The 238,708-nt window shown below is 45.6% G+C and overlaps 6 protein-coding genes across 9 annotated transcripts; 3 read left to right on the top strand and 3 right to left on the bottom strand.

Annotated features, from left to right (window-relative positions):
- Positions 1–40,412: 40,412 nt before the first annotated feature.
- Positions 40,413–96,060, top strand: LOC135919399 (homeobox protein orthopedia-like). 2 transcript variants are annotated; one of them, XM_065453203.2, is made up of 7 exons: positions 40,413–40,551; positions 59,708–59,910; positions 72,222–72,424; positions 73,241–73,486; positions 86,588–86,863; positions 92,384–92,499; positions 95,586–96,060. In XM_065453203.2, exons 1-6 carry the CDS (start codon positions 40,445–40,447, stop codon positions 92,474–92,476), a joined length of 1,128 nt encoding a protein of 375 aa, XP_065309275.2. In that variant the 5' UTR covers positions 40,413–40,444; the 3' UTR covers positions 92,477–92,499; positions 95,586–96,060. The 2 variants fall into 2 exon arrangements, with proteins under 2 accessions (XP_065309275.2, XP_065309274.2); XM_065453202.2 differs by having other exon boundaries at positions 59,705–59,910.
- An 18,044-nt stretch (positions 96,061–114,104) lies between these two features.
- On the top strand, positions 114,105–143,016 carry LOC135919398 (alpha- and gamma-adaptin-binding protein p34-like). The gene is made up of 9 exons (XM_065453200.2): positions 114,105–114,364; positions 114,469–114,656; positions 115,876–115,975; positions 117,063–117,152; positions 118,518–118,586; positions 123,625–123,693; positions 123,785–123,880; positions 128,293–128,342; positions 142,852–143,016. Exons 1-9 carry the CDS (start codon positions 114,295–114,297, stop codon positions 142,933–142,935), a joined length of 816 nt encoding a protein of 271 aa, XP_065309272.2. The 5' UTR covers positions 114,105–114,294; the 3' UTR covers positions 142,936–143,016.
- A 2,075-nt stretch (positions 143,017–145,091) lies between these two features.
- On the bottom strand, positions 145,092–174,397 carry LOC135919397 (protein lin-10-like). Of its 3 annotated transcripts, none has more exons than XM_065453197.2 (10): positions 174,158–174,397; positions 172,513–173,515; positions 169,319–169,359; positions 166,552–166,628; positions 166,422–166,464; positions 159,539–159,681; positions 153,464–153,550; positions 148,039–148,242; positions 147,156–147,773; positions 145,092–146,463 (listed from the first exon to the last, which is right to left on the bottom strand). In XM_065453197.2, exons 2-10 carry the CDS (start codon positions 173,490–173,492, stop codon positions 146,392–146,394), a joined length of 2,265 nt encoding a protein of 754 aa, XP_065309269.2. In that variant the 5' UTR covers positions 173,493–173,515; positions 174,158–174,397; the 3' UTR covers positions 145,092–146,391. The 3 variants fall into 3 exon arrangements, with proteins under 3 accessions (XP_065309269.2, XP_065309271.2, XP_065309270.2); XM_065453199.2 differs by having other exon boundaries at positions 159,539–159,660; XM_065453198.2 differs by lacking the exon at positions 174,158–174,397 and adding an exon at positions 173,653–173,992.
- A 207-nt stretch (positions 174,398–174,604) lies between these two features.
- eEF2 (eukaryotic translation elongation factor 2) lies at positions 174,605–186,890 on the bottom strand. Its single transcript, XM_065453196.2, has 9 exons — positions 186,735–186,890; positions 184,959–185,173; positions 184,327–184,520; positions 183,413–183,621; positions 180,684–181,014; positions 180,014–180,365; positions 176,595–177,105; positions 175,497–176,022; positions 174,605–175,049 (listed from the first exon to the last, which is right to left on the bottom strand). The coding sequence occupies exons 1-9, from the start codon at positions 186,735–186,737 to the stop codon at positions 174,856–174,858; spliced, it is 2,535 nt and encodes an 844-aa protein (XP_065309268.1). The 5' UTR covers positions 186,738–186,890; the 3' UTR covers positions 174,605–174,855.
- An 11,267-nt stretch (positions 186,891–198,157) lies between these two features.
- LOC135919434 (maspardin-like) lies at positions 198,158–227,239 on the bottom strand. The gene is made up of 8 exons (XM_065453262.2): positions 227,031–227,239; positions 226,663–226,750; positions 223,806–223,967; positions 216,617–216,843; positions 214,230–214,338; positions 207,639–207,746; positions 205,093–205,233; positions 198,158–198,399 (listed from the first exon to the last, which is right to left on the bottom strand). Exons 1-8 carry the CDS (start codon positions 227,045–227,047, stop codon positions 198,313–198,315), a joined length of 939 nt encoding a protein of 312 aa, XP_065309334.1. The 5' UTR covers positions 227,048–227,239; the 3' UTR covers positions 198,158–198,312.
- Positions 227,240–227,414: 175 nt separating this feature from the next.
- ND-B12 (NADH dehydrogenase [ubiquinone] 1 beta subcomplex subunit 3) lies at positions 227,415–229,787 on the top strand. The gene is made up of 2 exons (XM_065453263.2): positions 227,415–227,686; positions 229,545–229,787. Exons 1-2 carry the CDS (start codon positions 227,529–227,531, stop codon positions 229,729–229,731), a joined length of 345 nt encoding a protein of 114 aa, XP_065309335.2. The 5' UTR covers positions 227,415–227,528; the 3' UTR covers positions 229,732–229,787.
- Positions 229,788–238,708: the final 8,921 nt, after the last annotated feature.

The following is a 238,708-nucleotide window of genomic DNA, read 5'->3' as shown; positions in this document are numbered from 1 at the left end:
TCTTTCGTTGTCTATTTTTTTCTTCTTCGAATGGGAATCCTCTTACAATAACCGCTCTTTTCAACTCATATTATCCCAAGCAAGATTTAATTTGAATTTTTTTCTACTTTCACTGCGTTCCCGGTTTGCGTGTCAAAGATACGTTCTTGAACATGAGACAATCACTGCCAATCATCATACTGGTATTCGGTGTATGTATGCATTATCTCGCTCACGGAAGTATAGTTATAGCCACGGCGACCGCATTCCGATGGGGGCGAAATGCGAAAACACCCGTGTACTTACATTTAGGCGCACGTTAAAGAAATCCTAGTGATCCAAATTATTCCGAAGTTCCCCACTTCGGCGTGTCTCATAATCAAATCTGGATTGCATAATCCATCCAAAATCCCATAATTTATTAATTTTAAGTCGTTTTACGGCCTCAAAATATATTTCGTTGAGCTCAGATACGTCTTTTAAATATAAAAAAAAAGTGTTGCAAGGGTCGAGATAATTTATTTCATTTTAGCTCGCTAAATAAGAGCGCTACGCATATTCGTCCACTGGGAATGGCGAGCAGGAATTACAGATATCGGCAGCAATTGGAAGCTGCCGCCGAAATTACGTCCTTGCTGTTTTTGGACAGCGACCCACCGTGGTGTCTTAGTGGCTATGGCGTTGCCCTGCTAAACACGGAGTGGCGGCATCAAATCCCGGCCACGACGACCGCATTTCGATGGGGGCGAAATGCAAAAGCGCCTGCGTAACGTGCACTGGGAGCACGTTACGACAACCCCAAGTGGTCAAAGTTTATCCCGAGTCTCCCACTGCGGCGTGCCTCGTAGATCATGGGTTTGACACGTAAAACCATCGAATTTTAATTTAATTTCTCTTATGGAAAAGCAAGCACGCGCCTTTTTCGGCGTACCTTTCCGCGCCACGCAGATGCGGCAAGCAACTGTTTCCAGAAAATGGGGATGCAAAAAAACGGACGGATGGACGGACGGACGGACAGACCGGTTTGCTCCTTTGCGCTGGAGGACGAGGAAACATATACAGGAAATTGGGAGAGACAAATTGGGAGAGACAGAGCGGAAAGAAAGTGATATAATCTGGTAAGGGCTTTCGCGCACAATCAACCACACAGCATGTAAGTAGAGTTAAATATCTTCACGTTAACCAGTCGATCGCAGAAAGCAACGTAGTGCCTTCAATGCAAGACAGGCCACCTCGATCTCGCACTTGCAATGTAACAGCGGCTTTTACCAGCAACCGTTCAGCTCATCGTCCACCCGTATTTCTCTTTGTAAAGGATAGCGAATAGGAACTACCCTCTGTCTAAGCTCCCTGACTCAGTCATCGTCCACACAGGAAAACAAAGAGCGATCGACAACCACATCAAAGTGCGTGTGCCTGACGAGTCGCGCGAAAGTGAGTGCTCCTATCAGACGATCGCATCTCTTTTTTTTTTTGGTCTCGATTCGCTTTGCCATACACGAGAGCGCTTAGAAGTATCAGACGTATATATATGTATGCTGTCTGCCGCGTAGCTATGTATACTGCACGGTGAACTGGCCCGGCTCTCCGCTGCGGGGTCTGCATCGGCTCGCCCTCCTCCGCGGCGCTGGCGGCCCAGGGTGACTCCGCCAAGGGTCCCCCGGGGATCCGACGTCGCCTACAGCAGCAGTCCCCACCCGCGACCAAAGCGGCCACCGCCGCTAGTGGGCTGCACCTCGGCGAAAGAGCGCCGCGCCCGCTCGCTTCACCTCGCGGATACAGCACAGCAGAGCGCGCGTGCGCGGTGGCGAAGCAGCCCCTCCACCTCATCATTCATGATTCCCCCGTTTCGTGATTTGTCACCTTCGCCAGCCCGGCTCTGCTCTCCCGGAGTCCACACTCCCGGCGGACCTCGCCGCCCCGTCGCTTGCTCGTGCCACCCGTCCGCACTTCTCGTGTCCTGCTTACTTTTTCCTTTTTATCGCACGTTCCTTCTCTTTTCATATACACTTTGTTTTTCATTTCTCACGATCTTATTACATTTTCGGCTCGTACGTTTAACGGTTTTAGAAAGTCGCTGCACCGGGAGCGAGGCGAGGAGAAGGCGAAAGCGACCTCGCTTTCGAAAACGGCCGCTAGAATTCTCCCAGAATTCTCCGTCGTCGTCCATTATGGTGGGTCATTCTGCTTTACTTTTTTTTTCTCTCTCTCTCTTTTACTTCCTGACCGATGTGAATTCGTTTGCTAGGCTGTGTCACTCGCCGGCATAGCTTTCATGAAGTTTTGAGTAGTTTTACCTCCTTCGTATGTTGTGGCCGTAAGGCTTGCCGTGCCCGTGCAAATAAATAAATAAATAAATAAATAAATAAATAAATAAATAAATAAGAAGAAAGTGCAGCCTTCAGATGGAGTTTGCATCTTCGTACCGACAGGTATCATGCTCAACATCCTTGCTCTGCTCTCTCAACGACCATTTTTTCGACCTGACTGACTTCTCTGCTTGATGTGGTTGGAGAACTGAAATAAAAAATGTCGGGAGACCGAAAAATTTACGCATCTCCCGAGAGGCACGGCATAGATTAGAACTTTCAAGGTGCACGAACCGGAAGTTCTGACTCCTTTCTGCCCTAAATTCTTTCCTCCTTTTTTTTTTCTTAGGAAGAAGACATCGACCGTAAATTGGTGTGACATGTACTTGATTCAAATGCATGTGGATTCTTCGTGCAGACCTGCAGTGAGGCGCGCCGCTTAAAAGTTTGCAGCCGGTCTTTACAAGCTTCGGTTGTATACGTTGCCCGCATGTCTATGACGACTTGATGCGAACCGGCAATTCAATTCATTGCGCAGGGCCGTGTACCTCTCGGACGGTGCCTGCACCGAGAGGACAGTTCACTGCACAAGCGCATGCACGAACCACAGGTTGTCGATGCAGCGAGGTGTGCCGTCGACGAACACACGCGCACACACTGCGGCGTGTCGTGGCAGCAGGAGCATGGCGAGCTCTTTGAACTTGGTGTGCTGCACAGAACACAGTGCGCGTTCGTATTGTTCAGTGTCGCGCGGTAGCAGGTGCGCAGTCATAGAGAGTAGTGCAGCGTCTCAAGGTAACGCCCTGAGAAATACGCACTTACAGAGGAGGTAAGCGCGACGAGGCGAGGCACGTTATATCCCACGAACCAAGTTAGCTTCGACTTCTGAACGCTAAATTTCACTTGTTTGCCTGTAAAATAAATGTTCAGCCGCTAACTTGTGTGTTTGCTGTGAAAGAAGTTTGAGTGAGTGAGTGAGTGAGTGAGTGAGTGAGTGAGTGAGTGAGTGAGTGAGTGAGTGAGTGAGTGAGTGAGTGAGTGAGTGAGTGAGTGAGTGAGTGAGTGAGTGAGTGAGTGAGTGAGTGAGTGAGTGAGTGAGTGAGTGAGTGAGTGAGTGAGTGAGTGAGTGAGTGAGTGAGTGAGTGAGTGAGTGAGTGAGTGAGTGAGTGAGTGAGTGAGTGAGTGAGTGAGTGAGTGAGTGAGTGAGTGAGTGAGTGAGTGAGTGAGTGAGTGAGTGAGTGAGTGGCAAGCTTTAGTCTGTCGGAGGAAGAAGAGGAGTAATCACGAGGTGGACGAGAAAGAACCGGCAATAAGAAACTTGAGAACGAACCAAACGGTAATCAAAATAAACGTAAGAGCTAACAACTCATAACATAAAGCGCGAGTCACTGTAAAAGCTAAACCAGACATTGAGCAAATAAAAACAGTTTTGTTGCTGTTGATTGTCGCCTTTGCTTTTGTTGAATATACACTGTTGAAACTAAGCTTTACAAGCCTACTATACGTAAAGAATCTACTGCATATACAGCGGAGAGCTTTAAGCATGCAAGAAACAGAGGGAACATACTTCGGAGGTCTGCTGTTGTTCGGAAAGCTCTTTTCGTTGTTCGAGTGCCAAAATGGGTAGAAAACAGCGACTTCATTGTTTTTCACGCGAGCACTAAGCAGAGAAAATAATTTGTGAGTCGTTAATTAATTAATTATCTCCGCCTCCAGGCGGTTGTGCCCAAGATAAATGAAGTCGGTGAACACAACGGCAGCAGGTGATTAATTGCCCCCACCAGAGCTGATTGTTTACCTGCGACTCATTAGCGCGGTCCCTCCGGCTACGGGCAGCTATCCTGAGGAGTGCACGAGCCGGAACGAGCAAGCTCCGGTTAAGACGAGGGGCGTCACACACGGCGCGCGGGACTCGCCGTTCCGCAGGAGCAAGCCGCTCGCCTTGTGAAGGTTTTTGCTTTGACGGCACTAAGCCCCCCGCAGATCACTTACTGCTGTGATGGAGAAGTTAAGTTCGAAGCAGAAAAAAATCTATGAATCCCACGCTTATGTGGAGATCCGTGTTAGGCGAAGCATTGCTTGATGTTGGCGCAAACGTTATGCAACCACAACGCTCATAACTGAAACGTTTGCACAAAATGACGCAAATCAAGTGTTAATAATGCAAGTGCAACCTACGTTTAACCAACCGTAACGCATTCAGGCAAATGCAACGTAATGGAGCAAATGTTAGCGACTTCCTTGCTTTTTGGACTCTGGTAACGGGTACATGGGCCTTCGTTGACTGAGCACAAAGCCAATAGCTGGCCCCCGACCAGCTTTCCGTACCCTACATATATATCATTAGGAGCCAATAAACACTGACACCAAGGACAACATAGGGGAAATTGATTGTGCTTAATAAATGAAATAAAGAAACGATTAATTATTGGAGACATGAAAGTGGATGAAAAAAAACAACTTGTGGGTTCGGTTCCTACCTGCGGCAAGTTGTTTTTCTATCCACTTTTATTTCCAATAATTTATCGTTTCTTTATTTCATTTATGAAGTACAAGTAATTTCCCCTATGTTGTGTATATATATATATACAGACAGTTTGCATATGCAAACAGTTTTAGAGAAATTAATGCTCATTTGCCATTCCTTGCACGACGTGCAAAATTTTGAAAAGGAATCATTAAGTAAATCACGATCCATTGGTGTGGTAATATTATGATAGTGGACGCAATCATCAACGTATAGGCGAATATTAACGGATACGCCATGCGGCAAGTCATTAATATATAATAAGAAAAGAAGCGGGCCTAAAACGGAACCTTGTGGGACGCCGGATGAAACACTGACATGAGAGGAGATAGAGCCGTCAAACTGCACAGACTGAAAACGCTGGGTTAGGAAGCTATGTATCCAACCAACCAGAAAAGGGTTGTTTAGAATGGAGTTAAGCTTGTAGAGGAGTTTTGGGTGTGGGATGGTGTCGAAAGCTTTGGATAAGTCAACAAAAATGCCGTCAATCTGCCCGCCTAAATCTAATGACTGACAAATATCGTGCGTGAATACGATTAGTTGGGTAGTACTGCTATATCCGCGACGGAAACCGTGCTGGTAATTGAATGGGAATTTAAAAATTATATGCTCGAGTAAATTGCATGATTGGGAAGTTAAGGAAATGGGTCGGTAGTTCTGCAGAAGTTGAGCGTTACCGGATTTGTATATCGGAATGACCTTAGCAAGCTTCCAGGATTGGGGAACAGTGGAGGTAAATAATGATTTGCGGAAGATAACGGAGAGGTATCTACTTGTCCAAAGTGAATAGCGAACGAGGAAGGAATTAGGTATGTCATCTGGGCCGCAACTCTTTTTAGTATCTAAATGGAGGATCATGTTCAGAACACCTGAACTAGAGACGACGATGTCTTCAATAGGAAGGTAAGGGTCACAGCTAAAAGGTGGAAGGGAAGAGTTATCCTGTGTGAACACGGAATGAAAATAGGTGTTAAAAGCGGAAGCAATCGTGAGTGAATCTGAAACTGCAACGTTATTAACAACAAAACTGTTAGTTGTTCTGTTACTTGGCAATATCGATTTCCAGAACATACGAGGGTTTGTTTTCATTAATTTTGGCAAAGTAACAGCACGGCAGAAGTTCTTGGCAGATGTCAGTTTCTGGCGAAGTTCCTCCTTGGCATCATCGAACTCTGCAGTTTCGGCAGGATTACCATTTCTTTTAGACTTGCGCAATCTCTAAACACGACTTGGTAAATACAGTAGTTCTCTTGTCATCCACGGTGAATTGGTATTTTTCTTTTTTTGTTTTCAAGGGAACAAACTGGTTAATACATATTTCAACAATATGCTAAAAATACCCTACCGCAACATCAACATCACTGTTCAAAGAGAGTTCATGAAACTTCTCAAACGATTTGCTAAGTGTGTCGGCAACTGCAGCATCATTGGCGCGGATAAAATCACGAAAAGTGCAGTACTCAATCTGCGGTTCGGAAACAATACAGCAAACTGAGAACAGTACGGCTTTGTGGTGAGGAATCCCGTCAGTAACGCAGCACTGGAAACCACTTTCGAAAAGACTTGAGCTAGGAAAAACTAAATCTAGGACAGCCGTTTCCCTGGTGTTCTCGCGGACAATTTGCTTAAGACCGAGTGATAGGGAAAAGCGCAATAATTTTCTTGAGAGAGACACGTCGTAGCCTGTAATGGTGAGAGAGGGCCAGTGCATGCCTTGTGCATTAAAATCTCCCATAAGTATTATATTTGATGAATTCAAATCATGCAAGATGTTGCTAAGAAAACCGAACTGATCATCACAAGAGCCAGGAGGCCTGTAAAACACTCCAATTAGTGCAGATAACCTTTCCAAATGAACCTTGCATAAAAGCAATGCAATTTTACGTGAGGTTTCGAGAACTGAAAACTTCAGGTGCGATTGTATATAGAGGGCGACACCACCGCCTCTACCATTTGGTCTGTCAACTCTTACCAACGTGTATCCATTCAACGTAACTTCGGAGTCGTACATGCCGTCATGAAGCCATGTTTCCGTAATGCCTATAATATGGGGAGAATGAGCAGTTACTAGAAAGATGAAGTCGGAAAATTTATTAAGAAGGCTTTTTGCGTTAATATTTAATACACGGAGGTCATTGGTTTTGCGACAAAGTAGTCAAGGCGGAGAGGCAGGTGTGACACTATTTAGTGGTGTGTTACGAAGTACTTTCTCTAATGTATTAGAAGCGCTGTTCCAGTTGTAGCGAACTTTATCGATAAATACATGGTCAAACCGTATGCGGACCATGCACCTGCTGTTCCTAAAACTCTCAGACGCTTCCCAAAGTATTTTGCGGATATTCCGGACACGTGGTGAAAAATCTTCTGAAATACGGTAATCGGTTCCCTTAAGCTTGTGACCACTTTTTAACACTGAAGCTTTCTCCCGGTAGTCCAGAAGTTTCATAATCACGGGTCGCGCACGGTCACGTGAAGGCCTTCCAGGACGAAGGCCTTCGAAGTGGTAACAAGCGAGGAAGGCGATCTGCGTAAGAAATAGGCAGCGGGTAAGCATGGTGATCGTACTGCTGCCACCTTGCCCACTAGTGATAGGGATATATGATAGTGATAGCCTCCTCACCGCCGTTGCACAGGGAGGACGGCTTGACGCTGATAGACAGCGTAGATGGAGCTGTTATGCAATGCTTTTGGTCCTGCCTAAGTGCCCGGTTGGGCAGCCGGGGGTTCTCCAGTCCTTTTGGGCAACGCCCCGAAGGTCGGCTACCGGACGCGTCAGTGCAGGGTGAAGCCGGAGACACGTCTTCTTGGCTCGAACGCCCAGCCCACTCAGCCCAATTTTTTCTCGAAAGCTTTTCTTTGAGTAGTACTCCACAATACTTTTATGTTTTCGTTTCGTCACCGAAGACGAAAGCCACCACTAGGTGGTTTCATTGTACGGGATGACAGATCATGTTCAAGAGCAGTGCATAAGGATTATTGTTGTCAATATTCCACATTTCTTCAAGGGGTCACCTAGTCCCATTACTTGGACAGTCACTGTTGATTATTGGGACGTAGTGAAGTTCGGGAGATGGACATTCTTTCATAGCGCAAGATTACTGCATGCGCATCTTGAACAAGGAAAGCTACTATAGTCATTTCGTGCATCTCAATACTTGACGTGTTCTTTTTAATATTTTTTTTTAATCTAGAAAGCTTACAGAGGAGTAAGAGAACACCGCGTACGCGGAGCTTGTTATTTCAGAGACCAAGGTAAAGTTGAATCCTCCATACCACTTAATATGCAGTGTTGTCTTTTCCTGCAAGAAGCAAGTAAACCTATCCTTTCAAGAGCCATCCGAAGTAAAGGAACAAACAAACTGTAGATTTCACCGACTGACAATTAGTATTTTCCTCCTCTCGTCCCTGGTGCCGATTTTATTCACAGATGAGTTGGAAACCAGAATAATAATGCCCGGCGTTGTTGCGTACAACGTGTCCATCATTTTGGGCCCAGCACACGGTCACTGCGCTTTTCTGCCTAGAATTTATGTATAGAAAAAAAAATTAACTCAGGAGAGGTATGAGTTCCGAAACGACAAAACTTCAACTTTTGCTCAGCGGTAAATTTGTCATTGACTGCAGCTGCAACCTTTTGTCAGTAAATCTGACCTTTGTCGCATCCGGACAGGGCTAGCGCAAGGTCTAGCGCAGCAGTGCAACACAGAACTAGGCACATCGTCGTCGTGTGTGTATTGCCAAGCTTTTGGTGACATTAGTCAAATTACTCACTAGTTTGTCCTGAATTTGAAAAGAAAGCTAAAATATTAATAGATGAACTGAAGCGCAAAATGGCCCTGCACACAAGTGCAAGTGGCACTTTCTTCCCGCGAGGACACTGGATATTTAGTGCAAATGTGCTTCGGCTCCGCTTAAAGTTCCTTCGTGTTAAGGGGTTGGCGAGTCGCCTCGGTCGACAGGGATCGACAACGCTCAACGTGTTGCGCTACGTGGCAAGTTCCTTGTGTTACAGGGTGCTGTTACCATATCACGAGAAGCCAACGAAGGGAGACACCAAGGACAACATAGGGGAAATTACTTGTACTTACTAATTGAATTAAAGAAATGATATATTAATGGCACTGAAAGCGGGCGAAAGAACAACTAGCCGCAAGTGGGGAACGATCCCACGTCTTCGCATTAGGCGCGTCTTTGTTTGTTGGCTTCTCATGATGCGATCAATAAAAATCGGGGTCCATCGGTTAACCCGCTTTCTTCAGGGTGATGTAATGTTATCGGATGTACGGTGAGTGGTTTCAGACCGCACCGCGTTTGTTAAGTGGCGCTCGGGCGGAGCAGTTGCCGGTCACTCTTGCGAGGCTATAGCTTTGCCTGCAGCCAGGAACACACCTACACCTCCTACTCCTCCTCCTCCTTAAATCTGATGAAATGAACTTTCGTCGAAGCCTTATGACTACGTGAACTGTCACAATTCAGCCCGCTTGCGACGATATACAAGGTGAAAGGAAGCCCAAGAGAGAAAGAAAGGGCAAAGTATAGAGGGGAAGCTGTTTCAAAACCCTGTTAATATTCCGCGTACATCCCGATCGAAACCACATTTGCGACACGCCGAACCAACTCGGAGTGCACACTCTGCATGTTTTCAGGTCACGTATCTACAGTGTCAGCTTCACCGACATCTAACAGGATCGAACAGGCGCAGCCGTTTTGCCCTGGATCCAGTATATGTAGGCGCGCGCGCTCGCTTCATTGTGCGCCGAGTGGACGTCTGCACCGGTGGAGCAGGGAACAAGCTGGACGCATTACAGGGCAGTTAGTTCCCTTAATGGCGGCCATAAAAAGGGGGGCCTGCTGGAAGGGAGAACCCACCGTACTGGCTTTGGCAAGGAACAGCCGTGAGAAATACAAACTGCTCATGAAATGAATATTGCTCTCGCGCATTTTGCTTTTGCTGATTTTGTACGCTGCCCATGCAGGCTTTGCGGCCAGGCGACGTACGGCCATAAAACGGGCAGTGTGCAGGAAGTCTTGTACGCGTTTTCGCTATAGGGCGTAGACGTCGAGAGTGAAGTCGGTGACGGCGCGTGTTTGTGGTGAAACGCGATCGGTCAAACGCGAGCACAAGGAAGAATGCGAGTTTTCGAACGCCAATGAATCAATGACGTACGCCGGAATGGAAGAACTGTTTCTCGTAAGGAACCCTGACATATAAAGGCATGCGCGAATTGCACGAGGGTGTCTATAATGAGCGGGGAAAGATATTTATATTAAGACAAACGGAAACATTTCTCTGGCCGCCCGCTATCATTCTGCTCTAAATTCAAAAGATGACGTGTGAGATTAGAGATGCATAATAAGTTGGCGCCTAATAAACTTAATATTCTTGAAATTCGCTTGAGTAAAGAACAGTTTTCAGTACCTCATAAGACGAGAAACGAAGTAAAATTCGTAGAATGGCATAACATGCGAATAATGACCAGGACCACATGCGGATATTGTCTCCAAACTTATCAGACCATTATGCTCTTCCAGCTTTCAGAAAAAAAAAGAAAGGAATAGTATATCAAGATAGCATCCTCCTGCCTTGCTTGCTTTTATTTCATGTAGTCTGCAGCGAGGAGAAAAGTCGGTGGTTGGCAAGTGGGGTTGATTACACAGTATAATTGCCGCGGATGCCTTACGCGCTATACAGTTTTAGTTTAAAATTCACGTTTTCGCAGTACTTATTTTTTCTCCTCACTGACAACGCCGCTGAATTTCCTAAATAAAAACACGTATGGCAGGGCCAATTCTCGAAAGAGTTCGTTCGCAGTCGTATGTTTTTCTGAACAGACTGAAGACGCCGATGCAAGCATGTCATAATCGCGCACACAATATTGCCTCGCCTTTGCAAAGCCTGCGATCCCAGAAGCGAGAGAAAAGTGGTCGCAGCGCAGAGGAGTCTGTGTCCTCGCCGTTTGCGTCTTTATGGCGTGTGCGAAAGAGAGACCGCACGATAGCCGAGTGCATCAGACCGTATAGAGAGGGCGAGGCGGAGCACCTCAGCAGCCGTTTACGGTGGCGTTTATTGCCCTCTATTGCGTTTACTGCCGCGGCTGCGGTGAAGGTGGCTTCTTTCTCCGGGCGACTTCGATCATCTTCGCTCCTCGCAATCGGAGGAGAACGTTTCGGCGCGGTCCACTCGCAGTGAGAAGGGAGAATAAGGGCGACACGCACGTATATAGGTTGTGCCATGGCGGTGACAGGAACGCTGGACCGAGTGGCGCTATGTCGAATCCCTCAAGGTGGTCGGCTAAATGAGGCAGATAGCCGGAAGCAACGAGGGAGAAAATGACTACCAAACGACAAGTGCTCGAGAGCGCTGAACAATCCAAACTGGTGCTTGCCGATTTAAGGCGAATATATATTGAGAAGCGGTGGTGGAGTTGGTTAACCGATCACTACATTTAGTATACATATTGAAAAATTACTAAGGGTGTTCAAATAGTGAAATTTTCTAGATCGAATCGAACGAAAGCACTTTCATTTGGCGCTCACAAATGCCAGCAGTTTTCCGTCGGTCTCATTTTGTGCAGCGTGGATGCTCGACGCCTGCGACGTGGCTGGCTGTGCTCCTCATTGGGCCAGCGTTCTGAGACGCCCGCTGGCTGATGGGCCACTGTTTACGCAGTGCACACATGCTGTTGCCTCGCGTACTGCACAACGCCAGCAGGTCGCGTATACCTTATCGTCAGGACACTGTCCGAAGAACTGGAGTGCAGCGCCAAACCTTGCTATCGTGGTCAATGCTTCGATCGCCCCTTAGGCTAAACTACTGCTTTATAAAGTTCAGCTTTCTTTGCTTGCCCTCCCACACTTGCCCTCCCACACTTGAGGCAGACACAAGCGGATCACAGAGAATGATCGCGCGCTGGAACACGGAAGAAAATGGCATAGTTTCGGCGTCTGCACGCGCGACTGCACGACAGGGGAACAAGCAGACGAAACGGAAGCATATCTCTCTTGCTGTGGTGCGAAGTAAAGCAAAAACATGCACACATTCGGTCTGTGTGTTTTATTATATCTCTAAGCTTTAATTCCTCTATTCTAGCAACATAATACACAAATAACAGATGTTGGCTTGAATAATTCTCGAAGTCGCGTCTCACCACGAGCGAAGTCACAGCGCGAACACGTGTACTTAGGCGCACTAGCACGTGTACGTCATCCTCCGGCTTGGAGCGCGGCGGCCGCACGGGGAAGGGAAAACAGCGTTTGGTTTTAAATTTCAGATCTTTCCGTGCCGCGTAGCGATGTAATACTTGGCAGACACGATCATTATCGAGCGTTGTATGCCCTGCGCTTGTCAGCTCAAAATGGCCAGGCCTGGTGAGGGACCCTTTAACCATTTCGATCATCTGTATTGCGCATGAGCAAGATACTGCAGCTTTTTTCTCTGATACCAGAAAACCAGCGTGCACGACCTCCTTTTTAACAGCAACTTTCCTTTGCATCACAGAGTTTTATTTCCGCAGAACTTTTCCAGTATCCGAAGATGAGCAATTTACTGTACATTATACTTTCGTATCGGTCTGGGACATATGATTCCCCCGTCGCAGGATCTGGGGGCGAGTACCTCTCAGCTATCCAACCTACTTCGACACGCTTCGACGCTCCATAGAAGCTCTTGCCATAGCAAGGCTGTCTTCGGTACATACATCCTAATTTTCTCTCTACCCTGGCTCCCGCTTTCTTCTTTAACGCATACGCACGCGGGTGCGGACTTTTGAACCTCTCATTAAAGTTTGCCTCCTCGATTTTATTTCCTTTTCCTAGTCACGGACTTTTTGGAGGTGACTCAATATATGAGCTTGGCCTTTCCGTATTTATTTTTCACCCTTTGAACACCTAAATATCTTTGCCTGACTAATCAACGAGCGGTATCATATCTAATCTCCCCTATACGTCAGTGCCGATGGCCTCAGCGTAGAATTCCACGTGTAAAGGCATCAGAGACGCAGAAGTACAATTTCTGAAACAGAAAAAAGAAAGAACATTGAAAGTTCCAAGGAGGAATGTAATTTATTCCGAAGTGCTAGCGATTATTCACCGACAGGCCTGTCTAGCATAAAAGAAATTCAGCAAGCAAGTTCTTTACTGAAACAAAATAAATTCACGCAAACAAACACCGAGTTAATTAGACTGTTTAATGTTGACTAAATATGCTAGGAATAATGGCATGGGAGGTCTCGAACGCTTTTGTTGATTTCAGGCCGACATAGCTTAAAACTGGGTCATTTATGAGCCTCCGTAACATTCGACAACGAGCGGCGGTTTTTGATATGTCACAATAAAAACATATCCATGATCGTTTTGCTTAACATAACCACCTCAATCAACGTGAACTAACTGTTTATTATCTGCATAGGATAACATCGCTTTTGACTGTGCATATATATCGGTCACCTCCACACAGAGATAAAGTGCAAATGAAAACAAATAGGGCGGCGGTAGAAGTCGCAAAAGAGCATGCTACTTAATGATGGCTGCTACCGGTCGGATGCTATTAGTTCTTTTCGTGTAGGGTGAGTGAATGAGCGACCTAGCATACGCTGTCAGCGCCCCCCAGTGGCTTCCGATTAAACGCGAGGCCGAGACAAATAACGTTGCGGAGGGCGCTGCAGCTTTCGAACCGCATAGTTCTGTGCAATGGTTAGAAACTCCCGAACCAAACGCAGCCGCCGCCACCACCGCTTCCGCCCACTTCCGGTGTCGTTATCCACCCGTTTCCTGTCCTGACTTCCGACAGCGTTGCACCCAATTTCCGCGCAGGATCAGCGCTGTGGCCCAACACTCTGCGCTCCTCATGGCGCACGCTGCTTTCCGACCAATGAGCTATTTACCATTTCGCCCACGCATGGCGCTATGTAAACCCAGACACACCGAATGGCAGGGCGAACTCATGCGATTTATTATGCATGGGTAAATCACTGTGAGAAGTTATCACTTTAGGTGAACTTTTAGTTCCGTTTCGCATAGTACTTGCCACCACTGTTATTCCAAATCTGGGACAACAGTGTGTTTAAATCACTCATTGTTTGCCAAGTCGAACAAAGGCACCGCACCAACCCGTGTTTCTACCCGTTACAAATTTCCTGTAAAGCGTGCTTTTTTATATAAATAATATTGTTAAGGTGCAGCATCAAAGCCAGCTCTATGCAGATAGAGAATACTCTTCAATGAAATGCGAATACCAGCGTGCGTACAGTCATCTACACGCTACTCTGTATAAGGAACAGGATGAGCGATTAAAGGGTCTTAGAAGAGAGAGTGCAGGTTAAAGAAAAAAATTCAAATTTTATATATACATATGATTTGATGTAAAAATGAAGTTTGGTTTTTATAATGTGCATAACGCATCTCCTAGAGCTTGTAAAGCAAGCCAAAATGCCAGAGATAAGCAAACAATTTCAAAGCCTGACTTTGTCTAGAAGGACTTGGTGTGCTATCTAAAGTTCTTCTCGGTGTTAAGGATGCCTGGCAAGTTTCGCCCCAAGGTGATGCTTCATAACTTTTCTCCATTTGACTTTCATAACATGTTATTTCATCTCCAGAGGATGAACACTCTAATGGGGCATGCTGAGTTGTTTTTATAGCACCGGATTCGTCACAATGCGGATTGCTAGAATGTCGAAGGTGGAACAAATGTTTATTTGTAAAATGCAGCGTTCCATCAAATACGATCATAAAGGGTTTGTAGCGGCCATGCAAATTGGTTCGGAAGTTTCTATCTAAAACACGGGTTCACCGAATGCAGGAAGACATGCTGGTGAGGCGGCTGGCCCCAGATGTTTCATGTTTCTGCACAAACTTAACCTTTCACCATCGCTGATGCATCCGTTTTCGTAAAGTAAAACTTCACGCAATTCGTTTAGTGAAAAACTTACAGGGAGCTTCATCTGGTGTCTCATTTCTGTGCAGGTGCAAGAACCTGGCGGAGATAAGTACGAAGTGTTTTTGTGACCTTAAAGCGTCAAGCGTTGAGCATTTCACCTGCGCCTCGGTTCCCAGGCATGGCGACCCTTTTGGAAGACCAAGGCAGAGTCTCAAACCGGTATTACGCACTGCTTCAAGAGTTCTCTTGTTCGGGATGGTGCTTTTATGCAGATTGAGGAGGTGCTAGTAAACATGAGCTTTATGAAGACATTAGCTTTGGGACGAAGCACCATTGACGGGAATGGGGTGCCCCATTGCGATCCAGCCATGTATTTGAACATTTTAGATAATGTAAAGATCTTCCCGTACAGTTTCCTTGCCTGTGGCGACCAATAGGGGCTTCTGTTGACCACTACACGCAGATACCTCTAGTTTTCACATATGAAAGCGAGCACCAATCGACTACCAGTAAGTATCGACATAAGTGCATGTAGTTAATTTGCTATATTTGACAAGAGGCCCTTAGTCCAGAGCCTATCTGCAACATCGCCTTGGACGTCATCCTTGGTAACTCAGCAGATAACAGTCTACTAGCTTCTGGAGCTAACATAAGCTGTAGTTAGAGATTGGCTGTGAGCAAGGCCATCGTAAATTATGTTAGCACGTCTGATAAAAAGAAGGTATTTAAGTCCAGGTTCTCGCTGTTGACCTTACGGATCGCCTTTGAAGGTTCACCCAAAATCTCTTGAGACAACTCCTGCAAGAACGGCATGAATAGAGGCAGAGGGCTATCATTTTGCTCTTAAATTCGCTGAAAACGCGATCGCTTACTCTGATTGCCAAACTTACGATGTGGCCTCCTTATGGGTCAAACTGTTCATGCTCACGTGTTGCAGTATTGTGATTTCCTTCTTTTTTTATCTTGGGAGAACATTTAGAGTTTGCCTCATAGGTGCCATCGCAATTGGAGCCTTTTGTTCTCTCGATTGTACATAAGGATTGGTCATGGCTGCCTGCACGGCGGAAGCGTGTTGTCTGGCCAGTGCAGACAGCACTAATATGGACCAACGTTAAGCACCTGTGGCACTGCAGTTGTAAGGGCACATCAGGGCGCCCAGGATGCCTCAAATAGCCCACCTTGACGTGAACAGGTAGGGTGTCTCCCTCGAAAAGCACGTTAACCTTATGGAGCAGCCAAACACATGGATATCAATGTCCTTGACGGTTGAAGACAACATCTCTTGCAACCCTTTGTCACTGTTGTCAATGACGACATCGCAGATGACACCGACCCTAGTCTGATTGTCATGCAGAATAAACGAGCGGATTTTCACATGCACGATCATGCGCACGTTTTTCAGTTTTTCTAGTGCGGCTTGCGCGGCAACATCTATCGTTACCATTTCTTGCTGGCATGAAAACGGACTTAATTTCTCCCGTAGGTTGCCATTTTTTCAAGCTAAGCGTTCAGAATCTGCCCGTGTACGGAATTCAATTCTTTCAGATATCGAGGAGCACGTTGGCAATCGTGTAAGTCAGAGGAAACCATCTGGTGGAGACTTGCTCACTCACGTCTTCAGTTGTCCTGCGGTGTTTCCTCCTCAATTCTTTTCCTTATAGCGGTGAAGTCGCCTTCGGAGTCCATGGTATCACTGTTGGGGAAACAAAACTCTCGAGACATGTCCAAGAAGATGTGCTAATCCTGACACTACAGTGAGGGAGCTGAAGTGCGAAGACGCGGGCTCGACCCCCAGAGGTGACGTGCCCTCCGTCATCAGCACGGACGGCTTCCTGGCCGAAAAACGTAATAGGGCTAGCACACTCGATAAGTCAACCGAATCGCACCACATTCGCGTGCTCGCTTCAAATGATCACGTATCCAGGAAATTTGAACATATTCTCCTCGGCTATCTATAGAACTTCACAGCAGTACACCAACGTAACCTAATGGGCAGGATTAAGATCATTATATTTCTACAGATTGGCCGAATTTCAACAAGTTTCAGTTAGCAACGTCAGGAGCGTGCTCCCTTTTAGCATTATGCATTTACCACAATTACTCATAGCTTCCCTGCTGCGTCATAGCAGTGTTTTGCTTTAATTCGGACGAAAACGGTACTATAAATCAGCAAGGATGTTACGAATGACTGCTGTAAATGCTTATATAATTAGAAGGGGGTAGTTTCTAAACACTGCTGTCTTCAAATTGAAAGAACTCGGCCGATCTTTTGAAATACCATATTTTTAGGGACGAGTGTAACGCAGTTTTTTTTTAATCAAATTGAATAGTGCCAGAAGCGAAGCGACTCGAATATCGAATATTTTTTAATAAATTGTGAATAATCTACAACCTTCCCGCCTTCGTTATAAAACAATTTTAACATCCTGGTACTCACAACAATGGAAAGTTTCAGTCATTATACGCGGGCCATTATAGGGCATGCTTTATTAAATGCACTAGAGGCGCATATTAAGAACAACTTATTAGGCAGTTCATTGTCAAATTCAGGCTTTCTAGAGCATTCGTGGTCATTCATTTTTATGTAAACATTAGGATGGCAATCTCATTGGCCAACAATATCTGTGTATATAACTTCGCGACCAATTCACAAATCAAAAAGCGTTCTTTTACGTCAAATGATTGCGTAAGATTGTGTCACTATTGTATAAAATATTTACAGGGGACAGGCTCTGATTCTAAAAAGAGTACTAAGCAAATCCCGCCGTCTAATAGCGCGTCTAAACAAAATTTTGTTCACATAGTGATCGCGTTTCTTGCTATCTGACGACACTGCGTGCTGTTCATTGTTTTGTCCCCTGTCAATGGGATGACAGTCACCGCATTTGTGCTTAAATTTCATGTTTGATGATGTACAGTAGAAGCCGTAAAGCATCCGAGAAATGTTCGTACTTTCCAATAGTCACAATTGATTTGAGGACCGAATCAAGTAGGACAATATTCGATTCTTTATTCGAAAGTTTTGAATATTCGAGCGCCCATATTTTTTAATGTGCTGCCCATTCAGTTACACTGGTGTATTGCGGTGAATTTCAACAGATAGCCGAAGATGCAATGCCCACAATATTTTGTAATGTTGAAACGAAAGGCCAGCAAAACGCGCGCGTCAAATTAGCCATTATGCAAGCTCATGGAAGAGAGCCAATGGAGCTTGCGGGTTTAGGTATTCTTTGATTTCAAAATTTCTTCAAATCAAGGACCTGTAGCTGCGGTATGAGCCAGGGCATCTGAACGCACATATACGGACTCATACCTGTCCAGAATTACGCGTTTAACTTGGACACAATCGCACACAACATAGCAGCCCGAGTGGCTCTACGACTGTACCATTCTGGTGCTGAACGCAAGATGGAAAGTTCAACACTCAGCCACGGCGGCCACATTCCGTAACACCGGAATGCCAAAAAATTGTACTTATATTTAGGTGTTACTTAAAGAGCCGTAGGTAAACGAAATTAACCCAGAACACTTCCCAGCAGCATTCGTCCTAGCCCGGGTGTAGATGTTGGACATTATGCACGATCGGTCAACAATCTACAATTGTCGTGCACCACTCCATTCCACATCAATTCAAGGCGGCATTGTAATCGCACACTTTCGCTGTATTTGTGTTGCCCCAAGAGGGGTATTTGAGGTGTAATAAATGAAATGAAAGGAATTAAACTGCAGTCACATGCACGGAGGAGCTATCGTGCGTGAGTCTGAATTGTGTCGTGCAGTCTTTTTTATTGTTTTAGTGTCACTCGCATAATCACGAGCAACATCAAGTCACCCCCCCCCCCCCCCCCCCTGTGAAATTGCTCTTGCTCACTCGTGAGCCAGTTGACCTGAAATCAAGATCTCCCATTTCGTGGTTTTGCGGAGACACTGCATGCGGCTGGACTGGAGAGTGGGCGAAATACGATCGGCGTTAATCGGAGCAACAAAACCGCAGCTAAGCGAGCGTACTACTCTCACTCCATTACACGTCCGCGAGCGTGGGGAACGACTCGGCTGATCGCGTGCGCCGGCGTCAGTGTTGGGCAGAATCACGCGACAGCGCCAGCGGCGCCAAACATCCCCCCCCCCTGACACGTGCCAAGTTCGGCGACGGTGCAACCCCGGCGCTGCGTCAATAACGCCACGGTACTAACGCTTCGCGGGACAGGCCACCACGCGTCGGCATCGCGCCCAGCTCCCGATCCGCGGGGGAGGCCGGTTTGCGTCTGGATAGGCTGCGTGACGATTCTTGTAGCGCGCACTCCCTTTTGAATCTGCGCGTTCATTTTTGTGATTTTCTTTTACCGTTCACATATATATTTTCACGGACAGCGGCTACACTGTTGTGTAGTAGGAACTAGAGACCGCCCGGAGAGGTTCGACTGTAGAAACGTACGAAGCTAAAGGATAACTATTCGCACATGTGCCAGCGCTGACGTTCACTCCACACAGACCAGCACATCAGAAAAGGAGTGTTAACGTATTAGAGAAAACCCTATTCGAATAACCATTAGTGAAACGTTTTCATTAAGGCTACCCAGCTGGTTTATGACATCGCTGGCTCGTTCCAAAGCACGGGTGCGGGTCCCTGAAAAGAAAAAAAAAGAAAGTAGAACATTTGTATAAATGTCGGTGGGAGGGATATATATAGAGTGAACGGAAACAGATAGAAAGATATAAGCCAAACATTGTTGCCCTAGAGAGGGGAAAATAAATACAGAAAGGTAAAGAGAGGACGTAGGTGGTAAGTAGAAGTCGGACATCCGCACCAAAGGAAACACGCTGCAATGTCAAAGCCGCCTGGATGACGGTCGCTCGCATCTCAGAAGCGCCGTCGCCGCTTTCTCCGACGACTGGACGCGCGGCTTTCCAGGCTGCCTCTGCTCCGTGGCGGGTCTCATCAACCTGCAGGCGCCGCGTCAGCTTATAGACCGCACGTGCGGAGTACAACAGAGAGAAACCGTTTTGGGGAACCACGGTGTCCCGCGATGCGGACGCAATAGGTCACGTGTCGTGACACGCGACGCGACCTCTCCCGTGTGCTGCCGGCGGAAGCGTGGCGGGCGTACGACGGGGTTCCCGTTTAATTGAGCCGCCAGCCGCTGCGGGACGCCCCTGACGCAAGCGTGGCGCTTCCTTTCCGGCTGCTCTTCGTGCAGGGAAGCCAAGCCAGCGCTACGGGTAGTCTAATAAAGTCGTCTCCATTTGAGTGACTCAGCAATATCGGATGCAACCCGGATGTAACCCGGCCCACCCGCGAGCCGGAGTCTCCGCGAAAAGTACTGACCGAAAGGCCGAGGTCCCGTTTTTTTTCCCTTTTCCTGGGTTATTTATTACCGCGAGTCGCTGTTGATGGATGCTTCCCGCGGTGCCCACGCCTATATAGCGCAGGTGGGGCGCGCGCGGGCGGTTGCGCTTCACCCCCGCGATTCGCGACAAGCGGGGAAAGCCTCTTGCGCGGGCTCGCACGTGTATAGCGTGCTCGCGGGCAGCGCGGCTTTCACGCGACGGACGGCTCGGTGCGCGCTACAGTCGGTGTTCCGTTTGCGCAGGTGGTATGTACCTGATTCAGGTAACAACGCAATTTCAGCTACGCGAGCTGTAATTAAACTTTCCAAATTTCAAAAGAGCTCGTCTAACCTGTCGTAGTGTCTGCACTATCGAATATGGCGGTGGTCGAGAAAATACCACGCGATACTATAGGAACCGGAAACGACAGACAATATAGACGTACGGAAAAAATGAAAGATGAAAGCACATCCACAGTCCTCTCTACCGCCTGCACTTGGAAGTAGCGCATGACCTGATTAGTTATTTTCAGTTCGTCCGTGTCGTTTCGTTTTTTCTCGTTGAAGTATAGCTGTCCAGTACTAAGCTTTGTAGTGAGACTGGAATGGTGGTTACGGACGCATTTGTGGCGTCGATGCTTGCGAGCCTGGTGATGTCAAACACCAATGCCTGTAAACCAGCGCAACAGCTCTGGCTACACTTTGAGTGTTACTTTTTTGTTATGTTCACTATGCAATTGTGAAACTGTAGGTTGCATTTCTGTCTTACCAATGATGATTATGTTTGCCCACTCCAGCAATGGGAATGTTTAATGGCTGTTTATTGCCTGGTACCCAGGCTAGTCGCGCGAAACAACAACAATATAACCAAACAACGTAGAGACAGTGGTTTAGCCGGAAGCAATATCGCATAGTGATTCGTACGAAATAGTATGCTTAACCAGTTTTCCTAGTATACGCGGTGTGCAACTCACCAAACTACTTGTAGCGCGCATACAAATATTCCGTACGTCTGCAATTGAACGGACGCTACATAGGGCGGAAAAGAAGACAAAATTCAGATCAAGTGACGATGAAGGCTTAATTTCACAGAATGCACGCACTGTTGATACGTTATTTAGACTCAATAGGAAATTTCCTCTTGCACGAAAACTAAAAACCTTCAGTAACGGCGTCTTCATGGGGAGGAGCAACTTCTTTTGATCCATTTCTAGAATTGTTGCTTGAAACTTTGCTACGGTACAGATTCATATGTAAAAGCTTCAATTGCAATCGGAAATGCACGTCAGTAAGCCTAACCAGCACTTCATTTCGGACTGCGGGAGAAGAGGATCTTCCCCTAATTTCGGGGGAACACATTTCCAGCCAGGTCACAACTTTGTTCACTTGAAAGATCGTTGTTAGGCTTTATACATGTGGATTTGGGGTCTCGGACCATGGCGAATTGCTTGTGAATACACTAGCTGTACATTTTAGGAAGGCGTAAACGCGTTGGCACCCCATTTTAAGCGCCCTAAGTATAACTGTGTCGCTACGTGATTTTGTAGTACTACTAAAGAGGAAGAGAATGCAGGCTGGCCACTCGCCTGCGTTGAGAAGGACTATAACTCAGATGCAGCGTAAAAAGGCCAAGCGCGAGCTTTCGATTGAGTACAAGTAAGGAATTGCTCGGAAAGCGTCTTTATCACGACCGGCTAATCCAAGTTGAGTGCAGCACAAATTTCTCTCCGAGAGATCGCGAATTAGATCTGCTTTGCGTCAGACGAGCCCACCATATCATAACCTTTAATATTCTAATCAGATTAGCGCATTCACTTCTCTGATGGTCCCGACTACGCTTTCCTTCACCTGCATTAATTTCTATCAGTCTAATGCAGCTACTATAATCCAGTCTACGCTTTACGTTGCCTATTCAAAGTTGCCTATTCTTGCTCTTAATCTCGACTAGGATATCATTTACTTGTGTCCTAACACTGATCCGCACAGTCTTGATGCCTCTTAATGTCACGGCTATCGTTTTTATTTCCATCTATTGTCCCACACTCCTCTGCTCCTGCAAGCTGTAGCCCTGCATGTGGGTGCTGGAGTAGCCTACAGCAATCTTTTTCTGACACTTGGCGTATTTTCCTATTTTATGATATGAATGTGACTCATGTCGTAACATCGTGACAGAAAAACAAAGATTTTGCGAGATTCTTACGAAACCACACACTCGTTCTATTCATAGCTTCACGAATCCACGGTGGGGACATTCCACCACATGTGACGTGCACGATGCATTCCTGTTCGCGACCTACAGCAAGAAGTTATGTGCGCGATGCCATCGCCTTCCTTTTTCGACGTTTCTATTTCCAAACTGTGTCCTGTGTGTGTGTGTGCGCGCGCGTTAAGGACTTGCGGCATCCCGGTCACGGTGAGCGTGTACCTGGACGGTTTCTGTGAGCAGCATTTTTGGGGGACAATGACACACAGACTGCGAAAAGAAATTCGCGCTCGCGAAGGTGCAAGCAGGTTGAGCGAACGTCAGCTGCGGCTGTATGAGGCCAACGGGGTTGGCGGGCAATTCGATGCGCTGCGCGCGTGTGATATAAGTTCCACAGAGAAAGGTGAGACACGAGAAAAAAACATCGCGAGCGTTGGTAGTTCTGTTGAGAGACCCTCGAACGAACTATCTCGTTTGAGTCAATCAATGACCCGCAGCTATTGAGAGCTAAGTGCCGACGAGGCTTCAGTGGATAATGGTGCACATGCTTCTAAACGCAAACGAAAGTGTAATTCTGGCACGGGTTTATTCTATGCCATGTCGTCTTCCTTCTGTCATGAAAAATATGCTTCTTTGTGAGAAGACTAGCTACGGTAACCTGCATCCGAAGAAACCAACCCATGAATCTCAAGAGCGCGAGAATTTTTATAAACCTCAGAATTCAAAGAACTTCAGAAAAAGTCAGATCTACCACCATCTGCACTAAAGCTAATGAGCTTAATCCTGTTGTACAATAGATACAGTAGCCACGTACATATCTATAATGACGGATCGACTACATCGACCAGTTCTGGCGGTGCTGTGTTTATACCTACGAGCGGAATAACATTGCGATTCAAGACGTCTCATGTCACGACGTCCACGGCTGCAGAAGTCACGGCTCTGCGCAGTGCGATTCAATCTATTGACACAGAGAGTCCTGGCACATGGGCCGCGTTTTCCGATTCAAGGCCGGCTTCACACAGCACGCGGTCAATTCTCAGACGTGGAGCTCACAAACAGCTAACATACGAAGTCGTCAAACTTCCTGTCGACGTCAAACAGAAAGGTCACGAAAGTATTTTCCAGTGGCTACCTGGCTATTGCGGTATCAGTGGAAATGATCACGCAGCCAAAGCTGCCCTAGAGTCACATCAAGAACAACACGCGCTCCCATTTCTCTATCCAGTACAGACGCTGCATGGCAGCTTCGTCACCTGGCACACAAACTCGCTTTAACAGAGTGGAACACTGCAAATATAAGACGCACCAGGTTGCACGAACTGAACTCTTCGCTCCAACTCCGACCTCCACCCGGGCTTCACTGGCGTGAGGCATCGCTTTTATGCCGGCTGTGGTTGGAAGTGGATTTCACGAAGGCGTACCCTACTTTTATTAGAACTACCGACAGTGCTTCATGCGAGGTCTGCGGCGTCGAAGAGAACATCGAACATTTATTGTACCACTGCCATCGATTTCAGTTGGAAAGACAAACATTGTTTATCGCATTGCGACGACTGGACGATAGGCCGTTGTCTGTGCAGGTGTTACTGAATACCGTCCCAATCACTCGTCGACCGACAAAAAAAAAAAAAAGCTGTGAAGACACTTTTGTCTTTCTTTATGGAGAATGGCCTATGTGAAAGCCTTTGACTCAATCAGGCCCTCCGCGTGCGTGCGACAGCTCACTGCGGCTTTCCTCCCTCCATCTCACCTTTCTATTCCCTCTTTCCCGTCCCCCAGAGTAGGGTATAGCCAACCAGACGCATTTTTGGGTAAAGTCCATGCCTTCTCTCTTTATGTCCTCCTCCTAGTCTTCGCCTTCATATAAATGCTGCCGCCGCGGCCGGTATTGAATCTGCGACTTGAGCTCAGCGGAGCGACGCCGTAGCCACTAAGCTACCGCGGTGCATGAAACGGAGAGGGGGTATGTGCGTTCAGGGCACAGAAGTCCAGGTCAGTTGCCCATGAAATGTTCTATCTCATTATTCCTCATATCTCTGTTCTGAATTCCTCACACCCACAGGTTTCGGCGTGAACTCTCTATAGATATGAGTGATATGTACAGAAAGATGCCACATAGCTCAAGTAGTAAGCGTTATTATAGGCGCGAAGAGTAACACAATTACTTTTATCGATATCTCCTTTTTTTCCCTACACCAACCACCACGATAGCATTGAAGTTATAAAGCTTCAAAGTGCAATATCGGGAACGTGACTGTCACTAGCGCGCCTTTATAGCTCAACGAAAGCTTTACATACGCGTCGATATGCATGGTATGAGGCCTTTATTGTACTTGATTAAAATTGAATAAATAAAATTTAAATGTGACAAGGTATATGACGCGCAGTGCTTTCAATGTGCGGCTTTATCGATATAAACAATCTGGCTGTTCGACCGAAGCAGCGCGCTCTTGCCGAAACCGACCACGTGCGAAAGATGCAACTACCAATGCGCTGGAACGCCCCCCCCCCCCCCCATTCCTTTTCACCCCTCACCTCCCACAGCGCGAACACTTTTTTTCAAACGGCCACTACGCTTGGAAACTGCTTACCCTTCACATCCATCCCCTCTCCCCCCCCCCCCTCACCAACCCCTTGTGTTAAAGATCTTTTCAAACAAAGAAATGCGTTCTGGCTTGTCGCTCCGAATTTGTGTCGTCATCTGTAACAAAGCTTAAGACAATATAGTAGCGCATACTTGTATTGCTTAGCAAGATTTAACTCTAGCTATAATGCCGAACCTACTTCGAGGTTGATATTTAAAACTCCTCGGGCCGAATTCAAAAACGTTTTCTTTCGTAAGTGCTTTCTGCAAATGGCCGGCCGCCTTTGCTAATATGTCCAGCATCAGGATTGGCTGAAATATTTTCTTACGAACAATCTAGCGTAAAAAAGTATTTTTGCAAATTCGGGCCCCAAGCCTGAATTCACAGAAAGTTATGCTATTTAGTTCGTAAGAACAAGTCTCCTAGGATACGTAAGCACTAATTATGACTTGTGAATGTGGAAGCCCTAACGCCCAACTGAACGCCGCTGAGCGGTCCTTCGAGTTTTGCGTTGCGAGTGATGTACCATATAGCAGTACGTGCTGCCCGAGCCAGAAAGCAGCTGCAGCAGCAGCCTGCGGTGCCAACGCCGCCTGCCGCCGACGCCCTTCGCGTCGAGAGACCGAAGAGGCGGCAGTGGCCACCTAGGCCGGCAGGAACGCGCAGCAGCTAAGCCTAGTGGGGATGAGAGACAGAGATGCGGATCGAGCGCCGGCTTCCGAGAGCGAGAGTGACGTGGCGTCGCAGCGATTCCCTCTCCACTCATGCGACACGCGGCGCACTTATGTAGCAGCAGGTGCTCCCTTTCGCTCGCTCTGCTCCGTCGAGGCGCGCTCAAGACGTGGCGTCGCACTCAATGGGTATTTAGATGCCGTTTCGCTGCTGCAGACTACAGACGCCGGCTTTTTCGCTCAATGGGCCATGTGGTACCTTCGCATCAAAAAACGTCCAATCGCGACAGCGAATATCAGCGAAGGCTGCCGATCAATCGGGAGAAGTTCTTACAAAGGACGGGCGTTGTGAATTAGGCCCCTGATTCAAGTGCGGCAAACCTAACGCATAGACTACAGTAGCGTTTTGATACACTAGGGCGAGTTTTCAGTTCTGAATATTTCAGGAAACGAAATAATTACTTTACTAATTACGTTTTAACTAAGAGAACATTTCATGTTTTCTATCACAGGGAATCTTTTTTTTTCATAGCAAGGAATAAAGGTAATCAAGTTGTTATTTTTCTTGATATGGAACTGTGTTTGGGCATTACAGCGTTAAAGGTTGTGCGCGTGCGTGCGTGCGTGTCTGTGCGTGTGTGTATGTTTGTGTGTGTGTGCGTGTGTGTGTGTGTGTGTGTTTGTGTGTGTGTGTGTTTGTGTGTGTGTGTGTTTGTGTGTGTGTTTGTGTGTGTGTGTGTGTGTGTGTGTGTGTGTGTGTGTGTGTGTGCGTGTGTGTGTGCGCGTGTGTGTGTGTGTTCCAGCAATGTTTTAATTTCTCCTAACATGTTGCGTAGCAGCGAGAACAACGGTCCTTGTTTCTTCTTGTTGCTCCTCCTGTAGTGCTACTTGGCAGAGCATCATTTCTTCTTTTCGCTCTTTATTGAAGTTTCCGGTATTTTGTGGGGTGCCATTATAAGCGTAAAGGCGTTCTATGCCTAAGTACCGTGCTAAACTTCATGTCAAGCATGTCCATGTTATGGATCCACGTGAAAGTCCAGCAGCACGAGGAGACGAGGTGCAAGTTTCCCAAATATGCGACAAACACGGATTCTGACTTTTGGCTTTGCTGTAAAGCCCATATGCTAGCCCATATGTGTAGCCTTCTTGTCGGATTCCTCCTCCGTCTCCTCACTCTGGCAAACGATCAGCGAAATTCAAAACCAACCAGGCCACCAACAAAATATGAAGAAATTCCCTACTGTTATGCGACTTACTTCAACTGCTAGCGCACATTCTAATCAGCATCGTCCTTTAACTTGATTGCGAGATGAAGCAATCATAGATTTTATTATCCTTCCCCGAGTATGGAATTGCAATGTTAAAAAAATTTATCAAACCGCTAAGGTTCACCGTACCTCACAGAATTTCATATCGAATAATATTGCGCCTCTCGTTTTGTTTCGTATTATTTTAAATCTCGCACTCTCATTCCGTTTTCTCTTCACCAGAACGGGCTGCCGTCTGATCGAATGGTTCAAAAAAAAAATAGATCAAAGGAATTCAGAGGAACGCAATGAACTAGCGGCGAGGAGGTCACTCTTCCTATCTGCTTCTCTTTTTTCTCACCGCACCGTGCGTAAACGCGTACAGGCAGCCGCGGGATGCGACAGAGTTTGTCGTGTCCAGCGCCGGCGGCACGCGGACTCTTCTCTGCAGGGTGGAATGGAAAGTTGGACGGGATACGAAGGAGGCGAAGAAATCTCGGCAGGGAGCTACGCGGGGAGGGGCAGAAACAGTGTCGGCGCGGCTGCGGGGTCCGCTCTCTCATATAGCGAGCGAAGCTCAAGTGAACCGCGCGCCAGGCAGAACAGTGTTCCCGCAACAGCGGCATCGCCGTCGGGACGCGTCGTCGAGCGAGCCCCTGTGAGCGAGGAGCGCCGCATGCCGAGCGTGCGCGGCGGCGAAGCGCATTCCAGGCTTGTAATAAACTCGGGACCCGCGCGCGCGCCCGCCCGCCCGCCCGCGCAGCTGGGAGGAGAGAGCCGGACAGGACGCCTCCCTTTGCCGCGGTCCTTCCGCGCACTCGAAACCTCGATCCGCTCTCCTCGCGACAGCTAGGTAACCTTTATTGAATAAATTCCGCGAGTTCGTGCCGCGCAGCCCCGGTGACGAGGGGCGGCGGCCGACGGGAGCAGAGAAGGAGACGAACGTAACGTACAAATACTACGCAAGTGTACGCGAAGTGCTGGGCGGTGCGGGCCAACTTGCGCACCGACAACAACACGTGTCGTGGGATAGGGATTTGGGAGGGGGGGGGGGGGAGGCAGTGTAGGAGCTACGGTAGCGTCGCCCGCGCACTCCCCGCGCAAGCTTTCCTTTCTTTCTTCGTTCCCTTTTCCGTGCCTTTGATTTTGCCACGGCGGCGCTTGTCGCGGCGGTTGCGGGTGCGATCCGCGTAGCCGTCTGCTTCGAACCAAAGGATCGCGAAGGGAGGATCGATCGGACTTTTATGCGACGCCTCATCGGAAACGGATTGACATGCGGGAATTTCTGACGGTTGGCTGGGGACAGCGGGCCCCGCGTTAGTGTCCGATTGAGAGCTAATGCTGCGAGGACATGGCTGAGTCACCTTCTCCGCGAGAACGTTTAATTCTGCACTTGCGTGCAGAACTGTCGCGGCAACAGCAGGAGGAGGAGAGGGAGATCAGAAAGTTGCGTGTTTGATTCACGTCCGATTCTCCAAACTGTGGAGGTAGCCCGAAGATTGAACCACAACGGTCACACTTTATTATAGCTGCCCAGCCTTCATGGAGATAGTTCGGGGAGCAGTATTGCGGGACGCGGCCTCTCGGACCGGGCGCGCTAGCGTGTTCTATATGTAAATGTGGAGCCTAGATATTAGTGGGTGCTCATATATATCTCAAGAGCAAATCTACACGCGACAGTCTTTTTCGCTGGCGGCGTTGTAGCCATTTGTAGCTCCGTTACAATGACAACGACGATGAGTGTAATGGTGTTCTGGACGCATATTTTGTTTGCAGACCGGAAAGTTGAAGAAATCTGGTCTCAGAAAAAAAAAAACTAGGTGCTGCTTCGTTGCCCGGTTTGAGACTATAGGTTATTTGGTAACCACTACACATGGCCAGGATTTCTGTTCTCGGGAAACATGTACAGGAGCACCATAAAATGTTTGGTGGAGACAGACCAAACGGTAGTTTGATTTTTTTCCGTCAGCTTTGTTACACGTTCCAGTCGAACTATCTGTCGTACAGTTTGAGCAGGGCACTGTTTGAAGGAGACAACGAACCTTTGAAGGGCACCCTCTTTAAGTTGGTCTCGTTGCGCGATCACTTTGCATGCTACCATACTAACGAGTTGAAAACAATGAGCACGAGAATTCCTTCCATGTCACTGTAGGAAACAAAAAGAAGAAAGGTCGAGCGCGTGGGCGCGTTTGCGCGGAGGCGGTCAGCAAAGCGCCGAACGTGTCACTTCGTCACCCAGATGTTTAGGCGGTTGGCATTAATGCTATAGACGGGTGACTTCCAGACACACCGAAATGCTCGCGACAATGCAGTGAAGTAGAGTAACGGATACACATATCAGGCTAAAAAACTTACTTCCATTATTACTTTTCTTGCGAGTAGAGGACACCAAGCGGAGAGCGTATACCAGAACAATCATCAAAATATACACACGCTCCGAGAAGGAAACGTCTCGAGGGTTGTCGACTGTACGATGCGGAATCGTTCCGCCGCCGGAGCCTATATGGGGCAGGCAGCTCGCGCCAAATCAAGTGGGACCCATTATTTCTCTAATGGCCGAAAAACTCGAACTGTGTACGGACGCAAGCGCCGCGCGCCTTGACAGAGGAAACGAAATCGACGCTTCAATCGCCGTAAAAGCAGAGAGAGCAGAAGAGAGATCTACAGAAGTGTCACTTCGACGGCTCCATCACCGCTGCAGCTCCAAAAACAGAGGCGGCTCTTAACAAAAGCTTTCACCCATGAGGAAGCCGAGAAAGCGATTTGTCAGTATAGATGCTTCTTTTTTTTTTCTTTGCTTGCTCGTTCGTATCTTAGCACGCGAAGCGCCCTCTCCAGTGCCGATCAAATCAACAAAAGAAGGAGCCCGAGTCGCAGTGTATAACGCGCGCGCGCTCACTCCGCAGAGATGGCGCCCGTTTTTACAAACTTTGTGGAGTTTTAAGCCGCGTTTATCGAAATTAATCGTCCCGCAAAAGTAAAGCGAGCAGCTCGCGTGTAACGCAGCCGCCCCTCGTTCGCTCTTGGTTTCTCTTGCCAGTGTCGCTACACCTTTATTTGTTTATTTTTTTCTTTAGTTGTGTTCTTGTCTTGGTGCTTTCACGAGTCGCGTTTGGTGAGAAACGAGCGAGACACATATACGCAGAGGGCCTGCAGCCCAGCCCGACAGCGCGGCCGTCCGGACGGGTATCGCCTGCGCGCTGGCGACGCTTCGCCCAAAGTGTCAGTCGGTCTGGCAGCTATTATTTACCGCGCGTCGACGACTTTATCGAGTTGATTAGCGCACTTCTCGGGAGGATTTAGCCGTCTCTTGATACTTAAACCTTCCCCGGTCGTCTGTGAAGTCCGCCCGCGCGGCCCCGTCTTTGTGTTCTTTTATCAAGCGACGGCTCGTGGAAATCGCGCTTCGCGGCCCCGGATTGCCGTGACGCCTCTTTCCCGCGATTCAGAACTGCGCAGTCTCGGTGGTTCCGAGTGGGCGCCGAGAGCTGTGTAGTTGAGCAGCCGACACTTTCCTGGCAGTCGCTTCCCTCGAGCTCGGCCACTTTGCCCGGGCGATTACGTCGCATCTCACGCTTAAAGATAGCGACCGAGTCTCCACATCGTTCCATTTCCTTTTCCCTCGTTCGTCTGTGCATCCACTTTCTTCTTTCTTTTCTCTCTCTCTCTATCTCTGTCTCTTCCCTTTTCGGACATCATTTAACATCATTTATGGCACATGTCTTCGATTTGAAAACGGTAATAATATTCTATATTCCATGTGAGTTGTTTTTAGCGAGTCATGCTTTCACCAATTATAGCTGCGTTTGCATGAATGAGACACTGGCGCATCACATCGCATTTCTAGCACATCGCAATCATGTAAACAGCGGTAATGCGCAAGGAATGCGCAAGACGAGTGTATAGATTTGGCGCATGTGGCGGTATACGTCCTCGCAAGAGTTAATGCGGTTCATATAAGCGGCTTCGCATCGCCTTTTCCAAATGTGCTTAGAGATGCGATGCACTACAGGGGCATTCATGTAAACGCGGCTAATGATACATGTGTGACGACAAAATGATCGCGAAATCCACTGGTGTTGCAGCTATAGCGTGCTCGCGTGCTGTCTGAAGAAAATGTTCCCTGTTAACTGAAACAGCATTTCATTTTGCCACACATCTTTAAAGACGTGTTCTTGGAACTGATACTGCAAGGGCATCTATACTTAAACGCGCGTGCATTGCATCCTGGCCGCCTTAATTTTAGCAACTATAAAATACTTCCCAAAGTTCTTACCTAAAACGTTCCTTATATTAAGCTTCAGTCAACTACAACATATGCTAAGATAATCGCACCTATAGTCTGACGTGCATCGCCGTGGACGAAGTTGACAAAAAAAGCAGGTGTTCGTTCTTTTTTTTGTGTGTGTGTGTGCGTGCGTGCGTGCGTGCGTGTGTGTGTGTGTGTGTGTGTGTGTGTGTGTGTGTGTGTGTGTGTGTGTGTGTGTGTGTGTGTGTGTGTGTGTGTGTGTGTGTGTGTGTGTGTGTGTGTGTGTGTGTGTGTGTGTGTGTGTGTGTGTGTTCTGTTTAATAATCACATTTATGTGCATGTATTCTCCGTGGGCCCAGTCTCAAAACATTACTAACCACAAAAGCCACAAAAAAGGCCGATGCAAGGAAAAAAGGAAGGAAAAGAAAAGCAGAAGGCAGGGAGGTTAAAAAGAATAACGTCCGGTTGGCTACCCTACACCGGGGGAATCCATGGGGAAGGGGAAAACAAAGATGACAAGGAGAGAGAGGAGGGAAGGAAATGAAATTAGCGGTGAGTTCGCTGACGCGTGTGATCTAATAGTAATTGCACTAATAGTCATAGACGTTCACACAAGCCCTTCGTCCTCAAGAAGCACCAAAGTGGCTCCATCTCTTTATGGGCCGACGAGCGATGTTCGATGTTCGGTGTTCCAGCAGCACCTGCACGGAAAGCGGCCGATTGTCCAGTTTTTCGGAGAACGTTAGCAAGTTCTTGTCTTTCTGGGGCATATCGTGGACACTGGCATAGCAGGTGGTCGATATTTTCTTCAGTTTATGAATTCCCTTGGTTGTCCAGAAGCGTAGCTCGAATTTAGCCTGGAAAATAAATTTTTGGTGCATTGTTACATTGCAGCATTCAAGGGATTACGCGTGGCGTACATTTCTTTCCTCTGTAGCGAATAGATGGTGGTGATTATTATTATTATTATTATTATTATTATTATTATTATTATTATTATTATTATTATTATTATTATTATTATTATTATTATTATTATCCGAATACAATTTCGTCTTCAAAACCTGCTCTCTGTTCCCCGTTTCTCCTAGAGATGCCAATGAACCATCCGTATGATAGCAATCCACGCATTGTTTGCAGCGAAGCTGAAGAGAAAGGAGTGCGCTGGCGGCCGAACGCGCTCACAACCGGCATCGCAGAGGCTCAGTGTTGTTGTTGTTGTTAAGACATTTATTAAAATAACCATAAAAAGTTTCCCCCTCCAGGAAGTGGATCCATCGGGGCAGGAGTAGGGAGGAAGGTCAGAACAGAGGCTCAGTGAAAATCATTCAAGGCCCGTTCTCGGTTCGCGACCTTGCCGCACCCCGTCGCATAGCGTCAGCAGTGGCCACTATATACAAATTCATTCATGCATGCCGCATGTCCTTTTATTACTGACGGCCCCGTGGAAGGTGAAAAAGAAAAAGAAAAATGGCAAGAAGGATATACGTCGAAAGCAAGAAAACTGTCGAGATTGCTTCTTAGAATTCAGGGTCACATTTGTGAGTCGAAGTTGTGTTTGGACAGACGTGTACTGACATTCGTGCGCATTTCGGAGCTCTTAAATGCAGGCATACCCCGACACAGAAGTGCGCGATCTCTATGGTGCTGTGCCTTACGTTTCTCGCTGTGTCATTAGTTACACTTTTAGGAGCATGTTTTAGTCCAGCGAGCTAGCGTTGTACAACTTCGGGTTGCGTGGAGAACATACGAGATGGCCCACGACGCTCATTGCTTCTATTTCGGGCCATTTGAAGAAAGGAAGCAACTCAAGGTTGCAACAAATACTTTGCAGCGCATATGCTTGACGAAGAAATTCGAGAGCCGGCGTCTGCAAAAACGATGGCTAGTAAGTTAGAAACAAATGAGTACACAAGCGAGCAAGCAATTCATCAAGTCTTACTTCTTTTCTCTTTCGTCTCTCTCTCTATCTCTCTTTCTTTCTCTCCAACGTTTCAACGTCGATGCCCGGCGCGCAAGCGCAACTTTTTTAAAGGTACGTCACGTTAGAAATGATGGTAAGAAAGATCCCGTGTACAAAAGAAAAAGGAAAACATCGCAGCCGACATGCAAACAGAAAAGAATGTAAAGAAAGAAAAAAATAACGGAGAAGGTACACTGGCATCGTTTTAAATCAGCAGCAAAGGAATAAAAAGAAACACAATTAAACGTTGACACCTAAATCAAGAAGGCCAAACTTTTTTCAGGTCCATTTATCTTCGTTAAGGAATTATATCGTGTCAAGGTACCACTCCATTTTCTTTTCTTTCGCTTTTTCTACTTTATTCTTCTGTACTCTCCTGGAAATAAAAAAAATATAAACGGAAGAGTCTGTAATGTGTTGAAGAAGATAACTTTTCACGCAAACCACCGTCGCCACCGTCGCTGCAGCTGTACTGCGCAGCTTGACACTTTTTCAGTGCGTCTCGCTCCTGTTGGGTGTACGTTGGCGCCTCCTATACTTTCTCGCGACAGGATTGCGTTGTCTCTTTGTTTTGTTTTCAACTCTGTCTTTTCTGTCTTTGTGTGCGCCGCTGTTCACTCCTTATACATCCTTTCAATCTCACTTCGATCGGGCTCTAATCGTTTGCTTTTTAAGGAAAGCTCTTCGCGCCTGAGGAGTCGAGAGAAAATTGGGAGGGGGGGGGGGGTTGAGTTAGAAGAGAGTGTACTCTGAGCATCCGTGGTGCTGCTGCCATGTCAGTTTTTCTCTCCCCTGTTTTTTTTTTTCTTCGCAAACTCGGCCCCCACTATACCGCCCCCATTCTTTCTTTCTTTGCGGGTGCTTTGAGATGAGGCTGCATGCACCTTGGATTTGTTCGTTCCCGTTAGGTCTGGCCTGTGTATTTCTTTCTCTTTACCCATTGCCTATAGAGCCTCGACGTCGAACTTCTTTTTTCTCACGTGACACATGGGCTGCGTCTTGCTTCCTTAGCCTCGCTTAACGCAAAACGCCCGATACGGAGCAAATAAAAATTCAAAGATTAGATTGTTTAACTCAGCTTCGCGCATTTAAATGTGCGTGCCTGTACGTGCACGAGCACATTTGCGCATGTGCGTTTTGCGTGTGTGAGATATTTAACGTTCTGTGCGAGTTGCGATTGCTGACCATTGTTGCGTAACTGTTGAAGAAATAATAATCACTGAAATCCCGTGCTCGAATATCAATGCAGAATCATTGGTTGAAAGGATTTACCTTCATATTTTGTTGTCACATGTTCGCACTTTCATTCACGTGCAAGTAAATTATGGCATGAGTTGATTTTTTGCCGAAATTTCTAATATCATTAGTTTTCGTTTTTTTTCTTAGAAAGCTGTCATGAATGCGTGCATGCATGTATGCATGCGTGCGTGCGTGCGGACGTACATACATACATACATACATACATACATACATACATACATACATACATACATACATACATACATACATACATACATACATACATACATACATACATACATACATACATACATACATACATACATACATACATACATACATACATACATACATACATACATACATACATACATACATACATACATACATACATACATACATACATACATACATACATACATACATACATCTCGTAATGTCAAGCTAATGTATACCTCAACGTATTCATCTCTTTACATACACCGTTAGAAGCGCCTTTATCTTCCTACACCCATGTGTCGATTCTCTTAAAAATGTGAGCATTATAACCGGGTTAATAATCCCCTGTGGAATTTCGATAAATATTTGCCTACATGTTGAGAGAGACTGGTAAACAACGGGCTTTATTCCCAGCGTTCCTGGCACAGCAACGAAAGCTGCAGCAGGAAAAGAAAAGCAAAAACGTAAGAAAATATCGTGAACCACTCCGCTCTGACAGTGAAGGCGCTTAATAAGGTTTTTCATTTATGGACCTTGTGGACCAGGTCATGCCACCTGACACCCCTATGAACACAATGAGTGAAGGAAGCTGCGTTTTTTGAGCCATGGTCATGCATTCGCGGCTAAATGCTGCGCTAATAACTTACCAGCTTGTCAGCCGCTTTACTGCAAAACACAAGGCGAAAGAAAGCCACAATTCCGGGCAGCAATATGCAAAGAGCCCCATTTGAGTGGAAGCTTCACAGTGCTAAAAGAGAAGTGGCGAAGGAAAACTTAATGTATCTTAAACTGAGCTCTACGCTAAAGCAAGCGGAAGGGAACCGAATCTGTAGAATGGAACAGAAACGCACAGGGAAAAAAAATTATGGCTACAAATTTAAGAAAAGAAAAAAGTTTCGTTGGAACTAAAGATTCACTCTTATAGAGTCCCTACGAAAGCAGATCACGGCGCAGCGAGCAAGCACGAAAAGAAAGAAAAAAAAAGTCTCAAGTATAGAGAGCGCTTAGAGAGAGAGACAGAGAGAGCAGCGCGATAAGAAGAGCGCGAAGAAAAAGTCGCGACGGCCGTCGTGCAGCGCTGATGCATTAAAACGTCAACCGACAGAATTGACATTCTGTCTGGAAGCGCCGAGTGGGCTCCCGAACCTTTGCTACGCAACTTCCCACTTTGCCGCAACTTCCCACTTTGCTATATACGCAGCTTCCCAGCGAGACTGAAATCGCCTCCTCTCTCGGGCACTTTTCTTTTCTTTATTTTAATCATCGAGCACGCCGTTTTTGCCTCTGTGCAACTGTTTCCTTTCCTTTCTGAAGGAAGCTTTGGGTTTATTTAAAAAAAGTAAATATAAGAAAGCGCCATCGTTTAGTGCGGCTCCATGCGTTATTTCCTCTTTTTTTTCACTACTTAACAATGTCGTTCGAACTGCGAACTCAGCACGCTTGGCTGCGTTCAAATGCGTTTAATATCCTGCTACTCCGTACACTTCCTCCCGCATTTTTATTTCGAGCTCTGTATGTGTCGTTCAGTGAGGTTCAGGCAATAGAGTTCGAAACTCTATACCGCGGGAGAACAGCGACACCTTGCCACTCTTTTTGGCACCACTGAACTGGCACATCGCATAACAAACGAAAGCACAGCTGGTAGCATTTCACGCGCAATAACGAAGTTGGAAAAGCTCGCACCAATTTTTTTTTCTGGCCCTACCGCCAAACTACGAAAAGAAATTGATTCGCAAGTTTCACAAAAGCTGTGACTGACGGCCGCTATTTTGTCCGTGGGAGCACAGGACAGCTAGCTTCTTCAAAATTTCTCTCTCAGTCGCGCTTGCCAACTAAAAGGGCAGTGGGCTCGTTGGTTTAGCTTCTTCGTAACAAAAAAAAAAAAAACAGCGTCCCACTAGAACGTGAACAAAAAAAGAAACCAAAACAACAATGACCGGCTTTTTAAATCATGCATCGTTTTGTATGAACTTTGTTTTTTCACTTTGATGTCAGCTCATGTCCTGTCTCCTCTGTCCTTTCCCTCTTCGTGCCGCGCTGCTTTCCCAGTAACGAAGAAACAGTCATGCTGAATATATCGCGCGCTGCTTTCCAAAAACATGCTGGGGGGAACAGGCGACCGAGGAAGCGGTCACACACTGTCCGAGGCCGCGCGAGATCAACAACGGTTCTCTCGGCCGCTTCGTGCCGGAGAGCCAACGGTAGCAGCGAGTACTGTACTCGACGCCATCTTGAAACGTTCTCCCTTCGGCGCCCTGGTGTCTCCCGCGCAAACGTCTCCCACACTCGAATCCTCGTCGGCGCCGCCGACGAGAGAGAGAATGAGGTTGCAGGAGACAAAGAGAGAGAGAGAGAGAGATGGCAAAGTAAACCGGCCGCGTGGCAAGGGCGACAGTGGGCGGAGCGAGGCGGCACGCGGTTCTCCATTGGTCCCGTCCGGGAGGACGAAGGAGGGAACGCGCCTCCTTTCCCCTCGTCCCTGATGAGCACCAGCCATCGGGCCCGGCGTGGAAGGAAGAGCCCAGCAGCGCGATCCCTAAAACGCTAACAGTTTCCCCTTTACGTGCAATCGACTGGATAGCGAACCTGACCGATCGTTGGCGACAGCCGCATATCGGCCCGCCACCCCGACTCCGAGCGTGTGGAGTGGTGTTTGTTTTTGGTCGCACGCCTCATCCCCTGCAGCATCCTCTCGTCGGTTGTCGTGCTCGGCTGCCTCCAGCTGGTCGGGAGAAGGGGTTCTGCGTCCGGAGACCGCCCGCCTGGCCTAGCGTGAAAGACGTCTTCACGATGCGTCGCGGCGCTCTACGCCACCGCGGTCAGCAACGCCGGAAGTCAGGTGAGCGACGAAAACGACGCTGGTGCTCACAAGTCGGCAAGAGAAGTGGGTTCGCTTCTGCCGCGCTGCCCTGCATCGGCGTGCACTCTTGCAACAGGGGCGCGAACCAGGAAAGGGCGAGGCGAGAGGGGAGAAGGCGGGCCGAGGCGCCTCGCTAATTGCTGATTAGGTTTGATAGCCGGAGGGAGCGACCTGATTAAATTTGCTGGATTAACGCATTCGCGCGCCCGTAAATGCGCCCATTTGCTCCGCTTGCGTTGTTGCGCCTCCTCGTAAATGGGCGCCCTCTTTTTGCTTCCCTTCGCAGTCTCCGATACTGAAGACGTCCCTCGCTTGAAAGGGTAAATTTTTCTCCACCCCTTAGCACCTTCATCTTCATTCCGATTTGCCTGATCGCTTTCCGAGCAAGTGGTATCTACGGGTCAATCGAACGGGAACTTGAAACGTCCGTCTGTTTAGATGGTACCGAGGAGTATAACCTGGACTTCGCTCATCTTGAGTGTCGCGACTAGTCGCGAGTTCTGTGCAAGTAAACGGTTTCGATCAGCATTTACTGAGTGTCTAATTTTCCACCGCATGTCTCATGTGTTTCTTGCTTCTCAAGTAAAGCTTTCGGAGGTTGCTGAGCGGCTCGGGAACTTCGCAATCTAGCCATGGAGCAAGTTTCAAAATTATCCTTAGCGTTTCGTCTCCAATGTACAAATCGTTCTACAGTGTACGAAACAGTATTGATAATGCACATATTACGATTGTTCTCTTTTTTTTACTTTTACTCCTCTCATTTCTTTTTTGTAAAGCAACAAATCACGTATATATGCGTTTGGCTAAACATGGAACTCCGAAGGTAATTCCTGCCCTTGATATTGTTCACTGGTTAACTGTTGTGACCTTGTGTTGCGGTTTCGTGACAGAGGTACTACACAGTTGCTGTGTCCTCTATAAAATTGCAAAAAAATTAATGGGCTGATTGCAAGCGAATGAAGCATACATCTATTGGTTCCCTGGCAAGGATGTCTTCATTTTAATGTGATGTATTTCCAGCCACATATAGAGTCAATCAAATAACATTTTGCCACTTTGCATAAAACGATTATGTTATATAAAGGTGCCGCAAAGAAATTGATATAAAGATGTTGCCTCTTGCATGCATAAATTGCTGCGAACGAAGCATTGTTACGCGGAAGAACAACAGCGCACATTGGAAAGCGCTGACAGTCACTGTTGAGTTGTGATCATTTTTAATACTGATGAATAACTGTTGCCAGGGCCAATTCTGTCCGGCACGCGAACGTCAGACATATATGCATACACGACTGCATATAAGTGCTACCAACTCAGGCTAAAGTTGCAATACGTGTGATAAGAATGTAACAAAGAAGCAGACAGCATGCAATCGCTAGTATTTCGTGATCTGGTATGATATATGTTGACAAACACTCGGCGAGCTACCAGAACACTAGAGCTTGCACGTAAGGTGGCTCTGAAAGTTCATTTTAAGTTTCAAGTATTGCGAACACTTGAGCTTAACACTTTTCTTTTGTTTTAATTTCTCAACCGAAAATGCGCGTTATGTCGTGTGAATATTCCCGTCGCATTACATATCGCGGTCAAAGTATTATATTAAACATTATTACAAGGCATACGTACGTGAGAACCGGTAAAATGCTTCCCGCAGCTCCATATAGTACATTTTATTTATGTTATTTACCCGAGTCGCGGCAGCGGCGCTAAACGGGTTATGCACTACAAGATTTAATGAACATAAATCATGTACAAAATACAGAAGTCCGAGGACACCTAAGCACTTAATATGAGTTGTGAATTGAAAGCATTAATGTCCAACTGAATGCGGTCCTTCGAGTTTTGTGCGGCGAGTAATGCACCATATCGGCCCGAGCCAGCAAACAGCAACAGCCTGCGCTGCCAACGCGGGAGGCCACCGACGCGGCGATGCCCTCTCCCCTCACGAAATACCTGGCGCGCTATCGCAGCAGCAGGTGTCCCCTTTCGCCCGCATTTGCCAGCTCGGCTCCGTCAAGGAGCACTCCTGCCGAGAGCGAGAGTATAGGGCGGCGTGACGTCGCGGCGATACCCTCTCCCCTCACGCAACAACTGGCGCTCTATCGGGGCAGCAGATGTAACCTTGTGTACCCTCTCGCCCGCTCTGCTCCGTCGAGGCACAGCTCGTAACGTGGCGTCGCAGCCAATGGCAATGCGAGTTTAGGTACCGTTTCACTACAACAGAGGGCAGACACCGGCTTTTTCGCCCAATGGGCCATTTGACGCTTTCGCATTAAAAAACGCTATGTCATAGAATTATTATTTCCAGGCCAAACACTAGCCAGAGTGAACAGGGTTAAAGGCGCCTCGGGCACTTGCCGATGACTCACTCTTCTTAACGCGAAAAATAGGAATGTGCGAAAATAAATAAATGGCAACGTGAACTGAACAAAAAGAACACGTACTTGGACGAACAAAGAGTGAGACAAAGAAAAAAAGACACACGAAACAATTATTTAAGGAAACGTCTGAAAAACAGCAATATAGAAACGGTAATAACAATGTACATATACCCAGCGCTACCAAGGACCATCTGATTGTCTGACAACTATGATGAAACACCATGCGTTTGGTGCTTCCGAGGTGTATAGGGAAGCGTCATACTCCACCGCTGCATAAAACTCGCAGCTCGGACATAGTGTGAGTGTCAGTGTGCGTGTGTCAATATTTAGCTCTCATGACATTTCCGTAAGTTCACATGACAATCAAGTGCTGTGTATAGGAAAGCGACGAGAGTTGTGAACATTACCTATATAGTATCAAATAAATCACTTAAAGGAGCACTGACACATAAAAACTTCGATAAGTTTTTTTGGCTTTATTAGGTAGCTAATGGCCCAGTAATCACCGCACGAAACCTCATTTACTTCAGTATGCGAGAGGTAATTATATGCAGTCTTGTTTGTAGCGAGCTGTCCAAGTTTCGGTTTCAGAGAGCAACGAGACGGGTCAGAGAAGGAGAGTAAACGCAGCCGGGCACGTGATCGCAAAAACCTCTGACGTATGCTCTGGCGCGCGAGCTTCGCGTTGCTAGTTGATCTGCTATACGTCTGCACGTGCTTTGACATGTCCTCGCCACCATCGTCGTCGTCGTTTTCGTCTTTCAACGGGGACGATTTCCTGCAGGCGGGAGACGCCGCCGTAGTAGACATGGCCAATCACTTTCGATTCGACCCACTAGAAAGCAGTGACTCGGATATTGCCCCCGGCGACTGCGAGGACGAATATCAAGACGCTCGCATCGACCGCCTTCAATGGTAAGACAGGACAAATCGGCGTCGAACGTCGTGGCCCTGCACGGTCATTAACAGTAGCGTGTTCACTTCTGCCAGTGAAGGCTAACGTGGGGAAAACGATGCATCGCAATTCCCGACCCCGAATGTGTTCGATCAGCAGAAGTCAACGACGCCGTATATATATATATACGACATTCTGCTGTACACGCAATTCGTTCGTGGTCAGTGCAGCGCAATCAAGCTGATAGTGCGGGAACTCTGGCGGAGACGACAAAAACTGTCGCTTAATTCTGTAGTTGCAGCGACACGGAGAGCATCCCACTACAAGCGATAACTGAGAAGAAGAGCACACGCAGGCAGCATGGCATCCAATGAAAATTCATGACGTAACGCTTTCTCGATTGTTTACAATCTTTCCTTGGTGCCGATGTCGCGAGGTGCCGTGTTTTGCGGTTGGCTGTGCGCACGTAGTTTAAAATTGACTTTAACTATGTTCTAAGCTATATTCGCCGTTGATATTTTGCAGACGATGTGTGTGCTCCCACGTAAATCGATCTCATGCGTTACCTCCACTTCAAAATTGTGTGTCAGTACTCCTTTTAGAATGGCAACTTAAGAAGGCGGGATGTGCAGGTTGCATTTGGCATAAGTATACGGTTTTCTTTTCTTCCCGCACGTTCACTCGTTTCACTTAACGACGAATATAGGCATAACCTTAAACTCCCTCACAACTATTGGAGGGCGGCGAGGGTGCAGATGTTTTCCGACTCTCGGTTTCAGAGCAAAGGTTAATTTCTGCTTTGCTTTCCTTGATTTTAGCATCCAGTGCATTCAATTGGTTGTCTCTTGACAGAATGCATCCTTCACAATTCACCCCATTCCTGTAACGGTTTGTCCAATGTTATTTAATCTTGGTGTTCTTTTTTTATAACATCGTCGCATCCCCGGTACTATGGCACCCTCTTCCTTCTCCGCTTTCTTGCTGTTAAGATCTTCCTCGAGATTTGTCTTGCCAGCTCTTCTCGCGTCGACATCGTTTCCTGTGCCCAATGCGTGCAGGAATTATCGTTTTGCGGATGCATCTCCGACCAAGATATCATGGTCTCGGCGCTCAGGAACCATGGCTCTGATGTCCGCGACTACATATCACTGTTTCTCGAATGCATACTCGTTCCGAACACGTTACTTGGCACAACCCTTTAGGCGGTGAAGCGGCCGCTACCTGTAAAATAATTTACACCCAAAAAGTAAGAAAAGGATGTAAATGTGTCTATAACTCACACCCTTAGGGTGTTATCTGTATAACGGACACCCTAAGGATGTGAGTTATAGACACATTTACACCCTTTGTCACTTTTTAGGGTGTAAATTATTTTACAGTGATATATAAGGGACAATGACTAAAATCTTCAATGAGCTTCTCATCTCATGAGGGCAGCAGCGCGAACCTTGTTAGCGCAGTGAAGAACAGCAAAATGTGAGCACTCCTGCAGTCACATATGATGGACATGGTCTGCAGCAAGTCCGCTTATGGAACAGCTAATTGCGATTTATTTCAGATTGACGCATATCTTTCGTAGACGTAATATCACGAATAAAAAGCGCTCCGCCTTGTCGTCCAGCCTCCGTCCGAGTCCTTTTTTTTTCTTTTTTGCGCTACCGCCTTTTCAAACATGTACCAACACACCCAACTACCTCGGGTACCTCTCCATGGCAACAGTTATTCAACAGAGCATTTGGGGCGACAGATTAAGCGTATCGCTATAACCGAGGCGCAAATTTTTATTTTACCGACATCAGGACAAGGCTTCACCTGCAGCCTTTATATGCTGCATGATAAAGAAAAACCATGCAGGGTAGTCATGACATGTTATTTTCTTTTACCTAAAGGTAAGAGTGAGAGGACGCGATGAACGGGCGGAAAAGCGAGGATTTTCTGCGCGCGAATTGTAAATGTGAGCAATATAGTTATTTCATATATATATTTATAGTCCTCCAGTCACTTGAATGGTATCTGTCATTGTGTTACAGCTCAATGCAAGGTTATTTGCATGCGTAGTAAAGAAAGCCGTCCATAGCGGTAATTTCAGTATTCACGCGTGTTAGAGGCTTTCTCGAAGCACATATTGCCGGAATGACTACAATCATACAATATGGCATTTGCGATATTAGCGACTCCAAATGATAACGCATCTCCTAGATGGCGACGATCGTCCGAAAAATAACATTTGCATAGGAGAACCTTGTCTAGTTGAGACAAAACTCCGTAAGTAAAACCATGTGATGGCGAACGCGTGTTTCACTAAACCATAACAACAAAAAATACTGCTGGTCACTGTAATCTCTGCTGGCTGTAATCTGTGCTGGTACAAACGGCTGGTAACGTCGTTCCTGGAAAACCGTTACAGATTGTTCGTTGTCAATACAATATTAATTCTAAATTGTAGATCTGCGGAACCTCGTTAGGAAAGAAAGAAAAGCATCGCGCACGAAAAACTACCATATATCAGACTTATTTTCTTTTATTTTTGCTTCGGATCGAGCGTTACAATCTTGTGACGTGGCTGCCGGAGAAGGAGAAAGAGATGCTACATATTGTGATAATGCGAGGTAATTGAACGCTCTTACAAAGAGATCGTTTCTTTCAATTACATGCATTACAATTCAGTTGATGAATTACATGCTTAAACTCTCCGTATAGAAAATGTGAAAGAGACATGTGCAAAGAAAACATTTACCCGCTACTAACATGGAAATGTACATAAGCTGAGTTTTTAAAGCAGTGTTAGCAGTAAATTATATTAAAATATAAAGTAAACGCACTACGAACGGAAAGTTGAGGCTTGCACCACTACTACATGCGTCTGCGCAAATTGAAAGATTGCGGGCATATTCTGGCTCCGTCCCTATACATACGCCCACAGTCTGCTGTGAGCATTGTATCAAAAAGTCCTTGCGTATCACTTAGTAACAAGAGAAAGAGAAAGGACCTATGTATAGAAAGGCACGGGAAGTTAAGCAGAGGCTAGCTATAGATACTTCTTAGTAAAAGTACTCTGGTACCGAAGGGTTCTGTGGCGCGCTAAATCAAATAACCTATAGAATAGACCAATGCGCGTCGGCGACCTTGAAGTCAAGTCAGGGCCGGTCTTGCTGGCAAACGCGGCGCCATGTGTAACTAAGGCGGCAGCCAAGTGCTTTCAAATGGCACCGACCACCTCCGAGACGTGCGTCTGTGCCAGGAAAGAAAGTCCGCTTCTTTCCCTATCTCTCGGCCTCTCGTTTTCGCTCTTGGTGACACCTCCCCTGTAATCATCCGACGCCTGCACTTTTGAGAATGAAAGGGTTCCAGACAAACTTCTTGTCTGAAATCTCACTGGCGACGACTTGCTCGTTTCCTGTCGAATGTGCATTTCTTCTAAGAACTTCTAACTAAGAACATATTTCTTCTAAAGAACTGCAGCACTCGACCGTCTTTTCGTTGGTGGGCTTTCGGAATCAGTGTTTGTGTATGATGCGACGTGTTTGAGGCGTGCGCCTCGTTGCACACCTAATTGTTTTCACCCGCACGTGCATTCTCTATGAAAACTGCCGAGCTGGACATTTCTTTACATTTCACCGCATAACCTCTCTCTCGTTTAATTGTACCGCGTTGGTTATGTCTATTTTGTCCCGACCGATGAAGAAAGGGGCACGTTTCGGATTGTCTTGTCTGTGCCCAAGGCTTCTATCTTCCTTAGCGGCACGTGCATGAACACTTGCTTGATGTGCTGAAGCATTCAAGAGACGGATGACGGAACTTCCTGATCTCTCTACAGTTCATAATATGCTGCGTATCTTGTACTCACTTAGCGTTAATCGTTACCTTTTCTAAACTCATGACACACGACATTTCCAGAAGGGCCCGCGGGTTTATATCGACTCGGTAACCTCACTCTTCCGTCGGTCACTAAACCACATTCAGAGCAGAGCGCCCGCTTTCCAAGCAAAGTGTGGCATGAATGTTTTGTGCGTAACTGGCCGAAGTATGCGTCATTTATGCGATAAACGTGGACTTTGCGACGTGCGTTTTGTCATATAAAAATGCATTTTCTACACAATGTTGATAAGCTTAATGGTCCGGCGCAGAAAAACTCTTGGTCCGTATATTTTCTATAGCTTCCCATTAAATTTTTCTATTCTTCGTTTTTTATCGTGCGTAGCGCCGGGTGGCCGATCCCAGCGACAACGGCAGCGTAGGGGCGTCCCAGCCAATGACGACGTGCGAAAGAACGAAAAATGAAGTAGATCGTTAGAAAATGCGACCTTTGCTCCGGTTAAGTGTTAAGTGTTGCACGGCTAAGAATGATGCCATGTTATGCTTTGATTTGTACAGCATAAATTAGCAAGACGCAATAAATTGCAGCCCAAGTGTATGCACATTGTCTGTCAACAACTCGCCACAAATCGTTTATTCGTGCTGGGTTTATTCAACTTGCAAGCGAGGAAGGGATTCTTCGGTCAGTCTTGGCCTTGCGTACGTTTTGAAAACAAGAAACCGGCTGCGGCATATTTCAAGCTTTCAGAGCTGTGCCTGCTAAAACAGATGTCTTCGCTTTAGGGCGCAATTCCAAGAACCACGTCCGCGACTATTTCGGGCGCGCCTTCGAGCGTGCGACCGCCGTCTCACCTTCGCGGGGACGAACACTTCTTCCTGTGGGGCCCCAAACCATACGTCCGGTCCACTCGAAGGCTCGCACGACGTCCGCTTAGCGGCGCCTGGTAGTTGGCGTCGCCGTCAGCTGCTGGCCGTCTGCACCATTGTCCACTTCCCCTTTGTGCTGCCGACCCGCACCCCGGCGAAAGCGGTGGTCACATAGCCGCGACGGCGACGATGTCGACACCTTCCGCGCTTCGCTCTTTCACTTGGAAGTCGCAGCATTCGTCGACTGGGGGATTGTCGCCGCGTCCTCGGCCATGCACTGCGCCGAGTAGTCTCGGGTGCGGCGTCAAGGACGGAGAAGGCGCCACGGTACTTTCACCGGCGTCGCTGGCGGTCGGGACGGGGCTACGCATCTGCAATGGGTCACTGGGCTTCAGACGGATGCCGCGTGGCCGGAGGGATTAGAAGAGTGACCGTTGGCGGGTAGGGGGGGAGGCCGGGAAGTTGATGCCTCGGTGAAACGACCCCAATTAGGGTGCAATGTGCTCCGTATGCGCTGGGACCTCTTTGAAGGCGACGCCGACTCGTTTGCTCGGCTGGCCGGAACAAAGAGAAAAGAGAAAACCTATCCGCAAGTGGCAACGCTCTGTCACAGCGACTGCCTCATCCTGGCGATGTTTTCAAGAGGCACACAACTTTCAAGTTTTCTTCTCTTCATAACTACTAGTGTTAGATGTCCAGTCTGAATGCCTATGTACGCTTACTGCCGCTTCGCGATTTATCATTGTCTAGCTTAAATTTCTTGTCGATTCATGCCTATATGAGCCCGACATGGGCAGTCTAGAGTGTCTTTTTTTTCATTTTTCTAAGCAAAATAATTCATTATTTGATGACATGCGGCATCTACACGTGTTCCAACAGCTCCACTCTTAAGCAAAATTACACCCTTTGGGTCGCATCGTCCCACACGACAATAATCGTCATCTCTCTTGTCCGCATTTCCTTTCTTTAACACTGCGAGCCCGGTACTTCCAAGTCACGAACGGCATGCACGTTATCAGCATGACAGAGCATTCTCGACGGAAAAGTAGCGGGCGCGGCGTTTTCAAGAAAAGAAACGCAAGCAAGACATGTGACGATTATTGCTGTGTGGCAGATATACACCCCAAAGGGTGCACAGTTTGAAACGAAGTTCACCATACCATAATCTGGGTACCAGGGCACACTGGCATAACAGGGAACCAAGAGGCGGATAGGATAGCTCGAGGGCATACCAACCGGGCGTCCGACACATCCAGCCTTGAGGAACCCGAGTCAGTACCCATGGGCTACTCAGATATACTAAATTATTATAAAGGGGTCAGACTGAAGTACCCACCCCCGGATAAGGATCTAAGCAGAGAGGATGCTGTTGCATGGCGACAACTGCAGACGGGTACTTTCCCGAATCTAAACCTTCTGAATAAAATTTTCCCTACACAATATGAGGCTAAGTGCCCATGGTGCGGAGAGGAACCAGATCTGTACCACATATCATGGGCCTGTCAAAATATTGAGTCCCCAACTATCTATAAAATTAAAAACCCGAGTGCGGAACAGTGGGAGAGTATGCTTTCCAGCGTAAGCTTGAACGGCCAAAAGCGCCTAGTAGAGCGAGCTCGCGGGTTGGCCATACTCAGTGGAGCCTTGGACTAGGGCACCAACCCTGTGATTGCAGACAGAAGAATCCATCAGAAGATGGAAGACGCCGTCTGAAGCCGCGAAGATCTCTTTTCTAGAGCCCAATAAATGTTTTCCGATCCGATCCGAAGAGTGTAGCTATTTCTAACTTCCTTAGCGGCACGTTCACGAACACTTGCTTGATGTGCTGAAACGTTCAAGAGACGGCTCACGAAACTTCCTGATCCCTCTACAGTTCTTCATATGCTGCGTATCTTGTACTCACTTAGCGTTAATCGTTATATTTTCCAGCCAAACAAAACATAGGCTAAGGTGTGGTCGTTTCCCACTCTGTGTTGCAATCTAGCTTCTGCGCGTTGCTCACTCGTACAAGCTCTGCTCAGCATGAGTGTAAGCTGTAGCAGACTTTAAGCACGTTGCAGGTACGAATATTGTTTCGTAAAAGCGAGAGAAAAAAAATCATGAGTCATTCAACTCTGTGAAGGTGGATGACCAGCGAGGCTGTTTAGCACACGACACAGAGGTGACACATAACTTTGAACAAAGGTGCGAACAAATTTATTATCCTGATCGGTGGTCACCGTGACGATAAATACGCGCACAGATTCTCGTATCACCTCTGTTATTAAATGCGTAAGCATTTCTATGCCTGCCTAACGAAAAATTTAGCGTCACGTAAGACAACGAATGGCTCATACCCCCTTAAGCAATGGCTCATGCCCCCACAAACAAGCAAAAAATTAAATTATCTACCTGAGAGTCCAGACATCTTGATAATGGTGCCTATTGATAACTAATCTACTGAAAATGTAGGTCCAAGTATAAGCTTTTGCATCAACTTAGTGAGATGAGTTTTTGCACGCGCAGATTTGTTATTGGCGTGAAAAATCCACAGAACCCTAGCCATAAACAATTTTGTTGTAATAAAAGAAAAGCTTTCTATTCAATACTATGTGGGTGTAGGTTAACCTGGGAACCAGGCAGATGTAATGAAAGCACTTGCTTCTTTCTACTTCAGGTAATGCTTAAATAGTTTCGAAAATAGTTTTTTTGGCGCACCGTACTTGCAGCGCTTGAATACGACTGTTTTAAAATATATCGAAAAGCCTTTTTAGTATAACCTGGTATAACTAAGACGCGACAAGAACTAATCGAAAAAGAAATATATTACCTAGAATTTAGACAGAGCTAATAAGTGAATATGAAGAAATTCATAACTAAAGAATGAAAATAGAATACGAATAAAGGAATATTTTACGAGATGTATCCAATTTCCTGTATTATCTTAATTTACTGCTTCTTTCCTGAAGACATGTTTGCCGTTTTCTCAGACTCTTACTGTAACGTAAAAGCTTTTGAATGTTATCACTTCTTTGTTACACAATAGAGAACTATAATACTTTTTTATTGCCTGAGATCCTGAGATATAGTTTCGAAATGACTTTACCGCTAAATTTGCTGCTCTGAATACATGTCCGCTTAAAATACATCGCATTTTGCTTGTAATCCTAGTTGAGATGTTGTAGTGTACAAATGGTGTATATATACAGCTAGCAACTTGATATGCAGGACGCAATACAAGTGACACAGAAGGTACGACAGAGACTTTATACTCAACAGCATTACAACTAAGATGACGTCCTCACACGATGTAGCCTCGTATTTGTCTTCAATGTTCACGTATACAATAATAAATCCCAATTTCCATATCAACTAAATAACTTTCACATCGCATTTCATTTCCGAGATAAGTGATCCCATACTAGAAAAGACGAATTTTCCAATACGTCCATGGTCATACCCCGCTAAACAGAGACGTTCCTTGAGAGCCTTAGGGGATTTTCTGGTAGACAACAAATAATTAATTTGATTTGACTGGTAGATATTAGTAAACTGTTTCTAAATTGAGTGTTTGATGCCAGGGCTATGCTTGAAAAAAATGACGTTTGTGTGTCATGCAAATAGTGGTTATGTTGTACAACGTACATGAACTTTTGCGTTTCCTGTTTTTTTCTTCTCATGTTTACGTCTATACTTCATAAACCAGGTGTGTTTGCTTATAACATTGTGTGCGTAGATTAATGGGGAAATGGGTAGTTACAATTTCTCAAATGCGTATTGGGATAGCTGGTTCTAATGTTGCCTACATTCCCATATGCAGTTTATTGCTCGTATTATTACTATTATTATTATTATTATTATTATTATTATTATTAGTAGTAGTAGTAGTAGTAGTAGTAGTAGTAGTAGTAGTAGTAGTAGTAGTAGTGGTGGTGGTGGTAGTGGTAGTAGTAGTAGTAGTAGTCGTAGTATTGTTGTTGTTGTTTTCTAGGCACGGCAAGTGATTGATTGATTGATAATGTTACCCTCTAGGGCCAAGCGTATTACAGAGGGGAGCGGTAAAAGGAAGAGCATATAGATGAAGCGCGACAACTAAGGTAAACAACATAACATGTTGATCATTCTTCACTATACAAAGTTCGCTAACGCCTCGCGGAAGAGTTTGTTATCGACGATATCGACAATGTCACCGGGAAGGTGGTTCCATTATTGCGATGATCTGGGAAAACAAGGACTGACTGAAATTGTTGGTGTTACCTGTATGAACTCTGTTTCGAAACAGGCTCAAACGTGCTAATGTCCCACATGACGCAAGTGATTGAAGAGCTAGATTACTCATCGAGGTTATGCTAGCGATACGATTATCATTAAAATATATGAATTGCACTAAACTTTTTTGAACAAATTCGAGTGAAAAATGAGGTTACCACGGCATAGGTCCCAGACGGCTGCACCGTATTTGTGCACAAAGTGTACAAAGTCAAAATATTTGTATTTATATGGACACCTAAATACGTGTGTGAGTAAACAGGTTTTAGTTATTGGTGTTCCTGTGCACATGCATCATCTTCCATTTAGTAATGTTTAGTTCCATTAGGCAGATGTTACATAAGTCAATCACATAGTCCAATTAAGATTGAAAATAATTAATGTTGTCGGTGGTAATTATTTCACGATATATCACTCAATCATCGGCAAATAGGTGAATGTGAAACGTCGGCTAGAAAGATAGGTCGGTAGTATAAATCTGGAAAAGAAGAGGCCCTAGTACTGATGCTTGAGGCACACAACAGCGAACCTCAGTCAATGATGAGTGAAGGTTCTTAGCCGTAACAAATTGATAACGGTCAGTAAGAAAACGCTCAATCAATTTCTACAGATTACTGTCAAAGTTTAAAGGACTTAGCTTGAAAATAGCCGGTTAGGGGGCAACCATCGTATTTAAACGACGGTCTCAGTTCTTTTCATAAAAACACGTACTGCCTTTTCACAAGAAATCAATATTTGATCAGCGCTTTATGAGGAAAAGCTGCAAGTGGGAAACTATATTCATGTTGGTGGAGCCTGCACTGTCGATGCATGACAATATCTGCAGCTATGAGGCATTTATACCTGCATCATAGTTTGTGGCTGAACCGGTCGAAAAGAGCAAATTCTGCGCTTTGAAGTACAATGTTTCAGCTGTATAGCTTCTGTCGTGTTGACATGAAACTCCCTAATGGAGATTTACGGCAATGGAGCTGCGGCCGTGCTGCGCGGCACATGGCGAGCTTTCTACGAGCGCCACATGGGGCAGAAACGGCGCTGCTGCGTTTACTTTCGCGTGCAACTGCTCACATATGCAGTCGCCGTTAAAGATAGTTTCTTTTTTTTAACGCAGTATGTAGTCTAATAAAATCACAGCGAGAAAGCTTGCTGTATGTTACCGCGAGTTTTTTTTTTTTTTTAAGCATATCGAAGTTGAAAGCGATGCTGGCCGCGCTGCGCTCTTGCTTTCGTGCGTGGTCAGCGTGGTCAGCGTTGGGCGCATGCGTCACGTTGTTCGACCGGTGCCCTTCGAGTTGTGATTCTGTACTGAGTAATCGTGCGTGTGTTCGAGGTGGGCCTAACTGCTTCCAGAGGAGTGACGAAGCTGGCCGACGAAATGGCGGGACGACATTTCCCCACGCGGCAGTGCGAAGCATTGGTGTAGAGGGTGCAGGCGCCATGTCCTTAAAGACAAATTAAATACACCCTTTACGTGGCGTATAAACCCAGGCGGAATAATAATAATAATAATAATAATAATAATAATAATAATAATAATAATAATAATAATAATAATAATAATAATAATAATAATAATAATAATAATATATAATAATAATAATAATAATAATAATGGTAAAATTTGTATATGAGCCAGTTACGACAATTTTATTGGCGTGGTGTTCTTCGCAGCTGTAGATATATCTGGGAACGAGAGTACTCCATCCAGCCGTAACGGTCATTGCCGAGCCTCCCTTCGCCGAAATCTCCATTTACCTTCCTTGACGCAAGGGAGCCCGTGTGATACGGAGCGCATCTCCTTTGACGTGAGGACGAAGGAGCTGAACGTAGTTCGCGGTTGTCCGGCTGACAGGGGTATTAGCAATGGTTGCTTCCTGTATACATGTACCTGAGGTGGCCATTCCAAATCAAATCTGACGGAAGAACAAAGATGTTTCAGTGGCTATACCCTCACACATTGTTATCTCATCAGGAAACGAGGTCGCTGACGGTCTGGCCGAGTCAGCGCACAACCTTGACCTCACAGATGATAGTTTATGCTGATCAGACCACGCATTTATGAGCATTTCAAGGATATGCTGGAATTTTCGCCAACCACGGGACTAGACTCTCGTCTATAATGCTCGTACTGGGCGTGTAAGTGTGTGATGGGATGTTCCTTCCCATCTCTCTCTCTCTCTCTCTCTCTCTCTCTCTCTCTCTCTTCTTCCTTGATAGCCTTCTTCTCCTTCTATTTTTATTTTTCTCTCCTCTGCAAGTGGGTGGGTATGGTGTCTCTTTTAAGAGACAATTGCTAGCCCACTTTTCTTTCTTCGTTGTGTTTGAGTATATTTACAATAATAATAACAATAATAATAATAATAAGAAGAAGAAGAAGAAGCATAATAAGCATAAGCTTTCATTCACTACAATGAGCTTCTTCAGCATAAGTATAGCCTTCTTGCCTAGTCATCGGCATCTCAATGATGCCAGTGATGAATGAAAAACGAAGGAAATCATAAGACAACCAGGATTTTGCAGCCTCTTTATTATTATTAGTAGTAGTAGTAGTAATAGTAGTAGTAGTAGTAGTAGTAGTAGTAGTAGCAGTAGTAGTAGTAGTAGTAGTAGTAGTAGTAAACTTTGTTTTGTCCGAGACGGGATTTAGGCAGCAGGAGTGTGGTAGGGACCGCCCTCCTCTTCCTCAGGCGGCGACCAGGCCTTGCACTTTGGCGCCATCTTCGGCAATCTGGACGACCCGTAGTTAGAGAGCCGGGTCTGAGCTGAGCAGTGCAGTATCCCACTGCTTTGGGGTGGTGATGAGAAGGGGAGGTAATGAGCTGGTGCGTTTTTTGGTCCTTGCCAGAGGGCATGCTCGCATGATGTGAAGATCGGCTCTACCAGAGCATAATTTACAATCTGCGGTATATAGCCCGGGATAGAGGTGACTGTACGTCACTGGGTTTGGGAAAGTGTGCGTCTGTATGAGGCGCCAGGTTACTGATCGCTCTTTATCTAAATTTTTGTGAGCGGCGTGGTAATGCCCCCTGCCCAGGCAGTAGAATGGGAGAATTTCCTTGTAGGATACTATCCGATCGCTGGCCTGTGCTCTTTGTTGTGGAAAGGGTGGGTGTTCTTAGGTTATAGTGGGAGTAATGGTAAATCTGTGGTAATGGTAATAGTTATGGTAACTCTGTGGGAATGTCCCGCTTTGGTCCGAATTGGGTGTTGTATGTAATCCTGAGTGATTGGAAAATGTGTTGCCCCGTCTGGCAAAGCGAGTCTCTTCAGTTGGGCAATTATTTGTGCTTCTATGAGCTCAGACGCTCGGGCGGAGCAATTGCCGGCCTTGTTCGCCAGGCTAAACCCGCCTGTTGCTACAATTCACCACCACCACCACCACCACCACTCATTAAGAATATCGTGTATTCCTAGAGCCTCAAACTTTTCGTTTGCGGTCGTAATTGGAGAAGTGTAGCGCCTGCTTGTAGGCTCTATTGATCATGGGGTTAATTTTGGTGCATTCATCACTCTTTAGTGGCGGGAATTGGGTAGCGTAGGCTATTCTGTTTATGACAAAAGCCTGTACCAATATGAGTAAATTAGTTTCTTTCATGCCGTGGTGTCTGTTGGCGACGCGCGAAACGAGTCTTGTCGTTTGATGCACGTGTGATTAGGGTATTCATTTTATGTTTTCTTTGATTGAACATCATAGTAAAGAGATAGTAACTATAGAAGAAATACCACGACAAGCTCCGCTTTACTTTTGTCGAAGCGAAATAAGTGAAGAACTCCTTACAACGAAAAAGAAAAGGTTCACTTGTTCGTATGTTATTTTTTACATTAATCCAGCAAGTACAATGACCCCTTGACAGTTTACCTCGTTTTACTAATTCCTCACTCGGTCCAATTAATCCATGTCAATTCATTCAGAAGTCAGTATCCCTTAAAGTGTCCCATTCTTCTGACCTTACATTTTGGAACAAGATTTAAACATATCACTTACAGTTCTAATCGCTTTTCTTCCATCTTGCCCTCCAGTGCTTGTTTTTGCCGTACACAGCAGTTGCAGTGTACTGTATCCGCGTTTTGTATGTACAGCGCTTAATTGTGTGTGTTTAAAGTGCCTTGTGTGTATATCGGTAATGTGTCTACAGAGGCTACGTGAAGAAATCTGCCAGCTCATTGAAAACGTTGGCGCCGTCTTCTGCGCACCTGTTGGCCCATGACACATGCTTCGACTTCATCGGGAACGGAAACAGCGCGAAGACCGAGAATGTCTGTGTCTCTCTTTTTTGTTCCGTTAGATTTTTGCGCTGCATCCGTTCTAAGTACACTGCGTACCAACTAGCCCAAGAGAAATCTCCAATACATATAATGGGTCTCCGAGGAGATGCCTGACATATAGCATCGAGGTTCGGGGTGGTCGCTCCTCGCCCAGAAAGCATTCCACTGAACTCGTTGAACTCTACGCCGACATCATCAACAACAACAAAACTTGCATTCCTCGCGAGAAGCGAGTGGCATCGCCTCCACCACGAGTAGCTCAGAGAAAAGGGGGCTCGGGCTTCTGCCGAAGGCGTGACTGTGGAGCGAGGCTGAGCGGAAGAGTAGCGGCGCTTTTTTTGATGTCCGCACGGCGACTGCTTGAGGGGGATTTTGGCGCGTCCGCTCATTATCTTCGGAAAGGCGGCAAAGGACAACATTACTCTTCGCCGACGCCTCGAAAGACGTTCGGCGCCGACAGGGCTCAGCCACCCACGCACACCGGGAGCCACACGTGCGCGGCAGGTCGCCGCTCTACGGCAGACCGCAGCGCCGCAAACGGAGTTTGTTGACACCAGCAGGGTGCGGTGGCAGCGGCGAGTCTTGTCGAGGGTTTTTTAACGACTACGAATCCGCGCAGCGTTGCGGCTTTTAGAAAGTGACATTGTATCTATGTATCCGTGTGAACACTTAGCATTGCAAGCAATACGTACGTGTGTGCGTGTGTGCGTCTGTGTGCGTTGACTTCGTAATGTTCCATTTGGCTTAATTTATTGACCAGTGCTCAATGGCAGAATATCCAGAACGTGCGGTGTTGTTGCTGTCCTTTATTTATATTTCTTTATGTGGTCTGTTTAGGCACGTTTGCGAAATGTGCTTTATCGCCGCAACGTATTTCGTATCAGCTCGTGTTATCATACTTTGAGCAAGGAAATTAATTGCTCCAATTTTCAGTGTTATCCAAATGTAAATCTCTCACTCACACGACGTCGGGGCCGGGTCATTCTTGCAAATAATCTGGTGCCATATATAGGGAGGCAGAGCATTGACTCAAGTACGCTGAAACATTTGCGTAGTGCATATTTATGCGAACGCATCAACGCGTTGCTTCAGTATTCATTCCTTGACAAACATACGTGCTCGAGCCTGGGCTTGTCTGGGTTTATGCCGGCCCCCAAAAATTGGAAGGTCAAAAAAAGAAATGTATTGATTGAGTGTAAAGCCGAAGAAAAAAAATGCATTCGACTGCGAGAAGACATGCAACGTCATCGAGATGTGTTTTTGGAATGCTTGCGTTATCAGATCGGCCGGAATTTCATCCCACATCGACGCGACCCAGTTCATTTCTTGTTGAGTGAAGTAAATTGGCAAGTCGAGGGCGTGCCGAAGTAAACATGCATCTGACTTTGTTCCAGGCGACGCCTCGAACGTTAGCGACCAGCCTGTATGATTTCCGTCGTTAAGGACATTTCTGCTTATCAGATGATGATGATACCTTGCATAATGGCACAAACCCACTGCGGGAGATAGGCCACGAACCATTATCATCCAAATCAACAACGTATTTTACCGACCATTCTGCGTTTGGCAGTGTCTGGTGGTTGCGGCATAACCACAACGCCGGCTCTAAACCTTCGGCCAACTGTCGTACATTATCTTCTTAGGAAAAGTATCAGTTTGCGCTTGAGTAACTATAGCACGTTTGCAATAAAATTCTGATGCGAGCTTCGGGTCCTAAACCGCTTAATGTTGTCTTAAACCTCAATATGGCTTTCTGTGTCATCTTACTCTCCCTCAGACCGTCTTTTTGAACTGTTTGGCAGGACTGCTATAGTGTATACACTTCCTTTTTATTTTCTGATAATTAATTTATTGACATTGTGTCACTTTCTCCTTTCTTTATATCGTTGTCTTTTCTTTTTCTTTCTTTCTTCTTTTTGGTCGTGAGGGGGGGGGGGGGGGGGTGTTATTGTTAACAATGTTGGAATAGCCGGCTCTTCGGTTGCCTCTTCTCCAAAACTTCTGTCATTTATATAAGGTCGGTGTGGTAGACGTCCTGCAAAAAATTACCGCTCCCGATCTTTGCATTAGGACAGGGCATCGACTTAAAAGAACTAGCAGGAATAATCGGATTTGGGAATTTAGATACTTGACCTAAAAATAATGAGATGTCTTTTTCATCCATTCATTAAATAACTTTACTGAGCGCCCTGCGATTTGGTGGGGTTAGCCTGGACCCCGCCTAGGTTTCGGCCAATAGCTGTTGGCCCTTGGTGGCTTCCTCGGCTCGCTGGACGGCCGAAAGTTGATACTGCAGGTCCGAGCTGAGCAACGCAGACTCTCAGATCCTTTTCTTTTTTTGCAAGGAGTTTCAAGAAAAAAAAAAACTGAGCCGTGCGATTGGAGTGTACAGTTACCTTTGATATACCGGATCAGCGACACCTTCATTGAGTGCGCAAACATCATGCACACATCAAACTAACGCAGGCTTGATCGTACGCGTGCCGCTGCGGTGAGGGTATTGGTTGGACCACGTGTTCCCCTGGCTCGATCGAAGTTCCGACTCCCGAGAGACGCGCACGCCGGCATCGTCTTAATCGCCAAAGAAGCCACGCACGCTACAGGCTGAGACTTGATCGACCTCGTAGTGGCCGTGCGGAAAGCGCGCACCGTGAAAACTCCGCCTGGCCGTGCTGGAGACTATACAGACCGTGTGCTTTGTGTGTGCCCGCTGTACTTGTGAGAAAGACAATTAATGGAGTAACTCTGGCACGCATCGACAACCGGCCACTTTACTGAAATCTTCTTTTGGGCCTTCAGGTCCACGGCCAAAACACTAGGCGGGCCGGGCCATTGTGACATTTTTGAGCGATGGGGAACTGGTTATACGACTGTAAATAAGTGCTTGCTTTTTTCGCCTAATTTGAACTATCTTTATTCGTGCCTTTTTCTATACATGTCTTCATCATCTTCGCCTTCTCCCTCTCTTATTGTTCCTCTTCGAGCCCCTTATCTCGACGCTGGGCAGCAGGCCAGAACACAGTAGCTCAGGCCGACCTCTCAGCTTTTCTCTCTCTCTCTCTCTCTCTCTCGTATTGTTCGTAACATCGCATCTTAGTTTGCCGTTCCCTTTCTTGCTATTGAGCACGCTAAGCGGGTACGTCGGTGCCGACGCTTGCCTGTTTTTAATCGATTAATCTTAATAGATCAAACAAGGTAATTGATAATAATAATAATCGAGATTAAAGCTACAGCCGATTAATCTGAAGGTTGATCGACCAACCTCATCACCATCTATTATACACCTCGCAGCTGGGCATAACATATCGGGGGAGCAAATAATAATGAAAAAAATTTCATAAAATGACTATCGGGAGAAAGATATACAGACATAAAGCAAAAAAAAGTTTATAAAGCAGAATACATACAATAATGGGTTATAATAGAGAAGACAATACACATCATAATACATAAAACGATTAATGCCGCATATTAACCCTTGTAACCACGCAGGTTTAACACTGGTAATCATGCAGCTAACCTTGCGTGCTTCGCTCAGACACACGTAACACTCGGCACACGTGACGTTCGGATTGCCTTCTGCAATGTGTGAAATTCGTTTCTAGCTGGCAACAAAGACGGAACCCGAAGTTAGGTGGCGCTATCGGCTAGGCGTACCACAGAACACAAAAGGCTTATACAAAAATGTTTTGTTTCTGGGTATACGCAAAGCCGCTATATTTAATATATAAAAGTATGAAAACATTGACCATTGCTAATCTTGCTCGTCATTGAGGTCTGTTTTCAGTGGCTACCGATCCACTTCGAATTTTGGGAAACGACGTGGCAGACAGATAGCAACTGCAGCAGACACATTGGGTATCTATAGTTTGACACCCGTGACGTTCTCTGTATCAGACACCAAGAATGTTCTTTGCACTCTGCGGCACAAACTTTGCGAAGACACGTTCTATACGAAAGTGCAAAATCATCACTTCCACACAGAGTTTGCACATTCCTGCGGTTTTCACCGAACCAATAGATTGACCGCACGTTCGACACACTCCTACATCATTTACGCTTAGATGAAGCCTACACGCCTCACTTCTTCTGTCGCATCAAGAGACGAAAGTTCCCACATTGTAGTTTCTGTGATAGCTCCGACGCCTCAGTGGAGCCTATTATCATAGAATGCACCCAATATGACCGATATCGGTTTCACCTGCGTGATCGCTTGAGCACCATTGAAAAACGTGCTCTCACAATGAGCGAAAATCTTGGACCGTGCTCACACCCTAATAAGCAGAGACGTGCTGTAAGTGCCCTTCGCGATTTTTTAGGGGAGTCTAATCGTATAGACGGCCTGTGATTACCTACTGTTTGGTCTTGTGCATTGTGCTTCTTTTTTTAACGAGCTGATCTCCAGCCGGTGTTGTCCTTAATGTGTATATGAAGAGACTTGTCTGGACTTCTTCACTCCTGTGTAATGGGCGATCATCCTACAGGTATTTGACTGTGCTTTTGGTGCTGGTGGCTGTAGAAGAGACAACCTTTGCGCGCTTGTGTTCGTGTGTGTATCGTGCTTTGTGAAATGTTATTATTTCTTCTTTGTTTTCCTTTTTGTAATTTTCTTGGCAGGCGAATTTCAGATTTTGGGATAGCCGGCTCTGACGTAGCCTACCTTTCCATGCTTCTAAATATAAATATGTTTTTTTAATTTAGCGTCATGTTACACTTCTGCAACATGTGAAGGTAAAAGCCTGCTGAATACTTAGTACAATGCGCCGCCTGGCATCGTCGCGTAGCTGCTTTCGCAGAATAGCGTTTGCCTCAGCTCGTTGGTGCTGTCGTCGTCTCTTTCTGTCCGTGTTGGAACGTTCGCAGTTCGGCTTCTTTCGTTTTCGACGCTTAGCTGCGGCTTCGCATGCTCGTATATAGCGGGGTCAGACTCGCTCCAGCGACGTTTCTCTTCGAATTTACCTTGCATCCTCTAAGCAGGGGATTGAAACGTATGCGGTTCTGTATGTTGTATGGATGATTTCAATGAATGTAGGAACTGTTCGTTTAACTTTGCTGAACGCTTGTAGCCTCAGCCTTACGGGTGTATGAGTTATTACTTACGGGGGTATGTGCCATTGAGGTCACGTGGTTTGCTTTTTTTGTATCACTCGTCTAGACGCCGCGTTTATGTACGTTGTATGCGTGATTCCAATGAATGTACGAACTGTACGCTGAAGATTGGTGAGTGCTTGTATCCTCTGCATTACGAGAGGGATGAGCCATTTCATTTTTTTGCTTGCGTAGGAGGTTTTGAGCCACTGCTGATGATGACAGTTTTTTGTACCAGTGGACCGGACGACGCGTTTTTTTTTTTTTTCCGAGGACATCGGGGGTACGAACCACTTAAAGTTTTCGCATTTAAAAAAAAAAGGTGTGGGAGGGGAAGGAAACGAAAGATTAAGAAATATACAATTTAGGGCTGGTGGGAGTCGTATACCCACGACCTCCTCATGAGCCTTGTGGTGTTCCATACCGTTAAAAAAGCGGCGAGGCGACAGAACAGCATTGTTAACGTTGTCCCTTCCTCTTTCTTAAAAGCGTTGGTGGTATCCGATGTCAAGTTTCGAACCATCCCAACTTCTTGCACTGATGGCGCAGCAGCATAGAATAAGGCGGATTACTCAGGCGCTATCATCATTAGCATGTCAACGTTAAAAAAAAGCAATGCATTACATTTGAGTTACCGTATATACGGGCGGGCTAATTGTTCCACGTCTTAGTTAAAGCCGCACGCGTACTGTAAAATGACTGGCGTAATTAACGACCAGAGTATACCTTCAGCTCTACATACATGGTTCGTCTCTGTCGTTATTTTTCGTGTCCGCGTGCTTTCGAGTCCACTGTCAATTATACAATCGTGATTCGTCAATGCGCGCGTTCTCGGCCGCGCTCGTGATACCCTTGCCCTGACGTGTGCGTACACCCCCACTGTCGCAGCAGCTCTCGTCCGATGGACGTGAGGCGAGCGGTTCATCATTACCAGCAGCAGCAGCAGCCGGCCGCAGCCCCTGTAGCAGCCGACCCGCCGCAGATGCGCAGTCCCATGGCCGACCTCCACGGGGGCCGGCAACGGGCCCTCGAGCTCAGCCTGCACCTGCTCAAGACCTACTCCTACAACGCCGGCCTGCAGCAGACGCACGAAGGTGTGCAAACCATTACGTGTATATACGCGTCTCTCGTGCGCGTGGCTTTCGCAACGAACTCGCGAGCCCACCCTCTTTGCATGCTGCCCAAACAGCACGTGTTGTACGTCATGACAGCAGTATAGCGTATGGCATTAGCTTGGCGCTTTCTTCAAAGTTGCTGCACAATCGATCTCGTTGGAAACGGCACAGGCTTTATATCTTGGTTTACAGTCATCTCAGGCTCTGACGCGTGCGCATATCTTTACGGGCTGAGCAGAGCCGCTGGGCGCAAACATGCTGTGCATGCACGCAACCTTTATGCAGATAGAGTAAAGCGGAACGTAAACTCTTCGATGGCGCTGGGTAGAGTTATGGTATACGTATGCTCCATGAGCTATACACCCTTTGCATCCGCGATGTGGCAGCAGGGCGTTCATGACCCTATAGAGAACTTCCGGTCAGCCATTTTCGACAATCCAGTTAGCCAAGAAAAAAGCAGTTTTCTGACGCATATAGTGTACTGCAGGCACATATTTCTGATGTTTTCAGATACAAAGAAGGGGCGCCGTGCGTCAAGCTTATGTATGAGCTTCGTTTTTTTTTTTTGCACTTAGCAAGACAATTCACTTGTCAAACACTCCAACTCTGCAGCAAAACTGGTATAGGCTATTGTAACTTGTGTTGTTCCGCAGCACTTAAACAGAAGTCTTCTGGGAGCTCTGTTTGCAAGCATGAAAGGGGTCTATATACGTAAATGTATCGCTGCCTAGCAATTTGCACGGAATATGATGGCGCTTACATTTCGGTTCTTCGCAGCGAAGCCGGCGGCACACCGTTCTCGAAGGGGCGATAAGCGCTCAATTGTCAGAAACGCAAAATCAACGCGTTTATTTACGGTGCCTCGCTGCAGACCTGCGACCACGGCAAATTGCAAGGAGCGCAAAAAAAAATGGAAGAAAATAAAGTTTTCTGCTCCGAGGCCCTTGGCCAGAACCTTCACGTGACCACCGAACGCGAAAGGCCATGTGGCGAAGCTCTTGCTTGAAAGCGCCGTGAATCCGAAAAGTCTCGGGAGAGCCCGCTCTTCTTCGATATACAAGCCCTATTTTCCTCCCTATCATCATCGTTTTTCGTTTCTTATCCTCTTCTTTCTTTTCCCAGTCTGTTCTTCCTTTCCTTTTCTTTTTCTTCTCCGATGCCGAGTATCGGCCAAAATTTGATATTTAGGCCGGCAACTAAGTTTTCTTTTTATTTATAATTCTTTTTTTTTTACTTTGCACTTGTTCTCAGTTAACGCCGCCTAACTAATCGAAGCTTCCCAGAGGCTCCTGTGGTACATTTCTCTTTTCTTTTTATTTTCACACTCTCGATATCTGAAGGAAAATGGGCAACGCTTCTCATTTCCATATACCGACCGCATACTACTCAATGGAGCGCAGGTGTAAAAATTCAAGCAGAAGGGCTGACAACAAAAGTGCGAAAAACGTCGCGACGACGAACCCGACTGATTGCTTCAACGTTAACGATACCCATGCACTTGCCAAACTTCCTTCGTTTCACCAATCCCGTCGATCCAGCCTCTCCTGCAACCAGGGCGCTTAGGGCCAGACAATGAAATCTTCCTTACCTCAGTAAGGAAGCCTTCATTGCAGTGAGGCTACCTTATGTCACTCTGAAAGGTTCCTTACTGAGGCGCCCTCGGCGAAGGCTTCCTTGGTGCTTCCTTGGTACTTCCTCAGCATAAGAAGCCAAACAATGAAATCTTCCTTACCTCACTAAGGAAGCCTTCATTGGGGTGAGGCTACCTTATGTCACTCTGAAAGCTTCCTTACTGAGGGGCCCTCGGTGAAGGCTTCCTTGGTGCTTCCTCAGCATAAGGTAGCTCCAAAGCTACCTTCATGCGTCCTTACGCCGCTCCTGGCCCTGAACGAGCGCTTCACCTCACTGCTTAACCACGTGGCATTCGCTTGCGCATGCGCACTGTCGCCCACCTGCGGAGAAGCGCGAGCACGGTACGTCTTGCCAGGCATGTTCGTTTCAGTCACGCGTGCGGCATGCAAGCATTGCTAGGCGTTGCTAGGCGTTGCAAGACGCCGGCGTGCCAGCGTTGCTGGAGCACATCAAGTTTTGCACTGTAATGCGCAACTTTTTTTTTAACTTTAGTAAACGAAACTAGGAGAAAGCGTCCACGCTTCTCTATATTAGCTATTCAATTTAAAGATTGTGCGACGATACAACATTTTTTAATAGAATAATGGTGTTCGCGGAAAGATTTGAAGAGATAATCTCGAACCCAGGCACGCGGCAACCGCTCCTTAGGTGAGGACGGGTGAAGGGAGCTTTCAGAGTACGCTTGCTTCCTCCATCGGTCCTTCGCTGTAAGGAGGCCTCACGTAAGGTTAGGAAGCGCTCGAAGGAAAGGAACTAGGGGTGTGCGAATATCCGGAATTTCGAATACGAATCGAATATTTTCCATATTCGAAGCGTATTCGATTCGAGAAATGCATGTTCGGAAATTCACGAATATCCGAGGACGGCCGAATAACGGTGAAGACGGCGAATATTCGGATAGACTGCGAATAATTGAGCAATTAACCAATTGTATGCTTGCTCCGCATTCTCCTAAGAACATGTTTATTAACTGAGAACTTCGCATGATCCGCTCATTATCTGTATGCTCTGTTTCAGTCTATCTGCTTCAGGCATTTGAGACATGATCAGTTTCGGTTTCTTTTTCACCAAGCTTTATAATTCCAATTATTTTGGAATGCCCCATTGCCTTGAAGGTTTCAAAGGCAACTCAGGGTTGCCTTTGCAACCCTGAGTTGCCATTATCTGTATGCTCTGTTTCAGTCTATCTGCTTCAGGCATTTGAGACATGATCAGTTTCGGTTTCTTTTTCACCAAGCTTTATAATTCCAATTATTTTTGGAATGCCCCATTGCCTTGAAGGTTGCAAAGGCAACTCAGGGTTTGCTAACATTGATTCAAAATGTATCAAGGCTCTTTGTGCGGAGTGGAAATTTGATGAAGTGGCCAGCCTAGGCATGTTTCTTGATCCGCGCTTTATGGCCACAGTTCATCAGGCATCTGGTCAGATGATCTGGCTGAAAAATCTTGTGACAAGGGAGCTCCAGGAAGCCGTCGTGGAACACCGTGGGGACACCGCCGTGCCAGCGTCGACTTCGTGTCCACTGGTGGCATCGAGTGTATGGAATGCTTTTGACGATCTAGTGATGAACAAAGAGAAGACACATTTGGCATCTGCCCCTGAGAGGGAAGTTACAGACTACGCGCAAAAGCCTCTTCTGGAAAGGGGCATGAATCCTTGTGAGTGGTGGCAGTCCATTGGCCGCTTCAGGTACCCGCTTTTAAGTGCACTCGCCCGGAAGTACTTGGCGATCCCTGCCACTTCAGTTCCTAGTGAAAGAGTCTTTTCTACCGGTAGAAATGTGACAGTGCATAGAGAGCGTTTACTTTCTGGCCATATTGAGCAGTTAATTTTCCTTCACGACAATCTGTAACAAGCGTTTTACCTGACTGAGGGCATTACCTGAGTCCATTATCTATAATTGAGTACCTCTTTAATTTGAAGCAACCTTGTAAAATGCAATGTTATTTTTAAAAGGGTAATAAAGCTATTGTTACCTCTCTTTCAATTTTTTAATACTACACATGTATTCGATATTCGATTCGATATTCGAAGAGAGTTCTTCGCCTTATTCGTATTCGATTCGTAATCGAAAATTTCAATATTCGCACACCCCTAAAAGGAACGTTTTATTGTTTGGGCCAAGCTACCTTCATGCGTCCTTACGCCGCTCCTGGCCCTGAACGAGCACTTCGCCTCACTGCTTAACCACGTGACGTTTGCTTGCGCGTGCGTGCTGTCGCCCACCTTCGGAGAAGCGCGAGCACGGTACGTTTTGCCAGGCACGTTCGTTTCAGTCACGCGTGCGGCATGGAAGCGTTGCTAGGCGTTGCACGACGCCGGCGTGCCAGCGTTGCTGGAGCACATCAAGTTTCGCACTGTAATGCGCTACTTCTTTAGGTTTAGTAAACAAAACTAAAAAAAAGCGTCCACACTTCTCTATATTAGCTCATCAACTTAAAGATTGTGTGACGATACAACCTTTTTTATTGCATAGGGGTGTTCTGGTGTTCGCCTAAAGCTTTTAAGAGATAATCTCGAACCCAGGCATGGCGGCAACCGCTCCTTACGTGAGGACGGGTGAAGGGAGCTTTCAGAGTATGCTTGCTTCCTCCATCGGTCCTCCGCTGTAAGGAGGCCTCACGTAAGGTTAGGAAGCGTCGAAGGAAAGGAACGTTTTATTGTTTGGGCCTTAAAGTTTGTTGAAGCTCAGTTTTCTCCTCCCCGTGTGGCAGTAACAAATCCGCGTTTTCTTTTCGCGTCGCAGTAACCATTTCTGTCACATTTTTATACGGTAATAAACGAGAAGAAAGACGGTTAACAGAGGAGCCCGATTTTTATTAGTCATATCATGAGAAGCCAGCAAACACTGATACCAAGGGCAACATAGGGGAAATTACTTGTGCTTAATAAATTAATTAAAGAAATGATATATTAATGAAAATGAAAGTGGATGAAAAAAAAAACAACTTGCCGCAGATGGGGAACGATCCCACAACCTTCGCATTGTCTTTTCTTCCACTTTCATTTCCATTTATTTATCGTTTCTTTATTTCATTTATTAAGCGCAAGTAATTTTCCCTATGTTGTCCTTGGTGTCAGTGTTTGTTGGCTTCTCGTGATATGCTTTTTATACGGTGCCATACGTGCAACTAAGTCCGCATAACTGCTTGCACGAGGCTCAGGGGCCCAAACGCTGTCGGTTAGAGAGAAGCATCCACCGCGCTGCCGCTGCTCCCTCCAAGCTTCGCGTGGCGGTTTCGTGGGTGGAGTCCACGTCGGAAACGTCAGAGTTTTTCCTTCTCACCATCTTCCCCCTCCCGCTGCTTGTTGCCGGGGCGACAGGGCCAACGTTGCCGTAGCAACGGCTCCCTCGCCGGACATGATTGGTCACGGGAAGGCGCCTTCCCCTCTCTCGGCGACGTTTTCTCCCGCCTGAGAAAAAAAAAGTGACGCAGCAAAAAAAGAAGTGCCGGGCAAAGCTCATTATGTCTCGCCGCCGACAGGCGCCCTGCATCGACTGAAGCATAATACTGTTTCGGGGCCTGTGAGAGTGGCAGAGGGGTTTTCGTTGAACGCCTTGGAATCTGAGACAGTTAGTGTCAATTGCCGAGAGCGAACGCTTCCAGCTGAACACATGGAGCACGTTTATGTTTTCCTTTCCTTTTTTGACGGGCTAGCGACCACCGGGGCTGCTTAAGTAGGCGACTCGATATTTGGCGAGGTATTGATGACGCGCGAGAAATCGCTACTGCCCTTGAACCCGCGTTGGTCTACAAGGTACATGTGACACCGTGTTTACAATATTTTAAGCGCTAATTTCGTTCCACCTAAACGGTGTAAAGCCGTCAGGGCGTGAGAGAAACACAGACGTTTTGAGTGTGCAAAGGTTGCGGCTGTTACAGGGGAGAGCAATATGGTGTTCAATACTACCTCAGCACCAGAAAGCACACTAATAGCATATAGAGTCGATTTTGGATATACAGAACACGCAGAGCGTCGTAACGCGACAGCCCGATACATACAAAAAGCAATATAACCTGATGTCTCACTGAGCCCTATGTTCGATTATAACTTCTTGCGACCGTATAAAATTGTATAGCTTCAAGATTGACGCGCACAGGACCGGTAAGCCGCGAAGTGTGGAGGGAGCTAGAGCATGGAGCGCTCGTCGCACTCACTAAAGGGTAACATAGTAATCTGTGTGTGAACGATGAATCATAAATTTAGGGGGGTTTCTTTTCATTTTCATTGGTCGGTTAGCTCGAGTCACCTGGTAATATGTCTTATTGAAACGTATATTATTGTTGCTGTTTTTTTTTCATTCGTAGATTGATACTTACTTATTGTTTGAGAAGGCTGGTGCTTGAAAACTGAACTTATTGAAGCGGTTTCAAGCTCTATCTTCTAGTTGACACAAATATATCACAGTAAAACAGAAACAATCGTTCTCCAGATCATGCCTGCTTTTTTTCTGCCTGCTTTCAACGCGCTATATTATGGAGCTTCGCATAAGTTCTGGCTATTTTAGGTTCTTTGACGTATATGCTCTGCAGTGAACTAGATAGTAGATCAATATAACGCAAGACATATGTGTTGCGCATCTAAGCTTGTTATGTTGTCAAGTAGGTATGTTGTATGTTATGTATGTGTGCTTAATTTTCGTGCACTCATCTGCAAAACTGTGTCCTTGCATGTATTCTCGGACAATTCGAAGTATACTTGTGTTTGCATATGCATCCGATACATTTTTATTATCTCTGTGTTTCTGAGCACTCATATACATAACTTTGCGTTCATGCTGACTGACTGTATATTGTGATATATCTGTCACGCACTGTGGGACAAATTTTGTGATGACTTTTTCTTTTTTCAACCGACGAGATGTAGCCAGTGTCACCCAGAGGCGGAGAAAGAAACGAGTCGTTTCACTTCTTTAAGTTAAATTACTTTATCTCAACATTCTCAACAGTATATTTTTCTCATTTCTAAGTTATATTCCTTTAACCCACGCTCTGCTATGCAAATTTAGATTTTGTTTTAATTCTAATAAACATACTTGAAACTGCATGCTGCATGGCCAATCCCCCGTACTAGTAGGAGCCATGCAGTATTTGGAGATGAGATAAAACAAGACAAACCTTCCCCCAAAGCTTGGTACGCGGGCATTCTTGAGCTCTGCCTCTGTCGGAATGCGGTGATCAATCAAGGTGAACGAAGCAGAGCGCATTATTTATAGAGTTAACCAACTTATACGATGGTCAGATAGGGAAAATTGAATACGACTGGAAAGCGAACACTCCCTCATTATCGAATCAACGAATACGCATTTAATGTGGGCGTGGAAGCCGGGCATTTCAATATCCACCAAAACCATAAGCTGGAGCAACACAGAAGTCAAGCATACATTAGTACATAAATAAATGGTTGGGACATTCTGAGCATTCTCCCTTCCTTCGCCAAGTTCCAGCAAGTTCGATTTTGCTCGAATAAAATCTCACATAATGGCACGCAAGAACTCGTTTCTCTTGATATTATTTATAGAAGTGCACACGTGTTCTATAAGGGTTGAACGGTTGAATACAGGCATACAAAATGTAATGCACTGCTTAAGAAAGGTTTTTTGCGCATATAGTCTTATTGAATGCTAGCAAGCAGAGAGAACAGAAAACCTCGAGCGAAGCGCTCGTCGACAAAGCGCGCGTGGTCATGACGTGGCTTGCGTGCAAGTAAAGCTGCTTTCGCGCAGTCTCAGCTCCAAGCTGTTACGAACTTCCAATCGGTGCCACCAGTGTTACGACATCCAACCGGTGCCGCCAGTGTTACGAACTTGTACCGCTGCACCACGATTACGGCTTTGTGGTCTCGTAGCGCTCGTCACCCGTTTCGTGACAGAGCGTTGGTAGCGAAGACTCCGAGCCTGGCGTCGATGAGAATAACAAAAGGGACTTTATACATTATATACAGGTTATCATACAGGACATAAACGGATCGGCACTGGGGCCGAGAGCTCACACAAACGCGACTGTTCTCGCACGACGGCGTCCGGCGAAAACGCGTGACACATCTCACCCCAGTCGGGAGCGACCCTCTCTCCAGGCGGGGTCGGCGGATCCTGTTTTTCAGGCGGCGTGTCGCTGCTTTTATAATCCCCGAGGACCATTGTCACTCAAACGGCCCAATACAAAGTCAGCACACGACGGTCGTCCGAGGGGTCCAACCAGCGACCGCGCTGGCCACCCGGTTCAAAGTTCGCGCGCGCGGTGACCTCCAGGCAAGGGAGGTGCGGCGCCGGGCTGTCTGGCACACGCGGACACGTCCAAACACGCTGCTCGCCGAGGCTTCTCCCGCACGACGGCGCAGCATCTTGTCTTGTGAAGGGAGAATTATGGCGCTCGCAGGATAGATTCCGCATCTTGCAGATTCGGAATCCGGGCTTGTGGTAATGGCACAACAGCATCCCCGCCCTCAGATAAGGCGCCGGGAAGACGAGCTGCCTCCACGTGGCTCGGATGCCAGGCGCGCACGTTCGTCAGGCTCGTCCAAGTTCACGTCCAGTGTCGGGACGCCAGGTAACTTCACGTGCCCAGGTCCGACTCGCCAGGACAGGAGCTCTGCTCACCACGTCGTCGCCAAGGCACCTTGACCAGCTCCGCTCGGGTCGTTCCTAAGACCTTGCTTCTCGCCACTGGTCCTGCTTGGTCGTTCTGCAGCTTGCAAAACCGACCGGCAAAAGGCAACACCCAACACGAACAAGTGCCCTCTGTCTCCCGTCAAACACCAGACAAGGCCATAATCCAAATCAACCTAACTAAATTTCTATCCCTCTTTTTGCTCCCGCTGCAACAAGAGGCAGGTGTACGATCTAGTACACCAGGCTCAAACAACCAGTTTTCAAATCAACAACACAACAAAATAGAAACAATTATTAATCAGCAATAATAATTACAAATAGAATGGTCCCCTTGAAATCGCTTTGGACCGAAAACATACTACTGAGGAAGCAAATGAGGTCATTCATTTTTCCCGGCGATATTTTCGCGGAATCCGAAGCTGCTTATATTTGCGACCCTGCTTATCCGTGTAGCCGCGGTACGATAAGCCAGATTCTTTGCCAAATGAAACCCTCTTTTTTTTCACTCCCCGTTTGACGCTCTTCCTCAGATCGGCTAATGAACAGCCTTCCTGTTGCTCGCGAATCAGACTTTCTCTTTCAACTGCAGCCTGCTCCTGCCGGCTGGCGGAAACCGGAGCGAGTGTGGAGCCCGCGTCGCCTAATTGCGGCGTCGCGTCTATATCGCGGCTAGCACTGTACGCGTCACTCCCACTCACTTCCAGGACCCGTTCGTCTAGGCCAGCCTCCGAGCTCTGCCTCTCCCGTGACTGCTCGCCACTCAAGTTACCTTGATCAGTCCGTGTGCCGCACCGCCTTTCGCTCACCGACGCTAAGTCAAGTTCCCTCAACAGCGGGCGCGCTTTGGATCGCGTGGGGGCCATGTACGCCACGTCGGCAAAGAATGATTTGCCCTGATCCCTCAGCAGCTGCTCCGAGCTATTTGAGAAGAGGTAGGAAAATTGCTCCGGGAGGGCGGCTGACACAGCGGCTTCGGTGTTAAGTTTCCCAAATTCTCCTTCAATGATAACCGTTGCGATCGGTAAACAGACACTCTCCTTCTCGGCCACTTGCCGTATCCTAACGCACTCTCCCGTAAAATCCCTCGAGGAGACGAAAGACGGGTGAACAACGTCCATAGTTGCTGCAGAGTCCCGCAGTGCTCGGCACTTCTTGCCGTTTACCTTAATTTCCTGCACATATAGGGCTCCAATAGACGTATGTTCTTGTGAGTTTCCTGTATCGTTGCAAAAGCAATTCTCTCTGGGCAGCTTGCAGCGATGTGCCCTTGCTTTTTGCAATTGTAGCAGGTTAACGGTTTCCGTTTTTCAAAAGAACGCGTCATTTCGTTTCGCTGTTTCGGACCATCGTCATCATTCTGAGATGTATTCTGCCCTTCCCTTACAGTTTCTTTGGTAAGGGATTCGTCGTCCCGAAACTCGCGACGCGTGATTTCCTTCCGTTCGTCGGGCTTCCCGTAAAACCCATCTCTTCTATCTGCTTTTTCTATGCGCACTGCCTTGCTGTGCAAGCTGCGGCGTGTGTAATACTCTTCCGCTAACTCTGCTGCCTTGTTTAGCTTAACCTCCTTTAGCCTATCTTGCAGCCAGAGCCGGACATCCTCATCAATGCAACGGTAGAACTGCTCCAACGCGATGCATTCGACAATTTTGTCGCGGTCGTCGTAAACCTCTTCGCCCTTCAGCCATTCCACCAGGTCGGCTTTTAGACGAAACGCGAAGTCAACATTCGACTCCTTACCCTTTTTTGCATACCGGAACCTCTGCCGGAAAGCTTCGGGCGACAATTTGTACTTCCGCAGTAGCGCTTCCTTCACATCACTGTAGCTCTCAAACGCCTCTTTCGATAAGCAAGTTATTACGTCTGATGCCTCCCCAGGAAGCAAGGCTAACAGATTCTGTGCCCAAAGGGATCGCTCAATGCTATTCCGTTCACACACGTGCTCAAATTTCACGAGGTATTTGGCCATATCCTCTCCGACGACAAAGGGTGGAAGTTGATCGCGTATTCTTGGAACATTAGAAGTGAGACTAGGCGCTGGCGAGCTATTTCGGGTCTCCAACTCTTTCATTTTAAGCTCGTGCTCACGAATCTCTCTCCTTTCCTCCTTTTCCTCCTCGCGACGTTGCTGTTCTCTCCTTTCCTCCTTTTCCTCCTCGCGACGTTGCTGTTCTCTCCTTTCCCGCTCGCAACGTTCCTTCTCCTCCCTTTCCCCACGTTCATTGATACCCGCCAAGGCCTCAGCGGCTTCCTCAGCCGTTACGTCCCCAGTCCTCATGACCTCAAGGATCGCATTCTTTCTTTTGGTTGAGCCCAACTCAATGCCCAACTCCTCACAAATTTCGAGAAGTTCCTTCACCTTGTACTTCTCCATCGTTCACACTGTCCTCCTGCTGTTTACCCTTTTTGAATATACCTGCCGTACGCTACTATAACACTACTAGTAAGACATATGCAAGTATTTCACACACTGCCCTGTTTACCCTCTCAGCATCCCCTGGTTTTCAAAACACTCTTACTAGGCTTGAAACACACAAGGTTAAACACAATGCAACACCAAGTCAATCCCTGAGCTACTATAACCTGTGTCAGAGAAAGTCTGGTGTTTGAGGTAAACTTCAGGCACTCACCGCGCCGAGGTAGCTGATGCCGGTCAATCCCGTAGCTGCCATCCAGTGTTACGAACTTCCAACCGGTGCCACCAGTGTTACGACATCCAACCGGTGCCGCCAGTGTTACGAACTTGTACCGCTGCACCACGATTACGGCTTTGTGGTCTCGTAGCGCTCGTCACCCGTTTCGTGACAGAGCGTTGGTAGCGAAGACTCCGAGCCTGGCGTCGATGAGAATAACAAAAGGGACTTTATACATTATATACAGGTTATCATACAGGACATAAACGGATCGGCACTGGGGCCGAGAGCTCACACAAACGCGACTGTTCTCGCACGACGGCGTCCGGCGAAAACGCGTGACACATCTCACCCCAGTCGGGAGCGACCCTCTCTCCAGGTGGGGTCGGCGGATCCTGTTTTTCAGGCGGCGTGTCGCTGCTTTTATAATCCCCGAGGACCATTGTCACTCAAACGGCCCAATACAAAGTCAGCACACGACGGTCGTCCGGGGGGTCCAACCAGCGACCGCGCTGGCCACCCGGTTCAAAGTTCGCGCGCGCGGTGACGTCCAGGCAAGGGAGGTGCGGCGCCGGGCTGTCTGGCACACGCGGACACGTCCAAACACGCTGCTCGCCGAGGCTTCTCCCGCACGACGGCGCAGCATCTTGTCTTGTGAAGGGAGAATTATGGCGCTCGCAGGATAGATTCCGCATCTTGCAGATTCGGAATCCGGGCTTGTGGTAATGGCACAACAAAGCGTACTTGTTCGAAGAAGAACGGCAGATTGGGAGGGTTGGCGGTTTTTCATGATGTTTAAAAAACAGCGCTGAAAACATACACCGGACAATATGATAGAGGATGGGACGCACACGGCGCTTACTTACAACTGCATTTATTGAAAAAAAAAAAGAACACGGTGGCTTTTTGAAGCCTTACTTCAAGCGTGCGCGCATGCTCGACGTGAATAAAAGCACTTGTCATTCCCAACACATTGCCTCGTGGTCGCGGATGAGATTAACACCGTTGTTCACCCCTGTTCAGCAAGCCAATTTCCTTCAAAGATAAGGTTACAGAAAGCCGAGTAACACACCCACTACCTTTTCTCATTATGTGAAATGCTCCCACCACTCCTCTTGTAATGCTATCATTGTGCCCAAACAGTATTTTTGTGTCATCAAAGAACAGTTTACAGTCGCATTCGAAGCTGTGCTTTGCCAGGTTTGTAGATTTCTTGTCTAAAGAATTCTGGTTCTCCGATAGCCTTACATTAGGCTATCGCCCTAGGTATACGAAAGGCCGCATGACAAAGGGATCTGGTAAACAACAGCTATCTTACAGGCCACGGGCTTTTTACCATGGTTTATTGTCCGGTGTACATATTTAGCGCTGTCTTTTAAACACTATGCTATACTTGTTTGGTCTGGCGCAGCCGTAAAGGCAGCCGACCTGGAGACCCTGAAGCCTGCGGTGGAGCCGCCCACGCAGGGCCACGCCACACTGCAGGTTCTGGAGGCCGCCACTCGACCCTTGGGATCGGCCGTCGCTCCAGTGCAGGCGAACCCGCACTCCATGGGTCTGTCGGGACACCTGCACCAGCAGCCACAGCACCACCAGCAGCCACAGCAGCACTCAGTGAGCGAAGCAGGGGCCGTCTCACGTCTGATTTCTTCATTGTGCAGACACCTTGGATTAAGCTGCACTTATGCGCTTCTTTGTTCCGCGGTGTTAGGCGATCAACGAGCTTTCTTACTTTAAATGCTTTGCACGGAGCCGACTACTGATTACCCCCTCCCTCGCTCTCTCTCTTAACTGCTCACACTCGTCGCTTGTAGAAAACATGCAGCGTGTCTGATTAGGGCCGAATTGGTTTAGCGTATTGCGTTCTGCGGAATGCTCCTCAGATGCGCAACCGCGAGGTGCCAACGTGGGCACACGGAGCAGGAACTTTGTCGCACGCGAGTTTGCCATCCCGCAGGTAAAGTTTCGCGGTGGCAGGTCGCGGGTCGCGGTATAAGGTAACTTTTAGTAGTGTCGTTCTGTTGTTGCCTAGCAACGAATGTCCTGCGTTAGATCGAGCATTTTCTTTTTTTTTTTTGGCAGTGCCGCCGCAGCTGAAAATTCCGGATGCAAATAGCGGCGTTTCAAAACTCAAAATTGTAGTTTTCATTCAGTGCTTCTAAACACACTTCGACAACGACACTTTATAGCGCGTGACACTCTGGCATGGCTGCTCTAGCTCGCCTGATGCACCAAAGCACAGGAAATTTATAAGCGTGCTGCCCCCCTCTCAATTTCTCGGGCTATCGAAACGCAACAGCTTTGCAAGTGCACCGGTAATGGAGTAAAAGCTTCGAGACTACTTCGGCAGCTGATTCCGTACACTTGCACGTGACGCACTCAGTGACACAAAAGCGCCGGACAACATGGCGGCCTTGCGCGCGTTCGCAGAGCTCGTCGGGGCCCCTGGCTGGCCAGCAGCCACCTCCGCAGCCGCAGCAGCAGCACCCGCCGCACGGTGGATCGCAGCACGGAGGCGGGAGTGACAAGCCCGCCAAGCAGAAGCGCCACCGGACACGGTTCACGCCGGCGCAACTGCAGGAGCTGGAGCGCTCCTTCTCCAAGACGCATTACCCGGACATATTCATGCGGGAGGAACTAGCCATGAGGATCGGACTGACCGAGTCGCGCGTCCAGGTAAAAGCCCACACTCGGCAAAGTGAGTGCGAAGAGGGAGGAGGGGGAGGAGGACAGAGGCCGCGCGCCCGCGCAGTGCTCATCTTCCCCCGACACGTGACGCTTAACTTTTGAAAGATTTACCCGGATATACAAGAAACGTCGTGATGGGGGGGCTCCTTAATAACTATGGCCTTCCTAATTATGAATCAGTTTAGGCTGATCAAGTACTCTTCAAAGACTCTGTTGTCGTTAATTTCGCGATGATAGTTTATTATTTCGCGCCGAAAGCCAGACGTCTGAATACGTCAGTATACGTCAGTGTGATTTCGCGGATTTCAAAGTAAGTTTTCGCGTTTGGCAGCGTTGGCTCAGCAAAAAATTCTCGAAACTTGCCATATTCAGTCTTTGGCTCCTTTAGTACACCCTGTGGTAAATCTTAACCATTAAATAATTACCTAGCCCCTAGCAGACGCCGTAAAATTTCATGACGTCATGACAGGCTCGTGCGGGAACTTCAAGTCGGTGTCGCTACCCGTCTTTCGTATTAACCCCCTTTTCTGGGTTGCACCAAGGGTATTCTCGCGGTAAGAAGGGTGTTTTTGGCATTGTGGAAGGCTTATTTACTAAACCCTTCTGTCACGGCGTACTTGTTTGTGGACGCGACATTGTCGGCAGGTCTTTCCCTTTTTCTGCCTTGACCAACCTCGGCGTCCTCGAGGTGTCCATTAGCACTTCAGCAGAGCCTAATACATTTGCGCCGTAAAATTTCCTTGCCATCTTCAGGGCTATATAGTCTATATGCGCAGGCGGGCGTAAATTTCGCGTGGAACCTCCGCAAGCACCGTTGTGCATTGCAGCCACCAGCGTGTGCACACGGCACGTGAACGAGGACGAAAAGGTGCGCACATGCCGAAGCCTGCCTTCGTGAAGCCTTTGCAGCGGTGGCTTCGCGCGTATGCAGTCGCAGTTCTAAAGAAAAAAAATCGTGGGGTTTTACATGCCACAACGACGATTGATTATGAGGCACGCCGTAGTGGGGGACTCCGGAATAATTTAAGACCACTCGGGGTGCTTTCACGTGTACCTAAGTATAAGTACGTGGATGTTCTCGCGTTTCGCCCCCATCGAAATGAGACCGCCGTGGCCGGGATTCGATCCAGCGACCTCGCGCTTAGCAGCCCAACACCGTAGCCACTAAGCAACCACGGCGGGAGTAGTCGCAGTTCTGTATGTCTAGAAAGTTTAATGATATCTTTAATATAGGCCCTTTAAGAATGTCTTGCTTAGGAAGAGCCTCAAATGTGTTCTAGCAACCATTCCATCAAATTCTGCTCGTGCCAACTATTTTATATCTATTAAGACAATTTATTCCGTGGGGGAGCTGAAGTTCAGTATAATAAAAACTAGCCCCGCAAGGGCTGGTACAAGAGCTTAACTTCTATGGCCAAATTGAAATAAATAAATAATAATAATACGCAAGAAAGAAAGCAAAAGAAAATATTTTTGTGAAGAATATGCACATTAAATGCACGAACCTAATACCTATGTTTAGCCTACGCTCAGCTTGCATTTTTGTTGAAAACAGAATAAGGTTCCAAACAGAAAAGAAAACAGAATAAGGTTCCATATGTTGTAACGTTGACTTGGTTACTCACACATTTTCACTATACAGAGATATAATGCTACGCACACAGCATTCGCAACGTGATATAACGAGGTACAACGTGAAGTCTAGCACTCACCGATTGTCCTGCACGTTTATGTGTGTTCCTTGTCCAGCGTGTCGCGGCTCCAGAACACATGAAAGTCCTAATGGCCAACTAGCCCCTATTTCTGCGTTCCAGAAAGGTGCTTCTCACACTTCTCAGTAGGCGCGCACTCAGCTTCAAGTCATGCGAGCCCATATATATAGTGCAAATTCACATCTTTTGTATTTCCGTTCCACGTATTGCAGTCACTTGAATTAATTCAAAACGATGTACGTAAACCCGAGCGTATTCGGCCCAGTATGGGAGCTGAGGGCCGGTCACCCTCTTTTCTTTGATCTAATGGTTTGTACAGTACTGTACCCAAGTATCGTCATGCACGAAGTGCAGACTGTACTTACAAAGCGCGACTGTAGGCGGACAGTGACACTGCACGCAGATCGTTCGCGCATCACCGCGAATGTTTAATGCAACCCAGCTTACCGCGCGTAAAATTGCGCTAGACATACACGTCACTGCTGTGAACTTTGCCCAAAATAGCAGTTTTTTTTTTTTCATCCTCAGCATGCAATAATATTCCAGTACTTCATTCTTGTTGGCGTTTTTCTCATTTATTGCTATATATATTTTTAGGCTGCTTATGCATTCACATAGCAGGCTTGCATTTCTTCATTTGCTAAATGGTGAACAGCCTCTGAGTTTTTGTACTCAATAGCTGTCTTTCCCGCTCACGCCTCGTGTTATGTTGGTCGTTGTTCGTCCCTGCTGCTTTGATCCTATGGCCGAATATTGTAACAATATAACATCGCCGTGTAATATTACCGGCGGTATCGGCCACTCGGCGTGACGAATAATGATGAAAGAACAGTGTAAAATGAAATAATTGTTACGAAGTACGGCTCCTGCTTCTCATAGCCAACTACATAAGCTACTTGCCGGGGAAAAAAAAAAAAACTTCCTTGTTGTTGTTTTTGTAAAGGCTGCTTTCCTGCAAAATGCATTATAATGAGGCGAAGTACAATTAGGGGATTTCATAATAGAAGTACTCATGACACCTAATTTGCGCAGCTGTACGAATGCCTGCACGATTATGTCAAGTATATGTTTCTGTAATGAGGAGTTCAAAATTTTTTATCTCATCTGGTCAGATGAAAAAGAAATCACGGGAACGTAGTTTTTCATTGTCGGCCTTTTATACTTTCTACATGCACCAAGCCGCGTGCGTCGTGACATATCATTTGACAGGGATTAATATACATTAGTAACCAAGCATTAAAATATTATTCTTTTATTTTTGTGTTCTAAGATGAGATCCATGGTTTGCTTATTTTTATGCGCTGCCACATTTTGTTTCCTTTGATCTTATGTGATAATAGAACTTCCTGTATCATTGCTTGTATGTTATCCATAAGAATAGTTACGTGAGGGAAGCCATGTAACCGTTACCGGAACTTCGTGATCTAAATTCTGCACGAAAGTCCTTTCCTTTTTTTTCTTCCGCCATTAAGGAGCTCGCTCATTCTTTCGTACTCGAATTCAGTAAATTTGTTTTTGTATTTAGGTATATTCTCACATTGTAATGAAGGTGAAAAACCAGACACTGCCAAAAGTGTAAGCTAAGAATAGAAGCTAAACATTTCGACAGAATCGCCTGTTTGATTGGGAAATTGATTAGTACGACTTTCAGACTGACTCCTACCAAATAAGTGAATTTTATTAGCCCGACGTTTCGGAGCCTGTTCGGCTCCTTCTTCGAGGGGCCGAATAAACCGCGTGAAGGGCAACCTACCCTCGGTGTATATCCATGGCCTTGGTGACATGACGAAAAGAAGAGAAGGACGCCCAGCCAGGTAGATTTCCGCTCGAGGTCACCAACACCAAAACGTCTGCGCTCCCCCCCCCCCCCCCCCCGGATCTTGTCACCGGCACTCTCGCGGGTCAAGCTCCCCCGGCATCGGTCATCCCCGCCGACCGGCACCGCTGCAGGCATCCCACCCTTTCGACCCCCCGCCCCATTCTCTCGTCTGTCCGGTGTCTCCCCACCATCCCTACTCTCCCCTCCCATTTACAAAAGACCATTTAAAAGCTGCACACCGCCAACCCCGAAGAATACCCCCTGCAGAAGGAGCCGAACAGGCTCCGAAACGTCGGGCTAATAAAATTCACTTATTTGGTTGGTTTCAGTCTGAAAGACCTAAGCTAAGAATTGAACTCTCAATTTATTGGGCAAACTTGCACCCGGAAAGACAAGCAACACTCGGAACCACAGCTACAGTTGCGAGCGCAGTCGTCGAATCCAACCCCATAGGTCGAGTACGTGCGCTATTCATACAGGTATTAACATATGCACGTCAAAGTAATCGCTAGTGCTTACGTAAATTCGAGCATGTACAACGCTATTCGCGACGCGCGGATAAACAGGTCTGACACGTCTCCATTGGTGCAGATTTGTGTTCTATAAATTTCGCTTACTGTGTGTAGGTGTGGCCAACTACGCCGAGCAACAGCTTATAACAGTGACAATCCGATGAACGCGGTCACTGGCAAAAAGTAGAACAAAGATGCGTCACTATATATTTCTCCCCTTAATGCCACGAAATTAATAAACTGCCTACATAGCTAATCGTTACATTCCGGTTTTAAACGCACACTTGCGGCAGCTGATGCTAAAGGCTCTGTTGGGAAGCAACGAAAACCCGGTTTACTTGTGTCGCGTCATAAAAAGCAAGGACCAAGCAGCTTAGTTCGCGCTCATTATTACAGTCGAAAAGGACGGGAAAAATATGGCTGTGGCTTAGCTAAGGTTAAGCCCAGGAGCCTTTATTTTAACGCGACAGCGTTAAGGAGCTCGTGTCGCAGAAAAGCCGGTGTAGTCGGCGTCGGCTCAGGCGTGCGGCGCTTGCTCAGGCGCACATTTCGTTGTCGCGCCGAACGCTGCGTTGCTCGACGCTCACCGCGTCCGATGCGGGGCGCGTAGTCGCTGCGCCGTAGCCCATTGTCTTACACCCCTTGGCGGGTCGACGGGAACGCTGTCGCGTTCCACTCTTGAAGGCGAAGCTTAAGCGTCCGCTTTGCAGCTGTTATGACGTCATATGGTAGCTACGCGGCCGCGCGCGGCGCAGCAAGGAAGAGCGTGGTTGTGCGGCTAGTATGCTTCGCATAAAAAAAAAGAAAAAGTTAGTGTGACACAAGCGCGATAATAACGCCAAAACGTTTTGTTTGTCGCAAAACGAACCCTCGAGACGCGAGACCCGGAAAACGTGGCGCGCAAGAAATCGCGAACTGCGCGTGCCCGTCAGTAACCGACTGAAACCGGAGCGCGCAGCCGTCCTCGTGCGTGCGTGGGCGCGAGCCGAAGCAGCACGACGACGCCCGGTTACGAGTGCGCGCGCGAGAAAGTCGTGTTTCCAAATCAAGCGCCGAGGCAAGCGGCGTGTAATCGAGGCGCCGCGAGGGCAAATAAACGCTCGCCGGCGACGCGGCGAAGGCCCTCGTCGGGGAAGAGAGAGAGAGGCGGCGTCATCGATCGGTGTCGCGAAGAGTTGGGGCGTGGCCTCCTCTTATCGACCGCCGCGCTTGATTGACAGTCGTCGCCGAGCTGTCAGGCGTGCGCAGCCACGCGAGCGTCGCAGCTCCGCATCTATAGGTTGCGCGCACGCCCCACTCTCTTCTATCTCTCGTTCCGCTGCTTTTGATGCGCGCTGCTTCGTTACCTTGCATTCGTGAGCAGTGCCTTCGAGAAACGCCGAATCTCCGACCCAGAGGCGACGCGCTCCACGAAGAGCATTCAATCATATGGTGTCCAGGACACGAGGGCATCCCAGGCAATGAGAGGGCACACTCCCTAGCTCGAGAACTCACAAACCGAGCGGGGAACCACAGCCCTTTCCAAGACTGTCCACTTACAGCCCGAGACATCCTCGAACACCAACGTCGCACGAGAGAGCGCCTTGCCCCCCCGCATCGGCAACTGGGGGTACAAGAAGCCCGCGCATACAGACGAATACAGACGCACACCTATCCCCACTTGGGAAGAGCACACCACATAAATCCCACACTACATGCCAGCGCTTGTCCATGGTGCGGTGCATGGCCGTCGCTGCCACATGTGACGTGGGAATGTACAGAAAGACCACGAGAAGCGAACTCGCCTGAGATGCTTGCCTACAATAGGGAGCCGTGGGAGATCCTCCTCGCCCGGCCGGGGCTGGGGGCCCAAAGGGGCCTCTTGGACCAGGCGGAGAGAGTAGCCAGGATCACTGGTGTCCTGGAATAGGGACCCACCCAACCGCTTCCCTCCCACCCTACCCTTTTCCTTACTCCCCTCTTCCCTCTCAATAATTAATAAAGTTTTTCCACCACCACCACCGACCCAGAAGCGGGCTGGGTGATAAGACGCTGCTGCTGGCGACTCGAGCGACCGTATATTCACGGACGTACCAGACGCACTTGTGCGTCCGTGAGCAAAAGTATATACAGACGCCGCAGAAATCGCGAGACCAAAAAAAAAAAAGAAAACATTGTTTGGCAGCTTTTACTGTATATAGGCAGTACACATTCCTATGCAGAGCAAGGACTCGGTGTTGCGTGCGTAGGGCCACGGCGCGCTTGTCAATTTCAGGCTATGAGCTTTAACTATACAGAAATTCAGTATTTTCACTTTGTTGACGGAGTTTAACCTTCCAAAATAACACTGGATGCTGTCATAAATGCGGTATTGAAGAGCTCAGGGATCTAATTTCGAATTTCGATCTACCTAGGAGGGGGGTGTCTTTAACGTGCAACCAAAACTTGTAACAGAAGCGTTGTTTCATTCCACCCTTACCGAAATCTTACCGCTGCTGCCGGAGGTCACGACCCCGCGACCTCGTAAACAGCAGTGGAAAGTCATAAATATATAGTGACACCGTGGCGTGTATTTGGCTTTTTCGCGACACCTACGGCCTATATAACTTTGCTCGCTGACTCTCAACTTGCGGAACATTCGAGCAATTCGGCGGCTATTAAGGTATTGCTTTACGTACCGTATTTCACCGGCTGAATTTGCGGTTTAGGGAGCCCATCGAGAAACAAAATAAGAGAAAAAATTTGGAGGACGCTTAAGCTTCGCCTTTAAGAGTGCAACGCGACTTCAGCGTATGTAACCGCAATGTTTACCGGGAAACGCTCACGGCGAACGCTGGGCGCGAAGGTGGGCTTTCTGGTAGAAACGCGGCCTCTTGCGAGGGTCGCGATGTGTTACGGAGGCGAGCGCCATCTGGAAGTGTTGCAAGGAAACGGGTGTGCCGCTCCGTGGCCCTGAAGAGTTCTTGCTCAACAGAATTAAGTTTTCTCGTATATTCAAATTACAATCCGACGCTATCATGTCTGAAGGTTTTGTGTAAGTCGTACTTTACGATTTTTCTACTTATTTTAGCTTGATAAATTCAATTAGTTCAGTAACTTCCTTGAGTCACATGGAGAGTCTGGGTATGGGTGGTTCGAACATTTTTGTCGAAACGACCTCCGACGCTGGACACCTGACGCGAGACGTTGACGCCGGATTTTCTGCCCCACGGCGCCCTTAACGCTTTCGCGTTAATAGCAGGCAATATCTGCAGTGCCGGAATGAACACAGCGCGGTAGCGTATTTACATAAGCCGTGTCTACTGCACGAAACCGAAGCAAGTTGCGCGATTCGCAGGTCAGAACAGAACTTTCCGATGCAAAAATATCTTCAGCGACGTATACGCTGTCGGCTGATTACAGCGTTGAAAACTGTTGGTTCAATTGCCATAAATAATTACATAATAATTAAAAGCGGTCGCCGCATCCGCTTTCAGCCGTGCCCAATATCCCCTTGAGAAATGCATAAAATCGAAGGCGAAGGCCCAAAGTGAAATATGGGAAAATAAAAAGCGAGGTGTCCGGGGACACATGCATGTCAGAAAGTGGCAATTTTGGCTGTGAAATGTCGACGGCGTATAAGATGCACTGTTTAGGACGACTGCGAGATTTGCTAGTCCGAACGAATTATTTTTTTTAACGCCGCGTCCTTCGGGCGATTATTTGAAAATGATTTTAGCCGTAAGTGCTATTCGCCATTGGCTGGCGGCCTTCGCTAATATGTCAGACATCAGGATTGGCTAGAGCTTGCCATTACGAACATTTCCAATGTAAATGCTCGTGTGTGTGTGTGCGTTCGTTCGCGTTCGTGCGTGCGCGAATACGGGCTCCCCCCTTTTTTTAGCATTTTTGCACAATGTACAAGAGAGCGCGAGAAAGAGATAAGGAAGCAGACTTTTGTCTATTTTGGCTACCTATCCTGGGGGGGGGGGGTGGAGTGAAAGAGAGAGAAAGAAAAGACACGCGTCTTCATCGCACTTTAACATGCACTAAGCCAGGCGAAGCATATCTAAAGTCTGTCGCCTTCAGGTAGTGTAGAAGAGCTCGAATGGCTTTCTGGGCTGGTGAGCTGTGTGAGCTGTGAGGCCAGGCTCCCACGGCCTTTGCTTCTGTAAATGGCCTATATGTACAAGATGCACAGTGACCGCCTGTCCTGCAGGCGAGTCCGCGAGTAGCCGCAAAACACCGGCTGCTACCGAATAGAAAGGGTTGCGAGGTGGGGAGAGAGAGAGAGGGGGGGGGGGGGAGAAATGAGAGGCGGCGGGCAGCGAGTTGTATCACGTCGAGAGCGCTCGAGGGGTGACGTGCTCCATTAAGCGCGCGCTGGAGCCGAACGAAAATGCGCGCGCGCGCGATATCACCCAGAGGTGTTTTCAAGTGCGTCCCGTGAAGGGCGTCGAAATGAGCCGGGGCGAAGACGGCGCGGCGCGCGTCGGCAGCAATTCGCGCGCGCGCGTGCCAGCGCACAAACTGCCTCGCGCCCGGAGCCACTTACCCCGACTTCTCGCCTTCGGCGCCTGGCCACCGTGTGTTTTTTTATTCGTGTGCCGCTTCGCTTAGATGCACCGAGAGCGCGTAAGCCCAGATAAGAAAAACTGCGTCGACGAAGAGGTTCTGCGCCTTCATTTCTTGTTGTTTTCTTTTACTTCTTTTTCTTCTTCTTCTTCAGCAAGAAAAATGTAGCCGGAGTTTGCACCGAATGCATTTTTAAACGCCGAGACATCCAATCTATGAGAACTCGGCTTCAGTTGACAAAATGCCTGATTCTGGTGAAAACGCCACAGCGTTATTTCTTTGGCGTCTTACTCGCGCGTCTGTTTTATGTATGCGCGAGTATCCGTGCGGTATTCAGTGAAGTTTGTGATCGTTTTGAGAGCAAGTCCTTATTAGTTCATTCTTGTTAACGAATGGGCTGATGATAAACATTCGTAGTTTATTTTTAATTATTAACTTTTTTTAGAAAAATCGTGAATCTTGCCATGTGAATGCGGGCAAAACTGCTGGATCCTTATTTTGATGAGAATACGACTACATCGAGCCTCGACCTCCCAGCTTGGAGTTAGGGAAACAAGATTTATACGTAATATAAATGTAGAGATGGGCGGCAAAGATCAGCGCTAAAAAATAAAAAAATAATTGTAACGACGAAGATGTTACACGCCTTTCTTGAGTAATATTGGATCTGAATCAATGAAACACAAAACATCACGCCAGATTTTCGTATAAACATTCCATTCTTATCGTGTGCACGTAGCTTTCTCGTCAATTTAACATAGCGAGACCTCTTTTGATTGACCTCTCAAGTTAGTCTCCTCAAAGTTTTGTTTTACTGCTTGCAGAGATGTGTTTGTTGTCAGGCAGTAAGACATTGAGAAAGCCTTAGCCACTCATTGTTAGTTATTTTTCTGCGTTAAGCCAAAAGCTATCCTTTTCAGATTTTAAGGGTTTCTCCTTCATCACGTAATTCAAGAAATGAAAGACACTGCGACTTGTTCGCAATGTAAAACATTCTGCTATGCCGGCTCTCCAGGAGATTTGTAATTTCTTGATACAGAATGCCCTTTTTCTTAAGCAGTTTATTTGAGATCAGCATCCCTTCAAATGCGCGGTTCACTCGGATTAAAAATGGCCACATAAGATCATTTACTTATACAAAAATCTAGGTGCGTGGGCGGTACAGCACTTCTCTTCCTTCATAATGTGATGGCTGCAACAACGCTATAGTTGCGCCGCCACTGCCGATATTCGTGAGCTCGTGTGCTCCACTTGTTCCTGCAGATAGCTTTCTCTCAGGTGCGTATCGATCTCCCTTCGTAGCCAGGAGGCAGAAACAATGAGTGTGCAGAAGGCTGCTCATCAGGTTATGCCCTCGGCTTCTCGCGCACGCACGGACAGACACACGCTTCGGAGACGAGCAAAGTGCTCGGAAGAAAAGCCCCGGCGTCGGTTGGCAGCAGGCCTCACCTCGCGCGCACTCATCGGCCGCCCACCTACAGCGGTGAAAGAAGAAAAAGGGGGACAGAGGCGGCGCAGCAGCAAGAGCGAGAGGAGCAGAGATTACTTTTTAATGGAACAGCAAAACCACATTAATATCAAATGCAGGTTCCCTGTCGCGGGCCCGACCCACGCTCCGGCGCCGCGTCCCCAGGGGACGCGGGCGGCTTCGGACTCGGGATTCGGGCTCGACTCGGTTTGGCCGGGAGAGAGACTTGGCCACGATGCGCCCCCTAACGGTTCTCCCGGGCATACTTGGAGGAGCGGGCAGGGGAAGCGGAGACAAGTCTGGGCGCGTAGGGAAAGAGGGATGCTCGGGTGGCAGGCCAGGAACGCCGCTTCCCCCAGCCGCCGTCTGCCTCCGCTTTCCCGCTGACGGTTGTCACCGTCATTCCGGCCTGCCCTTTTTGGTAATTTATACTAGGTGGCCGCCGCGGCTCTGGATACGACTTTGGCTTCTGCCCGGTCTGCTGCTTGCGGTCGGCGGGAGCTGGAGGCTGAACGCGGATAAAAAAAGAAAGAAGGCTAAGTTATAAAGGGAGGAGGTGCGAAAAGGAGAAAGGGGAAGCAGTCGTATCTTCTTGCAGAGTGCCACCGTCGGTGGGAGTTGCGGTGGCCGAGAGAGCGGCCCGTGGTTTTTCTTGCGCCGTCAAGAACGCTAGCCTCGTCGCCGGTGTTCGTTTCGTCGCGTCTCTGGAGAACGCCGCTGCCACGTGGAGCGTTCTTCTCTTTCCTCCGGCGACGTGTTGGTCACTGTTGCTTCTTGCCCTTTTCCCTCTTACCTCGGTATTTTCCGCCGCGGTTATCGGTTCTTTTCTTCTTGTACTTTGGCTTCCGCAGCGGCGCCACGCTCTCGTCGGGCGCCAGGCCCGTGCTCGATCGTATATATCCCGCGGCGCTCCAGTTCCTCCGCTCTTCCCCCTTCGTTCTCCCCTGCATCGTCGCGTGTCCACTGTCTTTTCTCGCTGTCCTGCGGGGGGCTTGCCGAGGATTGCTTAGACTGTTTATTGGTCGGGCTCCCTTCGGCTATCGCACCAGGGGTTTAGGCTGCCCGCGCAGAGGGAGGGAGGGCGCGAGTGTCGCCGGCCCAAAGTCCTTCTCTTCCTGCGGCAACTTTTTCTTCACGCTCCCGGCCGAGCTGTCGCGGCCGGGACGCGTTCGTTTTTTTGTCTCTCTTTGTGTGACTTTCTCATGGCCGCAAAGTTTCATTTATTCCGGGTGTACGCCGGCGCTGCCTTATAGACGGGCGCAAGCCACTGGCCTGTTTCCCGGAACGGAAGGAATTTGTAGGCGCCGGACGGACAACAGCCTTCTCATTAGGTACGGCGACAGGGCACTGAACTTGCCGCAAAGAGTTCTCCCTTGATCTGTCTTGGCTCGAAGTTCTGTATCGTGTCGAGCGGAGGGCTTAAGCCGGGAGTTTTATCACGTTGGGCGCAACGGCTAGCGCATTCCTTTAGCCGATAACAGCATTTTCTTGTTTAACTGATTCTGTTCAGAAGCCAGAAAAAACAACCACAATTAGGATGAAAGCGAATCCGAGACCAGTTCGCCTTACCTCTAGATGCCGCAATATACGAATTTTCTATGCCGTATTGTGTTTGTATTTTTGTATCTGCCAAGAAAACATAGTCTCACTTTGCCGACTAGTTTAGTTTAGTTAAAACCTTTTGGGTGCTGCCCTTTTGAATATCTGTTATTAGACGTTCTGTTCCTTTCACATTTGGTAGGTCCCGACAGGAGCACGTGTGGTCGACATATTTTCTTTTTGTTTGCCGTTTTGAGTGCACAAGTACGCATGTCTATACCTTCACATACGCACCCATGTAAACACGACTGCCGAACTAGGCATACCCTGCATTAATCTGGAGAAAGATAGCTGTTTTACTGTATTTAGCCGGCATATGCTCGGCCGACACGCTACTCTGCAGAAACAGACAGATGTACAGAGGAAGGCCCAAACACAGTATCCGCACGCCAGCATTCCCACCTTACAATGTATACCAGTAAAACAAACCTTTGAAAGAAGTCACGAAAATAACAAAAGTACAGGAGTTGTCATCTCAATTTCAGTCCATATATTTAACAGGATGAATTGCTATGCAATTTTTGAAGCGAGCGAAACATTCAGGGTTCGTGAGGCTCGAGAAGCTCTGCATAGCGCTTTGTTGTGGTTGCATTTGATGTTGCTTTATTATGAATATTGATATTTTTTTAAATTATGTTTTATTTCTACAGGCAGATTAATGTTGACCTAACGAATCAAATCTCCGCGCAGCAAGGCGCTACTTCTACGATAACGCAGCCCTTTGTCCCCGTTTAAAGTTCTCAGCACCAAAAAACAATCTTTTTTTTCTTTTTCCTTTCTTTCTTCTTTTTTGCGATATACAGCTTTCTTGTTTCATTCGCACTGTGCGCTGTAAACTTTACCGTCAGACCCAGTCGTCTCATCTTTGGAAACTAACTTCATTAATGTGCATGGTTTTATATTTTTCTAAGGATGGCACAAGTGCCATTGTCCTCCTTCGTTCGCCCTTTACCTATTTTGCGGAATGCAATTGCGAGAGAGAGAGAGAGAGAGGGGGTGAAAGGTAGCAAGGATAACCAGAAGACGAGGAAGGAAGGAAGGAAGGAAAAAGTGGAGAAGGAAAGGTAGGGAGGTTAACCAGTTTAGCTTAACCAGTTTGCTACCCTACACATGGGAGAGGGATGGGGGACATTAAAGATGGGGAAGGGGGAGAGGGAGACAGAGCACATAGCACAGCACACACACATCGTCCGTTGGAGTCCATCAATCTGAGAAGACGAGGAACCCGCACTGTATTGGTAGGAAGAAACAGAAATATGAAAAGGGCATTTTTAGCTCTGCATAGGATCGCTGCGCGTGACGCGTGGGTTTTTAGACTGCCACCCTCCTCATTCCACCGAAAATTAACGTTCCAAAGCGCAATACAGTGCCGCGTAAAAGTAGGCGCTACGCGTACCAATGGTGCATGCTTTGCTCGGACCAACCCTGTGGTGTTGCCCCTCGCAGGTGTGGTTTCAGAACCGCCGCGCCAAGTGGAAGAAGCGCAAGAAGACGAGCAACGTGTTCCGCAGCCCCGGGGCGCTGCTCCCTTCGCACAGCCTGCCGCCCTTCGGTTCGGTGGGCGATGCCGCGGCGGGGCTCACCTTCGGCTCGGCCTCGGACCCCGGCGGACCGCCGCGCTGGGCGCCGCACGCCAGCATGTCCCAGATGGGACACTTGGGGCCCGCACTGGCCAGGCAGCCGCCGCTTGGTCCGCCCACGTCCGTGCCAACCATCGCGCAGGTAGGCATGGGTGAAAGCTCGGGTGCGATGGTAACCCGTGGCAACGCCATCAGTACAAAACGAAAATCCTAATTTAATTTCATTTTATTATACTGTCAGCCTCATTTGGGCTATAACAGGAGTGGAGAGGAGCATACATACTCAAAAATAAGCACTCCTTATACAAACAACTATGAACATATAACAATGATTGACAAGGCATAGCCAAAGCTCTTTACTCGGAAGCACAGCAAACAATGCATATAATACACTCTACATCTTTAAACACTAAGTCATTTAGTTTTTTTACGAAATAAGGTACACATTCAGATGAAACAGTGGAATTTGGGAGCCTGTTCCACTTTTTGATCGCCCGTGGAAAAGAACTGTATTTCAAGCAATCGTTGTGGTGTCTCGGAGGAGGAATGTACATGTTATTCCGGTGTCTTGATGTTTCCCCAGTTTTTATTTCTATGTACTTTGATCTGTCAATTTTTACTCGATATTTAATTGTTAGAAAGAGTCATTTAAGCCTGTCGTACTCTGCCCTTGTTCTAGTGGTTGAAGGTGAGCTAGGTTACAAAGTTGAGTTGGCGAGTGCAAACGCTGGTATTCGACTCTGGCAAGCTCGTGATCACCCTATGGAGTACGTCCATTCTAGGATGCTTTTTTTCCTGGAAACGCTAATTGCAACAGATTTCGCCGCGTTTAGATGCATCTGCCAAGTAATGCACCAGTTATTTATTTCCTGGAGGTTTAGATTTAGTTCTGATTGATCAGAAGGAGACTTAACGGGACTATATATTACGCAATCGTCTGCAAAAAAAAAAAACTTATAGGGACCGTAATATATTTAGGAAAATCGTTGATAAAAATCAAAAACAGCAGTGGGTCCAAGACACTAGTTTGGGGAACTCCAGACATAACGTTAGTAAGTGTAGATTTTTTAGTGTTGACTTCAACAGTACTGCTTGCGATTGGAGAAATAGGAGGATAACCATTGCGTTATGTTTGGGTTTTTAAAGATAGCATTTTTTTTAATGGGGCCCACACAAAGAAAAAGAGCGCCATGTGTTTGTGCGTGCGTGTCCTTGTGCTTAGTTTTGACACTATATAGTGTACTGAAGAGGAAAGCACAAGCGTCTCTGCGGCCGCATGACTCCCGAACTAAGGAAGACAACGGACCAAAGATCTATGTCGCTGCTTCCCTCGCCCTGGCACTTGGCTGGAACTGTGCGACTGCTCTCTGCACTAGACTCGACTTGGCTGGGATTTCCGCTAACCGTCAATAAACCCCGTAGTATTTGGTGGAGGTGTGGGGTACCATAACTACTCGCCCTGGAACTCCGGAGCCAGACTCTGCCCGCCGCTACCGCCAAGAACATTCCAGACGACGCCGGTGAGCGACCCACTTCGTCAGCTGGACTAGTCACCTGCGGTGACGTTCGCCAACGAGACCCAGGTGTGTCCAGTGGCGCCGCGGATAATGACGTCGACGACTGGCTTTCGTCGTGCCAAAGGTGAGCAACCACAACAAATAGGACGATTGGACAAAGCTCACCAACGTTATTTTTATCTTGCGGATGTGGCTGACCTCTGGTTTCGAAACTACGGTGCAACTGTTGCGACATGGAATGACTTTAAGACTGCCTTCTTGGAGATATTTGGCAGTCCGGCCGTGCGAAAGCTTCGCGCCGAACAACGCCTGCGCCAGCAAGCACAAGAGTCGGGCGAGGATTTCAGTAGTTCTGTCAAAGACGTCATCGATCTCTGCAAACGAGCGAGCCGAACGATGACTGAAAAAGGTAAGATTGAACAAATCCTCAAGGGCATTGAAGACGCTGCCCGCCAAACTGTTCCTCACGTGACCTCCCTTCCCAGTTTGGCGACTTCTCCTGGACGGACTGATGACGGGTCTCTGCTGTCTCAAATCAGTCTTTGTGGCGTGCAAAATTGGTAATGACGACGATCCACAATAAACAGGGATATATTTTTACTGAAGAGGAGGCCCTAGCTGACGGTCATTCGCCTCGGGGGATTAATCTCCCAGAGCCTCGCGCGGGCTACACGTGATCTGAGCCACGCGCCCGCTTCGCCTTCTAGTCAATGGCCTGTCCCTAGCCAGACGCCGTTCTCCTCATCCTCCTCGACGTCGGTCCTGATACACCTTCATTCGTGAAGAGGTGGCCCGCCAGTTCTCGCTGCTCCCTCTCACCGAGAACGCTGTCCAACCTTTGTCCTCGGCCATATGCAGCAGGCCATCCGCGAGCATGTTGCAGCAGCTCTTCCGCCGGTCTACCAGCATGCTCAGATTGCCGCTCCGCTGACGTAGGCTAAAGTCATGTCGCCTCCCAGACCGATGACGCTCCCCTACTCGACGCCGCCACCGCGCCCGGCAATTCCCCCTGTGTCTCAAATTCCCTCGGAATACTTCCGGTCGCTAGATCCATGGCGCACGCGGGACAATGCGGCCGATATGCTTCTCCTGCGGTCTCACAGGACATGTGGCACGTTTTCGTCGCCGCCGCCGGCTGCGTCCGGCCGTCGTCGATGATCCACACGTACCTGTAGCCCCCCACCGGTCGTCAGAACTTCAGCAGCCGTCGTTCACCATCGCCGCGTAGCCGTTCGGTATCGCCGATGCGTCGTCACCCGCCTTCCAACGAGGGAATCTAAGTACTGCAGCTCCGGAGGCAAGATCTGCACGCTTGTCGAAATGCCCAAGACCTGCACTATCCTCGAAAAACAGAATAGAAACGCAGTTTGAAGGATCTGCTACATTCGCATTTGTCGACACGGGCGCTGCAGTTTCCGTCTCTTTGCCGTAAGATCAGGAAGGCCACCCAATCACTTTCTGGCCTTGTACTTCGTACTGTCACCACGGAGCCCTTGAACCTTCAGCAGCATGCACAACTAGGATCGTTATTCAGGACGCACTTTACACAATTGAGTTCCTTGTGCTGCGTTCCTGCTCTCATGATTTCATCCTGGGATGGGACTTTCTATCGCGCAGTGCCGTCATTGTCTGTACCCGTGCCGAAGTTGCTCTGTCTATCCTTAACAACAGTGTCGGCTGCCTCCCCCGCCCCCTTAAATATTATTGTCACCGCCGATACTGATCTGCCGCCAATCATTTCAACACCAGTTGCTTTGTTTCATCCGTCTGCGCCCGACGCCCAGGTACTGTTCATGCCCTCATCTGCGTTTCTGCACCGTAAACCTCTACCACTTCCATCACCGTTCTTGACGTCGCCGCTGGTACAACAATTATGCTAGTGCACAACCTGTTCGCAAACTCGCTCATTCTCCTTCGCAACAAGTCCGTCGGCTTTGTCGAGCCCGTTGACATATCTGAGAGTTTAGACGTGCCTGGCTGTTCTTCAGATCTTTCGCTCGACGCCATGACACCATTTCGGAGAAGCTCCCGATTGGCTTCCGAAGTCTTTGATTCGTGCATTGACGCCAACCTTTCCCTCAAGCACTGCGAGCAACTCTTGCGTCTCCTAGATACTTAACGCTCTTCCTTTGACTGTACCGAACACCCCTTGGGTCGTACAGACAGTGCTTCCTACCACAACGACGTGGGGCTCCCGCTTCCCCTCAGTTAACGCCCCTATTGCGTTTCATTGGCGAAGTGTCGTGTAATCAACGACCACGTGAATGACATGTCCGAGTGTGGCGTCGTTCAACCATTCCAGAATTCGTGATCTTCTCCTGTTGTGCTAGTGCGCAAAAAAAAAAAGATGGTTCTATTCGATTATGTGTCGATTACCGCCGTGCCAACAAAGTAACACAGAAGTACGTATATCCCTTTCCCCTAAACCACTGCGAGTGCGTGGCAATAGTCTGGGCTCTTTGGTAATTACGACCGTACCTTTATGGCTGACCCTTTTACGTCGTCACGAACCACCACGCTTTTTGCTGGTTGTCGACTTTGAGAGACCCCTCGGGCCGCCTCGATCGCTGGGCCCTGCGGCTACAAGAGTATGACATCCAAGTGGTGTACAGGTCTGGACGAAAGCACTCCGACGTGGACGCCCTTTATCGCTCTCCTCTGCTCCATGATACAGCGTCACTGCCGTGAGCCGCTATCTCAGCGCTCAACGTCGAGTCCATGCGTTCGGAGCAACGGAAGGACCCGTGGATTGCATGCTCTTCTCTACCTTCTGTCGGATCCTACCGCCATCACGCCCTCCCGCGCGCTCCGCCGTCAAGCCTCTCATTCTGCCGTACGAGACAACCTGCTTTATCGCCGCAACTCTATACCGGATGGTCGCGAGTGGCCAAGTGCGTTAAAGAATTCCGCAAACTTGCTCCTACCTTCACGACGGAAGATCAAGCTCACCACTGCAGTCGACATGACAACGACCTGAGCACTCCCGCTTTCCGTGTCGGCTCCCCCGTTTAGTTGTAGATTCCGCCTCAGGTTCCCGCTCTTTCGTCTAAGCTAATGACTCAATACTACGGACCTTACCGGATCGTCGCCTGCACATCTGCTGTAAACTACGTGGTCGAACCTCTGACGCCGTCAGACGACCTGAGGCGTCGCGGTCATAAGACCATACACGTCAGCCGGCTTAAACCGCATTATGATCCCCTTATCATGGTGTCACCGTGATTCGCCAGGATGGCTACTCTTCTCCGTGGGGCCATTGCAATGACGACGATAGCACAAGCATCGCTGCGGTCGCATGGCTCCTGAAGTGAGGAAGACAAAGACCAAAAGATCGGTGTCGCTGCTTACCTCACGCTGGCGCTTGGCTGAAACTGCTCGGCTGCCCTCTACTCTGGAGCCGACGTGACTGGGATTCCCGCTAACCGTCAATAAACCCCATAGCAATAAGGAATGAGGAACTGCCGCCCTACTGCAGCCACATTTTTTTCTGGGATTGCTGTACTGAGCTGTTACTCAGACTCGAAATGATGTGTTTGGCGTTCTTCGCAGTTATCATCATTACATCAACACGGTAAATAAGTGTGCAAAGGGTGAGGCGAACTGGTCCGAAAGGCTGTAGAAAACGTTGAACGAAAACTGAAATCAGACGCCCAAATTGGATCTCAGGAACAGTGGCATTACAAGGTCCATACATTGATCAGTGACAAAATCATCATTACCTCATATATTACCATCATAACATGTATGGGAATCTATGAGGTTCCGATAATGTGCTTCAGCTATGGTTGTGAGCGTGCTGCAGTGGATTCGCACAGGGCTCGACATAAGTTGTAAACAGTGTTCTTTTTCTTTTCCTTTTTCTTTTTTTTCTGTGCGCATGTGTTCATTGCACAAGCGAAATGTTTTTCTTTCTTCCTTTTTTGCTAAACCGAAGGCCCACAAATTATGGAATTGTGCTTGTAATATAGGCATAAAGTAGGTATTTTTATCCCGTTCTAATGCACACCAGTATTAAAAAGATGACACTTTGATTCGTAAGGTGCTCGAGTTCCCGTTAATGAGGCGCATAGCGCTTCCGCTTCTTGATTTAAATGTGTTGATTTGGAATTATGCAGTCTGAGATATATTCCACTTTTTGATTGCAGGCTGCGAATTCCTGCAGTCCACCAGACTTCGGAAACTGCTACAACTCCTTACAATCTTGGAGCATGCTCGACTCCAACATGCTATGGAATTAGGCCATGCCAAGCTACATTTCTAAGTGAGTGTGACACCTTCTTTTTTTTGAAAAGAATACTTATTGTGTATCTTTAATACTGTTGCAAGTCCCCTCGCTGATGAGCCGTCCTTCTAGTTTTGCGCTGAGAGTAATGTAACATAGCGGTATGTGCTGCGCGAGCCAGCAAGCAGCAGCAGCATACGGTGCCAACACTGCACGTTACCGACGTCCTGCGTGACGAGCGACCGAGTGAGCAGCAGTGGCCACCAAGGCCTGCAGGCGCGCCCCGCCGCTAACATCAGAGAGAGAGAGAGAGAGAGAGAGGACGGACTGCGCGCCGGCTTCCGAGAGCGAGATGGCGACACCCGCACGCGCGCGTCACCTGATTGGCTCGCCGACGACAACCCGTCTCGCCCCGCGGAGTAGCGTCGCCGCATCTGCTCCGTCGAAGCGCGATCGTGACGTGGCGTCACAGCCAATGTGAATTTAGGTGCCGTTTCACTGCTACAGACGCCGGCTTTTTTCGCTCAATGGTCCATTTGATGCTTTTGCATCAACAATTTCTCCACTCCCTTGTGTTTAGATAAGATCTTTTCAAAGTGCATAATGTGGAAACAACGCTGCATATATACAACCCGAAATGGTCACTTTGTGCAAATTTCCAGTGTGATACTTGAATACGAGCTCTTGTCACTACCGGAAGAACTCATGCATTACGCGAAGCTGTTCTCAAGTCAAAGCTATAGAACATGAGAGTTTTAGGAGTGGGAACAAAACAAAACATCTCGCGATTATCTACGGCTGTTTTTTTTTTTTTTGAAGCGTCCAGTTCTGCGGCATCGATGCGCGGCTTCCTAGGCCTAAGAAAAATTGTCCGCTCGACGCCGAGGCACAGACAACAGGTGACGGACTAGCGTCATGTGTCGTCCTGCCAAAAAAACCTGCTGGCTGTCATGCTACCACATGACACGTCGTTGCGAGTGGCCACATGCGCCTTGAATAACCAAACGGTTTAGTCGAAAGAAAGCCTCTCTACTGCATTGGATAAGGTCAAGTTTTGTCGATACGCCTGCATGATTATTCAAGGAGGGAGGTACATATTCTCCGTTCTGTACTTAATGCAATGAGACAGGGGACATCGAACACTTTCTGTGGTCGTAATTTGTGATCAAGATAACGTGGTGAAAAGGATGCTCGTCTATCGAACGTACAGAAGAAAGGCCTTCCACTTGCGTGCCTAAAACATTTTGTTTCCAGAAAGGTCCGCTATAGCCCGCAAGGAAGTTGCACGTCATTTCATATTATTAAAATACACCGATTTGCTCAAAATGTGGATCGCAAAGCTAAACCCGCCTGTAGCTACAACAACCACAACCACCACCACCTCATATTTTTTCTTTAACACTTTCTCCGTCGCCGCGCGGAGTCGAACAGGACATGCGTTTGAGCATGCAAAGCTCGCTGATTTCTATGCGCCCGCGCCACCTTTCGTACATGGCCCCATGTCGCCACGCATCGCTTTGCACGTAGGGTTGTTTGCCGAGGACCCGCACGTTATGCATGAGCTTGCGAAGTGATCTATATTTTTATTGCATTCGCGTCGTGTGAAAGGTACGTGGCCGCAAACAACGAATTCAATTGCTGCATCGTTCTGAGCTGCGTGTACAGCAGTATTGAAGCTTCGTGAGGTTCGCAGTGGCAGTGCACAAGTTTATAACGTCACTTATTGGGTATCCATTGTATCCCAAATAAATGCAAAGGAAGCACCGATCGTTTTACTTTCTTTTCGTGATTATTTACACAAAATATTTCCAGTCTGTTCACAATACTTCTGCAATATTCAATCATTCGTTCGAGCTTATGACAGATGTTAACTTTTTCTTATCAGTCGGAAATTGATGTATTTACAAACAGCTCCTTACTACGTCTGAGGCAGTGCGGTCATGAAACACCGTCTTGTTTATATACGCGTGTCGTAGCTACCGACTACGTAGCACATCGAGTTTACTGGCGACAAGCGCTTCAAAGGTAATGTGTGTAAGCAGTCTCCCATTAAGCCTCGACAGCAAGAAACATTTAGTTTCGGTCAGCATCCATCGTGATAAGGTGAAGTTTTTAACCCAACAAATGAAAGCGTGTACGATACTGCGTCGTTGCCACGATACCTCAAGCTTGCTCGCGAAACTTATTCTTCTCGAAAAGTGACCTGTTTTGATTTGCGCCTAATATTCAAATGTCAGCTGGAAATACATTTGTATTTCTTGTGCTGTTCATTTTTAATCAGAAACGCCGAACGTCAGATACAGCGGGTCAGCTACTCTCTACGCGGCCTTCGTTAGAGTCAACAAGTTGCAATCTGTCGTGATTGGCCAGTTCATGGGCGCGGACCAATCACATATTGCCATTGTGAGCGAACAGCACAGTAGATATGTCCCTTCTTTGTGGTTCTTAGCTAAATGAGTGCAAAAGTAGTAGAATCAGCAATCTCTCCTTTCCACGCTCTGGTTTTTAGAGTCGGCTTCACCTCGTAGACACTATGCTTGCAGTAAAGTACGCTTTACACACCATTGCTTTTTTTTTCTTTGTTAAACAGGCGGAGCAATTATATGCGGCGTCAAAAAACAATAGTGGTGTATATTTAAATGTGACGTAAACTGTAGTGAATCAGTGATAGGTTCATGCACCTGGTTCCTCACAGCTGCAGCTATGAGTGGCGATTTCGCGTTCTTGTGTTCAGGTTAGCTGTTGCTATCGTGTAGAGCTCATCGGAGGAGCAGTGGAACAGAATAAATGCAGGGCGCTTGCTGAACTTGCTCCCCCAGCACCATACCTCCCATCAGGAGAAGCGAATATGCATGTCCCTCTTTGCATGGCAGCTAACATGTCTAGCGTTGTAAATAGTTCCATTATGTTGTATTGCATACAGTTGAACGTCGTGGTGTACAGTTGCTCTGCATGCGTCCCCCAGCTCCGCTAATGCAAGCCGTTCAAGAGTAACGAGAAGACAGGCGTACTTTTTGTTGTTGTTGGTTCTATTACAGAGCGGCTTTCAAACGTGTTGCTGCGTAGTTCCTGCTGCTCCGTCATGTCGTGATATTTATATTCTCTTCCTTATTTGCCTTGTCAAGGTTCCTGCAGACAAGCAAACTACAACGGCAAGGACAGTCGCACCTCACGTGAAGCTTGTCGTCGGGGTGCCACTCTTCTTCTTTTTTCGTCCACGGTGAGCCAGGAATGGAGACGCTGAGGTACAGGGAAGCAACTTCCGAGCCTGTCGCCGTCGTGAGTGTGTGTGTGCGTGCGTGCTTGAATTTTCGTGCGTGTGACGTGACCGTGTTACTGTCGCGTACGAAAAAGAAAGAAAGAAACAGAGAGAAACCGTGGAAAGAAGCGAACAAGGCGAGAAGTGACTTCTTACCCGTCGGTCGGTGGACTAACAAGTTGTGCGTGCATCCTCTGGTGAACGCAGCCGATTTTCCCAGACCGGAAAAGACATCATCGATTGTGACAGGATTGTCCTGGCACAGCTATCGCAAGCGCCGATGGAAGCCCACGACACCAATCTGACAGCGCTGTGTAAATATACTGCACCACACACTGTTATTCTCTTTTTTTTTTCGTCCTCTTTTTGTCCCACGATCGTCGTTTCTTTACTCTTTGCTCCCCCCTGTCCCCCTCCACCCTTATGCTGCTCTCGGGCGCCATGGCCTTATTGTCATGGCAACCTAAGAGGCTGTAGCCAGTCAGCATGGTGGTCTTTTGTTCTCTCTTTATTTCTAGCGCTGCATCGTTCGTGTCAGTCTTGCGTATTTGTTTCATTGCGGCGTTGGTTTGTTTTCGTATCGGTGCCACTGCGTAGTGTCGCCCCGCAATTCACAGCGACAAACGGGGGACGCGAGAGAAAAAGAAAAACACAAAAAAAACTGAACTCTGGGCGTGAAAAGGAGAATATAGGACAGGCTGTTAGCTTCAGGCGCATGCGCAGCAAACATCTGAAGTGACTATGTTGTCGTGAAGCGCCTTTTCTTCTCCGTGCGCTTCCTGCAATCTAGCGCCGCCTCCTTTCTGCGTTCCTTTCTTTCGGTCTGTGCCGGCCTCAGGCCCTGGGAGAACCGGGCGCCCCTTGAGCAGTTTCTTTTCTTTATCTCTCTCGCTCTCTCTCCTTCTTTTTTTTTACTTTCAATCTCGCTGAGTTCGTTGCATGTGCTTGGTTCGTTACTGTTGAAATCATCCTCAACTCCGTTTCGTGGTCACGCAGTATTATTGTTTACATGTCAGCTCGCCTTTTTATTTCCTTTTGCTCACATGCAGGCTTGTAATATCGACATAAAGTAAGTTACTTCGGTCTACTTCGAATAAGTAATTCTATTGGTGACCACGGCCTGCACCAGGAGTGTGGTGCTAGCTTGTTCACAACCGACTATACTGGCTTTGGTCACTAGTGCCACGAATGTGCTCGCCCAAGCAAATAACCTTAAAAAAAGTGTATTAGAACGCTCTTGGCAGCACGACAATTAACCCGAACTTTAAACACAGAACAGGGTTCCAGTTCTGCGTTTGGGGTTTGCATACACAAGGCGTGTGCATTACCCCTCAAAGAAAATAAAAAAGAGAAAACTAAACTTGTATTAACATGAAAAAAAAAACAGCTGAGCAGAAAGTCTACATTAATGTTAGCCGAAAACTGTAAATCTCGGGAAACATTGATTTCTGGTAGAACAATTTCTAATAAGCTGAGAATCCACCAACGCCTACGAAGTGCTTCCTTCGTGGACTTTATTAGATCCGCAAATATTTTTTTCATTCATTTAATTATCCTTATTCGCCCGCATCTCATACCCTTGTATGCCCTGAGGCATTAACCCTCGCATTAAAAAAAAAAGTGGAAACACTTATTTTAGGCGTTATTAGCCATTACTTGATCATGTGGTACACAGTCCAGGGTAGAAGGGCAGCGGATTGGGCGAGTTGGTGTTGCATGGTAACAATAAAATTCAAACAGCGCTAAACGATAGGACCAGAATGAGGAGGCGACAAACACAGCGCTGAACTTACAACTGATTTATTTGAAGTAAGAAGTCAACATTTATACGTACCAAACTGGGCACGCATGCGCCCGGTCATACATCGATGATCAGATACAAACTCCGGACAGCCAACATTCGCACGCGTTGTACCTGCCTTGCAATCTACCCTTTTTACAACTGATTTATTTGAAGTAAGAAGTCAACATTTATACGTACAAAACTGGGCACGCACGCAAGGCAAGTACAACGCGTGCGAATGTTGGCTGTCCGGAGTTTGTATCTGATCATCGATGTATGACCGGGCGCATGCGTGCCCAGTTTGGCACGTATAAATGTTGACTTCTTACTTCAAATAAATCAGTTGTAAGTTCAGCGCCGTGTTTGTCTCCTCTTCATTCTGGTCCTGTCGTTTAGCGCTGTTTGAAATTTATTGTTACCGTCCAGGGTAATTAAATAAGGCTTTTCAACGTGAAACAGCGTGGATTAAAAAAAAAAACGTTTTCTTCAAAGTCTAAGAAGCCTCTGCATGCTCAGAGTGGCTTGATTTTATTTTTCTTATTCTCAACTTAAATGCAACAGTGTCCACACGCTTGAGTTTCTTTTTGCGATCGCCGGGCTTCGTGAATCGTAAACGAAAAATCGCTTAAATTTGCATACGTGACTTAGCTGCCAATGAAAGCTGGGATACATGTCCCGTGAAGCTTCTTATTTCCTGCCGTTTAGTGAGATTAAAGAGAAAGGCGAAGGAGGGAGGATGTGCGGCAGCGCAAATTACTAAATGTGAAATAGAGGCCGCCTCATAGGAGTACCGATGACACAATGAGACTATATATGACCAGGTGTCATATAAGCATGCCGTAGTACCTCAAAAGCTTTCAGCGTGCCATCTGTTATCTGTTCACGGTGATCTCTGGTTTCTGATTCTTTGAACTGTTCTCTTTATTATTATTATTATTGTTGTAGACCTGTTTTCTCTCTCACTTCTTCACGCGCCGTTACGAACCGACAAAATCTTTGTGAGTGAAATTTCGTTCACGCCGATGTCGTACTGTGTAAAGCGCAGTTTCTTCCACTACTCGCGAGGACAATGATCAGTGAACGGACAAACAGGGTTTCTTTGCATGCATTTAATACTCCGTACTCTTTGAGTCGTTGTTGAAAACACGGAGGTCATGTTGTTGATGTCTCTCCTAATCTTTCCTCTTTGTTTGGATGTAATGTTATGCTGACAATTTCTTTTATACATATTATAGTGTTCCACTGATGGTATTCAGCAATAAGTGCATTGGGCAAGCTCTGCTGTGCTTGTGTTAAATATTTGTCGATGTCTCTCTCTTTTGTCTGCGTTTTTCCGCGCAAAATACAATATTTCTGTGATGCTTTTGTTACAAGTTCGTCGTCTATGCTTTGCGATGCTTATGATAAAAAGCATGGATTTTTTTTCTTTTATTTCATTCATTGTGTATAAACAGTCTTCTTTGACTACCATAATGTACTTGGGAATAAGCGCATTGTTCAAGCTCTGTTACGTTTACGTTAGAACCTTACCTTTGAAACGCGCTTTCTTTTATTACTAGTTTTTTAATGGCCTTTCCTATGTTGACACTGTGCTTTCATCTTTAGTGATCCAAAAAACTTACTCTATAACAATCTTCACGAGGAAAGTATTATGTCAATGAAGTCTAACGTACGAAAAGCGCACATTTCGGAAGGACTGTGAAATAGTAACACTGCAGCATTCTAGAAGGCTAAATTAACGGGCGAGCTGTCGGCGCCAGAGTAACTGAGCAGTTTGTGTATTTCCTTTAGTATTAAAGTAATGCGTTAGGATTACTGCAGTTATTTTTCTGATGTACCTTGCCACGTTGCAACACGCCCTTCCCCCTATATCGCCAACTTTTTTTTCTTGAACTTCATTTCAGTGTCAGCCTTTTTTCCACTATTTCAATGATGTGTTTGTACTCTGTGTTTGTTTAAACGTTTGCTGTGTCTACATGACATACAGCTGGCCGGAAGTGTGCAATGTCTTTTTTTTTCTTCATTACTGCAGGTTTCAAAGCCTAACTTGTTCTGTGAGTTCGCCTGTGTTAGAAGCTTTAAAGCATGCTGGCGCATTGTGTGCGAGTTTGATACGTGTAAAAGAATGTCTCTTCTGTCACTGAGCTTTGAAACACAGCGTGAAAGCATGGTAACAATGATCGGTGTAAATGCATACGATGAGCTTGCATCGGTGCACGTAGAGGTCGAACAGCTGAAGCGTACGCGGCTTTCTGCATTTCGCTTCATCGCCGATTCTTTACTGTTCCCACTGCCGGATAAACTTAATTAGTTCACCAGGCTTTGTTTGCCGTCGTTTCCACGCTGCGTTTACAAGTTTCTTTACTGAAGGAGGGGGCGCATGACTTGTTGCAATCACATGATGGATGTGGGGGTGCGTGTAGCCTTCAGATTTGTACATACCGGGTAGATGAAAGGAGAGTGGCTTCGCTGTGCATTTCCTTGCTTTTCGCTCACGTGGACCTGTCACCAAAAAAAAAAAAAGCAGCAAAGAAAGGGCGACTCTTCGTGGAGCGTCACGCCGCCATTGGATAAGCCTACAGCACCTGTGTCCAGCAGACCCGACACCGGGACATTCCGCGGTATTGAGGTATGCGGGCACGGTGACGCTGGAAGACACGAGTGCCCTGGACGTCTTTCTTAGGGTTAAAAGTTCCTCGCCACGAGCCGACAATAAAAGCAAAGCGTGTGACCCGAAAAAGCTGAGAACAGAAGTGTGTCTGCATTCATCCTGACGGCCGAAGGTACTACCACTGGTTGTCGTGGTACCAGGCATGCGCAGTCAACTTTCTTTCATTTCCGCCTTCATTTTCTTTTTTCCTTTCACATTTTCCATGTTCCATTTTTTCACGTCACCCACGCACGGCGCGTAATCTAGCCAACTGGACTCCGTTGTTCCCTTACTTTCGTTCCTTCGTTACCTCTCTATAACGAAGCACATGCAGCTTAGTGGAGAATATGACTTGGAAGACGCTTCGTTATCACATCTACATGCCACAGTGATGTTACCCTGAGTTTCTTTTCTCGGTGAGTGATAAACTGACCAGAATGGAACAGAATTGAGCAAGGGGAATTGTCATATTACACCGGCTCTGTCAACGTTAGTACAGCATACGAAGCGATAAACTGTGCATATCGCAGCGGCGGACTTGAGGAACATTAAGCTGAAAAGAAATAAATGGGAATATATGCAAAATATTTTCTCAAGTTACATCTGTATACAAGTATTCTGATGCGTGGGAGCCTATATTTAAATTATGTGTCACACATAAATTGCCAAACTTTAGGTTTCCTGGTTTGAAAAGCTCGCGCAAGGACGCCTGCGCACTCACGCTGGAGAAAAACCTTGAAAACAGAATATAACAGAAGCATGACAATCTGAAACAGCGGGCACGCAATATGAAACATGGAGTCAGACGACACAGGCGTTGTCCTGTGTCGTCTGACACACGCTCAAGCGCATCAAACAAGGCAAAATTTCCAGAAATCCTGTGGGTCTTTTTTTTTCCAAGGATATTCACACCGGCTAAACCGTTGGGTCCTGTTCGTTTCACCAAGCAATGACGACAGCCTAAAAAGAAGTTCCAGCATTTCCCTATTTCTTTTCAATTAAGTATAAAGTACAAATGATGCAACTATTGGATCGCTTTGCTACCACTGTGGATGCACTGAGCACAGCCGAAAGTTTAGAAAGAACCTCGCGCGCATTTCTCGCTGCGATCTCGCATAAATCTTGAGGAGATCGTGTGGAAATATAGTAATGATCTCGCGGACGCCAGACAAAAACAATGAGCTGCAGCAAATATCATCGCTTTTAGAACGTAAGACCTGATTGTAGTTCCTGAGACGCAGTTACCATAACGCGCAAGCGTCGTCTGTTCCCGACAGAGAACGTTTATAACGACACACAGCCCCGCAGTGTAACGAAAAGTTAAAAGAAAATGACAAGCGCGCGATATACTTAATATTCAGCGTTGAGTAAGCGTAGCAATGTTATAATCTTGCCCACCGCAGATATCCGTAAAGATGCGAGCGACCATATGTCAGTCGCACAGTTACGACAAATACCGCAACGTAACCCCTCCCGCGCGCTTTTAAGCCATACTCACTAAATATGCAAACAATATCGCTTGGCCGTTTACTTTCTACACGCCATGTCGTCGGCGCCTGCAGGAAAAGTGGCAACGCATGAATAACACAGTGGCGAGCTGTGAATCCGGAAGACGCATTGGTGGCGGGGAATACCCGCGGGGCGCGCGCCAGCCGGGCCTAGTATGTATACCCAGCTGACGTCACAGGCCAGCCTGGTTTTACGCTACGTTAACCTTCCCCCGTGGTGCGGGCGCAGTCACGCCCGACCGAGACCATTGAGGGGCGAGGAAAGAGGCGCCGCACTGAGAGCCCATCATGAATGAAACGGGGCTCATAAATAATGATTTCGTTGACCGGGCTTTTGGCACCTAGACGCAACAGCGGAGATTCCTTTCTTTATCTATCGGAGCGGCTGGGGAATACCCGCTCTGTTGCAGCGAACGCTACGGGGCTGATCGACTCGGCGAGAAACAATGACAGCAGGCGTTCCCCTGCCGGGAGCTGCAGTAGGTGACGGAGGGGAGGGGGGGGGGGGAATAATAAAAAAAAATAAAGAAACATCTCGCGCGTTAAGCCCGGTGAAGGAGGAACCAGGGACACGAAGGGAGTTCGGAAAAAAAAAAAGTGCGTGCGGAAAGAATTACGAGCCGGATCTGTTACTGCGGTGGCATCAACCAGCCAATGCATGGAAGTACGTATACATACGTACGGGCTCACGGCTGCGCGAACGAGTGCCCTGGCAGGAAGCGCACTTAATTCGGAGAGCACGCACGAATTTGCTGTCCGTGGTATAGGACATAGCGGTTTTAAGTCGCATCGTGTACACCTACTGCTCGAAATTGTAACGGGCTCAGAGGAACTGGCACGGAAGAAAATGCTTATCCGGCGTTTCGAAAGGTGAGTCGTCGACACTCGGTCACTGTTTAGAGGAGATACTTATGAGGCGTGACGTCTAACCTGAACCAGATTTCTGGCGGCTTCTGCCACCATTCATTGTGATTAATCGTATAACCAGCCATGAGAGTGGTAACTTTCAGTTTCACTTTGACGACACACTTTCTAGGAATTTACCCTTTCAGACTTCGCCGGAACTAGGCTCAAGGTGTCACTGAAATTCCACCGATTTCGACCAAACGTGAGGACAATATGGCGCGAGGTAAACTTTTGGTGTTGTCTTACTCGCTGCTGGGAAAAATTGAACAACATGATCAAATGTTGAAAGTTCCTTTCCAAAATCCTCTTTGCTACATGATTTATGTTGATAACGTGTCTTAACCGATTCTCATAGCATACACCCCGTTTTCCAGCCGTGGTTGCTTAGTGGCTATGGTGTTGGGCTGCTAAGCACACGACATCGCGGGATGGAATCCCGGCCACGGCGGCAGCAGTTCGGTGGAGGCAAGAACACCCGTGTGCTTAGATTTAGGTTCACGTGAAAGAACCTCAGGGCGTCCAAATTATTTCGGAGTCCCCAACTACGGCGTGCCTCATAATCAGATAATGGTTTTGGCAAGCCCCATAATCTTTTTTTTCTTCTTTTTTTTACACCCTACTTGTGCACACGCAATTACTTACACCTCACGAGACGTAACATGGTGATGAAGTCCGCTTATACGACTTATAACGAATCGTGAACGCAGTGTTATTTGCTATACAAAACATTTGAATAGATACCGCTTGTTAGAAGCCATAATAAGATATATATAGATGTTATTGAGGATGAAAAACTATACAGACCGACTGAATGCGTCAAGCCCCGTCCTGCTATTTGTCAGAGGTGTGCAAAAGAAAGTAGAATAAATATGATTATTGCAGAAGACGAGGGTGATGGGGGCGAGCTCCACCATCGGAAAATTTGGCGCCTCCGTCTGCGTGACGTGGTATGAGGAATCACGTGAACACAGCGGCCGCGTCGACTGCTTTGGAAGCGCCGAAGCGAGCTGAAAACGTAAGTTTAAAATCCCACCTGCATGCGCTGCGGGGTTCTGATTTAGCGGGGAGCTTTTACCCCTTCAGGTGTGTGCTTGTCAACAAGCTGCATGAAGCTTGGATCGCGAAACTTAGAACCAGCAAGCAGCCATCGGCTACAACTCGAATGTGCAGCAAGCACTTCCGCGAGGAAGATTTCTGCTGCGACGTCGGCGAGTATCAGAAAGCGCGCAACGAGACGCTTGCCCGCGCGCGTGGCCTGGCTAATGTCATGAAGCTTTGGTCTATGAACGTGTTGATGCTAGATACTGGAAAGTTCACTGGAATGGAAAGGAAACGGTAAAGATCACATTAAAAAAAGGCATGCATGCATATACTCATGCTTATGTAGCACCAAACAATCAGTGGATGATGTACTGGAGTAAGAAAAAGAAGCAGCGGGTAATTGCTCGCTGAGAAGACCGATAAACACAGGGCGGCGCAGCTTGAAAAATAATGAGATTGAAACGTTCAAGACCTTAGCACAGAAAGAAAAGACATCCACCCGTTCGTAGCAATTGCTACAAAGGAAACCCATACGGGTTCCTTGAAAGAAAAGCCTCACAGTTAAAGAAAAATTCGTCTTGGTCCGGGACTCGAATCCGGGACCACCGCCTTTCTGGGGCAGCCACTCTACCATCTGAGCTAACCGGGCGGCTAGCAGATGGTAAGGCGAAGTCGAATTTCTCGACAACACGAAGCAAAGGAAAGAGTTCGACGTAATAGTTCTGCGGAAACCGCAAGGTGGAGAGAAGTAATTAATGAAGGAAAATGAGACATCCACCCGTTCGTAGCAAGTGCTACAAAGGAAACCCATGCCGGTTCCTCGAAAGAAAAGCCTCACAATTGAAGAAAGAAAGTTCCTTTGTAGCAAGTGCTATGATTGGGTGGATGTCTCATTTTCCCTTAATTAATTACTTATCTCCACCTTGCGGGCTTCCGCAGAACTATTATGTGAAACTCTTGCCTTTGCTTTGTGTTGTCGACAAATTCGACTTCGCCCTGCCATCTGCTAGCCACCCGATTAGATCGGTCAGAGCGGCTGCTCCGGAAAGGCGGTGGTCCCGGGTTTGAGTCCCAGACCAGGACGAAAAGAAAAGAACACTGAATCATCGCGACGGCACGTCACAAGTTGCCGCCGTAAGCGTCGAAGTCCCTATAGCTGTAACGAAATTATTTTTGAACACCTCTGATAGCGTCAACGCAACGATTGCTTGCGTACTGTCAAATGCTCATAAGGTGCAGCCTGAGGGTCACGGCACTGTGCGAAAACTCGCTCGCGGCGAAAGCGAAACATTATGCGCGGACATGCATGCGGACGCGCAGTCGGTCATCGCGAACGCGTGCGATCGCTGCATTGAGGCTTCATTTTGTTACGCTCCACTTGGTCATACAGTCAGCCGACTATAAGACCATATTTCACAAAGTTCGCATTCAACGAATGCTGACCCTTCACGCAAGAAGCCGGTTCCGGGGACTCCATCGCGGCGACCGTGCGCAGTGGGCGTTCACTGCACGTATTCGGTGAAGCGATTGTGTCTGTAAACCATTCTGTGCTTTTTGTTTGCCCAAGCTTATTATTTTGACAGTAAAAAAACTTTCTCCGTTTCGAGAGTACTTACAGAAATGTAAATGTCCACGAGGGCTACCGCGTGGTGTTTCTTATTGAGCGCCGACAACCAAACCTATAGTGAGGAGCGCGCCGCGTTAACCCTCGTACTACGCAAGCGAGGCGCTTCCGACACGTGGCGACTCCGTAAGTCCTCGCCCCCGGTACGCAGATTGTCTCATGTGTGTTGTACCGCTGGTACGATAGCCGCCACAGGTGATGCGCGTATACGACCAACACCCTCTATAGAACTCTTGTCTAGATGGTGTTGGTAGGACGCCCGGTTCGGCTGGGGGAGGAGCGCGGTTCGATCCCCACCGGCTCATAAGGCAGCTACAAGCACGCAGGCCCCCGGCCATGGAGGCGTCCGGCATCCCAGGGGTGCGTTGCTTGGGAGATATTCTCACAGATCGCTATGCTAGCTGATGTGCTATGCGTCAATACCGCGCCACAAACCTCGCCGTGGTGAACGTGAGGCGGGCTCTGTAAAATAAATGATTATTAATTCAACGGTGTATGCCGAGACGACGACCATTTACCACTTGTCCCTCAAAATGCGATATTTGTCGCCTACATCTTGCCACGCGAGTCAGGTAAGCAACAAGTCGCTTATAGATGCAGCAATGAAAACCGGAGCTACCTCGATCCTCAATACATAGCGCTTCGCTTCGGGAAACAGCACTAATGTACACGCAGACGACTTGAGGAACTAAGTTTTTACCCCTTGCCCTGTGTTGCCAGAAAGTTAAAGCAACGACCTCGAAACAAACCTTCCTTTGATAGTTTTTCACGGGGGCTCGGCTTCGATGGAAAGACTCCAGTAGGTAACTGCGAATGGACTGAAAGCCAGCGTTATCAAATGAAAGGAGAATGTCTGCGCGCATCCTCCTTGCCGCAAGGTATCGACAAGAATGCACTTTTCACGCGACCAACGAATACGCGTGCAGGTGTGTACTTGTTCTGACTGCCCAATAATGAATGAATATAATTTATTGATAGGAAAGACAGAGAGATCGACCTGAGCTAGTGCGCTCTAGTCTGCTACTCTGCACTGGGAAAGAGGGAAGGGGAGTGAAAGTATTGGGATGGATGATGATGATAAGAGAAGTGGTGAGTGCTTATGTACATGAGACAGTTGCCTCGCTAGAGCCGCTCGTCGAGCTTGGTGTCCTGCAGGAACTTCAACAATACTTTTGTTGCACGCATTGAAATTGCAGTGTCAGGCCATGGGCCGAGAATAGCTTCCTCCGACAGTAGTTGTCTGCCAACGCTGGCTAGGAAACTGTCTAACGTCCTTCGCTCCAGCATATATGCTGGGCAGTCGCACAGTACGTGTTGCAGTGTTTCGGGCATCTGGCAGTGTACACAATCAGGGCTGTTCGAAACATACGATGAAGCCATTTGCCATGCAGACGTGCATGAGGAGCAAGAACGTGCACACGAAGTACTTGAGAGAGAGCGGCACATTATGTTCGGTAAGCGGCACCCAACAGGGCTCCTGGAGGCTATGAGCCCACCACGAAAGGAAAATTAAGTGTACCGAGAAATCCTGTGGAAGTAACATAGTGTTTGGAGTTAAGACACCAAGGAGGAACATTACCATATGCCTTGTTTTGTGCCCTAAGCTATATATTACTAAATTGCGCTTCCGCAATAATAGGGAGATGTAGCCGTCATAAACCATGAGATGGCACTTGTTAAGCCGAAAACTTTTTGGCTACGTTAAGCAACGCAGCGACAAATCTAGGCCTCAAGTTTAGCACAGAGAAATCGGGACTTATGATGTTTAATGAAGATCATAATTCGTTCAATTCAACAGCAAGTCATACCCATAATCAAGCAATATAAATACCTCGGCATATACATAAACGAAGGAAAGACTTACTCAAGCACCCACCAAGAGAATCTGAAAATAAAGGGAAAGCGCAGTGGTGCAGTAATGAAACACAGAGCATTGTGGGCCACAATAAGTATGAGGTGGTGCGTGGAATCTAAAAAGGAGTAATGGTGCAGCGCTAACGTTCACAAATGCCATTCTATGCTTAAAATCGGGTATCTTGTCAGGCTTGAAGTAAGCCAAAGATCGTTAGGCCGGGTGGCTCTGAGAGCGCACGGTAAAACCACAAATGAGGCAGTGCAGGGTGACATGGGTTGGGCCTCTTTTGAAGTCACAGATGGCTGAAAATACATGGACAGCTAAAGTAAACAAGTATCTGTGCTTAAAAAGCGTGGACACAGAATAGAGGAAGAGGTCAAGAAAGTTGGCAACCAAGTACAGGGTTATTGAAACTATAAACAGACAACCAGGAGTGATCAGAAAGAAAGTGAGAGAATCGGGGACAGTTAATTGGATGCAAAGAATGGAAACAAAAAGGACCATGTAGATTTACAAGAATGAGAAGAAAGGTATTAGAAGGGAAAACACAAAAGGCAGTGCCTTGCTATTTGAGGCTCGAGCCGGTAGCCTAGGGACAAAAACATACCGGAGCAAATATTCGGAACTAGATGAGGCATGTGTATGCTGCAGCAAAAGTACGAGATAATACTTTAAGACTCATGATGGTGCAGTGGCATTTCGGCGTGGTGGTTTCGGCGAAAATATAAGCGAAATTTAAAAGGAGTAATGGTGCAGCGCTAACGTTCACAAATGCCATTCTATGCTTAAAATCGGGTATCTTGTCAGGCTTGAAGTAAGCCAAAGATCGTTAGGCCGGGTGGCTCTGAGAGCGCACGGTAAAACCACAAATGAGGCAGTGCAGGGTGACATGGGTTGGGCCTCTTTTGAAGTCACAGATGGCTGAAAATACATGGACAGCTAAAGTAAACAAGTATCTGTGCTTAAAAAGCGTGGACACAGAATAGAGGAAGAGGTCAAGAAAGTTGGCAACCAAGTACAGGGTTATTGAAACTATAAACAGACAACCAGGAGTGATCAGAAAGAAAGTGAGAGAATCGGGGACAGTTAATTGGATGCAAAGAATGGAAACAAAAAGGACCATGTAGATTTACAAGAATGAGAAGAAAGGTATTAGAAGGGAAAACACAAAAGGCAGTGCCTTGCTATTTGAGGCTCGAGCCGGTAGCCTAGGGACAAAAACATACCGGAGCAAATATTCGGAACTAGATGAGGCATGTGTATGCTGCAGCAAAAGTACGAGATAATACTTTAAGACTCATGATGGTGCAGTGGCATTTCGGCGTGGTGGTTTCGGCGAAAATATAAGCGAAATTTAAGTTTGGAGCTGACCTCGTTCACCGCAATAATCAAGTCGTTTCCCGCCATATTTTAAAAGCAATGTTTCGAAAGATTACGTCTGAACTGATATAAAGATTCTCGTTAGGGTCCCTTTTAACGACATCAATGAAAACATGTGAGAGTTTTAAGTTCGCGCACAATATGGCTGTAGTTATCTTAACTTCTCCAGTAAGTGAGGCCAACATGAACAACGGTGCGCATGTTGAGTACGTCGCAACAATAACCAGCCGATTCTAGTTACCACGATCATCAAATCGGCTGTTCTTGCGGCGTGTCGCGCACAGTGCATTCATTGCGACGCAGCTTCTAAAGTTACGACCGAGTTGCGTCGACGTATATTGTGCACCACTCCGTGTACAAAGTGAGGTGATCGCGATGGCTTCCTGAAGTGACTCTGCTGGCATGGAGAAGGCGCCAGTTTTACGCGTGATGCGACGGTTCTCCAGGGATGGAACAAGCACGGTCTCGCAAAGTGAGTGGTGGGCGAAGGTGGCGGGTGGAATGATACAGGGCCGCGGTACCCGCCCTACTTTCATGATCGCGAAGCGCACCCTTTACTTGTTTTTCTCTCTCTCTCTTGTCGCAGAAGAACAAACGGGCACGCAGTGTAAAGGCGAGCGCAGTCGAAGTGGCACTGTGATGCAAGGGACGTGTGGCTAGTTGACGCGAACGGAACCGGGCCGGCGCGCGGGACAGCGTGTATCTATGCCGTGTACAACGAGGGGGAACCGTGAGTGGGCTTCATCTGGGCTTCATCCAGGTTCCGGCTCGCGCGGGTCGCGAAAGAGGGAGACGGGCGCGCACTGCTTTCAGCGGTGGTTTCGTTGGGGCTACACGCGAGTGTTCTGCCGGCAGCAGATGAGATACGAGAGTCCACGTGGCCATACGCGCGCATATATGCGTACGCTACGCACAGACGCGGAGTCTCTTGCAGGGAGAAAAAGCGAGCGCGTATGAATCTCACCTCCCGAGGGAAGTGGCGCCGCATTTATACACGACTCCTGGCGGGGAGCGCTGTAGATGAGTGGCGGGCACAGGCAGCGCGTGGATAACCCTCGCGGGGAAGGGGGAAGGCCCGCGCTGCCGCCGTTGCTCCGGGGGTGCGCACCCGTACGGCTAATGGAGCATGATACGGCAATTTGCGACCGATGTACGCGGGCTTTATTTTTTAGCGCCTCGCCCGCCGTGATGCGCCGGCTGAGTTACGCGCGCGTTCTCTTGTATTTATTTATGCACCTATACTGGAGAAGAAGAAAAGCGTGTATAAAAGAAATCTGGGCGCGTGTATGCGAAGCGGTACGGAGTGGAATGTCGCTGTTATGTCGCGGAGGAAGCGGAGACAACAAAAATGCGAACGAAACAGGGGCTGCTAAAAATAAATATGCTTACGCGCCAGTAGTTATGTGGTTAGTCTGCCCGTGTATATATATATATATATATATATATATATATATATATATATATATATATATATATATATATATATATATATATATATATATATGCTTCAAACTATCGTGCGTAACTTCTCTGCGGCAAGCAGCTGGGAACGAAAAGATGCATTCCGTGTGTGGATACTGATCCATCCTCCTGACGGTTCAGCTTCAGGCACGGCTCTTCTCCCATTACCTATATATATATATATATATATATATATATATATATATATATATATATATATATATATATATATATATATATATATATATATATATATATATATATATATATATATATATATATTCCCAGCTGCTTGCCGCAGAGAAGTTACGCACGATTGTTTGCAGCAATATATATTGAATGACACGAGAGTGTAGACCTCTAAACTAGATATACGACGCTGGTGCCGGTGCGAGCCGGCACCAGCGTCACCAGCGGCACCAGCCGGCACCAGCAACATTTCATGTTGTGCGACCAGTGACGCCGCAAGGACACTTCACCTTGCTTCCGGTATAGGCGTAGGATAAGGCATAAACGAAAAACAAGCGAGATCCCCCAAAAAGCAAGAGAAACAGTAAAATATACAGGTCCCGCCCACATGGGAATCGGAGTATGCGAACCATTTTGCTCGTATAGCTGACTGTCGAGCATTGTTTGGAATTACCAGACGGACCAACATATTTCTCAGGGCGATCAGTTCCGTGTGTGACGCGTAAATACATACGTAAGTGTAAGAAACTTAAGAAAATCGTCGTTGAATATCATGTACTATTCCAATAGCAGGTCGACGCACTTCGAAGATATCTGCAAGTCAACACGATATGTATACAAGCTTTATGTCATAATTTGTTTTATTAAACGGAGCAGAGTTGCACTTACTAGCACTAGATTTGCGGTAAAATATGCTTACCAAGAAACGCTTGGATCAGGCCCAATATTACTTCGCATTAACAAGATTGCCAGACTTCAGCTGACCTATTGAATACCCTAACTGCACGAATATTAACAATGATTACCCATCAACTCCAGCATACGCTTAGGAAACTTGATACTGAGAAGAACCGCCAGGTAGAGCTGGAGTATAAAAAACTACAGTGCCACCTGAAACACTGTTATACTGTTGGACAATGCTAAAAGCCTATCCTGCAATCTGAAGAAGCAGACTGCATGCATACGGCAGCTGATGCGCGCTGTTCATAGCGCCGTCCATTTGAGACCATTCAAGACATACTACTTGGTCAGCGAGCCCTCCGTGAGGGACATTATTTTTACTGATATCACCTTCCTCGCTTTTACCCTAAGCGCTCTTTCTTTATAATTTTTTCCCTAGTCGTTCCTTGTATATATATGTAAATACATATCTCTTCTTTACTCTAGCCTCTCTGTTATTAGGGTGTCTAAGTGCGCGCCTCCTCCCCCGCTATGGAGTGGCGGGTGAGGAGGACATCGAGGCACCCTATCTGCTATTATCTATCCATGTCCTTTTACTCCCCTACGCTGTTCGGTGCCAGCAGCATGCGATAGACAGTTAAAAATTGTGGGGTTTTACGTGCCAAAACCACTTTCTGATTATGAGGCACGCCGTAGTGGGGGACTCCGGAAATTTCGACCACCTGGGGTTCTTTAACGTGCACCTAAATCTAAGTACACGGGTGTTTTCGCATTTCGCCCCCATCGAAATGCGGCCGCCGTGGCCGGGATGCGATCCCGCGACCTCGTGCTCAGCAGCCCAACACCATAGCCACTGAGCAACCACGGCGGGTCGATAGACAGTTACCACGGTGTGCATAGCTTCGTTCCCTTTTTCAATAATCTGTATACTTATACAAATAAACCAAGTACTTACTACTATCATCCTCAGCCTGGCTACGCCCACTGCAGGGCAAAGGCCTCTCCCATACTAATTGTGGCCATGTTGTCCCTGCAAACTTCTTAATCTCATCCGCCCACCGAACTTTCTGCCGCCCCCTGCTACGCTTCCCTTCCCTTGGAATCCAGTCCGTAACCCTTAACGACCATCAGTTATCTTCCCTCCTCATTACATGTCCTGCCCATGCCCATTTCTTTTTCTTGATTTCAACTAAGGTGTCATTAACTTGCGTTTGTTCCCTCACCGAATCTGCTCTTTTCTTATCTCTTAACGTTACACCCATCATTCTTCTTTCTTTTTCTTTACTACTTACTACTATACTACTACTACTACTACTACTACTACTACTACTACTACTACTACTACTACTACTACTACTACTACTACTACTACTACTAACTACCTTTTGTCTTTCTTTTAATTCTTGCACATTTGTTTCACGATCAACCTCCTACAGAACAAGACTCGATCAACAAAGTGCACGGCCGAACGCTGACGCACCGCATACGGTGTGCAAGATAACCTTCAGAGTGTGCCACTGACCATGCGCAAGTAATACGCAGCATATAAGCAGGATCAGACGCAAATTCCAGTCTTTAAATTAATCTGAAGACTGCTGGGACAAGCTCTAGAAGGGCATGCTATCACGCGACAAATGAAGCAGTCCAGGAAGACATGAGGTGGTCGGCATTTCAAGCGCGAGCAGCAGAAAGCAAGTTCCAATATAGAGGACGGTTAAGACAAAGGAAAAAGAAGCGACAGGCGGCGAGATTTTTCAAGCACCTGAGCTGTGAAGAACAAGGCGCCTTGCAAGCTAATTTCGACGCCAAAATGGAGCGCAAGACACCCAAGATCATCTTGAAAAAGAAAGTAAGGGATTTTTAGAAAACTCAAGAGACAATTATAGGACATTAGCCGTGACGTAAACGGACATTAGAGTTCTGAATGTCTGCTAAAGAAGCAGATTAAACGAAAAATATTTATTGTCAAGCACAAAGGGAGCGCTTTATCTCTTATACCACAAGTGAGTTTTTGAGGAGAAAACGCTATACAGGCAAAGGTGAGACATTGTAGATGTTTAACATGCTTTAGAACAGCATAATTACCTCCAGCCCTAACAAATACTTAAATTAATATGCATATGTCCGGGAATTTTGGACATTGCCCCTTCGGCTATCTGTCGAACATCACCGCAATGCACCAGCGTTACTCAATGGACAGCATTAAAAAATGACACTTCAAAAGGACGCCCAAATTTCAACAACTTTCGGTTGGCAACGTGGAGAAGGTATACGGCGTCTTGCACTGCCTCAAGAAGGCGGCGCAATTAAGTACCACATACTTTATTTTTTGCACGCATTTCTTGCAACCCCATCCACCAACACCTTTAAAACATTTTGGCAGCAGAATTTATTTTTAGGAAAACATGACGCAACATTTCTGAAGTCGCAAAACGAGCCTAAATTCGTGACCTTACGAAAATTTCGGTGGAGTTAGCAGGTATTTATATAGACAGCAGAATAACGGGAGGAGCGGGATGGCTGGAGAAGCGGAACAGTTCAGACATTATTGCGGTAGCAATTACACCTCCTGAGACCCCTCTTCGCCGTCGGAGTAGGGGTCGCCGTGAGGTTCCTGTGCGTGCGAGGGTAAACGTGCTAGGATGAGACGAGGAGGATGTGGTGACTTAATGCGCATCCAATGTTGGAGGTCACGTGATAAAGCGCGCGCGAGACGTCGGGGGGGGGGGGGGGGACGCTGCCCGGTGTCCCCCCGCGCCAACTCGTCTTTGCTGTCCCTTTAGTTTGAGAATAGCCCCGAAAACGTCCATAATTTATCGATTGGTAGTGAAACAACCTGCAATAAGTGTCATCATATATATTTATAACTTCCATGTCCATATAGACGACGTAACATTGCGTAACGGTTATATGTGCGCGCCATATTTGAGGAGCAACAATAAAAATGGATGTTTTTGCTTCTAGAGTAGAGTACTACTTAATTTTGAAGTGTCGAATACCAAAGCGCTTAAGTACTTCGTGAGAGACCTCAGCTGCGGTGGTTACTTGCGCCTTGCTTGCCCTTCTTTCGCCCCTGCAAACATGGCCGCTGCCATTCTCAGAGATAAAGCGCCAATAAACACAAGCTCATAAATAAATGGCCGACATTTATTTTAAAATATATGTGCGTTGCATTTATAACTGTGACAATAATTAAAAATACATTTATAAATCTGGCTGTCGTCTCTGCCGCACTGTTCTTGTGCACAAAGCAGCTGTGGCGAGCCAAGTCGAGGTCATTTGCCAAGTCATGACAAGCTAAGTACGCTATGCTACATGATGCTACCGTAGCTATACTACTGCTGCATCGCCGCGAAGCTATCTAAGCTGTTTTATCACTTTGTGATTATTGTTTGCGCTCTACGATATAAATCGAAAAGTAGTTTAAAACGTGTTATCAAAAATAACTAAAGTTGCTTATGGTTTTGTGATGTGAAACCTAGCTGCGGGGCGTAACAATGAACGGAAAACTAGACGGATGTCTAATCGTTAGCTGCTGTGATGACAGTACGGATGGTCTTGTGAAAGGTTCGTTGTAACAGTGGGTTTCTCAAGACGTAGATTATCTGTGAACATATGCAACATTGCAAGGGTGTATGCCTAATTACCGCTTTGTTTGGTTTTATGCGCAGAAATCGTAGACTCCCCATCGGTTTCGCCTGTCGATGTTTCCCAGGGCGTCCAGGCTTTCCCATGGGCATTTGAAACAAAATACTACACTGCGACCATCTACCTGCACACGACGTCGACATCAGTAGATGAATACGACGACAGTGCCGAAAACATTCACGGCCTTATAGTACTTTTCAACCCAAACCAGGTGGGTGTCCTTGCTTCTTGTGCTGGAGACTGAGTTGTGGTTGTGTAATCAACACGGCCTACGAAGGTATATGTCAAACCACTGCGAAAACATAGTACCTGACATAACTAATATAAGCACACTTGCGCAGCAACCACAGACGAAGGCACATGAATACGGGTGATTTTACTAGCGGTAGACAGACTAATTGCGAAGCCTGCGCGCGACAGCGCAATGCGAAAGCTGTCGCAAATTCGCATAGGAACTGGCAAGGAACGAACCCGCCGTGGTTGCTCAGTGGCTATGGTGTTGGGCTGCTGAGCATGAGGTTGTAGGATCGAATCCCAGCCACGGCAGCCACATATCGATGGGGGCAAAATGCGGAAACACCCGTTTACTTAGATTTAGGTGCACGTTAAAGAACCCCAGGTGGTCGAAGTTTCCGGAGTCCTCCACTACGGCGTGCCTCATAATCAAAAAGTGGTTTTGGCACGTAAAACCCCATAATTTCATTTTTAATTTTTAACTGACAAGGAACGAAGTAGGAGAGAGCCGAGCTAGAAATTCGTTCGCCTAGTAAGCCGCCGCGCGGTAACGCGAAAACGAGACAGAGGGCTAGCAGGTTACAAGGACGGGCAGCCGTAAACACATCAGACAGAATAAATAGAAAAGATTTGCTTAAGCCAGGCTTCCGGAAAATCTCAGCCTCGCTGGCCAATGACGATGCTGCGAACAAATGCATCCAGAATGTTCACGTAAGAGCTGTTTCTGTTAATGGTATGGGATGTGCCTTGTTTTTCTTGCGCACTCAAATGCACACTTACGAATGACATGAACCTGCCATTAACCCAGTGAAACTTCTTGACTTGGAAGACTGAGATAGTTTGTTGTCGGACTTACAGGACATGAAACGTCGCAGGATCGCGAAACATTGACCCATTTAAGCCGATTCAAGTTTAAAGAAACAAGGCAAACGAAAAACAAGGTTACAAATGCAATGTATGATGGTGCTGTGGTTACCGTAACAACAAGCGCTTCTCTTTTCACTTGCATGCCATAGAACCTCGTGTAGCTAAATTGGATTTTACAAGCTGTATGAACAGTGTCCATCAGCAGACCTGTATACTTCGTATTCTGTATATTGTTCATGCTGGTTCAAGCAAATGCAAAGTCGCTTCTGACTGAAAGAAAAGCAAACATTAGCACCATAACAAAACACCTGTCCTCTGTATTACTTCAGAAAGACACCTTGGAGCTGGCAAACAAATGGATAGAAAAATGTCATTGTGACGTCATGCTTCTGGTTTGTGGCCGCTGCCCCTCTGCTGCAGAACCACAAGGCAAGTACTAATTACAGCTTGGGTATAATTTTTGGGAGCAGATAAATTTGTTCTTATCATTAGTGACATCAGAACATTAGGACTATTACTTATGTTCTAGAGGTGGGCAAATAACCTTTTCACATACGAATCGAATATGAATAGTAAGTATTGAAATAAATCAGATGGTGAAACACATGTGCATATGTTTACAGCACGAGTATTTATTTCGGGTAAGGTAGATAACACCTGTACAGACTAGTGAAAAAATGAAAGATAACTATCAGGTAAAAAAGAATCAGTTTTAGTGACTAAAAATAAAACTGCCCACATTGCCTCTAGACAAGTTTAGAGTATGGTTCGAAACAAGCGTTCCAAAAAAGAATGACTGCTCTACCACTAGCTTTTCAAAAAGACTATATAAACGGTTGGCGAAAAAAGATCAGAAGTTGCAGAAAAAGAAAGAAAAGCTGCTGAAGGACTTGTGTGCTGTAAACACATGCAAAATAGCTCATTGCAAAGAAAGCATTGCATGTTCTAGTGTAAACGATAAACTGCTGCTCGAATAGGCTGCTAAAAGTGTCACATGACTGACTATAAGCAAAAATCATAGGTTGTCACGTAGGCGTCCACTGCAAAACTGAAAAGAAAGCTTGCATTACCCATTTTGTTTCAGCATTGCTTCTAACACTTTTGTCATCTCACTTATGGTAATTTGCGATACCTTGTTTAGCCTTACGGAGAACAGTAACCATACTTTAACAGTAGGTAGTTGCGAAATAACTTTAGTTTCGAATATTTAAGCATACCAAATAGTTCCTTTTTGCATACAAATATGAATATTGAGTGTGTAACATTTGATTCGTATTGGAAACTTGGAATGTTCGCCCACCCCTATTATTTTCTAATCCAGCATGTATAATTATTGAGTTAGAATGCATTTCATGCTAGCACTATATTTTGGTAGTCGTACTGCTGCTTCATGTTCGCAATATGAGTATCCTTATGATCCACAGTACTGTCATCAACTCTCAATTTGTTAAAACAATGCAGACCGCCTTAGCATTTTTGTTTTGTCCTCGATGGTTTATAGGCTTATTCATTTCAGGGCTATCAAGGCAGCAAGTATTAGAGTGGTGTGTTGAACGAAGCTGTGAGTTGATTGAAACTCAACCAAGTGAAGAGGATGATGAAGAAGGTAACTAATTTTTTAAAACTAAAAACATTTCAACAGTAAGACGTGTGGAAATTAGATGAAGGTAAAAAAAGCTTTATTGTTCAATGTTCAAGGGGATATAAAAGTTTTGGTCAGTCACTTTAAAATGGACAACAATCAAGTATGAAATCACCCGCATTTTCACTTTAATGGTGGCTAATCTCTGCTTTTTTAGGCTCCTAGAAATTAACTCGACCTGACTAGTTTGTTTCTGTGCACACAGGCTCCAACAGGGCTCATATTTTGTAGTGTTTCTTTATATTTCTTCCCCATTCCTTTCACCCTTTATCATTGGCTCACAAACATATATGCCACTGTGTTTGGAGAATCAGGCATGCCTTGTGATATATAAGAACAGAATATATAAGAACAGAATAGTATGAAAGAAAAGAATTGTTGCTAAATGGCTGTGGAAGATGGTACAGTGGAGGATGCCTAATTAATTACAGCTGCCTAGTTTTCTTCAATGTTGCTAAAGCCTCAGTAGATGGGTGACCTTGTTTACTGCCTCAATTGGTAGATAGCTGCTCCAACAAAGCGTCAAACATTGCACTCAGCAGCAAAATATGCTAGCTGCTAAGCCACCGCTGTAAATCAAGGTAACTGAGCGAACGAGCAGAGCGAAGGGTGAAGGCGAATGCGGAGCGCAGTGAGAGATGAAAGCAATAGCGAAGAGTGCGGGAGGAGAAAAGCAGAGGAGGAGGGCGCAGCAGAACCATGAGGCAGAAAGTGGAGGAGGAGGCTTTGGCAAAAGCATGAGGAGAAAAGTGTAGTGCTGTGCAAAATGGGCTTTGCAGTGACAGTGGCTACGAGATGGCGCCAGAGTAGCGCATGTCGTCTATATGGAAAGAAAGCGCTGCATGAGCGAAGGTCTGTCTGCAGCAGCTGCTATGAATCGCGCACACGTGTCACCCACACGTGTCACCCACACGTGCCTCTCATGATCTCCCGATTAGCGAGGCAGTTGCACCACACTTCTCTCTGTTTGCAATGTGCCACACAAGAAAGATTGTCCGTGCCAGCCAAGTGGAAACACGCTCAAATTTTGCACTAGGGTGTATCGCAATGGTTCCTAGAAGCGTACGGTGAGGGGCTAGTTGGTACGACATTATGAGAACAAAGACAAACTGCGCAAAAAAGAACAAGACAGAGAAAGATCTGCGCCTGTGTCGTGTGGTTCTTTCTCTGTGTTGTTCTTTTTTGCGCAGTTTGTCTTTGTTCGCAATGGTTGATGAAATTTTTTTACTTTGGCTGGTATGTCATGTTTTACACGCAAACAGCCAGCTGTACTATTATACAAATACACAGACTACTAAATAATAACCATGTGTACTGTCTCAATTTCAGATGCAACAGGGGTCAGAAGGATTATTGAAGCACTTCATGCACATCCGTGGCCTCAGCTTGAAATGAAAGGCAAGGAGAACCGTAAATCCTCTTGTAGTTGTGAAGATGTGGTGTTTCTTACAATGTTTAGCTCAGCAGCACTCTTCAGATTGCACCTAAAAATATGTTTCATAAAGCATAACTATGACTTTGATGCTATGATGTGTCTGATAGACAAAATTTGCAAGGTTGATGCTATTTAAGTGTACATAATGCAGAATTTTAGTATAGCATGTATCGACAAATCCAGGGACACTGTGTTTGCATGGCATGCTCTACACTTCTCATGGACTGCACACACTGTACTGTGGCTTTTGGATGCATATGCTGACACTAACAGATGTGAAAGGAGCCTTGCATAAGGAAACAAACCTACACACTTCAGAGAAAGAGTCGCCAACTCTGGACTGATCATGTCATTATTCCTGTATGTTCTGTTCTTTGATTCCCACTTGATGCAGGTATTTGTTCATCTTACTTTGATAATGAAGTATTGGGTACCTTGTGTATTAGGCACATTCTTGGTTGTCATTTCTGGCATTGTAGGCTTAATGAAAGATGCTGCACATTAGGGAAAATTGAGCATGGTTTTGCATGCAGGTGGCAACCACAATGGCACCACAACATTAGCGTGTTGCTGCATTTTGCATTCCCGATAACGGAAGGGGAAGGCTGCACAGCAGTCATGCAGACTATAGGTGATAGGATTGATTGCAAACTGGCACCCAATCTTGACATTGTTCACCGTGTTGTGACCGTGAAAGCAGGTACGAAAAATCTGCTTGTTTGTTTCTGCTCCCGGACAACAAAAGTCGATTTCGTGAGCAAGGCTCAGAAGGCTAGTCTGTGCCTAGAAGACATTGGATTGTCTGGAGCTGCCAATAGCCCTGTCTACATTAACAACCACTTCACACCCGAAAACAAGGCACTCTTTTCTCAGGCACTTTCCTTAAAAAAGACGAACAACTGGAAGTTCTTATGGACTGACAACTGTCAAATCAAAGCCAGAAGGACTACAGAGAGCAAGGTGCTCCGCATCACTTGCAAAGCTGACCTACCCAAATCTGTTTCAATTTGAAATTCTCCCTCTGTTGTAATTAAGTCCATCCACTTATGGCTACTTACTTTTCAATAGACCAACTCAACAGCTTTCTTTTGCCTGTCTCCCGCTTGGCTATTCATATTAATGCAAGAAGCATCCGTAAACATTTTAAAGACATACAGCATTTTCTCTTGGTTCTTGACAATCCTTTTTCATTTATCAGTACTTCTGAAACCTGGCTTTGTGACGACGACAAAAATCTGTTTTGTCTCCTTTCATGCAAGTCTGAACATTCGCATAGAGCAAGCAGCAATCATGGAGGTGTAGCTATTTATATCAATTCTAACACATACTATGAACGACAACATGACATTGAGTTAAATGTAACTGACTGCGAAAGTGTCTGGGTACAATTCAACCATGATTTTCTTAAACTAGACGACAAGAGCGTCATCTTTGGATGCATTTATCATTCCCCATGCTTGTTGGTTATTAATTTCTGCGAAGCGCTCCACCATGTATTACATACATTAGCTCTTGATCACACAAATGTAGTGATTATGGGTCATTTTAACTTAAATTTACTTGACCTCTCTTCCCCTAATTCTCTGAAATATTCCAGTGTCTTTCAGAGTTCTGAATACGAATGTTTAACCTCCCTTCCCACTCGCTGAATTAATGGTGGAAGCACCCTAATTGATCATTCACTTTATAATCTATCACCAGCACCGGAGGCAGGGGTTCTTAACTTCAACATCACTGATCATTACCCGATTTTTTTGTGCTTCAACTTTAACGCTACTCTAGCCTGCAAATCCTTCACCAGGCATGTTTTCAGGTTCATTCAAGTTCTGATGTTTTAGACAAGGAATTGTTCAATGATGCTGTTATACACACTGACTGGTCCTCAGCAATACTCTTAGATGATCCACAAATTGCCTGTTCGGTGTTTTCATCCATGTTTTTGTTTCGAAGTCATATGCAGGTTAGTAAATGTAAAAAAGTATATGCTAGTCCTCAGAACCCTTGGATTGCTGAAAAATTATTGAAAGAGCTGAGAGCCAAAGAGAACCTTTATAAAAAAATGAAATGGAAACCTTTTAATTTAAAGCTACTTGCGTGTTACAAAAAGTTTTGCACCACTCTTACATTAGGACTGAAGAATGCAAAAAAGATCTATTATGAGCGAAAAAATTGAAGATACCTGGCTCAAATGTTAAGAAAAAATGGGAAATCATTAACTCATTCCTGAACAGGAACGAAAGGCAGTCTAGCATGACTACTGTTTAGTATAACAATGATATGTGTGACAGACCGTTAGACATTGCTGAGGCCTTCAGTAACTACTTTTTTCACACTGATGTCATCCCCAGTGCTGGCTATCATCTTCCCCTTTCTTGTTTGCCACAATCTTTGTTCTCATTTCTGACAACATCTCGTGAAGTTCATGATGTCATTCGCAACTTGAAAACAACTGCTGGTCTCGATGGTATTGACCTCACCCACATAAACATGATTGCACATGCTGTTTCTGATATTCTGGCAACCATTATCAACCTTGCTTTCAAATCTGTCATCTTTCCTTAGAACTGAAAAGTGGTAAAGTCGTTCCTGTTTTTAAAAAAGGTGACTGCACACTAATATCCAACTATCGACCCATTTGCGTACTGCCTACAAAATGCCTCAATAAATTTCAGATTATATCACCTTCCAAATTTGTTTTTCGTGAAGTATATTCACTGACCTCCCTTTGTTATCTTTAACCGAAAGGCTGTAGAAAGCAATTGATGGGGACTACTGTGCAGGTTCTGCATTTGTCGATTTCACCAAAGTATTCGACACTATCAACCACGACATTCTTTTTATGAAGCTTGATGCAATAGGCATGACTGGTTCCACACTCTCAATAATAAAAAAATACTTACTCAACAGAAGACAGGTTGTTAGCCTGTTAGGTTATAAATCTAGACCTAAAGTAACAAATTTAGGAGTACCCCAAGATTCTGTTCTCGGCCCACTTCTTTTCATAATTTATATAAATGATTTGCCAACTTCTCTTACTATTTCAGAATGCTTACTTTATGCAGATGACACAACTATTGTTAAGACTGATAAATGCCTCCAATCTCTGACACATTAACTAAATAATGACCTGGCAAGCTTGGCAGCTTGGTGCTTTCATGATAAATTGGAAATTAATCCCACTAAAATGTGGTTTGTTCTCTTTCACTCTCACCAATGTGTACATAATTATATCCCGCCAGTATTTTTAAATCAATTTGCAATTGAAGCAGAAGAAAAGGTATGTTTTTGGGAATTCAACTGGACCATCACTTGAAGTTTCACTTGCATGTGGCTCACCTGTGAAGAAAAATGGCTTATGCCTCACATGTTTTAATTCAATCCTGTGATATATTTCCTCAGCCTACATTACTTTCATTATACTATGCTTTTATTCATTCCTATATTGCTTACTGTATCACATCTTGGGGCAATACCTAAAGCAGCCGCCTTGTCTCCCTTCAAAGTTTACAAAAACTATTCATTAGAATACTTACCCATAGTCCCTATCGCAGTAACACGAAATCACTATTATATGCCAACAACATCCTAACAGTTGATAACACCTTCAAATACAAGCTAGGTATATTATTATTCAAGGAAATCAGCAATCAACCTCCTCTGTTCATCATCCCTCAATCCAACCTAGTGAATACCAACTTGACAAGGTTTGCACATAAATGAGAATTTTATTTTGTCTTCAGTTCATATCATCTATGGTAAACAAATGGAATACTTCACCGGAATCTGCCTCTGAAAAACCATACCACCGGCAATCAAAATCTCTCAATCAATTGGCAAATTCAAAAAAGAACTGAAGACTTTCCTCAAACCTATGCAATATTCTGCATAATTGTGGTTACTTCTTTTTCTGTCTCGCTCCCTATCATACCTACCTGTCCACAACCTTTCTTTTTTGATGAAGCATCTCATCAGGGGTTCTTTTCATTTCTGAAAATAGATGCGATTTCTTTACGTTTTCTTTTTTTTCCCTCTTTTATTTTTAGTATTTTTAACCCTGTAACTGTCCGACAGCTGCTTAGGAGATTTTGTCTAACCCACTCTAATTGCGACTTTTGGTTCCTTTGTTTGCTGTTCTTTTTTTTTTCTGCGGTGTATTTTATTGTTTTATTTCACTACTGCTGTCTTTATTTTTCAAGCGCCTACGTTGTATCTTATTCTTTGTGCTCGCTACTATTGTTTGCTGCTTCAGTTTTTCTACATTCACTACCATAGGAGGTCCCGATTCAGTCTCCAACTATGGGACCTCCTTCTGTATATGCAAATTATTGTAATTCATTTAATGCCTAAATAAAACCAATTCTGACTCTTGCTCTGCTTTAATATGGTGTTTGCAGAGTGCAGTGTAATTAGCATCAAAATTATGTTGTATGCAGTGTTAGCACAAGGGCCTTTCCGCGACTCTAAAATATGACATAACTTGGTTCCTGACCTTTAAGCACTTATGTTAATTTCATGAAGATTGAAAAGGCTCCCTCACCGCTTTATATATATATATATATGTATGTGTGTGCGTGTGTGTGTGTGCGTGTGTGTGTGTGCGTGTCTGTGTGTGTGTGCTTAAGCAGACATAATTGACGTATTATATGTTGCTCTCATGTATACCACTAATATGCGAGTATGACTTGCAACAGTTGCTAGATTTTAACGTTTTCTTATAAATGCAACAAACCTCCTCAAATTTGATGCAGTGGTTGCCAAAACAATCTCTCTGTTCCTATGTATTTAGGAGCCCCTGAGCTAAAGCTTCCTCTTGAAGTAGGCTGAGAGAGTGAAGGTTGGGCTCTTCGTTCCTATTTGCTTTAGAAGGCATTAATTTAAGCGATAATTTTTATGTGCCATTGTGTCGTTGCACTGGTAACTTCATTGTGGTTACCAGAAAAAAAGAGCTAATTCTGTTGCATTGTGTCTATTTGTTGCTCAATGACTTGCCTTGCTTCTCAGGTGAAGTTCCAGGACCAAGCAGATCAGGCAACCAACATTCAAGATTATCTGCAGGGGATAGTGGAGAAGGTGCACCTTTCTTTTCCTTTTTCTTTATTTTTTTTTCTTTTTTTTTCAGATTTGTAGGTAAATCTGACTGAGCCTTTTTTCGCCATTTCAGCCAGCACAGATCTCAAGCTTTTCTCAGAAGCCATGGCCACTGACGATGAAGATGCAAGCTTTGAGGAACTGTTTGCCAAGTTTAAGGATATGAAAGGTACCGTAACTCGTTAGCTATCAGTGTCAGCATGAGTGCAAACCATTGTGCTACCTAAAGAGATCACTTTGCTCTTTTAATCAAAAATAATTTATTCCTGGGGTACTTGGCACATTCCTCTTAAAAAGTCAGTCTTCAACTAGACAGGACAACAAAGGCACAGATGCAATTGTCTGACCTGAGTGAGGTATTATATTCAATAATTTTAAGGGATACTTTCACTTTCATGTAACATGCTTTTGCTTTATTTGACACCGAGCATCTGACGCCAAAATGAAGTGAAGAAAAGCTGAAGTGAGAATTTTAATAGCAGTGTCCTGCGCACCACCAAAACCACAATATCCTTCCGCCTGCTCATTGGTCTACATTGTTGTTAAAAGTGGCAATGCCATTGCTGCCTATGTTCATTCTTCGGTGCCTTTTCTGCTCAGTGAGTGTGCCACCTTAAAAGATTCTTGTTGTTCCCAGAGTTGTCTTTTGACCCACTCTGTTGACTTCCTTAGACAAAGATAACACTACTTTGCAGTGCAATGTACATGACATAAAATGTGCCTTAAACGTAAAATATTGATTAATTAAGGGAAAATGAGACATCCACCCAGTCATAGCAGCTCAAAGGAAACCCATACGTGTTCCTGAAAAGAAAAGCCTCGCAGTTGAAGAAAAATTCGTCCTGGTCGGGGACTAGAACATGAGACCAGCACCTTCCTAGGGCAGCTGCTCTGCCATCTGAGCTAACCAGGCGGCTAGCAGATGGCAGGGCGAAGTAGAATTTGTCAACAACTCGAAGCAAAGGCAAGAGTTTGACATAATAGTTCTGCAGAAGCTCGCAAGGTGGAGAGAAGTAATTAAGGGAAAATGAGACATCCACCCAACCGTAGCAATTGCTACAAAGGAAACCTATATAGTTTCCTCGCAGGCACGTGCCCGAGTGGGGGGGGGGCCTCCCCCCCTCGATATTAAGTGGCATACACCCCTCCTCCCCCCCCCCAGCCCACGCCACCACTCCTCACACACATTCCCTAAAACGCCTCCAAATCAATGTTGAGACTTGACAGCTATTCGGTGGTCAATATTTTGCTGCCGTTTTCACTCCTTTTGGATGGAGGTAGTTATTGGTATCTCCTGGGGTGTGAAGGCCAGCTTTCTAATCGATCTGGTGCCTGCGCAATTAACTCGAGATGCGTTCAGTAGTCACCATCTATTCAATAGTCACGCGCATCGCTGTTGCTTCGTTAGTTCAACCTTCTTTGTTTAGACCGATCCAGGGACCAGGAAAGGGATTCGGTTCGTGGTCAGCTGGTCGATATGCTTGTGGAATGAGTTGCGGCCAGAGGAAGCGCCACTTGCGTTTAACTTTTCGTTTTGCTTCATAATTTCCTCGAGTGACGGCTTGCCGCGACAGTGGCAGATCCTCGGAATCATATACCTGCGATATGGGTTAGATAAGGTGGAAAATAAAATAATGCATGACAGCATCCATCATCAAACTCTGCAATAACCCTTAAACCCATAAGTAATATGACTGTCACCCATTACCTCGTCTGGTTTTTCTCTAATTGTACAGCACTTTTCAGGCAAAATTGGCAACTGGAAACGAGTCGCAAGGAGTTAAGAAATTAAGCGATCTACAAAGGGAGAAAGCCAAGGCAACAACAAAACAGGAAGGAAAAGTGAAAATTAACAAATTTAATCATTGTTTATGAAAAATTTATGGACGAACATCTTTTTATTTAGGAAGGAAGTAGAGAAAACGATGCCAAAAGTGGAGTTTAATTCCATGTGTTTTGAATAACGCTTTTACAGTTACCGGTCAAGCTGCCTGGCGTAGCCACTTCTGTGAGGTGCTTATGTGGGTGTTTTTCTAACCTTCTGCAGTGGGCGCAGTACGTCTAAAACCGCAACGTCCTGCGCTCTATATGCGGTTGTACGGGACTGGTGGCCACGCATCAACTTCCCAAATAACAATATGAGTCGGTTTTGGTACTTGGCAGAGCAGTAAACAAGGGATCCAAAAGAACTGTGATTATTCCGCAAATATATATTTTTCTATAATTCTTCCAGAGCTAATTAAAAAAACGCTGCTATCGTCAGATACAACTTAAGGATGCAGTGAAGCCCCGTCCACACCCTCATAGCCACCAGCCACTGTTCCTCCGCGAGGCTGCAAATAAGTCGTACTTCAAACTTTTCCTGTTACTCAAATAAGGTAGTAACCATAAAAATAAAATTATTAGCGCGTAATCTTATGTTACCCTCACTTACTATAGTGGAATGGCAAAAGCCTAATTCTTTATTGAACTGAAATAAAATGCTTGCTTCACTGCAACTATTTATTGTCAGGTTTCATTTCAGTTGGCAGTAAAGTTTCATGAGTAAAACGGGCTCAGCAATGAAATGAACTGTACTGCAGGCATTTGAAGAGTGAAATGCTCAGACTCCATACACTTTGTCCGTGTGTGTTGCACACTTCATTGGTTCCGCTGATGAAAAGACTCTTCAAGAACAACCGACGCTTTCGAGGTATCAAGTACGACGCCATTTTGAAAAGGCTGCATGATGACGATTTTCTTTGTTTTTGTGATTGGCTGGTGTAGTAACACAACCCCGTGTGCCTTGGCTGCCAAATGCTGTTCTTTTAAGTTGTATTCTGCTGTGGTAATAATAACTATGCACATTCACTTGTTTACTTGTTCTTGGTAGTGTTCTTCCTGTGCTTCTTTCCTGCGCGAGTCCATTTGATGTGGTTCCTTGTTTGCCAAGTAAAGGAGAGGTGTATCTCACAGGTGTACCAGTGAGATACACCTTATTTCATTTCTCTTTTGCGACTTTACGCATCTTTATGGTGAATGGTAGGCATTATTCACGTTCTTACTAGTAAAGGTAACCCCCCCTCATTTGCATGGAAAAGTTACCTTGCCCCCCCCTCCCCAGAAAAAAAAATCCTGAATACGTGCCTGGTTCCTCGAAAGAAAAGCCTTGTAGGAAAGGCGATGGTCCCAGGTTCGAGTGCCGGACCAGGATAACTTTTTCGTCAATTACAAGGCTTTTCTTTCGAGGAACCCGTATGGGGGTTTCCTTTGTAGAAATTGCTACAATTTGGTGGATGTCTCATTTTCCCTTAATTAATTACTTCTCTCCACCTTGTGGGCTTCCGCAGAACTATTGCGTAAAATATTAATGCTAAAAAATTATGCTGTGGCACTCCAGATATCTGTTATGCTTCTGCTGGCTTAGCCAATCATTAAGATACACTGAAAATTCCTGGAAGTGGTTATACGAGAGTATGGTCCCCAAAATTACACTGTTTTAAGCCAAGCACTCTGCACATTTTTTAAAGCCTACAGAGAAAATGGCTCACAATAATACAGGGTCCCACAATAACTTGGCGCTAAGTCGTTGTGTCAAGGTCTTGGCTTGTACATTAGCGCTCCAACTAGATTTGACTTACAGCAGGTGGTGCACCATTCTGGCTTTTTCGTGTACTCATATTAGAGCATGTGCGCGAGAGCAAAGAGACTGTAATGTCCTGATATATCTGCTGAAGCATGTTGCATTGAATTTCGATGTATTTGGTTTAAAGGCCAACTGCAATAAAATTTCACTTTGGCTAGAGTTGTCTAGAATATACCACTGAAGCCGCAAGGCTGGTAATTGTGTAGCCTTTCGTTAGCAGCCTCTAAACAGCATCTAAACAGGTGATGCAAGCACCTAGTGGTGTCACTAGGGCACAAGTCCCAGCACAGTGCATCTGACTTTATTCCATGTGCCACAGGCGCCAGGCATTTGGGCTTGCTTGTGTAGTCGTGCCTAGAGCAACACGGAGACCAATCAGAAGATGTGGTTGTTTAGCGTCTCACATAGGGAGAGGGCTTGTCACTGCACCCCTTGGCAGCTGCAGTATCTACGCTACACAGCAGCATGGCCTCCAAGATTGCAGAGGTTAAGCGTCACTTCAAACTTGCAGTAATGGCAGTGTCTTTCCTTTTCTTTTTTTCTTTTTTCATTTTTTTTTCAGTTGCAGTAACAAAAATGGCTATTTTTGCAAACTGTTTGCAATGCTCCCACTCGTATTTCAAACATTAAATTTTGCACATAAGTTTTTCTATATCTCCATTATATTAAACTAGGCTTATTATGTGGTCAAAATTTTGTTGCGGTAGGCCTTTAATGTCCAAAAGCAACGTGAAAGCTATGGCCAGTTCTTATGTGACATGCATGAAATATATCCATTGATTCTTTGAGGTGTAGGAGACCAAAGCAAACTGGCAACATTGTGCGATGTGTATGATGAATTGGCTGACATGCACCTTTAATTATATAGTGCAATGTCATCTCAATGCCTATAAAGGCTAAAAGGGAGGCTATACGATTAATCACACAGTTTTGTCAAAACCATATTTTTCCCACAGTTCAAGCTGACAAGCTTTCTGGAGAGGAGCGGAAGAAGTTTGCAGAAAAAGTAAGAATTAGCTGCCTTCAAGTACCAAGTGAAAGCAGCACATTTTTATCTTTGAAACTTATGTTGGTTAAGCAGCTGTAGTTCCCTGAGACATAAGTAGCCATTACAGATTTATTTTCTTCTCAAGAAGTTTCAGTGTGGCCTGTTCAGAGCAACTGCTGTCACACATGAATATTGCCTGCACATGTCAGTTGCACACCTTTCTTGTGCCACTTTGAATTGCCATAAGCATAGTTCCGCCTAAAAATTAGTTTAGAAGTCTGCTGAAAGTGATCTTACAGTAATCTTGATGGACCAGAATTTGTGTGAACTGGCTTTACTGGCACCTGCATTAGTCACTTTGTGATATAACAGATAATCACATCCAGTTGTTGTGGTGTGACCTTTGGCACTAAATCATCTTGCGATTTGACCTTGTTATCAACTGGGTGAAAAAAAGAAAGGAAAAAGAAGTACTTGTTGCGTACTGATTGGATAGGGGCTTCATATCGCGATTGTGATACTCATTTAGTACTTAGTGAAAAAAAATTGGCTGAGGTTTAACTCTTGTAAACCTAGTTATCATGAGCGAAAGGTCTGTTTGGCTTGGTTTTGCAAAGACTATGCACGCAATGTTTCATTAAAGTTAGGCCACAGTCCTCCACACACGTTACACACGCTGCCGAACGGATTGTCTGTGAAGCCGCAGTGAAACCTGGCCATCGCAGTCGAGCTCGCTGCCAGCCGAAGAGTGTGGTTCATCAAATGTTTGTTGTGGGTGCCATTGCTTGTATCCATGGCTTCGTCTCGATCTGCTTATTGTTCCTGTTGCTGAGCGACGGCAGCGGTTGCAGTAGCATTGACCTTGGCACACTTCCACACTTGGCAAGCTTCTCTATAACGATCTAATCTGGCCACCCTTTGCTCTGCTGTTTCAGTAGGCAACTTTGCATTTGCTTGAGATTTCGCAGTCTGCCAGCTAGCTATATCTGCTGGAAGTGCTTGTGCTGAAGCGCATGCACAGATGGCCCAGCTGGCGCGCCATCGATGGCGAGACTGAGCAACCAAGCACCAGCGAAGCAGCCGTTAAAGGCGCATTTATATTCTGACATTGTCTGCATGCAAGTGAGCATTTCTTGATGCCGGGCACGTGGGAGAGCGTTGGCCATGTCCGCTTATATTGGCAGTGCCAGTGTGTTGAACCATTGGTTGAACTATAGATGCTGTTGTTCTCGTCTATGTGACGTAACGTGTGTGCACTCATGCTACATTGAATTATCTTTAACCCTTTAACCCTCGCTTAGTCATGTGGTAGCCCAGCAGCGAGGCTCCGAGCGAGCGCTGCTGCAATGCCTCTCCGCAGTGGATCACATGGCGTGACGTCACACCTGCCACACTTGCGCTCCAGCAGCTCAAGGTCACTGCTGCACAATGTCCGCTTCATTCTAGGAAACTACAGTCGTACTGCCAGTATCACTTTAATGAAAGAGTCCCTACAGCTTGCATCACTCGCCTGTCGCCGCAAGTTTTCTCGCCTATGTCTCTTCCACAAGATATACTACAGTCCCGCCCTACACAACGACCTTATTCTTCCTCCATCATTCATTCCCCCTCGTTTCAATCATGCACAAAAGGTGGGAATAATGTTGTGCTTAACACAAACATGTTATCAATCATTTGTACCCCGCACCTCACAGGACTGGAACCACCCTCCTGGAGCAGTCATGTCCACTGTTCACTATTCCCAGTTTCCTAATGTTTTAAACACAAGTGTAATGCAATGTAACTAACCAACTATGTAATTATATTTGTTATCGGTCAATTGCTTGAATTTTTGTTGCTTCCCGCAATTATCTCATTGTTTTAGCTAACATGGTATTAGCAGAAGAAAAGCCTATATAGTGTCTCTTTTCCCGTATGTTCCACTTCCCTCTGTAATGCCTCTGGCCCTGAGGGTAATCCTAATAAATAAATAAATAAATGAATGACCTTACGAGACATGGTGTACTAGAGCTTTTGCTCTAAAAGAAGAGGCAAAGATTTTATGTCGGTGCACACTTAAGCTTACCAACTCACACTATTATATTCAAAATTAGTGACATTAAAAATCAATAAGTTGGGTTTTGCAAATTGCCATTGTCGTGTCAGATATCGCAATGATAAAAAAAATTCAGGTTAAACCCATCTCGCAATGAATTTAGACATTAATTTACCATTGACTGCCAAAGCACATTGTGTATGAAATGTGTATGCAGTCTGGCTCCTCTCTCACTCTTCCCTCTGGACACGCTGCGCCATCTAGGGCTGCCATGCAGTTCGGGCATGGCAAGTGTGTGAATATATATGTGAGAGGCGGTGTGAAGGGGTAGCCGCGGTAGCCACGGTTTATTTAGGCCGGCCAGCCATGGTGCCATTTGATTTCAGGAACGGCAGCTACCGCGGCCACTCAGGTCAAGCGCGCTAGCGTGTTCAGTTCTCGTACTCCCTTCCCGTGAGCAGCCTTTTTGGAGGCAATATTCACGCTCCTACAGGGCCCCTCTACTAGCTCGATTGAAATAGGCGCAAAAGGCGCGTGTACAGAAAGAAGAACGACAGCAAGCCTATATACATGAGTGGCAAATAGTAGCGTTCATTATTAAGTCCAGGTGAAGTGTGTTGTGGTGAAAGGCACTTATGGCTCTCTGGTGGTCGTGGCTTAGAATTTCTGGGCACAGGGCATGTTGTCTTGTGCAGCGAGGATGTCGTTTTGTGCTGTAAACATCTGTGTACCTAATGGAGCTGGTGGGAGAGCCTGGAGAGCCTCTGAATCAGTGATTAGTGAGGTGCTCCCGAACAAAAAGTGGATAGCTTGCGGGAATCTCCAAGGAAGAAGAGCAACAAACTGTAGAGTATCAGAAAGAACTCGCATTGGGCCTAGTGAGTACACCCTGGAAAGAGTCATCGCGCAGCTGCATTTGAGAAGGAGAGAAGTCAGTGGCCAGTGCGTGCTGACGAATGCCATGGGTGGATGCAGGCAATGAGGGACGACAAGACGCGAAATGATTTGACGGTTGAAATGGTGAGAGAGTGGTGTGACTGAGCAAGGATGGCTAAGTCACCTAGCTGGGCCCGGCTAAGGCCAATTTAGTCAATTGCTGCCTGGAAGTCCTCGTAGAAGTCTGGGCCAGAGGGTGACAGCCGGAGCCAGGAACGCAACTGGAACCTTATTGATACGGAAGTGGCTGTCCAGCTGGATGAACCAGTCTGGCTTGTCGATGTAGAATTCCAGGACACCGTACCAACGCGGGATGTTTGCCAGGTCACCAATTTTGTGGGAGGCGGTGCAACGAGGTAACTACCATGGCCACAGTTTATTTAGGCCGACCAGCCATGGTGCCACGGGATCTTGAGAGTGACTGCTACCCCTCAGGTCAAACGCACTAGCATTTGGTTTTGGTTTTGGTTTTTGGTTTTGGTTTTGGCTCAACCCACTACAGGGTATCGGCCATAACTCAAGCGACAGTAGGTAAAACGGGAAGAATACATAAATAGAATTCTGTAATTTAAGAGTGATATTAAATTAATACTAATCATCTGACTGATCGAAGAAGGCACCACTGTAGGTTAAATGAGGCATACAATTCCCAATTCCCTAGTGCTTAGGCCCGCAGCGTTCCCAGAAAAACTACGGGGTCAGTTACCCCCCCTCTCCCATTTCCTCCTTCTCATTAGCTCTAGTATAACCGCTGTCCGAAACTGTAGAAAGGCTGAAGATGCCACTGGGAGCTGTCAAGGTTGCCTGCTTTTTGCAAGGCTCGGAGCAGTGTTGATACGGTGGCGCGACTGACCATTCTGAATAGCTACCCGGGAGCGCTAGTTTTCGGATGCCAAGGAACAAGCAGATGTGACGAGCGGTTGATGCGCAACTCGGGGCCTCTCGGTAAGCGCTGAAAGCTTTTCGCTTTTGCATTTTTACGCACAAGTGTTAAATGCTGTTCAAATTCGGCGAAAATATGTCGTGTACCTAGGCGCATTCAAGACCACGTGCATGTGTGATATTCGGGAAACAAGAGGTTAGGGCCACCGAGAATCGACGCTATATCATGCAACCTATAACCCGCCAAGGGCGGACAAACCAGCAGATCTCTTAGGCATGTAGGGCTCTCTGGGCCATACTTTTTGGCGACAACGTAGCCTAGCCGCCTGTGGGATTATCTTACTGAGCTATGTCGAATGCTCGGTTGCGGTAGTCGGAAGTTCAAATCCCCCACCTCCCCTCACCCCCGAAGGGGGGGGGGGGGGTCCCCTTTTCCATTGCACTACATCTGCAGGCTGGGAGTCACGCCTGACACCGGCAAAAGATGCCGACAGCGAGTAGTGCTATACTAATCCAGGTACAACCAAATTAGGAAGGCCCACGAAGCTGAACAAAGACACTCCCTCACCAGAACAGGAATTGGCCTCCCTGGTGCAGTATTCGGCCACAACCTCCCTGATGATGTCTTCAATTAACCAATGGCCCTCAGTTCCCAGCAGCTGCGGAGCATCTGACCAAGGCGGCAGTCAGACCTGTAATGCAGCAGAAGATGCTTAAAATCTCTGGGTCAGGACAGGCCACCAGTGGAAACCCTTGCAACGCTTAACACCCGAACCGTCTCGAGTGAGGCTAGCTTAGCAGGACTCTTAGAGCAACTATCAGACATTGTATGGGATATTATCGGCCTTAGTGAGATTAGAAGAACTGGTGAGGCTTACACATTGCTAAATAACGGCCATATCCTCCGATATAGAGGGCTCCCTGATAAGAAGCAATACGGGGTAGGATTCATAATCCATAAAGACATAGCGGGCAACATTGACGAATTTTACAGCATTAACAAGAGGGTAGCAGTAGTCGCAATCAAACTTAATAAGAGGTATAGATTAAAGGTACTACAAGCCTACGCTCCAACATCCAGTCACGACGATGAGGAAGTAGATCAGTTTTATGAAGATGTTGAATTAGCGATGAGAAAAGTGCAAACTCAGTATACACAAGTAATGGGTGACTTCATTGCAAAAGTGGGGAAAAAGCAGGCGGGTGAACAGGCAATTGGCAACTACGGCGTCAATTCCACAAACGCGAGAGGAGAGATGCTGGTAGAATGCGCAGAAAGCAATAAGCTGAGAATAGCAAACACCTTTTTCAGGAAACATAGCAACAGAAAGTGGACTTGGAAAAGCCCTAATGGTGAAACAAAAAATGAAATTGCTTTCATACTTTCTACCGATCCCAGCATAGTGCAGGATGTAGAAGTGATAGGTAGGGTAAAGTGCAGCGATCATAGGTTAGTAAGGGCTTGGATTCACCTCAATTTGAACAGAGAAAGAGTAAAATTGGTCAAGAAAAAACAGGTCAACTTAGAGGCGGCAAGGGTAACAGCAGACAAATTTAGGCTGGTACTTGCAAACAAATATGCGGCCTTAGAACAGAGATGATGATAATGACATAGAGGTAATGAGTGAAACCGTAACGAGGCTGGCTTCATAGGCAGCAGTTGAAGTGGGAGACACGGAACCAAGGCAACCAGTAGGCAAGCTCTCCCAAGTAATAAAGGACCTAATAAAGAAATGACAAAGAATGAAAATGTCCAACCCAAGAGATAGATAGAATTTGCGGAACTGACAAAACTGATCAACAAAGCGAAAATAAGTGTTATTCGAAATTATAACGCGAGACAGACTGACGAAGCCGTAAAAAATGGACACAGCCTGAAATCAGTGAGAACGAAACTTGGCATAGGACAAACCAAGATTTATGCACTGAAAGATAAGCAGCGTAACATCATCAGCAATCTTGAAGGTATAGTAAGGGCAGCGAAAGAATTCTATACTGACCTGTACAGTACCCAGAGGACTCAGGAGAACTCTATTTGAAACAATAATCAACAGTATGCAGAAACTCCTCCTATAGCTAGAGACGAGGTCAGATGGGCCTTGCAATGCATGAAAAGGGGAACAGCGGCAGGAGAGGATGGAATAACAGTCGATTTAATCAAAGATGGAGACCAACCCTTACATATAGCTTTCATTGATTACGAGAAAGCGTTTGAGCGTTTGATTCTGTCGAAACCTCAGCAGTCATGGAGGCATTACGGAATCAGGGTGTAGAAGAGCCGAATGTAAAAATACTGAACGATATCTATAATGGCTCCACAGCCACCGTAGTCCTCCATAAAGAAAGCAACAAAATCCTAATAAAGAAAGGCGTCAGGCAGGGAGATACAATCTCTCCAATGCTATTCACAGCATGTTTACAGAAGGTATTCAGTGACCTGGATTGGGAATAATTGGGGATAAAAGTTAATGGAGAGTACCTTAGTAACTTGCGATTCGCTGATGATATTGCCTTGCTTAGTAACTCAGGGGACCAATTGCAATGCATGCTCACTGACCTGGAGAGGCAAAGCACAAGAGTGGGTCTAAAAATTAATCTGCAGAAAACTAAATTAATGTTCAACAGTCTCGGAAGAGAACAGCAATTTACAATAGGTAGCGAGGCACTGGAAGTTGTAAGGGAATATATCTACTTAGGGCAGGTAGTGACGGCGGATCTGGATCATGAGACGGAAATAATCAGAAGAATAAGAATGGGCTAGGGTGCGTTTGGCAGGCATTCTCAGATCATGAACAGCAGGTTGCCATTATCCCTCAAGAGAAAAGTGTATAATAGCCGTGTCTTACCACTACTCACCTACGGGGCAGAAACCTGGAGGCTTACGAAAGGAGTTCTACTCAAATTGAGGACAACGCAACGAGCTATGGAAAGAAGAATGATAGGTGTAACGTTAAGGGATAAGAAAAGAGCAGATTGGCTGAGGGAACAAACGCGAGTTAATGACATCTTAGTTGAAATCAAGAAAAAGAAATGGGCATGGACAGGACATGTAATGAGGAGGGAAGATAACCGATGGTCATTAAGGCTTACGGACTGGATTCCAAGGGTAGGGAAGCGTAGCAGGGGCGGCAGAAAGTTAGGTGGGCAGATGAGATTAAGAAGTTTGCAGGGACGGCATAGCCACAATTAGTACAAGACTGGGGTTGTTAAAGAAGTATGGGAGAGACCTTTGCCCTGCAGTGGGCGTAACCAGGCTGATGATGATGATGCTGATGATGGAGGAGACATAATGCTAGGAAAACTGGCGGCTCTCTATACGAAGTGTCTATTGACTGCAAAGGTCCCAGAAAACTGGAAGAATGCAAACATTATACTAATCCACAAAAAGGGAGACGTTAAAGAACTGAAAAAATTATAGGCCCATTAGCTTACTCGTTTGCGTGGGTCCGACCACACGGCCAGAGCAAGTGATGTACGTCTAGTGTGCTATGGCAATTTTCGCGATATGATGTTTTGTATAGGTCAGGCATGTAGTGAGGTAGTCTGGTCTGCGTGGGGTACGTGTTTGTTTGAAGCATTCTGAACGTCAGGGCTTTGCCAGGCTACAAGACGCATTACGCAGCACGGACCTGGCGGAGCAGCTCTGGGCTGTCCAGCGAGCCCACGATGCGACCAGGGAGTTGCAACTCCCGGTCCCAACCTGGGAGTAGCCCGCTCTATGGGACCTTGCGCCCCGTAGCTCGCAGGACCTTTCTATAAAGTTACTCCATCCATCCATCCATTAGCTTACTCGCATATTATATAAGGTATTTACCAAAATAATCTCCAATAGAATAAGGGCAACACTGGACTTTAGTCAACTAAAGGAACACGCTGGCTTCAGAAAGATCTACTCTACAATGGACCACATCCATGTCATTAATCAGGTTATTGAGAAATCCGCAGAGTACAATAAGCCTCTCCATATGGCTTTCGTAGATTACGAAAAAGCATTTGATTCAGTAGAGATACCAGCAGTCATAGAGGCATTGCGTAATCAAGGAGTACAGACCGCTTATGTAAATACCCTGGAAAATATCTACAGAGTTTCCACAGCCACCTTAATTCCACACAAGAAAAGTAGGAAGATACCTATAAAGAAAGGGGTCAGACAAGGAGACACAATCTCTCCAATGCTATTCACTGTGTGCTCGGAAGAAGTATTCAAGCTATTAAACTGGGAAGGTTTAGGAGTAAGGATCGACGGCGAATACCTCAACAACCTTTGGTTTGCCGATGACATTGTTCTATTCAGCAACACTGTGGACGAGTTACAGCAAATAATTGAGGACCTTAACAGGGAGAGTGTAAGAGTGGGGTTGAAAATTAATATGCAGAAGACAAAGATAATGATAAATAACTGAGCAAGAGAACAAGAGTTCAAGATCGCAAGTCAGCCTCTAGAGTCTGTGAAGGAGTACATTTACCTTAGTCAACTAATCACAGGGAACCCTGACCATGAGAAGGAAATTCACAGAAGAATAAAAACGGGTTGGATCGCATATGGCAGACATTGTGAGCTCCTGAGTGGGAGCTTACTGTTATCATTGAAAAAGAAGGTATACAATCAGTGCATTTTATTGGTGCTGACATATGGGGCAGAAACTTGGACACTGACAAAGAAGCTTGAGAACAAGTTAAGGACCGCGCAAAGAGCGATGGAACAAAGAATGCTAGGCATAACTCTAAGAGACAGAAAGGGAGCGGTTTGGATCAGAGAGCAAACGGGTATAGACAATATTCTAATAGACATTAAGAGAAAAAAATGGCGCTGGGCAGGTCATGTAGTGCGCAAATTAGGTAACCGTTGGACCATTAGGGTGACAGAATGGGTACCAAGAGAAGGGAGGTGCAGTAGAGGACGGCAGGAGATTAGGTGGTGCGGTGAAATTAGGAAATTTACGGGTGCTTGCTGGAATCAGTTGGTGCAGGGCAAGGGTAATTGGAGATCGCAGGGATAGGCCTTCGTCCTGCAGTGGACATAAAATAGGCTGATGATAATGTTAATATCAATTTTCAGGCTATATTATTTGAAAATCTGAAGTTAATATTTTTGTGTTCATAATGAGAAAAGTAAAACGATAAAATTAACATGGCAGTCTCTTTGTTTCACTTACAAAATTAAATATGGCATCATGTATGTTCCTATCCCAGCGTCCTAGTCCCGACACCCTAAGAGGCAGTATCATTGAAAGCGCAATGACATATCCAAGTTGGCAAAGGGGACTTTCTAGAAGTCATTTCCTGTGCACGTCGAACCCACGGCACTCTATAAAGAAATGTTCCATAGTTTCAGGTAAAAACATCCATAAGAACATCGAAGTGAAGATGCCAAACTTATGGAAATAAAAATTAAGCATTGGTATTCAGCAACGCATTCTCGTGAATGAAATTTCAAATTTTTTTGTTGAACACCATCTGCTGTGCCAAGATAATTTACGTAAGAAGCTGAAAATTGGTGTTATTTAATACACATGATTTGCCATGTTCTTCTTAAACATGAAATTTTTTAAATCTTGAAGCTGTGATGTATGCCGAAGGCTTTAGGATCCTCAGTACTTGGCCTTTAAGAGATGCCACCGCTAGTGCATCTGCTGACTCGTTAAAGTGAGTCCCATGTGTCCTGGCACCCATACCAAATGGATGAAGCATAGACGTTGGGGGATAGATGAATAAAATTCTCAGAAAGCGGTAGATGAATTTGGCACTGATAGAGCAGAACAAACTTATAAGGAGTCAGTTATGGTTACGACTGAATAAATAGATGAGAAGTTTTCGTAGAGCTGGAATGATAGCCAATGACTCTGCCTGAAATATTGATGTAAAGTCGGGCAGTTGAAGAGAGAAAGACCAATTTAATGATGGCGAAAAAGTGCCCACTCCTGCTTTCTCTTCACTGACAGAATCATTTGTGGCTATTACTGTATTTATATGAAGATTCTCAAGGGGGTCATCTAACAAACCTTCTAGGTATCTAATAGGCAGAAGCTCAGCATTATTAGGAAATATATAATCGAATTCAACACTTACCGTTGCAGTAGGTGAATTTAGGAAAATCACATCAGAGATTGATACATGTAATAGTTCTAATAGCTTCTGCACAAAAATTACCTAGGTACAATGCAATCGAGACCATTGACTCACGAAGAATACAGTCGGCTCTTGAATGAACACATAGGAGGAGCGTCTCCGGGGAGAAGCATAGATATTCAGTAATGTTTGGACTGTCAGTATCCAAAATTCAATTTGAAGAGAAGGCAGATGAGTTTCATGATAAAGAATATTATTTGCTACAAATTTTGGAAGGCCAAAACTTACAATAGACTTACAAGACTTACGTACAATAAATCGTGAGCAGAATCTCCCTGCGCATTCCAAAATGACTGCTGCCGACCCTTTGTAATAGACCAACAGCATGTACTCCTTTAGATGCGATGTATTCTGTGCGTGTCCACCATTTAAGTTTTTCTGTATAAATCATTCCAAGATATTTTAATGATTCAACCTGTGGAGTTATCTCCTGATCATACGTTAGTGTTACCTGGATAGGAAAAGTTAAGGGGAAAACAATGAGTGCACTTTTGTTGACATTTAGCAACATTTGTATTCCTTTAAGTCACATTTCAATCTGATTAAAATACAACTGCAATGCTTTATAAAGGCTATGTATATCATTTTATGCAGAAAAAGGTACGATATCATCAGCGTATACATATATCTGCACATCATATTGTGTTGGAATATGACTTAGTAAAAGATTAAATAAAACGGGGGAGGGTACTGTGCTTGGAGGAACACTCCTTGTCTGTTTGTAGCATTGAGAAGAAACACCCTTTTGATAGCAATAAAATGTATGTCCGCTTAGGAAATTATAAATCCATAGAATTATATACTGTGGGATATTCAAACTTTCCAGTCTGGTGATCAAGATGGTGTGCTCAACACTGTCATACGCCTTCGCAATATCTAATGTCATTAAGGCTTCTTACTGGTTGTTGCAGCAAGTGAGTTGAATTCAACTCTCCAAGTCAATATGAGCATACCAAATTGAGCACCCAGGCCTGAATCCTATTTGAGAGTCACCTAATATTTGGTTGTTGCCTATCCACCTTTCAAGTTGACTATGCAATATTCTCTCGATCAACGTTGCAAGATTTGAAGACAGAGAAATAGGCCTGATGTTAACTATTGTATGTACATTGCCCTGCTTTTTAAGTAGCGGAATTACTTAGGCACTTTTCTAATCTGGATCCATGCATTATTAATGGAAAAATTTATAAGTTTAAGCAAATTCTGGGGAGGCAATTTGAATATTGTTTTTATGATTGCTGTAGTTATGCCATCAGGACTTGAAGCTGAAACTGGCAGCGACTTTACCTCTTTCATTAATTCTTCTAATGTGACTGCTGTGAATTCATAAGCTTGTTCAGGTGCCAGCGTATGATAGGTTAGAAGTGACATAATCGACTCTGTAAGCCTTTTGCAATCTCCTCCAGTGACTGTACCAATGCCGTAGAAGTTAAACTAGCAGAATCTACACTTGTTTGTGCTGAAACAATATCTTGGACCATAGAAACCTAAACAGAGCTTTTTTGTTACTAGACTGTGAAAGATAAGTGTAATGTTTGGTGTTATAATTTTCTTTTCATTTGTCAACTGTCTGCCTGAATGTAGCTGCAACAGATTTATAGTAGTCATTCCAAATGTGTGGGTATTGGTTATACAGTAACTTTCTCTACGCTGCCTTCCTTCTTCTATATTTGCAGTTGCAGTGAGGATTCCACCAGGGGAAATAAGTACCACCTTTAGTTCACTCCATACTGAATCTGGATTTTTTATAGCTGTCACTTATCACGTGGCACAAGTTACGTACCTTTACTCTGTCACTTAGTCTTACGTTTATTTGAAACTGACCACAATGATACTTGAAATTTGCTATAATTAACACAGGTGCGAACATGTTTATTGACCAAATAAATTTGGCACACGATCTCAAAAATTATTGGAAGATGGTTGCTGTTTGTGACCGAGATGATAGCAGACCAGGACAAAATTACATAACCTAAATTGGCAGAAGCTGGGTCTATTACCGAACACGATTTTCTGGATACATAAGTTGTGGTTCTCGAATTTAAACAATTAAGGTCATTTGACAAAGTCTAATCTACCAATTGTTTGCCACAAGAATCGGACCGATTGCTTCATGATACATAGTCAGAATTGAAATCACCAGCTATGATTATATCCTTTCTGCATGCTGCAACCACGGCATCAAGAGAACCTGTATTCATTAGTTCTGTAGGAAAATAAACATTGACTATTGGAAATGGGGCAAATCCAGCTAGCAGTATGTCTAATGCTAGAATCTCACTTTTTGCAGAGAATGACTGGGGACTAATCTTTGTTCTATGACAAATTTTCGATGATATAAAAAATGCTAAACCCCCTCCATTATGGGAAGGGCAATCCAGACGAAAAGTGCAATAGTTCTTTAAATGACAACGCTTTTCTGTAGATAACCATGTTTCTTGCAAAATAATCAAATCAGAGGAAAGTTCTTCACAAAGATGTAACAAATCAGTGGCTGCAGAAAAAATAGAATGACAGTTCCACTGCAGCACCTTTAAAATCCCTATGTTGACAATATACCAGCAGTATTAACTGCCATTTGTAGAATGCTATCTTTTAGGAAATGACTCTTTGATAGGTTGTCATTTGATTGTGTTTATGAAGGGTAGTAGTTCTCCGAGAATATGGAGAAGCACAATGTTTACACGTTCAAGCATCCAAATCCATGTTCTCAATATTTTCTGAACTGGACTCGCAACTGTTACCACCCTCACGTTCGACACAAGATGCAGAAGGTTGTGTTGTCAGTACTGCGTGGCAAGGCCTCTGCCTATAGGCCTTTGTCTATATTCTCATGAAAAACTGTTATCCCAGAAACAACACTTGGTCGCGGAGCAACCTCCAAAAGTTGTGGCATCTGAACAGTTAAAAGATGCCTAATGGTCTCTGAAAGGTTCGGAAAAAAGACTGTCAAGGGCTTTCGCCATAGCTTTCCTCACGACAGCACCTACATCAACAATAGATGCATCCATAGCTTTTGAGTGACGTGCAGCAGCTTCAGCATACCCACATGGCTTCTCTAATAGTCCGAGCCTCACAATGCGAACATCGCTTACATTGCTTACAAATTGAAGCTCTTGGTCTCTCACAGGACATTTCAAACAGTCCGCAGAGTGGAAACTTTCACGCAAACAGCATTGCTTAGAGGGAACACGTCTTTGCGTCGTGGCCTTCACCACAAATGTGTCACCGAATATCTGATCTACATCTGTTAATGCAATGGCCATATCGCCAGCACTGAACAGATTGCAGTGGGTGGGGAGAAAGTGCTTAAACCCTGTGTATTAAAGGCCATGCCTTGTTCTCTGATGGCCTAGTTGTGCTTGCAAAAGTGATAATGACCGACTCTGATTATCGGAAACTCGTGAACATAGGTAGACAGAAATGGCACCTGCTGTGGAAAACATCTGCAGCACCTCGGAAGCACAAGATTCATGTCGACTCCCCGAACTAGCCCCTTAACGCAAGCTAGATGAGCAGGAATAAAACAGCTCCCCGGATGATTCGCAAATATTCCACACTTTAGGTCAGAGACACAGGTCTAGTCCGGTGAACAACATAGAACCCCCCCCGCCTCCTCCGAATTCTCAGACGTTGGTTATGCTTTAGAAGTGTGGGGTAGCTTTCCGCAGCTCTTGAACTGCCTTTGGATTCCTCATGTGGATGAATTGGTCTGCACTAGGGCAACTGGAATGCTGTGAATGCCACTGCACAAGAAAGCCTCTATAGGGATATCATTAGTGGGAAGGGAAGCCGTCCAGAGGAAAGACTGCTGGCCGGGAGAAGAGACACTAGGAACTCGCAATGAGATCAACCAGAAGAGGAAGGTACTAAACAAAACTAAGAACAAATAAACCACCCGATAATTGACCAATACTTCGCAACACGAGGCCCAAGAAGAGCGTCCGTAGAACACCAAACCAAGCTCTAGAAGTCGGGAGAAAGCCTTGTTCCGTGCGAGCAGCTGTGGGCAGGGACCTTCTGTTCCTCAGGACAGGAAACAAAGCTTGCGACCTGAACCAGCACTGAACCAGTTTCTATTGCATTCTATTCTCACGCACCATGCCCGTGAGCCTTCTTCTTCACTGGCCCTGGAGGTGATAGTTGCGCTGCCACATATATATGCAAACAAGATTATCCAAGTATACATGATGCAAGTTTGGTTCCTCCCAACAACGTATAAATTTTCAAATGACTTTTTCGTCGGTACAGAACGGCACATACCCAGTGGCCGAAGTTGGGGTGAAAGAGGTTCATTGAAGAGCAGCACATATGCAGTGTCACATACACAGTGACCCAAATGGTTCCAAATCCAGTTCATTCAGCACATTGGTCAAATTCTCTTGGCCAGAAAATGCGATGTACAGAAATAGATCAACCCTGGAAAGTGTGTGAAGTATCCCAAGAAGGCTAATTGCATTAAAACAAAAGTGGAAGTGGGCTCATTGATTATCATTGATGTTTTAGTGTGGTACGCTCAGCTGGATTCACCATTTCTCATTACAGGTTGCCATCCAGTTTTGGAGGGCATTTGGAGGTGAAGAGGATGAAGTATGTGGCCTCAGCTCTGAAGATGAAGCAGAGAAATAGCAAGCCAGTCATGTACATAAGTCTTCAAAGCATAGAAGCAAAAATAAACTGGACATCTTGTGTTCTATATAGTGCTGACAACGAAGGACCGTGCTTTGGACGTTCGCCACAACCACACAACTACATGAATACAACACTGTTGTGAAGTGAAAAGTTTGTGTGATCTTTAACCACACCACAATAGTCTTATTCCTCACCGTCTTGGTGACCAAGGACAAAGAGCAGTATTGTGGGGAAATGTCTGTTGCATAGCTGGACTTCATTGTCTTCCATAGTTCCAGCAAGCCTGCTGTGAAATTACTGCACTTCAGTATGATGCGCGATGGTGGCAGCATTTTTTTGTTTTATATCCAACACAGTTTATGCTCTTTACTTTACCCAACATAAGTGCACATACACTATATTGCTAAATGCAAGTTGATCCATTTTTGCCTTGACATTTTTTAAATATGTGAACTTTATAACACTTTTTAGCTGGTAGTTATTCTCAGTGATACACTACCATCAGTGCAAAGCAAAACATAAGAGTATGCACTACTCACAATGAAAGATAACTGGCAATCTAGGTAGAAAAAACCCAAGTGTAGAGCCATGTATTGGCACCAAAAGCAAACAACTGGAGTTGCAGGTTGCTCTTGCCTATAACTCTGAATTTTTGCTACCAGAAAGCCTATTTCAAGCTACAAGCAAAACATATATTTTAAATGAACCAGATATTACTACACAATATTAATAAATCTATATTACGGTTTAGTTGTAGCCTCAAAAAGCCCATTCACATAACGCATCACCAGCAAATTTTAAACATTTCTGTATCCAATAATTCATGATACACATGCTTGTTATTCAGGGAAAACACGGGGAACGCAGGAAATGGAAATTCAAGACAATGAGCAAAACGAGAAAAGGTGGAAGCAGGAGCTAACGTTTCGACAAGTGGACTTGTCTTCTTCAAGGCGACATATGTTTTTTTTGCCACAGTATATATACGCGAGGTTCTTCTAAAGGGGAGAGGGTGTAAGGTGGGTGGGTAGCGGGAGAGGGTGTAAGGTGTGTTAGCGGCGAGGGTGTAGAATTGAGAATAAAGGAGTGCTGTGCACAAGGCCGGTGACACAACCGTCTGTCAGCCACGTGTCAGCGACCTTGTGTCAGCCGGTGTGTCACTACGTGCACAGCAGCCCTCTATTGTTTCGCTGGTGGTTGTGGGCTATCGTGTCTCTGAAAGGAATAGTTGATGGAGCGGCAGAAACCAGTGCCCCTGAGTAAAAAAAAAACGAAATACTGAAATGGAATAAATAAATAAATGAAGGGGAAGAAAACAAAAGCACTAAACAAGCAAACTAAGTGTTGTTGCCTATAGATTGAAATTTAGCATAGTGAATAGATTCTAAAGCTCCCTTTGAAACGTCTAGGCCTATTGGTTGCAATGTCTTGAACTTATGGATAAGGTATGATTCTCTATTTTCTTTCTCGTTCAGAACAGAAATTTGATTGAGATGTAGAGTTTAAGTTCATCAAAGTTATGACCTGGTTGGTTGAAATGCTCGGCACCGGCTTTGGGAAGTTATCCCCCCCCCAGGAGCACCGGTTTCTGCGCTCTTTTTATTATCTCTTTCAGAGACCCGATAGCCAATGACCACCAGTGAAACAATAGAGGACTGCTGTGCATGTCTTTGACACATAGGTCGACACATGGCTGTTGACACGTGATTGACAGACAGCCGTGTCACTGGCCTTGCGCACAGCACTCCCTTTATTCTCAGTTCTACACCCTCGCCGCTAACACACCTTCATTCGTTGCCGCACCCACCCACCTTATGCCCTCTCCCCTTTAGAACCACACCAATATATACTGAGGTGAGGAAAGCATATGTCGCCTTGAAGACAAGTCCACTTGTCGAAATGTAGGCTCCTGCTTCCACCATGTTCTCGTTTTGATCATCACATGCTTGTTATACTATGTCCAACTATACCACATGCCACAGCAGATGGCAACTTAATTCTAGGCTATGTCCACAGGCTCAGCAGAAGTGCAGCTTGTTCACAGAACCAGGGCTTGTAAACTCTTGGCAGCAACAGCGTATAAGGCAGCAGAGGTTTTCGCTGTCTACCATTTCAGATAGAGCACAGCTAAATACTATAATGAATGGCATCACTAGACAGCACGAGCATTTCTTTATTGTTGACGAGATTCCATTTTACGAGCAGAAACGCTTCGCAAGTCTTTACAGACTGTGAACAGACAAAACTGTTATTTTTTTAATATTAGCAGCCCATGCCAAGCTCTTAGGAACTATGACTGACTTGACAAAAATGTATAGGGCTGCTGACTTTGTCTCCACCTATAAATAAGATCGATTTCCATAATTTCTTCACAAAAGCACACACATTCCAGTATACTCTTTTCATTTTTGTCTCGACAAACAGCAATATGTCAGTTCACACGGTGTATGATGCCATACTTGACTTTCAAATTGGCATGCATCACATTTAAGAGAGCATTTATTCTAGCAGACACATGCCCTGGAAGAATCATGCAGAAGTTGCATAAACCACTCTCTCAATGCATCTCAGGTTTAGCAGATGAGTTGGTTGCTAAACGGCATGATGATGCCATGGCACAATGTGACTTGCTTGGTAGAAAAAAAGAAAAAAAAATGTCAGTTGGAAAGGTGTGAGCTCTAACAGAGCTGACCTAATCAAAACAGCATCTCTTATCAGTTCAAAGGCCAATCCTGGCAGCACATCAGCACAGCTCGCTGCGCTGCATCCGCAATACCAGACCACAATTGACATGCACAGCAGTGCTGGAGCTGTTCCTTCTCAAAGGGAGTCCTCCTTCACAAGCTTGAAGATTTGTGACAGCTAAAACTTTTCCATGCATTAAGTACAGTTATCACTCCATCTGATACTTTCTCATGAAGGAAACTTCGTTCAGTGCAATCCTGTGAGGTACCCTTGGCACTTCTTGTGTGGTCCCAACAGGCAAGTGGTACCATACTGAGACCATAAAGCATCACTTCGACCTGTGCATGATAAGATGGCTTGCGCTTCCCTCCTCCACGTCATCGCAAACATCTTGCTGGCTTACCACTGTCCACACAGTATCCAACATTAGGGGATAGGGAAAGATACAGTTGTGCCTGAGTGAAGTAATGGCAGCATCTTGTCCACACCTTGTACAGCGATGTCGCAAAAGCTAAGGTGCAGAGAAGCCCAAGCAATTTAGTCCTGAACTATCTGCAAAGTTCATGAAGACTCTTTGCAAACAGAAGTAGAGTAGGTCCACGGCAATACGAAGTGGCGCACTTTCGGCAGCCTGCTGTTCTCGATCCAAATGTCGAGTATGTGCTCTGGCATGTCCACACACACCAAATCTCTTGCAGTGAGAGAAAGTACCATGACTAGATGGGAGACTATAACAGACACGTGGCCACTGCATCCTCACAACACTGCTCAGATGTACATGGGCGTTTCCTGACCAGTCAACAACCTGAACATGGATGTCGGCATCGTCTTCATGTGAATCTGCAGGGAAAGAAAAAAAAAAAGCAGACGTTAATTAAGTTCAGTTGTAGCAAGAAAGTGTGATGACTTACATAATGAACCATTTGTGGAGGTGGTCACTACAAATGCTTTGATTAAGGTGCTGTGCTTGAAATTATTTTAACAAATTTTAATTGGAGCATATCTACAGTGGTTTATAACTTTTGGTGCTGCCAAGAAACTTATTTTGAAAGGAACATTACACATGAGCAGTAATGCAAGGTTGATCCTCACCTTTCATGAAGTAAGAAGCACCTTCCCCCTAACAGTTACCACACACAAGTGGAGTTCGTGTCGTCCTTCTCATTGTTCTCATGCCAGCATTTTGTACACCTCGCTTTCCGTACCACAGGGTGCATAAAATACAACTGACAATCAAAGCTCTACTGTAGAGTGTCACTTCATTCCCAATATTATCAGGAGCCGAAATTTAAATGACAATGGTGCAGGGATCTACTTGCAATGCAGAAGTGCCTCAAAGCATGTTGCCTATAGCTAGCATTTGCTATTAGCATCTTTGGTACTGTTCAAAGTGAATGAGCATCACACTGTGAATGCTATCTTGATAATTGGTACAAGAGGCAGCACACGCCAACTGGTCACTACATCAACGAAAATGAAAATCAATGCAGGGTGCCCACGAAACATCCCATTCAAGGCATTCGTCCACTCACCTCTCCAACTGATGTGGCCAGTAGATTCACAATCTTCTCATGGGGCACAGCCACAACACTCTGTCCATTAATCTCGATGATGCGATGACCCACCCGGACGCCACCACGCTCAGCAATGCCACCACGGAGTAGGCTGCAGATAACACCATTCTGCACGCTGAAGCCCAGCTGGTACTTGGTGTCAGGCCGTTTAATCTTGACTTCGACGACAGGTGCACAGGGCACTACCGTGAGCTTGACCACACTCTGATGTTTGGTGTTCTTAACATATGCCTGACAGGTTGAAAGGGGCAGGCCCACAAGGCTGACTCCATTGATCGCAATGATCTGGTCACCTATGTTCAGCTGTGAGCAGCGGGCGGCTGGACCGTTGTGCGCCATGTTGGCCACGACCACGGTTGGCAGCATAGAGCCCCAGCCACTCTCGACGATGACCATGCCCAAGATCTCGCCCTTGTGCTTGGGCACAACCACCTCCTTCTGGCGCTCCTTTTTGGCAAACATTTCCAGCTCGTTCCCAAATATTTCTTGAGAGTTTAGTACTTCCTGGTAATCCATCTCTTTGACAAAAGACGAGTCCTCAATTCCGTTTGCCTTCAGAAACTCCATGTATGCCACCTGCAGCATGCCAAGCTGTGGTTACACAGTGTTCCAGTTTAACTCAGGAAAAACCCTAATGTCCAAAACCCAGAACCAAGGGCTTGCAATACTAATACCGAGTAAGAGCAACAGTGAACAAAGTTGTACAAACAGCGCTTAATGCATGATAGAGTGAAACAAAACGTGCAATTAAAGAAAGAAGGATGCAAGAACGAACAGTACCATAATCTCATTCTTCAACGAACAGAAACTTTACAAAGCATTCATTAGAAACGAGCCTTACCTGAAAAGCCTGGCCGATGGACTGTGCAATGAACTGGGCCTCTTCCGACTCAAACACGTGGCAGACCATCTTAGGAGTGCGTCGCAGCTTACTCCCGCCTCCCGCATCATCCTCCAGAGTACGCCTCCGTGCCATTAGCACCACCAGGTCCCCAATGTCCGCAATGTAGGAGATGCTTCGTAGTGCATGGTCCATCATGATCTCCTGTAAACATGCAAAGCCAGGTACTGTCTAGACACCTTCACGACACTATCACTTCAAGAGCTCACATTTCCCCCACCTGAATGATTTTGACTCAACCCTGCTACAATACAATTCAAAGAACATTTTTTTTTGACAGCACAGTCATGACAATTCTTGCACCCTGTCAGCAGCTACTTTCATCACCGTGTGAACTGATAATCAATGCCACAAATGACACTTTGCACCCATAATTGTACGTCATCTTCACTTCAAATGCCTCGTCACCACAAACAAATATTGTGGTCCTATTGTCTTACAACCTTTCTCATGAGACCTTAAGCAAATGTGAACATGGAAATTGGCAAGCAGCTGATTGGTATACCAGGGTCTCCCAAGTGACTTCACACCATTACAGTTATCTGCTCTGCAATTCCAAAAACACATGCCTCAGACCGTGGAGGAGGTATGAGCAGCTGCACTCTAGTAGCGTAAAAGAAAGGATGCGTGTGTGCATTCGTCTTTGGAGCAGCAGTGCAAACCCACCACACAGCACAGTCATGCAATTGAAACAAATCATGTGTTAGTACAATACATACCAACTTGTTTGGCAGTTATGCAAGCAAAGCCTCGGCTTTACTGTTCCCAACTAAAAGTTTGAATTCTGTTTGCAATAACTCTCTTCTCGTGATATTCACATTTCATTTGTTGCAAAATTCCAGTTGAATATTTTTTTCCTGTCACAGTTTTAATGGAATAGCGTTTAGGAGCTCATGTCACAGAAAATACGGTGTCGGCGTCGGACATTGTTTTGGCAAAAAGATTTTCGAACCACGCACACCCAGGCCCTTCATGTGACGCAAGGAATTTACTGAACTAATTGAATTTGTCAAACTAAAATACCTGGAAAAATCGTAAACTATGACTTACACACAACCTACAGACATGATAGTTCTCAGATTGTAATATGACTGTGCAATAAAACATAATTCTGTTCTGCAAAAAGTCAAAGAAACCACTTTTCCAGTGTATCTACAATTCACAGACTGGCTGTGGTGTCTGTGGTTTGCGCGCGGGTTGGTGTCTTGGGGGCCACGGAGCGGCGTGCTCGGTTCGTTTTAATACCTCCAGGTGGCACTGACTCCGCCACATCGTGGCCCATGCATGAGGCCGCGTTTCTATACCATAAAGCCCGCCTTCGTGCACAGCATTCGTGGCCAGCATTTCCCAGTAGACATTATGGTTACGTACGCTCCAGTTGCCAAGAAGCGTGAGAAGCAGTTAGGCATCTTTGAATGCTATCGCATTCCACCCTTAACCCTTTGAGGTTCAATGACGTAAATATACGGCGCCGCGAACAAGTCCCAAAATGGTTGATGCCTTATATTCATGGCGCCGTCTGTAAGTTTAAGAAGTGCGCCAACTTCCTAACTTTTTCTTGCCTTGCACGTGCTGCCACTATGTGGGGATACAAGGAATTTTTTTCTCGTGTCTCTCTCTCTTTCGGTTTTCGTTGTATGGTTTTTTTGCTCCGGCGCGTCTGCTACCGTTCGCGCATTGGTGCCTGTGCAGGCGCGCGGCGATTAGTTTTGGTTTTGTTTCGCATGCGGTTTCGGCTTCTTTTGCTCACAAAACTGATGGCTATCTCGTTCTAATCACTCAAAGGGCGACCGCCTGTTACTCGCTTGTTTGTTGCTCACAGGGGTGCGCATACAAAGGATGCCGCCATGCATGCGTTTCCGTTTTTGGAGACTCGCGAAGCCTGTGATTGACGATAAGATTGAAGGATGAGCAGAAGGTTGTCACAACGTTTTGCTTTTCTGACGAGCGCACAACCACACAGTTTTCTTGAGTTTGCTCACCTCACAGTTCGATTACGCTATGGACGTGCACGCCAGCTGCTCTGCAGCAAGTGAGTCGTGCAGCGATTCCTCCGATGTGGACTACTGCCCAAGTACCGGGTTAGAGTCAGATTCATTGGACCTGAGCGCGTCAGATGAGGAGTTACTCACCAGTTCAGACTCGGAATCTGACGAAGGAGCAACATCGCGAAAGCGTTCGTGGCATGACAATGCTGACTGGATCAAAGGTGACTTTTCTCCCTCCTTGTTTACATTTGACGCCACACATTCTGGATAAGTGTCCAGCTCTATGCTGGCCCCAGAAGCAAAAGTCGACTACTTCAAGCTTCTTCTTCTTCTCTCCCTTTTTTTTTTTACAAAGATGTTTCGCATATTGTAACCAAAAGAAACCAGTAGGCAAAACAGAAGGTTCATGAGCCTAGCCTGCCCCGAAAGTCCCGACTCAGGGGGTGGCAGAAGACCGACGTCTCATAACTTTGCTGCTTTCTAGCGTTTGTGCTATTCATGGGCCTTGTGAGGAAAAATACTCTCGGGAATACTGGTCTAAAGATACAATGTTGGAAACTCCGTTTTTCCGGTCAGTCTTTTCTGCCAACCGGTTTTGCCTATTGACGGGAGTGCTGCACTTTAGTTCAATCACAGATATGAAAGACCACCTAAGAGCAATCAGACCAGTGATGGAAGCAATACAAGAAAGATGCCGCACTTTTTGTTCCTTTTCAAGACTTGTGTATAGATGAGTCTCTGATGCCTTGGAGAGGACGCCTTACTTTTCAACAGTATATTCCTTCTAAGAGGCATTGGTTTGGTGGAAAGCTGTTTGTGCTTTGCGACGTCAACACAGGCTACATCTTACGGTTTATCAAGTACACAGGAGCTACTACAGCTGTGACCATATTAAAAGAGCTGGGATTTACAGGGTCTGTTGTGGTGGAGCTGCTTGGAGACTTTCTTGGGAGGGGACATTCCCTGTTCATTGATAACTGGTATACCAGCCCAGCCCTGTTCGAATTTCTCCACAGCAGGCAGACGAGTGCTTGTGGTAAGGTGCGAGCAAATAGGAGGGGGTTTCCAAAGTTCGCAAAGAAGTTTGTGTGCACATTCTTCTTGTGTATTTTTCTCATGTGGACATTGTGTATAACAATGCACCAATTTTTTAAAAATTCTTATAACTTTATTTCCTTTTTTTTTATTGTTTTTCATGAATAAACAGTACATGCATACCAATGCAAAACATTTTTTTTCTCACTTTACAGTCACCCTAGAAAAATTACGGTAAATTTTTTTCGAAATAGGTCCCTCTGAAGAATTTAAATGTGCAATAAAAAAGCGACCCTAGGTGGTCGCATATGGCGAAAAAAATCGACCCTCAAAGGGTTAAAGGAAAAGCTTAAGCATCCTCCAAATTTTTTATCTTGCAATTCAACAAGAGTCACGCCCTTTCAGTTTTATCTTGCCAAAACTACTGAGGCAACATGGACTAATGTTATTATTATCATTATTATTATTACTTGGTTTTTTGTGAGTTTCTGCCTCTCATTAGGTGGGAATAAAAAAAATCATTGTAATAAGAATTTCATTTAATACAGAATTCATTGCAGCAGGACTTGACCGTACAAATCTGGGCAAGTGCATCCAGCCATGTCACCTGTGTACTGTAGTACTTCTGCAAGAGGAGCAGACTAAGTAGGCAGTGACATGAAGATGCAGTCCACCTGCTTGCTGCAAAATACACCTACACTTTATAGTCGGGCAAAACACTGACATCACCTTCCACCGGCTGGATAGATGACTTTCTCAATGTTGAAGAAATCAATTCAAATGGTAAATATTTTTGGCAAGTGCACATTCACTTGACAAAGGCCACTCGGCCACAAGAAAGTGGTGACAGATGTATTCTGACCAGGAGGAACAAGTACGGCTAAGAAAAGAACATGTACAGCACATTATGACAAAATGTATGAAACACTGTGCACTGATAATAGGAAGATTTCCGCAGTAATCTGTTGAATAAGCAAAAAATACAACCACAATATGAAAATGGTGTCTGCTAACATGAGAATTGCTCAAACTGCTACATTACTAAAATACAATTGCTTTTGTAATGGAAAAGTGCAACTTTAACACCTTTTCAATGGTTCTTTATACCAACAATAAGTGAGCTTAACATTGCACTTTGACTAATACATTTAAACCTCAATATAATGAAGTATGTAAAATAGGCAATCTGCTTCGTTATATCGAAATTTCATTGTATTGAAAGTCGACCTATTTTGCTTTAAGTACAGTCGTCGGTCGATTTTTCTTGCGCGGGAAGGGGCCGCAGAATTTTCCAAGTTATCGGGCAATCGAAGAAAGCAAATTGGAATGAGAAAACAATTCATTCTGATGAATTTATGATTTGGCGACGAATGATATGGTTTCATGCCACTTTGACGGTAGCTTCACATCGGCGGTATGAATTGAGCAAAGCCAGCCACGCTTTCACGTGCACTCCGCCCCCGCAGCAGATAGCTTCACCCGCACTGGGACGACTCTATCATGAAAAGTGGCGGCAGCGGGGAGCGAACGCCTCGTCTGCCTCTCACGACAACAAGTCACCGCAACTCCAGATTACGCAAGCTCTAATACTAAACACGCCGGAAGACAGGTTACATGATGCCACGCCGTCTCGGCAGGCCCACTCTCAGCACACGCAGCAGATTACCTCTCTAAAGCAGGTTGCGTGGCTGTGTATGCGCTCAGCCGCGCTCGCCACGCTTAGCCATGCGCAGCCACAACCCGGAGGCGTCCCAGAGGCGTCCCCCTCCCACGTGCGCCTGATCGCCGTTACCGCGAGCTCGCTCCTTTCCCTGTCTTTCCCTTTGCTCGAGCAGGAAGGCAGCACTCGTGAAGCCACCATCTTTCTTCTCTCACCCTCGCACACTTTCACTCGCACCTAAAGCAGACAGTGCGCACGATAGGATCTTATCACACTTGGACTTTGTACCGAACGGAACATGATGCGGCTCCACTTCGGTGGTCGCTCTTTGTTCGGTGGTGTGTGATTTGAGAGGTGCGTTTGCAAGCAGCCGCTTGTAATTCAACCATTTGACCTTCTGTATTCGCGGAAGTTTCGATTTATTGTCTCAGCATTCCTTGGTTCTAAATGCATGGTGTTCTATGACAAGAGATTATGAAAAGTAATATATTTCGTTATATTGAAGGTTGTTAAACGTAGGTTTAACTACTGCCCTGCGATTTAATGAATGAAATTGTGTTAGACTGCAAACACATTTACTATCTAGCACTATTTATAGAAATTTTGTCTGAAGATAATGTGCTTATGGATCAATACAACTACTCTAAGAATTCACCAACAGAGAAGCAACAGGAGATGTTACCTTGAGGTCAGTATTCAGCACCATGATCTTCTCGGTGGAGATGAACAGGTCCACTTCTGTACTAGGTTGTGCTTCTCCTTCGGGCGCCTGTAGAAAGCAGCAAAACATTATTCCCCATGCCCTATATATAAGACCACTTGCATTAATATACCTGTCCCAGGGCATCAACAGACTGCATATGTGACTTTGGTGATATAATAACTTACATCTGCATATTACATGATGTCTTTTCAATATAACAGTGCAATATCTTGTACAAATCCTCCCCCCCCCCTTTTTTTTACCATTATTTAGGGCACCTTTATGTCGCACAGGCTCAGAGCAAGTTCTTTGAAAGACCCACAGTCAACCTCTGTTAACTTATATTTAAAGGGGGCATGTGAAGCAAGTTTGAATAATACAAAGGATGTCTTAGAAGCATTCATCGAACTCGAAGCTTTATTTATTGGAGATGTTTGCTTACAGGGGTTCCCAGCCATACTTGCATGTAGGCACTGTACAGTCAGCATCAAAGGTTAACGGACCATACTATCTGTAAAAAGTTGAATTTCGAAGTGTCTGTTACAGCGGCCAGAAAAACTGCACAGCACTAAGTTGTTGTACCCGTACAGTCTGAAAATCCAAATACCAGGCTGTGAAAATATTCTGCTTTTTCTCAGGTTCCACACAGTCTATAAATTTTCAATGCTGGCTGAACAATGCACCACAAGACCTGGTTAGCATTGCCGACAAGTATTAAAAATTGCTGCTCACCCCCCCTATCCTACAATCAGCCATAACTCCTAAGCTTCTACATAACTGATGATATGGAAGCCCCATATATGGCATTGTATAAAGTGGCACAAGCAAAATTCGCTGTCCTCATTGGTCAGTGACTTGAGCAGCAGTTTTTATTCACATCATGCTCTATTTCAGATTACTGTTCGTGTGTACACTGCATGTGGAAAGTATCTAGAAAGTTAAAGTTTCTGAAAGGTTGCAATAGGTAGTGGCTTGAGTGTTTGTACATTTATACGAAATGGTGCAGGAATTACAATGTGCCTGCTGGCAATCTGTTGCAGTTCAAATATTCCATTATGCTATTTTTATAGTTTAAACAATGAAGTTTTCCTCCACAGATAAAACATGGAACCATTTCCAGCTACTGGCTATGGTCAAATCAGAAGAAAATTAATAGAAATCAAGGCAAATTAACAATGTCAAATTAACAGAAGTCGACTACACGTTTACACCATTCAATCTCAGTCCTATACATTTCAACTTTAATGCAGGCAAGCAGCATGCAAGAAAGAATGGGAGAATGAAACTCAAAGTGAATAAATAAATCCAGTCACTAAACATGCCGTAACGAAGGGTGCAGACAGCTGATTATGGTAATTTCTTCAGCAGAGGTACTCACCAGAGACTTATTCCACGAAGCAGTGGTAGGAAAGAAAATGCAAGCTAAGTTTATAGTGCTTGAACAATAGAAATAAAATCAATGCCGATTCTGGTACTGCCTTACTTGCCCACCACAGTAAGACTAGGAATGCAGATGCAGTGTTTACTAAGCAACCAGAATAACAAGGAATATAATTTTATACAGTCACAAAGAATGCATGTTTTATTGAACTATATTATGCCATGTAGCAACCAGTGAGGCAGCTTTAACAGGAATATTCCTCAACATGGTGTGCTGCAGATTAATTCCCCCCCCCCTCCCCACTGTGAGCATTCATTAAAATCTTTTCATGTACTGTATATTGAATATAACATTATACAGTGAAGTACTAATTCAAGATCTCTCAATTTGAATTGACGGATAATTCGAACTGCTCTGTTGGTCTCAGCAAAGTTCAATGTCTTTGAACAGAGAAAAACTCCCGCTAATTCAAACTCCAAAAACCACACAAAGGTCATACAGTCAAACCTCAATAAAATGAATCATGTGGCACTGCCGAAAATCGTTTGTTATTTTGAAATATCGCTGTAATCAAAAACTTGCGACTATAAATAACGTCAGTGGACAAACCTAGGAATGAAAATGACGTACCTTGGCAGTACACATGTGTGCAGACAAGCATACTCTCAAATAATGTTTCACTCACTTCAAAGCTGCTTTATTTGAAGACATCAGTAATTTTCTTCTGGTGTGTGCATCACACATGGCCGGTTAAGAATGCATCTAAACCTTCCACTTTACGCAATACCTCATCAGGTACGCCATTGCACTGAGCGATGAAAGTGCAGGCTTTGTTCATGTGCACTAAAACATCAATGTTGGACACGATCTTATCTTCTGTGTTCGGTGACCCACAATCACCTTCCTTCGGTTCGTCATCGTCACTGGAGACGTCGCGAACGCAGTTAATAATCTCTTCTGTTGTCAGATCCGCCGTTAGCGCTGCGCTGTCGCTCTCCACATAGTCGAATGAAGAGACGGTGGGCAGCAGTACCCAACCTCGGTCCACAGGTCTCCTGGGTTGTTGTCCTCAATGACCTCAAGGTCATTGTCAAGCTGCACAGGCACTTTGACAAGCTCTGCTTTTTGCCAGCAGTTGCCAACGGTGGATGCCTTCAAGTTCCACCAAGCTCCTGTGAGCATTTCCGCTGCCTGACGAATAGTGATTGCAGTCGGCTGCTTTAGGCAGAGGTTAATAATCAACCACTGCACAAGGCACTTACGAAATTCTGCTTTCACACTCTTTATAATGCCCTGGTCTAGGGGTTGCAGCAAGGACGTGTTTGGTGGCAGAAACTCCAAGCGAACATTTACAATGTGAGCAGAGCAGTTGTCTACAACCCTCCTCATTTGGTCGTCAAGTTTCATGAGCCACTCAGAAAAGAGTTCTCTGGTTATCCTGGCTCATTTGTTGGTGCGGTAGTCGTACAGTAACAACATGATGTTTTTCATGCAGCAAAGCTTTGCATACTTGCCAATGACGAGCGGTTTAATTTTTTTCGTGCCTGTTGCATTACAGCAGAGCAGGACTGTCACGTGAAGATGCGACTTCGTCCCTCCTTTGCACTGCTGGCCTTTGAAACGCATCGCCCTGTCTGGCAGGAGCTGATAAAACATGTGGTCTCATCTGCATTGAAAATATAGCCTTCAGAGTACGATTCAGCCACCTCTTGAAAACTGTCATTGCACCAGGAATACGTGCCTTCTCTGTCAGCAGTCTTTTTTTCGCGAGAGGCTGCCTGCCAAGTTATTCTGTTCTTTTTGCGGAAACGAAAAAGCCAACCTGCACTGGCGTCGAACCTAGTTATTTCAAGTGCATCGAAAAATTCATGGGCTTTTTCTTGGAGCATTGGGCCAGACACGGGAACGTTTTGCAGTCTGGCATCTTTGAATCACATGAGAACAGCTTGGTCCACATTTTGAAAGTTTCCCAGTCACAGCCGTTTCCTCGTAGGAGCAAGCTGCGATTCCTGGTGAAGCTTGACAATCTTGTCTCGGTCTTTCAAAATGGTGGCAACGGTCGATGGGGCGATGCCACACTGTCTGCACATGTTGATTCGCTTTTTCCTTGCGTCGATTTCTTGCAATACGTCCAATCTGTCTCGCAGTGAAAACTGCTTTCACTTCTTGGTGCCGTCACTAGCTGCATTCATTGTTGGACCTCGCATGAACATCGGCAAACCTTTGTCTTGAAGTTCTTGGTGGTTTATGATGAAGCAGTTGGCACTCAACATGGTGATGGTGATTCCTACTGCACTCGAGGTTTCTGTTTTACGCTAGAGTTGCAGCGCTGTACTTTTAACCGAATTCGTAATACTGATGTTCCTTGGTTATAAAGGGTAAAATAAACTATGTGCGTTATTCTGAAATATTCGCTATATTGAAATTCATAGTTCTGAAATATTCTTACATAATACTGGCAATCTGGCAGGGATTCTTAAAATATTCATAAATTTGAGAAATTCGTTAATGTGGGGTTCGTAGAAACGAGATTTGACTGTACTGAACAAAATCTCTCACTCCTATCACCGCTTTTTGGACAAATTCGAACCAAAGATGAAAGTTCGATGCACTGCAAGCTACCATAATAAAATAATAAAGAATAATAATAAAAGAGGAAACATATAAATGAAGCCGAGACCGAATCAGAGCAAACAGAGCAGTGCGCACCCTGCTTTTTTTATCCAGCTTAAAAGGAGCAGGAAAGAGGCCCCAGTGTGCACTTTATCGCATTACTATGCACTCACCTATACCACCCTCTCAGAGTGTGCTTGATAACATCTGCTCTAACTTTAGGGATGTGAAAGTACAGCACGGCACATCAAGACACCATCCTTCTTGGTTCACTATCGTAGCCACAAGAAACTGCACGCAAAATGCAATGTTATCGCACTTTTATTTTATACAGAACCTAGGCTTCTTCCAGCATATGTCGCATGTTGATGGGGGAAAGATAAGTTTTTCAACGCAAGCCCAGATATAGTTTTGGTTTTGCGCGCTGTACTGTACAATTGCGGATGCTATATTAAAAGGGGCTCTCCTTCGTTTGAAATCCATTTTGTTCAATATTTTTGGTCCCCTTGGAGTTCAAATTAATAAGATTCTACTACACACCAGAACTGATGAGAGTTCCCATATTAAAGTTTGTTTGTCTTGGGAGGGATGATATTGCATGGTTGTAGTTTCACACGACTCGTCTAAAAAGCACTGGTGTTCTACGTTCTTTTGTTGCAATCCATTTTTGTGTGTTGATGCTGACAATGTACAGTAAAACCTCATTACTACAAACACCAGATTAACAAACTTCTCAGAAATCCCCCACTGACTGCTCATAGTCTTAATGTAAAGATATTTCAGTATTACAAACTTCAGAATACCGAACTTTCAGAATAACGATCATTATTAAATTTTCATGTTATGTTAACAACGCCTCAGTGCTACGAACTAATATTCAGAAATCCAGGGTTTCTTATATTTCCATTTGTCCTTTACGGCAGCCGGAACAGTAGGCTAGCAGATGACAAGGTGCAGAAAGCGGACACTACTGCACATGGGTTTGGAAAACCCGAGATAGTATTGAAGGAAAGAAAACGCCAGGAGAGAGAAGTTTTTTTTTCCTTCTTTGTGTTGCGGAGGTGACAACGCATTAGGTTTTGCGAGAGCATGCTCCGCTCAGACAAGTGTCGCCTAGCAACAGAGGCACGCTTATTTCTTCTTTTGCCATTTTGTCTACACATGCGTCTTCTTTCATGTGGAGAAATACGGTGACAACTGATAAACTGATGGGTTCATGGACAAAATGGTTAATTTCAATACTTTCACTCTAACGACCCTTCAGAACTAACGAACAATTTGCCGTCGACCCCTGAAGTTTGTCATATCAAGCTTTCACGGTAAAACTAATTAAATGGGCCGTTGATATGTCTAAAATGCCTAATGACCACTAACCGCTCACAGCACCTTTGGTGAGGTACACGATAGACAGAGAAAAAACACTGAACAAAGAAATACATAGTATTATATGGATTAAATAACAGACCACCCTTGCCCACAGTGATGAAATATACTGCTAGACGTATTATGCTGTTACTGCAACCATCTAATTTTGCAAAAGTGGAGATTTTCCACAACACTTTGAATGAGAATCTAAGACAGTTGCTTCTGGCTTATCTGTTCATGTGTATGGCTTCTTCCTGAAAGTAGAGCACATGCTTGTGCAGTGTTACACTTCCATATTCCCTACATTTATGTCAGCCTCTCAGAAGTTTGCAGGAATGGTTCACCATTATTCTAAAAGAAGTTTGTGCCTCTGGGTCAAAATGACGAAGTCTCTCTGGCAGCAGGAAAAAAATTAGACTGACTTTCATTCTGATACGAGTTTGGTGCCCTCACAGCCTCGTCTCTACAGCATCAATTCTGAAGAAAAGATTACAAGTTGCTGCAGTGGCAAAGGCTTCGTATTTCTCTTGTGCTCAATATATGTCCTGGTTAAGGTTATAAGTTGCAGTGGTGTGTCAGCTGCCATGGTATAAAGCCCGGACCGATTGACACCACTGATACCTTGGGCAAAATGAAGCACCACGTGGACAGCAGGTGTCTGTAGAAAAAAGGAGGGGGCTGAGTGTGTAACAAACCTTAATGCGCGACACGGCCTCCTCTGCCTGGATCATGCGGGTGGCCTTGGTGGGCTGCCCCTCACACACAAGCTGTGTCGACCCCAAGTAGCGGGCTCGGAAGAGCACCCCTTCAATCAGCACTGCAGGTTCATGCACCAGGACTGCACAGAAGCAAGGCAAGACACTGCCACCAAGAACACTGCTGGTGCACTCAAACACAATGAACGCTTTAACATGTTCGTCAGCATGTTTGTTTCTTGCCAGTTCTGCATTTGCAAGACCTTAAAGGAGTAGTTACACAACATTTCCAATATCATTTTTTCTTTTTGCTTTAAATGAACATAAAAACTACCCTAAACCATATAAAAATAAATACTTGCAGGTATCAGAGAACTCTAAATAATTTACCGTACTCCTTCTTTCTGTAAACCAGTTTCGGTTTCAGTACACAGGAAGCAGACACATCATGAGGTTATATGTTGGCGCACTCCATTCCTTATGCAGCCGCCACATAGGAGGGGAGCCACAACAAACACGTGAATCACTGTTATTTTTTATTAACGCCATTGTCATACCTAGCCTTACTGCTACACGACCACCAAATTTTGTTCTATGGCATGATGTCATGATAATGTCAACAATGCCAATTCTGGCATAATGAAACAACTTTAGCAGCAACTGAACATATATTTGCTGTATTTACTCAAATGTAAAGCGTACTTTTTTTTCTTGATAAAGCGGGTACAAAACTTGTGTGTGCGTTAGATCGAGTACGACGCTAAATCCGTGTTACCATATCACCATCGGCATTTCAAAATGGCCGTCTCGTACGTGCTTCAAGCCTGGCTGCTGTAGCAATCTCCGTGTGCTACAGTAGGGGTGCTTAGGCATTGATTCCTTTGGCTTAGGTTAACGCACCGTCCGTCTTCCCGTTTTCTATGTTTGCTCTATCAGCATGGAAGTGCCGAATGCAAAGACGTGCAGAGTTCCACGACGCCGTAATTAAAAGGAAAGCGATCACATGCGCGTAGATGGATGGAAATCGGGCCACATCACAGCATTCGGAGTTCCCGAATGCGGGACTGGTGTAAACAGGAGAGGCGTTCTACACCGGCGGCTGCTACATAAGGCGCGGCCTCGCGGCCCCTATCTTGAAAGCCATCTACAGCGGAGACAAGAGCCTACGCATCTAAGCGCACTGCGCTGTGTTCGCGCCGCTTAGTTCACGTTGAAGCGAGAGGTCGCACAAAGGTCAATTCCCTCGCTCCTGCTACCGCACTTCCTCGCTCCAGCGTTTTGCTAAAGAGTTTTCGCAGTCATTGAGTTAGACGTGTTCATGTTAGCTCGTGCGCACGTGACACCATGCTTGTTAATTTAGCTAGTAAGCGAAACTACTATCCTTGCTTTTCGTACAGCTGTCTACTAATTTGTTATCATAATCAATGCTTCGCCTTTCGGGTGAAACTGCGACTTTCTAAAAAATTTATTGCAACTTTGTTGCACTGGGAGTAAATCTTTGTTTTTTACAAATGAGAGAACGTTTTATTTCTGTATGAAAGAGAGAGGTGCGCAGTACTGTAAAGGACTTTTCTTTTTTTAGGTCACGCTAAACGGGTGCGCGTTACAATCGAGAGCGTTTTCCTCCCCTTTTTTTTGTGGTCGCGAAAAACAGGTGCGCGTTACGCGAGTAAAGTAGAATCGAGTATATACGGTAAGTGTTGCCCAAACTGTGCCCCTGCTTAGTAACATCCTTCAAGGGGTGAGAAGTATGCAGTAGAGTGTCTGCACTTTCTTAAATGGATGGCCAGTACTCCCTTAAAACTGAATCTAACTCAAACTAAACATGCATCTACAGCTTCTTAAATAGATGTTTAAAACTTAATCTAACACAATATAAATACCAAGTGAACACAATCAGCCTAATTCAGTTCAGCCTAATAAATAAGCCACACCAATGAAATGAAAGTTGGCAGCTGCTGCTGCTTTCTTTTGTTCTGTGCACCAAGTATTAATATTTATTCCTGCAGAATTACATTAGAGTGCATAAATGAAGCATTCTCCATAGTTTCATTAGAATTTGGAGTTATTAACGTTTCTCTTTCTTACCTTGCGCTAGAAATACAAGAAACAGTGAAGCCCAGTGATGCTCCTACACTCAGCACTCCACCTTGACTATAGAATGAGACAGTAGTGCCACCCTTTGACTGAAGCTGTCACTACACTTCAGTGACGTTCCTCAGCAATTCCTGAGCAAAATGTTTGTGACCACGTACTTTTGACGCCTATTCGAATTTGCTTCTCAAGCGACCCCTTGTCACAGGAATTGGGTAGAGGCATAACTGAACCACAGTGCTTTCTTCAGTCATGGAGTGTGGCACTGTATACGGCTCGGTACTAACACCGGATAAATCAGTCTAACCCACTTATAACGATGCTGGTTTTAACAATATACTGCATATAGCAATGAGCAGCTGATGCAGTCAACATTTGTGTGTTCTATGGTAAAATAAACTGCTTACTACAATGTTTCCAAGCTGTGTTATTGGTCATAGCTATTAAATCTGGCTACGCAGTGTATGCTCTGAAAGAAAGCAAAAGTGCAAAATCCTCAAAAAGAAAAACAAGAAAACACATGCCCATTTTCACACGTATCTCTGTGCAAACCAGTTATAACAATTACTAGGTTATAACAATGGGATTTTCTTGGCCACTTATGTATTGTTATAAATTGGTTCGACTCGCAAGTATTATTACGAATTTGTAAAACCTCAGAAATTTCTCGCCTTATTGGGAGGAAAAAAATGAGCCTATAGACTTAACAAAGGCTACAGACCTAATTATGTTACCAGATTTTTTGGCTTCCAAGAAAGGAGCCTACTGTATCGACAATACAACAGTGCACCATGCAAATTTCTCATGCCATGCAAACGCAAACTATTCAAATGACTGTGCATCAATGTCAAAAAATATGCACTGAGCAAATGGCAGGTACCAGTGGTGCAGTGCCAACAAATATTGCATGTGTTCCATATTTTGGATTATAAGAACACATGACACCGCACAACAGTACATTGCAGAAAAGCGATACGGAAGATTCAGAAATAAACATAGCAGACACTGTTAGATATGGGGCTGTTTCCTGTGCCTACTTCGAGTTCCCCAGACCACATCGAATCGCAGCACAGCTAATTGAGAAGCACAGAAACGCGGAAAGCACATTCCAGAGGAGCGCTCGAGCAAACAAGTTGAAGGCCGCAAGTTCACGTGCAAACAAGTTCGTACGCCGCCGGCGGAGCTATTCAATGCTTGACTTTTCCAGAAAGCGAAGGGATAGCCCGGCACTGTTGCAAGGAAAGTGGGTCCCGAAGGAAGACGGCTGTGATGTACCGGGAAGGCCTGGCAGCGTAGCCCCCATACGCCCATTGTGCCGACGCGTTGCAAGCCAGCGAGGCAAGACCGCAGGGAGAAGTAAGGCACCGTGAAAGTAAGGCACCCTGCCCGCCTTGGTCCGCCGTCGCCCCCACCTGGCTATTGTGACGGCGAGTTGTGAGTCAGCAAGGCAAGACCGCAGGGGGACCAAGCGGCGACTCTCTTCGCCGGGTATGACACCATCGCACGGGCGCCTACCATTGGCCGAAAATGGCGTCATCTGAGCGGACTCTCCCACTGGCCGAACATAACGCGACTTCCAGTCCTCGAAGGGTTTAAAAGAAGCATTCCAGAGATTCCAGAGCATTCCCTGATTGACCTCTCTCGAACTTCTTGCCGCGGGCTGCAGCATCCGAGTTGCTGCCGGCCCGTAATGACTGTACGACTGTTACTTGACTCTCACCTCTCTGTATATAATGTAAAATAAACCCTCCCAAGTTTGGTTTTCATCCCGAAGTCCGTCGTCCAACCCCTACAACACCCATTCCTGAGGTCAGTATTAATTCACCATAACCCATAAAAACAAAATCAAACAATTTCGATTCAACATAACCCACAAAAACGAAATCAAACTAAATTTTAAGAAATGATGCACCAACTCAAGAACCATAATTACTGTAGCCTCCAGGATTTCTTCACAGAACCACACTATTGCCCAGTAACTCATCTATTAGTGACGTTTTATCAATAATAACACTGGCATCACCAGTGCAGATCGATATCACAAGTGACAGCACAATATAGCACAATATGCAGCACTTTTTCCATATGACCACTACCACAGATCTGTGTGCACTTTGTAGTGTCAAAATTATATTATTTGTTATCACATCATTACTTGTGCTCATAACTCAACCGCAGTAATAATATTACCATATTTACTGTTACACAAGTCTTACAAAATGAAAAAAAAAAGGAAACTATTGAAATGCAAGTTAAGTTATTCTATGCAGCTTAGACCTGTATGATGAGAAAGTCGCCACAATTCAAGGGCTTTTTTTTTTCTTGACAGCAAACAAACACTCGCCAAAGTATGAAAAAAAAAAGGAACGAAGTTTATGATGTTTCAAGTCCCCTACGAGTCTCTTGTTCACATAAAAGCGATTCTGGTGTATATTTCTGGTAGATTTCCAGGTGTCCAATTTAGTGTGAGAGGCCTCGACTGGATTAATAATGATTATAAATGAATGCGGGATGTGGTGATTTTTCCGCGTCGATGACAGTCGCAGAATTCCAATCAATGTTGTGACCCGTGTTAAGGTGATGTTCAGCTAGTGTGTTGGTGGCGGTGTCCCTTAGCTACATCATTTTGGTGCTGCTTTATACGTCATCTGAAGTTGCCTGTTTCTCCGATTTATGACGTGCGGCAGTCTTGACAGGGTATCTTATATATAACTCCAGGGTGACGTTCACGTTCCAATGGGTTCCTGCTGACGTAGATGTTGGCGAGGGTAGTCATTACCAGCGAGATCATTTCTTACTTTTTTGAATTCCCGCCGTCATGCGGACTTGTATGAGCGAAGACGGGACACATGCTTGAACAAAGAAGCCGCCACAGAGCGTTTGTGTCCCTTGGGATGCATCAAGGCTGTGGGGATGCACGGCTCGCGTGGCCTGGCGCCTGCGGCGGTCGGAGTGGTACAAGCGCGGTGCGAGAGATGGCGCGAGTGTCGCGCCGCTGCGGGGTTACTTGGGTGCGGGAAAGACAAAGCGCTCTCTCTTGAATTCGGGACACCAAGCGGTACGGACGTGCCGTGCCGCGTGTGCGCCGACCCATGCTTCTGCGAGACCGTCTCGCGTGGCCGCCTTGGAATGCGCCACCGTTCGCGTGACAGTACGTGCGAACGACCAGGCATTGCGTGTCAAGATGCGTGTCAAGACTGCCACGCATCGTAATTCGGAGAAACAGGCAACTTTAGACGACGTATAAACCAGCACCAAAATGACGTAGCTCAGGGACACACCGCCACCAACACACGAGCTGAACATCACCTTAACACAGGTCACAACATTGATTGGAATTCTGCGACTGTCATCAACGTGGAAAAATCACTATCATACCGCCTTCTTTTGGAATCATTATTAATCCAGTCAAGGCCTCTCACACTAAATTGGACACGTGAAAATATACCAGAAGTATACACCAGATTGCTGCACCATCTACTACATATATAAGGCTTGGCCCAACTTGCCTTACTTTTATGTGAATAAGAGACCCATAGGGGACTCGAAACATAAACTCAGTTTCTTTTTTGAAACTTTGGCGAGTGTTTGTTTGCTGTCAAGGAGAAAGCGTATACTTCTCGCCAGATGGTGTTCCGTCGAACCCTGGACAATTCAAGGGCTTACACAAACTTGCATGCACAAAAGCAAACTTCCTCACAGCATGCGTGTGAGTCAGGTTCGTGTTAGCTCTCCTTAAAATGCAAAAAAAGGAAAGGTGGCAAGTGCACTCGGAGAACTCACCAAAACGGGTGACAGTGTTGGTGATCCAGGCACACAGAGAGAGCAGTGAGCGAGTGAAGGCAAGAAAAGCAGATGAAGACAGTGCAGAAGAAATGGAATGAAAGAAATGCGCCCGAGGCCTCATGAGACACCAACAAGCTGCCAGCACTGCTATTCTGCAAGAAACATTCACCTCTGCTTGCACTGACGCTAGTTTCACACAGCTGGCACAGTAAGGCGACGGAAATAAAAAGTGAAATATGCCAAGAAAGCCACTTATGCTGCAATAGGCCCACCAAGAAGCACAGCATCACACTCACTGAGATGGGGAACTTTGTAACTCCTCCGTACTGTACACTACACTACTTTAGGCAAGCTTTAGCATGAGTGGTGCCTTTCTGGATAACCAACTTGAGCGAGCGCTGAAGCTGATCTGAAGCACTTGTATTTAACAACAAATTTCTTCAGAGAGTTGGTGCATGATTACAGCAGCAAACAGCCTAAATTAGTGAACAAGACAGACAGCAGGCAAGATGATGCATGGCTAACTAGCAAGTGAAATTTTTAATCGATGCACAGAAAAATGTGTGCAGCAAAAGTAAAGGAATATACTGAAAACTTCGAAATGCACCTTATGAGTGTGCTTCAAAAAAAAACAAGGGACAAGGAAGAGAAGATAGGATGAGGAATGTGTTCTTTTACACTAGCCCCAAGATTATTCCAAATCGACGCACCAACCAGCCGAACAATATATGCATATTTAAAAAATGAGAAACTGTTGGCAAGCTTCGGAAGCAATAGCATGTTAGTATGGTAAAAAAAAATTTACATGTGGCGTAGTGACATGCACCGACTAAAAATTTCGATCAGTAGTTAGCCATGTGTGCTCTCACCTCCATTCTGCCCTCTCCATTTGCATAGGCTACAAAGCACAGAAATTGTGCTTGTTCCGAGTTCGCATTATTCACAACATTGTGACACCTTTATGACTCCACTGAAAGACTGAGTAATGAATCGCATCACTTACCTTCCTTTGAAGTATTTTTCTTTTTTCCCACAGAATTCTGGGCCTGTGAGAACCACAAGGGGACACAAAGCAATGCTCAAGGCAAGCCATGGGGACGAAGAGAACTAGAGGTGCCCACAAGTCAGATTACCTTATCGTCAAAGAAGCCCCGGTCATCTGAACGCTGTGCCCCAAGGAGTCTGTCAGTTTCCTGATCTGTGTCACAATCTGTGGTGGGGGCATGCACAAATGTGCATGGTGTTAGTCCACAGCAAACCACACATGCCAGAAATTCATTACAGTACACAAACTAAGTTCTCTTTCTTTTGAGCTGCATGAATACTGAAGAATTTTGACAATGACAATACCATATTGTCATATATATATATATACACCAGGTGCTTTTCTTTTTTTTGAGCTGCACCAAAATTTTTAAAACTGCCTTTGACAAATTGCACAATTTTAACCTTTGAGTTAAATTACACGATGAGGCGGCCCATTACTTCTATGAGCAATAAGAATGCTCAATTGAATAATGAACATAATTTCTGTAATTAACTTTTTAAATAATAACTTTATGGCACATATTTCAATCTACAAATCAAAGCCGATGAGTTTGCAAGGCATATTCACTTATTATCCACTTATAACAAATTCTAAGGACTACACCAGTTTCAATATATTAATTTTCAAAGTGTCTCACGAAATGCATTGGCATTCCAGTTACTTTTGTGCTTAAGTGCATAACAGAACATTTTCATAAAAACGTAAGTAGAACAACAGTGCATTTTTATCGCAAGTTTGACAGCACATAGTCAATATGCCTAGCAAGCTCACTGGCTACAATTTGTATATTGAAATATGTGCCATAATGTGATTAATTAAAAAAACTGATTAATGTATTTATGTTAGCTATTCAATTAAGAATTATCATTTCTGGTAGAAATAACGGCCACCTCATCAAGTAATTTAGCTTAAGGGTTATAATTTTGCTATCTGCCACAGTTAATTTTTTTTTTATTTGGTGCGGCTAAAAAAAAAACACCCTATGCACACATTAAATGCACTTCGAGTGCAACTTTTTTGCACGAGTGCACTTGATGGTTGAGTGAAGTGAGTGATCGCTTATCATGTGCAAGTGCTACATGCACCAGAAGGAAACTATAGGCTTTGGGATCCAAAATTCTACGGGATTTCAGATGCACTATGCACTGTTAGAGCACCCATCATATTTGTTCCGCCAAGAACTGTGCACCGACCAACTTGTATTACACTATGTGCCCATGCACTCAACGCACCAAAATATACTGCACTTGCTTTGGTGCCTGTAGATGTTCGCATCTTAGGTGTTTAAATGTTCGCATCTAAAGTCACAGACAATTTTTTTAAGACTGCAACATTGTTTCCTTATAGTATGAAAATAAGTGCTGCTGGAACTTTTTTTTTTTTATGACGTCTAACTCTGCTATTCCATTTTCCACCCCTATTTCGCCGTGGGCATTTCCTATGGGCAAGGCCATTTCCAAGACATGTTAGTGCTCACTAATTAGGAAAGTAACATTTGATAACTGTGTCAAAATATGCCTTTGGGCACTGTTTGCATCAGCAACAGCTCCTCACATCAGCACTGCATCTAAAGCATTTTAGGCGATGGCTATTTCCTACTGCAAATAGTTTTAATGGCTCTTACTCCAATTAGCACACACAACAGCATGTGTTCATCATTGTAAGTATCAAGGCAACAGCATGCCATGAGAAGGCTATGACACAGGGTGTTAATACGGAGAACTGAATGCAAACCATCTATATTTATTGATGTAACACCTCAAGTATTGCCCTGCCATTTTAAAAATGGTTACACCAGTCTATCTCAATAGTGGTCTGCCAACATCCAAGATTCCTCAAGACAGTCCTTAGAGGTCCTCAGGAACCATACAGGCATACCATTGATGTCTGGCAAGGCTTTGCAATGCCTTCATGTCAACACAGCTCTGTCCTCTAGAGAAATCTAGGTCAAATACAAAAGTAGTTATAGGACTGGGCACAAGCTGGATTCACAACTCCACATGTTCAGTGTAATGCGTAGCATACAACCTCATTTTCAGCATGCAACACTCCTCATAGATTACATAGTGTGAGGGACAAATAATTGTGGGAGAAGAAAATATTGTAAAATGTGTTAGTCGTTATAAGCTCAGTGTCTGACAGGTCTGATAATAAGGTGTATTTAATGTAATGTAGTCAAGAAGTACCTGACTGACCTGCAAATACATCAAGGATATTAAAACTTAAGTCACCATACTGAAGCAAATGCACTGATTTTACCCAGCACTTACCAGTCGCTTTTTTCAAACTTGAAAACCCTTGAGAATTAGAGGTGGCTCACTGAGACAATGCCCAACAAACAAACAAAAATATATGTGGCCCCCTAAGCACTTACGAGTTGTGAATGCAAAAGCATTAATTTCCAATTGAATGCTGCTGAGCGGTCCTTCGAGTTTGAGGTGAAAGCTTGCACAGACAAGTAACATGCAGATAATGCAGGTTTCCATGAACAAGGGTGATGTGGCATCAAGGCAATGCCATCTTCCCTCACACAATACTGTGCCAGCAGGTGTCCCCTTTCGCCCAATCTGCTCCACCAAGGCCCGAGCTAGCAGGCGCGAACGCCTGAGGCCCGCTTGTGATGTTGCGTCGCAGCCAATGGGAAGTTTCACTGCTAATGACGCCACCAGCTACTTCACTCAATGGGCCATTTGATGCTTTTGCATCAATAAAAATTTGTGGCTGCCAACTCGTATTACGATTTCACAGATACCGAGTATTCACACAGCCCAAAAAGCTATTAGTCTAAGATCCACTGTTTACAGAAATCTCCATGCATTTCATGCGAATACACAAAAAACGAAAAAACTAACCATCATCAGGGGCCTGGTCTTCTCGGGCAGACTGAGAAAGCCTGCAAAGTATAAAATAATTGAAAGAATGCTCCACAATAATTATTTTTCCAGTGACAGTGCTAAGGCTATCGAGTTGACCATAGTCTCAGCTGAAACAATTCTGTGCTATCACTTAACCCTTCCAACAATGCATTCAAAATAAAGAATATGCAGCAAACCTTGCTTTCTTTCTTTTGCCACAATCATTGTTATAGCATGAATACATTAAAACATCTGCTCACAACAACTAACTGAGACCATAATTGCGCAGGAACAAAGATACTGGGGTGCACTGCACAATGGCTCTTTGTGTCCATCACAATGAACAAGATCTTGAGTTTGTCACAAACCTCTGCAGTTTCAGATGCAGCTGTGATGCAAATAATGAGAGGCACATGGTCACTAGTGCCAATTTGTGTTAAGAACTTATGCTGGTCAGAGTAAATATGAGAAGTTATGATGCTGGACGCTGTGCCACAATCAAGCCACTATCCACTATCTCCCTTGCCTAGTCAACGTCACCAAAAGCCAGTTCTTACATAAAATATTCTGGTGCTTTTTGTTAGAGACTTTAAAAATGTGCCCTCAACAGCATCACACATTTCAAGTGTTCTTAAGCACTATTATCTTCCAATGAATTTTTTTGCTTTCTTAGCCACATCTAAGAGATAATAAACTAAATGTGTTTATACGTTTATTGCACTACAGAATTTACTTCAGTACTGCAGGTGCTTTAATTGATGGGTTTTAATGGTGCAAGCCCATCAATTAAAGCATCTGCAGTACTGCAGATGGTCTTTTCTAGCATTGAAAACGAATGAAATGAGGGCTTGATTGGATAAGCTTGGTTATATGTATTGTACAAGACCTTTAAGTTCTGCCATATCACTGAAGTTAGGATAACAATAAGGCGTTAAAGAGCAATAAATGCTACCAAAGCAATGATGGCACTCCCATTGAGGTGACAACAGAATGTCAGTTGTTATCAAAGTGTACAGAAAAGCCTAAGTCAAGCTAAAATTAGCAAAAGGCTGCTCCTAAGCAAGAGTGCATAACAAGACCAAGATGATCTGCACAGATGGCATTACATTCTCTCCGTTATCCTGTATACCTTTCGGAAAGTAAACAGGTTAAATGGTTCAAAAACAGCTAAAGCTTGTGATTGAAATACAGAAAATCAATATCAATTGAAAGATACACTGTCCACTACAAGGAGTGAATTTCTCTCCTTCAGTTCGAGCTTGAACTTGCGTACAGTATGACAAAGAACAACCCTCAAAACAAAATGTGATGTTCATGACCATTCCCCACCTGCGGCAAGTTGTTTTTTCGTCCACTTTCATTTCCATTATATTTATAATTTCTTTATTTCATTTATTAAGCACAAATTTTTTCCCCTATGTTGTGCTTAGTGTCAGTGTTTGTTGGCTTCTTATGATATGACTAATAAAAATTGGGCCCATCGGTTAACCCCTGTTCTTCTCGCAAACTGTGTAGTATTTTCGGAAAGACACGCAGGCACTGGATATTTCTCTAGAACCTTCGACAACTCATGTATAAAAGCTAACGCACTTGACCCGCTGGTCAGATTTCCGACGATCACTGACAGCGTTCGCCACTTTTGTTGTGATTTCATTGTCACTTGCTTTTGTGGGTGCAGATTCAGCCAATAAAGGTTAGTTTCGCCATTCACAGTTTTCCTACTGTGTTCTTGATGGTCACTACAATGTGACAATAAACAATGTGTGATTTTATTGTAACATTGTATGGGCCTTACATACGATGGAATGTTCAAATGATGCAGAGGTTTCAATTAATGTGCAGGCTGCCCAGTCTCACATCTACAAGCATCAATGCTTTTTCAGAGCTGGCCTTATGTGGAATGAATAAAACAGTGCCAGTACCTACAGCATGAGCAAGGTAGTATGCTTATTGTTCCAAAAGTGAAAAAGAAGAAAGTTGCCACTCATTCCTAAAAAGTTGCCACTCATTCCTAATTCACAATACATTTAAAATGGAACAGCAGTAACTACTACACATAACAATGTTACATTGTTATGTTATACTGTCACATAGTAGTGACGGTAAAGAACACAGCAGCAATACTGTGAATGACGAAACTAACTTTTATTGGGCGAACCTGTGCCCACAAAACAGGCTACACTTAAAACACAATGATAGCAGCGAACACAGCTGGCAATCGTCGAAATCTGATCAGCGGGTGAAGCAAGTCGGCTTTTATACATCAGTCATCGACGGTTCCAGAGTAATCACAGGTGCCCGCGTGTCTTTCAGAAAGTTCTACACCATTCGCGTCAAACATACATGAAATCAGATGGTGGCAGCCAAACCCACAACATTTGCATTACAAGTGCCTTGCACTGCCAAGTGTGCTACGGCGATGGATGTTCCCGCAACCACAATCTTGGGTATTTATGCATGTGTACAAGATCTTATCCGGGAAGTGTTAGCCTGTGTCACTCATGGCAATAGCAGCAGATGTTGAGCATCTTTCACCATCAGATGAGAAATATGTCACACAGTATGTGAACTTTTTAGGAGCAGGCAACTGGCCAAAAACAAAAAAAAAACCTTGTATGCTACCTGAATACATCAAACCTACAAATAATTACAAAATGCAAATAACGTCCGTTATGCTTTCCATAGTTTCATTATCTGTTGGCTTCATATGGTTGTGATTTGGCTTTCAGCATCACAAAATGACAAAACATTTTGCGATCAATGACTTTGTACTACTGTATACAGCACAGACACAGCAGAACACAAGGGACATGGTGGTAGTGTAGAATAGGAGCTCACAGTAACATGTGCATTATCCTAGAGTTAATTACAGCAAATCAGGAATGCAGCCCTAAAATGGTACACAGTATGAGTTCAGCATCACTGCACGTGTACAGCCTTGTCACAGTCAACTGCAAAAAGGAAGCAATGGCACCACGCTTTTACTGTTCGCTGTGCCAGACCACATTCCCAGTATGCTGTAACATTTATTACTGACAATCTTAGCACTACCAATCAAAAGATGAAACTCGAGTTTTTTATAGTTATTCATTAAAAATCTACAGGCTCCTCAATTGTGCGTAAATAACTGTAAGGTGTCTTGCTAATTATTCCATAATAATGCCGTCAAATGATCAAGCCGCAGCCTTTACCTGGGCACCCACACGGGTGGAGCATCCCCTCTTTCAGCAGGACCACAGCTCTTGAGTGCCAGGCGCTTGCTGTGTTGGATAGCCTGCTGGATCTCGCGGATGGCATCCGACACCACGTCGTCCGAGGGTGGCTGCGTGCCTCCGCCGACAGAGCCTTCTGTGTCCGACAGGTGGCCACTGGACAGGCCATCCTCGAGCACGGGCATGGCCAGCGGCGCGTCGGCCGAGCCCGCTAGTGACATGGCCTCGCTGGCCGACTCGCAATCCGTGCCGTCGGGCGAAAGCGTCAGATTCCTCGTCTGTTCGTCCATCTGTTCGCCGGTCTCGGTACTGCTGTTACTTCGCGGCCGCGGGCTCAGCCTGCGGGGGCTTCCACCACCCGGGCTCCCTGGGTCAGGGCTCGCTGCGGCCGGCGTGCCTCCGAGGCGCGGGCTAGGGGGCCGAGGGCTTGGGGGGGTGCGGGGACTCGGCGTGGCCCCCGCCAGTCGCTGCCCGACGTACGAGCTGCCGCACACCGTGTTTTCGTCCGCTTCCTGGGCGTCAGCAGCCACGCGCTGCGGGTAACCCGGCCGCGGTCCGTAGCGGCGCGGTGAACCCTCGTACTGAGCGATGGGCACGTTACCAATGAGACGTGCCGGTGCGTTGGTGCGCTCGTCAATATCATCGTACACTTCTGCACCGCAGACCGGTGCCTCGTACACGAGTGGTTCGTCCTCCCACGCCTCGGCAGCATCGCGCTGGCGCCGCTTGGGTCGACTCCGGCTCTTGCAGAAAATCTCCCGTCCGCCTGCGATCTCGATTCGCGACGGCGTGTCGTAGGCGCTCACCACGGAACCGTCCTCCATTGGGTGGTGGTTGTTATTCAGGCTGTCCGCCTCATCGTCGTCGTCTTGGGAGTGGCCGTCGTGACGACCTCGGCACTTGGGGAAGAGCCGCGCCACTTCGTCCGTGTCGCTGCTCGCCTCGCTCGACGGGTGCATGCTGCCGATGGCCCCTCAGCCTCCTGTGCCCGGCGGAGACGTCCAGAAACGCATTTACGTAAGCGACGGAAGGGTGCCGGCAATGCACGATGCCTAGCATGCACGAACACTCGCGAAATAACGGGAGCAAAAGAGAGTACTAGGAGCCATGCATGCCTACACCTGCCATAAGGTCGCAACGCTTGGCTACATCGCTGCTCACGGTGTGTGAGAGAAGTCAGAAAGACTCAGGTCGAGCCAGGCGATGGTCACGATGACCCAACCCCACGCTGGTAGCGTTGAACCCTGGCTACATCAGTTCATGATCGATCGGCGTAAGCAGATGATTCATGCTCGAGGGGATACCACACCTTAACGCATGCTACCGACGACGTGTGATTTTGATAATCTCTGAACACATGGCAAGATCAAGCGTTCCAAATACCAGGTCGCGTATTATTTGCCCACAAGGATATATTCGCGAGATGAGCAGCGGGGCCGGTGGTTACGATACAGCTTAGCGCACATATGCCGAGGGGCATTTCAGACGTCGATAATTTCAGTTCGTATCAACGTAAATGAGTGATGCACGATTTCAACATGTGCATCGTAACATGATGAGCGCACACGGTTACGAAGTATCAATCAGCCACAGAAAACGGCATCAGCTGAGGAGTTAGGCTTACCCAGTACCGAGGTAGAGAACCCCTGAAAGCAGGGGTATGGCGGAAGGCATGGATACACAAGAGCGGTCAGACCTCCCAGGGCCGTGAACGGCCTTGCGAATGGTTCACAACGGCTGCCAGAGCCGAGCCCACGACGGCGTTCGTCGCCGAGCTGGCGGACACACACAGCGCCCACGGCCACCCATGACTGCGGAGCGCTTGACGTCGCACCCTCGAACACAGCGCCCCGGAGGTCACGTGCCCGACGACACATTAGCAAACCTTGCGCGTTCTGGCATAACTTTTTTTTTTTTCTAACCATTCGTGCATACTCAAGCGCGGTTCTTTCGTAAATACCTATCTATAACCAATGGCGGTTCGCCAAAATTACGTACCTTCCGCAGTTCCCAGTCAACCGCAGATTGGCGGCCGCACATGCTTGCGGAAAAAATAGCAACAATACAAAGGTGAAGGTCCACAAATCTTTTATTCGTGGTGTAGCTCTGTAGTGCGCCCGTAACCACCGTTCTGACAAGACACGGCGGGACAGGAAACAAAATTAATAAAATGAGGTCTCCGCACTGTGCAGGATAGACCGTCGGTTCTTCCCAGCATCTTTACATAAAACTTCCATCTCCTAGTGTTAAAAAAAAAAACTCAAGGCAGACCAACGGGTCGACGAGAACCAGCCAACAAGCGCGATGTTAGGTTGCCAGCGATTATAATTTGTCGAAGTACTGATCCAGATCTGGCAGCGTGTCCTTGAGGCCCTTGCGCTTGCGGGTCTCCATCACAACGTTGTAGGGGCGGGACTTTCCGTCCAGGGGGTCACCAGGCAGGATCTGCCAGTGGTCGAACACGCACTGTGGGAAGGCTTGGCCTCCGGTGTTGGAACGCAGGTCAGCCGTGAACCCTGCAGCAAGAGGTTAAATTTAAAGATCTCCCTTGCAAATCACCAGTCTTTGAAGAAAGGTTATTGGGTCTGGTCATAAAGCACCGCACTACTACCTTGGACTGATGTACTGCACTTTTTCTGCACGTCAACATGAATTCTTTAAACGCTACACATACCTGCACAACTGCAACTCCAATAAAACCGAAAGCTTCAGTACCACTTCATTACAAATGCAAATCACCCATGTTACATTACTAGCAACGCTAATCTTCCAGACCAAACACCGTTTTACAGCTCTGCCAAATAGACATGCTTGATATATGGGAGGAAGCTGTTTTGCCAATTCACTTGAAACACTTCACCAAGCTCATCCATTGTTCTCCATTTTTACCCAGATCTCTTCATTCTACCTTAGATAGCAACAGCTCAAACTGCAACATTGCACTGAAACCAAAAAGAACATACCGAATGACTCGTTGACGGGCAGGTAGGCCTTGACCACAAACATGGGTGTGCCAGCAACCTGGGATTCTTCAAAAACGTGACCTCGACGCCTGTTCAGCACTCCATAGATGCCACCCACAGCATTTTCAGGGCACTGAATCTCCACCAGGTACACTGGCTCCATAAGCCTTGGCGACGCAGTCAACATGCAGGCATACAGGCACCGTCTGGCTGTTGGGATGATCTGACCACCACCTCTGTGGATAGCATCAGCATGCAGGGTGACATCGTGGATGTTGAACCGTACACCGCGCATGTTTTCTTCACACAGCACGGACTCCTTGGTGGCCCACTGGAAACCAGCAACAACAGAGTCCTTGATTTCATTCAGATACTGCACACCCTTGGTGACGTCCACAAGCAGGTTGGGGCCTGTGCCTTCAGGTCCAAATGCCCAGATCTTACGGGCCTCCGTGGCATCCCATTCATACTTGTCAGATAGGTAACGGGCACGGATCTTGAAATCGTCACGTGGGTTTATTTGACCCTACAAAAAATTAAAAGCAAGAAAGGTCAAACGAAATGGCAAAGTAGTCATTCGCATACTTTGCTCAGCCAGTCAATGCAAGAGTTACATGAAGCACTGTGTTCGTGAGGCTATCTGCAACTTGTTTGTGGACAAGAGGCAAAACTGTTGGATTGTTGGAAGCACGAAAACAATATTGCAGAGACAATTTTATCGAAACACACAGACGCCTTTTTTCCAAACTACTGAAAAAGGTGCCACATAGCGTTCTGTAGGGTCCTTTGAGGATGGGACCTGTTCATTTTGTTCCCAAGGGGGTTAAACAACAAACAGGCACCGAAGGCAGAACCCTGATCAATATACCTCTGTAAGCATTCAATCTTCTCAAGTAGCAGAGAAGATTGCCAAGACAGAGGACTGACCAAAAAAATAGGAGATAAGCATAGCACCTTTTTTGTGTTCTATGCTTCCCTGTCACTAATGATATTGCAAGCCTCAAAGTATCAAATCAAGCAGCAGGCATATCCTGCCTGTAAGCACAATGTTGCTGACTATTTACACATTTCTGCATTTCAGATTAACATGGTACATGCCTTGTCAATGTCCTCGGGAAGGCCATCGGGCAGTGGGCAAGCCTTCATAAAGAGACGGTTGTGCTTGTTGGGAGACTTGGAGAGACACATGATGCTAGACTCATCCTGGACAGACTCCCTGTATGAGACAACAGGGTCAGTCTTTTTGAGTGGGACGCCTGCATGATCTTCCTCCAAATCCTTGAGGCAGATTTCCAGGTGCAGCTCACCAGCACCAGCCACGATGTGCTCTCCAGACTCCTCAATGATACACTGCACCATAGGGTCTGACTTAGCCAGACGCTTCAGCCCTTCCACAAGCTTGGGCAAGTCGGAGGCATTCTGGGGCTCTACTGCCACACGCACAACAGGGCTCACAGAGAACTTCATGACACGCATGTTGTGGGCATCTTTGAAGGTACTGATGGTGCCTGTCTTGACCAGGAACTGATCGACGCCGACCAGACCACAGATGTTGCCACAGGGCACATCTTCAATAGGCTCTACGTAGCGACCCATCATCAGAACAGTCCTGAACGAGAAAGAGAGGATATACAATAGGAATGTTGAAAAATTGGAACCAAAATGCTGTCTGGAGGATTCATAGCATTTAGATGAAAAAAAAAAAAGGCAGATATGTGTGAAACCAACCAGCCCCTAAAGCTATAGTTTGGTTGACCATGTAAATTTCAAAAACTATTTTTCAATGACAAGATTAATTGAGTAGTGTGCAGTAATCAGATCTCAAAACTGTCACACTACTAACAAGGAAAAACTCAGAAGTGTAATTGAGAACACTAATTGGAGACAAGTAAGCAGTTTAGGCATCAATGACAAGGCAACTTTATCAATACTGTACTGTTGTAATTGTTTACCAAATCCAATTTGTCCGAGTATATCAACGGTCATGGTGAAATTCTTGCTAAGGTACATCGCAGAAGCGACCATGACCATCATTCTCTACTGCATCTTATTACGTACCATATTTATTAAAATATAAGGCAAGGTTTCATTCTTAGAATCTTTAGCGTCAAAGTCACCCCCACCTTATAAGAGAGGCTGATATGATTCGGCTGTTTTGAATATGGCAACAATGCCCTATTTCTGAGAAACCAAATTTTAAATGGCAGCACAATTGTTGCACCTACTAAAGCTCTGCTAGTCAGGAAGTACCACATTTTTGAATGTATAACCCATGCTGAGAACTTGAAACATAGCACAGTAGAGGCCAGACGCAAATTTCACCCCAAGATTTCATTAGACACTGCCGCGGCATCACACCTGAAGATGAAATCTGCACATAACCCACACCAATTATTCTGGGGGAGTCCGATTTGATATTTCGGGCAATCTCCGCTAAGTAAATAATCCACTGGCTACTTTATTTTGCCTTAGTGTGCATACATTCTTTTTTGCAGGTCACCAACTACATCCTAGTTTTATAATTCAGAACACCTTATAACCGAACAAATATGGCAATACCGAGACGACAGCCGTAAGTATTGCTATCAGTTAATTTGCTGCAACTGTACTGCACAAGATGAAAACAGTAATCTTCACTAGGCCACTTGCAGTAATGCCTTGCAATTCCTACAAACAAGATAAAAATCTGTTTCTATAATACATAAGCACAACAACAGCAGTGCTTCAGCAGGTATACACCAACCAAGGCATATGAATGTACTGTAGTTACTCGAGTAATAATCGTACCCCTGAATTTTGCCGTCAAAATTCAATTTTTTTCTTTCCCATGTAATGATTGCACCCTGAACTTGTTGCAGCAGTACGTCGTGTGCCAAGTCTAGCTAATGATGATTACGCTTACCATCTGTCGAATGCTATGCGAACGATTCTTGAAGACATAGCAAGCAGTCTGCTAGCGCACAAGATACTTAAGCAGATGCCCCATCTCATTCATCACTTTCCGCACTTCCAAAAAAAAAAAAAAAAGCTACAACCAAACTTGCCTCGGCTTTATTATTTGTAAGTTTCATAATGGTTTTAGTGAACAACATAAAGGGCGCCTTTCGATTCTTTTCGTTTGCACTCCTGGGAACGCAACAAATCGCGAGCGGCGAAGTGGCCACGTTTACACCAATGTGTCAGAAGTGTACCCCATTCATACGCCGACACTTGTAACGCAGCCGAGATAATCACCCATGGAAACGTGCCGTATTAGGATAGCAGTGAAGACAAATGCCGCAGTTTTCGCAGCATGTGTTTCTATGTCACTAGCAGCTAAGCACGCCCATCTCTGTTTCTGTCCCCTCAAAGTGGACATGGCTAAGTTATTGTCGCAAACTTGCCGATATTAACAATATTATTTACTACTGATACGGAACTGTTTCAACTTGCCGATATTAACAATATTATTTACTACTGATACGGAACTGTTTCAGTGTGCATAATGCACTCACGAGAAGAAAAATAATCGCATTCGGCACGTTAGGCTTGCTCCACGGGCTGCCACTTTTGTTTTGGTGTCCCGCACCGACAGCTTGTTGACCCATTGTCATCCCGCAGCAAATGCGGGGTGAAAAAAGAAATTCTTTTCCTGGGAAATTTAACCCGTGTTATGATCACACTCCTGAAGTTGCATAAATTTTTTGACAAAAAAGTGCGATGATAATGCGAGTGAATACGGTACATATACAGCTAATGAGCATGCCAGCCTTCATAAATTGAGAAATGCACTTGAAACTATTCTCTTGAAACCTCTGTCCATTCTGCCTGTCCCAGCAAGTAAAGTAGCAAGTATACGCAACTAATGCTATAAGCATTCACTAAAAAATGCCTCTAGCACACTCAAGATGGCACTGAAGCCAGTAACTGCTGCTTGTAGGGCCTGTCGAGGATGGGACCTGCTCAGTCCATTCCCGAGGGGGCTAATGGGGAGCAGGCACCGAAGGCATAAGACCCAACATACTTTATATCCCTCTGTAAGCATTAGGAACTTCTTTGATGATAAGTAGATCCGCCAAGACAGAGGTGGAGAAAACAAAATTTGTTTTTCATATCGAACATTGAAATCTCGTTCCGCTAGTGTGCCTCCATACTGCAGATTACTGCATTGTGCTGAACAGTATGAACATGCCACGGACAGCAGCATGCAAGCCCTCACTGCTAAGCCACCAGATTTGCCTCGACAAACTCCATGCAGTTAGCATGCAATAGCTAACAACACTTCAAACATAAATGAGGTCCATCAATAGAACACTACATTTCCTTTTGGAGGAGCTATTCTGGAGATGACAAAGAAAGCAGCAAGAATGTAATGAACAACCTAACCTAACACCTTATCACAATTTACCAGCAGTAAAGCCACTTGCCACAGCTGCATTTGTGTAGCCACTAATATCGGACTGTACACTCAGATGCTACGTGGAGGCCTACTTCTTGGACAGACATTTTCCCACTTCTGCCAGGGTGTGAATGCTCACCTCTGAATAGCCTTCTCAGCCAAGTCCTCTTTCTTGCCAGGAGTGTAGTTTGGGCCCATGATGCGGACTTTCTGTCCCGATGACACAACACCAGAGAAGACTCGCCCAAATGCGTAAAAGCGGCCCTTGTCCGATGTCGGTACCATCTTTGAGACGTACATCATCAGTGGGCCTTCTGGGTCGCATGCCTTTACAGCAACAGCAGCCTCATCATCAAGGGGACCCTCATAGAGGATTTCCATTCGGTAGCGTTGTGCCGTCACAGGAGATGGAAGGTGGATTGTGATCATTTCGAAGAGTGCATCTCCAGCAGGAAGCCACGTCCTCATAACCACCTTCAGCAAGTTCTTGCCTGCATAGATGCAAAACAAATACATGAACAATTCTCCAATATAAACAGAGTAGATAAATGCATGAATTGTCATCCAGGCAACGACACAGCTGAATCGAACACCACAGCTCCGATCACACACAGTGATAGCACATGGGCCAAATAAACATTTCTATCTACCCTCACTAAATTCCTGACATGTTTAATGCAACTGATGCTCTAAAATAGAAAATGTACAGATGCAGCGTGTTCCAATTTCTGCTCCAAATTCCATCATCCGTATCGGGTACAACACAGCTTTTGCGTCCAATGCTACTTCAAAACTGTCAATGAACTCACCATCCTTGTCCTTGTCATCACCCTTAAGAACAATGTTCAGCTTCTCCAAAAGACGGGCTGTTTCTTCCTTCTTGTAGTTCATGATGGCATCAAAGATCTTGTAGATTGGGTCCAAGATGAACATGGTGAAAGCTCGCTTGTAGTCCTCATCAGGTTTCTTGGCCCACTTCTTGGTCTTCGGGTTGTAGAAGTTCTCGCCCCACAACCGACCCATCAGCTTGTCCACATCAATCTTGAACTTCTCTGCGTAGATTTCAGCAAACTGCTTCAGCGTGAAGGCCCAGCCATGCAGACCAGAGCCAAAGCCGACGTTGCCCTTGGACGGTTCCACCTGCAGAACACAAGTAACACGATGGCATTACTGCTACAAGGATATGAAACGTACAATTACCTGCCTTAGCTAGCTGTACCATGCGTCTACAGAAAGTTTCACGTATGTACAAGCTTTAGGTGCTTCAGAGAAGTATTATTTAAACTGTATTACCACAGAACACTCATGTCATATGCAGAAGCTAAATATGCAAACGAAAAACGAGTGTCCTATGTGGTAAATGTCACAGATGCACAGCACCGGTCATGATGTTGGGTGAACAAGGAATACATTCACAGATGACATAAAAGTGTACTGAATATGGACTACAGGCCAAGATTTTTATCCCTGCTACAACGTAATGTTTTTATTAGAAACTCTAGGGTCTGCTTAGATTCGAGGACACGCTAGTTTTTAATTGAAGTAGATAAATGTGGTGCATAGCTAGCATGATCTAGAAAAGTCAGTATCGCAGCTGCTGCTAGCCGCGCCAGTAGCCAACTGAAGTACAAGAGCAACATCATTTTGACCCGTGCCAAATCGGTGTGCGGCGTGGCTTTTGTATTGTATTGCTTTTGTTTGTATTGTAATGGCACCAAACAGGCGATGCCACTATTAGCAAATTCCGTAGACTGTCACGCCACCCCGCGGCCATCCGCGAATTTTTTTCAAATAGTATTGGAGTAACCACAGGCAGCGCGGCGGTAGCTCATTTGCTTGCTTTCTGACGTAGTAGTTCTGCGGAAACCCGCAAGGTGGAGAGAAGTAATTAATAAAGGGAAAATCAGACATCCACCCATTCGTAGCAATTGCTAAAAAGGAAACCCATACGGGTTCTTTGGAAGAGAAGCCTCAGAGTCGAAGAAAAATCCGTCCTGGTCCGGGACTCGAACCCAGGACCACCGCCTTTCCGGGGCAGCCGCTCTACCATCTGAGCTAACCAGGCGGCTAGCAGACGGCAGGGTGAAGTCGAATTTGTCGACAACAAGCGAGGCAAAAGTAAGTGTTTGACGTAGTAGTTCTGCGGAAACCCGCAAGGTGGAGAGAATTAATAAAGGGAAACTCCGGCCAACTACGGTTTAACAAGGTTTCACTGTACAACTGTATCAGCAAAAAATAAAACAACCGGCATGGATTTCTTGACACCTGCACGCGCTAGCATAGCGACATACAAAGAAGTCTGAAAAGTTGCAGTTGTAATAACCTTATTGATATCCTTCTTTTAATTACAGAAATATCTCCTCATAACTCAATTCGTGAAAGAAGCTCAAGAACATCACAGAGCAGTAAAATTACTCTGTTGCGAAACGGCATGCTTTGCGGACCGTTGCGATTAGCACGAAGATAAAAAGACAAGCTAAAGTTCCTTGATATAACCTTCCCGGTCATAAATTGCAGCTCGTGCGGCTTCCACCTGGCATGCGACATCTGAAGGCCTTCATGGGCTCTTCCCTTTCAATGAGACACCGCATCCGCATTTCTTATAGGTATCTATGTGGCACACGATGTCATTTAGCAACAGCAATTGTGAAAAAGGTACAGCAGTTTTCAAGCGCTAAGCCAAATATGAGCCGACGTGAAGGACGCACATGCGCTCAGGAGCTCCTATACTCTGTAGGCGCCATATTGAGTCACCTTGCACGCCACCTATAGGCAACGGAACTTGCGAATAGCGCCACTTTGCACTTTGAATAGCACCACGGAAAGTTACGTTAGCCGGGGAGGCATCAAGTTCAAGGAAGGTAGGACTTTGGCATCGATGAGAAAAATGTCTGTCGTTGGAGGGGGCAACGGGAAATGCTTTGTGCTTGCACCACAACGAGGATGGCAGCTCTCGCGTATCCAACATTCACCTTGCATTACAAGCACTGCTACAATTGAGTAAGATCTGCAGTACAAAGGCAGTGTTCACGATTTGAGGGACCTTTGTTGAAACACTCAAAAGCAAGAGCTTACTTCCAGGCCAGTGCCCACTGCGAGTAGAGCACAGACTAAGTTGCCATACAAACAAGCAAGCTGCTGAAAGCGTAGTGTGCCGACAAGTTGACCACTACTAGAAGTCAGCATATTCACGAGTGCAGACTCATTTTCGCTCCTAATCGATTTCACAGACGTGGGCTATAGCACGAGTGACGGACGGTGCCACTTGACCAGAGCATTAACGTGAGCAACTGTCACCGAGCGGGAGTGGACCAGACTACGAATAGGAATGGTGCTGGTAAGTGTGAATGGGGGAGACCATGAACACGAATGAGTGGGTACAAGTAGGAAGTCGAGCGAGTGCTGACAAGTGGGCGAGTACACAGCCTGCGAAAATACAGACAAGCACATGAGTATCAGCCGATTCTGCTGACCTATGACCACCTCAAAATTAAAAAAAAAAACTGCATCTTCCTGCAAAATGGCAATTGCCACACACCTTTATGTCACCCATCGGGCCAGTCTCATCACCATAGGTGGCAATGATTACGTTGGTGTTCTCGACCGTTCGCTGGAAAGTCTGGTACAAGTCCTCGGGCTGCAACTGAAGTGTCAGCAGTGCAAGGTCCATTTTGTTCATGAACAGCACAGGCTTGATACGCTCCGCAATGGCCTGTCGAAGCACTGTCTCCGTCTGGACACAAACACCTGCAAAAATGCAGAAAAAGAGGTTAGCCAATGAGGCTTGTCTTTGCAAGACCTCTTTACAGAAATGTACGAACTCTGTACATTCACAGCCCTGCAAAGCAATCATTCATGTACAACTCAACACCCAGTACAGTAAAACCTTGTTAATTCGAACTGTTTATTCGAAATCCCGCGTAATTCTAAGGCTTTCAGCAGTCCCAACAGTTCGCATACAAATTTTGCAGGACAACTCGAGCAGCCAGTGTGCCCATATCCGGATAATACGCCAGTTTGAACCATGGCCTCCGTGATCCAAAAAAAAAAAAAATGTGTGCCAGTCTCTTAGGCCAGTATAGTTGCCGGAGTGGCAGCCAGGCAGAACGTTAAATCAACTTTCTGTTTCCGATGCTTTGTTGTGCGTCAGCGATATGTCAAGCCCGCCGAAGCACCAGCTTTAGCAAAAGTATATGTAACAAGGTTGCTGCAACCAAGTGTTTTTCTTTGCCTATAAATGTAACTTCAAATTGAAGATGGCAGAGTGCACTTTCCAGTACACTTGTCAATTTCAGTTTGTGCATCAGAATAACGAATTCAGTTTTCTCAGCAAACCAGTAGTCCATACACTTTTGCTCACGGGTGTATAATACCAGTGCTACTAAATCCATGCACGGGCTATATAACACCAAGTGTGAATTTGCAACCATAAGAGACTTGAACAATACGCACCACTAACGCAGTCCACGACAACGAGGGCACCATCGGTGACACGAAGGGCTGCAGTCACTTCTGAGGAGAAGTCAACGTGGCCTGGGGAATCAATGAGGTTGATGAGGAAACCTTTCTCATTCTTCTCACGTTGGTTATCTTCCTTAATAAAAATCAGATCCTTGTCAGCCAACTCGAAGTACATGGACACCGCCCTGGCAAAAGAAAAGCACCACTGCAAATAAGTACACAGAACTCGAGGAAGAGGAAAATAAATAGCCCTACCTCTTGTTGCCATGCTAGGAGCGTGCATGAGCTCTGAAAATGCACAAGGTTTTGACTGGTGTTACAGAAGTCCCTTGACTGCCAATGCAAGCCAGTCTCCTCTGCAAGGCCACAAGGGCAGCGAGAATTTCATGTACAGCCAATATTACATGAGAACACCCCCTCCTCTTGCCCATTGGCTTCAGCCCTGGTTCCAGCTTTGATTCCCCGCTGCCCCATGGGTGCCATGCAAATCCCTAGTTGCATGCTTTATTATAATCTCAGGTACTCATGTGGCCTCCGCTTTCAGTATTATAAAATCCATAGTATGGCAATTGACTTCTGCAACACTAGTCAGAATCTTTCCTTGGAAATGAGCTACCACTCACGTAGATTTGATAGTGATGCAGCGCTCCTGTTCGTCTTTGCGGGTATCTGTGAATCGCATCTCGCCAGCTTTGGCAGCAGCGATAATGCCAGCCTTGGACACAAGGGAGTCTGTTAGTGTTGACTTGCCATGGTCAACGTGGGCTATCACGGACATATTCCGGATATTCTTTTTTTTGTTCATGAGCCCACGGATCTCGTCCACCGTGAAGTTCACCTGCAAGCCACAACTATTTTAAGCCAAGTGGTTGCAAAGAAACATAGTAAATGAACAATCAATGGAAATGCATTGTCTGTTCAGGTTATGAAACCAACAAGACCCCACTGAGCCAAAAATGCCATGGCAAAGGATACCCACTGTGAAGCTCACTTCTGGTTTAGTCGACCTGTCTTAAATGTCTAACATGCTTCTGAACTTTATTATATAGCAGGCTTTCCTTTCAGACCCCACTAAAACAATAAGTTGCTGTGTTGTTTACGAACAAGTGCTGAAGTGATGTGTCTAAAAGAAAAGGCCAGTTCCTACCCATCTTATCTCATACCCATCAATTTTGCCTCTAGGCAAAACGTAACTCGCTTAAACTGTCGAGCTTGCATAAGAAAAAACAAGTACACTGCTAAAATAAAGCTGCTACCGACGCCACCTTTTATTTCAGCTTTGCTAACGCATTCGCAACATTACGTCCCGTCTCTTGAGTCTCGCTTTCAGCTTGCCACGTACGAGATTAAGCTTATCTGTTTGAGCCTACCACAATTTCCAGTGACATGGTGAATTCCCATAGTGGAATTCAAACTCAAAACTTTCGGCAATCATAATGGTAGATATCGCTATGAGCAAAGCCTGATGACGTAGAATTAGGAAGAAAGCTTGAAAAGTGACACAATATGCTACACGGCGTCGATGGATGTAGACTTGGGTCTGAGCTAGGTCAGCAACGACACACCCCGAGTCAGACGCATGAGCGCAAACAAGCCCGTTCCAGCAGGCCACATGGCTCCCGTACGTCAGCACCATCCAGAAAACATAGCTACCCACTGCGCACAAGCGCTTTCTCCTCCCGCTGCGATCATGGACGACATCGCCATGTCAAGATCACCAGCTCGCCACGTGTCTGTGCACTTAAACCAAATTCGACCTACTTTCCAGCCACACATCCCCGGTAACACCAACACATGCAGACTTCAGAAGACAGAAAATCTGTGTTTTCTGTGCGCTACAGACGACTGTAAGACTTGCAAACAGCTACAGCATCAATTAGCAACGAGTTTTCATTGATTATAAATCTTCCGCGTCTTGAGTGCGACTACTGCGTAAGGGGTCGAGTTATGTCAGCCATCTGCACATTCACCCGTACAGGCAGACAGCAGACAGTCTATGGAGTAAAAGAAAAAGTAAAAGGAAGTGACAACGCGTCGGCGCCGTTGTCATAGCCCAAGGCAACGGAACGTCGAATGACATCTGCACCATCAGCATCAGCTGAACGTCAACTCTTCCCTGCTTCCGGCAGCTAAAGGTCAATAAGGCCTGTACGTAGCTGCAACAACGCGCTCAATAATATCTGCTCCCACCAAGCGATCGTCATTCACGATATCCAGGAAAGAATGGGGCTTTATTCTGTTTCCTGAAAGACATAATGCCGGCCAGACTAAGCATCGGGTACAGTGCACAGCCAGCATATGACAAAAATTCTGTCTACTAAGAAAAACTCGCTGCTAGATATGTTCACAAATATGTTGTAAATGAGGATTGACAAAGATTGGAGAAGGATGTCACATACCATCTTGAGTTTTTAAGTTTTTTCTTCCGATGGATAGAACTTCGGTCGTACCACTATGGCGGATACGGGGGAAAAGGACTGAGCAAGGGGCAGGCTGGTGGCGAGGTTAACAACTTTGTGGCCAGATTTTATTGTTGGGGCGCTGCTTTTGTCCCAGCGGTTTTTTGACAAACGTCCACTATATAGACTCAAAATCTCAATATTTTTCGGTATAAGTTTGCGATAATTTCTTTATTTTTTTAGTTAGAGCTATATGTGTTATTACGCACTTTTAGTTTACTGAACGTAGCTCGCAGGTAACCGTAGTACAGTGACCGCCGTAGCGTTGACCCGCCTACCCAATCAGACCCAATGCGGTTGAGATCACGAGATGGCCGCGTCCGTTTGGGCATTAATGCATTAATGCCATAATGCTTTTTTAAGGTGTTTCGGTGCATCGGCCCCTCGAAGTCTACGTAATTATTTGTAGGCTTTCTCTATTGGCCGCATATTAATCGTGTTTTCTGGCTCTTCAATCGTCTGCTGTGGGGCGATAAAAGTGTCATGTCAACTTTAACGAGCTTAGTTGGCGCTGCCGGCAGGTGTTTCAACGTGATGTGAGTTGAGCTCCTTGTGTTGCTAGTCAACGCGCTTTGCCCGACTGTTACTGCGCTCTGTTTTCGTTTACGAAGATTTAATATAATCTGTTTGTCTGTTTGAATTCACCTGCTTTAGTTTTCGTCTTTACTGAAGCAGCGTGTCCTGCGCATGATAAGTGAACACGTGAGCAATTGAATATTTTCGTTCAGGTTAAATAGATGCAAGCGGGGCTATTGCATGTATCTGTCGCACAGTGGCGTACCAGAACAACACGTTATCTCTTAAGCAGATACAACACATGGGACTTGCTTTGACGTGAGGTTCTGTGGTAATTTAACCGACAATGCCGTTTTGAGGTTGAATAGCCTCTTCCACAATACATGTTATACCCGTGCCACACGGGCACAGAAAATGGCATTAACTTGCTAATGCCTTAAATTTTAATGCTAATCGCGTTGTTCCACTCGGAAATTATGCAGATCAAAATATAAAAAAATGTTTCTAATGTTCTGATGAGAGAGTAAGCACTGCCATGTTGTGTTAGTAAAGCTAAGTGCAATACATAGCAAGAACGTAGAGCAGGCCAATGTGAATCAAATTCGCATGGCATTCAATTAGTTAAAAAGAGTTCCTTTTGGACTTGCCTTGACTACTTCAGGATATGTTCAAGCGCTGAGAGGTCTCTAGTCACAGTTACTTTATCCTTGTGATAGCTGCTTTATACGTGTAATACAAAGACAACTGTAGCATTTGCAGTCATAGGCATTTGCATTATCAATGAAATATATAAATGAACATAAAATTAACAGGGACGACAAAGGACACAGGACAGCTGCTGTGTCTTGGGAAAGCATCAGTGCTTTCCCAGGTTTTCTTAACTTTGATTACAGCTGTCAGTATTACTCTACACAGCATGGGAAACATGGCAACGAAGTGAATGCACAGAGGTGCATGTCTCGGAGGCCAGTTTCTTTTCTGTGCATACTTTTCGCAGAGCTCGTAGCTTTATTGCCAGTTTCGAGTGTGTACTGTCTCACCATGCTGTGCAAAACATAAACTTGTCTATTTCTAAACTTGTGTTTTCCAGATGCAAGGGCCTATCAGCACAGACTGGCCAACTGCTACAGCCCTTAGCTGTATCAGCAGAGTTACAGCAAGTGAGAAATAGAGTGCATTGCTTTTTTCCACGTCCAAGCGAGCACAAGAGAATAGCCAAGTTTGGCTTCAAGAAACGCATCTCGACTAAAAATGGAAGAAAAGTACTTTTTCGCCGTATGCTGAAAGGGAGACACGTGTTGTCCCATTGACAGTTTGTGCCACCATGCATTAGAGTAGTCTTGTATTAGTCGCCAGTAAACTACATGTTTTGTATGCACCTATCCTGACCTGACCTGCTCTGTGTAGCTGGTGTGTGCACAAACACGGACTCACTCGTGCTAATTTACACAGCACAGTTTAATTACTCTTGTGGCGCAATGTATGGACACATCCTGTTGATGCCAGTGGCAGAATTTCACGCAGAATGTATCTGCAGCTGCTTCCTACCAGCCATCCATACTTTGTACAACTTACCCAGTGAAGGCTTCCAATAATGTATTCCTCTGGTCGCCTATTTTCTTACTTGAAACAGGGCATCGAATATACATGGCAAATGAGGCTCATCAGTGCTACATAAATAAAGCTGTGCATGAAGGAAACATGATTGCAATGAAATTTCTGGAGTGTGCTACAAATTGAGCACGAAATATAAAGTGCAGTTTTTCAAATGTTGCATTCGGTGTGATTCAGTGTAGGCTGGTTGACATCTTCAATTTGCTAGATATCTTTACATAATGACCTGATGTCTCCAGGGCCTGATTTGGATCCAAGCCTATTTTTGCTTAGAGAAGATTATTTGTTTAAATCGTACACCGTGGTAGGGCAGGCATCTTGTGCTAAGCTGGCAATCTCGAAAATTGGAGGGGCTGAAGAGAGGGCACCACTCTCCCGCAGATAGTGCAACAGGTTGGTGTGAAGAGCTAATATCAAAAAGTTCTGTAGGACAATTCAAATGACCAAAAAACATTTTCATTCATGTTAAGTTGCTCTTTTTCTATTATCGGTGTCTGACTACTCTTAAGCAGTTATAATGAGTTCATTTTTCAGATGTTTCAAGACAAATGTGGGGCGCCGTTTGCTGCTACAGTTAAATCTCTATACAACGAAGTGAGTATAATTGGCAGTGTGATTCCTTATCTCTAAATTTCGTATTGAAAGTCGACCTATTTTGCTTTAAGTACAGTCGTCGGTCGATTTTTCTTGCGTGGGAAGGGGCCGCAGAATTTTCCAAGTTATCGGGCAATCGAAGAAAGCAAATTGGAATGAGAAAACAATTCATTCTGATGAATTTATGATTTGGCGACGAATGATATGGTTTCATGCCACTTCGACGGTAGCTAAAGCCAGCCACGCTTTCACGTGCACTCCGCCCTTGCAGCAGATAACGTCACCCGCACTGGGACGACACTATCGTGAAAAGTGCGGGCAGTGGGGAACGAGTGCTTCATCTGCCTTGTGCTCCAAAGAGTCACCGGAACTCGATATTGTGCAACCTCCAATACTAAATGCGCGGGTAGACAGCTTACATGATGCCATGACATCTCGGCATGCCCTCTCTTTGCACACGTGGCAGATTACCTCTAAAATTAGGGTGCGCGGCTGCGTATGCACTCAGCTGCGCTTACAGCGATGCCCAGCCACGGCCCAGACGTGCGCCAACTTACTCCCCCCACCCTCGCGTGCGCTTGATCGCGTTACCACAAGCTCGCTCTCCTCTCCCTCTTTTCTTTTTGCTCGCGCAGGAAGGCAGCACTAGTGAAGCTAAAATTTTCATGTCTCACCCTCGCACACTTTCACTCTCACCTAAAGCGCAAAGTGGACAGGACCCGACAGAATCTTATCGCACTTGAACTTTATACAGGTTTCTGAATAACACGCTGCACGTGTTCGAAAAAACATTTTACGCTGTTCTTGCTCAAATTTTGCAGAACTATCGCATTTTGGCGTCGACTTCGTTTAGTATAACACTTGGCACTGTTAATTGCCTGGTTTTTAAGAAAAAAAATGCAAGGGACGGCTACCGCGTGTTGCCCGCACCTGGAACAGGCTACTTCCCTCCCTGAAACACTGCTTTCTACAGATGACAGGTGGCGACACAATTTATGCTTGCGCCGTGGCAGCAGCAGCTCGCATCCCCATAAAGCACAGGCGAATTTGCACTTTTTTATTAAAATCTAGGCAACTAACTGTGCCAAGTGCTATACCAAACAAAGTTGATGGCAAAATGCGATCGTTCTGCAAAATGTGAGCAAGAACAATGCAGCGGTGAGCACAAAAACTTTTTTTCAAACACGCGCAGCAAAATATTCAGGACCTTGTACAGAACATGGTGCAACTCACCTCAGCGTTCACTCTTGTCGCGCCGAACGCAATTTGAGAGGTGTGTTGCAAGCAGCCACTTGTAATTCAATCATTTGACCATGTGCGTCCGCGGAAGTTTCCATTTATTTTTCTCGGCATTCCTTTGTGGCGGAAGCGAAATTTCATTACATTGAAATCGTATATGAACACACTTCGTTATATTGAGGTCCTAATTACATGGTGTTCTAAGGACAAGAAGTTACAAAAAGTTAAATACTTTATTATATCAAGAATTTCGTTAAACTGAAGTTCGTTATATAGAGGTTTAACTGTATATTGAAAGCGCTAGGCTTTTAAAAGAATTCTTATTGTTGTAGTTAGTGCCACTGGGTTAAACAACAACACGCTAACACACTTTCCGTTGTTTCCGCGCCCTCCCGCCTCACACCCCCTCCCATTTAGAAGAACCCCACCTATATATACTGTGGTGAGGAAAGCATATGTCGCCTTGAAGAAGACAAGTCCACTTGTCTAAACGTTGGCTCCTGCATTCACCTTGTTCACGTTTTGCTCATCGTCTTGAATTGCCATCTCCCGCATTCCCCGTCTTTTCTCTGGGTTTTCATTGGCAATTCTAAATACGTGACCATGATTACTGTTTGTAAGCTAGCCCAAACAGCTTTGCACATAAGAGCATATATACACGGTCCTTTGTTCTTGAGTAAAACCCAATAACGCCCTAAGTGCACTACTTGCACTGTTTTCCTTTGTTAAAGAAGTGGCGAGACCAAAGTAAAAAAAGGCATCACCAAATCCGTCTTTGTTATTTTTGTTAACATGGCTTCATTTTGATGTACTATAATAAAGCCTGACAACAGTGATTTGTAGAATCCATCCAAAAGGATAGACAGTTGGGCGAGTTGGAAGCTAGAAGCCAAAATCATGTAGAATCCATCACCTGATTTGTGAGCTGCTCAATCGGCCATTACACGTTCCTGTGATGGATTTCGCTTGATTAGTGTATAGCTTGATTATTTAATGTTTGATTAGATTCGCAACTGACGCTATTGGATTCGTATTTCATTTAGTCTCAAATCACTGTTCGCTCACCCCTATTTATTATTTCAGACATGCGTTATCGGTAGTGGAACCTTGTTTCAATGAAATATTGGATATATTAAGTAAACCTAACTGTTGGTCGTGCTTTAATTCATCTGAGTATTCTCCTGCTACAACCGAAAATTTTGTATCCAACACAGTATTGGTTACAGAGGAGGAAATCTTTGGTTGCACAGGCTTCAAAATGTACATTCTGGTAGCAGCTATATATCAAATACAATTACCAATCGATTTTTCAGACCTGCGCGATCATTCAGACTTCTGTGCAGCACCACCACCTATCCCTAGCCCTGGCACTAACCGAAATTTTGGTTGCCGCACAATGTTTCGGACATGAATCACATGCACAACGCATCAAACATGGCGGCCATGAACAAAGTTGCCGCCATGTCGACTAGGCACGAAGCCACAACCACTAGAGGCCTAATTAGTGTGGCCGGCGGACTGGCTGGTGACAAGCCGGGAAGCTCACCGTCAATATATGTTTGCACTCGATCTTATCGGTGATAGAGTGCATTATCAGACGCACGGGCTAGCAGAGTAGAGATCCACATGCCATTCCCTCTATGTCCAAAAAGTCTGTCTGTAGCAGCTTGTCTTAATCTAACCATTGAGCAGCACTTCGCAAGCCAAGCTGCCGACCCCGCATTATAACACCAATCGCATGGCTGCATATAGGCGGTGGTGCTGAGCTTGTTTGTGTAATTCATTGTTCTTCCCATGCCTTGTATCGGCACAGCAAGATGCCGACGGGCCATCGAAATTTGCAGGAGACCCTTTGTTGGTCCATATAAGACTTGTGTTTATTTCGCATCGCAATTTTTTTTCTGCTGATAGTATTCGCATGTATGCCTATAACGGATATAGGATATAACGCAATGCATTTTCGATGTTCAATGAGACTATTGTATTGAAGTTCAACTGTTGTAGTAGCAGCACTATTAAAAATGTACACCTACCAAACTGTAAACAAAGGGATTGGGGGCAATAGCATGCAATAGCTTTCTTCTTCTCGCTGAGTGCACACCTTTTGTGGGATGCAAGTGCACTTTATTAACAGTTGTTTACCTTTATATACTTCACACAAGCATCTTTTGACAGTACAGTGCATATAACAATTCCTTTTTTGTATGCACTTTTGCAATCTTGTGTTGCACAGCCTGATCTTTCACTGCCTTAAAAGCATTTTCCCCAAGAATTTTTTTTTAATGAAGGCGACATTCGTAAAACCATAGAATGAGCCCAAAATTGTAAGTCTTACAAAAATAAGTTTAAGAATTGGCAGGTATACGAGACCTGTGCAGGTCTCGTATACCAAGCACGAGTACTGGCATGCATGCCCACCTGTTGAGAGCAGAAAATGTAGATGTAGGAGAGGGGCATGCAACAGGAAATAAAGGCCTTCAGGTTGTCTACCAAGTTGACATTTTCAATTTCCTCGAGTTTTCCAGGTTTTCCCTGAGCGACACAGAACTTTATTTTATGTCATGACAGGCTGGGGACACCACGTCACCCGATGCTGTCACTCTTAAGCAAGCATTAAAAAAAACTTAATCGAGTTTGAATAGTAGTGTTTATTTTATTCAAAACAGAAAACCGAAGGTAGGGGATAGTAAGATGCGCAGCAAATAAAATACCTTCGAAAAAGAAAAATGATAAAGCCCATTGTAAATCGAGTCGAACATATTCAAATACGAATAAAAAGAGATGCATACAGAAGCAAATATTTTCGAAAATGAGCTATTTCTATCAAGTGATAGCAAGATCATTGGTATTAAGCCCGAGCATTCCGAACATTGTCACAAGTGAGATTTTCTCAGCAGTTGGAAAGCCAACCTAAACTGTCCTCACATACTCTTAGCCCACGCACAATGCCTCCGTTTTGTGTTTCACTGCTTTGAAGAATTTATTTTGGTTTACATGAGGGTCACCTGCATCTTAAGGGCATCTTTTGCTGCCCTTAAGGGCTCAAATCTCATAGGCATGTCTGAAAAGGCTCTCAAGGCCTGCCAGTACACTTATTAGGCATATCGGTGTTCGTACTGTGACGGAATACAGCGGGTGCACGCGTGTATAATTATGGAATACGTACTGTGTGCCATGACAGCTGCCCCTTCCCACGCTTTTTAAGCTTCACCGCGTAACATCTCTGTGCTGAGGCGAAGTTGCCTTTCGGAAACCGGAATTATGCAATGCGTCATGCTTTCTAAACTTCGAAGCCAATTACGAGGATTACAGAAGCGGAATCCGTGCCATTGCTGACAGCGGCGAATTCCTTTAATGAAAAGCACGGCACCAAACGGCAGTAACTTCAATAGCGAAAGCTAAGCCTAGCGTTGCCGCCGTGGTGGCTACGGCTGCCAGCGGATCTGCGTGCGAGAGGCGGTGTTGGTTTTGATTAATGCCGTTTCAGACCTGCGGTCGCGGCAGCAATTCCGCGGAATCAGGCAGCAAAGGGTTCTTGTGTCTGAAATACAAACGACCTTATACATTCTACGGGGCACGTAGTGGTGCCGCAATATCGTCCGCATTATCGGGCATTTCACAAAAGTCGGGCGCCCGGAAAATCAGTCGTTGACTGTACACTGGCAACTCTTCCAGGCAACGACACAGCGTCAAAGACAATTCGTTACGGTTCGTCTCTTACTCGAACCATGCAGTAGGGTGACCTTCGTTCCCTTTAAAAAAATGACAGCTAATTTTCCGATTGAAAAGTTTTCCCCGACTATTCAAAATCCCTGAGAATTCCCGGTTGATAGACACCCTGGGCGCCTGCAGCGCATTCTGATCTTGCATGTTGACCTGGGCTAGGACAGTAGGACAATGTCCGATATTTGCTGCACTGCTGGGCAAGTCCTAAATACACGCGTTATTACATGTCCATAGGGGCATAACTTTGATGGCCTGCATCAGTTGCCTGCATTCAGCTAAACTGTTTTACAACGTTATTTCGTTTCTTCAACTTTTCCATGATGCAAGGTGTCCGGGTGGCACTTACATGAACGTGAAATTAGTGCACGAAGGCTGTGTAGCCCCCATCTGTCATGCTTAGACGACAAGGGGCAATCACACAACATGAAGGCATTGGGGCAGATGTGAAGAGAAAGTGGGCTTTAGCAGGCTAAGGGCCTAGTCTAGGTTTACCAGTAGTAGAGGAACAAGAGTATGTGGTATGGTTTGTTTCAATTGTGAGCTGTCTTGATGGAAAAGTTGCAGTATAGTTTCTAGGTTGTGGGGTTCTCACACCCGTGCTCTTGGGACAAAGGAACGACGACACAGTAGTCAAACAATCACAAGGGCATTTATTGCACCTTTCATAGATCAATTCCTGCTAGCCGAGTTGCTATCCACAAAACATGCCGATGGGCGCGCGACAAATCTAGAAGTCCGACTCACCGCGACCGGATAACGTGCGAATATGTTCGCCCCATGCTGGATCCCAACGCGTGGTCGTTCGCGTGTACGGTCACGCGAACGGTGGCTTTTTCGAAGGCGGCCCCACGAGGTGCACGCGCGGCACGTCCACGCTGCCAGCCGGCCCGCCCATTGGCCCGCCGCCAAAGAGGGAGAGAGCTTTCTCCTTTTCGCTCCCAAGTAACCCCACCAGAGGCGGCATTAGCAGCGCACCACTCGCGCCATCTCTCGTACTGCGCCTCTACCAGACCGACTGCCGCGGGCATCACGCAGTCCACGCGGCGAAGCCGGATTGCAGGGAAAGGGAGCTATGCGGGAAAAACATATCAGGGGACGCGCGAGAGTCGCGCATCCCCACAAGGTATGACACTACGACTGGGAACCCACTAAAAACAGATTGTATGTAGGCATTGTTGATTGAGTTGGTGGATCTCTGCTATTCGCAGCAGGGAATGGGTGCACTTCAGTGCTGCCAGTGCTTGTGTTGGGTCTGTTGTAAGCACAGTTGCTTGGTACTAAGTTAGCACAATTGCCTTTTATGTACAAAAAGGTAAACCTTTGAAAATAGAGTTTATGTGATACTGCCATCTTTTCAAAATTTCCATTGAAATTACACACTTGTCAAAGCGTAGTCATTTTGTAGCTGCCTATATAATCGTCAGGTGACCAGAAAACCATGTGCACATTCTGTCTTGGTTCGATGCATGGTGCTACAAAATCATGAGCAAGCTTCTTTCTAAAATGCCTGCCAGTCAAGTTGTTTGCACCATCCATCAACAATGTTCATCAACAGGAAGAGCAAGAGCTGAAGGTAAACATAGGTAAGTAGAGGAACTCAATATATGGGTACTTCAGAATCAATATTGTTACGAGGTTGTGGGATCATTATTAAGACGGATTTACGCAGCGGGCGCTCCTTGGCTGCATCTACAATGCCAGCTCAAGGTGAGGATGCTTCGGGTACATTGGCACCCACACCCACCGTCATTCTAGCACAACCTCACGACACAAGAACCTTTTCTGGCCCTGATGACACTGATGTTGAAGGCTGGCTTCAACTATATGAGTGGGTGAGCACCAGCAACTACTGGGACCAGATCATCATGCTCACTAATTTGATTTCTTACCTCGCGGGCACGGCACACATCTTGTTTCAGACCCATGAGGAGGGAACTTACTAGCTAGGACATTTGCAAACAGAAGCTGAAGGATTGGTTTGGCAAGCCTGTTGGATGTCAGTGCGCCACCCAAAAAGACCTCGTTTCATGCATCCAGACGTGCACTGAATCTTACCTCACGTACGTCCAGGACATGCTCGCTCTGTGCCGCAAATTGCATCCGAAGATGTCCGAACCTGATAAAGTCGCACATGTCATTAAGGGCATAGCAGATGATGCCTTCCACTTCCTTGTGTTCAAGAATTCTTCCACTGTGCAAGCCACTGGCCACCGAGTGCCAGCAGTTTGAGGAAGCCAAGAGTCGCCGCATTACCCACCCATTTCCCCGCCTTCCCAACATGGCTGCAACGTCCACCTGCGAAGACCTCCGCAGTCCGCCAACGCCCAATCATTCTGATGACATCGTACATATCATCCGATGTGAAATAGAAGCCGCATCTCCTGTCACAGCCCCAACCCATGGCCTCAACAATTGCCAGGCGACCGTCTCATTGATCCAGTCGTCGTGTGCCAGGAATTGGCCAACGTTGGCTTGACCAACGTCTGCAATTAATCGGCCTGACTACACTCCTATAGGTGTTCTGTGACACTCCTTCCAGCAGTGTCATACCCAACTGCAGCCTGAATGCTCCTACACGGTATCGCAACCCAGCCGAATGGCGCATTCCAGACGACAGGCCTATATGCTTCACTTGTGGCCGTATCGGCCATATTTCACGCCACTGCCGCTCTTTGTGGAATTCGATCCCCTGGCCCTACCTCTCATCCCACGGCCCTCAAGCCGCTCCTCGTTTCCCTCTGCAAACGCAGCCAGTAAATGCTGGCGACACTTCTCTGCCTACCCAGCACCTCCACCAAAAACGTTACAGGGTTAAAAGTAGTCAGAAGTATATTTACAGGATATTTACAATAATTGTAGCAGCTGACAAGATGGTAGACATTGTGCGAAGTCCAGAGTGTCGTCTTCTTCCAACCAAGCTTAAAACGTCTTCTTCGTCAGCGTGTCACAATATCTTTTATTAAGGGGGTCAATGGACAAATAGAGAAAAGAGTAAGAATTGGCTACATCTTCAAAGGTACCTTATCTTAATTTCTCGAAAGACTGATTAAGCTCAGAAATACGTTTTTCGCATCAGCATTTCTTTATCAGAACTCAAGTGATGTTGCAGGACCTCTGCACATAAGCAATAAATATTGCGTTGCACCTACTACAATTCCATTACGCAGTCAGAAAGAAGTTTAACGAACATTTCGGAACTCTTGTTCCGACACATGTCCATGCCTTGGGGCATATATAGTACTCGTGAATCTGTTGTTTACACAATATGGTCATGTTTCACTGTGTAAGAAGCTCTTAGTATGGCTTTTGTTCATTTTTGAGTAACTGAAAGCTCACATTCTTTCCATTATCTGAATGTTTGCACACCTGTAGCAAGTTGGAATTGAACATAATTCACAAGGAAAAGTACAAAGCAACATATCTGCAAAGAGGACTATCTGTTCTTGCTCTAAAATCTCCAGCTGATGCAAACATAAATAAAAGTAGGGCCGAGATTGTTCTCTTGGTTCAGAACAGCATGTTTCTAGGCAGCTATGTTCTTAACATTATGCAAGTACAGCTCTCACACATTTGTACCAGGCGAGTCTTTGTTTAGAAGCCTAGAACACATTTGCAGAGTTTACCTATGTTTCTAAATGTCAAAGTATAGTACTGAAGGAAAAGTGGCACAGAAAAAAGAAAATGAAGTAATTCTTGTATTTCTTGGCGTAAACCATTCACAATACAGTCCTCTGCTTGTAAATTAAAAACAAACAGTATTAAAGCAGCATTTGTACAGAGACCAGTAAAAGAATCCAAGGCACTGGTTTGGCGAGGTATGCTGGCCTCATCAGGAGCAAGCAGACATGCTCCTTGTAGCTGACTCCACTCCCTCTCGTGCAGCGTAACGTGTGCCATCAAATTGGCGTAGGTGGATCTGAAACAAGAGGTTTGCAACGGGAGATAAAAAAAAAAGCTTCACTCTATTCTGAAAGGCAGTTAAAAGAAGGGCATATTCATGCTTGTGCACATACAGATGTACAGACCTGCAATATGTTCACTGATTCTGAAGGCAGTTCATAGGCAGCCGGTATTGCCTAACAGCTTGGAAAATGGATACCTTTCAAAATAGTCAAGGTATCTAATGCCATGAAATTATGCAACTTGCACCATAAAAAGACCAAACTGAACATAAAGAAGTCCATGCAATTTCCAGGCTCAACTGCATACTTATGAAGCTGTTAACGTTACGTGCAAGGTTAATGGTATTAAATGCCCAGAGCTTTAACTTAATCATATTGAAGTCTGTGTCATGCATCTAAAGTATTTGAACATTGTGACAACGTAACTTGCAATCACTGCAGCAAATCAGTTTGTGGGAAGTTGTGTTGACTGAGGAATTAATCCCAACATACAAAAAGTACAGCAGCATTTGCCTCAACATCAGTAGCAGGTGATCGTACCGGCGTTTTGCGTGTCCAATTACTTGTGTTTTTCAAGCCATGCAGCCGGCTTTTTGTATCTTCCCTGTCACCGGTGGGACATGGTGCCACTGCGGTGGCGGTGTTCAGTGCAGCACACAGCCGTGCTTCGCTGGGGTGGACGATGACGAGGTGTAGGCTGTGCAGCAATGTTGTGGAGAATGCGGTGCCGCATAACCACCCCCTGGGGTGGAAAGCCTGAGCAAACCCGACGTCCATACCTGTAGTGACTGGAGCAAGCTGCAATGTCGGGGGTTGTGGATGGACGTCTGAGAGTGCACTGGGGTTCCCTGGTTCGTCGAAGGTAATGTATGCTGGCCACAGCCAGTCAATAGGAACGCGGATGTCCTTCCCGCTCACGTGCAGGGTGAAATTTTTGTTGTCGTGGTGGACAACCTGGTAGGGTCCGCTGTAAGGCAGGCAGAAAGGCCTGCGGACCGTGTCGTCGTGGAGGAAAGCGTGTGTGCATGTTGCCAGGTCCTTAAAAACGAAAGGCTTAGGCTTGCAGTGATGCACTGCAGGTGACGGGTGGAGGGCAGCAATGGTGCGTCAGAGCCGGGCAATGAAATCGGTGGGATCTGGTGTGGTGATGTTAGATGGCAGTGCAGCAAGAAATTCGCCTGGGAGACGGAGTGGTTCCCCGCAGACGAGCCTTGCGGGTGTAGCCTGAATGTCCGGCTTCAAGGTGGTGCGAAGACCTAGGGTTGGACCGTAGGTTAGATCTAGGGTTGGCTAGGATAGCCTCAAGCCAGGCCGAGTCCTGGTAACACATGATGGCTGCTTTGAATTGTCGGTGAAAGTGCTTGATCATCTTGTTGGCAGAAGGATGGTAATCGGTGGCCTTCAAGCGCTCAAACCCGATGGTGAGCCTGAGGAGCCTGAAAAGCTGCGATTCAAACTGTTGTCCTTGATCAGTTGTGACATGGCGAGGGGAGCCGAAGCGAGAGATCGAGCCAGTGAATGCCGAGGCGATGTCTTCGCAGTGATTCTCTCGAGGGGCCATGCCTCAGGCCACCGAGTATATAGATCGATGGCGGCGAGGCAGTAGCGATAATGTCCGGCTGAGGGGAACGATCCTATGATGTCAAGGTGGACGTGCTGAAGCCAACAAGAGGGCTGAGGGAATGCTCCGAGCGGTGAAGTGACATACCTCATGACTTTGGTGCATTGGCAATGAATGCAGGAGGTGCCCAAGTGCGGCAGTCACGCTGCATGGAGGGCCAGATGTAGCGGTCAGCCACAAGGCATGTAGAGGCACAGATGCCAGGATGGCTCAGGTTGTGCAGGTGATTGAAGAGGCCACGGCGATGGGACAAGGGCACATAGGGCCTGGCTTGTCCTGTGTACATGTCGCAGTAGATAGTGGTTGTCAGCCCAGGTACGGAGACTTGTTGCAGCTGCAGCGAATACCCAACGTTAAGGAGTTGATGCAGTTCAGTGTTCATTGTCTGAGCCTCAGCGACAACGTCAGCTGTAATTGGCAAAAAGCTGATAGCTGATACACGTGAAATCGTGTCGGCGACCACATTATCTTTCCCGATGACATGCTGGATGTCGTTGGTAAACTGGGCAATGAACGAGAGCTGATACTGGCTGGACCAGTGAAAGTTTGTCACTGCACGACAAGAGGTTTGTGGTCGGTGTAAATGGTGCAATGCTGTGCTTCGAGAAGATGGTGAAAGTGCCGAATTGCTTCGTATATGGCGAGAAGCTGTCTGTAGCAAGCTGGCCAGTTCGTCTGGGCAGGAGGGGTAGCTGTGTCGGTGGAGCTGACCATGGAAGGGGACATCTTCTGAGTGGAGAGTTTCTGTTTTTGCGTTGCATAAGGGGAGTGCCAGTGGCGAAGCTGGAGGTGTCGGTGAAGAGCCCCAAGGAAGCGGCTGGCATGGGATGAGGGAGAGAGAAGTGCAGTGTTGCAGAGAGCGGCTTTGCATTCCTCGATAAGTTTGACTAAAGGTGGTGTCCAGGTGATGGGTTGGTTTCCCTGTAAACCAGTCAAGGCATCATGAAAAGGAGCCTGGTAGTCGGCTACATGCGGCAAGAAGCACCTGTAGAAGTTGAACATAGCGACGAAACGGCTAAGGTGCTTAGCGGTGGAGGGTTGAGGATAATATTGCAGGTCTAAGATGCGGTGTTGCTAGGGTCGAGTTTCGTCTGATGAAATTTCCTGGCCAAGGAAGGTGATGATGGGGGCATAGAGAGCACTCTTTTAGGCATTGACGAGTAGGCCATGGTCATTAATTTTAAGGTGTTAGAAAAGTCGACGAAAGTGCCTATGGTGTTGGGCATTTCGGGAGAAGACCAATATATCGTTAAGACACAAAGCAGAAGTTGAGACCGCAGACGACTTCGTCAATGAAGCGTTGGAAGGTTTGTCCAGCGTTCCTCAGGGCAAAGCTCATAAACGGAAGCTCGAACAAGCAAAACGGCATAATGATTGCAGCTTTTGGGACGTCATCGAGATTGACTGGTATCTGCATATAGGCATTCACCAAGTCTAGCACAAGGAAGACGTGGCAGCCATGTATGCGACAGGCGAAGTCTTGTATGTGGTGGGCAGGGTAGCTGTCGGGGATGGTGCGGTGTTGAGCGTGGGGTAGTCCCCACAGGGTCGCCAGCCTTCGGTGTTCTTCCGGACGAGGTGAAGCGGCGAGGCCCATGGGCCGTCGGCGCAGCAGGCGATTCCTTCACAAACCATGGCTTCGAATTCTGCTTTGTTGATCCACAGGCGGTCCGGAGCAAGGCAAAAGCCGCAGCAGAAAACCAGAGGGCCCCAAGTGGTCCAGATGTAGCGTATAGTGGTGTATCGCACATCCTGTGGCAGCCTGCTGGGACACATCAAACCGGGAAATTCAGCGAAAATGGATGGCGAAGGATTTTCCACACTGAGTACTTTAATGCTGAGCTGTTGGGTGGTCATGCGCTGGCCTGGCGAAGAAAGTCCCAATGTTGCGTCAATGAGTCGGTCGTGGCAGTGGTCCGGAAGGAGGTTGTAGTGTGCCATAAAGTTTGAGCCAATGATTGGCTCGATGACATCGGCGATGATGAAGTTCCAATGGAAGTCACTGCGTAGGTTTTGTAGTTGGATGTGCAGATGGAGTCAGCCGTAGGCCTTGATGGCCGACTAGTTCGCAGCACTGAGCTCGAAAGACGTAGACGGATAAGGACCTTAGAAATGAGCTCGTGGATAGCAGCAAATGTCGGAGCCGCAGTTGACATGGAACCGCTGCCTTGTTATTTGATCTGATGAAGATGCGGTGGCCTCCAGGTTGGCAGCTAGCAGTCGTGTCTATGAGCTACTGTTGGCATTTCTCTGAGGTTCAGCGGAGCAGGGTGGTTGACATTGTAGGTCTCTGTCCCCAAAGCATCGATGGTAGTAGCATTGGCGGGTGTCACCAGGCTGCTGCGATGAGCTGGTATTACGGTAATAGCTCGATGAGCGGTAGCAGAGACACGTTGGTGGGCATCGATGCGGACACCTTTGAATGGAGCTGAGCTGTTCGGTGATATCGTCAATTCGGTGTGCAGGCTCTGTGGTATCCAGCGGTGCGGCGACGGCCTGGACGGGGGGTGACAGTGGCAGCAAAGAGACCTCGATGATGTTGGCCGCTGGTGGGCTGGCGAGGATATCCTGTACCTCGTTGGCATAGCGAATGTCCAGGTGGGCAACAATGTAATTGTAGCATGTTCAGTCTTGGGTGATGCGCAACCAGTCAGAACTGGGCCTCGATTTGCACGAATCATACCTCAGGCAAGTCTGCCCAGAATGGCGGAAGCTTGACGGTGACATGGCAGACGACAGGAGCCGGTAGGCGTGGCTGGCATTGTGTTGGCATTGCCAGGATGCTGCTGCATGGCATCGCATCATTGAGTTAGTGCTGCTGCTCCTGAAACTGCTGCTGTTGCTTTCGGATCATCTCATGCTGCGTCCAGAGCTGCCTCCAGAGCTGCATCTGTTGCTGAAGGGCCTCCTGGTGGTCCATGGCAATGCATCATGTCCCTTGTCCGGGTCACCAATGTAGGAAGTTGCATTGACTGAGGAACGAATGCCAACATAGAAAAAGATAGCGATTTATTGCCTCAGCATCAGTGTCAGGTGATCATGCTGGCACTTTGCACATCTGGTTAGCAAGTGCGTTTCTCAAGCCATGCAGCCTGCTTTTTGTATCTTCCCTGTCACCAGTGGTAGGTGGTGCCGCTGCAGTGGCGGTGTTCCTTATTGGCCACGCAGTGCAGGCCACAGCCGTGCTTAGCCGGAATGGGCAACGACGAGGCAGAGGCTGTGTAGAAATGTTGCGGAGAGTGCGTCGCCACAAGTTTATGAGTGCAATTTTCAAGAGTAAATGCAACTTATTCGTGAAAGCTGTAAGTAAATCACAAAGTATTAGTTACCATATTTCAAGCAAAGTTTGCTTTGTGAAGAACCTTGTCTTGAACCTATATAATGCTCATCAACTGATGTTGAGCACGAATATAAAGTGGTGAAGACAAAATGGTACCGTTACTCGTAGTTTCGAGGATGTCAAAATAGAAATTATAGCCCCTATAAATTATTTTAACCAATAGCCACAATAATTTTGTGCATCAGACAACTTTCTCTATACGTGGGCTGCGTTCCCCTCTGAAGTTCAATGGGTGTTCTTTCCTTGCTCCATAGAAAATGAACCACACTTCATTACTCATACGCCATTGATGTGTGGAGCACAACTGCCATCTTCAACTGACAGCAGCGCTGTGCCGCAGAGCGACCGGCAAATAAGGTTGAGCAGGTCCAAGAGAGGTCCCCCGCTGGTAATGGATATGTTGACTTCGTAGTTACAGCCATAATTTGGCTAAAGGGGGGGGGGGGCAAAGACTTTCTGATTCATCCTTATATTTAAGGAAATGGGTACTTATTGCCAATAAACCAGTCCAAGCAATACAGGTATAAAATTAATGGTTGAGCATATTAGTTGACATAAGGACTCCTTTCCAAGAGCAGAGATATACTGGGTGTTTCACGTAACATGATAAGTATCATAAAAAGCGTTAGACCACAGCTGAATGAAATCAAATACATATTGTTCGCAGTCATGTGGTGCTAATCGGAGTATTTTTTACATTTCGCTTAGTTAATTAACCAAGGTGAATTATGAAACAAATTTTAAGATTCAATTTTGGGCCAAGTGCATTTTGTTATGTTGTGAAGGATGTAAAGCAATAACCAATTCAGTTTTTTGTGGTAACATACCTCCTGAGCGGTACCTTGTTCCGCCATTTGAAGACACACACACACACACACACACACACACACACACACACACACACACACACACACACACACACACACACACACAAATATATATATATATATATATATATAAACGAGAAGAAAAGTCGGTTAACCGAGGGACCCGATAATTATTAACCATATAATGAGAAGCCAACAAACACAGACACCAAGTGCAACATAGGGGAAATTGCATGTGCTTAATAAATGAAATAAAGTAATGATAAATTAATGGAAATTAAAGTGGATGAAAAAACTTGCCGCAGGTGGGAACCGAACCCACAACCTTCGCATGTCGCGTGCGATGCTCTACCAATTTGTTGGCTTCTCATTATATGGTTATATATATATATATATATTGTTTGTTACGTGTGGAAAGACACAGGCGAAAGATGCTATTTACGCGCTATTTACACTGGAGCCAGGCAGCCAGGCTGACACTCGCTCATGCCAAGGCCACCGACCAACTTCTTCATAGTTCTTGCGGCGGCTCGTCTCTTGAGCATCGCTCGACGATATCGTAATAATATATATAGCATATATAAAGGTATATATAAAGAACATGCAACTGCACTGATGTTAACATATTGCAGTGCTCTCCAGTGTGTTTCAAATGGATGAAGCGTACAAGTGAACCATGCCGAAGTCAGTACCTTCTACGAAGGTACGCAGAAAGGACACATTGCTGTCTCTGAGAACCAGGCCACCACAATGCTTTGTTTGCTCAAAACATGGTTGAGAGTGCTGTACTATGATAGCGCATGAGCGCATTCACATATTATTTTTAAAATTTTATTGGAGCAACCACTTATGTAATCAGCCTCAGCAACATGTGCCCATTTCGCCAATGTGATAGCTTGACTGTGCAGCTGGTAATCACCTGAAGGTGCATGGTGAACTCATCACTGCGGCTCAGGAAAGGGAAGTTGCCACCTCGTTTCAGGTGGGCCCGTTTAGCATGTGGATAGAGTTTGTAGAGCTCTTCCTTCACTTCCTGTTTTAGTGCACTGCTGTCAAACACCTGGGAATAAAGAAAAGAAAAAGAAGAAAGCAAGAATTCCAGTTATACAGTTTTCCAGGGAAAACACAGGGAAGGCAGGAGATGGAAATTCAAGACGATGAGCAAAACGAGAACAAGGTAAAAGCAGCAGCCAACATTTCACAAGTGGACTTGTCTTTTTCAAGGCGACATATGCTTTCCTCGGCACAGTATATATAGGTAGGGTTCTTCTAAAAGGGAGGGGGGGGGCTAAGGCGGGTAAGTGCGGCAAAGACTGAAGGCGTGTTAGCAGCGAGGTTGTACAATTGTTCATTCTGTAAGAAACAATTAAACGGACATTGTGCAGACACAGCTAAAAAGATTCCCAAAGCCATTGCCGAGCATTTCAACCAACCAGGTCACAACATTGATGAACTTGAACTCTACATCTTACAGTCAAATTTCCAGTATGAACGAGAAAGAAAATAGAGAGAATCATACCTTATCCATAAGTTCAGGACAATGCAACCAATAGGCATAAACATTTCAAAGGGAGCTTTAGAATCTATTCGCTATGCTAAATTTCAAGATATAGGCGACAACACTTAGTCTGGTTGCTTAGTGGGATTCTTTTCTCCCTTTCTTTCCTTTCTTTTCCTTTTCTCTTTTTTTCTTTATATATTTATTCCATTTCAGTCATTTTTTTTTTCACAAACACCGTTTTCTGCTGCTCCCTTTATTATCTCTTTCAGAGACACAATAGCCCACGACCTCCAGCAAAGCTGACAATAGAGGGGTGCTGTGCACATGGCCATTGACATGCCAGCTGACACACGGCCGCCGTGTCACCGGCCTTGTACACAGCACTCCTTTATTCTCAATTCTACACCCTCGCCACTAACACACCTTCAGTTGTTGCCGCACCCACCCACCTTACCCCCTCTCCCCTTTAGAGGAACCCTACCTACATATGCTGTGCCGAGGAAAGCATATGTCGCCTTGAAAAAGACAAGTCCACTTGTCAAAACGTTGGCTCCCGCTTTTACCCTGTTCTCGTTTTGCTCACAGCTTTTCAATGTCACATACAACATATAAAGAAAAAAACATTGGCAGAGGCTTAGCTTGGCTAAGCCTAGTGGATTGCGAAAGCAATCTTCTGTTCAGGTTGTAGAGTTCCATACTGCTCATCGAACGTGTAGATGCAGTCTCGTCGCCATTTAAAGCATCCATAAGGCTTGCTGTCGAACGATCAGGTGTCGCCAAAGTCCCGTCAGAATTGAGAGCATGTACGATACTTGTAGATGCACCCAGATCAAGAGATGTTGAACGCATTCGCCTGGCTGTATAATATGCACGCCGTTTAGCTAAACGTTGTTCCCGCTCTTCATCCGTTTCTTCCGCACGTTGCCGCTTCTTAGCTGCAGCACATTGTTGCAGCTTCACCTTATACACACAATCCGACATACCGTGGAGGATTCGCTGGGATGACTGTGACGAGTCGAGTTGGGGGGCCGCTTTTTCACAACTGGCATGATGTCATGTAGAGCAAGCGCCTCCCCCATGGCAGCGGCGCGTGGAGGATTCGCTGGGACGATCGCGACGAGCCGAGTTGGGGGGGCCGCTTTTCCACAGCTGACATGACATCACGTACAGCGAGCGCCCCTCGCGGCAGCGGCGCGCAGCTGCAGCATGGAAGATTCGCTGGGACGATCACGACGAGCCGAGTTGGGGCTCCGCTTTTCCATAGCTGGTATGACATCACACATAGGTCACGCTAAAGGTCAATGGTGGATTCTCCGGGACGACGGCCAAGAGCAGAAATCGCAATAAAAATAACCCACATAGCTAGAGAGATCAGGTTTAAGGCACAACCTTTTAAACTCGAGGAATATGTGGTCCACCTAAATTGATATTTTACACATATGCAGAATAGGTACAGACTAAAGGAGGAAACCCATGCACACAAGCATTTGAGCAGGATGCAGAACTATTAAAAGAATAGTGCATTCGCAAAAATAAGTTTGTTCCTAAATTTGCAATTAAATTGAAGATACAGTTGAGAATTGAAGACACAGTGCTGTAAAACATATGCAGCTGAATAGAACTTGAGTTTTCACTTATGTTTGATTGTAACTACGAGGCACTGCACAGGAACTCCTTTTTGAATAAAACATCACAGACATACAGGTACACACTGCTATTTCGCTCACAAATGTACCTTTTTTCAGCACATGCATTTGCCTAATAAGATGCCTGATGAAATACAGAATGGTGTGTTATACTGATACTGATACTCGAGATACTTGGCTCAACAACAAAGATATTCAACTACTGTGTTTGGCCAGCACAGATTCAAAAGAGATCTCTCCCCCCATGCTCAGGTCAACATGCACTATAGTATGCAAGAAACCCCACGGAGTGAAACATTTTTATGTCGAAGAACTCACATCAATTATCGTAATAGGAATGCCATCCAAGTATTGGGGCTCCACATAGGAGTTCATGCAGTTTAACGTGAGTCGTGACGCAAGCTCTGCCTGTGACAAAGTTTCAAGCTGAAAAAAGCAAAGACCAATAAGTCATAAACACCAAAAGTAAAAAAACAGCACTAAGTGCAAATGCTATGACAACAACACTGGCAGTGGACATTCATTTCCACCACTGAACCAAGATCGATTCATGTTGGTCTACATCCCCCCCCCCTTTCTTTTTTGCTATTTCTGTTTCAGTGTGAAGCTTCTGTACCAGTGCCGTGAGCGTGTAGCAGTAAGAATGTGGTGTATTAAACTGCTCAAGACAAAAGTATGACTTGTACATGCAACAACAACAAAAACAACAAAAAACTTAAATTTGATATCGAGCACTGCAAGCTATTCACAGGAATGTTTGCTTTATGAATCTAAAGGGCAGGGTAACTTGGGGAAAAAGCCAATCTACATGAAACTAACACAATTCATTGTGTACTACAGCAAACAAAACCTGGTGCTAATTGCAGACGTGGCCATAAAGACAAAATAGCTTTTATAAACCATGCTATTGGTGGCACATAATTGTCTCGCAAGAATGCTTACTGCACTAGAACCTCATTATAATAAAGTCGTTATTTAAGAACAGAAATTCTGCAGACCAATGTACTTACTGTAACAGTAGCTTGACATTTTGTCATTTACACGACAAGAAATTCAAAACAAAGACAGCAAGTTGATTCTCATTAAACCTGCCAAAAAAAGGCAATTTATTTAGCTACTTGGCTCTGAAATGTTTCAGTAATGTCCATTAAATGGTCTCTTCTTTACAACATTACAAATTTCTTGAAGCACACAAGCATTTCATAGTCATCTTTTGCAGCCTCCTGTGTGCTTAATAATTAATCTTCTCATGATATAAAAAGCAGAGGTAATATGAGCTTTCAGATTTCTGTCACCTTATTGTCCATTTTGCATACTGTGGCAATTGACACAGGAAAGATTTCATTGTAATATTATTGCTACTAACTCGCCTCTTTAAAAATCATGCCACATGTTTTCGTGATTCAGTTAAAGTTGGTTTAATGAAGTCAAACTTGCAGCCAAAATCTTTGTTAGTTTGGAGCTTGTGTGTTCTAGCAGTGCAAGTGGTACCATGCATTCAAATTAATAACAGTTCCAGAACGTAGCCAGACCAAAATCGTCCATGTGGTTCTGGCAGCATTCGAGCGGCCAGTTGTAAATAAATAAATTAAGAGAGAGAGAGAGAGAACATTATTGCCTGCTTTGGCCTCCAAAATACGTGCACAAATGCCTCCTCTCTCACAGTCTCCGTGGATCTTAAAGCCTTGCACAAGTTATCAAGCTTTAAAGCTGCATGATATCTCGGTAGCTAGCACATCTGGCAGGTGGGCAACATGTAATTCTTCTTTGTCATATTGCATAGGTGAAGCGGAGAATGAGAATGGCACGGTAACGATGGCATGATGACGACGACGGTGTAAGATAAAGGAAGAATGAAGCAAACCCAATTTCAAGCTTTTAACCCTTTTTATATGAGTCCTGAGTATAGGCCAAGACACCTCTGCTTACACCTCCGTTTCACATCTGACAGGAACTGTCAGTACAAGTTCCACATGAAGCCAAATATGGCTTGGGGTGAAGGTCACTTCCATTGTTCTGCCCAAAAACAGAAAATATTTTACTGAGAAAGTCCTCGGTGTATTTTCCACATTTCGATGACAAATGAACTTCTTCAGGTTTCTTTACGTCACGTGCTTAGAGGGTTAACCACTGTTGCAGTAGAAACAGAGGATGACAGAGACACAAACTCCTCTACATATACGTATTCTCCTTCCTACAGCACAATAAACGTCTCCTTTGGGTGCCAATTAATTCTGTACACATACGATTTAGTTTCAGCAAATATTGTGCATCTCCAGAATCATGATAAGAGTACAGCTTCATGTCTCAAACATTGTATCAACAATTTCGGGCCTAGCATACTTGAAAAGTACCTGTCCAGTCACTAAAAAAGTATGCTTGATGTAAAACATAGTTAAAAACACTGAAAAAAGTTGACTCACTACATGAAAACATATACTGCCACCAAGAGCAAACACCCAGTCGTCTACTCTCCAGCTCGTTTAATACTACAACACTTTACACATATTATTCAAAGTTACATTACAGGTCCAATAGGAAGCATTTCAATATGTATGTGACACCATTTAAATATCATTATTTTTAACAATGCTTTTGCTTTTGATCCACTATCCTGGCATGCACAACTGTACGCACAACAGCTCCTGAAGGGCTTATATCAGCTCCTCTATCACCCTACATATACTGTATAGACTTGTGTAAGGGCTGCATCCCTAACTTGGCAGCCCGAAATTTGGCGGAAAATTTCGGTCGGAGAAGCAATTGTCTTCGGTGTCCCGATGCCAAGCGCATATCGGAATTTTCGCACACTGCGCACTTCCGTGTGCCCCTACTAGATGGCAAGAGCTGTGCATTGACCTCTGATGCAATGGCACATTCGGGGATCTGGGGTGTGCAGTAGTCGCCGGCTGTGCCAGCACAACTTTGTCCAAGAGGTTCAGTCCTGTGTAATGGCCACACCTCGTTATGATTGTGAAAAAAAAAGTGCAGCCCTCACACGAATCTACACGGTATTCCTTCCTCCATTTCCATTGAATGCTCAGTTGTTAGATTGTTAGACAGTGCCTGTCCCATGTTTTACTATTCCTGCATTTATCTTTCTGTGTGCTGATAAGCATGCCCAGTGAAATGGTGTATACGTCATTGAAGTGAATTGTCATGGTGTTTATGGTGTCAGCAAGCTTCTTAAATTGAGCATCAAAATTTTGTGTGCAGCGAACCAGTGAGCATCACACGCACAAAGGGTTTTTAATTGTTGAGCCTACGGTATAAATACAGATGTCCTGAGAGCACACATCTGACACCTGACTCGGATTGGATTCCCTCACACCATTTTGCTTGCTTGCCAGCAAAGAGGTCACATTCTACTTTTGCCAAAAGTGTTGTAAGACATCAGTCCTACTTGCCATCAGAATTTATGCCTGCTACACGATTATCAGATCCATTGTGGTGTCTGCACCAGCCACAAGTGCAATTGACAATTCCGGAAATCAGAAAGAAAGCTGGAGCGCCATTGCAAGCTTCGAAACAAGCAACTTTGGAACACATTCACAACGTACACAGATTCCGGCAACATGTCTACACAGATGGTTCGGTAAAACTCAACAGCTCAGCTGCTGCAGTCATCACCCCGGCAAAATCTGAGATCAAATTAAGAACTTCATGTTTGGCCACATCGACGAGTAGTGAACTTGCAGCACTCCGTGCGGCACTTGATTTCATTAATCATGAACCACCGCAACAATGGACAGTCTTTAGTGACTCCAAGGCAGCCCTTGAGGGCATACAAAGCCCAATGCACCATGGACCCAATGAACAACTGGCCTAAAAAATTCGACACATGTATCATCGCAGTGATGACAAGGGAAACATTATAATCTTTCAATGGCTTCCAGGACATTGCAGCATCAGCGGGAATGACCAGGTCGACGAAGCCGCCCGATCTGCACATAAGAGTGGTCAGCGTGTCTTGATTCCGCTTTCGCGAACAGACGCTGTGGCTGGGCTGAGACTGATGTCCCGTGAATCTCGTGTCCCAACACTGGCATGTCGTTGGGTGGTCCGAAACAACAAGCCAGCGGGGCAAGGAGTTCATGTATCGCACTTCGCGCCGTTGTAACCGCCGCCGGCCATGCAGCGTTGCTCACCGGCGGCCCCGCTCATTTCCCGAAAGTGCGTGCTCTCGGTTCGCAGGCTGCCTGCAATCCCGGGCGAAGTACCCCGGCTGGTTGCACCGATAACAGAGGAGAGCCGGCCTTTGTCGGGCTTGGCGTCCAGTGCCTCGCGCCGTTTGAGCGTTGTTCCTCTCTATCGACTGCTCCCTTGTAGGCACGCTCTGCTCTTGCATCCTCGGGCCGGCAGGTCGACCACGATTCTGCATACCTCGGCCATCGGCAGCACGTGCTGCACGCATGGCATAAGTGTACGGGTCGAGAGCCCGGTCAGATAAGTCCCAACTGCTTCTCAGTTGTCCGTCACTGAAAGCAACTGCACCATCTCCCCCGGAACGAGTGCAAAAAGTGTCCCCGTTCCACGCACATCGCGGCTCAAGTGCCCTCGACGCTGGGGGTGAGGGTCGGTATGAGCGCGAGGCGAGTATGCCCGCCTGTATGCGCTTTGCCTCCAAGGCCAGCTCATCCAAATCCCTGAACTTGCTGCCTCTTAGGTACGCTGCGAAGGTGGGATGAGCTTGTCACGCGACTCTCTCCACCTTATCGCAGTTCGGAGCAGAAGGGTCAGCGGTATGATAAAGTTCGTCCAACGCCCTTACGTACTCGAGCAAGGATTCGTCCGGATGCTGAGTACATAGCTCCAACTCGCGCCGCAGACGACGCTCATAATCTGCGGGCAGGAATTCTTCGTGTAAGGTCGCTCGGAACTCGGCCAGCGTGCTAGACCGGTAGCCAGTAAGCCGGTACCAGCGGGCAGCGTGATCAGTCAACGACACTGGTACGATGCATTCCAGTATCTCGCCATCGGACAGCCCCGTCGGGCGCTGGTAAGTCAGAACGCGATCGAGGTATTCGCTGACGCTAACTGAATCATGATACCCGCTATAGGTGGGCAAGTCCATCCTCACTCTCGGTCTAGCAGCTGCAACAGATGTCAGCAGAGTGTTCTGCACGGCACCTGTCAGCCTCCCAATCAAGCGCATCGCATCGTGCAACAGTGCCTGCTGAGGCTCGCTCTGGCCAGTAATGTCTGGCACAGGAGCGGGATGCGTTGAACAAGTGTGCCGCTGTGGCTCCGTGCTCTCCGCAAACACTGGCGAAGGGTTCGGCGTAATGTGCCTCACATCTTGAAGGGTACATCCTGCCGGAGAGAGCGCCTCATGTGTAGCGCTACCCTCTTCGAAGCTTATCAAATTCCCAGGGCTAACGTTCGCCGCAGGGTATGACTGAGCGGTATCAGTTACCGCCGCTTCGAATTGTTGCCTGTTGGTAGCAACCTGCAACGGCTGTAAGTCAGCCCCGTATGCTGCCATGGTTCGTTCGTGTGGTGGCATTCACTCACACAAACAGACTCAACCTGTCACACCTCTGGCCCCACGTTGGGCGCCAAATATAGGGGTATTACTCAAGTTCGCGCGTGCGCACCTGACCCTTCTCTGGATCGCACAGCGCCGGCGGAGTGGCAGTCGCTCGCTAGCACTTTCGCAGCAGCCCTAACAGTCAGAGCTGTGACCCCTAACCCGCGGTTCGCAGTGAGTTGCGACCACGGCGGGTTCAGGCCAGGGGGTACAGGGTGAGTCTCGACCTAAGGTGTTTATTCACCTTAGAGTACAAGTATACCAACTGGACAACAACAGCAAACCACACCTACAAATACAACACAAAACCACAGTGGCGGAGCGTTCCGCACATCTGGGGCGAAATAAACCGCACAAGGTGGGAACCACAAAAGAGGCTGATAAGAGTTCAGCTCACCCAGAGTGGATCTGCGCTTGAGCCCTGGGGCGGTCAGTCGCTGACAAAGGCCGAGTGCAGCAGGGGGACGGCGTGCGGCGGTCTCAGCGGCTTAATTGAGATGCGGCCAGTCGCAAGCTCCTCAGCCGAAAGACAACGGTGCATCAGGAGAATAGCGCTTCTCCCCAAGCGGCGAAGAGGGAGTCTCCCCGGTTCCAAGAAAGGTAGAGGAGGGAACGGGGTGCCTTGGGCTGCGGCGTCGCGGCCAGGCGCGAAGAGCAGCGGGAGCGGCGAAGGTGCCTTCTCCCCGCTACCCTCCGCGAGCAAGCATGTGATTATCGCGTGATAACCGCGTGGCCGCTCCGGAGATATTGGGATGCGCATGCGATCCCCACGACGTGAAGCCAAAGGCCACTTCTAGTACAGCCATCAATCTAACCCACACGTGTGACCTCTGGCCTAGTCACCAGTAGCCACTCATACAAACATATTAGCAGCAAGCTTCCCTGCAACAGCTCATCATCTGCAATCCCACAAGACAGTGGTGAATTTTAGTCACAGCAACAATTCCCAATGCCTTGGCTGCTAGGCTTAACCAGTGCTACATCGTCAGGTGTCAGTTACTGGTTACGGTTAGGCTAAATGTTGGCGCTTATATATTTGTAGCAGTTGCACAGCACTATACAAGTCTAAAAACAGCTCACTGATGAAAGTGGGGATATGGGTGGCAGCTTGAATAGCACCAACGTTCGTGGACGACATCTTTGTAACCTCGGATCAGCGGAGATTGCCCCAAAAATTAAGTGAGACATTGTATGGTGCCTAAATTTTCAGTTGCTGTTATGCGTTGGTTTTATGGAGTGTGTGACAGGGCCACCTGTGGCAAGTCTAAATATCCGAGCAAGTCCAAAAAATCAGACATTTGAAAAACCAGGTGGTGACTGCATGCATGGTTGAAATCGTGCTGCATGCACATAAAACGTTCGAAGAGAAAATTCCTTGCCTTTTCCACCATAAAATCGATTGAGTCAGCTATGTCATTGGGTACAGGATGGAGGCTGTAGCTGCCCATTACCATTCTTTTGAGCACCACTGCTGGAAAAAGCCAGAACCTGCAAAAATAGAAAAATAAAAGGAGCTGAAAGTTCTTTTCATTTCTGGGAAAGCCCTGGCAAGTGGCACAAAAAGTAACGAATGACAAAGATAAAAGTGCCACCAGAATATAAATTTGCACTATGCTCTTGCTTTGCACATTCCAAAAACTAATGTTCTGCACATCTGGGGTGGTTAATGAAAATCTCTGCTGTCTGCTTGTAATTCTTTCTAGTTCAAATGAACTAAGATTGCACATCTGCATGTCGAACCAACATCATAGTGCAAAGAAAAGCATAGGAGATTGCTGAAACCTTCAAGTATACTTGATTCAAGCAAAGAATTGAGTACAATATTCTGAATGAGTGCAATGCAAGCACACACATTACATGCATAGCAAAAGATTGTCTCATGTAGAATTTAAATTAACTCTTCAAGCTAGTGGGAAAGAAATTGTGTATGCTGGTGACAGCAATGGGGTCATGAAGTTTCTGACTGAACACATTTTTTGCAATTATCGAAGGCACTGATCTTCACTGCTTAGGTGTTGGGACCACTTTTGAATGCACGAGAAGACACAATTAAAACCCATTTTTAAAAAAATACTACAAGAAATGAATGTTGAATGAATTTCAACTTCAACTTACTCTTTATTAACTGTTCTAGTATACACTATAAACGTCCTCCTGGGCTAAAAGCTGCCATAAGCAGCTTGACTGGACCCAAGAGACGTTGTACATGGCAGGGCGATAACAGAGAGTGCTTTGTAACATCAAACAGTTCAAAAGAAGTTCAACCCACAACAAAAACAATAGTAACATTTTCAAATATAAGCCTATTGACAGGATAGTTGTCTTGCGATACAGAAATAGACAACATTCAAACATATCTGATAAGATTAAGAAATATATCAAAGGGCACCACACAATTAGAATCATTATACATGAAGTATATATGTTTACATGTGAACAAACATCTTCAATTCCCTGCGAGAAAAATTAGTAGTGTCAGCATAATTATTAAGGATTTTTGGTAAATTGTGTTTAATGGATTGTAATTTGTATTCAGCACGAAAACGTGGTACATACCAATGATCAGGGTTTCTTAGACATACTACTGGTACTTTATGGCGCTGCAAGGCCACTATGGATGTAAGCCAATTCCTTAACTCTTCCTTTACGAAATAAAATGCCTGTAAAACGCGATACTCGTAATGACGGTCTACCCATATAACTTGGTATTTCTCTGACAAAGTTTTTGTTGTCGATAGGGGATTGGTACTGGCAATGTGCCGGAGGAGCGCCTTTTGTAATGTAATTATTTTATTCATGTTTATTTGTGTTGTGGTCCCCTATACTAAACTACAATAATTAAATTGCGAGGTAAACAATGCATGATAAATTGGTAGCTTGGTTTTTACTGGCGTGAGAGCTCTACAGCGAGCCAGCACCCCGGCTACTGCAAAAAATTTAATGCGAAGTTGATTAAAATTAGCTGCCCTTGCAAGAGCAGCTAATTTGATATCCTCGTTAGTGTACTTAGTGGCCCCACAACTGCACTTATATCTCTGCTGCTACCTCCAAATCCCTACACCACTGCTTGCGCATTCCATGAAGTGAGTGTTTCCACCACATGGAAGAGTTATTCACACCATCAGATAGTCTGAATGCTAGCAACTAGTGCATGGCTCAAGGCATCTCTTTGGAAGCTTTAGCTGTCACAGTCGGAAGCGCTCCTACTGAGCAGCTATGTAATATATAATCATACTAGCCAATCTACGAGCTTTAAAATTCGCAATACTACCACAGACACATCCATGGTGGAAAGTGGGAGGGATGGCTCGCATATTTTTTTGAAGCTTGCCCTAGGCACGTGCCCACTGTGGGATAAATGCCCGCTTTATTAACAATGATTTACCTTTAGATGCAGTAAACAAGCAGTGGCACACTTGCGACAGCAGAGACTGACAAGTGTCTCATTATTTTTAGATCGGAGTGACTTTTTTTAATGGCACTGCTGTTGCCAGTGTTGCCTGCTTTGGGATCATATATGTATAAACTGCATAAACTTGCTCGAAGTAAGTGCCCCTCTGGCATTATTTCACTATCAGATAGCTTCTAACCAAAGGTTTAGAGGCAGATGAGCAAAAGTTCTTGCGAACAGAATTTATTTCTCATAAAACGATTCAACAATCGTAAAATTGTAAAATGAGCCCAAATTCGTAAACTTCATGAAAAAATTGGGAGTGTTGGCAGATATGTACAACTAACAGTTAAAAAATGCAAGACTGGAACTCACAGCACGGCGGTGTCTGTGTAAGAGAAGATAGAGGTGTCCGAGAAGCTATTGCAGAGCACGAGAGAGTGGACCCTGGGGCATGTGTGCGTGGCCTCAGCAAACTTCTGGGCCAGAAAGCCACCCAGGGAAGCACCCAACACGTGAACTTTGTCCAGCTGCAGATGGTCCAACAGTTTACGGAAGCCAACTACCCACTCGCGCATCGTCCAGTACACGGGGTACTCCAACTGCAAACATTAGTGCTCATTACAACCACATCACTGCTATGCATCTCATCACAGAACAATTCTGCTTCTCCACCACACTTGTTCCTAGCAATCCAAACGAGCATGACTAAAAAAAAATATAAAAAACTCTAGGGTTATCGTGCCAGAACCACAACCTGATTATGAGGTATGCTGCAGTGGGGGGACTCCAGATTAATTTTAAACACCTTGAGTTCTTTAACATGCACCTAAATCCAAGCACATGACCGTTTTTGCATTTCATGCCCATCGAAATGCAGCCACCGTGGCCAGGATCGAACTCTAGACATGAGCAACACAACACCAGAGCCGCTAAGCTACTGCAGTGGGTATGAACATGATTTTCAAATTGAAACAAAGATGTGAGGAAGCTTATTTGTGAACATGGCTTTGTGCTCATTTATCATTCTTTTTTGAACGACAACAACCAAAAGTTATATACTTCAACTCTATCACCGTGTTTATTTGGCAAGTGATGAATTTCTTGAGCAGTCCACAAAAATGGGATTTTACATCCTAATGTCACACCGGCAGTATGAGACATGCTATAGTGGAGTACTCCAGATTAATTTTGAACATGTGGGGTTCTTGGACACTCAAGAGCAATATTAAATCAGTTTGCACAGCTACACATTTTTTCAAAACTATATCTGCCCATTCAGTAGGAAAAGGTTATGAACTGCAGAAGGGCAGTGGATTGGGCGAGTTGGTGCTCCATGGTAACAATAAAATTCAAACAGCGCTAGACGACAGGACCAGAAACAGGAGGAGACAAACACGGCGCTGTGTTTGTCTCCTCCTCTTTCTGGTCCTTTCGTCTAGTGCTGTTTGAATTTTATGGAAAAGATTATTACTGACAAACTAAATCCAAACAGAGCATTCTTTATTTTCACGTTGTAGCCTTTAAGTGATGGGTTCCAATGTGTTTTCTCGTATGGGGCAGTTTTAGTGAAGCAAATGTTTTTATAACATGCTAGGTTAAGCCTTTGGTACCTTGAGAATGCAATGCAGCCCTTTTCCAATAAACAATTATCTAGACTCCAGTAGATCCTGTCAAAATCCATTGTGCCATGACGAGGTGGTGGAAGAATCTCAAAATGGCATTTCACCTGTCCTTCATTTTTGCTTCTTTTATAGTAAACCAAGCCTCCTCTCGCAGTAAGGGTGATTAGGGGCTATTGCAGAAAAGGTAATCTGCTAATCCAGGTTAAACGAGGTAGTTGCTTCTTGGGACAAAATGAAATCTTTGTTCAACTTTTGGTTAAAAATTAAATAATAATATGGGGTTTCATGCACCAAAACCATGATCTGGTTATGAGGCACACCGTATTGGGGGGCTATGGATTAATTTTGACTACATGGGAATCATTAGCGTGCACTCAGGGCACGGGCGTTCTTGGATTTTGTGTCCATCGAAATGTGGCCGAGGCGGCTGGGATTCGTTCTCCTGACCTCGTGCTTAGCAGCACAACGCCACAGCCGTTAAGCCACCATGATGGGTGAAGTTATGGTTCTGAGAACTAGTAGGCACATGTATACGCAATTTTATGCGCTAATCTAAAATATGCAGTCTATTAAAAGACTTAAAAGGGCTAGTTGGCTGCTGGCTTGATGGGACATGGTTATAACAGTGTGTTTGGAGAACAGGACACAGAAAGAATGCACACATGACAGTCGCCGAACTTTAACTGAGCTTTACAGCAGAAAATTTACACGAGCAGCAGTTGCTGAGGAGAAACATTAGAGACAACATTGCCACAGCGCACCTAGTCAGCACAAAAGCAGATCATCCTGTCTCACTTCACTACTGAAAGTCCTGATGCCCAGTGGGGGTAAACGAGAGAGATACGGACCACGCACCGAATTCAGAGAGTGAGAGAGAGGGTGACGTGGCGTCACAGTGATGCTCGCTCCCCTGACGCAACACCTGGTGCGCTAACATGGCAGCAGATGTTCCCTTTTGCAGCTCTGTTTCGCCGAAGCAAGGTCGTAACGTGGCGTTGCAGTCAATGGGAATTTAATGTTGTTTCGCTGCTACAGACGACAGATGCTGGCTTTTTTGCTCAATGGGCCATTTGATGCTTTCACATCAATAAGAATGGATCACATATTCAAAATAAGCACATGAAAGTACAAATTTTCAGCACCATTAATCGAAGATTTAAAAAAAACTGTGGTCTAAAACCTAACTCCCCCTTTTAACCAAACATTCGTTTGTTTTAACAATATGCACCCAAAACTCACTCCCCTCTTCCTTATTTTAATATGTGGCCACTGTGTTGAACCTGTGACCTTGTGTACAGCAAAAAAATGTCATGGCCACTAAGTCACTGCAGCAGTTACTACAGAAGTACGTATCTTGAAAACTTCAAATCATAAAGACTACATCTTTTGATGATTAATGACAAGGCTTTGATCTGGGCGGTGTGCTGCTCTTTCCTTTCCTTACATCTGTATATCAGTTTGTCCAAGACAGTCACTTCAAAACTGCAACTGTCAGAGAAATGTTTTGTGTGCCAGTTTAAATGACTTATCAGTCTCACACTTGGTTTTTGCTCAAGCGATAGCATACAACTGGCATAGTTATCATGTAGTGAGAACTACATGATATCCGAAACAACACCGCTATGTATCACTGTGGCAGTAAATAAAAAGGTGCTTCTGAATGGCTCTTGTACACGTCTGCTGCCAACGCTCGAGTCCGATTGATTGAGTGACTGATTAATTCATTTATTCATTCACATTGACAGATAAGAGTTTTACCCAAGCATCACTTACAGTCTGCTTTATGCGCTCAAGCACTGCAGAGAACTGTGTTGATTTTGCTTTTTTTTTATAAGCGTGTCTTCAAGAAATGTAAGCAACACACAGTCAGCTTGGCTGCAAAACAACAAAGAAGCGAAGTGGACACACCTTTACGCTCCACTCAAGTCGCTCTGTACTTTAGCAAGGGCATTCTCCTGCCTTCTGCTCTGCTCAGCAGAAACGCGGAGCAGTTGTGTGCAATTTGTTAGAATACACTGGTCTGAGTGGAACGAGGACCATAAACAGTTGACTAAAACTCACTGTTGATTTTATGTACCAAAGTAACATGGGGACTAGAAGACACTCCACAGTCGAAGGTTCTGGATAAATTTTAACCAGCTAGGTTTTTTTTGTGTGTTCCTGAAACATTGTACATGAGCATAAACTGCAGCCTTGTACACAGCAGAAGAACAGCTCTGTGGTGTATCCACAGAGCTGTCGTGGCATGTTTGAATTTAGGAACTGGCATATGTCAAGGACATGTTATCATACACACTTTTCTTTTTTTCCTAGTTGGAATAAATTACTACTATCACTACTTTGGCTCTGGAAAGCAGCTCACATTGAAATACAGCTCTAAGTTATGGCCAGTATAGCTTCCTCTCACTACAAAGTCCCAACCATACAATATTTCCCTTGTCCTTGTGATCATGCAATGCCCTATATTACTGCTATAACTGCTAATCTATCTTAGGCCACTCACACAGCTAGGCAATGGCAGGGCTAAAGCAGATTAATATATAAGGCAGTTCAAGAACACATGTTAGCAAACCACTAAAAGGAAGCAGCTAAACAAAAGAATATTCAACAAAAAAATAATAGCAATGTGCACGAACCAGGACAGGTCTGAGCACACAAAGACACAAAGGTATTTAAAGTAAGGCATATAGTCAAGAGGTACGTTAGAAATTTTGCAAGAGAAAAAAAGTTCACCAATGATTACGATACGTACTCCCTAATGCGAAATTTGAGCGCAGCTGCATACGTGTTTTCATTTCATGATATACTGGCTGGCACGGACAATCTGTCTCATGCGGCACGTTGCAAACGGAGCCAAGTGCAGTGCGACTGCGCTGCTAATAGGGAGAGTGCGAGAGGCAGTGCGTAGGCGACGCGTGGTCATAATTCACAGCTGCTGCAGACAGGCCTCTGCTCTTGCAACGTTTTGTTTCCATATATGGTATCAGTGGTGTCATCGATGAATGGACAATGCACACTACCCTGGCACCATCTCATAGTCATTGTCGCCGCTGAGCAAGTTTTGCACGGCACTAAGCTTTTCTTCTCGCACTTTCGCCATACCCTCCTGCTCCAACTTCCTCCTCGTGCTTCCTTTTCTATCGCCATCTTTCATCCACGCTTCACATTTGCTCCTTCATCCTTCGCCGTGCTCATTCGCTCAGTTACGAGGACGCCGGGGGACAACACTTGTGCTCGCCACAGGAATGGAAGTCTAAGAGCTGCCCTCTAATAGCCTCAAAATACTTGGACGCAACTGCTATGGTTAAAGGAACATGACAGTACGATTTTTTTCCAGATTCTAGGGGGCCCTAATTAGTGCAAGCTACAGTAAATGTCTCCACTTTCACACTTCCTTCCTCGATTTAATTTCTTGATGAAAGTTCAGAATAAGCCGTGGTCACATAATTTTACAATATGGACATGCAATAGGTGAGAATGTCAAACGAAAAATGGTAAAGCAGTTGAGTAAATTCTTTATGGCATGAATTTCTGATCACATTTTATTACTGTGGGGGCATTATTCATTAAAATCAAAATTAAGTCAGTCAGTATTCAAAATTGCATAGACTCGATCTTGTCACTAGCAGGCTGCAATGAAGAGTCTGTGTTGCAAGGAAGACCTACCGAGAACACCACTTCAGCAACAAACTGATATTAACCCATTATTGCTTTGAGCTTGTTAGTTTCCTTTGTTGGCTTACCCCTCCCCCCCCTTACTTCTCCATATGCTTTGATGAAGGTCCCCTCCCCTAGAGGTTACCCTAAATCCCACTGTTAGGCGACAGAGACAAGAGATAAAAGTGATACAACATGATGCTGAACTAACTGCAAAAGCTTTTCTTATGGTAAATGTTTGAATAAACATTGACAATGGTATCAAGACAAGATGAACAAAAAAAAAAAGAGCAAGGCAATACAGTTTGACAAAACAGAAGTGGTGGCAACCAATGGCTAACAGCTAACAAGAAAAATACAACAAGCTTACAAATTTCACAGCCTGAGTGACAAATGCGTAAACAGTCCTTCTGTCAGCCTCATGGCAAAAGAACTGTGTTTGTTACCGCTCACTCAAAAATACCAACAGAAGTGGACCACTGCGCCTTGAAAAAATGCACTCTTGTACAAGCCTATCTATACTGCCTTGCACAGGTACTTGAAAAAAATTTTGTTATCAAGCAATACGCAGAGATTCTAGCTCTCGGAACGCTGTTAAACAACAACCAGATAGCTATTGAACAAAAGATATGCCCTTTCAATATATCTGGCTCAGAAGCACAGAAGCTTGGACAAGTACATATCTCTGCATGGTAAAGAAAGAAAGAAAGAGAGAGAGAGAGAGAGAGAGAGAGAGAGAGAGAGAGAGAGAGAGAGAGAGAGAGGGGACCTAGCTGGTTTGTGGAAACATCAGTTTTATAAATAAAAAAAAAATCCTGGCCAAAGTGTAATTTTTATCCCTCCACAACGTACCCCCCACAAACTCACAAGAAAAGCTTTTGTGTCATTTAAAGTGCACGTGGCAGTTTGCTTTTTTCCTGGTAGGCAGCGATTTTTGAACGCGCTCCGAAGTTCTGTGATAGTCAAAGTAGAAATCAAGAAATAGCAGCCTCCGTGAGCCACACGCACGCTTCGAAAGATCGCAGATCTCGCAATTTCACTGTGCCTGCAGTTGATTTTATTGATGGATCAAGCAGCAGAGAGTTTGAGCATGCTGCCTTTTCGTTGGACTCTGACTCGGAGAGTGACAACGACACAAGCCAACCCTGAACATCGGCGGCCGCAGCCCAGCATGCCCAACTGTAGTGCTTGCAGTTCAATTTTTGTAGTGGAATACCTGTTCAATGAAAAATTTTGATTTTTTTGAAGATAGCGTCTGTATACATCTTGTATATCTCTTAATTTTTATTACATCTTTTTCTGAGTAGACAGAAACATATCTTTACAAACTTTGTTAAATTTTGTCCCACAATCTTGGTTCTGGCAAGTCATATCTATTTTATGACATATATCTGGTTAATAAAATTTTTATGCATGAAAAGTGCATTCATTCTGCTTTTTGTTTATGTATTACATTAAATATTGAGTACAGTATTTCCTTAAAAAAAAGATCTGGCTTAACCCACAAAAAACACTTATATTCCAAATGGTAGGGAAAGAGCTAATATCCAAATCGGTTGGAAAAGAAAGCACAAAAAGCATGCAGCTACTACTGTAGAAATAATTTAACATGTTGGAAAACATGAATCGCAGGGACATCGCCTTGATAAGCAAAATAATACTTTCTCACAGTTACAGCTGTGCTTGTCATCTGCCTCCCATCAATGCTGGCATATAACCGCCATCACACTCATCTATCATCGTTTTCAGCATGCTTCCAGTGAATGACATCCTCGCTGCCGATAAAAAAATTCAGATAAATTCTGCCACAGCATTTTCTGTGTTACCACTTCATGATTAGACACTCTGACCAGTGTGCTTTCCATTACACTAAAAAAAAAAAAAAAGCAAATGGGTACCACACAAATTGGTTGTCAGTACCGTTAACTTCAACTAATTTAGGAAAAGTGAGCAATACAAAAATAATATAAAAGCTCATGATCTGATTCTGAACATTTTGAAAAATTATTTGCATATACTGCGTATGTTCTCAAAACAACAGTGTAGATAATAAGTAAAAGCATAGTTCTTCCAAGTTTGACTTATGTTGAGCAGAGGAATGAAGTCCGATTTGAACAAATAGTGAAACACTTCTGTTTATCACAATTAGGAATGACATAGAACTTACACACACGGCAACAATTTCCCTTATGAAAACTGTTTTTTATGAAGCAGGAATTACACATGTATGCACACCTGAGCTGTCGTTTAATGCATGCAAGTGTGTCAAGCACTGAACTCACCGATATCACCCGGTATCCTCTTGCTGTGAGAGCCATAATTTGCCTAAAGAAAACATCCGCTGTGCCACTGATTGGTGGCAGGCAAACAAGTGGACAACTGATGCTACGTGGCCCATGGTCATAATACGTCCACACTTTGGAGCCACCTTCGTCAACTATTACCTGAAACAAGCATAGAGAACACTGAACAATCTTATTACAGCAGTGCAAACTGGGATGGTACTAATACTACGACAGGTGTCACCATAGAACATGAAAAACAAGCAGAATGTATACTCTGTTTCAGTAGTTCCAAGCAGCACTGTGGAAACTACAGGCCCTGTAGTTTCTACTTCCACGCCCTGCCGTCTGCTAGCAGCGAGTGCTGCAGTGCAGGCAGTGGCAGCATTAACCAAGACTGCAACTGCGCAGCAAGGTCAGCTGTTGCGATGGCAGCAGTATAAAATTATTGTTCGTAGAATATTCTATGTCATACAAACGGGGCACAGCGTGAATGATCGCATATGTGAGCACTCAAATAAGGTCAGCAAGCAAGGAAGAGATAGCCAGCTGTGAATGCATTGTCGTGACTACAACTATAAGCCACTTTTCAAAGATTGCACCATAATGCCAAACTACCATGATGAGTGCGCACGGCTCACCTCTGAAGCCTTCCACATCCAGAAGAGTGGCGATGCTTAGCAATGCAAAGCTTTCCTTCCGAAGGAGACTTTATTCTTATTGGTGTGATCACACTCTTTTACTTCCATCATTCACATGTTTTCTGGTTCTTGCAAAGTGCTACGTATATTATTGTTGCTCGAAATAATAAACATTTGATTGTTAGTCAGCACTGTCGTCTGTCCCTTTCTCATGTCCTGTACTTATGCTTTTTCCGCTCAAGTCACAAACCAACCAACCTAAATGCATACACTTCAGCAGAAAATTCTTCCCATATTAGCTTTGATACCAAAAAGGCATGCGTTTTCAAGATAAATCTAGATACAGAGGAGGATTGCAGAGACAGCAGAAGCGAAGGGTTCAGAAGGAGCACTTGGCCAGCGTGTCACATGGGATTGTGGTGCCATCTCTTGATCCCTCTTGTAACACACACTTGTACAAAGTTTACTTGCTGGCATTCTTAAGTGCAGCCATTTCCTGAGAGTTTGTGCGCATTCACTGCACTTCTTCCGCATGATTCTAAGCATGTTCAACACCAACTTATTTGTTCCTTTCCCTTAACAAAAGCAGCTTAGAATGACACCACACATGCTAGTCTGCAGATTCCATTTTCACAAAGGATGAAGCACTACCCAGGAGGGAGTCCTCCATGGCGTTGTGACTGTGCCGACTACACATGAGTTTAGCCATTGTTAAATCTATTCTTTGTTTTGTAGCTTTTAAATGCAAATTAACGTATGTACAACAGCATTCCATTATTCTTTTTTTCTCTGCATGTTTTCATTTGAACAAGTGGAGAACTCTGTTTTCAGTATCCTAGAGAGCATCAATAAACATTTTCTTCAACAATGAAGCAAAAGCATGTGGTAAACTGCCCTGCGACCTGCAGAGAAGTTCCCAAGTAAACGTCTGCCAACAAGACTGTTTGTCAAGGCTAAGTAGTTGTCCAACGAGTTCTGAACTGTGGCACTACATCTTACTGTGCAAGAATATGGGCTCGTGGGTCGCATAGCCTTGGCTCTGTTTGACAGAACCACTGAAACTGAGTATAAGTTTCCTTACATTTGTACAATAAAGCCTCGCTACTACAAAGTTGAACGCAGAGTCAAAATTACTTTGTTTTAGCCGTCTTCCATCCCCTCGACTCGCATGACACTCAGACAGTCATAGGCAGGAGTGAGATTAAGGAAAAATTTTACTTCATTAAAATTAGATTTTACATGCTTGTGTTTCTATGAATATTATGGAGGAATTATAATCATCTCATCATATCTACTGCTTTCATCATAAGCCACTTCATTATACGATCATGCTAGCACATGCACGTCAGTTTTGTTCACCTTGGACTTGAGCATATGCATGCCTTAAGTAGTGCCCTGTTCAGAGGTTATGTTCAAATTGTATTGACTCATCAGAAACCAAATTGACCTGTTCACGTTCAAGTTCCCTGTATAACTTCCCCCTACCTTCGTGAAATGACTTTTCTGGAACAACCCCTTATGATAAATTCATAACTGAACACACTAATGTAATTAAGAATATGCCCAGCTTTCCTGTTCTATTGTGAGAGATTGCGCTACTGATTTCACTTTGTCAATACCTTGTTAAGGACAAAAAAAAAACAATCACATTAACAACCTCAGTCAAGATATCTCCAATGGCAACAAATCAGTTATTAGGAAAACTGTGAGTAGTATGCAGTGTAAGTTTGCACGAATCAAGTGAGTGGTTAACATGAGAGACTTGCTCCTCTTACTGACATATACTACCACAAGGAATGCACTTCAACGTACAGTGTCATGTTAGCACAACCTAAATGTGCTATTCATGCATGTGCCCAGTCCCAACCTTGTGTGTAAGCACAAGAAAAAAAAGAATGTTTGTCCACTGATATGGAGACGGCGATACCAAGTTTATTGCAGTACAGTTTGTTACCGCACATGTAAGGAAGTAAGCATACTGAAAGTTTTCAACAGAAATGTGCAAAACAACTTTCAGTTGTGTCATGTTTCGTTATGCAGCAGTCACGTCCTAACAAGTTTTTGAAGCAGCACTGTTTGCGCGCACACACGCGTCCTGTTATCAGAGAATCTCTCGAGCAAATTCTCGCAGTTCACATGGCTTCGCGAGACATAACAGTAAATGCCTTCGCTTGACGGAGGGTGAAAAGAAAAAAATATGCAACGTCAGGACGAACCTTCCTCTGGGGTATGGTGGCTCTAAAGCTAGCATATTCCGGCGACTGGGAGATTTCGCTTGAAGATTTGCTGCTCAGCAAGCTGAACCTGAAATGAGAGAATAATCCGCATATCGGCGCTTGGCGAGACAAAACTCCTCTCACATGGGAGTCGCCGCACATCATGTGACATGCTGCGCTGAACACTTCGGCAAGACGATGAGATGGAAGGATTGTAAACACCAGTAACTGCATACGCTCACGCGAAGTCGGGCGGGCAGCACTTCGCCCAGCTTGTAAATCCAGCGAACCCCCCTAACGTCGTGCTTATCTAAAGTGTCGAGGGGGCGAATCAACGCCGCAAAGATGTCTCATTACATGGCACTTACACTCTTTCGGCGCTCATAGTAAGCGGGCAGCATTAATGCGAAGTGGAGGCTTCTTGAATGCAGTCGTCGGTACCACGTACGAAAAGGAGCACGCAGGTTTCGAAGTACAAACTCGCGTTACCGCGCACATACACGGTCTTGCTGTTTTCACAGTGGCACAGTAGCTTACAGACGACTGTCATGTGTCAGGTCAACATTCGCACTACTGCCGCATATTTTAGTATTTAAAAAAAAATAACACTTAAGCGTCTACAATTACAAAGAGTATCTTTATGTTTTTCAGTTGTTTTAAAATGTGGTAAACAAATATTTCGACCTAATTTATTGTGTTTTTTTTTTGTCTATGAATGCGTCTGAGCGGCTCTGCATGAATGTTACGGTGTCTGCTCATGGTCTGCTCACAATTGTGCGCTTGGTTGCTTAGGTTGCATTCGGTCGTCTCGGACAACGTTACACTACTGGCCTACACTATTTCATAAAGTTTCTTGACTAGCAGTCATGGGCGGCGAAGTCGCTGAACACGGCCACCACGGACATCATGGCCCGAAAGTTCCAGCTGTACCAGATTACAGGATCTATAAGGTCGAGGACGTCCCGAGGCTGGTGAAACTGAGGGATGCACTGGCTCGAGAAGGCCTCAAAGACCCCTGGATGAGGTATACACGCGTTGGAGTCCTCCCGGTTCTGCTACGCTTGTGTTAATAGTGTTTGTGTACATTTGAAATATCTTTTAGATTGTGCTAGTACCTTTTGGTAATCGAGAATGGGAGCGCAGTCAGTTATAATTCTTGCACCAAAGAGCAAGCAACGAGGTACGGCCACAGTGCAGCAGAGTGCGCTAATAAATAAAACAACACGAAACCTTTCAACGCGCAAGGAAATCACGGCAGTAAAAGACCGGAGCACAGCTGACCCTGCTTTTAATGGCGAACGGAGAAATGCCCGTATAAGTAACGCCGTTTTGGAGGGGCAGATATTCGTCGGAATCACCTTCACTATATGCGCTTTAACCTCCATTATTAGCACTCCTGGTTTATCGTCTTCTTGAACCGGCGAAATTCGCAGTACAGCACGATCATTTCAGGTTATTTTGTCGTTTCCTGCTACCGTGAGGTAGAACTTACTTGCAGTAACGCGCACATGGCTTCAGGATCAATACCGTCGATGACACAGCCGCCATATTCTGTTGGAAATCTTTAGCATTCTGAGCAAGACATTATAAGTAGCGATATTTTTCGCCCCAAATATATGTCTTCGTGTGAGCTGGCACCTGACATTGCGCCCCGAGTATAGGCGGCTGCCTATATATATTTGCTCAGCATTGAGCCCGTGATGAAGTTTACCACAAACTTCAGTAGAGTGCGGCTTGCTCAGCAAGTAATCACAGCATTTCTCCATAATCACAGCGTCGAGTGGAATTGAGACCCGTAGCACTGTCTGCTGGCTTTTGTTGGACACAGTTGGCGGCCGCATTTCAGTGTGGGCAGAATAACGCTCATTTGCAGAGCGTAGGGTGCATGTTAACCCCGGCGTGGTCAGATAAAATGAATATTACGTAATATATATATATATATATATATATATATATATATATATATATATATATATATATATATATATATATATACACACTCTAAGCTTGTTAACTGCAAGAAGTTGGCTTTCATGCATTGTACTATGCGTATAATAAGGTACTTCGGTGGCAGTCGACTTTCTAGTTTGTATGCCATGTGTAGTATACTGAGGAAAAGTGCAAGAAATGCTACGAGGACTTCAGGAAAAGCAGTGAGTAAGAAATAGGAGCACACACGAATAGTGAAATCTGCGAATTGAATACAAATGCTAGTTTAAAATATAACATGTTACTTGGTGTTTGATTGAAAGGTTGATCTGAGCACTGAGCATTATATTTCTAAAAGATATAGTGACAGAAAAGCAAATAAATATCTAATATTTGTCCTCCAATACGTGCATTGCTGCTTGCAAGTCCTGTCATCTGGGCAGCTTTGTTAAAGCTCTTTCACCTTAATTGTTTTATTGTTGACTTATGCACTGAAGGGTGCCATGTGCTACATTGGCTGTGGCTTTTTGCTGCTGAGAACAAAATTATTGGTTTGATCTTCGGGTGTGGTCAGTGGTATAGCGAGGTGTTTGTACACTTGGCACGTGTGCCCCCCCCCCGCCAAAGATTGGTTTTGAGAATTTTTAATTATGCAACTAGAAATAATTGCAGTTTTTGTATATATTATCAAGCTAAGGTAAATTGCTTGTGTAATTTAATGCAGCTCTATCTACACGGAAGAGTGAAAAGACGGCACACAATAGAATAGGCATACTGCATTGTATTTGCCCTTTCTCTGTTGTATCATTTTTTAGTGCGCTGTTCCATATAGCACGTTATCCCCAAAGATCTTAAAGTGACGTCACATGCAGTCATGCATATTTGGTCTTTCATGCCATGGTACCTGTTACAGTAGCTGCAAATGTAACAAACTTCTTTCCTGTGTATTTCAGAAATGAAGTGTGGCGTTACAGCTCTTTCACCAAGATCAACAACTGGGGTCTTGCCAAGGCTCTTATAACACGTGGAATGAAGCCTGGCTTCATACTGGCTGTAGCCACGGTTGTATTAGAGAAAGCATATGACTTTGCATTTGCAAAGGATCACCACCACCACCACCAGGACGAAGGTCACCACTGATCAATATGCAAATGTTCGACAAATAATGCTAGTGAATAAATCAGTTAAGTTGCAAATATTGTTGACCTGCATTTTGCTTAAAGCTGGTAACTTGAACGATTGACCTACAGAAGCTTCATCATCGGGCATCATGTGCCTAACAAGGCGAGAATGGTTATAAACTGTGGTTAAAAAAAAAAAAGTTTCAAAGACACTTATATAGGAATGTGATGCACTGGAAGAGGCTGGAAAGAAATACTGTCCACTGGATGTGGCAACAGGCAAAGTGGGAATTTGTCCAGGAAGGGACAGAAAGACGATTCTTGCACTGTGGAGTTTCAAATGCGAGGTATCTGTAGTGTGATGTACCCAACTCCCTTTCCTCCTCTCTCTTATGCAGGCCAAGTCACTGCTCCCTCTTCCAACAAATTTTATTTTGCTGGGGTGCTGCTGTATACACGGGATTGCTGGGAAGTGGGAATTTGGGAGAGCTAGGACCCCTTACAAAAAAAAAAGTGTGTGATGGCTGGTAGTTCATGCAAGAATTAAAGCTGAACCATAAGCATCATTGGCAGATCACTAACTTTAGAGGAAGCGCAAAAAAGGTCTGTACGTGTGCTGCAGTTTCTATTGGATGTTTCCATTTTAATTTGCTTGTTATAAGTGCCAACATAAATTCAAATAGTATTATAGCTATACCAAGACTGGTTACCACAACTTAATTACAAGAAAGCTTTGTGGCACAACCATGACCACATTGTAGGCCAGGCCACATTCAAGGCAAGCCAATCCTTCCATATCCTGGCATTCCCATGTTGTCTCCATAGGAGCTTGCATACGTGGTTGTGCAAGATTTCCTTCTCACCAGTATTGTAAGAAACATGTCATGTAGTTTGCCCATACTCGAGGTATTTGGCAATTAATAGGTGAACCTCACAGCAATGCTATTCTTGAATGGCCATAGATTAGCCTGCAGTGTGTGCAGGCCAAGCTATAACGGTACCTACCCCTTATGTAATACCCCCATATTGGGGGTAATAAAGTGATGTGATGTGGAACAGGTATGTGCTGTCAGCTCAGCCTGAACAAGTGCAGAGTTATGCATGGCTTCAGTGTACATGCTGAACAACAGCTACAGGGCTATTATGCGACATCACACTTCCTTATTGCTATCTTGCACAACTATTGCTATTTCTCAAGTGTTTGTGGTTTTTGTCAAAATAAATATTTTTGGGGGAAGTGTGAAAGAACAACATAAAACGAGGAATTTGTAGCACCATGCCTGGGCCTTTAATGCAGCTGTGTTTCGACATTTACTGTAAACGGCTGTTAAGACAGCAAAATGGATAGCGGATTTTAATTCTGATGTAGCTGGCAAAGGTGGCATTAAAGTTAAGAATGATGCAGGCGGCTTTGCTCTTCAAACAAAGTGACGGCTAAGCAGCCTGCCCAGATACTTGGAAAAAAATTTGCCCTGCGTACTAGAGATTATATTCATGCTTTCTTATGCACCTAGAGTAAGCCACATGTTTTTCTTAGTTTTTTTGTTATATGAGGCAACATCAAGTCACCTTAGCTGTCAAAGAAGACTGGCTTCTATTCTGGCACCAGAATTGGGACACAGCTTAGACTTTCTCGTTCTCAGCTGAATAAATTTTTTTTCTAATATACATACATGCAACATCATCAAATATGCCACGAATGCAGCTAAGTAGTCCCTATAACAACTGTAGCACTACAGGCAAGTGCTTGGTAAAACAATAACCTTAGCAAGCGAAGTGCATTATCTGTGTATTCCAAGTAGCCAGTACTCCATAAAATTCAAAAGCTGTAGGCTTCAGTAAATAAAAACAGCCGTAGAAGCAGTAACATCTAACAAGCACACCTGTTGCCTTTCAGTGAAATAGAGCTTCTTTTGGCAAAAGCTTCTTGTAAATCACTAGTCAAACAAATTTAGCTGGCAGAAACTTCAAGTCTTGAAGAACAATGATATTGTCAAGAAGAGGAAGAGTATGGCACAAAATCATTTATTTATTTACAGAGTACCTACATTGCCATAAAGGCATTACATAGGGGGGAACAAAATATACCCAGTAATACAGAAAAGCTTTTGGGCAGATATACTCGCAAACAAGCACTACAATAGCCTATTAGAAAAAGGCATACAAGTAATGTGAAATAAACAGGTTTCAAAATAAATAACACACATTTGTTTTACAAGTGCGCCATCACAGCATAGAATAGAATAGTTTGTTATTTGACACATTTACTATATTGCTACAGAATAGTATTACCAATGACGAAGAGGCAAGCAGTAAGAAGACGACGACAACGACGACGATTGGAGGCTAGCGCGGGCTGTTGCCTCTTGGCCAAGTGCGGCGTATTACGTTGTAAATATGCTTGTATATAGCCTTTCATCGTACGTCTTCTTACGTAACAATATCATTTGATAAACTGTTCCATTGTCTAATTGATTTGGGGAAAAAAGAGTAGTAAAAAGTGTTTTTTCTGCAGTTATAGGCAGATCTTTTTCTTGTTATCACAGCAAGTCTATATGTAATCTGGTTCCAGGAGATAGTTTGGCGGTTAATAGCTGTCTGATTGTTATATATTCGGTGCAATAGTTTGAGCCTTGACTTCTGCCTATGCATATGTAGTAGATCCCATCCTAAAGTGGCCTTCATTTCGGAAACGCTAGAGTACGGGCTGTAATTATTACAAACAAACCTTATTGCTTGGTTCTGTAGTTTTTCCAGTCTATTATCGAGGTAATCTTGATAGGGATCCCATATTACACAAGCATAATCAAGTATTCGTCTGACATGTAAGAAGTATAAAGTTTCTTTAACTTTGCGTGTTGCCTGTTTAAAATTTCTGCGGTAACATCCTACTAGCTTTTGCTATGACAGTGTCAATCTGTTTATGCCAAGTGAGTGATTCGGTAAAATAGACTCCTAAGTACTTCCGACTGTATGTCGATAAGCGTACCATTGATGTTATATCGGTGCTGAAATTTGGATAATTTTCTGGAAAAACTTGCTCTTCTACACTTTTTTTAAATTTAAATTCATGTTCCATTTTTTACACCAGATCGCTACCTTATGTAAATCTATTTGCAGTATATCTATGTGAGTGGTAATTTCTCTGTAAATCGCACAGTCATCAGCAAATAGTTTTATGGGTGATGTAATTAGTTCGGCAATGCCATTTATGTAGATTAAAAATGACAAGGGGCCCAGTACGCTTCCTTGAGGAACGCTGGAAGAAACAGTTATTCGTGAAAATGCAGCGTTGTTTAGGACGACAGACTGGGTTCTTCTGTTTAGGTAGTTTCATATCCAATTTTGAACATTTTCGTTTATATTTAATGCAGCAAGCTTTACATCTAAGAGCTTATGGGACACAGTATTGAAAGCTTTTTGAAAATCAGTAAATACCGCGTCTACCTGACTATTGTTATCAATGGCTTTAGACAAGAAGTGCTGGAATTCTATTAGTTCTGTGTTGCAGGAATAACCTTTTCAGAATCCGTGCTGGGAAGGTGTAAAAAAAGCAAAGGAATGCAGATGTATTACTGTATAAAATGTGTTTGAATATTTTGCAACATATCGACGTTAGTGAAATTGGCCTGTAGTTTTCTCACAGTTTTCTATTGCCCAATTTAAAAAAAAGGTGTCACGCTTGCCGTTTTCCAATCTTAGGGAATGAGATTTTGAGGGAAAGCTTATAAATGATCGTTAAATACGGAGAAATGATGTTGTGACACTGTTTAAGGACCACTGGGGATAGTCCATCAGGTCCAATTGCTTTTGTGTCATCTAAATGCCGTAATAAAGAATCGACGCCACTAACATCAAATTCAATGTCTGGCATCATATCGTCCCCGTTGGCGTTCAAAAGCGAAGTCTCCCCAGCAGATGCTAGCGAAAACACAGATTGAAAGCACTGGTTGAAGCATTCCGCCCTCTGATAGTCTGACATCATGGTTTTGCCGTCAATAGTTAAAGATGGTATTGATATGTCTTCTTTTCAATTTTGTTTTGCATATTTCCAAAAATATTTTGGGTTTTCTCTCAAGTCCTTGTTTAATTTAACAAAGAAGGTATCTTTGGCAGATTTATTATTGCTTTCAATAGCTTATCTCTTGCAAGCGTTTCTATATATATAACATTATATATAGCGTTTCTATACATATGTACACTATACATAAAAGCTTACTGATATCCATACTCACGACCGAGCTAAGACCGAATGGCAACGGAGACTAAGCAGGCAATAGTAGCCTAGATGGGCACAGGAAGAGGAAATCGTGAATATGTAGCCTCACTCAAGCCACATGCTTGACGGCAAGCAACAACAATGTATCGAAGGTATAGTGCTTTCGTAGAGTTTTAAATTTGGCGCAGTCCAACAATGAACAAGATGTGGGCAACCTTCCTCGTGGTACAGCAAGACGGCCAACCTATCATCATGGGCTACAGACTTGTTTGAGAAGACTTCACGTCTGCACTAGAGGAAGTGAATACTCTGGCTCTGCTAGGAGCTATAGCTGCCAAGACTCGCACCTGCAAACCCATGAACTATAAGATTCACAAAAATCCCGTGGAAAGAATACTAGGTGGGAGGGAGTAGCAAGCTTTCTTTTTTATTTGCCCTGAGCATATACCTTGCGATGTGGACCGGAAAGCAAACAGTGGGGATAGCCGATATTGCAGTTGACATTAAGAGAAAAAGGATGGAGCTGGGCAGGCCATGTAATGGATAGGGTAATTAATGGTGGACCATTAGAGTTCTAGAATGGATGCCAAGGGAACGGAAGCGCAGCCGAGGATGGCAGTAAATTAGGTGGGCTGATGAAATCAGGAAATTTGCAGGCACTAGTTGGAATTGGCTACCGCAAGGCGGTTAATTGGAGATCGCAGGGAGAGGCCTTTGTTGTGTGGTGGAAATAAAAAAATAGGCCCCCAGTAATATGCACCTCATCAACCAAGATTCAGTTTTACATGCAGCATAGAAGAAGCAGCAAACTTGGAACAGCACAAACTAACAAGCAACACACTGTTCCAAGATCAGCTATATTTTCAACGACTTTGCTATTGCTTATAATTTCACCTAATTCAGGATCAAGACACACAGTCGGCCCATTAGGAAGTTTTGCTGCTCTAGATGTATGTGTCGGCCATCTCAACATAGATATTGTCAGTCCTTTGCTTCCTGTGTACGAGCTTCAGTATGTACTGATGTGCATAGAGATGTCTGCTCAAAAAGTTAGCTCTCTGGTGCTCCTTCACATTCAGAAAGAGTTTTGCTCATCAGAGAACTACAAGCAAAACTTTGTCAACAGAATTTATTTTTGTGAAACCTGATAAAAAATTTATTAAATAAAATTGTGGGTTTTTATATGCCAAAACCATGACCTGATTATGAGGCACACCATAGTGGAGGACTCTGGAATAAGTTAGACCACCTGACATTCTTTAATGTGCACCTAAATCTAAGTACGTGGGCATTTTCGCATTTTGCCCTCATCGAAATGTGACTGCCGTGGCTGGGATTCGATCCCACGACCTCGTGCTTAGCAGCCCAAAACCATAGTGATTAAGCAACCACGGCGGGTGAAACATTCATAGATGAGCCTGTACTCGTAAACTTTATAAAAAATTCAGCAGTGTTAGCAGGTATGCAAAATATTTACATGTAGAGGTGTGGCGGAAGACCCACAAAGATGATATACCAGCAGCTTGTACAAGTTGCTCAACACACCTTCAAATTTGTAACTTTGCCTAACGCATCATCTTTCTTGGATGATTCCCTAACATTTCACCGGCAATAGTATTCATATTGAGCAGAATAATGTTGTTTATTAGCTGCAACAGTATGGAAAGTTTGGCTGCTGAATAGCCCACTATCCCAACATTAGCTGGACATGCACAAAACAACACTAGATGAGAGAACAATAGAGATAAAAATAATCAAAAGCTTTCACAATCACTTTAGAGCAAACGCGGGAGAATGAGCATAAGGATGTTTGTCAATCCATAGCCATAGCTGGAAAGTAAAACAAAATTGTGACAGAACCCATCTCGCGATGACTGTCGATGTTAATGCATTTAGCATTCAAGCAATGTAGTGACATGTATTGCTGAAGTAATGTTAAAATGTGTAGTGGTCATTCTCTGACTTCCGTTGCTTCCATATCATGTTTCATATCACATTCATATCATTTCATATTTCATATCGTATTCCATATCGGTCCACTTTGGTATGGCACTCACTTGACAAAGTTGCACATAAGCATGGTGTCGTGACAACTGTGTGACAAGTGTAGTGACAACGATGAACTGACAAAGAAACGACAAAGGTGGTATGACAACAGTGATATGAAGGTTCTGAAATGATGACGATAGTATAATGTCGACAGGGTCACAATGACATGAGGACAATTTGATGATGGTGAGTGTGTAACGATGATGGTGTGATGCTGAGTATAGACAACTGAATGGCAAAGCTGGAATGACAACGATGGCATGACCATGATGGCATGACAATAACTGTCTGATGATGATGCAATGACAACAATGGCATTACATAGCTTGATACCGGTTGAATGACGACAAGCATGACATTTCTGAAGTGATTATGATGGTAAAATGTGCGGGTCTCTCACCCATGCCACCTCTTGGGACAAAGGAACGACAACACAGTAGTGCAAACAATCATCATCATCAGCCTGGTTACGCCCACTGCAGGGCAAAGGCCTCTCCCATACTTCTCCAACTACCCCGGTCATGTACTAATTGTGGCCATGTTGTCCCTGCAAACTTCTTAATCTCCTCCGCCCACCTAACTTTCTGCCGCCCTCTGCTATGCTTCCCTTCCCTTGGAATCCATTCCGTAACTCTTAATGACCATCGGTTATCTTCCCTCCTCATTATGTGTCCTGCCCATGCACATTTCTTTTTCTTGATTTCAACTAAGATGTCATTATCTCGTGTTTGTTCCTTCACCCAATCTGCTCTTTTCTTATTCCTTAACGTTAAACCTATCATTCATCTCTCCATAGCTCATTGCGTCGTCCTCAATTTAAGTAGAACCCTTTTCGTAAGCATCCAGGTTTCTGCCCCATACGTGAGTACTGGTAAGACACAGCTGTTATAAAGTTTTTTTTTTTGAGGGATAATGGCAACCTGCTGTTCATGATCTGAGAATGCCTGTCAAACGCACCCCAGCCCGTTCTTATTCTTCTGATTATTTCGGTCTTATGATCCGGATCCACAATCACTACCTGTCCTAATTAAGTAGATGTATTCCCTTACCACTTCCAGTGCCTCACTACCTATCGTAAACTGCTGTTCTCAACAGCAAACAATCACAAGGGCATTTATTGCACCTTTCATAGACTAATGCCTGCTAGCCGAGCTGCTATCCACAAAACATGCCGTGGGCGCACAACAAATCGCGGAAGTCCGACTCACCGTGACTGGATAATGAGCGAATATGTTCGCCCCATGCTGGACACCAACGCCTGGTCATTCGCGCGTATGGTCACGCAAACAGTGGCGCATACGAACGATCGTGTTCGTCCATTCCGGGATAGGCCTCGCGAGACGGTCTTGCAGAAGCATGGATCAGCGCATGCGCAGAACGTCCGCGCCGCTTGCCGACCCCTGAGCCAAAGAGGAAGAGGGTGGTGACGATGGCATCGGAATGATGGCATGATGAGAGTGGGATGACGAAAATAGAATTTGTGGGCTCACAGTACGTCTCCGCGAACGGCGTCGCCAAGTGGCCCCCGAGAAGTGGAGCCTCACGACGCGGCACGACGGCGCACGGCGATAGACCCACCGCAGGTTCGAGCACCGAGCCGAAAGACCTGGACGGCTCTGGCCGTACGCATGGGCGCTCTCCCAGGAACACACGGCGTCCAGGACAGTTAAGGCGTTTATTGATCACCAATGGCCAACATGTACCAGACTGCACCCAAACACACGGAGTACACTCGGCGCCCGCGGTTCCCGATGGCGAGGAAGGCGGGTTACACGCCGCGTCGAACAATGGTTTACGCGCGCGGGCCGAAATGCGTTCGCAAACGCTACCTAGCGCTTCCCGTCACCGACAATGGTCTGCGACGGTTCGGACACGCAAAATGTGATGCACTGAGCGCCTGCGGCTACCGCAAGGGCGGAACGCAAAGCCACTCAGCAAGTCACACTTACGCAAGCTAACAAAGCACGTGAACGTCCCCAGGCCGGGGCGTTGGGGACACAAATAGCTGGTCGCTCACGTACCTTGCAGCTTGCCTCTCGTGACCGGCGCTCGTCCCTCTCGCAGCACGACTCCCCCGCGCACCGCGATCGTCCCCAGTCGGGGCTTCTTCCCTACGTCACGCCCCACGACCCAATCGCAGGGCCGCGTAGCATGACGTCGCGGGACGCGGCCGCGGCGCCCGGGGAAAACGGCGCGCGGGTAGAGGGGCAGGCATTTGGGAGAGGTTTTCCTCGCAATGGCGAATAAGTCCGGAGCCTTAGGCACAGCAACGACTGCGCCCCGGTAGACCGAAGGAACTCCCACATCCCTCTCCCCTTAAATGTCCCTACCAGCTGAGAAATAAGCCGGCGGCATGTAACACAAAGGAAAAGTCCCCTGTATCAGCCAGCACTAGATATTGCAAGGACGGCTAACCTCCTGCCTCCGTTCCAGCCCTTAAACACATATTAAAGAAAACGAGAACGATACAACCAGGGCAAATACACTAATAGCACAATTATTTAACACGTACAACAAGCCCAGCGAAAATCGTGTACAACCATATCACTCAGAGGGAAAACACCAACACAGAAACATACACACACACGCACAGAGACACACGCTCGCAAATAAACATTTAAAGTCCCGCACTTCCCGCAGGTAGCAGCACCAGCAGGGAGGGGCAGGTGGGCGCCGTCCGCGGCTGCCTCCGTTAGAGTGAGAGTGTGCTCCTTAAAAGGATAGGGCA

This window comes from Dermacentor albipictus, chromosome 1, assembly GCF_038994185.2.
Source record: "Dermacentor albipictus isolate Rhodes 1998 colony chromosome 1, USDA_Dalb.pri_finalv2, whole genome shotgun sequence".
In the NCBI taxonomy this organism is placed as follows: domain Eukaryota; kingdom Metazoa; phylum Arthropoda; class Arachnida; order Ixodida; family Ixodidae; genus Dermacentor; species Dermacentor albipictus.
The sequence above is the reverse complement of the archived record's forward strand: the minus strand, read 5'-3'. Positions and strand labels throughout refer to the sequence as shown.

Coding starts and splice junctions, on each gene's coding strand:
- LOC135919398 (XM_065453200.2), top strand. CDS start 114,295: ATGAACGGAAAACTAGACGGATGTCTAATCGTTAGCTGCTGTGATGAC. Junction 118,587..123,624: donor GCCTCAGCTTGAAATGAAAG/GCAAGGAGAACC, acceptor CTTGCTTCTCAG/GTGAAGTTCCAGGACCAAGC. Junction 123,881..128,292: donor CAAGTTTAAGGATATGAAAG/GTACCGTAACTC, acceptor TTTTTCCCACAG/TTCAAGCTGACAAGCTTTCT.
- eEF2 (XM_065453196.2), bottom strand. Junction 181,015..183,412: donor GCCCGATGGGTGACATAAAG/GTGTGTGGCAAT, acceptor TGTGTTCTGCAG/GTGGAACCGTCCAAGGGCAA. Junction 176,023..176,594: donor TTCCCGAGGACATTGACAAG/GCATGTACCATG, acceptor AATTTTTTGTAG/GGTCAAATAAACCCACGTGA.
- LOC135919397 (XM_065453197.2), bottom strand. CDS start 173,492: ATGCACCCGTCGAGCGAGGCGAGCAGCGACACGGACGAAGTGGCGCGG. Junction 169,360..172,512: donor CCACCCGTGTGGGTGCCCAG/GTAAAGGCTGCG, acceptor TATACTTTGCAG/GCTTTCTCAGTCTGCCCGAG. Junction 166,465..166,551: donor GGGGCTTCTTTGACGATAAG/GTAATCTGACTT, acceptor TGGTTCTCACAG/GCCCAGAATTCTGTGGGAAA.
- ND-B12 (XM_065453263.2), top strand. CDS start 227,529: ATGGGCGGCGAAGTCGCTGAACACGGCCACCACGGACATCATGGCCCG. Junction 227,687..229,544: donor CTCAAAGACCCCTGGATGAG/GTATACACGCGT, acceptor TGTGTATTTCAG/AAATGAAGTGTGGCGTTACA.
- LOC135919434 (XM_065453262.2), bottom strand. Junction 223,968..226,662: donor CCACCATACCCCAGAGGAAG/GTTCGTCCTGAC, acceptor TGCTTGTTTCAG/GTAATAGTTGACGAAGGTGG. Junction 216,844..223,805: donor GAGGATACCGGGTGATATCG/GTGAGTTCAGTG, acceptor TAATGTTTGCAG/TTGGAGTACCCCGTGTACTG.
- LOC135919399 (XM_065453202.2), top strand. CDS start 40,445: ATGGCCAATCACTTTCGATTCGACCCACTAGAAAGCAGTGACTCGGAT. Junction 59,911..72,221: donor CCTGCAGCAGACGCACGAAG/GTGTGCAAACCA, acceptor GGTCTGGCGCAG/CCGTAAAGGCAGCCGACCTG. Junction 73,487..86,587: donor TGACCGAGTCGCGCGTCCAG/GTAAAAGCCCAC, acceptor TGCCCCTCGCAG/GTGTGGTTTCAGAACCGCCG.